This window comes from Humulus lupulus, chromosome 6 (genome assembly GCF_963169125.1).
Source record: "Humulus lupulus chromosome 6, drHumLupu1.1, whole genome shotgun sequence".
Classification (NCBI taxonomy): Eukaryota; Viridiplantae; Streptophyta; class Magnoliopsida; order Rosales; family Cannabaceae; genus Humulus; species Humulus lupulus.
In genome coordinates, this window is record NC_084798.1 from 165,545,065 (window position 1) to 165,833,422 (window position 288,358).

The 288,358-nt window shown below is 38.5% G+C and overlaps 2 protein-coding genes across 2 annotated transcripts; one reads left to right on the forward strand and one right to left on the reverse strand.

Moving 5' to 3' along the window:
- Positions 1–106,097: 106,097 nt before the first annotated feature.
- On the reverse strand, positions 106,098–107,135 carry LOC133785641 (protein FAR1-RELATED SEQUENCE 5-like). The gene has a single exon (XM_062224862.1). The coding sequence runs from the start codon at positions 107,133–107,135 to the stop codon at positions 106,098–106,100; it is 1,038 nt and encodes a 345-aa protein (XP_062080846.1).
- A 157,969-nt stretch (positions 107,136–265,104) lies between these two features.
- Positions 265,105–267,320, forward strand: LOC133785642 (uncharacterized). The gene is made up of 4 exons (XM_062224863.1): positions 265,105–265,522; positions 265,627–266,791; positions 266,862–267,002; positions 267,119–267,320. The coding sequence occupies exons 1-4, from the start codon at positions 265,105–265,107 to the stop codon at positions 267,318–267,320; spliced, it is 1,926 nt and encodes a 641-aa protein (XP_062080847.1).
- The last annotated feature ends 21,038 nt before the right edge of the window (positions 267,321–288,358 follow it).

Below are 288,358 nucleotides of genomic sequence, written 5' to 3' on the forward strand. Positions count from 1 at the left end.
TCTTTACGTGACCTAGGCAAAGGCATTTCTAGTAACGATCTAATCTTCTCTAGGTTCGCCTCTATCCCCCTCGTGTTGACTATGATGCCCAGAAATTTTCCTGATGAAACCCCAAAGGTACAATTCTGGGGGTTTAGCTTCACGTCATACTTCTTGAGCATGCCAAAACATTCTTCCAAGTTGGATACATGGTTACTGGCAGTCTTTGATTTAACGAGCATATCATTGACATAAACTTCCATGTTTTTCCCGATCTGGTTAACAAACATTTTGTTGACCAGACGTTGGTACGTTGCACCGACATTCTTTAGCCCGAATGGCATAACTTTGTAGCAGTATACGTTATGCTCAGTCATAAAACTGGTGTGCTCTTGGTCTGTAGGGTTCATCGTAATCTGGTTGTATCCATAATATGCGTCCATGAAATACATGAGTTCGTGACCGGTTGTCGCATCTACCAACTGATATATTCGAGGTAGCGGAAAACAATCCTTAGGACATGCCTTATTTAGATTGGATGCCTTATTTAGATTGGAGAAGTTAATGCAAGTTCTCCACTTCCCTTTTGGTTTTGGGACCAAAACAGGGTTAGCAGCCCAGATCAGATACTTTGCTTCCTTGATAAACCCACACTAAAGTAGGTGAGTATAATGACCCACTACTCTAGACTTTTGGACCATTAATGAAACTATACATACAAACCTTAATAAGACTTATATTTGCGAAAATACCATAAATTTATTAGAAACTTGTAGAAACAAAAGTTACTTTCATAAAATAAGTAGGATATGGGTACCCATTGTCTTTAAAACAAAACGTAACTTAAAGTGAAAAGGAGTTACATAGAAAGTGCGAAAAAAAAATACATGTAAAACCATAAAAAGGTAAAACAAGACTACATCCTCGAAAGATCGAACTCTCGACTCCTTGAATCCATTCACCATCGATACACAATCTCCAAGCATCCACGAACCTTACTGCCAGTAATAGCTATTTTCCTGCACATAAAACAAAAAGGAATGAGCCTAATGCCCAGCAAGGAAAATCTAGCACATACATCATGTACATAAATTTCATAATAATCATAAAGACATAACACAACATTTAATACATACACATACTATAATGGCCATTATTACTTGGGGTCCCATAAACTAAACAAGTGATATGCCCATGAGATTAGTGGGGTCCTACTAGCTAAGTAGGTCATATGCCCATAATCTATTTGGGATCTTGCTAGTCAAATGGGTCATATGCCCAAGCCTACAAACATACATATCATAACACTTATCATAACATATTTCATAACATAAAACATAAGATAACATAAACATGTAACATATAGATTCTATCCTATTTTCCTTACCAAAGTTACTGGGATATGTGGACAGTGTTGGGACTTTGGAGCACTCCTAATAATCATTATGAAAAAGAGTGAGTCTAATGAAGAAAAAGAGATGAAAAGGAATGGGAAGACTAAACCATTGAAAAACATACTTACCAAAAATTATGTGCTCAAGAACTTAGATTTCCTAACCAAAATAAAGATTAAGGTTAGAGGCTGATTAGAAGATTATAAGAACTTAAAAGAACAAATACAGAATTGAACTAGAGTTTTGGGTTACCTTGAAAACTTGTAAGACCAATCTACACCTCAAACCGAAATACTCTAAAACCTTACTTCCCAAAGTGTTTGATAAGCTTATGATGATCAAGCTTATGATTCCCAAACCCAGGTGTTTAAACTCTCACACTCACTTAGCACTTGCAGCCTCTGAACTTAGAGCAAAAGATGAATAATGGCTGGGTACTAGGTCCTATTTATAGAGTTTAGGAATGAAAGGATCTTGATTTTACTTGAATAAAAATAATAGCTTTTTAGGTGAAAAATATTTGAATAATCGTTCAGCAGAGGCTGAAAACTCGTTCAAAAAGATGCTGGACTTATCAAGAGGTTGAATGGCTGAATGGGAAATGATTTCAAAACATTTCAAAATACACTGATGGAGGCGATATATCGCCCCCTGTAGGCGATATATCGCCTAGGCCAGTATGCCCGAGGCTGTCGTGCATCGTCTCGTGTTTTCCGTATCTACGTGCTGCGATATATCGCCCCCTATAGCTGCGATATATCGGCACGCGCTGATTAATTAAACACGAAATTACACATTTTTAGCTAAGTTTGAATGGAGTTAACAACCTTGACTAAGCCCTCAACGTATTCAAAGCTGCTGACTGACCTTATAGCATTCAAACTTTACTCCTTATTAAATTAAATCCTTAATCACCCATTCATAACATGTGCTTAAAATCCTATTGGTCCTCATCTAAACCTTATAGTATAATAAATATTATCCTTAATATCGGTCATATAATCAAACCTTAGGTTAAAATTAATATTCTTAAACTATAGGTTAAACTTAGAAAGTCTATAAGTACTACTATGAGTGTCCAAATAATTCCCGGTCTGAACCAAAAATCCACAGTTACAAAGATAATACTATAAATACTATAATACTACTATCTATCTTAGCTAAGTAAAGTTCTTGGAATCTACAGTGAGCCACTTCTTCTTCGAAAGCTTTTGATCGTTCTCTCTCTAGAAGCCTTTTTTTTTGTGACTTTCCAGGCACATTCCTGTCCAGATTCAGAGTATGCATTATTACATTCGGATTGATTCCCACCATATCTTCACGTGACTAGGCGAAGACGTCCAAGTTGTTTTTCAAAAATTCGACCAACTCTTTCTTCCTCTCGGTTTAAAGATTTTTCCCAACCTTTACTACCCTCAAAGGTACTTCTGGATCGATATTGATTTCCTCGAGCTCTTCCAATGCATGGAGTTTAGACCCATCTTCGCCTAATATTTGATCAATGTCGTCTTCCTGGGCGACCTCGTTACTTCCTTCCTGAGGTTCTTCCACCTCATGGGAAATTTCCATTGCCTGGGGCTCCTTTCCTCCTTCAATCACGACCATTTCTTGCTGCTCGAATTGTGATTTTCCCTTCATGGCAATGCTATAGCATTTCCTGGCAGCAAGCTAGTCTCCTCTAACGGTACATATACCCAAGGTTGAGGGAAACTTCATCGATAGGTGTCGGAAAGAGGTGATAGCCTCAAAAGTCATCAGCGCAGGTCATCCTAAGATCGTGTTGTAGGCGGCTGGACAATCGATTACAACAAACTCGAGTATTTTAGAAGTAGTTCGTGTATCATCCCCTAGCGTGTCTACCAGTCTGATAGTCCATATGGTTGCCGTTCCTTCTCCTGAGAATTTGTACAAGAGGTTGCCTTGAGATCGGTTACGGACAATCCCATCTTTTCTAGGGTGGACCTGAATAACACATTTACTGAGCTCCCATTATCAACCAATATCCTTCATACCCTTCGGTTGGAGAGTTGAACGGTTACCACCAACGGATCATTATGCAGGAACTGAATGTGGCTAGCATCCTCTTTTGTGAAAATGATTGGTTGTTTCTCTAACCGTTATTGTTTCGATAATCATTTCTCTGGATAAATTCAGCACCGTTGTGGGTTTTCAGCTCCTGTATGTACCTTTTTTGGGCCCTATTGCTTGTGCCTGCCATTTGGGGTCCTCTGACGATAGTGTATCCCCTCCTACTATTGGAGGGTGATTTACTTGGTTCCCCTAGTCTGTCTGAGCCCGGGGTTGGCTGATCAGATTTTCTGGAACTAGATGAATATTTTGCCCAGTTTGATGGTTGGGAACTACTCGGTTTCAGACATAGTGGGCTAAAGGTCCAACTCAAATGAGAATTTTGATCTCATCCTTTAATTGTCGGTAATCATCAGTGTTATGTCTATTGTCATTGTGATATTGGAAGAACTTAGAGGGATCTCTCCTCTCCCTATGGTGCCTCAATGGTTCTGGCTTCTTCCATGGAAGGCAATTTGAGTATGCCAGGAAAATATGCTTGCACGTATCAGTTAGGTCAGTATAGTTAGTGTAAATGGGCTTGAACTTTTCTCCAGGCTTGTTCTTTTAGTTTCGTTCTTGTCGCCCTCACCACCCCCTTCCTCTTATTGATCCCCACCTGGTTATTCTAGGTAATAGGTTGAGCCGTAGCTGCAACATCTGCCACTGCTCGAGCAGGCTAAACATGGATCTAGCTGGTTCTCGCGATGGTAGATCGTGCCTCCTCCAGATTTATCCATTCCTGAGCTCGGGCTAGGAATTCATCTGCACTTTTTACTCCTTTTCGTTGGAGTTCTTGCCATAAATCACCTCTGACCGTGATTCCTTTCCTCATTTCCATGAGCTTGGAGCTATCATCAACATCCCTAGCTCGTGCTGCTACTTTGGTAAACCTGCTCAGATATGTTTTCAGGGACTCACCAGGTTGTTGTTTTATGTTGGCCAATGAATCAGTCTCAACACGAGTTTCCTTCAAAGCTCAGAACTGTCTCTTCAATTCGGAAGACAAATTCTTCCATGAGGTGATTGAATGTCTTTTGTATTTGTCAAACCACAACCTAGTGGGTTCGGTTAGAGTTGCGGGGAAAAAGATACATCTCAGGTCGAACCCGACATTGTGGGCCCCCATTAGCGTATTGAATGTTTCAAGGTGATTGGATGGGTTAGTGTTTCCATCATATGCGGGCAAGGTCAGCATCCTGAAGCCAACAGGATACAGAGCTGCCACGATGTTTGAAGCAAAAGACTCGAGCTCTTCATCAGAATCACAATCATCTACTCCTTTTCAAGATATGAGCTTCTTCATATGATCCTCCATCAAGGCCAATCGAGGATTGGATCCTTGGTCTCTAGGTTATTTAGGAGTTGATCACCATGCCCCATCCTATTTTACGCATTAGATGTGTTGTTTTCCCTCCAAGCTTGAGCTCGGTTAGGTGGGACATTCCCATTGTCGCGTACGATAGATGGATCTCCCTCGTGCTGAGTATAACTCACATCATCATGGCGAGTTGGATACCTCATTTGTGAATTTAGATGATCACACAGGTCAGGATGTGGGTCAGAATGAAAACTGTGTATGATACTCAAATGATTCCTCAGGTCGTTCTCAGACCTGCCTCCGTGCTGACTCTCAGTCCAATAACTTTCGTTAGCGAAACTTTCAACCCATGGCTGAGATCGAGGACCTTGATTATTAGCACAAGGTCGTGAGACATAGATGTCCTTTGAGGGAGGAGGATTTCTCCTGCTATCCCCTCGAGCTGGAGCGTTCCTTTGTGGGTGTCGAACCTGTGATGGTGGGTATCTTATCGGTGAGGCTATCCTCTTTCCATCGGAGCACACTAGGTTAGCCCGTCTCTAATCTACCCCGATCTCTCGGGTCCTCTATGCCGAAGGCTCTGATTGCAGCACAAATGAATTTGTTGGGGTGTTTTGCCTCCTTGAATTGGTCTCAGCTCGCCCTGTTGGGTTATGAACATTCCTTGGAACCTGCTTAGAAGGCGTGAAGCTAGAGGTCGCAGTTCTGACCGATCAACTAACATGGGGCCGATGGTTCTTATGAGGATTAGCAGGTTAAGTAATCCACTGATTTTACTCGGAAGGTACGGATCTCAGAGTTGCAGTTCTGGCAGAACGACTAGGATTGGGTCGGTTAGTCCTGTGGGACCTATAGGACCCACTTTACCTCTTTCCGATGTAACATCGATTTTAAGAGGGGGTAACCAAGTCAGGACCTCTTCGATCTGCTTGTTAGCCCTAGCGAGATGGCTCCTTAATTGAGCATTTTCCATCTCAATGGTTGTCAGATAACCCGGAATGGGATTTGGTGGGCATGATTCTGAACTTCCAGTGTCGTCTTGGCCCACATGTTTCTTTCTAGGGAATTGCTAAATGTCTGTGCCTTTTCTAGTGGAAACAGCCGTATGATGTGCCTCCTGATCACCAGGTTGCTCCATTTTGTTGTCATGCATAGATCGGGTGACCACCATGGTGAATGTTGAGTTAAACTTTGCATAGGGGATTAGGCACTAATGAGCTATGAACGAAAGCACCAATCTATTGACGCGATTTTTCACCAGCAGTGGATTAAGAAATCCGATAATAGAGATATTAGTGCTCTCTTACTAAATTGTACCTCAAACACTCACACTTTAACGTGGTTCAGTGGTTAAAATCCACCTAGTCCACGAGGCAATATTATTAATCTTTTTTAGGCTCTGGATGAAATAGTTTCTTATGATTTCAGCAGAGTTTCAGTATCTCAAAAAGCAGTCCTTTTTATTGACCATTCCCCTGATATTTATAGTGGGTTTTTTTGGACAGCTTAGGGTAACCACATGCATAAATATGGTAAATAATCAATCAAAATAATATCCCATTTACACAGGGACATAATTTCCTATAGAATTGACATCTGTTTGTTAGGATCAAGTTTCTTAATACGCAATGGAATGGTGGTGGATTGGCTCGGTGTACAACAAAAATTTTGTAACATATTTAAACTACATTTAAATATGCGGATCCATTAATATACATACATTAATCATAAGCAAGAAAAGAATAGAAAACATACCTCTTGATGCCTATCAAGTGTCCTTGCCATCTTTTCGTAATTTGAACGAACTTCCTATCCAAGCTGCTCCCAGGTACTCACACCAAGATCTTCCACAACGTTCTCTACACCTTAAGAAGTATGTGAGCACTTAGAGAATAAAGGATGGTTAATTTCTGATTCAACTTGATGTACTCAACACATGAGATCAAGAGAATAGATTGGTTCTTTATCTTTTTCAGGGAGAGATAGAAAAGTATCGTTCTTTTTCACAAAACGAATTCTTGAGTATCTCTTTATTTTCTGATAAGTCTTACTTAAAAAGAAAATATTCAAATTTAAAAAATAAATCTGTAACCAACTTATAATTTATCTTTTAATTAATTAATTATCTTATTAATGAAAATATCCAAAAACTAATTTTTGAATTTTCCATTAATTAATTAAATAAAATTGAAAAATCTATCCCTAAAAATTATGCAGTAGTAATGTTGATTTTTTTTGACAATTTTTTTTCTTCAACAAACTATAAAAGATGGAAACGAAAAATGTTGCTCTTGTTCTTTTTTTTCTTCATTATTTTTATATTTTTATATATATTCTTTTTCTTTTTTTTTTACATTTTTTTGACAAGAAACAACATAAAAATACAGAAAAAATACAAGAAATTAAAAACATACAATAAAATACAACAAAGACTCTTTAAAACAAAAATTATCCCTCTAGTAAATGTCATGTTCTAAATCCCCAAAAAATAATTTTATCAACTCAAATGATTAATAGAAGTTTTCAAATATGTTTTCTCATTCTCACAACTCACAAAAAAATTAAAAGCTTTAAACTTTAGGATTTTTCTCAACTAAATGTGTTAAAAAACTTTATGTTCACATGTTTGGTTGTGCATAAAATTACTCTAAACAATTACATCCTAATAGTAAAAATAGCAAAAACTATTTCACAAAATTTTGTTGTCATGACTTTTGAAAAAAATTAACTCAAAATTTTAAAATGGTATTCAAAATATATTTCAATGCGTGAATATGCTCACTAGCCCCAACTTTAAATGAGACATTGGTCTCAATGTCTAACATTATGTACATTGTGTGAGCAAAAGAGAAAATGATAACCACCAAATACAACAAAACAACAAAACCCGAGAATACAATTCACAAAACATACTAAAAAATTAAAAAATACACTAAGAAAGATAAAACCTTAAAGTCTTTGGTAGACAGAAGCGTGGCTCTCAGGTGAGTCTACCAACTGTAAGTTTGCATACTATCCTATATCAAAAATGAATTTTCTTTTATCCTGCGTCTCAAAATTAGAAGCGCTAGTAACATTTTCAGGATAAAGAAAATGTTTGTTTTAAAAATCATGGATGAAATAGTGTAACTGTTTCACTGCAAATATTTTTATGATTTCTTCAACGAATAAGTCTATCACATCAGTATGATAGCTCTCATTTTTCTTTGGAGTGGTTGGAAGAATTTCTATATGGGAAAAAGTTTCACTCCAAATGGTAATGACATCATCCTCATCGAGTATGGAAATGGGAGTAAAGGATGGCACTATGGTCTGATGTTGGGATGGGAATTGACTTAAATTATATGAAATAATAACGTTGGTCAATTCTGAAAGTTGAGTACTAGCTTCCCCAAAATTCTCCACAAGATGTTTATTAAACTCTCTTTGCGCCTCTATAAATGTATGTAAAGTGTCCTCTAAGGAATTCTTACCAGTCCAGACATTATATTGAGGTCCATGGGGGAAGTTAGAATTTTTTTTCTCAATATTCGTGTGAGGTGGTGCATGGTAGTTATACTCAGACTTCCAACTAAAATCTACGGGGTTGTTCCAGCTTGGATTATGATTTCTATGGTCGACTCTTTCAAAGTCACTATAACATTCATCATAATCTACCTCGGGAGCCTCATAACATTCTCTATCAAACTTAGTTTCTAAGACCTCGAGTTCTCGGTACTCTCTTATACTAAGTTTGCATGCACTAAATGGCTAGTACCTTCAGTAGTACTAGAATTATGATTGTTTTCGAATGAAGAATAAAACATTGGAAAATAAAGCTCGAAACATTTCTTTTCTTCTTCATTCATTTTTTTTAATTTTGCTTTTGTGATTTTTGATTTTTGATTTTTTTTTCTTTTGCTTTACTTATTTCCAGATTGATTTGAGGATTTTAGAACAGTCCCACTTAAGACTCACACTTTATCTAGAACTCTCCGGGGTTCACAAAAATTTTACTCTTACAACCAACACTTGCTAGAACTCCCCGAGGTTACTAAGTAAGTGTAATGCCCCAAATTTCCTAATATGGTTTAGGACCTTGATTAGGAGGCCGGGAGGGCCATAATTGATTTATTATGTTATTAAATGATTATATGCATGTTTAGGTGTATTAAATATTTAAGTGAACCCATTTCTGATTAATTGGGTGATTTTCATATTTTGGCCATTTCGGGCATATTTGGCATATATGTGATATGTGTGTGGTGCTTTATTATTATTTGGTTATGCTAGGGTTACTCAGCATGAGACGATCCTAGGAGGTAAGCTAGTGGATTAGTCACAATGAGATTTATTCTTGACTCGGAGTGAGTAAAGGGGTATTTAGTGCATTACCGAGTTATTGGGTAATGGGAATTAATATTTGATGATAAATTGGGGAAATTCTGGAGGTTTTGACTATTTTGTCCCCAGGGACATTTTCAGGACCTCGAGCGTTAGGTTTTGTTTGAGGCTAATTAAGCTTGAAGTAACCTTTTAAGAAATAAAAAGAACATTCAGTAAGTTCTCTCTCCCTCTAAGTTCCATTTTCGTCTCTTGATCGCATTTTCGAAGGAAACTTGAGTTCTAGGACTCGGATTCAAGCGAGGATTGAGGCATAGCGATCCTAGGAAAGATTAGAAGCTTATTAGCCGGAGGATTTAGTTGGGAAACGACTCAATCAGAGGTAATTCAAGTTTTAAGTTCTAAGTGTTTTTAAAGTTTTTAAGCTTGAATTGGATTTTGTGTTTTGATGAGTCTTTGTTAGATTTGAGACTTGGGCTTTGTTGGTTTTTGATGCATGTTGGATGTTTAAATGTGATGCATGTGATGCATGAGAAACATGTGATTAGGGCATGCCATGAATATTGAATATGAGATTGATCAGAGCTTGAGTCTCTGTGTTTATGCATGATCCTAATTATGCTAGAAATTGTTAAGTAAGCATGCTGAATGCCCTGTATTTTGATATTTGACATATGATATATGCTTGGTAGCATTGCTTACTTGTGCGTGGCCCTGACTATTTAGGATTGGCATTGGTCGTGTGTTACTAACCTAAGAGCCAGAAACGGCATAAGCGTCATGAACGCAGAGCCGATAAACGATTACATCTAATCGATATCGGCATTGAATGACTCAAATGAGCATTAATGCTGGACCGACCCTAAGTTCGATGAAAATTATATGCGCTTGACTAGTCTATGACTAGTTACTCAGTGCCAGGGCCAAAGGCCTAGGTGACTATTTTGTCACATGGCTAAGGGAACGAAATCCAACGTTAGTGACTCTATGGTCACTCGGTAGGCTTATGTTGGCGACTATTTCATCAAATACCTACCTTGTTTAAGCTAGTGAAAGGATCCCTTATTTGTAAAGCTCAGGTGACCCTATCATCACATGGCTAATGGGGGAACGGAACCCACCTTAGTGACTCTTACAACTGTCACTCTTCTATTTAGGGCTAAAAGCCCTGGATGATTATTATGATCATCGGTTGATGTTTTATACTCAACATTACGTGAACTTATTTGCATGCGTGGTTAAGGCTGTTATTGCTAGACATGCACTTTATGATGTGATGACATGTTATTACTGTTCATGAGCATATTGAGTTTTCTTGCTGGGCTTCGACTCACGGGTGCTATGTGGTGCAGGTAAAGGCAAAAAAAAGCTGGACCATCCTTGAGTTGGAGATATTAGGTGACGATATGTACATATGTGGCTGCTTGACCGCCACGATCGAGGGTTGAAAGAGGAACTAGGGTTAAACCCTGTTTTGCCGCTTAGATCGGCTGGTTGTAAATATTTTGTTGTAATAAACCTTTAAATTATATTTTTGGGATGTCAATGTATACAGTAAACGTTCTAATGAAACATTATATCTTAACCAAAAATTTTAATCCCTAAACCGCTAATCATACTTAGTTACACGATTATGGCCAAATGACTCGATTAGCGATTTTAGCACTGTTTAAATGCGCACCGTAATGGTCCCTAGAGTTTAGGGCGTTACAGTAAGCATAGATGAAACTTTACTCAAATTAGCCTTTAAAGCAAAAATTTGCTTATGTTCACAAAACAAGCTTTGTTTTTATTAGTTTTTTTTTTGTATTTTATGATTTTTTTCTAAAGATTTAAAACCTAAAAATTAAAGGTTGACAAAAAAACTAATAACAATAAAAAATCAAGAAACAAATCTAACAATTAATAATAAAAATAATTATCTAAAAACAAGGAAATAAAATGCTCGCAAAGCTAAAAATATTGAAGAAAAAAAACAAATAACTAAAATGGATAAAAAAAGAAAGTAAAACACTAACATTTTTAATTTTTTATTTTGAAGCTAGAGGAAAAACTAACAAAGTAAACAACGCAAAAACTAAAAACTAAAACAATCCAACATACACATTAAAAAAAAATATATAAAAGTAAGATAAAACAAATGTGTTAAATCCTAACCAAAAATAAGAAAAATGAAGAGAATGTAAAATAAATAAATTAAAACTATCCTACAAAATAGAAGAAACTAACTCTTTTTTTTTACTACAATAAAAGAAAAAGAGAGACAAAAAAAAAAAAAAGCTACGAAAAATAAAATAATAATAAAAAAAATTAATGATTATACACACATAACAAGCCTTTTTAATTTTTTTTTACATAACAATGATAAATAAAAGGAAAAAAAACTAACAAAAGAAAAATAATAACAAAATAAACTAAGAAAAAAGCTAACAAATCCTAGAAAAGAAAGGATAGTGAATGTTTTTAGTCAACAATGATATAAAAAAAATGAAAAACTAACTAAAAAGGAACAATAAACAAATGATACTATTTTTTTTTAAAAGATTAAATAAGTTAAATCTTAAAAAAAAAATTCCTAGAGAAATATATACAAAAATAAAATGATATAATTACTTACCTCTTTTACAAAATGTATTGAATAACTCCCTGACAATGGTGCCAAAATTTGTTTAACACCCAAATGTTACTTCCACTAGCGGTGGTTGTAGTATAAATCAGGCGGTTGATTCCACAAGGAGGCAAATAAACAAAGTTAACAATAAGTAGAGTTAAGAGATAAATAATATGAGAAAATTAGAACAAGTGATATTTTTGATGAATTAAATATTACAAATAAAGAGAAGATAAATATGTGATGTAACAAAATGTAACAAATAGGAAAGAGAGTCACATATATGCAATACTTATTTATTTGGATATTTGATTCACAAAAATTACACAAATGAAAAGTTCACATCCCAACTATCCATTTGGAAGATTTAACATCAAAGCACAAATATATTTCACAAAAATGTATTTTAGTAAATAATATTCTTTACAATGGAAGGATGATATAAGTCTTATGAGAAATCCAAAAATGACATTATATCATTGACAATGATGCAATAAAAAATTGGACATAAAACCTAACACAAATATTACTTTCACTATTTATAAAATACATAGAAAGAGCATGACTAATTCTATATAGATTTAGCAAAAGTAAATATATATGAATGAGATGGAGAAAATGATAAAGATATTATCTATATTATTTTTACTAATTTGATAATACATAGTGTTATACCCATTTTTCGGACATGATGATGTGTCAAAGAATAACAATATTAATGATCTCGGACCTGCTAGTTATTTCATCCAAAGGAAAGATGAACAGAACATACAGTATGCTTGTTCTCACAAGCATGGCATGCATGCGCTAACAAGAAAGTACAGTGTGGATGTTCAATTATATCAACTCATCATGCACTAACAAAAAAAATCTTTCACCTCTGTTCGCCCAAGGAAAGATTTTTCACATCTGTTCGCACAAGGCGAGTCATTACATCCTAACAAGAAGATTCTAGCGCCCAGTAGCACACTTTTGTTCCTGTTCATTTACAATTGCCTGAGGAATACTAACAGAGATGCTTGGTCGCAGAACCTTGACTAATTGCATTCCTGTTCTCACAAAGCACAAAGTAAACCATCAAACGCTGACAGAAGGGGTTTGGTCGCTTGGCCAAATTCTTCAACTCTTGTTTGCTCAATAAGGTTGTAATTCGCTAACAGAAACATCTGTTCATGCACAGGGATTGATTCATGCCTGTTCGTTCAAGAAAGACTACTTGCGCTAATAGAATTAGCTCAGAGGATAAAGTCGTTATTTATAAAAATATGAATATATTTGTGTAATTATAATGTTGTAATGTATTATTTATGATCCAAGCCCAATAGTTTGGGCCCATGATTTAATGTAACCCTAAACTCCTCACTATAAATAAAAGGAGATGTGATAGAAATGGGGAAGGCAATTCATAATGTCGAAACTCCATTCTTGTATAAACAGTCCTTATGTAATGTAAAAGTGAAGGAGGGTTGTAGAATAACTGGCAACGTAAGTTCGCCAGAAACTATAGTTCTTCAAGATTAAACATCAATAAAAGTGACTAAGTGGACGTAGGTCATCATTTTGGGGTCGAACCACTATAAAATATGTTGTTATTTATTTTATCATATCTCTATTCTTGAATCCATGCTCTTATGTTCTCAAGTTGATGAAAAATGGTGTCAACAGTTTGGTGCTTTCGTTGAGAGCGCAGATTCAAGAGGAAGAGATTCAATCTGACGAAATTTACAAACGAAAGATTTAGAGAAATCCTCTCTGACAAACCCCCAAATTCAACAAGGCTAGATCAATCCACCTGTTTATTTGTACCTATGCCATTTGCAATGCAATTGCCTTTGGTAGAACAAACTATTGAGGGACACATGTGTAAAGACCCAACTAATCTAAAGACCTCGGACCTTCAAAACTACTAAGACATAACTGTTAGGATTAATGCCCTAAAAGCATGTAAAGACATTTTATTTGTTTTAAATAAAAGCACAATTTTATTATATTTGAATGTTATAATTATTGTTTGAATTAATTATATAATAATATCAAGAAAATTCCCTATTCATTCATGAGAATATGATCTTGTATTAGTACGAGAGAATTAAGATCATATATAACGAATAAAATAGTCAGTAACATATTAAAGTAAGGAATCTTTAATGAATGGTTACTAGTACGGTTTGCTGAGCATACGAGATGCAAGTAATTTAGAATTTGAATTACTAATGTGGAAAGACATCTTAGTAAAGGTATTGTATATAATATAGATTATATATGACAGGACTGATGAGAATTAATTATCTTTATAAACTTGCTGTTTGAATTAAAGATTTAATTCTTATCATAATAGATGATCATTTATAGATCAGTTTAAATCCTAAGTATTCATGAATTCCTGTTTATGTTTATTGGATCTTTTGATTCACTCGTCAAGGTCTCTTAGAATAATGAGTCTAATGACTTTTGTTTTGGAGATTCAATATCATGGATAGCTGGGAACATGAATTACAATATTGGAATCCATGCTTTCCTAACAAATTGAATATTGGTTCCCTTAAGGGTTGATTCTGGAATTGAATAGTTATTTAGCTCAAATTTATAATTAGATTATAGATTAACTATTCTCTAGTGAATTAATGGTACTTAAGGATCAAGAGGTAATTAGAAGGGTAAAACGGTAATTTTGACCAGCTGTAATTAACGAACCAATAATGGAGGATAGAACTACATATATTGATTATATCAATGGACTACTAGAGAAAACTCTGTAATTATAATTCTATAAATACTTAGAGTGCAATTTCATATTTATAGTGGAGTAATAATGGAATTAATAAATAAGATTATTAGATTAAAGAGTTTAATTAATAATTATTGGAGTTTCGTATTATAGGTGCATGGTCCCCATATCACCTCTGTCCTACACTGTCAATGGTAAGGACGTCAAAAGAAAGATTTGTAGAGAGAAGGACTAAATTGCAAATGAATTAATTATGTGATAATTATGGGTAATTAATTAATTGTGAATTAATTAATTATTTAACTATATAAATTTTTTTAAAAGCTATAGGTTAAAATTAATATTAATCTTGTTTGGATTAATATAAAGAGAGAGAATAATAAATATCTTATTTATAATATGATATTTATTTATTTATTTTAAAATTGATATTTTAAGATAAAGTTAATTTTGAATTAACTAATATTTATGTTAGGATGAATATATTGTCTTAAAAGTTGATTAAATAAACAAATGAGAAAATTAGGGAAACCCTAATAGGGCTGGGCGACACACACTGTACAATATAGTGTGTGGCGCCTAACTGAGGGATAATTATCTTTGGGATTTGAAATTTGAATTTCAAATAAGTTTATTTAATCAGTTATTCAATTATTCTTTTTAAATATGATTTAAATAAATAATTAAATGAAAAAAATCTAATAAGTTTTAATTTGAATTATATTTTAATTAAATAAATATTATTTAATTAGATTAAATATCTTTATAAGTCTGATAGCATGTGACTTTATGAATGAGGCTTGATTATTATTTTTGAAAAATAAAAATACAGACTCTCTCTCTAAAGCGATAGTTTTCTCTAAACCTGAAAACTATTCTAAACCTTCTCTCTGTCAAAACTCTCTAGATCTCATGTGTTAAGTACATTTAGGGAGTCACATAAATCAACCTTTTGAATCCTACGTGCCCACACAAGTCCTTGTGTGTTTGAGGATTGGTCTGGAAGATCAAGGTGTGAGATCTCAAAATAATGGATAGGAAAATCGTTGATTTGTACAAAAAGACTCAAGGACACTTGATAGGCTACAAAAGGTAATCCCTGATTTATTTGTATGTGATTTAATATTTATATATGTGTATGATCCTAGCTTGTATTAATATTTATTAAAATGGGTCCATATATTCCGTTGCGTACCTTTGATTTGATCATTTAATACAAACAATTGGTATCAGAACAGTCTATACATATATATATTAAATACAATGTGGGTTTCTTGCATTTGTTATATGTATGTTGATATGTATATTGTAATGACCCAAAATTTCTAATAGGGCGAAGGGCCCTTGATTAGCATGCCGGGAGGGCATAATTGGTATATGAATATTTAAAATGGTTAAATGGATGATTATGTGGCATGCATTATTAATATGATTATATGTATATATTATATGCATGTTTATGAGTATTAGATATGCATGTAGGCCATTTATAGCTTATAAGGGCATATTTGTAGTTTTGGCCCGTTAAGGGAATAAATGTGAATATATGTGATAAATTGTTGAGACCACATTATTATGTGGATATATTTGCAGCATATGGCTCGAGACGGTTGTAGTGAGCAGATTAGCGAAATAGTCACAACGGGGTTTAATACCCGGCTCGGTGGGAGCCTAGGGGTATTTTTGGGAATTTAGAGAATATTTTGGGATTTATTAAATATTGAATAAGTAATTGGTAATTAGTTAGTCATGACGAGGTTAATTGGTAGATAGTAGGAACATTTGAGGAATTAGCGGGAACTGGGGAAAAAGACAATTTTACCCCTAGAGTATAAAGGGCTAAGTAAAAAAAGGAGGGCATTTTGGTCATTTGTGGTTAAGTGTATGGTCGGCTAAGGTCCTAGAAGAGGACAGAACTCACTAGATACAAAGGAAGGCCCCAAACTCTCATTCTCTCTCCCTCTTCCCCTGCACGTTTTTCCCCATATCTCTCTCTCATTGTACTTTGGAACTAGGAAGGAAAGTTGAAGGAGATTCAAGGACTCAGCTGAAGTTGAGTTGGTTCAAGCTGAGGAAAGGCTAGTAAGGGTGTCCACGGTTTGGTTTGGTGCAGTTTAGAAGAATTTTTAAACCAAACTGCTCATGCGGTTTTTTCAAAATGAAAAACCAAACCATTAAAATTAAAAAACCAAACCAAACCAAACCATAAATAAACGATTTGGTGCGGTTTGGTTTGGTTTTAACCATATAACTAGATTATTAAAATTTAAATTTTTTTTATTATAAAATAATTAACTAAATAATTGTATTTAAATAATAATAATTTTAGCTTTACTTTTAAGACCATAAAAGTCTACAAGAAGCTTATTATCTTTGTTGTTGTAAGTTTAAGTATTTTGAATCATTTTATAGAAGTGAGAAAAAGAAATGTTTACTCTCTAAACAATGTGGGACTTTACATATATTTTTTTTTTTAGTTTTAGAAACTTGTGCATGTATTAAATACTACTAAAAACATATCATAAACAATTAAATTGTTTGGCTTGGATGATTTGGTAGACTTTATATTAACTTAAGTGCAGGGGTTCAAACCTTTGAACCATAATTTCTAAAAATTATTTTTTTAGAAAAAATCATGGTCCGGTCCAATTTAATTGGTTTTAAAAAATTAGAAACCATGACCAAACCATTAAAGTTGCGCGGTCCAGTTAAACCGAACCATTGAAAAACAGTTTCATTGGTTACGGTTTTTGGAGGTTTGGTGCGGTGCGGTGCGGTTTGGTTCCAAACCGCAGTTTGCGGTTTATATGAACACCCCTAAAGGCTAGGTTAAAGAATGCAAGATAATTCTTAGTAGTTTAGGACACCAATTCAGGTACGATTGCAATTTTAATTCACTAAATTGAGCTGAGTATTTTTTAGGCTTAAAACATGTGTAAATGCTGAGTTCCTGAGTATAAGTTGATATGAATTGGTGGTAGTTTAGGTAGAGTTTATGGGTTCTAGTATGCTTAGAATCTGTAGTTTAAGTCTTGAATTCGCTCTGGAGATTTAATTGTAAGTGGGGAGTATAATTCGTTTGAAACCTTATGGTTCTTAGCTGGAAAGGGTTGGAGAAAACCCAGAATTTCTGGGTTAGAATGGGTGTGCCGCAACCCAGCTCAGGGGCGTCGCGGCACATGTGCCTTGTGAACCATGGGTTTCTCTCTGATGTGGGGCCGCGCCACTACCTTATGAGGCAAGTCGCAACCTGCCTATCCTGTGGCTTGGGGTTCTTGGTCTCTAACTTGGGGGCAAGTCGCGACCCTTGGGGCCAAGTCGCGACCCGCCTAGGGATTTTTACCTTGGAATGGTTTCTAGAATTGGTAAGCCTCGGGGGTTTGGACCTAAGCGCTCAGGACAATTTCTACTACCCGGTTTTGTAGAAATTAAGGTATTGGAGGCTAGTTTTTATCTCCTAAGTATTTATTTGGATTAGACGTTGATAATTACCCATTGGCCACTGCGACTAGGTTTATCGCCAAGGCTCAGGACTGAGGATCATACTCGGGACTGTTCTATTATCTCCACTTGGAATTCTAGGTAAGAAAACTGCACCCTTGTGTGGCTGTGTTGCGACTGAGATTCCCTGTATTTGGATATGTATGTGTTGTATAACTGTGATATCGTTATGCGAACATGAAATGAACGGCCTATGAGAGTTGTGGCTAATGATTTGTGCACTAAATGTATCTTGGCCACTGTGCGCCAGGGTCAGCTAGATAAACACTGGACTCGGCCTAAGCGAGCCAGAGTTAGTGGAGTAAATAGAGGGCACGACCTAAGGGCGTCGACCTTGAGTATTGCATATTGATTGAGATAAATTATTGAATGTATATGTTTACTGTTATTAGTTTGATGGCTATGACTTGTTGAATATTTGAATGATTGTCTTATGATTGGTTGGATGCTACTGTTGCTCTTTTATTGGGATTTTTTCCTATAATCTATTGTCAGTTGAATCTGGTAAATTATATCTACTGTCTTTATACTGTTGCTTACTTGTGTATGTTTTTTTAAGCTTTTTTGCTAGGCTTTGGCTCACGGGTGCTGCGTGGTGCAGGTAAGTTTGATTGCTGGACCTGCCTTGAGTTGGAGAGCTTCTAGGGCAGTGTGTGCATATGCGGCCTGCTCAATCGCCTCGATCGGGGTAGCTTGGGAGGAAATAGGGTTAAACCCTGTTTTTGTCGCTTAGGACAGCTAAATTGTATATGTTTATCTTTTATTAATCTATAAACTGATTTTTGGGATCCCATGTACAAACTTAATATTTTAATGAAAAATAATCCTTTTGTTGACCAAAACTTTTATGACTTGACCTTGGCTTAGTTTTTAATTACACATTTAAGTTCAAACGACTTGCTTAAGAGGTTAAGCACTATTTTAAACACACAGTGTAACAGTCTTGGTTATCCAGGGCGTTACAACTTGGTATCAGAGCGGTCTAGGTTTAAGAGTTCCTGAAGACTGGTTAGGCATGTACACTCGCCGCTAAAGATAAGCTTAACTCATGGTTAGGTATCTAATAATATGATTATGTGGTTAATTATTTAAATTGAACCTATATGCATTTTAGTATAGAGAAAGCATGATGTGTATGAGTATATTTGGTTGTAATGGAATTTGATAATTAATGCATGAGTGATATAGATTGGTGTTTTGATATGTATATTGTGTGTATGATTATTGTAATTGTTTGGACTTGCCTGTGGGATGATTCTGGATATGAACATCAGGGCTGAGGGGTTTAGTCAGTGATTGCAGACTAATTTAGAATGTATGTACTCAAGATGGTTACTTGGACCAGGTATTGTTAGGATGGGGGTTGTAGATGACAGTTAGGGTTGGAACCCTCCATCTACCCCTGGAATTCGCAGTCGATGTCTGCTGGTATGCGAGTAAGGTTGCCAGATCAGGATAAGGAGACTAGATTGTTGAGATAGCAGGTTTCGTTGAGGAAAAGTTGCTTCATATATCTTGATAGTGAGGGCACCAGTGTTGGTTTAACCTAAGGGATGGAAGTGGATAAGAGCTACCATATGGAAGGCTTTAGAAGCATTAGCCTTTAGTGTTCAGAGAAGGCTTGTGTTTGCTCAAGAACTCATTAGTAGATGGGCATGATTAATTTCATCCTTGATGAAACGAAGATGGTAGGTCATGATGGAGTAGTTGCACCATGCATATACGACAGGAGGATGCCCAGACGTGGTGGGAAGTGATACCCCAGACCTGGAGCAATTTTATGGGGGGTTGGGAGGAATTCAGACAGTGATTTGATAAAATAGACTACTATGACACAATTTGAACTGTGAAGGTTAATGAGTTTATGAACTCGATTTAGAATGAAAAGACAATGACAGAGTATTTCAATAAATTTGATGGGTTGGTCAATTTGCTTGGGTTTTGATACAAGCGGATGTAGATCAGAAATAATGATTTAATTAAGGATTAAACTCGGGGATGGCCTAGAGCATCAAGATCACTTCAGTGCATGAGATTTTTTATGTGTTCAGAAAGCATGGAGGGCCTTGCTATTAAAGACATAAAAGATGAGATATGAAGTGTGAATGACGTAGGGCAAGAAACGCAGGTAATGGTATTCCCATTTGCAGGATCAAGTATGGGCAGATTCCCAGTAACCAGAAAAGAAGGACCCCTAATAGTTCTTCTACTCCTGGTTTTGACAGGAAGGGTTATAGTTTACGGGTTAACTGCCAGGGCGGCGATGGGGTCGGTAAAGTTATTTAGTATGTGCTAGATGCGGGACACGTCGTCTGGTTGGATGTCAAGTGAAGGCATGTTTTTAACATGGAATGGTTCAGTACTTTAGGGCAGATTGCCCAAGATTGGAGCAGGAGGATTAGTCTACCCTATTACAGTCAGAGCCCGGGGCTAGTCCCTCGGTGGTGACCAGTTGATTTGTTAGTTCTCATTCTTTATTATATAATGAGTTAGAAGAATTTGCTGCTGTGTCTCTCCCTGAAAAGATGCAGATATGAAGTACATGCCTCAAGATTGTTTTATGGTGGGGCTTAAGATATTAGTACATGTTGGGGGAGAGTTAGTAACTTTTAAAAGAAGAATTGGAATACAAGTGGTAAAAGGTTTATAGTAAAAGTGATTGAGCTCATTATATGAGAGCCTTGATATGAGCTTGAGTGGGAGCTAATTTGTTAGGTAAGGGACAACCATGGATTGCAGGAGATATCAATTGAATTAGTTGGACTGCATGGAAACTGGGTTGGCCAGTAGGGTTTCAGATGGGCACGCAAGGAGTTATTGGGTACGCTACAGGCTTTGGGTATGGACAGACTCGGTAACAGGGACATCATGATGAATGATATTAGCTTAGTAGATAGAATAAATGATTTAGTTGAAGAATTATTTGACTTAAGGATGGATTGGATGGAGCATCGTATCGTGGGACTCATGGACATCTATTGTTATGGGTGAAGAGTTCGATTTCCCAGTTGCAAGATAGGACAATGTTCTCAGGAATTGATCTTCGATCTGGTCATTACCAGCTGAGGATCAAGGAAAGAGACATTTAAGGAATTATTACTTGTACTAAGTGGGATATGATAGATTATCAGTGAAGGTTCTTAATTAACCAATGCTTCAACAACATAGGTAAGTTTGACAAGCAGAGAATACAAGAACGACTTGGATGGGCCAAATCCAGATTGGTTAGAATTGTGTTGGTCTGCTCCTAATTAGAAGCAGAATGTGAATGACTACTACATTGATAATACTAAGACTAATAAGGCAAGTTTCAAGTAAGGCTCCAGAAGATGTAAGCTTCGATTTCTCTAAAGACATTCAAGGTCACGATATAGGAAGTGGCAGAATCATGTGCGAAGGAATTTAATCAGAAGTCACAAAGAAATTACTGAAGAACACAAGAGGTATGAGAAGTATAGTGAGATCGATGGACACGTTGTCTACTACTTGAAGTATCTTTGAAGACAGCTACACCCGAGATTGGGAGGACAGAAGAACCTAAAGTTAGACTGAATGGATAGTTTTGTATCAGATTTTCAGAAGGAATAATAAGGATTGGCAGCACCCTATGGTGTTCGAGCCCGTGTGCAATGGATGGATATGGAAGGGAAACGTGAAGGATATTGTCTTTGTTTAAGACATGAAAATGAAAGGACGATTATTCGTGCCCCACTGTAGATGAAAGAATAAGAACACAAATGTTATATATGAAATATAAAGTGACAGTGATGCTAGATAACCACAGTTAAGATGTAGTGCTGACACCTACAGAATATAAGTGAATGCAATAGCGTAAAGGATTTGAGCGTGTGGTCATTGGTAGAGGAATAACTTTGTAACGACCTAACTATCTATGAAACTTAGGTCATTAAACCTACTAGACCTAACTACAACTTTAGAGAAAACATACATAAGAAAATTCATAACTTTATTGAAAACTTTAAAGAAACAATATTTGTAATACATAAATGAGCTCCTTGTTTTAAAATAAAACATAACTTTAGATAAAATTGTTTACAAAACTAAATACGGAAATATACATAAAAATGTAATTTAAAGAGACTAAAACAAAAAAACGTTGTCCTCGAATCGACACGCAGCCCATCCACTCTATTCACCTCCATACACACACCAAGCTTCCAAGAATCCTCCCGCCTTTGCATCTATTTTCTTGCATCACACTAAAAGAAAAGGAGTGAGCCTAATGCCCAGCAAGGAAAACTACTAACAACATAAAACATATACATAAAATTATATCATAACCTATACTATAAACATATCATACATATACTATAAACATATGACTATAAAATCGTACACCATATAAGACTATACTAATAATGGCCATTATGACATGTGATAAACCATCTACGTCCCCTGTCTAATATTTGAGGTAGGTTAGATCACATGTAGTGTATGATAACCCATCTAGGTCCCCTGTCTAATATTTGAGGTAGGGTAAATCATAACATAACATATTAAAACATAAACTTATCATAACATATTATACATAACATAACATATCATGCAAACGTACAAGATCTAGCCTATTTTCCTTACCAAAACTGGGATATGAGAACAAATGCGGGGCTTGGAATACTCCTAAAACCAGAAATAGAATAGTGATTATTTCTAAAGGAAAGAGATGAAAAGAATAGAACTAGCCACCAAGAGAAAACTTATCGAAAAGACACCTTAAGTTCAAAGAACTTAAAAACCTAACCACAAAACCATAACAAAAGTTAGAACCTGAATGAAAACTAAAGAAACTTAAGGAATCAACAGAATTGAACTTAAGAATAAGGGTACCTTTGTTGACCTTATGGATTGGCCTAACTCCAATACCGAAATACTCTAATCCTCACTTTCCAAGTATTTAATAAAGCTTAAGAATGGTAAATCTTTTTCTTTCCCAACCCAAGTGTATCACTCTTATGGTCTCACTAGCACCTTGGAGTCTGATCACAACTGAAGAGTAAGTGAAAGGGCTAGGTACTAGGTCCTATTTATAGAGGTAAGGAGTGAAACTAACCCCATTTTGATTTGAATAAAAATAATGAATTTAATTGAAGATAATTGAATATTCTTCAATCAGAGGCTGAAGACTCGGTCAAAACTAACAGAGGTAGGTCTAAAGAGTCAAAGGTGGTTCTTAAAAATTAAAACAAAATATAAATATGGGCGATATATCGCCCATATGTGGCGATATATCGGCTTGGCCCTAATCCCGAGCCTTCGCTCGTATGATCCTGCAACGTCAACGTGTTTTCCGTATTCAGCGTCAGGCGATATATCAGCTCTAATGTTGCGATATATCGGCATACGTGATTATTTTAAACACGTAATTGCACTTTTTCAATATAATTAAGCTTGGATAACTACTTTGACTTAGTCAAACTACAACCCTAACAGTTTCTGGTTAAGATTAAGTCTTATATTCCCTTATTTTATCATTAAAATAATAATTCCTTAATAATCATGCTTATGACAAGTGTCATAATCCTATTGGCTCTATCTAAACCTTAGGTTATAATAATTATCATATTTATAACCAGCATATTAATCAAACCTTATGTTATAATTAATATTCTTAAACTATAGGTTAAACTTATAAAATCCATAACTATTGCTAGGAGTTTCCAACTAAGTCCCGGTTTGAACCAAAATCCACAAAATTTAAAATACTACAACTACTACTAGCTAGCTAACTAAGTAAACATCCTGGGACTCTACAAACTTTGAGGCTAAAAACTACCAGAAATTAATGGGTGATTCATATTAGAAACTCTTGATTGCATAAAGGAAAATTAACATGGAAGTTGATCCCCCCCCCCCCCCCCCCCCACCCTCTATGTTGGGTAGATCTGTGCCAGTTGAATAGGATGCCACGAATTATAGTAAGATCAGATGAGGTAATGATAAGGACTGATTTGGTATCTGCAGTTGATAGTCGGCAGATGTAACTCTATGGACAACGAAGTTCAGGGGGGAGGTTTAGTGGGAATGGTTAAGAATCCTTCTATTTAGTATTAATGAATTAAGATATGAAGAATGGATGAGTGATTTGATGGAATTTGATGTTGAGGTAGATATTCTAGATGCATATTGTAACCAGGAAATTTAAATGGATGTTGGAGTCTAAAATTCGTTTATTGAAAGGTAAAATGGTATAGTGGTGGATCGTAAGAGTGGACCACATTAGACGGCAAGTAAGAAGGTTGGACATGAAAAGTTTCAACTCATCAGATTGAGTTAACACACTATGGTTCGTGTGAACAGGTAACATAACATGGTATCTGACAGTGTCGGGTTGAGACCCTTTATTCTCCAAGTTCTGGAAAGAAGATAGAAAATGAAAGGAATAAAGTTGAACCTAGAATTATTAGTTATCTTCGGATAGACTGGTGTTGATGCGGTTTTTCGACAACAGTGTATTAAGAAATAATAAGATAGATTAGTGCTTAATAAACCGTAATGAAAAATAAATGATTTCACTCAAGAACACAGAACTTTTACGTGGTTCAGTAGTTAAAATCCACCTAGTCCACGAGTCAGTATTATTGATGTTTCTCTCTCTACTTTGGCAGAGTTTCGGTATTACAGAATAATGGTCCCCTTTCCTGTCCAATATTCCCAGTATTTATAAGGGAATTCCATGGACAGGTTTGGGTAACTGCGTGAGTCAATCACGCATTTACATAATTATTACATTTAATACAAATAATTCCCATTTATATTGGGATATGATCTTATCGCAAGATAAATGTACTCCTAATATCTGGGATATTAAATATGACAACTTGGTCATACATATACGTATATAGGAATCCCGAGTCTCTGGGGATCCACGGATATGCAATATACTAGAGCTACCACGAGCTAGATATCTCCTCCAAGCTTATGCTTCAACAACTATTTTAATATTCTGAGCTTGCGCTTCACAGCCTTCATGTCGTAGCTCGGGTTAAACCCAGGACGCCTAACACCACGTGTGACCACATGAAACTGGAGTTGTCCAAGTGGATAATAAGCAGATATCATTCCCTTGGGTATTTCTCCATATATTTATTTGCCAGCTGTACCTGAGCTGAGTGAATGAACTCGGGCTAAAATTAGGGTACAACAACTAACAATTTGAAGAAGTGATTCAGATTTTAAAAGGATACACTACGAATGTGCAAGTGTTTGGGGCTTTGAGATAAGTATAGTCCCTTGATTGAATCGTCATAATGGTGAATGCTGGTCAGCAACTAGGGTGACTCGGCATAAGATATTGTAAGGCAGGGAGCATGAGGTACTTATTCCAAGTAATGAAATGATAGACATAGAAAATTGTGAGTCTGTAATGGTTTTATGAAACCAATACAATTATTGGGATTATTAGGGCAGAAGTGTCTGCCTATCTGAAAGGACATAAGAGTTCGCAAGTTTCAAGTATGGGAACATGAAGTTCCAGGACGGGAGGCTTGTTTTTCTCCGAATATCGCAGACAAGAAAGAATATAATATTTTGGGAAAGAAAGATGAGTATTGACTCCCGATTTAATAAGGTATAAGGGTTCTGAGATCGTACCAAGGGTTAGGCCGGAGGCCTACAAGTTAGCCTTACCCTTGTATGGGTGGTGGCTTATGAGTAATACTGGTGCCAATGGAAAGACAGGAAATGTACAATAATCACCATTGATGGGGTAAGGGACCCTGGGATTTCAGCGGAGTTATTGCGTAAGGAAAAGCTAATGGAATTATGATAAGGGAGTAAAGTCTTATGGAACAAGATTATCATTCTAGTAAAAATGTTATTGATGGATAAAAAGGTAAAGGATTGGACTCTAAGATTATAGTCAAATGTACGGGATTTATATCCCGGGATGTTTGAGTAAATTTTGAGGACAAAATTCTAAGTAGGAGGGGATAATTGTAAGGACCCAAAATTGCTAATAGGGCGCAGGGGCCTTGATTAGCGTGTCGGGAGGGCATACTTAGTATATGAATGTTTAAAATGGTTAAATGCATGATTATGTGGCATGCATGATTAATATGATTATATGGATATATTATATGCATGTTTATTAGTATTAGATATGCATGTGGGCCATTTATTGCTTATAAGGACATATTTGTAGTTTTGGCCTGTTAAGGACATAAATGTGAATATATGTGATAAATTGTTGAGACCACATTATTATGAGGATATATTTGCAGCATATGACTCGAGATGGTCCTAGAGAGTGGATTAGCGAAATAGTCACAACGGGGTTTAATACCCAGCTCGGTGGGAGCCTAGGGGTATTTTTGGGAATTTAGAGAATATTTTGGGATTTATTAAATATTGAATAAGTAATTAGTAATTAGTTAGTCATGACGAGGTTAATTGGTAGATAGTAGGAACATTTGAGGAATTAGCGGGAACTGGGGAAAAAAGACCATTTTACCCCTAGAGTATTAAGGGGTAAGTAAAACAAAGGAGGGCATTTTGGTCATTTGTGGTTGTAAAGGGTATGGTCGGCTAAGGTCCTAGAAGAGGACAGAACTCACTAGATACAAAGGAAGACCCCAAACTCTCATTCTCTCACCCTCTTCCCTTGCACATTTTTCCCCATATCTCTCTGCCATTGTACTTTGGAACTAGGAAGGAAAGCTGAATGAGATTCAAGGACTCAATAGAAATTGAGTTGGTTCAAACTGAGGAAAGACTAGGTTAAAGACAGCTAGAGAATTTTGAGGAGTTTAGGACATCAATTCAAGTAAAATTTCAATATTAATTCATTGAATTGAGCTGAGTAGTTTTGAGGCTTAGAACATGTGTAAATGATGAGTTCTTGAGTATAAGTTAGTTGATGAATTGGTGGTAGTTTAGGTAGAGTTTTCTGGGTTCTAGTATGCTTAGAATCTATAGTTTGAGTCTTGAATTTGCTCTGGAGATTTAATTTTAAGTGGGGCATATAATTGGTTTAAAACCTTGTGGTACTTGGCTGGAAAGGGTTGGAGAAAACCCAAAATATCAGGGTTTGAAGGGGGGCGCCGCAACCTAGCTCAGGGGCACCGTGGTGCATGAGCCCTGGGTTGCTCTCTAATGTGGGGTCGTGCCGCGACCTTAGGAGGCAAGTCGCGACCCGCCTCCCCTGTGGCTTGGGGTTCTTGGTCTCTGACTTGGGGGCAAGTCGTGACCCTTGTGGCCAAGTGGCGACACGCATAGGGATTTTTACCTTGGAATGGATTTTAGAATTGGTAAGGCTCGGGGGTTCAAACCTAAGCGTTCGGTTAAATTTCTACTACCCGGTTTAGTAGAAATTGAGGTCTCGGAGGCTAGTTTTTATCTCCTAAGTATTTATTATGATTATACGTTGACAATTTCCCATTGGCCACTGTGACTAGGTTTATCGCCAAGGCTCAAGACAGAGGATTGTGCTCGGGACCATTCTATTATCTCCGCTCGGAATTCAAGGTAAGAAAATTGCACCCTTGTGTGGCTGTGTTGGGACTGAGACTCCCTGTATCTTGATATCTATGTGTTGTATAACTGTGATATCGTTATGCGAACATTAAATGAACGGCCTAAGAGAGTCGGGGCTGATGATTTGCGCATAGGAGGTTGCTTGGACACTGTGAGCTGGGGTCAACTAGATAAACATTGGACTCGGCCTAAGCGAGCCGGAGTCAGTGAAGTATACAGAGGGCGCGGCCTAAGGGCACCGACCCTGAGCATTGCATATTGATTGAGATAAATTACTATTGTATACGTTTACTGTTATTAGTTTTATGGCTATGACTTATTGAATATCTGAATGATTGTCTTATGATTGGTTGGATGCTACTGTTGCTCTTTTATTGGGATTGTTGCCTATAATCTATTGTCAGTTGAATCTGGTAAATTATATCTGTTGTCTTTATATTGTTGCTTAGTTGTGTATGTTGTTTTAAGTTTTCTTGCTGGGTCTTGGCTCACGGGTGCTACGTGGTGCAGGTAAGGGAGTTGATTGCTGGACTAGCCATGAGTTAGAGAGCTTTAGGGGCGGTGTGTACATATGTAGCTTGCTCAATCGCCACGGTCGAGGTAGCTTGGGAGGAACTAGGGTTAGACCTAGTTTTTGCCGCTTAGGACGACTAAATTGTATTTTTTTATCTTTTATTAATTTGTAAACTGATTTTTGGGATCACGTGTACAAACTTAATATTTTAATGAAAAATTATCCTTTTGTTGACCAAAACTTTTATGACTTGACCTTGGCTTAGTTTTTAATTAAACATTTAAGTTCAAACGACTTGCTTAGGAGGTTAAGCACTATTTTAAATATACAGTGTAACGGTCTTGGTTATCCAGAGCATTACATATATTGAATGGATGAATATGTGTTTTGAATGTATGGTTGAATGATGGATCGTTAATTATATGGTTCTATTGGGTTAGGACTTTTAATGTTTTTCTAGATCTTGTGTAAGCCATAAAGGGCATAGGATTTTTGTAAATTTATTTGAGAAATATGTATTTTAAAAATTTGTACACAAGAGATGAGGAGGAACTCGATCCATGCACCTAAAAGGCACACGACCCGAGCCCCTGCTCACCCTCACGCACGCCTAGGCCTGAGCCTTCTGCAACCGCACGCTAGACGCAACCCGCACGCACCCCACTCCCTTACCCACGCGCACCAGTCTGCCTCAGCCTACACCTGTCTGCCTCCGCGCCTGCTGCGCCCGTGCGTCAGGCCCCTGGCCGAGCCCCTGCACGCTAGCCAGCCACCCCACCCGAGCCCTTGGCTCCTTATGTCGCCGGCCCTAGGGCACCATCTTGGTGCCCAAAACCCTAATTCCTATGTTGTTGAAAATATCTTTTATTTAATTAATTTTTAAATTTAAAAGTTTAATTATCTTATTTTATTTTATTAGAAAATAAAATATATTTTAGTTAGTTAAGATATTTTATATCTTAAGTTTAAATAATTATGTGAATTTGATTCTTTAATTACTTAAATTCAACTAAATTAAAAATATGACAAAAATGGTTTTTTAATTAAAAGTTAGTTTTAATTAAATAAATTAATTAGAAAATTTGTTTCTAATTAATAAGTTGGACAAAACAAAGTTCCTAAAGATTAGCAAGAAAGCTTAAAGGAGAGGAGGAGCATTCTTAGAGATTCTTGAAAGCTACATAGGCTTAGACTACAATTATATTTCTAATTTTTCAAAGGGTTGTAAATCTTAGAAATACCCATTAGTACTTGGTTTATCATTTATTGTTTATTTATTATATTTATTTAAATAAATGTTCATTGATGTTTGATTGATAACATGATCATGCATTAGCCAAATACATGCTATTCATGAAACCCCACACAGTTTCTCATTAATCATGCATCTTTTAGAAACATGATTATCTAGGATTGTCTTATTTGTTTATATGAATTGTTTTGGAGAAACCAATTGCATGTAAACTATTAAGTATTAATTAGTTAAAACTTGGTAACTCACACCATAATAAAGGCAATAGATTTTATAGGCCTTTAAGTTAACCAACTTTATGTAAAAAGTATTTTAGTAAAGTTAGATGAATGTAATGGGTAATTATTTAGATCACATTAATTATAGAAACATGCTCTTTTATAATAATGAATTTTGTAATTAATTACATTCATAGGGTTATTAATAAACTAGTAATTAATTTAGAATTAATTGATTAGTTTAATAAAACACATTTAATCTAAAATTGTAAGTGGGAGAAGGTGAATATCTCAATGTGACTTATGGTCTCCATTATTAGTACAACACCGTGAGATATGAATAGGGCGTCAAGGCGGCTTTGTTTCCGTCCCCCTAAGGAATGTTTCTATAAATATTAGTACCAAGGTTGGCTTCTTACGAAGATAGGAGGAAGTGATGTAGTTTAAGCTTGACCGACCCTAAGTCGACACTCTCTAAGTTAAGTCATGAATTCTGAAATAATGGGTTACACTTACAAAGATGTAATTATGCTTTTGCGTTGGATAACTACATCTTGACCAAACAAGCGGTACTTTATATTTAAAAGAAAAAATAAAGAGTTATTTTAAGTTTTAAATTATAAAGATAAGATTGTCTTATAAGCTATCTGAATTTAACTTGACCGACCCTAAGGCGACACTTTATTTGTTGGTTAGTTTTATCGTGGAAAATAAATGTTAATTTATGTGTTTTAATTGTTGCATTCATGCATCATGTTTACTTTCCAAAACATTGATATTTTTCAAATGATAATATTATTGTATTTTATTGTCAGTCATAAAATGTTGCCACCCAATTATTTTCCTATAACGTGCCTGGTAATGCATAAAAAGAATGATGATCATATAAAGAAAGTAAAAATGACTGAAGAGGATGAAGATGGATGGGCAAATTCAACTTTGTTCGTTTTTCTGGCCAAAAATCTTAAACATATCTATAATGATAAGAGGCCTCCTCCTGTACCATCATGAGATGCAAGCAAAGAGGAACATGAGAAATATGTTGATTGGATGCGATCAAATCACATAGCGAGATTTTACTGTCTTAGTACCATGGAAGAGAAGCTAAGGAAAAATTTCGAACACATTGAATATGCTCATGATTTGTGGGATGCTGCCTTTGAGGATTTACAGACAAGACCACAATCACGAAAAAAGTATATATGATTTACCTTTACCTTAGGCTTAATAGTGGATTATGATACATAAAGTTCTAAATCTTTGATTTAGAAACCACTAATCATATTTTTGTTATTTGTTCATCTTTACAGACACTTGAGCGATCAAGAGGAACTTGCAAATGGAGACAAAAAGTTGAAGAGGAAAAGAGGAAAAGCGTCTAGCTCAAGAAAGCATTGAAGAAAGTCCATTTATTTAAAAATTATTTAGTTTTACTAAAAGAAAACTTTATTGTTGTTTGAACAATGTTTAGTTCATTTTCTTTTAGTTAATTTGGAATTTTATTGCATGTAAAGACTTTAGAATATTATATTTATAATTTGATTATTCTTAATTTTTTTTCTTTAGACATGCAATTGAATATTCAGACTTTATCACTTTCATTAAAATTAACTAACACTCAATAATAAAGAATTATTTAAAGTAGCAAAACCGCAAGGTAACAAAAGACAAAAAACTTCAAACGAGGATGACACATATCTTTGGCATCTTAGACTTGGTCATATAGGTCTAGATAGGATAAATCGGTTAACAAAAGACTGACCATTGAGAGAACTAAGAGTTAGAACTCTTCCGATTTGTGAATCTTGTCTAGAAGGAAAAATGACCAAATGTCCTTTCTTAGTGAAAGGCAATTGAGCCAAAGAACCTTTAGAGCTTGTACACAGTGATGTCTGTGGTCCAATTAATGTCCACGCAAGAGGTGGGTATGTGTATTTCGTCACTTTCATTGACGATTACTCAAGATATGGTCATACTTACCTAATGCTTAGGAAATCTGAAACATTTGGTAAGTTTGAAGATTTAAAGCTGAGGCTGAGAAGCAGTTAGGTAAGACTCTAAACATGCTTTGATCTGATCGAGGTGGAGAATATTTGGATTTAAAATTCAAAGATTTCTTGCTGGAGCATGGCATTCTATCCCAACTCACAACACCAGGAACACCACAACAAAATGGTGTTTCTGAAAGAAGAAATAGGACCTTGATGGACATGGTCAGGTCTATGTTAAGCTACTCTTCACTTCCTCTCTCATTTTGGGGATATGCACTTCAAATGGCGTCGTATATTTTGAATGTAGTCCCATCTAAGACCATTAGCAAAATGCCACTGGAACTGTGGAATGGAAACAAACCTAGTTTGCACCATTTCCGCATTTGGGGTTGTCCTATTCGTGTTCTTAGAACTAAATCAGGGAAACTTGAATCAAGGTCGAAAGTGTGTTTTTGTTGGCTACGCTCTAGAAACAAGATGTGGTTATTTCTATAGTCCCAAGGATCAAAAGGTATTTGTTTGCACAAATGTGACCTTCCTTGAACATGACTATATGAACAACTATAAACCGATGAGCAAGGTAGTATTGGAGGAACTCATAGGTGATATGATTCCATCACGATCATCTTCATCATTAAATGATAAACGAATAACTGAGGAAACCATGATTCCTGAAAAAGAAACCCCGGTGCAATGTCGTAGTGGGAGGATTGTGAGACAACATGTTCGCTACGAACATGAGGCACATGTCCTTGTTTTTGATATAGACAAGGATGATCCATTAACCTTTAAAGAGGCAATGGATGATCCTAAAAAGGAGAAATGGCAAGAATCCATGAACCAAGAAATGGAATCGATGTATTCCAATTCTGTCTGGGAACTTGTGGATCCACCTGAAGATGTCAGGCCCATAGGGTGTAAGTGGATATATAAGAAGAAAAGAGGTGTAGATGGGAAAGTAGAGACTTTCAAAGCGAGGTTTGTAGCAAAAGGTTACACTCAAAGAGAAAGTGTTGATTATGAAGAAACATTTTCTCCTATGGCCATGCTCAAATCCATTCGTATCCTCTTATCCATAGCGGATGCCAATGATTATGAGATATGGCAAATGGATGTCAAGACGCCATTTCTGAGTGGCTATCTTGATGAAAGTATCTATATGGTACAACCAGAAGGGTCCATAAAGAAAGGGGAAGATCAAAAGGTGTGCAAGTTGCTGAAATCCATTTATGGATTAAAGCAAGCATCTAGATCTTGGAATATCACTTTTGATGAAACAATTAAAACATATGGTTTCGAACAAAATGTCGACGAAGCATGTGTGTATAAAAACATTAAAGGAAAAGTGGTGGTTTTCTTAGTTCTTTACATTGATGACATTTTGCTCATTGGGAACAATGTAGAGACATTGTCAAACGTAAAGAAGTGGTTAGCTAAAAAGTTCCAAATGAAAGATTTGGGTGAGGCGAGCTATGTTCTAGGAATCCAAATCCTAAGGGATAGGAAGAACAAGCTCTTGGCACTTTCTTAGGCTAATTATATAGATAAGGTGCTTGAAAGATTCTATATGGAGAATTCCAAGAAAGGTCAATTACCCACCAGACATGGAATTGCTCTCTCCAAGGAACAATGTCCAAAGACACCTCAGGAGGAAGAGGATATGAGAAAGTATCCCTATACTTCAGCAGTTGGGCGTCTGATGTATGCTATGTTGTGTACTAGGCCCGACTTATGTTATGCAGTTGGGATTGTAAGTCCTTATCAATCAAATCCTGATTTGGAACACTGGATTGCAGTAAAGCACATTCTCAAGTATCTTAGGAGAAAGAGAGACTATATGCTGGTATATTCAAGGGGTGAGCTAAACCCTACTAGATACACTGATTTTGATTTCCAATAAGATAAAGACATACGAAAATTGACATTTAGGTCAGTGTTCACTCTTGGGGGAGGAGTTGTTGTCTTGATTAGCTGTAAGAAATCTAGCATAGCTGATTCAACCGTGGAAGTCGAATACATAGCGGCTTGTGAAGCAGCTAAGGAGGCAGTTTGGTTGAGGAAGTTCTTGTAGCGTCCCAAATTTGCTAATAAGGCTTAGGGCCTTGATTAGCGTGACAGGAGGGCAATAATTGATATAAGTATGCTAATATGTGAATTAAATGATTATGTGATTAGAAATGCATGTTTAGGTGAATTAAGTATGCATGTGGGCCCCATCTGATTATTAGGGGCATATTTGTAATTTTAGCCCGATGAGGGCATAAACATGATATATGTGTATATTGTGATTGATACCATGAGTGAGTGGTGATATATTTGTGATGCATGATCTGAGACGATCCTAGGGATCAGTTTAGCTAAATAGTCACAATGGGGTTGAATACCCGGCTCGGGAGGAGCTTAGGGGTATTTTGGGAATATGGTATGTGTTTGGGAATTACCGGGTAACGAGTAGAAATTTAGCAATTATTTGGACATGTCGGGATTAAATGGAGATTTATAGGAACACTTGAGGAATTAGTGGGATGTGGTAATTGAAGGAATTGCCCTTGGTGGCACTATAGGATTAAGAATGACTTAAGGGTATTTTGGACTTTTTGGCTAAGGGATAGGCTTAAGCATTTGGGCAGTTGGAACTCTAGAATCATTTGGAAGGAAAATAGGAATTCCCAACTCTCTCTCACTCTCACATTCAACTCTCTCTTCCTCTAATTATTGCTTGGTGGCTTGATGAACTTTGGGGACCTTAGGGTAAGGAAAATTGAAGGATTGGATTTGCTAAAGCTTGAGGATTAGCTCAGGGTGAAGATATATGTAAGGTAAGGGTTTAAATTTGGGTTGTTTTTACTTAATTCCGCTGGGAATTGGAAATTGCATGTGAGCTGAATTTTGGTTTGATTTTGACTATTTGGAGAGGTTATGAGGTTGTTCATGGGATGGTTAAGATGCTTAGGCTGTATGGATTGGGAATATGGGCTTAATTCAGGGTTTAATTGATGGTTGGGGTATGAATTGTGGATTTAGGCTCGAGGAAAAATGTAGGAAAATGTTGTATTTCTAGGTTTCTAGGGCCCGAGTCGCGGCCCTGTTCTTCATGCGTCGCGGCTCGTGTGTGCGAAAAGGCCTGGGGAGGCCTGAGATTGCCCAGGCACCGCGGCGTAGGGCTTAGCACGTCGTGGCCCGTGTCCTCTAGCAGGGAGGGCTTTTCCCTCTGACTAGTAGCAGGCCACGACCCTAATGGAAAGAAAAGGGAAATTAAGGTTTTATGCTCGGGAATTCAAATGTTAAGGCTCGAGAAGGGTTCTACTAGCCAGTTTAGTGGAATCCAAGGTCTCGGAGGCTAGATTAATATTCTTAAGCTATTAATTGGTTTAAGGTTTCATGGATGTTTATTATGAATGTGTTGTGACTAGGTTTTCAACGAGGCTCGGGTTAGAGGACTGTGCTCAGGATCGCGGTACTTAGATAGCTTGAGACAGAGGTAAGAAAAATGTTGTACCCATAGAGCAGGGCATGACCCTATTTTTTGTATTGCAGGGCACGACCCTTGTGTTTATGTTTAATTATGCGTGTAAATATCTGTGAATGTTATGTATCTTAATGAATGAACGGCGAGGGCCAAGAATGGCAAAGGCCATGAACTTTGAGAGACAGGAACGACGAAGGCCGAAAATGGCAAGAAACCGGATACGGCAAGTGGCTGGGATCGGCTTTGAGCACGCTGAGTTTAGGCCGCTAGGGCAAGACCCTCCTAGGGTGATGTATCCAACCGCTCGGTGAAGATCGTTGTAACGCCCTAAACTCCAGGGACCGTTACGGTGTGCCTTATAAACAGTGCTAAACTCGCTAATCGAGTCATTTGGCCAAAATCGCGTAACTAAGTATGGTTAGCGGTTTAGGGATTAAAAATTTTGGTTAAGATATAACGTTTCATTAGAACATTTAGTGCATACATTGGGATCCCAAAAATATAATTTAAAGGTTCATTACAAGAAAATATTTACAACCAGCCGATCTAAGCGGCAAAACAGGGTTTAACCCTTCCTCTTTCAACCCTCGGCTGTGGCGGTCGAGCAGCCGCATATGTACACATCGTCACCTAAGCTCTTCAACTCAAGGATGGTCCAGCTTTCTTTTGCCTTTACCTGCACCGCATAGCACCCGTGAGCCGAAGCCCAGCAAGAAAATTCAATATGCTCATGAACAGTGATAACATGTCATCAAATCATAAGGCGCATGCCTAGCAAATATAGCCCAATTCAAGCATGCAAATATATTCAGATAATGTTGTGGAATCGAGGATAAGAAATCCTGCCCCCCTGATTGGATGACTATCAAGTCAATCCTAATCAGATGAGTGGTTTAACACCGGAGGTTTTGGTAAACCATACTGAGTGACTGACAAGTAAGTCACTACGGGCTCAACACCCAAAGCCATGCAAATGATGATCAGAATGATCATACAGAGCTTATAGCTCTGAACAGATGAGTGAATATCACTTTGAGGTTCTGTTAAACCATAATGAGTGACCGACAAGCAAGTCACTACGGGGCTCGGTGCCCATAGCTGTGTGACGGAACCTTCACCTGGGCTTTCCTACAATGGCTCTAATCAGATGAGTGACTGATGGGTAAGTCACTAGCTTAAGCAGATGAGTGACTGATGGGTAAGTCACTAGCTTAAACAGATGAGTGACTGATGGGTAAGCCACTATCTTAAATAGATGAGTGACTAATGAGTAAGTCACTAGCTTAAACAGATTAGTGACTGATGGGTAAGTCACACGGGGCTCAGCACCCATAGCCATGTGACTAAACAGTCACTGGGCTCGCTGGCCCTGGCTCTAAATGGCTAGCCTTTGGCTAGACAAGCACTTTTAATTTTCATCGAACTTTAGGTTGCTCCAGCATTAATGCTCATGTTGAGTCATCTAATACAGATGTTGATTAGATCTAATCTTTCATCGGCTCTGCGTTTATGACGCTTATGCCGTTTCTAGCTCTTAGGTCATCAACACGTGACAAATGCCAAACATGAATAGTCAGGGCCATGCACAAGTAAGCAATGCTACCAAACATACAACATATGTCAAATATCCGAACACAGGGCATTCAACATGCTTACATAACAATTGCTAGCATAATTAGGATCATGCATAAACACAGAGGCTCAAGCTCTAAACAATCCCATATTCAATATTCATGGCATGCCCTATTCACATGTTTCCCGTGCATCACATGAATCACATTTAAACATCCAACATGCATCAAGAATAACCATGCATGTCATATACATATGGTGCAGTTTTCTTACCTCGAGTTCGAGCAAGAATTAGCAAAAGAACGACCCTTGAGAACGATCGACCTTTTAGTCCCTTAGCGGTCACCTAGCCATAACCAATTGGAATCCATTAATAAAATAAATCATAAAAAGGTTTATAATCTAAAACCTCACTCTTGGGACCAATCCCGCACTCTCGAGACTCTCAATCCACCCAAACAGGGTAAAGGAACCCATCCCGGAGCATAAAAAGTCATCCTGAGCCCTAAAATAAGCTTGCTGGAAAATGGACCAGCGCTGGGGTGCTGCTGAGTGGCGCTGGGGCACTGTCCCAAGTCAGAGAGGCGCTGCTCTCTGCCCTGCCTAGCACTGGGGCGCCAGGAATGGCGTTGGGGCGCCATCTGCAGACTAGAATTTCATCTGGTTTCCTTCCTTGCGACTTCCCCTGAAAACAAGGATTCCAAACCAATCCCAAACATTACCCAAACATCAAATTCAACCCCAATCTTCATTCGTACCACATCCTCATCAAAACCCAATCAACCTCACTCAAAAATTTCCATTGATTCCCCAACTACACACCACAAATTCCCCAACTGAAAAACCATAAGAAAAACAGGGTAAAGCTTAAGTTCATGGATGAATTCTTACCTCAAGTGGGATTTGAGTCCTCTTCAATGGATGAACCAAGTTTCTAAGCACCCACCTTTGATTTCCTAGCTTGTTTCTTCCGATTGGGGTTCAAAAATTGAAAGGGAGAAAGAGGAGAAATGGTGTACGGGAGAGGTGTTTGATACTCTGTTTCTTGCAATGTTCTACAGCCTTCAATGGCTTATACCAATCCTAGGGGTGAAAAGACTAAAATGCCCCTAGGTTAAATAAAGGTTTCTAAAGGCTCCCAAGGGTAAATTCGTCCTTTCTTGTCTATCTCATTAATCATAATTAACACCCTCCAATCCCGTTATTCTCATTATTCTCAAATGCTAATAATTCATATCCCGTTACCCTTTAATTCCCGGCAACGTTCTAATCCTTAAATCCCCCCGAGACTCACCTTGAGCCCCGAAACTAACCTCGTTATGACTAGACCGATAATTTGCATTCCATGATCGTCTAATGCCAAATGGCTCGAACAAATCCACATATAATGTGGTATTATTTATAATTCACCCGTATGCATGAAAATACACAATTACGCCCTCAATGGGCCAAATTACCAAAATGCCCTATAATTAAAAATGAACCCATATGCATGCATTTATAAGCATATTATAATATAATTCAAATAAACAAGCATATAATCATTTAATAACATAATAAATCAATTATGGCCCTCCCGGCCTCCTAATCAAGGTCTTAAACCTTATTAGGAAATTTGGGGCATTACAACTATCCCTTCCTTACAGAAATTTTGTCCTCGAAATTTATCTGAATCGCCCGAAACATAAATTCTGCACAACTAATTCCAATTTCCCAGGTCGTTCCCTCGACCTCACTGTCTCTGTAACATACCTTGACTCAAGGTATAACTTTGTTCCTAAGAAATTTACTCTTTCTGTTAAAATATGAACTGACTACTCCTTACAGGATAACTTAGGCTCACTCTCCAGATTCTCATAACTCAACTCATGAGTTCCCTTTAACCCACGTTTTCAGCATGGAAATACAAATATACTGTATACCGCTGACAGTGCCAAAACTAAGGCCGATCCAAAGTCAACCTGACTGATCCTGTCTAGGATTCAAACTGTTATACTACTCTAGGGCTTAACTTTCCCTTTACTCCTCACCCATTTCCATGGTGATACTTTTAGGAAGATACAATCTTCTACTTAGAACTCCATGTTCCTGCATTTCAATTCAGTAGCACTTTCCCATTTACTCTGAGAAGTGAGCATCCAAGCTCCAACCTCTAATAATCTCAATGGTCCCCTGAACCATCTCATGATCCAGATATAACATCTCACCCATCTCATTCTAATGAATGGGTGACAAACATGATCCACCATACCTTATCTCATAAGGTACCTTTCCAACACTGGATAACTCTCTCTGATTAACATCAGTCTGAGGATAATGAACTGTACTGAATCCCATCTATATACTCATCGCCTTTCTTAACCCTTCCATGACCTGGAAGTAATAATAGAGTCTTCATCTGATAAGATAGACCTTGAATTTCATGAAGGCGCACTATCTCTTTCACATAGAGATCTGAATACTGATCAACTGTGTTACTTGTCCTTACTAACAGAAATGAACTCACTTCAAATACTGGTCCATAATGACCCCAAACCAATTAACGTTGACCCACTATTCTGGGCAGCCCCATTGCGAAACCTATCACAATGTTTCCTTGTTTCTATTATAGAATACTCAAAGGCTGCAGTGGCCTTACTGATTTATGATACTCTGTCATGACCTGCTAACAGGTTAGGAACTTTACAACGTATTCCATTATGTCCCTCTCCATCCCAGGCTATCAATATTAAACTTCCAAACTCTAGTACACTATCATGATGCCTGATTAAAGAGAATAAGAGTGTAACATTATATTCATCCAGAATCTCCCAATTAATCTCAGTGTCCATCAGATTCCAAATCTGATCCTTATACCTCAATAATTTCATACCTGACACTGTATAATCCTTAGCTAATCCAGCTAAGACTTCCCACTCAATCTTTCCTATCTGTGGTTCACTTAACCATTTTCCTTTTGATCTTCTCTGAGATAGTAATCTCAAGCATACAACTGGCCACCTGGCCCACCAGAAACTCTACTCTAGTTCTAGTCAGATCCTTTAACCAACATGTTGCATAAGCAATCACTTCTCCCAGTCACTGAGGTGTCATAACCACCTACTAACTGATTCTAATATGCAAGAAGACTCAGAACTCTTCCCAAGGTACATGTAATATCCTACCCATCCAAGGAAACTCTTGCCTACCGAGGCGATCCTTGACCTTGGCAAATCTCCACAGAGAAAACACCACAATACCATCGTCCAAGACGATCACAAATCCCATTCAAATAAACCTTTGAATGCTCTGTCCATCTGACTCAACAAGACAACTCAACAGTAATCAAACTCTCGAATCATAACTCAGCACTCCCAGTGCCCTTATCCAATATAATAGTCTTCTAATCAACCTTCTCCCTGGTCTCTAACTACTACTAACCAGATCCAAAATCTACCTTGGAGAACACCACAATACTCAATAACTGAACCTTTAATTCTTACAGCTCTGTTGAGCCATTTATAACAGTGCCTTAGATCTGATTCCATTCTTGGCACCAATATAATCACCATTCTATCCTTTTATGCAAACACAACCCCGACTAATCCCCTGGAAGTACATTCAGATACTCACATACTAATCCAGTTTGTCCTGTTCCCACTGGCACAATCTAAGTGGTATCCATCACACTAGCTAAGAGTTCCATGCATCTCTCTGCCATAAAACTCTAGCTCTCAATACAAATGTCATAAGCATACAGAATCCATACACCGTGCCAACTGTCACAGGCTTCCCACTCTCAAGCCCAAGAGTTACCATCCTTTCCTTACAATTTAGCATTTCCCCACACTTGGCTAACCAATCCAAATCTAGGATCATCTCAAAATCAATCATTTCCAACCTTATCATGTCAACCGATGAGTCCTTTCCACAATAATTCACCTCATCTCTTAAATCACCAGTATAGTATTACTTTCCCATCCTAACATAACCATGTGCTCTGCATATTATCTTTATGCTTCTCTATATGCAACAAACAATGGAACAGCATGGCACCAAAACCAATCATCGTAACTCAAAAATTAGAACTAGAAAAATGACCTGCCCCCCCTGAGGAACTAATCTCAATCTCAGATTCTAACTGCCTCAGAATAAACACTCGAGCTGGAGTCGAGCTGTCTATCCTCTTTTGTTAATCCTCTCTTAGCCTTGGGCAATCCTTCTTACGGTGTCCAAACATTCTACATGAGAAACATGCCCTTGCTCGGCATTCTCCTAGATGATGCCTCTTGCACCGAGCGCATTCTGGGTAAGTCTTCCAGCTTTCATTCTTGTTTGCTCCAATAAGTGGAGGTACCACTATCTGAGATCCGTACTCCCTAGCACTCTTCTTCTCATCTCTTATGCTCTCAACAGCAAGAGCCTTTTCTACCACCTGAGCATAGGTAGAGACTTCATGCACTAGGGCAACTCTAATGCCCCGAGCTATTCCAGGATTCAATCCTTGAATAAACCTTTCCTTCCGAGCTACCTCTGTGGGTACCATGTCAAAAGCAAACTTGGCCAACCCATCAAATCTATTAACATACTCGGTTACTATTGCATTTCCCTAAACGAGATTCACAAACTCATTCATCTTAGCAGTCTTGGCGGCATCATAGTAATACCTTTCATTGAACAGCTGCCTAAATTCTTTCCAATCCATCACAGTTGTATCTCGTGTCTGGGATATAACTTTCCACCACGTCTGAGCATCATCCCGCAATACAAATGTCGCACAAGCCACCCTATCGTGACCTACCAGCCCCATACTATCCAGAATGGAACTAATCATGCCCATCTATTGCTCAGCTCTAAATGGATCTAGGCCTCCCTCGAAGACTGGAGGGTAATACTGTTGGGGTTTTATGCTCTAATTAAAACCCAAATTCTTTGTAATCTCATTTTATTATCAATAAAAGAATATAAATCATTTTTTGACTTGGTTAATCACTTTGCTCACATGTTTTATTTTCATGATTATTTGTTTAATATAAACTTCTATTAAATCCTAAGCATATAGCTAATCTTATTTATAGTGACGTAATCATAGTGGAATATAAATATGATTATATGTTCAAAATAAGTTAGTCCTAAGATTAGTCAGTGCACCGGATTTACACTCACTTGCCAATCTACGATATGACCTACTTACACATTACAGTGTTATGTTCTTTCCAGAACATTAGCAAAGTAGATAAGATCGGATGTATTTGTTACATCAGACTGGACCGATATTGACAGTTGATAAGATAAGTAAAAATACTGTTATTATCTATTCTAGTCATATCATATAGTTGACCATAGGTCAATTCAATCTCAATTCTGAGTGGTTAGTATTCTAACTGATTGTATCATTTGAGTTCTTTGACTTGTTCGTTACCACCTTACCCTACGGACTAGCCCATACTTACATCTTGGGAACTCGGTAGTATAATTGAGTGGGAGTGTTAATCATAGATATGAACATCTATAGCTTCTGATGAAGAAGTGAAACGATGGTTTCCTTTTAGTTTGGTTCAAGGTGTTAAATGATAGAGATCTCATTTCAGTAATTAAATTAGTTTACTGAAATATCATTTACAAGGAACTAAGTGTTTTAAGGATAAAATACAATGAGGGATAAAATGATATTTTAGTCCTATCTCACATTGTAGACCGTCTATAGAGGATTGAGTGACAATTATGGTTGTAACAATGGATAATTAATAGCGTATCTATATTTGTTATAGAGTGTTCTATGAATTCAAGAGTGCAATTCCGAGTCTATAGTGGAGTCACGAGGAATTAATAAGTTAGTAAATTTATTTGTTAGATTTATGATAACTTATTGGAGCTTGATTTCATAGGCCCATGGTCCCCATTCTACCTTGGATAAAATTATCTAGATAGTCTCAATTAATTGATTTAATTATCAGTTAGAATTATCAAAGTTGACTAGGTCAATTTTGGATAGTTTCACACAGTTGTGTAATTTTGAGAAGAAAAGAGACATTATGGCAGATTTATTAATTAAAATAAATTGGTATCTAAATTAATAAATAAGTTTAAATCAATGTTCAAATTATAAATAATTAAATTGATAAAGGATTTAAATAATTATTTAATTAATTAAATCAATAGAAAATAATACAGGCCTTGATTTTAAGTCCAATGTGCTTATAATCAAATGAGAAATTTCACGGGCCTAAAGCCTATGATAACTTCGACCTAGGGCTTTAAAATGGCTAGTATTTTATTGATTTTTTAATTAAATTAAATGGCCTAATTGAGTCTATAAAAGGAGTGCTTAGAGAGAAGTCATCAGTTTAGATTTCTGAGACGACAGATAAGTTTAATCACTGGTTTTCTGATAGTTTTAGATTATCTCTAAACACAAGTCCTTTTCTAAGCCTCTTTGATTATTTTCTCTTCTTCTTCTCTGTATCTATCTCATGTGTTGAGAATTTCCCACACTAGTCTAGGTGATTCTAAGGATACATTGGAAGACTATGAAGAAAATAGAAGATCGGTTTAGTTTCTTGATAATACTCTGCGACAGAGAGGATACAAGAGTTAGAGAAACTGCAGGAAGGACTCTTTAATTCCGTTGCCTATACTGTAAGTATTCTATTCTTTGAATTCAATTTTAGAAACATGTTTTAGGCTATCTCATATTTATTTGTTTAATATTAGATATACATGAAAATAAATAAAGATCTTGGATAAGCTAATCCAACAAATGGCCTCAAAGCCTTTGGTAATCTTTATTTTCATGCATGAACAAGTTTAAAATTGGATTATTTGATATGTTTGAATATTTGGATGGCTTTCATGTTTTTATGAAGCATATTGATTTTATGTGAATTTTAGCATATTTTTAGGTTATTTTGTTGTGTTTTCTATGATATTAATTTTATATATGCTTTTTTTTTTGTGTAAAACATGTTAAAAATTAATTAAAAAATTGTTTTGGTTTGAAAAATTACACAAAAAAATATTTTCGAAATTTTTTGCCTGGCTGCCATGCACGTTCCCGCCCCGCCCGCGAGCGCACTCGCGTCACCTGCGCCACCCACGCGCGCCACCACGCGCACGCCCGCGCGCACCCGCACACATGCCACGCGATGAACAATAACCGGTGAACAGTACCGCGGATACTATTCATCCAAATTTTTTTTAAATTAAAGAAAATTAAAATTGTTGAAATTTATTATTTATAATCAAAACCAAAAATATCTTTTTTGTTTTATCATTTAAAATTGTTTTTTTTAAATAAGATATTTTTGTTAGTTGAGATTTAAATAATTAGATATTTTCTACAAAGATTCAAATTCAAATTTAAAAATAGACTAACAATTTAATTTCAAATCTTTTAATATATTAAAATGTTATAATTATGATATCAGATATTTGAGATATTTTCATTTAAATTCTTGATTTTTTTTATTAAATCTTTATTTGAAAATATAAATATCTTTTTATTCTATAATTTTTAATATTTAAATTATTTGAAATTTGAATATTGTTAGTTAGATATTTTTATGGATATTTGAATTTGATTAACTGTATTGAGATATTTTAGGGTTGTTAGAACTATTTATATATTTTTTAAATGGTTAAAATATTAGCTAATAGTTATAACAATACAAGATATTTTTGGAAAATAGTTAAGATATTGATTTTAAAATTTAAAATTGGTTAAATATTGAAAAATATCAATTTTTTTTCAACCAATTCATAAAATATTTTTTTTAATAAATGGGATTTAAATTAACTTTGGTTAATTGTTGATAAATCCTATTTAAATTAAATTAATATTTTTTCAAATTAACCTAAAACCAAGTTAATTGTTGATAAATTTCATTTAAATTGACTTATTTTTGTAAAAAATTAATTTATGTGAATTTTTTTTGATAAATTCTAGATAATTAATTGTGGTATTTTTGCAAATGAAATAAATTGTGGTATTTTTTCATATTTTCATTGAATTGCTCATATAGTAACATGATTAGGCCCATCCAATTATAACATATCTATTTGCACTATATGTGGTATTTGACTTAGATGCATATAGTGACCCATATGTTTATTAGATATATGGTTTTTTGCTAAATAAAATATTCATAAAATGATAGGTTTTATTTGGGCCCATTAGAAAATGTAAAGTTTAAATTCCTCTCTTATGAGTGCTTCCACTTGTGAAAGCCCATTTGCTTTGCATGACTATAGTGGGTCTAATCAATTAATAAAACAAAGGTTTAAATTCCTATCTTTTGGACCTTGTATGGAAGATAGGGGACCTTTGTAGTGTGAACGACATACTGGACCCAGCCCTTCTCCATACAAGCCCAATTTTTAAGGCCCATTTACCTGAGTTAGACTTAATTGTATAGGTTCATTATATTAGTTAAACCTAAATATTGATTTGCAACAAATTAATTCTAAATTAATTGAATTTGTTTCAATGTGACACTTTAGAATTAATATGAAATTATAGGACTTTGGTTTTAAAAAATTTAATCTATTTAATTTTTTTGGGAAAACCATAGTCATTAATTTTCTAAAAATAAATAATAAAAATACTATTTTTAATTTTATAATGAGCTTATTTTAAGAATTTTATTCGATCTCCACCATTGGTTTAACATAGTCAATAGCTTAATGGGGCCTCGAGGCGCTTTGATTCGTCCCCCTACGGAAGGTGTTCATTAGTTATTTTGACAAGGTTAGATTTCGAAAGATAGATAATTATAGGTCAAATTCTACTAGACTCACTCCTACGGTGACTACTAGGACTAAATCTATGATTATTGAAACCGTGGGTCTAGCTCATAAAATAAGAGATTTTGTTTTCTTATTGTGATCGAATAGTAGGTTGTTAATAGTGGTGTCCATTATTAAATGAGTTTACAACTCTATTTAACTAGTGGTATTTTTTACTCTCGCCAACCGGGACAAGGATATCATAGATTAGTTAAAAACCTAAAAGAAATAGAGATATGATTGTTTTTGTTATTTTTTCTCATATCTTACATATTTTTTATATATGTTGTGCTATTTCTCGAAATTTGTGTGAATAGAAGTTTTATTGAGCAAATGTGATTGATTTCTATTTTATTGGTAATTTGTAGTTTTAAGTTAAGTAGTGTCTGTGTCTACTCCCATCCTTTCTCAACTTTCGATGGAGAAACTCACTGGAGAAATCTTCCTTAATTGGAAACAGAATATCAACATAGAGTTGATTGGTGACAACTCTGAATTCGTCATGATTGAGGAATCCCCAAAACGAGCATCGTGTCCGCACGTTCGTGATGGCACCGTCAATGCTCGTGACGGCACTGTAAATGCTTGGATAGCACCGTCTCCGCACATACGTGAAGATGCCGTAAATGCTCGAATGACATCGTGTGTGCACGTTCGTGATCAACTCAACTATGGTCTGACGCATCTCATGAAAAAGCTTCAAATTATTGAGCCTATCATGGGTAGACCTAGTAAAGGAGGAGAAAATAAGACTACTACTGTTGCTGCTAATCAAGCTAAGGCTGAAGCTAACCAAGCTTCGTCTTCGAAAGCTGGAAACAAGAGGAAGAATGGGCAAAGCAACAACCCCAAGCCTGCAAAGGCTGCAAAGGCGAGTGCACAACCAAGTGCACAGATGCCTAAGGGGAAAAACAAGAAAGGTAAAGGTAAGTGTTTTCACTGCAAAGAGAAGGGGCATTGGAAATAGGATTGCCCCAAGTTTCTAGCAGATAAAAACAAAGGTAATGATTATAGTTTATTTATCTTGGAAACATGTGTTTTAGAGAATGATAACTCTATTTGGATTATTGATTCTGGATCTACTAACCATGTTTGTAACTCTTTACAGCTTCTTGAATCGTGGGAGGAAGTGAACGAAGGTGGTTTAAAGCTTAGAGTTAGGAACGAAGCGTTCGTTGCGGTCCAAGCTAGAGGAAGAGCTCGTCTGCAGTTCGGAAATAAATTTTTAATTTTAAAAGATGTATTTTTTTATTCCGGGTTTTAGTAGAAATTTAATTTTAGCTTCCATGTTGCAATTAGAACGATTTGTTATGACTTTCACAAGTTTTAATATATCTATTTCTTTCAATGGATCACAATTGTGTATTGCATGTTTGGAAAATGGGCTTTATATTCTGCGACCTAACGAACCCCTCGCTCTTTTTAATGATTTATTCAAAGTAGCTAAACCTAGGACCAATAAACGTCAAAAGACCAATAACAATAATATGATGTATTTATGGCACTTGAGACTAGGTCACATTACCTATGATAGGATTCAAAGACTTACAAAGGACGAACCTTTGAGGGAACTCACCTTAGGTGAATTACCTGTCTGTGAATCTTGTCTAGAAGGCAAACTAACCAAGCGTCCATTCTCTGTAAAGGGTGATAGGGCCAAAGAACCACTTGGTCTTGTGCATTTAGATGTTTGTGGACCTTTGAATGTACAAATCAGGGGTGGTTTTGAGTATTTCGTCACTTTCATTGATGATTACTCTAGATACTCATGTCTTTACCTAATGCATAGGAAATTAGAAACATTTTCAAAGTTTCAGGAATTCCTAGCAATGACTCAGAACCAATTAGGTAAAATGTTAAAGATCTTGCGATCTGATAGGGGTGGAGAATATTTGGATATGCAGTTCCAAGATCATTTAACTGAACTTGGGATTTTATCACAACTTACTGCCCCAGGTACTCCGCAACAAAATGGTGTAGCGGAACGCCGGAACAAAACTTTATTGAAAATTGTTAGATGCATACTTAGTTACTCAACTCTACCAACTTCGTTCTGGGGACATGCAATTGAAACTGCGAACAACATTCTCAATGTCGTGCTGTCTAAATCAATCCCCAAAACACCTTTAGAATGCTGGAATGGTCGTGAACCTAGTTTACGCCATTATAGAATTTGGGGGTGTCCCGCCCACGTCCTAAGGAAAAAGGAGGGAAAGCTAGAATCGCGAACTAAAGTTTGCATGTTTGTTGGTTATCCTAAAGGTACTTGGGGTGGACTTTTCTATAGTCATTCAAAAAAGAAATTGTTTACTTCTACAAATGCTACTTTTCTAGAAAATGACTATGTCCAGAACTTTAAACCTCACATCAAAGTAGTTTTAGAGGAGATGGTTAAAGAATTGACTCCAACCAATGTTCCATCATCATCAACGCGAGTTGATGATGAAATTCCCACTCTTCATGTCCAACCGATGCAAGTCAATTTAAATGAAGAAAGTACCACTGTTCCTGGGCAGACAGTCACGGAGCCTCGTCGTAGTGGGAGGGTTTCTAGGAACCCAATTCGCTATGGTTTGGATGGTGAAACCAATATGGTTGTTGGTGACACTAGTGATGATGATCCGTTGTCTTTCAAACAGGAAATGGCTAGCCTTGAAAAGGAACTATGGCTTGAAGCTATGAAACAGGAAATGGAGTCCATGTACTCAAATTCCGTCTGGGATCTTGTGGGAGCACCTAGTGACTTCAGGGCCATTGGGTGCAAGTGGATCTACAAGAAGAAACGAGGTGTTGATGGAAATACCTCGACTTATAAAGCTCGATTAGTGGCAAAGGGTTATACCCAAATGAGAAGGCGTGGACTATGAGGAAACCTTTAGTCTGGTAGCCATGCTCAAATCCATTCGCATCCTCCTATCCATAGCAGCCGCTCTCGACTATGAGATCTGGAAAATGGATGTCAAGACAGCTTTTCTTAATGGAAAGCTTGACGAAGTCATTTATATGGATCAGCCAGAAGGATTTAAATTATCTGGACAAGAAGGAAAAGTTTGCAAGTTGAATAGGTCCATCTATGGACTTAAGCAAGCTTCTCGTTCCTGAAATCTTACGTTTGATGAAATAATCAAAACCTATGGCTTTGAACAAAATATTGATGAGCCCTGTGTTTACCAACTGAAGGAAAATCAAATAGTGGTATTCCTGGTTCTTTATGTAGATGATATCTTACTCATTGGAAACAATATTAAGAAATTATCAGATGTGAAGAATTGGCTGAGCACTCAATTCCAGATGAAGGATTTGGGTGAAGCAAGTTATGTTCTAGGTATCCAGATCATCAGGGATAGAAAGAATAGACTCTTAGCTCTATCTCAAGCAACTTACATAGATAAAGTGCTTTAACGTTTCTCAATGACAAATTCCAAGAAAGGGTGTCTATCATCCCGCCATGGAATTCATCTTTCAAAGAAGCAGTCTCCCCAGACTCCTGAAGAGCAAGATGCAATGAGAAAAGTTCCTTACGCATCTGCAGTTGGAAGTCTGATGTATGCCATGTTGTGTACTAGACCAGATATCTGATAAGTAGTGGGAGTAGTGAGCAGGTATCAGTCAAACCCAGAACTGGAACATTGGATAGCAGTTAAGCATATCCTAAAGTATTTGAGACGGACTAGGGATTATATGTTAGTCTACAAGGGTGGTGTTCTGAAGCCTGTAGGCTACACCGATTCAGATTTTCAGACTGATGTCAATGACAGGAAGTATACTTCTGGAATGGTGTTTACTCTTGGGGGTGGGGCTGTGATTTGGAGAAGCGTAAAGCAGTCTGCAATCTCAGATTCCACCATGGAGGCTGAGTACATAGCTGCGTCAGAAGCAGCTAAGGAAATAGTCTGGCTAAACAAGTTCTATTCGGATCTTGATTTTATTCCAAAAATGGATAAACCTCTTGTGTTGTTTTGTGACAATACAGGAGCGATAGCCAACTCGAAAGAACCTCGCAGTCACAAGAGGAGTAAGCATATAGAAAGGAAGTATCATATTATTCGAGAATATGTGGCTAGGGGAGATGTGAAGGTTATGAAGATTGCAACTGAAGACAATCTTGCAGATCCGTTCACAAAGACACTACCAGAAGCTACATTTGATAAGCATATCAAGGAAATAGGATTAGTAGAATTAAGGCATTAGTTTCAATTAGTGCAAGTGGGAGTTTGTTGGGGTTTTAAGCTCTAATTAAAACTCAAATTCTTTGTAATCTCATTTTATTATCAATAAAAGAATATAAATCATTTTTTGACTTGGTTAATCACTTTGCTCACATGTTTTATTTTCATGATTATTTTTTTAATATAAACTTCTATTAAATCTTGAGCATATAGCTAATCTTATTTATAGTGACGTAATCACAGTGGAATATAAATATGATTATATGTTCAAAATAAGTTAGTCCTAAGATTAGTCAGTGCACCGGATTTACATTCACTTGTCAATCTACGATATGATCTACTTACACATTACAGTGTTATGTTCTTTCTAGAACATTAGCAAAGTCGATAAGATCAGATGTATTTGTTACATCAGACTGGACCGATATTGACAGTTGATAAGATAAGAAAACATACCGTTATTATCTATTCTAGTCATATCATATAGTTGACCATAGGTCAATTCAATCTCAATTCTGAGTGGTTAGTATTCTAACTGATTGTATTATTTGAGTTCTTTGACTTGTTCGTTACCAGCTTACCCTACGGACTAGCCCATACTTACATCTTGGGAACTCGGTAGTATAATTGAGTGGGAGTGTTAATCATAGATACGAACATCTATAACTTCTGATGAAGAAGTGAAATGATGGTTTCCTTTTAGTTTGGTTCAAGGTGTTAAATGATAGAGATCTCATTTCAGTAATTAAATTAGTTTACTGTAATATCATTTACAAGGAAGTAAGTGTTTTAAGGATAAAATGGGTAAAACGGTATTTTAGTCATATCTCATTGTAGACCGTCTATAGAGGATTGAGTGATAATTATGGTTGTAACAATGGATAATTAATAGTGTATCTATATTTGTTATAGAGCGTTCTATGAATTCAAGAGTGCAATTCCGAGTCTATAGTGGAGTCACGAGGAATTAATAAGTTAGTAAATTTATTTGTTAGATTTATGATAACTTATTGGAGCTTGATTTCATAGGCCCATGTTCCCCATTCTACCTTGGATAAAATAATCTAGATAGTCCCAATTAATTGATTTAATTATCAATTAGAATTATCAAAGTTGACCAGGTCAATTTTGGATAGTTTCACACAGTTGTGTAATTTTGAGAAGAAAAGAGAAATTATGGCAGATTTATTAATTAAGATAAATTGGTATCTCAATTAATAAATAAGTTTAAATCAATTTTCAAATTATAAATAATTAATTTGATAAAGGATTTAAATAATTATTTAGTCAATTAAATCAATAGAAAATAATACAGGCCTTGATTTTAAGTCCAATTGGCTTATAATCAAATGGGAAATTTCACGGGCCTAAAGCCCATGATAATTTCGACCTAGGGCTTTAAAATGGCTATTATTTTATTGATTTTTTAATTAAATTAAATGGCCTAATTTAGTCTATAAAAGGAGTGCTTAGAGTGAAGTCATCAGTTTAGATTTCTGAGACGACAGATAAGCTTAATCACTGGTTTTCTGATAGTTTTAGATTCTCTCTAAACACAAGTCCTTTTTCTAAGCCTCTTTGATTATTTTCTCTTCTTCTTCTCTGTATCTATCTCATGTGTTGAGAATTTCCCACACTCGTCTAGGTGATTCTAAGGATACATTGGAAGACTGTGAAGAAAATAGAAGATCGGTTCAGTTTCTTGATAATACTCTGCGATAGAGAGGATACAAGAGTTAGAGAAACTGAAGGAATGACTCTTTAATTCCGCTGCGTATACTGTAAGTATTCTATTCTTTGTTTCTCTTTGAATTCAATTTTAGAAACATGTTTTAGGCTATCTCGTATTAATTTGTTTAATATTAGATATAGATGAAAATAAATAAAGATCCTGTATAAGTTTTCCCAAAAAATACTCCTGGAATCTTCCACAGAGAAATCCCCACCTGCTCTCAACCCTAGGCTGGGCCAAAGCTAATGCCACTCCTAGCATAACCAGGGAAGAAGTGTTTCCTGACAGGTTCCGCTGTTGCTTCAGACACCTAATCACTTCCTCATGCCTCTGCAATCTTGATTGCAAATCTGAGAACATCTGCTAAAAATTCATAGGAGCAGATGAAAAACTAAAACCCTGGCTATAACTCCCAACCTCTGTATAACCACCACTAGGCCTCATTATCTGCCTTGGATATAAACCTGCTGGTTGAATCTGCAGTCAATAACTTGACCCATTAAACATGATGAGCATATCAAGAGATTTCCCCCACGGGATCAATCTTACCACACCACATTCACAAACCACTTGCAATGCTATAAACATGCCAATGGCATTCATACGTCAATCATAATACTTGCTCTTTGAACATTCACCTCATGCTTCCAACTCCAGCATGAAAATATCATATTTAAATATATTCATAGAGTAGATAATCATATGATCACATTCATATATATATATATATTCATGGAGCATATAATCATATTTTCAAGAGTCAGGCTCTATCAGAATCTCATGCTCCCTAATACAATATGCAGGTAAAGCATTTACATTCTATTTAAGCAGTTAAGCACATAGCTACAGAAATAGTTACCACTCCCTGAGTGAAGCTATCTTTAGTGATGAGTGTACATGCCCAGCTTGTCTTCATGAACCATAAACCTTGGATCGCTTTGATACCAAGTTGTAACGACCTAAACTCCAGGGACAGTTACGGCATGCCTTATAAACAGTGCTAAACTCGCTAATCGAGTCATTTGGCCAAAATCGTGTAACTAAGTATGATTAGCAGTTTAGGGATTAAAAATTTTGGTTAAGATATAACGTTTCATTAGAACATTTACTATATACATTGGGATCCCAAAAATATAATTTAAAGGTTCATTACAAGAAAATATTTACAACCAACTGATCTAAGCGGCAAAACAGGGTTTAACCCTAGTTCCTCTTTCAACCCTCGGCCGTGGCGGTCGAGCAGCCGCATATGTACACATCGTCGCCTAAGCTCTTCAACTCATGGATGGTCCAGCTTTCTTTTTCCTTTACCTCCACCACATAGCACCCATGAGCCGAAGCCCAGCAAGAAAACTCAATATGCTCATGAACAGTGATAACTTGTCATCAAATCATAAGGCGCATGCCTAGCAAATATAGCACTATTCAAGCATGCAAATATATTCAGATAATGCTGGGGAATCGAGGATAAGAAATCTTGCCCTCCTGATTGGATGACTATCAAGTCAATCCTAATCAGATGAGTGGTTTAACATTAGAGGTTCTGGTAAACCAGACTGAGTGACTGACAAGTAAGTCACTATGGGCTCAACACCCAAAGCCATGCAAATGATGATCAGAATGATCATACAGAGATTATAGCCCTGAACAGATGAGTGAATATCACTTTGAGGTTTTGTTAAACCATAATGAGTGACAGACAAGCAAGTCACTATGGGGCTCGGTGCCTATAGCCGTGTGATGGAACCATCACTTGGGCTTTCCTGCAATGGCTCTAATCAGATGAGTTACTGATGCGTAAGTCACTAGCTTAAATAGATGAGTGACTGATGGGTAAGTCACTAGCTTAAACAGATGAGTGACTGATGGGTAAGTCACTAGCTTAAACAGATGAGTGACCGATGGGTAAGTCACTAGCATAAACAGATGAGTGACTGATGGGTAAGTCACACGGGGCTCGACACCCATAGCCATGTGACTAAACAGTCACTGGGCTCGCTGGCCCTTGCTCTAAATGGCTAGCCTTTGGCTAGACAAGAGCTTCAAATTTTCATCGAACTTGAGGTCGGTCCGTTATTAATTCTCATGTTGAGTCATCTAATACAGATGTCGATTAGATATAATCGTTTATCGGCTCTGCGTTCATGACGCTTATGTCATTTCTGGCTCTTAGGTCATCAACACGCGACAAATGTCAAACATGAATAGTCAGGGTCATGCACAAGTAAGCAATGCTACCAAACATACAACATATGTCAAATATCCAAACATAGGGCATTCAACATGCTTACTTAGCAATTGCTAGCATAATTAGGATCATGCATAAACATAGAGGCTCAAGCTCTGAACAATCTCATATTCAATATTCATGGCATGCCCTAATCACATGTTTCTAGTGCATCACATGCATCACATTTAAAAATCCAACATGCATCAAGAATAACCATGCATGTCATATACATAGGGTGTAGTTTTCTTACCTTGGGTTCGAGCAAGAATTAGCAAAAGAACGACCCTTGAGAACGATCGACCTTTTAGTCCCTTAGCGGCCACCTAGTCATAACCAATTGGAATCCATTAATAAAATAAATCATGAAAAGGTTTATAATCTAAAAGCTCACTCTCGGGACCAATCCCGCACTCTCGGGACTCTTAATCCATCCAAACAGGGTAAAGGAACCCATCCCCGAGCCTTAAAAGTCATCCTGAGCTCTAAAATAAGCTTGCTGGAAAATGGACCAGCGTTGGGGCGCTGCTGTGTGGCGTTGGGGCGCTATCCAAAGTCAGAGAGGCCCTGCTCTCTGCCCTGCCTAGTGCTGGGGCGCCATCTGTAGACCAGAATTTCTTCTGGTTTCCTTCCTTGTGACTTCCCCTGAAAACAAGGCTTTTAAACCAATCCCAAACATTACCCAAACATCAAATTCAACCCCCAATCTTAATTCATACTACATCCTCATCAAAACCCAATCAACCTCACTCAAAAACTTCCATTGATTCCCCAACTACACACCACAAATTTCCCAACTGAAAAACCATAAGAAAAACAGGGTAAAGCTTAAGTTCATGGATGAATTCTTACCTCAAGTGGGATTTGAGTCCTCTTCAATGGATGAACCAAGTTTCTAAGCTCCCACCTTTGATTTCCTAGCTTGTTTCTTCAGATTGGGGTTCAAAAATTGAAATGGAGAAAGAGGAGAAATGGTGTACGGGAGAGGTGTTTGATACTCTGTTTCTTGCAATGTTCTACAGCCTTCAATGGCTTATACCAATCCTAGGGGTGAAAAGACTAAAATGCCCCTAGGTCAAATAAAGGTTTCTAATGGCTCCCAAGGGTAAAACTATCCTTTCCCGCCTATCTCGTTAATAATAAATAACACCCTCCAATTCTCGTTATTCTCAATATTGTCAAATGCTAATAATTCATATCCCATTACCCTTTGATTCCCGGCAACATTCTAATCGTTAAATCACCTCGAGACTCACCCCGAGCCCCGAAACTAACCCCGTTAGGATTAGACCGATAATTTGCATTCCATGATCGTCTCATGCCAAATGGCTCGAAAAAATCCATATATAATGTGGTATTATTTATAATTCACCTGTATGCATGAAAATACACAATTACGCCCTCAACGGGCCAAATTACCAAAATGCCCTTATAATTAAAAATGAACCTATATGCATGCATTTATAAGCATATTATAATATAATTCACATAAACATTTAATCATTTAATAACATAATAAATCAATTATGGCCCTCCTGGCCTCCTAATCATGGTCTTAAACCTTATTAGGAAATTTGGGGCATTACAACCGCGAACCCAGGGCCTGGTAAAGCGCCTGGGACGACGTAGGCTACTATGTGTTAAGCATGTTGGCTGTTTTGTTGTATAGTGTGGATTGTTATGTTATATGTTATATGTTGAGTTTTCTTGCTGGGCTTCGGCTCATGGGTGCTCTATGGTGCAGGTAAGGCCAAAGGGAAGGTTGACCAACCATGAGTACAGAGAGCGTGGAGTGACGGGTACATGTTCTGTCTACCTGGCTGCTACGGCCTGGGTTATTTTTGGAAGAGTGTTGTAATGAATTACTTTGTCGCATAGGTCAACCGTAATTATATTTTTGAGCTGTAATATATTTTCTAAACAATATTTTGGGATCCCAACTTTATAACTTTTTATGATTTCAATTAATGTCACATTTTTAACTCACATAGTAAAGACTCTAAGGAAGTAGGGCATTACAACTTGGTATCATAGCTGTAATGACCCAACTTATTCTAGACTTTGGACCATTAATAACTACTATACATAGACACTAATCTTTAAGAAAACATACATATGAAATAATCATAACTTCATTAAAACTGTAAAACAAAGGTTAAAATACATAAATTCAGAGTAGGATATGGGATCCCATTGTTTTGAAAATAAAACATAACATAACTTAAATCTTAAATAAATTGGTTACAAAATCAAGTGCGGAATACATAGAAATCATAATTTAAAATACTTAAACAACTTTATCCTCAAATCGTTCACGCAGTCCACCGATTCCATTCTCCCTCAATACACAATCCCAAGCTGCCATGAATCTTCCCGCCGCCATACTATTTTCCTGCACATATAAAACAAAGGAATGAGCCTAATGCCCAGCAAGGAAAATCTACTACAAGCATGAAACATAAACATAAACATAAGTTATAAACATATAACATACACTATAAACATATATCATAATTCTAACCCATGTACATGGTAACTATTGGGGTTTGCTAACTAAGCAACTATAAGCCTCATACTACAATGAGGTTTGCTAGCTAAGCAACTATAAGCCCCAAAACATAAAAGTATTGGGGTTTGCTATTTAAGCAACTATAAGCCCCAAAACATATAACATATAAAAAACATACTATAGCATAATCATAACATATAAAAACATACTATAGCATAATCATATAAGCATATAATACTATCCTATTTTCCTTACCAAATACTGGGATGTCAGAACAAGGGCGGGATTTTGGAACACTCCTAAAAACCATTAATGAGAAAGGTGAGTATTCTAAAAGAAAAAGATGAAAAGGAATGAACTAAACCACCGAGAACGTACTTACCGACAGGAACCTCAAGTTCAAAGAACTTAGATGCCTAACCACAAATGAAAACAACGAGTTAGAAATTGAGTAGAGAAAAACTATAAAAACTAATGAAGCAATACAGTATGGAACTAGAAATAGGAATACCTTGAATGCACTATGACCGAACTACACCTCGAAATCGAAATACACACTATGAACCTTACTTCCCAAGTGTTTAATAAGCTTAAGATGATAAAGCTTATAACCTCAACCCAAGTGTTTAACACTCTAAAGTAAACCTAGCAGCTTGAAGGCTCTGAACTCAGCTTGAAGAATGAAAGAAATGGCTGGGTACTAGATCTTCATTTAGCTTGAATAAAAATAATGACTTTTTTTAAAATCATTTGAATATTTGTTCAGCAGAGGCTTAGGACTCAGTCAAAATGATTCTGGGCTTATCAAGAGGTTATGGAATAAAATGAGCTCGGTTTCAAAATTATTCAAAATTCATGCCCTAGAGCCGATATATCGCCCATGCTAGGTGATATATCGCCTGAGCTGATATTCCCAAGGCTCGTCGAAATGGTCGTGCGAAGTTACGTGTTTTTCGTATCCCCGTGTGGCGATATATCGCCCCTTAGAGCTGCGATATATCGACATACGCTGAAATATTATACACGTAATTACACTTTTTCAGCCTAATTTGAATTGAGTAAACAGCTTTAACAATTTCAAAGCTGCTAGTAGACTCTGGGATTTTCAAATATTACTCTTAATAAACTATTCCTCAAAAATACTTAATTTCTCATTAAACATGCACATGACAAATGTCATTATCTTATTGGGTCTATCTAAACCTTATAGTATAATAAATATCATCTTCATAATCAGTCATATTAATCAAACCTTAGGTTATAATTAATATTCCTAAACTATAGGTTAAACTTATAAAATCTACAAGTGTTGCTACGAGTGTCCAACTAAGTCCCAGCTTGAACCAAAATCCACAGTAATAAACATACTATAACTACTACTAGCTATTACTGTTACTACTACTATCTAATTAGCTAAGTAAAGTTCTTGGACTCTACAATAGCCTACCAAGGTTTATGGTTCCTGGAGATTGACCGAACATGTACGCTCGTTGCCAGTGACAAGCTCAACTCAGGGTTGGTTGGTATTTAATGAATTATATGCTTAACTATTTGTTTAAGTTCCCTATTTGCTTGAATATATATAGATAGAGCATGATGAATGTGTTGTTATATGCATGGTGCTAGGGCATGGCCCCCTTGATTGTTTTATGGTCAATTGATGAGATTGGGAGGTGGTTTTTGATGTTGTTATCATGCCTAATGTGTGGCGTCATTGATTATAGGCATATTGTAGTAATGCCTCGGCAATCAATCAGACTCTGCGATAATAGGGCTGAGGATGACAACTAGGGTCAGGACCCTCCACCTAGGATCAGACAGAGGAAGAGCTTCGGCATTTGAGGCAGCAGGCCCCTCTGGGAATTGAGTTACAGGTTCCACAGGCTATGGCATCAGTGTCAGCCCAGCCTGCTATGGAAAATAGGTGGGAACATTTGTATGAGTGGTTCAGGAAGCAGCATCCTCCTACCTTCGATGGTGGCCCATACCCACTGTGCACAGAGCAGTGGATGGACATGATTTCTTCTATCCTGAATTTCATGAGGGTGGAAAGGAATGAGATAGTGGCCTGCGCCAGCTATATGCTGAGGGAAGATGCCCGCATCTGGTGGGATGTTGTATCTCAGAGAAGGAATGTGGTAGTCATGACTTGGGAAGAATTCATAAACATTTTTAATGAGAAGTATTACAGTGTTGCAGTCCGAGCTGCAAAGGTTGATGAGTTTACTAACCTGAATCAGAACCAGATGACGATTACTGAGTGCGCCTTGAAGTTTGACTGGTCAGCGAAGTTTGCGCCGGATTTGGTGCCTACTGCCATGCCACGAAGGGATCGATTTGTGCGGGGATTGAACATGATGATTGCCCGTGATGTCAAGATAACTCTAAATCTAGGAACTACCACTTATGCACTTGTAATGGAGAAGGCCCTTATAGTTGAGGGGGCCAAGGATCGGATATGAAGGGAGGCCATCGCTAGGCGCAATGCTCGGAGGATGTTGCTTCCTTTTACTGGATCCAGCTAGGGTAGTGGCCCCGGTGAGCTGAAGAGGAAGGCCCCAGATTCTTTTGTTCCTCCTGGTTCAGATAGGATGGTACGGGGTGCTTTCAGTGGCTGTCAAGGCGAGGGAGACAACTGGAGAAGTTTCCCAGTGTGTCCTCGGTGCAGAAGACGACATCAGGGAGAGTGCAAGATTAGGGCATGTTTTACTTGTGGGAGCATTAGTTACCTGATGAAGGACCGCTCACAAGCCAGGAAATAAGAACCGAAACAGAGCGACAACCTCACTCCTACCAGAGTATTTACCTTGACCTAGACCGAGGCTGGGGCTACTCCCTCTATAATGACCCATCTAATTCTAGACTTTGGACCATTAATAACTATTATACATAGATACTAGTCTTAAGAAAAACATACATGTGAAACATTCATAACTTTATAAAAAAATCTGTAAGGCAAAGATTGAAATACATAAAAATTCGGTTAGGATATGGGATCCCATTGTTTGAAAATAAAATAAAACATAACTTAAATCTTAAAATTCGTTACAAAACAAAGTGCGGAAAATACATATAAAGCATAACTGAAATGACTAAAAACAACTTCGTCCTCGAATCATTCACGCAGTCCACCAAATCCATTCTCCCTCAATACACAATCCCAAGCTGCCAAGAATCTTACGACCGCCATACTATTTTCCCACACATATAAAACAAAGGGATACGCCTAATGCCCAGAAAGGAAAATCTACTACAAGCAGAAAACATAAACATAAACATAGGCTATAAACATATAACATATAACTATAGACATATATCATAATTCTAACCCATGTACATGGTAACTATTGGGGTTTGCTAACTAAGCAACTATAAGCCTCAAAATACAATGAGGTTTGCTAGCTAAGCAACTATAAGCCCCAAAAACATAAAAGGGTTGAGGTTTGCTATTTAAGCAACTATAAGCCCCAAAACATATATCATAACATATAAAAACATAATATAGCATAATCATAACATATAAAAACATACTATAGCATAATCATATAAGCATATAATACTATCCTATTTTCCTTACTAAATACCGGGATTTGAGAGCAAGGACATGATTTTGGAACACTCCTAAAAACCATTAATGAGAAGATGAGTATTTCTAAAAGAAGGAGATGAAAAAGAAATGAATCTAAACCATCGAGAAGAAGAACTTATCGAAAATAACCTCAAGTTCAAAGAACTTAATTTCCTAACCAAGAATGGAAAATATTGAGTTAGGATTCGAGTAGAGAAAAACTATAAAACTAATGAAATATACAGATATGAACTAGGGATAGGAATACCTTTGAATGCACTATATCCGAACTACACCTCGAAATCAAAAACCACACTATTAACCTTACTTCCCAAGTGTTTCATAAGCTTATAATGATAAAGCTTATAACCCCAACCCAAGTGTTTAGCACTCTAAAGTAAACCTAGCAGCTTGAAGGCTCTGAACTCAGCTTGAAGAATGAGAGAAATGGTTGGGTACTAGGTCCTATTTATAGAGTTCAAGAATGAAAAGATCTTCTTTTAGCTTGAATAAAAATAATGACTTTTTAATTGAAAAACACTTGAATAATCGTTCAGCAGAGGCTTAAGACTCGGTCAAAAAGATTATGGGCTTATCAAGAGGTTATGGAATAAAGTGAGCTCGGTTTCAAAACCATTCAAAAATAATGCCCTAGAGCCGATATATCGCCCATGCTAGGCGATATATCGCCTGGGCTTATGTTCCCGAGGCTCGTCGAAGTGTTTGTGCGAAGTTACGTGTTTTTTCGTATTCCCCGAGTGCCGATATATCGCCCCCTAGAGCTGCGATATATCGGCATACGCTGAAATATTACACACGTAATTGCACTTTTTCAACCTAATTTGAATTGAGTAAACAGCTTTGACTGAGTCCTATAACGATTTCAAAGCTGTTGGCAGACTCTGGTATTTTCAAATATTACTCTTAATAAACTATTCCTCAAAAATACTTAATTTCTCAATAAACATGCACATGACAAGTGTCATTATCTTATTGGGTCTATCTAAACCTTATAGTATAATAAATATCATCTTCATAATTAGCTATATTAATCAAACCTTAGGTTATAATTAATATTCTTAAACTATAGGTTAAACTTATAAAATCTACAAGTGTTGCTACGAGTGTCCAACTAAGTCCCGGCTTGAACCAAAATTTCGTCCCAGTCCCGGCTTGAACCAAAAGTTCTTGGACTCTAAAATTCTCCCCTACTAAAAAGAATTTCTTTCTCAAAATTTACTTACTAAATAATTCTGGATACCGGGCTAGCATGTCCTCCTCCAACTCCCACGTTGCCTCACGTTCAGAACTATTACTCCATAGGACTTTGACTATCGGAATACTCTTGGACCGTAACTGCTTCATCCCTCTATCTAGGATGCTAACCGGTCGTTCCTCATAACTCAATTCTTTCTAGAGTGCTATCGTATCGTACTTGAGGACGTGAGATGGGTCTGACACATACTTTTGTAGCATTGAGATGTGGAACACGTTGTGGCTATCTGCTAGGGCTTGCGGTAGGGCTAGTCTGTATTCAATTACTCCCACTTTGTCCAATATCTCAAAAGGACCTATAAATCGAGGACTAAGCTTGTCTTTCTTCCCAAATCGCTTTATGCCTTTCATAGGAGATATCTTCAGGAAGACTTGATCTCTGACTCTGAATTCCACATCGCGTCGCTTGGCATCCACATAGCTTCTCTGACGGCTTTGAGCAGTGAGCATACGCTTTCTAATCAGCGCTACTGCTTCTTGAGCTTTTCTAACAGCTTCGATACCAAGGAGTTGCCTTTCTCCTACCTCGTCCCAGTGTAGCGGCGATCAACACCTTCTTCCATAAAGTAATTCATAAGGTGCCATCCCGATCATTAACTGGTAGCTATTGTTGTAGGAGAACTCTATCAGCGGTAAGTACTTATTCCATGATCCTCTGAAATCAAGTACACAAGCGCGTAACATATCCTCTAAAATTTGTATTGTACGCTCGGACTGACCGTCTATCTGAGGATGAAAATTTGTACTAAGACTTAACTTAGTACCCATGGCTTGCTGTAAACTTCCCCAAAATCTCGATGTAAACACCGATCCTCTATCTGACACTATTGTCTTGGGGATTCCGTGCAACCTTACTATCTCTTGGACATATATCTCTGCGTATTGATCCGCTGTGTATGAGGTCTTAACAGGCAGGAAATGAGCAGACTTGGTTAGTCTATCTATTACTACCGAAGCTGAATCATGCTACTTACTTGTTCGTGGCAAACCTGTCACGAAATCCATAGCTATATCGTCTCATTTCCATTCTGGTATGTTAAGTGGCTGCAATAAGCCTGTAGGCCACTGATGTTCTACTTTCACTTGTTGGCATACTAGACATTTAGACACAAATTCTGCTATGTCCTTCTTCATCCCTGGCCACCAATATATTGCCTTGATGTCGTGAGTCATCTTGGTCGACCCTGGGTGAACTGAGTACGGGGTACTGTGCGCTTCTTCTAGAATCATCATCTTAATCCTTTGATCATTCGGCACGCATACTCGATCCTTGTATCTCAATAATCATTGACTTGATATTGAGAAATATGTGGCCTTACCTTCTCTGACTGCATCCATATGTACCATTAGTGTGTCGTCACGCCCTTGCCCGATCCGTATATCTTCTAGCAGATTTGACTGGATAGACAAGTTAGCCAGCTTGCCGACAACTACTTCTATTCTGACATTGATCAGCTCCTGCTGCAACGGCTTTTCTATTCTGGCTAGTGCTGCTAAACTTCCATAATTCTTCCTACTTAGCACATCGGCAACTACATTTGCCTTTCCCGGGTGGTACAGGATTTCACAGTTGTAATCCCTCACTAGCTTTAACCACCTGCACCGCCTCATGTTGAGCTCCTTCAGAGTAAAGAAGTATTTTAAACTTTTGTGGTCCGTATAAATCTTGCATCGTTCTCCGTAAAGATAATGGCGCCATATTTTCAACGCAAAGACCACCTCTGCCAACTCCATATCGTGAGTTGGGTAGCGTTGCTCGTACTCCTTCAGCTGCCTTGAGGCGTAGGCTATCACCTTGTCATTCTGCATTAGCACGTAACCCAACCCTTGCTTCGACGCATCGCAATAGACTACAAACTTGTCGTTGGGTGTCGGTACACAGAGTATTGGTGCTGAGCACAGCTTGTCTTTAAGCAACTGGAAGCTTTCTTCACATTTATCATTCCAGTTGAATCTTTGCTATTTCCGGGTCAGGTTGATGAGCGGAGTGGCTATCTTAGAAAAGCTTTCTACGAACCTCCAATAATAACCTGCTAATCCCAGAAAGCTTCTTACTTCTGATGCGTTCTTTGGTCTTGGCCAATCCTTCACAACCTCTACCTTTGATGGGTCTACTGCAACTCCGTCCTTGGATATGATGTGCCCGAGGAATGCCACTTGCAAAAGCCAAAACTCGCATTTCTTGAACTTGGCATAGAGTTAATGCTCCTTTAGTCGTGACAAGATCAACCTCAAATGTTCCTCGTGCTGGACTTCGTACTTGGAGTATACTAAGATGTCGTCTATGAATACTACGACAAATTTATCTAAGTAGTCCTTGAAGACCCTATTGATTAAGTCCATAAATGCGATTGGAGCATTGGTAAGACCAAAAGACATAACCAAGAACTTGTAATGCCCATAACGAGTTCTAAAAGCTGTCTTAGGAATATCCTCTCCCCGCACCTTGAGCTGATGGTACCCGGACCGTAAATCAATCTTTGAAAATATGGTCGCACCTCGGAGTTGATCAAACAAGTCGTCAATTCGGGGTATCGGGTACTTATTCTTAATCATCACTGTAAATATGGAATTTTTTCCTTGTGAATTCTATTCACAAGTGAAGCTCTATGTTACGAGACATCCTGAAAGGGCATCACATGATGGTGAAGGAGTTGGGGTAAGAGAGTCACCCTCACTAGGCGAGGGACTTCGGCCACTCGCCGATCCAAACTTCACCCTCGCTATGCGAGGGCCCCTAGCTGGCTATCCTCGTGCGCCCCATTCCAACAGGCATCAAGCCTCGTCCACACTCGGAGGAAGAGCGTCAGCCTCGCTATGCGAGGGTGAGGGCTATGTTGAGGTGTCCGTGCTCCTAGCCTCGCGACGCCGCACCTCGGAGGAAGAACATCAGCCTCGCTATGCGAGGGTGAGGGCTGTGTTGAGGTATCCGTGTTCCTAGCCTCGCGACGCTGTGCTCGGAAGGAGGAGAGGCAGCCTCGCTATGCGAGGGTGAGGGGTGTGTTGAGGTACCCGTGCTCCTAGCCTCGTGTCTATGCGATCCGCATAGGCCGGCCCTGACCCTCGGCACCTCGACTTCTCAGGAGCCTCCTTGGCACAGGCATGAGATCACTTAGGGGAATCTTGTTGATAGGCCAAACGAACGTGGAGCATTTAACGGGAATTGATGAGGACCACCGAGTACGGAACACGTGCGCTGACACGGGGTGTACGGTTATGGAGAGAACAGAGGCACGACCTTATGATCTGCGTCTGAGGAGTAGTGGCGGTACGGACCTGTACAAAGAGTGGTGAGACCACTGGGACACCCTCGACCATGCGCCAGAGCCGACAGTACTATGTCCAAGGCCACGACTCTGACACCATCAAGGTAGACACCACTACGCCCTGAGCCACTACTTTATCAGAGTACCTATGTACGTCCCAGTGGTCTGGGACTTGTTTGTATCCTGGGCCAATAGAGCCTCCCCTATAAATAGGCTCCAACCCCTCAGGCTAAGGGGTTGGAAAACTAAATGTAAAAACGAGACTTATGAAATATATGCTTCTGGTTCTCATGCTTGCCTGAGTTTTCTCCTGTTGTTTAGAGTTCTTTCTATCTAATTCATAGCTTCTTATAGTATAGAGATTGAAGTTTTCTAACCATCAATCGTTGACGAGTTCTTACTGTCAACAGTTTGGCGCCGTCTGTGGGAACGTAAGCACCAAGCTACTGTTCTGCCATTACTTCCGGCAAGGAAAAATGCCGAGACGTTCGAAGCGTCTCAAGGAGCCTCGAGAGGTGGAGGTCCACCTTACCGGAGTCCAGCTGAAGGCCTCCATGAAGGATCCACCTCCACCCCGAGACATAGACCCCCCAAGGGACCCTGAGGTTCACCAGAATGACAAGGAGGCCTCGTCTCCGGCCATCCCGCCCGGTGAGAATCCTCCAAGGACAACTACTGCACCACCCGGGAACGCCAACGAGTTCCCTCCTCCCAAACCACCGAAGGTACTGAACTCCGGCCGGCAAGACCCGGGCCCCTCAACGAACAGACGCGATAAACAACCCCGGGTCCATTCCGTGAGCTCGAGTTCTAAATCTCGTTTCTATGAAGAGGAGATTCGTGAACTGCACCGTAAAAACCAAAGACTGGAGACTACCCTGGAGAACATGCAGGAGGTGCTGAATGGCCTGTTGCAAGGTAAGTCGAACGTGACCCTGCCCAAGAGGAAAGAGAAGGGTCGGGAAACCACTGTCCCAGTAGACGACGGAAGGACCAGACACTCCACCAGTAACACCCCCAGGGAAAAGCCACAAGAGCATCCTAGACCATCGAGGCCACCCCAGGAGCCAAAGCAAGGGAACAATGGTGGCTCTCGCAACGACGTCGAGGTCACCTCAAAGAGGACGCCCTCAGACCTACGAGAGGAGCTCAACAAGAAGAGGGCGAATAAGAGAACTACCCCTCCTACTGTCCCCCGGGACGGCAAAGGAAAGGAAGATGTCAACCCGTCCATGTTGAGGGACTCCCTGAAGAAGAGGAGGCAAGACCTCGATACGGAGATGAAGAGCCTGCGGAGTAAGATTGTCACCGTGTCTGGAGGGCAGAGCCTTGAGGAAGAGTTCGACTATGAATCGCCTTTCACCAAAGAGATCCAAGCCATTCGACTCCCAGCCAACTTCAAGGAGCCTCATATGACCCCGTATGAAGGAAGCACCGACCCCAAGTACCATCTAGACGCATTCAATGACTTAATGAAGCTGAGGGGGATAAGTAGCGGGGCTAGATGCCACTGTTTCGCAGTCACGTTGAAAGGGCCCGCATACAAATGGTTTAAGAGACTTCGACCGGGGTCCATCAGGTCTTGGCAACAATTTTCAGACGAATTTCTCCAGCAGCATCATGCCGTGCGTGATTATACAATTCCAGGGACTAGCCTAGCCAATGTAAAACAGGGCGAAAATGAGAGCCTAAAAAACTATATCCATAGGTTCAATATGGAAGCAGCCAAAGTGGGGAGCCTGACCCGCAGAGAGTTAAAAATGGCCATCACCGCCGGGGTGCTTCCGGGAAGCAAGTTGTGGGATAATATGCTCAAGAGGGAAGTCACAGATCTAGATGACTTCTACGAGAGAGCACAGAAGTATATTCGTGTAGAGGACGGTCACGCGAACTTAAAGGCGGGAATGGTCCAGTCCCCTGCACAGCCCCCAACCAATGAAGGGTCGAATGGTGCGAAGAAGAAGAGGGCATACGAAGGATCGAGGGATGATCAACATAGAAAACCCAAGCGGGGAAGCGACCATAGGCAAACGGCTTATACTTTCTATACGGACCTGTACGAAGAGTGGTGAGACCACTGGGGCACCCTCGACCATGCGCCAGAGCCGACAGTACTATGTCCAAGGCCACGACTCTGACACCATCAGGGTAGACACCACTACGCCCTAAGCCACTACTTTATCAGAGTACCTATGTACGTCCCAGTGGTCTGGGACTTGTTTGTATCCTGGGCCAATAGAGCCTCCCCTATAAATAGGCTCCAACCCCTCAGGCTAAGGGGTTGGAAAACTGAATGTAAAAACGAGACTTATGAAATATATGCTTCTGGTTCTCATGCTTGCCTGATTTTTCTCCTGTTGTTTAGAGTTATTTCTATCTAACTCATAGCTTCTTATAGTATAGAGATTGAAGTTTTCTAACCATCAATCGTTGACGAGTTCTTACCGTCAACAATCACCTTATTCATCTCGCGGTAATCTATGCACATCCGCATGCTTCCATCCTTTTTCTTCACAAATAAAACCGGTGCTCCCCATTGCGAATGACTTGGTCTAATGAAACCCAAGTCTAGGAGTTCTTGTAGCTGTGTCTTTAACTCCTTGAGTTCTGTAGGTGCCATCCAGTATGGTGCCTTGGAGATAGGCTTAGTGCCCAGTACTAATTCTATCGTGAAGTCAATTTCCCGAGTCGGCGGCAACCCTGGTAAGTCATCGGGAAATACTTCTGGGAATTCTCTTACAATGCAGACGTCTCCAACCTTAAGCGGTGTTTCCTTTACTACATCTGTGATGCTGGCTAAGAATGCTTGACATCCTTTTTCTATCATCCTTTGAGCTTTGAGAGATGATACTAGCAGTGTGCGTAATCCTGAAACTTGTCCCATGAAGCATAGTCTCTGGCCATTAGGAGTCTCGAACGTCACTTTCTTGCGTTTGCAGTCGATGGTTGCACCATGCCGTGCTAGCCAGTCCATGCCTAGTATTATGTCAAAGTCTTTGATCTCCAGTTCTATCAGGTCTCCGTCTAGTTCTACATCCTTAATATTGATCGATACGCCTCGTACTATCTGTGATGATAAAACTACTTTGCCCGAAGGCAACTCGGTTACAAACCTAGTTCTAAATCTTTCACAAGGTTTGTCTAGTTTTTCTATCATTCCTAATGAGATATACGAATGAGTGGCTCCTGAATCAAATAATTCAAAACATATATTATTGAGGATAGAAACCTGACCTGTGACCACCTTATTGCTAGCATCAGCCTCTCCTTGGGTTAAGGCAAATACCCTGGCAGGAACCATCTTATCTTCCTTTTTCCCTTCTGGCTTGAGCTAAGGACATTCTTTCTTCTGGTGTCCTTCTTGACCACAGTTGTAACATCCCTTGGTGTTTGCCCGGCATTCACCAGGATATTTCTTCTGGCACTTAGTACACTGCGGGTACTCTAGATAACCCGACCTACTGCTTCCATTGTTTGTCCGTACCCATTTATCGTTGTCGGACTGCTTATTGTCAGGATGCCTTCTTTTCTGTCCGTTATTGTTGTTGCTGGACTGATTGTTGTTGTTGTGGTGGTTGTTGTTCCGACTAGTCTGAGGTTGACTCTGTTGTCTAGGCTCAGGCTTACTGGCTTCTTCTTTACTAACATTAGCCTGTAGCCTTTCTACTTCTATTGCTGTCTCTATAACATCGACATAGGTAGTATTTCCTGGGTTTGCTAGCTTAACCCCTAGCTCGATCTTCGGTCGAAGTCCTCTAATGAACTTAAACACCCTCAGATAGTCAGTTGGAACCATTTCTGGTGCAAACTTAGCTAATCGGTCGAACTGCTGAGCATACTATGCCACTGATAAACTTCCTTGCTTCAGGCCAGTGAACTCCTCGACTCTGGAAGCGATGACAGCCGAATTATAATACTTTTTGTGGAACAGCTCCATAAATCGGGTCCAAGTCATGGTGGCAACATCATGCGACTGCTGAACTAGGTCCCACCATATTCTCGCATCTTTCTTGAGCAGAGATGAAACACAAGATATGCGGTCCTCGTTGCATAGATTCATGTGTGTCAAGATTGGCTCCACATTCATGAGCCACTCTTCTACCTCGAAGGGGTCTGTAGTCCCTTCAAAGTTTGGAGCGTGTTGCTTACGAAACCGCTCATAAACTAGCTCCATGTGCTGAATTGGATATGGTGAATAATTTTCTTCTGGCCATCCCCCATATGGACCAACTTGTTGGGGTGTTAAGGCCATTTGCTGCGGCTGTGGTTGCGGTGGAGGCGGAGGCTGAGTCTGAGGCTAGCTTGTTGTCGCTGTTGATGTAATAACTCCTCAACTTGTTGCCGCAATCTGGCGATTTCCACAGTGTTGTCAATTGGTTGTGGCAGCGGCGCATTGTGGCTGGTTGCAGCACACACTCCCCTTCTGCGAACCGGAGGGGCTTCATTGTTCACCGGAGCAGTGTTGGAGGCATTTCCATTGGTGCGAGCAGACTTTCGGAGCGACATCACAGCAGAGTTCTAACAGTTAAGAGAAACATATCAGAACTTTACCCTAATAGGCTCTAAGGAAAAACTTAAAATAAACAAACATAACTCGGACCTATTAATTATTACTTCTTGTGAAATTATATAATTCTTCTTTATTATTAGAGTGGGTTTCTATACTTAGAAAAGTAAGCCATCTTTATTATTTTCTAAGTCTGTTTCTAATTATCCTATATGACTTAATTCTCAGGCTCGAAACTCATCTTTGTTCCAAAGTTAACCATATTGAGGGAGGGCTGGGATCAGTAAAATCATTCCCACTACTATGGCCCCCTAACTCTCAATATAGAAACTCGATTCATTGATTTATATCCACCCTCACCGAACTTATTCATTGTTTATTTTATTTTTTATTTACTATGATTGCAAAAGAAAATCAAACTCATACATGTTAACAGAAATAACATTGATATTAATTTGGAAAAAAAGTTTCACCATTTACAATCATAAAAGAAAACACATAATAAATTAAAATAAACAATGAAACTAGTCTATTCTAAAAATTGGGATCTTCTACATCCGATCCTTCATCTAGCATATCGTCATCTATCTCTTCGTAGTCATCATTGTCTTGTACCTCAAAATGCCCTCGAGGAAGATTCATAAAAATTCTATGTTTTTGTTCATTTGTAAACTGAAATTCCATTTTTGAAGTGAACATAAGTATGAGAAAATAATATCTCATAGCTACCGACAATTCATCTTCGTCATCTATCATCTCCCAAATTTCTTCTAAGGCTGCAATCACAGTAGGATAATCTCTAAAAAGTCTAATTACTAAAACGTATTGTTCTGTTGATCTCATCATGATCTCCTTAGATTCTTGGAGGTGACCTATCTCCCTGTGGAACAAAAGTAGTCTTCGAGTGATTCTTTCTAGCACTCCTACGGTTTTTCTTGGTTCTCTAATTCTTTTTAAGGCCTTAATGGCTCGGATATCCTCATAAGTTAATGCTTCGTTCATTCTTAACTGAAAACATAAGGACTAAAATTGTTAGCTATACTTATAAACATAATAACTATAACTTAAACACTTACTTGGCGGTCAGATTCGGAGATTTGAGTGTGTGTATCGAGAAGAACTTCATGCGAATGAACCTTTTCTCTGATACCAACTGTAATGACCCATCTAATTCTAGACTTTGGACCATTAATAACTACTATACATAGATACAAATCTTAAAAAAAACATACATGTGAAACATTCATAACTTTATAAAAAAAACTGTAAGGCAAAGGTTGAAATACATAAAAATTCGGTTAGGATATGGGATCCCATTTTTTGAAAATAAAATAAAACATAACTTAAATTTAAAATTCGTTACAAAACAAAGTGCGGAAAATACATATAAAGCATAACTGAAATGACTAAAAACAACTTCGTCCTCGAATCGTTCACGCAGTCCACCGAATCCATTCTCCCTCAATACACAATCCCAAGCTGCCAAGAATCTTACGACCGCCATACTATTTTCCTACACATATAAAACAAAGGGATAAGCCTAATGCCCAGAAAGGAAAATCTACTACAAGCATGAAACATAAACATAAACATAGGCTATAAACATATAACATATAACTATAGACATATATCATAATTCTAACCCATGTACATGGTAACTATTGGGGTTTGCTAACTAAGCAACTATAAGCCTCAAAATACAATGAGGTTTGCTAGCTAAGCAACTATAAGCCCCAAAAACATAAAAGGGTTGGGGTTTTCTATTTAAGCAACTATAAGCCCCAAAACATATATCATAACATATAAAAACATACTATAGCATAATCATAACATATGAAAACATACTATAGCATAATCATATAAGCATATAATACTATCCTATTTTCCTTACCAAATATCGGGATGTGAGAGAAAGGACATGATTTTGGAACACTCCTAAAAACCATTAATGAGAAGATGAGTATTTCTAAAAGAAGGAGATGAAAAAGAAATGAATCTAAACCCTCGAGAAGAAGAACTTATCAAAAATAACCTCAAGTTCAAAGAACTTAATTTCCTAACCAAGAATGGAAAATATTGAGTTAGGATTCGAGTAGAGAAAAACTATAAAAACTAATGAAATATACAAATATGAACTAGGGATAGGAATACCTTTGAATGCACTATATCTGAACTACACCTCGAAATCGAAAACCACACTATTAACCTTACTTCCCAAGTGTTTAATAAGCTTATAATGATAAAAGCTTATAACCCCAACCCAAGTGTTTAGCACTCTAAAGTAAACCTAGCAACTTGAAGGCTCTGAACTCAGCTTGAAGAATGAGAGAAATGGCTGGGTACTAGGTCCTATTTATAGAGTTCAAGAATGAAAAGATCTTCTTTTAGCTTGAATAAAAATACTGACTATTTTAATTGAAAAACATTTGAATAATCATTCAGCAGAGGCTTAAGACTCGGTCAAAAAGATTCTGGGCTTATCAAGAGGTAATGGAATAAAGTGAGCTCAGTTACATAACCATTCAAAAATAATGCCCTAGAGCCGATATATCGCCTGGGCTTATGTTCCCGAGGCTCGTCGAAGTGTTCGTTCGAAGTTACGTGTTTTTCGTATTCCTAGAGCTGCGATATATCGACATACGCTGAAATATTATGCACGTAATTGCACTTTTTCAGCCTAATTTGAATTGAGTAAACAGCTTTGACTGAGTCCTACAAGGATTTCAAAGCTGCTGGCAGACTCTGGAATTTTCAAATATTACTCTTAATAAACTATTCCTCAAAAATACTTAATTTCTCAATAAACATGCACATGACAAGTGTCATTATCTTATTAGGTCTATCTAAACCTTATAGTATAATCAATATCATCTTCATAATCAGCTATATTAATCAAACCTTAGGTTATAATTAATATTCTTAAACTATAGGTTAAACTTATAAAATCTACAAGTGTTGCTACGAGTGCCCAACTAAGTCTCAGCTTGAACCAAAATCCACAGTAATAAACATACTACAACTATTACTAGCTATTACTACTACCACTACTATCTAACTAGCTAAGTAAATTTATTGGACTCTACACCCTCGGTCGTTACAGATCTGATTTCTAGTGCTGGTTCTTTTTTTACTACATTGATTGACTCAGGGGCTACTCATTCATTTTTTTTTCTAGAGTGATAGGTCAGTTGTGTAGACCTAGTGGTTTGTATGCTAGAGGATTCAGGATTTTATTGCCGACTGGGGAACTGGTAGTCTATAGGAGATAGGTTAGACCATTGTGATGGATGACTTTGATATGATCCTTGGGATTGAATGGTTATCAAAGTACGGGGCGACGATTGTCTGCAAGCGCAGGATGGTGACCTTTGAACCGGAAGGGGAGGTACCCATTTGTATTCGTGGGGACAGTGAGTGGACTGCGAGTACCTATGATTTCAACACTGAAGGCTAGAGACGTAATGCAAAAGGGTTGCACAGGATTCCTAGCAAACATTGTGGATACTTCTAGAGTTGTTTCGGTTGGACCGAATGAGACCAGATTAGTATGTGAGTTTCCTGATTTGTTCCCTGCAGATTTACCAGGGTTGCCACCACACAGAGAGATTGAGTTCATCATAGAGTTGGCGCCAGGGGCGTAGCCAATATCTAGGATACCTTATAGAAGGGCTCTAGCAAAGTTGAAGGAACTGCAGATTTAGTTACAAGAGTTACTGGATTTGGGATTCATTAGACCGAGTTTTTCGTTGTGGGGTGCTCCAGTGTTGTTCATCAAGAAGAAGGATGGATCCTTAAGGAAGTGTATTGATGCAAGCTAGAAAGGAAATAGCCTACACATTAAGACAGCCAAAGGAGTATGAGCAGAGGTATCCCACACATGATCTAGAATTGACAGAGGTGGTATTTGCACTGAAAGTTTGGTGACATTATTTGTATGGCTAGAAGTGCAAAATATACAAGACCATAAGAGTTTGAAGTACTTCTTTACTCAAAAGGATCTGAATATGCGCCAGAGGCGTTGGCTGGAATTGGTAAAGGATTACGACTGCGACATCTTATACCATCCTGGGAAGGCCAATGTAGTGGTCGATGCTTTGAGTTAGAAAGGCCCAGGACAGTTATACAGTGCGAGGAAAATATCAGATAAGTTAGCTAAAGAAATGACTAGAGCAGGTATTGAGTTGGTAGTTGGATAGCTAGCCAACATCACTCTTCAGTCCATGCTCCTTGAGAGGATCAAGGAGGCACAGGGGGAGGATCCCAAGTTGAAAGAGCACACAGAGGGCGTCTTAGCCGAAGCAGCTAAGGACTTTTCTATTTCAAAGATGGGTTTGCTGAGGTACAAAGGTTGGATTTGCGTTCCGATGGATTCCAGTATCCGGCGGGAGATTTAGATGAGTCTCATACCACTCCCTGTTCTTTACATCCTAATACAACAAAGATGTACCAAGATTTGAGAAATTTATTTTGGTGGCCGATAATGAAGAGGGATGTGGTGGATTAAGTGGCTAAGTGTTTGACTTGTCAGCAAGTAAAGGCTGGACATCATAGGCCAGCAGGGTTGCTACAGCCTCTAGGGATTCCAGAGTGGAAATGGGAGGATATCACCATGGACTTTGTGGTTGGATTACCGAAGACTGTGGGACAGCATGATTAAGTATGGGTGATTGTTGATAGGTACACCAAGTCAGCCCACTTTTTTCCTATTAAGACAACTTATACAGTGGAGCATTATGTTGAACTATATGTGAATGAAATTGTATGACTACATGGGGCTCCGAGGTCGATAGTATTCGACAAGGACCCCACCTTCACCTCCAAGTTTTGGGAGAGCCTGCAGAAGGCTATGGGTACACATTTGCGGTTTAGTACCGCTTATCATCCTCAGACGGATGGATAGTTTGAGAGGATGATTCAGATACTGGAGGACATGTTGCGAGCCTGCGTACATGATTTTGGGGGATCTTGGAGTAAGTATCTCCCATTGATTGAGTTTTTGTACAATAACAATTACCAGGCAATTGTCAGAGTGGCTCTGTATGAGATGCTTTATGGGAGGAAGTGTAGATCACCCATCCATTGGGATGAGACTGGTGAGAGATGGTATTTAGGCTCTGAGGTTGTTCAGAGGGCCAATGAGGCGATTGAGAATATTAGAGCTCGAATGCCCGCCTCCCAGAATCGGCAGAAGAGTTATTATGACTTGAGACACATGAGCGTAGAGTTTCAAGTCGGTGATCACATGTTCCTTAGAGTTTCTTTCTTAAGAGGGGTGAAGCGGTTTGGAGTAAGGGGCAAGCCAAGCCCTAGGTTTGTTGGCCCCTTTGAGATTCTGGAACGGGTTGGAGAGGTAGCTTACAGATTGGCGATGCCTCCACCTCTATCAGGGGTTCACAATGTGTTTCACGTATCCATGCTCCGGAAGTATGTATCAGATTCTATGCACGTGCTGAGTTATGAGAACCTAGAACTAGATCAAGATTTATCGTATGAAGAAAAGTCGATTCAGATTCTAGACCGAAAAGATAAAGTCTTGTGGAGCAAGACCATCACCTTAGTGAAAGTGATGTGGAGGAACAGCAGAGTGGAAGAGGCGACTTGGAAGCTTGAGTCAAATATGCGGGATCGATATCCCGAGTTATTCAAGTAATTTCGAGGATGATATTTCTTTAAGGAAAGGATAGTTATAGCGTCCCAAATTTGCTAATAAGGCTTGGGGTCTTGATTAGCATGCCAGAAGGTCAATAATTGATTTAATTATGCTAATATGTGAATTAAATGATTATGTGATTAGAAATGCATGTTTAGGTGAATTAAATATGGATGTGGGCCCCATCTAATTATTAGGGGCATATTTGTAATTTTAGCTTGTTGAGGGCATAAATATGATATATGTGTATATTGTGATTGATACCACGAGTGAGTGGTGATATATTTGTGATGCACGATCTGAGACGGTCCTAGGGAGCAGGTTAGCTAAATAGTCACAACGAGGTTGAATACCCGGTTCGGGAGGAGCCTAGGGGAATTTTGGGAATATGGTATGTGTTCGGGAATTACCGGGTAACGGGTAGTAATTTAGCAATTATTTGGAGATGTCAGGATTAAATGGGGATTTATAGGAACACTCGAGGATTTAGCGGGATGTGGCAATTGATAGAATTTTTCTTGGTGGCACTATAGGATTAAGAATGACTTAAGGGTATTTTGGATTTTTTGGCTGAGGGATAGGCTTAAGCATTTGGGCAGTTCTTCTCAACTCTCTCTCTCTCTCTCACACACACACATTCGGCTCTCTCTTCCTCTAATTATTGCTTGATGGCTTGATGAACTTTGGGGACCTTAGGCTAAGGAAAATTGAAGGATTGGATTTGCTAAAGCTTGAGGATTAGCTCAGGGTGAAGATATGTGTAAGGTAAGGGTTTAAATCTGAGTTGTTTCTGCTTAATTCTGCTGGGAATTGGAAATTGTGTGTGAGCTGAATTTTGGTTTGCTTTTGACTATTTGGAGAGGTTATGAGGTTGTTCATGGGATGGTTAGGATGCTTAGGCTGTATGGAGTGGGAATATGGGCTTAATTCAGGGTTTAATTGATGGTTGTGTTATGAATTGTGGATTTAGGCTCGATGAAAAAAGTAGGAAAATGGTGGATTTCTGGGTTTCTGGGGCCCGAGTCGCGGCCCATGTGTGCGAAAAGGCCTGGGGAGGCCTAAGATTGCCCAGGTGTCGCAGCGTAGGGCTTAGTGCACCGTGATCCGCGTCCTCCAGCAAGGAGGGCTTTGCCTTCTGACTAGTAGCGGGTCGCGGCCTTAGAGGGCATGTCGCAGTCCTAAATGGAAAGAAAGGGAAATTAAGGTTTTATGCTCGGGAATTCGAATGTTAAGGCTCGGGAAGGGTTCTACTACCCAGTTTAGTGGAATCCAGGCTCCCGGAGGCTAGATTAATATTCTGAAGCTATTAATTGGTTTAAGGTTTTATGGATCGTTATTATGAATGCGTTGTGACTAGGTTTTCAACAAGGCTCAGGGTAGAGGACTGTGCTCGAGATCGCGGTACTCAGATAGCTCGGGACACAGGTAAGAAAACTGTTGTACCCATAGAGCAGGGCATGGCCCTATTGTTTGTATTGCAGGGCGCGATCCTAATGTTTATGTTTAATTATGCGTGTAAATATCTGTGAATGCTATGTATGTTTATGAATAAACGGTGAAGGCCGAGAACAGCGAGGGTCGGGAACGGCGAAGGCCGAGAATGGCAAGAAGCTGCATACGGCAAGGGGCCAGGATCGGCGATGAGCACATTGAGTGCAGGCCGCTAGGGTGAGACCCTCCTAGGGTGTTGTATCCAACCGCTTGGTGAAGACTGCGAACCCAGGGTCTGGTAAAGCGCCTGGGACGGCGTAGGCCGCTATGTGTTAAACCTGTTGGTTGTTTTGTTGTATACTGGGATTTTTATGTTATATGTTGAGTTTCTTGTTGGGATTCGGCTCACGGGTGCTCTATGGTGCAGGTAAGGGCAAAGGGAAAGTTGAACAACCATGAATACAGAGAGCGTGGAGTGACGGGTACATGTTCAGCCTACCTGGCTGCCACGGCCAGGGTTATATTGGGGAGAATGTCGTAATGAATTACTTTGTCGCTTAGGTCGACCGTAATTATATTTTTGAGCTGTTATATATTTTCTAAACAGTATTTCGGGATCCCAATTGTATAACTTTTTATGATTTCAATGAACGTCCAAATTTTTATAATTAACGTCATTAAACGAGTTTTATTCCAGTTTTGGAGATTCAATATCATGGATAGCTGGGAACATGAATTACAATATTGGAATTTAGGCTTTCCTAACAGATCGAATATTGGTTCCCTTAAAGGTTGATTCTGGAACTGAATAGTTATTGAGCTCAAATCTATAATTAGAATATAGATTAATTATTCGCTAGTGAATTAATGGTACTTAAGGATCAAGAGGTAATTAGAAGGGTAAGATGGTAATTTTGATTAGCTCTAATTAACGAACCAATAATGGAGGACAGAACTACATATATTGATTATATCAATGGACTACTAGAGAAAACTCTGTAAATATAATTTTATAAATACTTAGAGTGCAATTCCATATTCATAGTGAAGTAATCATGGAATTAATAAATAAGATTATTAGATTAAAGAGTTTAATTAATAATCTGGTTTATTGGAGCTTCGTATTATAGGTCCATAGTCCCGATATCATCTCTGTCCTACACTGTCAAGGGTAAGGATGTCAAAATAAAGATTTGTAAAGAAAAATGACTAAATTGCAAAGGAATTAATTTTTCAGGGCAAGGAATTAATTATGTGATAATTATGGGTAATTGATTAATTGTGAATTAATTAATTATTTAACTATATAGTTTTTATTTTGAAAAACTATAGGTTAAAATTAATATTAATCTTGTTTGAATTAATATAAAGAGAGAGAATAATAAATATCTTATTTATAATATGATATTTATTTATTTAATTTTAAACTGATATTTTAAGATAAAGTTAATTTTGAATTAACTAATATTTATGTTGGGATAAATATATTGTCTTAAAAGTTGATAAAATAAACAAATGAGAAAATTAGAGAAACTCTAATAGGGTTGGGCGACACACATTGTACAATATAGTGTGTGGCGCCTAACTGAGGGATAATTATCCCTGGATTTGAATTTTGAATTTCAAATAAGTTTGCTTAATCAGTTATTCAATTATTCTTTTTTAAATATGATTTAAATGAATAATTAAATGAAAAAATCTAATCAGTTTTAATTTGAAATATATTTTAATTAAATAAAGATTATTTAATTAGATTAAATATCTTTATAAGTCTGACAGTACGTGACTTTCAGAATGTGACTTAATTATTATTTTTGAAAAATAAAAATGCAGACTCTCTCTCTAAAGCGATAGTTCTCTCTAAACTTGAAAATTATTCTAAACCTTCTTTCTGTCAAAACTCTCTAGATCTCATGTATTGAGTACATCTAGGGAGTCACATAAATCAACATTGTGAATCCTACGTGCCCACACACGTCCTTGTGTGTTTGAGGATTGGTCTGAAAGATCAAGCTGTGAGATCTCAGAACACTAGATAGGAAGATCGTTGATTTATACAAAAAGACTCAAGGACACTTGATAGGAAGATCAAGATGATGCAATTGAATGAGTGAAGGCTCATATTTATAGAATTCAAAAAGTGAAACTAACTCCTATTAAAATGAATAAAAAAAATGGCATTTTCCGATTAAAAACTGTCCAGAACTCGGTCAAAATCGTTCTAGAACAAGTACAAGCTGTTGAGGATTGATTCTACCATCGGATTCCATGGAATTTCAAAAATGGCTCATGGAGCCGATATATCACCCCCCCCCCCCCCCCCCCATAGGGGATATATCGCCTGCTCTGTTTTTGTGAGGTTCGTAGTTTCGTTCATGCAAAGTCAACGTGTTTTTCCATATTAGCATAGGCTATATATCACCATCTATAGCTGCGATATATCGGCTTACGCTTATGTACTAAACCACATCTTTGCACATTTTAAGCACACTTAAAGCTGTTTAAACCACTTTGACTGAGTCATACGAGATCCTAGCATCTGAGGGAAGGCTCTAGACTTCCTAGGCTTATTCTTGATTATTTGTATTCATCTAAAATCCTTAATAAATATACATGTGACAAATGTCACATTCTTAATTATTCTAATTAAATCTTAGGCTATAATAAATAATATTTCTATAAATAATATATATGTTTTGTAGGCAAATAGATTGCCCAAGAAGCACCTATTCGCTATGTTTTTCTCTAGGCATCATATAAGTGACATGATCTTATAAAAAATACCTAATCTTATAAGGCGGTGGAGAAGTGATTTATTGTGTTTTTAATTAAATTAATTAGAGTTAATTAAAATAGGGATTCAGTTGTTTATTTAAATTTAAATTTATATATTACTCTCCTATAAATAGAAGAAGGAGAAGTCATTATATTTTTGGGATTTTTTCATATTTTTGGGTTTTTTAAGTTGTTTTCAAAAAATATGGATATTAAACTTTTCCACTTTTTTTATAGTTTTTTTATTTGAAAGTTAATTCCTATGGGAATTTTTTTCTCATAAATTTGAAAAAATATATATATTTATGCCACATTTTAATGATAGCTATATATTTTTTTATTTTGATGGTAATTTTATTTTATTTTTTCAATTTTTATTATTTTTCTTTATTTTTTTTTCCATTTTTTTTCTTTTTTTTCCTTACATATTTTTCTTCAATTTTTTTTATTTTTTTCTACTAATTTTTTCCTTCATTTTTTTCAAACATCATTTGTTTTTCTTTTTCATATTTTTTCAGCTTTCTTTCCTTTTTTTTCCCTTTCTTTTTCCTTCTTTTTTTTTTTCATTTTTTTCCTTCCATTTTTCCTTCTTTTTTTTACTTATTCTTTTCTCCTTCCATTTTTTCTTCTTTTTTGTACTTATTTTTTCTCCTACCAATTTTTTCTTTTTATCACACATATCAGCTTTTTTTTTCATTTTTTTCTACCAATTTGTCCTTCATCAATTTTTTCTTTCCATTTTTCAATTATTTTTCTTCTTTTTTCTATTTCTATTCATTTCTCTATTATTTTTCTTTTTTTCCCTTCATTATTGAAAGAAAAACAATAAAAATGTGAAAATGTGAATGGGTAACCAGTTACCCTAATGGGAACATTCAAATCTAGAAAAAAAATTATATGAAAAATGTGAATGGGTAACCAGTTATCCTAGTTGGAACATCCAAATTTGAAAAAAAAATAGATATGAAAAATTGAATGGGTAACTAGTAACCATGATAGGTACATCCAAAGATGAAAAGAAAAAAAAAATATACGAAAACGTGAATGAGTAACCAAATACCCCGATGCGAACATTCAAATGTGAAGAAAAAAAATATGATGAAAATGTGAATGGGTAACTAGTTACTCTAGTAGGAACATCCAAATTTGGGGAAAATGTGAATAGGTCCTAATGGGAACATTCAAAAAATATATGATATGTGTTATCCCCAAAATTTCAGTTCGATGACGTGGCAATCAGAAGTGACAAGTGGCAATGCATGGTCAGTAACTGGCACATTAATAGTCAATAAATGTATTGGCTCTTCAGAGTTGTGATTTTATTGGTCATGAAAATTATTTATTTGGTTTGGGAGTGATTTGACCGACCAGGTAGAATTTTTGTCCGAACGGTAAAGATTTTTGACTGACCAGTCAATTGTTTTGGCCGACCAGTCAATTGTTTTGGCCGACCAGTCCAGTGTTTTGCTAGACCAGAGATGTGTCATGATAGACCAGAGAAGTGTCATGTTAGACCAGAGATGTGTCATGTTAGACCAGAGGTGTGCTAGAGGAGTGCTTTTGCCTATGCCGACCGGTAAGTTGTCTTTTCCGACCAGTCACTTTGGGGATGGATTTGGTCGATGCACGGATCAGAATCTTAGAAGTTACCGTCTACTTCAATAAAGCCTCAGTAACAACTTCAACCTGAATCATTCTCAAATGTCGCAGGAATCTCTCAGATATCCCGGAATAATAGCTAGATTATTGTAATTTTGATTTATTTATATTTTATTAATTAAAGTCTATTGGAAGAACCCATGATCCGGTCAAAGGAAATATCTGATGTACGATCCATGAGCCTATAAATAAATGGCTCATGGCCTCATTTTGGGGATCTGATCTTTTCAAACTAAGAAAAACTCTCTAGTTTTGAGACTTTGAGACTGTTACTTGGGGCATTCTTGGGGCATTTTCTGAGAGAGTTTAGAGAGAGAAATTATGTATTTTTCTACTTACACTTAAGAAACTCAGTTGACTCAAGTTCATCTAATCTTAAATGTAGGATATATATATCACAACTCCAAGTGGATTAGGCTATTACCAATAAATTAGGGATGAACCACTATAAAATTATCAGTGTCGTATTTTTCTCTTGAAGGTTTATTGTAGTTTTGACGTCTACTCATCGTTGGCCAAAATCGTGGTCAACATTTTGGTGCTTTCATTGAGAGCCTGAAGAGAAGAAACACACGACTATCATAACAAGATGGCGCCCAAGAATACCAATGTGGTATCCAAAAAGTCAGGCACGTCAAAAGAGCCTGCTAGATCAGAAGGTCCTGGACCGCAGAACCCAGACACTGAGCCCAGGGTCTCTCTCAAGGAGACCACTCCAGAAGTTGAACAACTCCAGGAAGCAATAGGCGATTTCCAAGAGGAGATGATGCAATTCAATGATCGGCAGGAGTTTTTCGCTAAAGAGATGGCCAGGCAAAGGCGCGATATGGAGGCCAGAAGCGAAGAGCTCAGACAACGACAGGAGGAAGTTGACCGGAGACATCGTGAAGCAGCACTTGCTCTAGAAGCGGCTACCCAATTGGCCCAAGCTAATGCTCAAGCCGCGGCACAAGCAACCACCCAGGTAGTAAGAAATAATAATGTTGGTCGGAGGACCACTGACAGAGCCAATTCTTGAGGACCGGACAGAAGCAGGAGTAACCCCCCTGGTCGGGAAGATGATGGGGTCCGATCTAGAACTGCCTCGACGCAAAGGGAGAATTCTAGAACCCCCTTCAGGAGCCACCGATCAGAAACTTCTAGATCAGGGAGTCATCGATCGGGCAGTAAAAAGACTCTACCCAGGCAGGATCAGACCAGGACTGCTCGAGATAAGAGGACTTCACAATTCAAAGATGGGCATGGTCGTGATGAGGCTGATAGTCATCACACCGACCAGTCAAATGAAAAGGAGGGCAACGACCAACAAGGAGGAAAAGATTGCCCGGGACGTACCGAAAGGCCTCCACTGCACCCTGCCAGCAGCGTAGTTGGAGAGAGCAAGTCCCGCGTAGTAAGCCCTCTGAAAAATCGAAAAGTACGGTGTTTGATCGGGTAGGAGAGCATGCTTCCTGGAAGGATCTAAGGGACCTTATCACTAACAAGAGGAGGATCGTCCCGGTCGAAGGGCAAAATCTGAACTACCCTGCCAGTCAAGTAGAAATACTTGACGACAGTGCACCAGATGGTAATGCCCGACCAGGCGGTCAAGACCTTGGAACTTCGTCAGTTGCACCAGCCATCCAAGCCCAACTTGATGTGCTAACGGCTGCAGTTCAAGGTTTGTCAAAACGACCTTCCAGGATGGATGCGATATACCACCGGAGTGGCAGCCCATTCTGTGCCTGGATTAGAGCAGCCCAGCCGCCGGCAAAATATAAAGTACCGGTGCTACCAGTATATACAGAAAAGGCAGATCCCATTAGACATGTTGGGAAATTCGAGGACCAGATGGAACTGCTCGGGGTGAGTGAAGATTATCGGTGTAGAGTTTTCCCAACTACTTTGTCAGAGACCGCCCAGGAATGGTATTGGAAGTTTAACCCGAACTCCATTACCTCTTGGGAAGCATTCAAGAAGGAGTTTTGTAGACAATTCAATACTGCCCTGACTCCACCAGTTTATGCCAACCACTTGGCAGATATCAAACAAGGAAAAGATGAGTATTATATACAGAGATTCATGAGAGAAGCCAATAGAGCAACTGTTGTAGGAGACGAGGGGAAGATGGTTGCCATATCCGCTGGGATAACTTATCGGAGCCCTTTATGGGATAGTATACATAGAAATCCAATTTCAACACTTCAACAATTTCTTGACCGAGCAGACAAGTATATGAAATTGGATGATGCAATCGAGAAAGAGGAGAACGGCATAAACAATCCAGGCGGATCAACTGACCCTCCTAAGAATGGTGGAAAGAAATGAGGAAATAACGGGTCTGACCACCATGAGGAAAAGAAAGCAAAGTTGAGTTCAAACGAAAAGCCAACCAAGTATGAGCCTCAGTTCACTAATTACACCACTCTCTCGGCCAGCCGAGCGGAGATATATCTTGCTAGTCATGAAGAGGTTCCCTACAAGAAACCTCCACCCATCAGGAAAGAGATAAGTAAGAGAGACATGAATAAGTTTTGTCGTTTCCATAGAGATTATGGTCACGACACAAATGAATGCAATCACCTCAAAGACGAGATAGAATTTCTTCTCCGGTCGGGCAAGTTGAGAAAGTACCGGGCAAAGACACCCCAAGGAGAAGGAGGCAGCAACAATCCTGGTTTCAAACGACAAAGATCTCCACCCTTACAGCCTGGGCCTGTGGACTTTACCTTAGACACTATATGTGGAGGTCCACACTTGGCTGAAGATAGTAACGAAGCAAGGGAGAGGTATGCCCAGATACTTTGACATGAGTTGGAGTGCTAGGACCAAATTGGGTGAACGGAGCTTAATCAAGAACCACTGGAATGGCGAACATCAGAGGATATATTATCACTAAATACTGCTTTTCAGAGTGGTAGTTTAATTTCAAGTTGTTTAACTTGTTATTTAAATTTGGTTTATGAGCTGGTTATTTGCTGACTAGTCATATATTTTTGAACAATTTTTGTTGTTTAAGACTCGTTATTAGACACGTTTTGTCCTTTTTTAATTTACGAGTAATAAAAGAGATTACGCGCAGCGTGGTCGATTCTTGCTACAAATGTGCATGTGTGTTAATTATTCGAACAGTGTTCAACTGGTCGATAAAATTGGACAGTGTTCAACTACTCGATACGTTAAGCAGTGTTCAACTGCTCAAATATTTTCAATATATTCTATGTGTTTCACGAGCAATTAACTACTCGAACAGATTTGGTCAAGTAGCAAGTGACCTAGGATCTTTCAACCCTCGATCGATTGGGGGGCACATGGGGTATGCTGGTATATAATTTAACATAGGCAATAAGAGCACGAGTAAACATATTTGTTTTAGGCTGACTTGTAAATTTTCAAAGCCCAAAAAGGCCATTAAGCTAACTTGTTTGACAAAGCTTAAGGTAACTTGGAATTTAAAAAAAAAAAATTCAAGTTAGAAGCAGATATTCGTGTGACAATAAACATTATGCTCATAAAATGTTAGAGCAATAAGAGTGTGAGAAAGTATACTTAGTAGGGACTTATGAAATGTCTAGAATTTCTAAGTCAGAAAACTAAGTACTCATGCGAAAATATAAGGCATACATCAGAGTGACTTTACTATTCACAAAAAACTTATAATGTTTTAGGTCTAAAAAGACTTAGAATGTTTCAAGTTAGCAAAGAAAAGTAAAGTATAAATGCCAACAGCTCGGTTGTACGAGAAAAATATCAAAGCTGCTAAGCAACAATTGTCTTCACAAGAAAAAAGAGTAAATTACTGGCCAGGTACAAAGTTTAGCTGATCAGGTGCAAAGTTTTCCTGGTCGGGAGAACAGATACAACTTCCCTGGTCAGTTGAGCATATATCACTGGTCGAGTAGGAAACTCTGTTGTTGAGCATGACTAACAGTGATGAGTCCCTGGAGTGAACCAAACAAACACGAACAAATAAATGCAAAGAAAAAATATTTACTACCCAGTAAAATATTTTCTCTGAGCAGTAAAATATTTTACTACCCAGATAAAAATTTATGAGAGCAACAACAATAATCATAAATTTTTGGTGCCTAAATGCATAAGCCATAAAGTTTTGTACAAGCCTAAGGAGCTAAGAGGGCCATGTATCCGAGCGGATGCTGGGGCATGTCCAAGTAGATTGCTTGATGCTCGAGCGGATGGGCGTATGTGTCCAATCGGAAGGCGTGCGCGTGTCTGGGCAACTCGCGTATCATCCGAGCGGATGTGTGTGCACCCAGTCGGCTGGGCGTATCATCCGAGCATATGTGGAGTGGTGCCGATCGGATGGCGCGCACGTGTCTAGGCAGCTGGCATATCATCCGAGCGGATGTGTGAAGTCACTCGAGCGGCCAGGCGCACATCTGAGGAGCCGTTGCAGGTGCGTCCGAGGAGCTGCTGCCGTGCATCCGAGGACCTGGCAGGTGCGCATCCGAACGGCTGTGCCACGCGTCCGATAAGCCAGGTGCACCAAGGGAGGCGCGCATCTGAGGAGCTCTGCCCTGATGCCGAGGAGCCAGCATGCCAAGGGCTGCTATCCGAGGAGGTTATGTGCCCTAAACGGAGAGGGCATTCCCAACCCACAAGGCGGGCGTCCAAGCAGCAGGAAACAAAGCACCCAAGGGTCAGCAGTTAAGAAATTATTTGGGTCCCGGGGACCAAATAGGCATTTCAAATCAGCTAAGCAAGCACAAGTTTACTAAAAAACATGGAGCAAACATGTTTTCCTACTCATGGGGTACTACAACAGGATCAAAAAATGGAATTTGAAGAATACAAAAGTGAAAGTTACTGACCGGATGGAAGCTTTTGGATGACCTCAAAAACATTTTGCTAGAGAAAAAGTTTATCATACGAGTAAATCATACAATAAACTTGGGGGGCAAATGTTATCCCCAAAATTTCTGTTCGATAACGTGGCAATCAGAAGTGACAAGTGGCAATGCATAGTCAGTAAATGGCACATTAATAGTCAATAAATATATTGGCTCTTCGGAGTTGTGATTTTATTGGTCATGAAAATTATTTATTTGGTTTGGGAGTGATTTGACCGACCAGGTAGAATTTTTTTCTGACCGGTAAAGATTTTTTACTGACCAGTTAAACGTTTTGACTGACCAGTCAAATGCTTTGGCCGACCAGTCAATTATTTTGGCTGACCAGTCAATTGTTTTGGCCGACCAGTCAAGTGTTTTGCTAGACCAGAGATGTGTCATACTAGACCAGAGAAGTGTCATGCTAAACCAGAGATGTGTCATGTTAGACCAGAGATGTGTCATGTTAGACCAGAGGTGTGCTTTTGCCTATGCCGACCGGTAAGTTTTCTTGTCCGACCAGTCACTTTGGGGATGGATTTGGTCGGTGCACGGATCAGAATCTTTGAAGTTACCGTCTACTTCAATAAAGCCTCAGTAACAACTTCAACCTGAATCATTCTCAACTGTCGCGGGAATCTCTCAGATATCCCGGAATAATAGCTATATTATTGTAATTTAGATTTATTTATATTTTATTAATTAAAGTCTGTTGGAAGAACCAATGACCCGGTCAACAGAAATATCTGATGTACGATCCATGAGCCTATAAATAAATGGCTCATGGCATAATTTTGGGGATCTGATCTTTTCAGACTGAGAAAAACTCTATAGTTTTGAGACTTTGAGACTGTTACTTGGGGCATTCTTGGGGCATTTTCTAAGAGAGTTTAGAGAGAGAAACTATGTATTTTTCTACTTACACTTAAGAAACTCAGTTGACTCAAGTTCATCTAATCTTAAGTGTAGGATATATATATATATCACAACTCCAAGTGGATTAGGCTATTACCAATAAATTGGGGTTGAACCACTATAAAATTATTAGTGTTGTATTTTTCTCTTAAAGGTTTATTGTAGTTTTGACGTCTACTCGTTGTTGGCCAAAATCGTGATCAACAATATAAAAACATGAATGGAAATCTGGTTACCCTGGTGAGAACATCTATATCTAGAAAAAAAAATCAAATATGAAAACAAGATTGTAATCAATTACTAAACCCAAACAAAAAAAAATAGTTGTGATCTTAAAAAAAAATGGAAAAAAAAGCTAGAAGAAAAAAAAAAATGATTTGATTTTTTTTATGTATAGTATAAAAATATAAATCCAGTAATAAATAATAAAATATTTTGAGTTGAAGAGGAGACATCTCAATATAGGATGAGAATCCTCTGTCCATAATATGTGTACCATTGTGTGTCCACCAATGATTATGTGACAAATCATTTAATGATTTCTCCAATAAAACCAAACATTCAATTGTCGTTTGTTATCCTCTGTTACTTTCTACTGTCTTACTATTTTTGTTTATATGTCTTACTTTACTACTGCAGTGTCTTATTTTATTTTTGTTGATGTGTGCATACGAGTCTATATGCATTTGTATCAATTCCATTTTTGTTTTCATAATATTCTACATTTTTTGTTTCCTTTCTTTTTTTTAACTCAGGGATATATATAATATAATATATATTATTATTAGGTTTATTTAATTTTTGTTAATTACTCTTTTTTTGTAGTGTAGTTATATAACTTACTCAAAAAAAATTTATATTTACAGTAGTTATTTCTTTTATATAAATATTATTATCATTTAATTAAACTAATTATTTTTTTTCATTTCTATTATATAGACCGTGGCTCGTTTTTCTTTTATATAAATGTTATTGTCATTTAATTAAACTAATTCTATTTTTTTCTTTTATACCATAATTTTGTGGTAAAGTTTTTTTTATGGCTTCTTTTTAGTGCTAAAATGTAGACACAAAATCCAATAGCGGTAGTTTTGTCCACACAAAAAAAGTCAATAGTAGTATTTAAAGGATGAGGATCCACTGCCCACGATTTGTGTACTATTGTGTGTCCACCAATGATTTTGTGACAAATCATTTAATGATTTCTCTAATAAAACCTAACACTCAATTGCCATTAGTTATCATCCTTTACTTTCTGTTTAATTTTGTATTCTTTTTTTTTTCTATTTTCATTTAATCAATTATTTTTGATACAACCAACTGTCTTATTATTTTTGTTTATATGTCTTACTATTTTTGTTTATATGTACATATGCAACTACACTGCCAATTTATTTGTTTAGCTATTTTTTTCCAAGCTTTGAAGAACACATTTTTTTTCCCACGATAAGTTCTCCAGTTTTTTGAGTTTAAATATATGACTCTATATATGCAATACATCCTATTTTTGTTTCCATTACATTCTGAGATTTTTTGTTTCACTTTTTTTTCATTGGTGGACACAAACAATATATATGACCTATTTATATATATATATATATATAAATAATTACAATTGTAGCTTATATAGTTTTCAGTTAACTTTTTTTAGTTTTAGATTTAAGTGATATCTCTTCTATATACATGTGTATTATATTAGTACTCAAATCTGTTGACCGTGTTTTTGGCCAACGACATGTAGACGTCAAAACGACAAAAAACCTTCAAGAGAAAAATACGACACAGACAATTTTTATAGTGGTTCAGCCCCAATGTGTTGGTAATAGCCTAGTCCACTTAGAGTTATGATTATGAATCTACACTCAAGATCAGATGAACCTGAGTTAACTGAGTTTCTTCAGTGCAGATGAAAAGAATACAATATTTCTCTCAAGATACAAATACTCTCTCTGGAAAATTAGCATCTGAATCCTCTCTATGATGCCATGAGCTTTGTATTTATAAGCCCATAATCGTACAAATGCAGTCCTTCATAATCGGGATCTTTCTGTTATTCTTTCAATATTTAATTAATAATAATATCTAAAATACAACAATATGCGATTCTTTGGGATAAAATGAGAGATTCCTGCGCCGGTATGACCGATTCTAGCTGAAGCCGTTACTGGGATCTTTTGTGTAGCACTGTCCTGTTTAGCCGGTCCACACCACGCCCAGAAGGAAAACTGAAGGGCCAAAACACTTCACTGGTTGGCCACATTCTCACTGGCCGGCCAAGACAAGTGACTGGTCGGCCAAACACATGTCCGATCGGCCAAACACTTGACTGGTCGGACAAGCACCTGATTGGCCGGACAAGCACATGACTGGTCGGACAAGCACATGACTGACGATACTTGACTGGTCGGTCAAGCACATGACTGGTCGGTCATGACACTTGACTGGTCAGTTAAAAACCTTCACCAGTCTACCGGATCACTCCTAAGCCAGATCACCGAGCCATTCCTTGCCATTTGTCACTTCTATTGCCACGTCATCATTTTCAAATTTTGGGGATAACATTTTCCCCCCAAGTTTATTATATGATATTCTCACATAATAAACTTTTTTCTCCACTGCTGATGACATAATAATAAAAAATCTAACTGTACATCTTCCCGCCTATGCAACAAACCACGACACCACAGCAGACCACAATCACTGTAATCAACTGCTCCCAATCGTGGGGAGAAAATATACCCAAGGGAATTCCAAGAGTCTAAGAATAAGTGACAATTTCCACGTTTTCCCTTTAAATAGACCCACAAGTGTTCACAATCTTACAAGCAAAAAAGGAAGATCAAAAGGCTCACAAACTCCTCATTTTCTCTTTCGGTCGTGTACCCCCAAAGACTCTTCTCTTGGTCGAAAAGCTTCAAGGATTTCAAGAAAAAGCTCCAATTTCCTCAAGCAAATCCAAAGGGTTCTTCAAGAAATCAACACATTTGGGTAAGATCTTCTTCCTCATCTCCATTTATGTGTTTTTTTTTTCTCAAAGCTTAAGAAAAAATGTGTAGGCCAAACCCCTATAAGAAATACTCCCTTGAATTTGTGTATGAATCTTTAATATATAATGTGTATAGTGGTTGTTTTGATGTTGTTTAGGCTATGGGTAAATCAATTTTGTCTTCAATTTCATGGAAATTTGAAGAAAAATTAATTTTTCATCATAAATTGCATATATGGGTTTATGGGTATTTGATGATAGATATGGTCCCTAGAACTTTATATGAATCTTTCAAATCCCACATTTTGATCTTGTTGTTGTGTATTTTTGGTGAGGAAATGTGTTTGTGTCAATGCTATTTAGGACTTAGGCTTTATCGAAATAGGTCTTAGGGAATGTGTTCATGGCCGATCAGCCATGGCTTTTTTTCTTGCTTAAATGTTCGGAAATGCTTATGGCTGCTCGAACACAAAGGGATTTGTCTTGAATTTTATGCCCACCGATCAGTCACCAAGCAAGATCCACTCAGACCAACACCCCATCCGATCGGGTGCCTACGTCTGCTCCTCGGACGTGCGCTAGCTGGTCGGACACGCCTGCCCCCGCTCGGACCAACCCGTGACTGCCCCTCGGAACCCCAGCGCAGCCCCTCGGATGCTTGCTTGATGCGGCTCCTCGGGTGCATCATCATCTGCTTGGCCAATAGGCCTATCTCCTCGGATGCATGCCATCAACAACCCTCGGCATCCTCTACTCGGGCGCACGCACACACCGCACCCGATCGACCATCACCATCCGATCGACCCATATGTACGCCCGCTCGGACAGCATGCGGACACCATGCCAAACCGCTCAGACTACACGGCCCCAGCCGCAAATGCATGCATGTTTGGGGCATCAAAATTTATATTTCCCCCATACATGCTATACTTTTATTGACCAGATAAATATTTTCTGAGCTGTAAAATAAACATTTTCTTGTTGAACTGATTGATTTATACTTGTATGGTTACTCACCTCCCCATTTTTATTTTTTGTAGATGAATCGCTTCGACTATTCATTGAAGTCTCCTAGCAGTCGCACCCCCGAAGATCGCCTTCGCCATCTTAAAAAGATCCTTCCCCGATCAGCCTTATATTTCCTCCACGAAGAACAGTTTCTCAATCAACAGACTGAGCATTCAGAAATGAGGGTGAAGAAATCTAATAAACTTCCTCAGGACCAAGACCCTCAGGTGGCTCGCAGAGCGGCACAGAAAGTAGTAGAACGCAGTGAAGTCCGAACTGCGGCTTCTTCAAGAATGCCTCGCCAGATACAAAAACCCAGCAAGCCTCGGAGAAAAATCATTCATAAATTTACCACTAAGATCCAACAATTAGCCGTTCAAAAACCAAGAAAAGAAGGAGAAGAAACACCCTCTTGGTTTACAGCCAAACCCTCCAAACTTAACCCCTCCATGTTCGACAAACACATTCAAGCCTCAGGCCTGAAAGGGGTTAACGTGATATGTCCGCGTCCTCATCAGAGAGCCAACAAGCCTGGCGGACCATACTGCGCCTGGTCTAGGTATCACGTATTCGTAGGAGCTACCATTCCGCTGCATCCTTTCTTTCGGTCAGTAGCGGACTACTTCAACGTCTCTCTTTTTTAGATTGCTCCCAATGGGATTCAGGCGTTGTCCGCTCTATACATCCTTTACTTCCTACAAGGTTGGGATCCACCCACTCCTCATGAAGTGCATTATCTCTTCGACTTCAGGACTAACCCAAGCCACAAGAACACAGGTTTTTTCCACCTCTTCCATAGGCATAAAGGGATCAAATACCTCCATGGTATCGCTCATAAGTCAAATCCCGGAAAATACTATACAGAGTATTTTCTTACTTCAGATATCAAAGCTAACAACTTAGCCTTTACACATGCTGGTCCATTTCACCAGCCCTTGCCTACCAAGGAAATGTGTTCCCGAGCAGAAGAATTGGCTAATATGTGCACCAAGGAGAAGAATGTAAAAGAGTTGGTTACCGTAGATAATCTTCAGATGGTGGGGCTGTTGCCAAGTAACCAGAACATCCTGGTAGAAAGTACTACTGAGGAAGCGAATGCAACTGACTAGTCCAACGCTGACACCGAGGTAGTGACCGATCAGTTCTCTCCCAGACCGCTCCGTACTCTCGTAGACCAGGTGACCTTATCATTAGGGAACCCCTGCCAGAGGATCAACGTAGACGTGTCATTCCTACACAACCTAGGAAAGGAAAGACCATTCATCTTCATAGGGACTTCAGCTCATCATCTGATGAAGAGGATGACTTCCTTGATCAAATCCTAAACTCAGGTCTAGTAGTCATAGGGTGATGTTTGATTTTAAATAACTCGGTTATACAGGATTTATAGAGTTGTCTGGTAGTAGTAAAGTATTTATCTACATATTGCTCTACTTTTTACTAACAAATCTTGTGTTTACTCTTTTGCAGATTCAGAGATGTTCAAGCAATTCAACACCACCCTTGCCCAAAAGGAGAAATCTGGGGAGGGAAGTGGCTCAACTCCTCCAAAAAAAGTCCCAAGGACAGCCCCGACCAGCCAGGGAAGACAATCTGAGTAGCCAATTACAATCCCGCAGTAACCCCCTCATCGATTTCTCCCTCTGCAAGCTTAACCCCCACTCGCCTGACTGGCTTAAGTGAGCCCCTTCGCACTGCTGGTAACATTGGGAAGGAATTACTCGACCAAACCCTTCATGATGCTTCAATGATTCAAAGCTTTGAATCCTTGCCTCGGCTTAGTGTTGAAGTTGTCCTACAATGGGGGCTAGCCCAACTGATGAATGTAAGTATTTTATCACAAGACATCCAAGTTTGTTATTGTTTGCTTTTTACTTGTATTAACTTTCAGTTTTCAACTGCAGTCGCTTATTACGATCAGCCATGCTCAACACCGAGCAGTGGACTACAAGGAATTAATCAAGGTCTTGAATGATTAGCTGGTGGACGCCCAAACTAAAGTGGAGACTTTAACTTCCTCAGAAAAAGATCTCAAATCCAAGGTGGAGCAGGCAAAGAAGACCGTTGCTGAGCGGGATGGGTAACTTAGGGAGTTGGCTGACGAAAACCAAACACAAACTCAAATCAACAAGACGTTGACTGATCAGCTAGAGAAACTGACTCGCGAGAACGAGGAGCAAAAGCGAGAGAAGGAAGCCGATCTCGCTCGCTACGAGGAGATTTGTTTCAATTGCTTCTACCAGGTGTGGAAGTTAAACAAACCCCTCAACCTCGACTTTCTCACAGAGGAGGCCGAAGCCGAAGAGCTTGCCAAATGTGAGGCAAAGGCTGCTGAGGAGGCAGCTAATCCTGCTGGTACCACACCTTTTTCTCCCGCGCTATCGTTCTGACCGGAAGAAGCCACTGATGCTGAGGAAGGTGTTGATCAACCTGAGTGACAACCCGACCAGGGAGCCTCATAGCCGACCAGTGAGCCTCCATCCGACCAGATGACTCCTAGACTAGTAGACATTTATTTTGTATTTTGCTATTGTACTTTTGCTCGTATGGCCGAGCTATTGGCATGAACACTTCACTTTTTTAGACTTAATCATTTAAAAGTTTTATTACATAGATGCCTTATATTTTCATATGAGTCCTTAGTTTTCTAACTTAGAAATTCTAAACATTTCACAAGTTACTACTAAGCGTGCTTTCTCACATTCTTATTGCTCTAACATTTTATGACCATAGCGTTTTTTTTACACACAAATAGTTGTTCTTAACTTAAAATTTTGAAAAATATTCCAAGTTACTTAAGCTTTGTAAAACAAGTTAGCTTAACGGCCCTTTTGACTTCAAAGATTTACAAGTCAACCTGAAAACAAATATCTTTGCTCGTGTTCTTATTGCTTGTGTTGAATTGTATACCAGTATACCCTATGTGCCCCCCAAGTGATTGAGGGTTGAAAAATCCTTGATCACTTGATACTTGACCAAATTTGTCCGAGCAGTTATTACTCGTGAAACACATTGGATGTAAAGAGGATATTTCAGCAGTTAAACACTGCAAAAACATGCAACTATTTAAACGCTGGTCATTCATCGGATGGATACCGACCAGTTGAACACTACCCGGTCTTTCCTCCAGAAAACCTTTTTTGTTTTAAGATGTAATGACAGTTGAACACTACCAAAGTAAGAATAATCAACACATATGCAAAATTTGTAGCAAGATTCGACCGCGCTGCGAGTGATCTCTTTTATTACTCGTAAAAAAAAAAGGACAAAGCGTGTCTAATTACGAGTCTAAAAAAAAAAAAATTTCAAAATAACATGACTGGTTAGCAAATAGCCAGTTCACAAACAAACTTAAATAACAAGTTAAATACTTGAGACAAAGCCACTACTTTGTAAGCAGTATTTATTGATAATATTTCCTTAAGTGCTCGCCATTCCAATAGTTCCTGATCAGCTCTCCATTTAATTGAGCATGTTTGTAAGTGCCGGGTGGTAAGACTTGCTCAATTTGATACAGTCCCTCCCAGTTTGGTCCTAGCACTCCAGCCGCCAGGTCTCTGATGAACACCTTTCTAAGGACCAAATCTCCGACCTGGAACTTTCGATCTCTGACTTTGGAATTAAAATAGCGGGCCACCTTTTGCTGATGGGCAGAAACTCTCAAGTTTGCTTTTTCTCGTCTCTCCTCGAGAAAATCTAAAGATTCAGCTAGCAACTGGTGATTCTCCTCCTGGTCATACATGGTTCTCCGATGAGATGGGGGGTCTACATCGACAGGCAACATGGCTTCATACCCATATGCCAAGGAAAAAAGGGTATGACCAGTTGCTGTCCGAGCAGTAGTCGTGTATGACGAAAGGACTTCTGGTAATTCTTCCGCCCAAGCACCCTTAGCTCGCTCTAGACGCTTTTTTATAGTATCCTTCAAATTCTTATTTACGGCTTCAACTTGCCCATTGGCTTGCGGATGAGCTACCGAGGAGAAACATTTTGTAATGCCATGCCTGGTGCAGAAATCAGTAAATAAGTCACTATCAAACTGAGTGCCGTTGTCAGAGACTATCTTCTTAGGCAGACCATAGCGACATATTATATTCTTAACCACAAAATCTAACACTTTCTTCAAGGTGATCGTTGCTAGTGGTTCGGCTTCGGTCCACTTGGTGAAATAATCCACAGCAACTACTACAAACTGTACTCCTCCTTTCCCTTTGGGTAGTTTCCCGATCAGATCAATGCCCCATACTGCAAAAGGCCACAGGCTCTGCATTTGCTTCAAGACATTCAGAGGCGCCCTGGGTACTTTAGAAAATCTCTGGCATTTATCACACTTCTTCACATACTCCATGGAATCTTCATTCATTGTAGACTAGAAAAATCATTGCCGCAAAATCTTTTTAGATAGACTCTGCCCCCCATCATGATCTCCACAGAACCCCTCGTGCACTTCAGCCAATAAGTTTTTTGACTGGTCGGGTGCTATGCACCTTAGTAGAGGCAAAGAGTACCCTCTTCTATACAACACCCCATCCATCATAATATACCTAGCAGCTTGCCTCATAACTTTCTTTGCTTCATTACGATAATCTGGGAGGATTCCTTGCTCAAGGTAAGTAATGATGGGTGTCATCCAAGTGTCAACTACTGTGATGGGCATGGCTTCTTGTTCATTAATGCTCGGCTCTGCCAAGTATTCCACTGGTACTATATTCAGAGTTTCAGCATCTTTTGCACTAGCTAATTTTGCTAGAGCGTCTGCGTTAGAGTTCTGCTCCCGTGGTACCAGCTTGATAGTATACTCTTCGAATTGTGCTAGTAGATCCTTGGTTTTATTCAAGTATGCCATCATGCGTAGGCCCCTTGCTTGATATTCCCCTAAGACTTGGTAGACCACCAATTGGGAATCACTGTTTACTTCAACCGACCGGGCACGAACATCTCTAGCCAAGCACAAGCCTGCTAGGAGGGCTTCATACTCTGCCTCATTATTAGAAGCGTTAAATCTGAACCTTAATGCGCAATAAATTAAGTGCTTCTCCGGCGTGACTAATATAATTCCTGCTCCTGAATGATGTTCGTTTGAGCACCGATCAACAAAAAGTTTCCAAGCAGGAAGATCCTCTCTCTGCCAGTTACACGCTCTTGCTGGTCGGGAATATCGGCAATCCCAGTACATTCAGCAATAAAATCTGCCAAAGCCTGTCCCTTAATAGCAGACCTCGGTTGGTATTTGATTTTGAATTGGCCCAATTCAACTGCCCATTTAAGTATCCGACCAGATGACTCCGGCTTCTGTAAGACTTGACGTAGGGGCTGGTCGGTAAGGACTTTAATGGGATGTGCCTGGAAGTATGGTCGCAGTTTGCATGATGCAAGTACCAAGAAATAGGCCAACTTATTGATCACGGGATACCTGGACTCTGCTCCTATCAGTCGCTTGCTAACGTAGTACACCGGACGCTGCACTTTATCTTCTTCTCGTACTAGAGTAGCACTAACAGCATGCTCTGTGACTGCTAGGTAAATAAAGAGGTCTTCCCCATCAACTGGCTTCGAAAGAACAGGGGGTTGAGCCAAGTGTTCCTTTATGGCTTGAAAATCTTGCTCACATTCTTCCTTTCATTCAAACTTCTTGCTTCCTCTAAGCAAGTTAAAAAACGGGACACACTTGTCTGTTGATTTAGAGATGAACCTGCTTAGAGCAGCAATCCGCCCAGTCAAGCTTTGCACATCCTTAATTCTAGCTGGAGACTTCATTTCTGCGAGCGCCTTTATCTTCTCTAGATTTGCTTCAATTCCTCGTGAGTTAACAATAAACCCGAGAAATTTTCCAGAACTTACTCCAAACGAGCATTTGAGGGGATTCAACTTCATGTTGTACTTTCTCAGTACTGCAAAGCATTCCTCCAAATCTCGTACATGTCCTTCAGCTTCCTTTGACTTCACCAGTATGTCGTCTATGTACACCTCCATGTTCTTGCCGATTAAGTCACAGAACATGCCATTCACCAAATGCTGGTAGGTGGCTCCCGCGTTCTTCAAGCTGAATGACATGACCTTATAACAGTATAGCCCTATGTCTGTTCGGAAACTAGTATGCTCCTCATCGGGAGGATGCATACTAATCTGGTTGTACCCTGAGTAAGCGTCCATAAAGGACAAAGTTTCATGACCAGAGGTTGCGTCCACTAACTGGTCTATTCTTGGCAAAGGAAAACAGTCCTTTGGACATGCTTTGTTCAGGTCGGTAAAGTCCACACAAGTCCTCCACTTTCCATTGGACTTGGGTACTAATACTGGGTTTGAAACCCAGGCAGGGTAATATGCCTCCCTTATAAACTCGTTTTCCTTTAGCCGCTCCACCTCCTCCTTGAGAGCCTTTGCTCGATCCTTGTCAAGCAACCTTCTCTTCTGTTGCACTGCTGGATAGCTTTCATCCACGTTGAGCACGTGAGTGATCACAGTTGGTGAGATACCCACCATATCCTTGTGTGACTAGGCGAAGACATCTTGATTCCTCTGCAAAAAATCTACCAGCTGTGCTTTTACTTTTAACCTCAGCTTTTTCCAACCTTGACTCCTCTGGTCGGGTCATTCTCATCTATTGGAACCTCCTCTAACTCTTCCGTAGGTCCCACCTCACTATCATAATCCCCAAAGCGAGCATCGAAGTCCATTCCCTCGCTTTTGGCAACGCCCTATTTGGTGACTTCATCACCGGATGGGGCTTGTTGTTCACTTAAACCAAGAGTGCTTTCTTGGCCCAACTCTTCAAACATTACTTCCTGATCAGCTACGACTGTAAAGCTTTGGTCGACATCCATCTCCTCTACCTTCTCTCTTTCTGCACATACAATCATGCTGTTTTCTTTAGCCCCCATTCGTGCTTTAGCCACCGAGGCATTATAACATTCTCTAGCTTCTCTCTGGTCTCCTAAGACGCAACCTATGCCTACACAGGTCGGGAACTTCATAGAAAGGTGCCATATAGAGACTGCCGCATGCAAGGTTGTGAGTAGTGGTCGACCAATAACCACATTATAGGCGGACGGGCAGTCGACTATCAAAAACTCTGTCATAACTGTCTCATGCTTGGCAGCATCCCCCATTGTGACTGGTAACTTGATCGTTCCAACCGATGACAACCCTTCTCCAATAAATCCATAAATGACTTGAGAGCATGGCTTCAAGTCATTGATAGATAGTTTCATCCTTTCAAAGGATGATTTGTAGATAATGTTCATAGAACTCCCCATGTCGACCAGGCATCTCTTCACCTTCATCTTTTCTATTTGGACTGTCACGACGAGAGGGTCATTATGAGTATATCTCACGTGTCGTGCATCATCTTCAGTGAAAGTGAGGGACTCACTTTCGTACCGTGGGTTCTTCGAAGGCCGCTCCTCTACAGTCATGACCTCGGACGTTGATGCTGCGTCCAACTCATGTCGGAGTGTTCGAGCATATCTCTCCCTTGCCTTGTTGCTATCCCCAGCCAGATGTTGACCTCCACATATGGTGTCTAGAGTGAAGTCCACTGGCTCGGGTTGCAAAGGTGGGGACCGCTGTCACTTAAACCCAGGATTATTTTTACTTCCCTCTCCTTGGGTCTTTTCTGCTCGATATTTTTTCAATTTCCTCGACCGGAGGAGAAACTTTATCTCGTCCTTGAGATGAGTGCATTCATTCGTGTCGTGACCATAGTCTCCATGGAAACGACAGAACTTATTCAAATCTCTCTTACTCATCTCCTTCTTGATGGGTGGGGGTTTCCGGTAGGGGAACTCCTGATGACTTGCGAGATATATCTTCGCTCGGCTGGCCGAAAGAGTGGTGTAATTGGTGAACCGAGGTTCATACTTAGTTGGCTTGTCGTTTGGTCCCGACTTAGCCTTCTTTTCATTGTGGCGGTCAGACCCATTATTTTCACGTTTCTTACCACCACTTTGATCATTTCCACCATTCTTGGGAGGATCAGTCGATCCGCTCGGATTGTTCAGGCCTTTCTCTCCCTTCTCGATCGCGTCATCCAATTTCATATATTTATCTGCCCGGTCAAGAAATTTTTTTAACGTTGAAATTGGGTTGAAATGAATATTGTCCCATAAAGGACATTGATAGATTATGCCAGAAGAAATGGCCACCATTTTCCCCTCATCGCCAACTGCAGTTGCTCGGTGGGCTTCTCTCATGAACCTTTGTATGTAGTTCTTGAGAGATTCATCTTTCCCTTGTTTAATATCTGCCAAGTGATTGGCGTAAAACGGAGGGGTCCGAGCAGCACTGAACTGCCTGCAAAACTCTTTCCAGAAACTTTCCCAAGAAGTGATGGAGTTTGGCTTAAATTTCCAATACCACTCTTGGGCAGTGTCGGATAATGTAGTGGGGAAAACTCTGCACCGATATTCATCACTCACTCCGAGCAGCTCCATTTGGTCCTCGAATTTCCCCACATGCCTTATCGGATTTGCCTTTTCTGTATAAACTGGCAGTATCGGTGCTTTGTACTTCGATGGTGGCTGGGCTGCTCTAATTCGAGCACAGAACGGGCTGCCACTCCTGTGGTCTACTGGATCGATTGCAGAAGGTCTTTTTGACAGACCTTGAACTGCTACTGTCAGAGCATCAAGCTGGGCATGGATGCCTGGGGCCACTGCTTGGGACTCATTCTCGGGACCGCCTGGTCGGGCGCTCCTATCCGGCACACCTTCATCAAGTATTTCTACTTGACTGGTAGGTCGGTTCGAATCTCGCCCTTCGACCGGGACGGTCCTTCTCCTGTCGGCAATGACATCTCTTAGATCCTTCTGAGAAGTATGCCTCCCTAACCGATCGAACACCATACTCCGAGTTTTTTCGGAAGGCCTGCCGTGCGGGACATGCTCCTTGCCACTGCGCTACTGGTTGGGATGCAGTGGTGGCCTTCCTGTCTGTGCTGGGTGGTCTTTTCCTCCTCGCTGGTTGTTGTCATTCTTTTCCTTCGACTGGTCAGTGTGATGACTATCAGCTTCATCACGACCATGCTCGTCTTTGAAGTGCGAAGTTTCTTTACCTCGAGGAGCTCTATTTTGCTCCTGCTTAGGTGGAGTTTTCTTACTGCCTGACTTGTGACTTCTGGATCTGGAAGTCTCTGATCGGTGGCACCTTGAGGGGGTTATGGAGTTCCCCCTTTGGGTTGAGGCAGTGCCCGATTGGACCCCATGTTCTTCCCGACCAGATGGGTTACTACCGCTTCTATTTGGTCCTCGAGAATTGGGTATGTCAGTGTTTTTGCGACCAGCTTCCATGGTCCTTGCTCCTTGGGTGGCTGCTCCTCGTGCTGCAGCTTGGGCATTGGCCTGGGCCAGCTGCTTAGCTGCCTCCAGAGCGAGTGCAGCCTCACGATGTTGCCTATCGGCCTCCTCCTACCGTCGCCTAATCTCTTCGCTCCTAGCGTCCATCTCCCGTCTTTGCTGCTCAAATGCAGCCTTCTATCTAGCCATTTCTTCAGCGAACAACTCCTGTCGGGCGTTGAATTGTGCCATTTCCTCCTGGAAAGCCCCCATGGCTTCCTGGAGTGGTTCAACCTCTAGAGTCACGTCCTCGAGCAGGACTCTAGGCTCAGTCTCATGGTCTTGAGGACCAGGACCTTCTGATCTAGTAGGCTCTCTAGAGGAACCTGGCTTCTTGGAGGCCGCATTGGTGTTCTTAGGCACCATGATGCTACAGTGATTGTCTGTCTTTCTCTTCAGGCTCTCAATGAAAGCACCAAAATGTTGACCGCGTTTTTGGCCAATGATGTGTAGACGTCAAAATGACAAAAACCTTCAAGAGAAAAATATGACACAGACAATTTTTATAGTGGTTCAGCCCCAATGTGTTGGTAATAGCCTAGTCCACTTAGAGTTATGATTATGAATCTACACTCAAGATCAGATTAACCTGAGTCAACTGAGTTTCTTCAGTGCAGATGAAAAGAATACAATATTTCTCTCAAGATACAAATACTCTCTCTGGAAAATTAGCATCCGAATCCTCTCTATGATGCCATGAGCTTTGTATTTATAAGCCCAGGATCGTACAAATGCAGTCCCTCATAATCGGGATATTTCTGTTATTCTTTCAATATTTAATTAATAATAATATCTAAAATACAACAATATGCGATTCTTTGGGATAAAATGAGAGATTCCCGCGCCGGTATGACCGATTCTAGATGAAGCCGTTACTGGGATCTTTTGTGTAGCACTGTCCTACTTAGCCGGTCCACATCACACCCAGAAGGAAAACTGAAGGGCCAAAACACTTCACTGGTCGGCCAAACACATGTCCGGTCAGCCAAACACTTGACTGGTCGGACAAGCACCTAACCGGTCGGACAAGCACCTGACTGGTCAGACAAGCACATGACTGGCCGAACAAGCACCTGACTGGCCAGACAAGCACATGACTGGCCGGACAAGCACATGACTGGTCGGTCATGACACTTTACTGGTCAGTCAAAAATCTTCACCGGTCTACCGGATCACTCCTAAGCCAGATCACCGAGCTATTCCTTGTCATTTGTCACTTCTATTGCCACGTCATCGTTTTCAAATTTTGGGGATAACAAAATCAATATAAACGATATTTATATATGTATTTATAAACTTAATGAATACAATTTTTTTATTTTTTATTGAGAATAATACAATTTTGATGCATAATCATATTACTTACAGGAATTAGCACTGTCAAGAGACAACAATAGTTAATTGAAATAGAGTCAAATACGGTTTTCATCTATGGGTATGGTTTTGCATTCTTTGTTATTTTGTTTGAATATTATTTGACTGCTTTGAGAATGTATCATTTATTTTTCAACATACTTATATTTGCAGATTATTTTATTAAAGATTATGGAATGTGATAATTTAGAAGAGTATCAATCATGTCGAAAGTTAGACTTTGAAGGTAGAAAAAATATTGAAGCTAAGGAAAGAATAGAGATAATTCATTCTAAAATTTTAGATGAAGAAATACCAAAAATAGATATGGAATTTGGAAGTGAAGAAGAATCATATAATTTTTACAATTCCTATGCTTTTAAGGTTGGATTGTAAATTTTTTTACAATTTTTACAAAAAGATCAAGATGGTAAAATGATAGATAGAATGTGTTTGTTGTTCTTGTGAAGGATACCGCAGAAGAGATAGACGAGATAGGAATGTAAAGTATCATAGAGCTGAGACAAGATTTGGGTGTTTAGCGAGAATGAAAGTTACTTCTTGTCAAACTGATAATTATCGTGTAATTGAGTTTGTTGCAGAACATAGAAGAGTGACTGCTGCTAAGGTAGCTGAAATCGATATGGCTGACCGTTCGGGGATCGCTTCAAAAGAAAGTTGTGAATTAATGGCAAGGAGAGCCGGTGGACGAGAAAATCTTAGTATGATTCAACTTGATTATAAGAATTATTTACGGACTAAACAGATTGTCCAAATGAAACTAGGAGAAACAGGTGGTTTTTTAGAATATCTTCAGCGCATGCAATCAAAAGATCCAAACTTTTTTTATGCTATACAAGTTAATGTAGATGATTTAATAACCAATATTTTTTGGGTGGATGCTGCTATGATAACATCGTACTTTCATTTTGGTGATGTTATTAGTTTTGATACTACATATCAAAAAATCCAAGAAGGAAGACCTTTTGCTATGTTTCTTGGAGTAAATAATCATAAACAAACAACTGTTTTTGGGACTGCACTCTTATATGATGAAACTACTAAAACATTTATGTGGTTATATGATACTTTTTCCACAGCAATGTCTGGGAAGAAGCCAAAGACAATTCTTACTGATCAGGATGCTGCTATGGCTAATGCACTATCTTCACAATGGCCATAAGCATATCATCGCTTGTGTATTTGGCACATATATCAAAATGTGGCAAAACATCTTAACAGTGTGTTTGAGAAGTTTAGAGAATTTTCAAAAGATTTCAGTAACTGCATATATGATTATGATGAAGAAAGTGAATTTGTCAAAACTTGGAATAATATGCTTATCAAATATGATCTTTTGGAAAATGATTTGTTGAAACAGATGTATGACTTACGAGAGAAATGGGCTTTGGTTTATTGTAGAGAGATATTTTGTGATGATATGACGACTACCCAAAGAAGTGAGAGTATGAACAATGCAATAAAAGGTTTTGTCAGTTATAAATAGAATCTTTTACGCTTTTTTGAAATTTTTGAAAGATTGCTTGATTATCGTCGCTATGAGGAGTTACAAGCTGATTTCAAAGCGACCTAAAGAAAAGTAAAATTGTTATTTGAGGTTGAAATTTTGAAGCATGCATCAAGTTTTTATACACCAGCAGCGTTAAACATGTTTCAAACTCAGGTTTGTGAGAGTTATGATTGTGTTATTACTTTATATGATGAGAATGAGACATTGTTTAAGTACAAAATTTTCCCTATTAAAAAGCATCTTCATCATATTGTTGAATATGATTTAGCTGACGACACAGTGACATGCTCTTGCAAGAAATTTCAATTCACAGGTATTTTGTGTTCACATGCTCTTAAAGTTTTTTCTGAAAAAAATATATTGAAAATTCTTTCTCGATATATTTTGAAAAGATCGAAAATTAAGGCAAAGGTGAGAGATGAATTGGATAATTGTGCAACAAATGACCATAGTGAAGATCCTAAAATTGCTATGGTGAATCGTTATCACGAGTTGTGTAGATTATTTCAAACTTGTGTTGTAACAAAGGCATCAAAGAGTGAGAAAGCATACAATTATGCTAAGAGTGGTCTTACAAAGATTGTGGAAGAAATTGACGATCCATCAGATGACCAAATCATACATAGCTATGACGAGAATCAATATTCCAACAGAGAGAGGAATAATATTAAAGGAATCAAGACAAAAGGAAATGTTCGTGGTGAATCTAGTAGGCCAAAAGGAGCTCTTGAAAAACCTAGAAAGAAGAAAAAAGTTTAGCGCAATAAGGTTTCTTCACATCATATATTCTATATTATATCTACATTTCATAGTAATTTAAAATATTATGTCTCTATAATTTAATTATTTGTGTTATGCTTTTTTAGAACGAAGGATCGGGTGGAAGTGGAAAGAAATTTAATCAAAATAGCTTTGATGGTCCACATCAACATGATCCATTCATTTTTGGTGCATCACAAGTATGTAACTGTTTTTTTTTATTATTTAATATCTAATTTGTATGCCAATTATTGTTTTAATTGATGTATGATTCTTTGTTTAGGCTTCATCTCATTTTGGTAGAGATAGACAGCTTCATTTTGAAGTCTCTCTTTCTCAACAACCATTGCAAAATTCAGAGTTATGTATATCTCCACTTAATCTTAACCAAGTACGTATATTATTTATTTACTTTAAAATGTACATATATATAATTCTTCTCATTAATATAATGTTTTGAGAGAATAACACGTTATTATTTTGTAGCATGAAAGTCAAAATGCTTACACTAATCTAAATAACAATATGAGTATGATGGAATTGCTACAACAGGTACATTTGTATATCATACTTTATTTACTGAATAAATATAATATATATATATATATCTTATACATATCTAATCTATTAATTATGTTTGTTTATTTTATGATCTATAGACTCATTACTTTCATACAAGCTTTGAACTTCCTCAAAATCCACCAAACTCTTGAAGGAAGACACTTATATTAAAAGTTGAAGATAGACGCTCATAGTAAAATAACTAAATCACTTTTTATGCAAAGATTTTATTGACAATTCTTAAACATGTTATTATTTAAGTTTTGATTAATTTTACTCCTTATTTCTTTTTTATTTTTCTATAGTAATCTTTATGATATTTTCACAAAGAATAACAAAAAAAATTACTATAGAAAAATAAAAAAGAAATAAGGAGTGAAATAAAGATTAATCAAAATATCAAACTTTTAAATGAGTGACTTATTATTTAAGTTTTGATTAATTTTACTCCTTTTTTCAAACTCAGCTTATATATAAAAATAAAAAAGAAATAAGGAGTGAAATTAATCAAAACTTAAATAATAACATGTTTAAGAATTGTCAATAAAATCTTTGCATAAAAAGTGATTTAGTTATTTTACTATGAGCGTCTATCTTCAACTTTTAATATAAGTGTCTTCCTTCATGAGTTTGGTGGATTTTGAGGAAGTTCAAAGCTTGTATGAAAGGAATGAGTCTGTAGATCATAAAATGGACAAACATAATTAATAGATTAGATATGTATAAGATAAATATATATATAGGGAGCGACTACAACGCATCTCCTTTTTTTGCAACACTGGTGCATCCTTTTTCTATTTCGGCACTTGGATAGATATAATCCCAAAATTTTTTATATGACGGCGTACATTGTAGGTATTTATAATATCCTGCAAATTTTTAAGAAATTCTTAATAGTTTACGAAGCCGAAAATATAGTGCAAACTGTCAAATTTTACACGCATACACAAAAAAACAGGCACGCGTGCAACAGACAGTTTAGATCATGTTTCGGTACCATAATTTATTTAGAATTTCTTAAAAATTTGTAGGATGTTCTAGATAGCTATAATGTACATCATCATATAAATTTTTTTGGATTATAACTATTCAGGTGCCGAAATAGAAAAAAGATGCACCGGTGTTGCAAAAATAGAGGATGCGTTGTAGTCGCTCCCTATATATATATTTATTCAGTAAATAAAGTATGAAATACAAATATACATGTTGTACCAATTCCATCATGCTCATATTGTTATTTAGATTAGTGTAAGCATTTTGACTCTCATGCTACAAAATAATAACATGTTATTCTCCCAAAATATTATATTAATGAGAAGAATTATATATATGTACATTTTAAAATAAATAAATAATATACGTACTTGGTTAAGATTAAGTGGAGATATACATAACTCTGAATTTTGCAATGGTTGTTGAGCAAGAGAGACTTCAAAATGAAGTTGTCTATCTCTACCAAAATTAGATGAAGCCTAAACAAAGAATCATAGGACAATTAAAACAATAATTGGCATGAAAATTAGATATTAAATAATAAAAAAATAGTTACAAACTTGTGATGCTCCAAAAATGAATGGATCATGTTGATGTGGACCATCAAAGCTCTTTTGATTAAATTTCTTTCCACTTCCACTTGATCCTTCTTTCTAAAAAAGCATAACACAAATAATTAAATTATAGAGACATAATATTTTAAATTACTATGAAATGTAGATATAATATATAATATACGATGTGAAGAAACCTTATTGCGCTAAACTTTTTTCTTCTTTCTAGCTTTTTCAAGAGCTCCTTTTGGCCTGCTAGATTTACCACGAACATTTCCTTTTGTCTTGATTCCTTTAATATTATTCCTCTCTCTGCTGGAATATTGATTCTCATCATAGCTATGTATGATTTGGTCATCTGATGGATCGTCAATTTCTTCAACAATCTTTGTAAGACCACTCTTAGCATAATTGTATGCTTTCTCACTCTTTGATGCCTTTGTTACAACACAAGTTTGAAATAATCTACACAACTCGTGATAACGATTCACCATAGCAATTTTAGGATCTTCACTATGGTCATTTGTTGCACAATTATCCAATTCATCTCTCACCTTTGCCTTAATTTTCCATCTTTTCAAAATATATCGAGAAAGAATTTTCAATATATTTTTTTCAGAAAAAACTTTAAGAGCATGTGAACACAAAATACCTGTGAATTGAAATTTCTTGCAAGAGCATGTCACTGTGTCGTCAGCTGAATCGTATTCAACAATATGACGAAGATGCCTTTTAATAGGGAAAATTTTGTACTTAAACAATGTCTCATTCTCAACGTATAAAGTAATAACACAATCATAACTCTCACAAACCTGAGTTTGAAACATGTTTAACGCTGCTGGTGTATAAAAACTTGATGCATGCTTCAAAATTTCAACCTCAAATAACAATTTTACTTTTCTTTAGGTCGCTTTGAAATCAGCTTGTAACTCCTCATAGCGACGATAATCAAGCAATCTTTCAAAAATTTCAAAAAAGCGTAAAAGATTCTGTTTATAACTGACAAAACCTTTTATTGCATTGTTCATACTCTCACTTCTTTGGGTAGTCGTCATATCAGCACAAAATGTCTCTCTACCATAAACCAATGCCCATTTCTCTCATAAGTCATACATCTGTTTCAACCAATCATTTTCCAAAAGATCATATTGGATAAGCCTATTATTCCAAGCTTCGACAAATTCACTTGCTTCATCATAATCATATATGCAGTTACTGAAATCTTTTGAAAATTCTCTAAACTTCTCAAACACACTGTTAAGATGTTTTGCCGCATTTTGATATATGTGCCAAATACACAAGCGATGATATGTTTATGGCCATTGAGAAGATAGTGCTTTAGCCATAGCAGCATCTTGATCAGTAAGAATTGTCTTTGGCTTCTTCCCAGACATTGTTGTGGCAAAAGTATCATATAACCACATAAATATTTCAGCAGTTTCATCATATAAGAGTGCAGTCCCAAAAACAGTTGTTTGTTTATGATTATTTACTCCAAGAAACATAGCAAAAGGTCTTCCTTCTTGGTTTTTTCGATATGTAGTATCAAAACTAATAACATCACCAAAATGAAAGTACGATGTTATCATAGCAGCATCCGCCCAAAAAATATTGGTTATTAAATCATCTACATCAACTTGTATAGCATAAAAAAAGTTTGGATCTTTTGATTGCATGCGCTGAAGGTATTCTAAAACACCACCTGCTTCTCCTAGTCTCATTTGGATCATCCGTTTAGTCCGTAAATAATTCTTATAATCAAGTCCAATCATACCAAGATTTTCTCGTCCACCGACTCTCCTTGCCATTAATTCACAACTTTCTTTTGGAGCAATCCTTGAACAGTCAGCCATATCGATTTTAGCTACCTGAGCAGCAGTCACTCTTCTATGTGATCTATGCAAATGACTCTTATTAGGACTCGATGTTACATGAGTATCTTCTACAACAAACTCAATTACACAATAATTATCAGTTTGACGAGAAGTAACTTTCATTCTCGCTAAACACCCAAATCTCGTCTCAGCTCTATGATACTTTACATTCATATTTCGTCTGTCTCTTCTGCGGTATCCTTCACAAGAACAACAAAACATTCTATCTATCATTCTACCATCTTGATCTTTTTGTCCTTTACTTCTACGAATACTAAATCCATCCTTAAAAGCATAGGAATTGTAAAAATTATATGCTTCTTCTTCACTTACAAATTCCATATCTATTTTTGGTATTTCTTCATCTAAAATTTTAGAATGAATTATCTCTATTCTTTCCTTAGCTTCAATATTTTTTCTACATTCAAAGTCTAACTTTTGACATGACTGACACTCTTCTAAATTATCACATTCCATAATCTTTATTAAAATAATATGCAAATATAAGTATGTTGAAAAATAAATGATACATTCTCAAAGCAGTCAAATAATATTCAAGCAAAATAACAAAGAAAGAAAAACCATACTTGTAGATGAAAACCGTATTTGACTCTATTTCAATTAACTATTGTTGTCTCTTGGCAGTGCTAATTCTTGCAAGTAATATGATTATGTATCAAAATTGTATTATTCTCAATAAAAAAATAAAAAAAATTGTATTCATTAAGTTTATAAATACATATATAAATATCGTTTATATTGATTTGAGTACTAATATAATACACATGTATATAGAAGAGATATCACTTAAATCTAAAACTAAAAAAAACTTACTGAAAACTATATAAGCTACCATTGTAATTATTTATATATATATATATACATATATATTGTTTGTGTCCACCAATGAAAAAAAAACTCAGAATGTAATGGAAACAAAAATAGGATGTATTGCATATATAGTCATATATTTAAACTCAAAAAATTTGGAGAACTTACTATGGGAAAAAAATGTGTTCTTCAAAGTCTGGAAAAAAAATAACTTAACAAATAAATTCGCAGTGTAGTTGCATATGTACATATAAACAAAAATAATAAGACATTGGTTGTATTAAAAGTAATTGATTAAATGAAAAGAGAAAGAAAAAAATACAAAATTGGACAGAAAATAAAGGATGATAACTAATGGAAATTGAGTGTTAGGTTTTATTAGAGAAATTATTAAATGATTTGTCACAAAATCATTAGTGGACACACAATGGTACACAAATCGTGGGTAGAGGATCCTCATCCGTCGTTCAAGGCTTCTACTTCAATTGTTGTGCTTATAATTTTTATTAGTTCTAGGCTACATAATCACATGTAGACACGTTTCTTTCTATCTCTCTCTTCACTTCTCTCTATCTTTTTCTATCTCTCTCTCTCTAAGGGAAGACACAATTCCCATTTATTATAAGATGAAATAAAAAGTTGACATGCATGTGTGGATATATATACGTACAGCACCTTTCTTTCCAAGAATTACAACAAAAAAACGTTATACTCAATTACGATCTCACCTGCATAATCATATATATATATATATGTATAATATTTATTATAAGATGAAATAAAAAGTTGACATACATAGATTAATATACAAATCCACGAATTATTAGGTGTCTAATGTCTTTATTTATTTATTGTCCTCTATTTTTCTATCATAATTTATTTTATTGTATACAAATCCACATCAGCATAGCAGGAGAATATAGATTAATAGAAGTGGGTGAAGTCATTCATTCCATCATATTCTCTTATAATTAACTTCATAGTATATGTCAAAAAAAAGGTGGTGCACTTTCTTTAGTAAAATTTGCAAAAACAAGAAATGAAAAAAATATATATAAAAAGACAAAATAATTGAATGATGCAAATAAGCCTAAACTTAATTAAGAGAAAACTATGGTGTAAACTAATTTTTATACAAAAATATGAGAAACTAAATTCTTAAAAAAGTCATATTTTTGTAAACTTATTAAAAAAAAAAAAAAGCTATAAAACATATAATTTCTTCTATATTTTTTTACCTTCTAATCTAAGTGCACAGAGTGAAATTGTATTCCTTGTATTCTGAGCTTATTACTATAGAAAACTCAGTTCACTTTGATTCATCTAATTCTATAGTTCATAAGTAATAATTAATAAAAATATCTTAAGGACGTAGATTAATTCTTGAGTCGAACGACCTAAAAATTCTCTTTTGTTTTTCTTAAGTTTTGTGCATATAAATTTGTCATTTTTTATAAATTCTGTCATCGGCCAAAATCTATGTCATCAAGTAGTGAGAAACAATAAAAGCTCCAAGCGAGATGAGAAAATGATTCGAGCGTTTAGTTTTCAATAATGGCCAAAGTCAACCCATAAAACTTGAAAGTCTCACTAAAAAATTATGCTAGTAATAGGTAGAGAATTTGGAATTTGAAATTTTATTTTAACATCTCTGAATTTGAGTATCTGAGATTTTTGAAAAGTCAAGAGGTCGAATAAGAACTCAAAAATAAAAAAGGAAGAAAAAATATATGATCATAAAATGATAAGAATTATGAATGCAAATCTTGTTTGGGTATTCCCTGAACCCGTTGATTTTTGCCACTTAACAAACTATATGGCACACTAAGCCTTCTTTTTTTGTAAACTTATCAATAATAATTATTTTCAAATTCATTAGACAAAAAGTCATTTTTAAACTTTCAAGTCATTTTTTATTGACAAAAATATAACTTAAGAATCTTTCTCTGCCTATTAAGTTATATTTTTGTCAATAAAAAATCACTTGATTATTTTTTTAAATAAAAGTCAATTTAGATGGCTAGGTATACATTTTTTCTAAATTATTTTTTTTTCTCTTTATTCTACAATTTTCTTATTCCGAATAATTTTTTTTATAAAATATATATATATATAATAGTTAAATAATGTGGAGAGAAAATAGATAAATTGATGTATAATATAATATAAGAAATATTTTGTAAAATATAAATATAAATTTTAATGATGTATTTTATCTTATAGAATAAAAAAGTCATTGACACTATGCTCTAAGGCCTTTAAGGTACATAGTAATATATTAATGTATTGTTGTTTCGGTTGATGTATTTTCTCTAAGTTTTTTTTTAATTGATGATATCTTTATATATATTGCAAAAGTTGAAAATCTGAAGATAGTTTTGTAATTTATGAAATTTTCTTGGCAATATTTAAAATAAGGTATATAACCTTTTGTCCACAATTCAGAAAAAAAAACCATGTAGTTGAGGCCCAATTATATTTGAGGGGAGATTATACTAAATATGAGATTTTTTTTTAAAATTTCTAAAAATAGGCTAGCTTTTTATTCTTAAGTTTCTTACATATTTTCTTTTGTTTACATTTTTATGGGAGTTTTTTTCCCATATATTTGTAATATTTTATTTTTATATAGTTTTAGTAGCTATTTTTAATATAATTTTAGGTTATTTTTATAATTTTAATCTATTTATAATATTTTTAATCATTCATATTTTATAAAATATTTTTTTACATTATTTTTTTAAAAACAAAACTAAGACCTTCTTCACCATACTTTGTATTCCTATTTCTTCGTCTTCTTTTCTTCCATTTTTATCTTCTTCAACATTTTCTTCGTAGTTACCAGTTACCACTACCAAAACAATTTTTATTTTTATTTTATGTGGTAGTAATCGTATGCTACTGTCAATTATTTTAGTGATGTATGGTAACTGGTTACAAGTATCAAATTCAGTTTTATTTTTTAAGTGGTGTGGTGATAATTGGTTACAATTATAAAAATAATTTTGATATTTTTAGTAATATGCCATTATCAAAATACTAACTGAATTGTAACTAGTTACTTAGTAAGATTTGGAAAAAAACTTATATTAAAAAAAAAACTTAATTCACCGTGACGGTAACTAGTTACAACTAGGTCTGAAAAAAAAATAGATCCAAAAAAAAAACCAGCTGCTATGGTAACCGGTAACTTAGTCATATCTAGAAAAAAAAATATAGTATCCAAACTGATCATAATCCTAACTGGTTACAACTAGGTTTGAAAAAAAAAATCAGAACTAAAAAAAAAAGTCACCATGGTACTTGGTTACTTAGTGATGTGTCAAAAAAAAAAAAAGATCTAAACAAAAAATATAAATTGATCGTTATCGTAACTTGTTACTGTTGGTATTAAAAGTGTAAATCAGAGTTACACAGCGGAATGCGTTTTTAAAAAATTTATTAATACCAGTAATGATCATACATATATAAATATATTAAATCACATACAAATAGATTAGAGATTACATCTTGAAGCCCATCAAGTATCCACACATCTTTTTGTATAAATCAACGATCTTCCAATCTAGATTCTGAAAGCTCACACCTTGATCTTCCAGACCAATCCTCAAACACAAAAGGACATGTGTGGGCACGTAGGATTCAAAATGTTGATTTAGAACTATATCGATATAGTTAGCACATGAAATCTAGAGATGTTTAATTGAGAGAAGATATATTGAATAGTTTTTTAGGTTTAGGAAAAAAAACTATCAATTTCTTTTCAGTGATAAAGTGTGAGAGTCTGCGAAAACCACTTCTTGAAAAGTATCATTTTTTTAGGTTTATAAAGATAATTAACTAATTTAATTAATATATATTTTATTTAAATTAAAATTGATCATTTATAACCTATTTAATTATTTAATTTTAAATCATATTTAAAAAAGAATAATTAAATATATATAATTAAATAAAAAAATATTTGAAACTCAAAATTCAAATTCCAGGATTGGAAATCCCTCTGAGTGGCACCACATTCACAGTATAGTGAGTGTGTTGCCCCACATATTAGGGTTATCCTTAATTTTTTTCATTTGTTTGTTTAATCAATATTTAAGACAATATATTTATCCCAAAATAAATATCAGTTAATTCAAAATTAACTTTATCTTAAAATATCAATTTTAAATAAATAAATAAACATCTTATTCTAAATAAGATACATATTAATTTCTCTTTTTATATTAATCCAAACATGATTAATATTTATTTTAACCTATAACTATATAGTTATATAATTAATTAATCAACTGCCCAAAATTATCAAATAATTATTTCCTTGCCCTGAGAAATTAATTCATTTGCAATTAAGTCATTCTCTCTACAAATCTTTTTTTTGACATCCTTACCCTTGACAGTGTAGGACAGAGGTGATCTAGAGACCATGAACCTATATTACGAAACTCCAATAAACCAAATTATTAATTAAACTCTTTAATCTAATAATCTTATTTATTAATTCTATGACTACTCCACTATAAATATGGAATTACACTCTAAGTATTTATAGAATTATATTTACAGAGTTTTCTCTTGTAGTCCATTGATATAATCAATAAATGTAGTTATGTCCTTCAATTATTGGTTTGTTAATTAGAGCTGGTCAAGATTACCGGTTTACCCTTCTAATTACCTCTTGATCCTTAAGTATAATTAATTCACTAGCGAATAATTACTCTATAATCAAATTATAGATCTAAGCTTTATAACTATTAAGTTCCACAATTAATCCTTAAGGGAACCAATATTCGATCCGTCAAGAAAGTGTAGATTCCATTATTGTAAATCATGTTCCCAGTCATTCATGATATTGAATCTCCAAAACAAAAGTCATTAGCCTCATTATACTAAGAAACATTAACGCATGAGTAAAAAGATCCAATAAACACAAACAAGATTTCATGAGTACTCAGGATTTAGACTGATCTACAAATGATCATCTATTATGATAAGAATTAAATCTTTATGTCAAATGACAAGTTTATAAAGATAATTAGTTCTCATTTCTCATGTCATATATAATCTCTATTATATACAATACATTTACTAAGCTGTCTATCAACATCAATAATATGTATCTAGATCACTTGCATCCCGTATGCTAAGTAAATTGCACTAGTAACCATTCATTAAAGATTCATTACTTTAATATGTTATTGACTATTTTATTCATTATGTATGATCTTAATTCTCTCGTACTAATACATGATCATATTCTAATGAATGAATAAGGAATTTTCTTGATATTACTATATAATTCATTCAAACAATAATTATAACATTCAAATATAATAAATTGTACTTTTATTTAAATAAATAAAATGTATTTACATGCTTTTAGGGCATTAATCCTAACAATTAAAGCTAAGTCTAGAAAAAATCATATATGAATTAAAACAATTAGTCGCCATGGTACTAGTTACTTAAACAGTTATGGAAGAAAAATTAGATTTGAACAAAAAAACATGAACAAATCATCATCGTAACTGGTTACAGTTAGGGCCGGAAGAGAAAAAAAATCAAATCTGAATTGCAAAATCATATTGAAAATGCAAAATCAGATGTGAAAATAAGAAGAAGAATAAATAGTAAAAATAATAACACTAAAACTAGGAGAAAAAGAAGGAGATTGAATAAGGTATCTGGTTCTAGCTAGGTCCACAAAAATCTTTGATCTAAAAACAAAACTAGATCGTGACAGTAATCGGTTTCTTAGACAGATCTGGAAAAAAACACCAGATCTGAAGAAAAAAAAAATCAGATATGAAATAACAAAGAAGACGAAAAGAATGTGAAGAAGAAGAAGAAGAAAAGCGCAAAGAAGAAGAAGAATGTAAAGAATAAGGCGAACCGAAGATGGCGTCGGCGGTCACCGGAGGTACGACGTCCATTTTTGGTTGCCAATGTGAGAGAGCTCCCATTGTTGTGAGAGAAAATGGTTGGCTTCCATTGTTGTGAGAGAAAATGAAGAAAGTGAGTGAAAGATACTTGAGAGATAGAGGAAAGTAAGAGAGAGAGTGTATTTTTCTTTATGGTATTTTCTTTATAGTATTTTGTGTGTTATCCCTCAAAAATATGAGGATGATGTGGAGAACGAGAATGTGACACGTGACTTCACAAATCAGGGAAAAACGACGAAGTATTGAGAAAAGACCGACATGCAAAAAAGATAGGTCCAAGACCTATATGGAAGTCGACCAAGCCTAAACCCCCTAGGGGTGGTCGGCCTAAGCAGGCCCAAGAGCCCTAGGGGTGGTCGGCCTGACCCCTACCATAGGGGTGGTTGGCCCCATTGCATCCAAGAGCCCCTAGGAGTGGTCGGCCTGACCCCTTCCCCAGGGGTTCGGGCCCAGTATGCCCAAGGACCCCTAGGGGTGGTCGACCTGACCCCAACCCCTAGGGTGGTCGGCTTGACATGCTCAAGAATCACCTGGGTGGTCAGCCCACCCTATTCTTCATAGGGTGGTCAGCCTAAACCCCCAAGTACACTTTACTGAGAAATACTCACTCTCGTTCAAACTGAGATCAACAGGCCTAGCACCCAGAGGATCAACAGTTCCAGCACCCAGAAGGTCACATGCCTAGCACCCAAGCTTGGGTCGTCGGGCCTAGCACCTATGTCTCGTATACCAACAGAGACTTAACATCTTTCTAGAGGTTTCTATTGTGCATTATCCACCACGATCTAGAGAAACAACGAAAAGACTCACGATCTCATAATCATGGGGAGGTGGACACATATCTCCACTACCTAATATCGTGTACCAAACCACGATCCCAATATTACTGTTCATGTAACAGCCCCTGGGTACTATAAATAAAGGACCCAGGGCTTCATTTCAAAGGAGGGCTTTAAACTGGAGTTTTTGAGATCTAAAGAACATTTGGGGAGAAATTTTGGGCAAATAAGAAACGAGTGAATACTTTTGTTCATCGGTGTAATTGTCGAGTTATTCAATACTAAAAGCTAAGTGGATAAGCTTATTACTGTTCATTAGAACAAGGCTAAACCACTATAAAATTTTTGTGTGTTTACTTAAGATAATCGTACTCTGTCTTTTATTCTATTTATTTCGTTCAAAAGGTGACGTATATTGTACATACGACCATTGGCCAATTTCACAGGTCAACATTTTGGTACTTTCATTGAGAGTACGAAATCAAGAAACACAATTTCATCATTTTTACGATGCCTCCAAAATCCAGTCAGACAAAGAAGACTGCTCCCAGGGATTCTACCACCCAGGATCCCATAGATCTCGTTAACGAACCTCAAGTGGAGGTTGGAGATCAACTTGATGCGGAAGGTCCACAAGATGCTCACCAGGAGGAGATGGCGCAATTTTTGGCGAGGTAGGAGGCCTTTGCTGCAGAAATTTTCCTTCAGAGGGCGACTATGGAATGGCAATGACAAAAGATAGATGAGCAAGTCCAGAGAATGATCCAGAGGGAGCAGGAAGCTGACCAGAGACACCAGGAGGCTGCTCTGGCCTTGGAGGCGGCTACTCAGTTAGCACGAGCTAACGCTAAAGTTGTTTCTCAAGCGGTGAGGGAGGCTCAAGCCAAAGCACCAGGAATGCGAGATAGCAATAACAGAGAGACCTAGGGGAGGAGTAGAGCCCCAAGGATACTCTCAGAACCACTTTCCCGGAGACAGGATGAAGAGGCACGGTCCAAGATTGCCTCCTCCATGACTAAGAAGAATAACACTTCATCTCGGAGTAGGAGTATTACCAACCTGATGGCCCCCTCCCAGGGGGACAAACGAAACAACGCAGGAGATGAGGGTCAAACTTCTGAGAGGCGTGACAGGAATGTAAATGGCCACTCAAAGTCTCAAAGTCATGTAGGAGGAGGGGCTCGGGGGCAGGGTCGCATCGACAGGGGCAAGGCGGACCTACCACCCCTACACCCTCAGTCTTGCAAGGGAAAGGAACTGATGAATAACACCAATACTATGTTTGATAGGCTGGGGAAAGATGCGCAACCTCATAATTTGAGGGAGGTCATCAACAGGAGGACTAGCACTCAGGAGGGGGTACCAGGGACATCTGCCCCACCTGGAGCAGTGATCCCACTAGCAGTGTAGGCTCAAATAGATGCACTCGTTATGGCTGTTCAGGGTCTAACAAAGAAACCTTCATATATCGAGCTAGATCATAGAAGTGGGAGTCCTTTCAGTGCTGAGATCGAAGCTACCCAACCACCACCGAAATACAAGATCCCAAAACTTCATACATACACTGGGAAGGAGGACCCAGTACGACACATTGGGAAGTTTGAGGATCAGATGAAGTTACACAGTGTGGAGCATGATTATATGTGTCGGTTATTCCCTACCACTCTCTCTGGCTCAGCTTAGGAATGGTATTGGAAATTCAAACTTGGATCCATCACATCTTGGGAGCAGTTCAGGAAGGGATTCTGCAAGGTCTTCAGTGCCGAGCAGATTCAACTAGTTTATGCCAATTAGTTAGCTGACATCAAGCAAGGGAAAGATGAATCCCTGAAAGACTACATTCACAGATTCACGAGAGAGGCAAACCGAGCGTCCACAATAGGAGATGAGGGGAAGTTCGTTGCCATCTCGGCAGGAATAATTTATCGTAGTCCCTTGTGGGATAGTATACATAGGAACCCTATCAACACCTTGCAGGAATTCTTGGACCGAGCCAACAAATACATGAAGCTAGATGATGCTATCATGAAGGAAGAAAAAGACATAAACCATCCAACCACTGTCAAGGCAGATAAGAACGACGCAAACCCTCAGGGAAGCAGTGGGGGCAACGGTAAGAAGAGGAATACCTCAGGGGCCGAGCAGGGTGGAGAAAAGAAAGCTAAGTTAGCACCTGCCGACACATAAGCTAAGCATCAACCCTACCAGCCTAGGTTCACCAATTATACCATCCTGACCACATCAAGGGCTGAGATTTACTTGGCAACATACCAGGAGGTACCATACCGAAAGCCACCACCCTTGCGTTCAAAAGGAAAGTAGGATAAGAGTAAGTTTTTTCGTTTCCATAATGATTATGGGAACGACACAAACAAGTGCAAACAATTGAAGGATGAGATAAAGTTTCTTCTCCGATCAGGAAAACTCTAGAGGTACCGAGGCAAGACCGAAACCCCAAGCAGGAAACCAGAATTCTGAAGGCAGAGGAGTACACCACTGGAATCGACAGCTGTAGACTTCACACTGGATATTGTATGTGGAGGGCCCCATATAGCAGGCAACAGTAACAATGCTCGTGAACGATATGCAAGGACCCTCAGACATGAGGTAGGGGAGTCTTCCCAGTGTATGGCAATCGAGGAGCGATCTCCAAAAAATCCAAAGTATGAAAGTGAAACTCTCACTTTTACAGAGGATGACGCCAGGCACGTGAGGTACCCCCACAATGACCCTCTGGTCCTTACCATTCAAATTGCCAATGCTCGAGTGAAGAGATGCTTGGTGGATACGGGAAGATCAGTAGATATCATCTACAAATCATCCCTCGAGAAGATGAAACTCACAGTCAAGGACCTGACACCGTATTCCCAAGTGATATATAGGTTCACGGGAGAATGCCTAGCGCCAGCAGGAACTATTAGACTACCGGTCACGGTGGGGGATGCCCCTAAGCACGAGACTGTGATGACAGAGTTCTTGGTGGTAGATTGCTCATCAGCTTACAATGTAGTGCTCGGGAAACCCCTCCTGATGGTGTTACACACAGCAGTATCTATCTGACATCTATCTTTGAAGTTCCCCAAAAGCGTAGGGCAAGGATGCGTACAAGGTAACCAGAGGGAGGCACGAGAATGCTATAATGCACCAGTGGTCAAGGCAAAGAAAAGACCATGCATAAACAACATGATAGTAACCTATTGCGAAGAGAATGAAGGAACTGATGAGGTTGTCAACATGGAAGTTGACGTTGAAAGAAACACTCTACTGGAGTCGGGGGGCTCCTTTTAACGAATATTTGTTATTATAGCAAGTTTCCCAAAGCGAGGGAAACTAAATCGATCCTCACTTTAGGGATGACGTCATGGGGCTAGGACCAGTAAAAGATCTTGATGAAATCCTACTAGATGAGGAGGACCCGAATAGAGTAATCAAAGTCGGGAAGGAGTTAAAGGTGGAAATCGAGGCACGATTGGTGGAAGTTTTGAAGAAAAACCAGGACGTCTTTGCCTGGTCACATGAGGATATGTTTGGAATTTCTCCATCCGTGATAACTCATGTCCTCAATGAAGACAAGAACTACCCACCAGTGCAACAAAAAAGGAGACTGCTTGACAAAGACCGATCTCAAGCCCTGAAGGAGGAGGTCGAGCGGCTCAAGGAAAACAGTTTTTTAAGGGAGGCCTACTACCCAGATTGGGTATCAAACCCCGTGCTGGTCCCAAAGCCAAACGGGAAGTGGAGAACATGTGTGGACTTCACAGATCTGAACAAGGCCTACCCAAAGACTGCTTCCCACTACCCAGAATAGACCAACTGGTCGATGCAACGGCAGGACATGAAATACTCTCATTCATGGATGCGTATTCTGGGTATGATCAAATAAGTATGCACCCTCCCGATGAGGAACATACCATCTTCCGGATAGACAAGGGATTGTACTATTATAAGGTGATGCCATTCAGCTTGAAGAATGTAGGAGCCACCTACCAGCGTTTAGTGAATGGCATGTTCCGAGACTTGATCGGCAAAAATATGTAGGTATACATCGATGGCATGTTGGTCAAGTCCAAAGAAGCTGGAGGGCATGTGCAAAAACTTGGAGGAATGCTTTGTAATACTTAGAAAGTATAGCATGAAGTTAAACCCTCTCAAGTGCTCGTTTGGAGTTGGTTCTAGTAAGTTTCTCGAATACATAGTCAATTCACGTGGAATCGAGGCTAACCCTGAGAAGATCAAAGCATTGATCAACATGAAGTCACCTATCATAATCAAAGAAGTGAAAAGCTTAACCAGGAGAGTAGCTTCCCTCAGTAGGTTCATATCAAAGTCTACGGACAAATGTGTCCCTTTCTTTAACTTACTGAGGGGCAGCAAGAAAATCCAATGGACCGAGGAATGTGAGGAAGCTTTCCAAGCCCTGAAGGAACATGTTGCGAAAATTATAGCAATTAAAATACGCAAGTATAGGTAGCCGCACAAGTAATATAATGTAAAGTGAGATCGTCTCCATAGGGATTTAAAACTAAATTATTGTAAAATCAACTAAAAACAATTCAAAAAGACAATAACCAATTCAAGGGAATAATGGGTAAATGAATCTGGAATTAAAAGTATATATGCAGAATTAATTAAACTAAAATAATGGAACCAAGAGAATTCAAGTCTGTGAGGAAATTCTATGTGAACACGTGATCTGGGTGGTTAATCCCCCTATAATTTCTTTCCAGTTGTTATAGCATGAGTTCAGCAATGGCTCAGCAATTACATCCAGAGTTAACAGATTTCAAAAACGCCCAGTAAGTCTTTTCCAAAACCCACTGTATAATGCTTACAACCCTCTCAACACACTCCTGTATTAAACCAGATTGCAAACAGTCTATTAAGCATCAAATCTTGTGTTATACAAGGCAGCAAAATATCCCTATTTCACCACTAAAATTTACCTACAAATAGGCAAGTTTCTTGCATCAATTAAATGGGTTCAGCTAGCTTAAGTTTTTCCAAACTTAGATCTAGCTCAGTAATTGTTAATTATGGCCAGTAAATAACAATCAATAGCAGTATTCACACTTAATTGAACAAGGATACAATTACTTTAACCATGCATCAAAACATTAATTCATATTGTAGGGGTCATAACCACCCAAACCTCTAAGGATTAGTTCATGTTTAATAATAGAAATACAAAACCAGTAGCCATTAGCAAATCCATGGAGTTTGTTCACAAATTAGATGGAGAGAAAATACAATACACAATTAAAAGGAAGAAAGAAAGAGTAGAATGAGTTGATGAGCTGAAATCCTCCTTGGCGTAAGCCGTGGTCCTCTTTCCTTTTTGTATTTTCTCTCGGTTTTCTTCAGCTTTTCTCCCTGTACTTGTTTTCTCTCCAAAAATGGTGATAGTTCTTTTTTCAGAAAAAATTTGGGTCTCTGGTATGTTGCGGTTGCCCCCCTCCTTTTTAGGGTACTTTGCTTTACCCTAATAGGAAAGTCAATTCCCACCTTGTCCTCCACGTGCCACATCACCCAGCTGACTTAAGCTTTTTTAAAATTCTAGCCACATAGGCGCTGATATCACTCATTAAGTCCAGCTGGCCTCTTGCCCCGTCAACTGTCTGATCCCTTGAATTGCTGTGTGGTGATCTTGCAGCATTGAAGTAGCAACACGCCCCTTTCAGAATTTGTTTTCCCCTTGCTTCCAGCATTTTCCTTTTCATATATTTTCTTAAGCTTCCTTTCCTGATTAACACAACACAGTAATTTACATAAAAACGCTGAAAAATATTACAATATATAACTAATTCTTACATGGACTCACTACCTAGAATAATACACTAAAACTAACAAATTTACAATAAACAAGGACTCATTACTCTTTTTAACTTGAAAAGCAAGTTCAAAGATTATAAGAATAACTCTAAATCCTAGAGTTATCAGAACACCTCGCCCAACCTCCTATCCTAGCAAAGCCAATATATGGGGAAGTACTATTCATCTATTTGGCAATCACGAAGCATGCAATCAATGCTGCTTTGGCAAAGGAAGAGAACAGAGTACAACACCCTGTATACTATATAGGTAAAAGGCTAGTAGGTGCGGAGTCTAGGTATCCCCCTCTTGAAAAACTAGCCTACTATTTAGTAATCACCTCTCGAAATCTGCGTCCATATTTCCAAGCTCACTTGATCCGAGTCCTGACCGATCAACCACTGAGACAGGTTCTTCAGGAACCAAAGGCCTCTGGACGATTACTCAAGTGGGCAGTGGAACTAGGACAGTTTGATATCACTTATCATTCGAGAACGGCGATAAAAGGACAAGAATTGGCAGACTTCATAGTCGAAGGCACCAACCTTGAAGACCCTTCCTACCAATCAGAAAATGGAGATACCGAGAAGGAAGGAGATACTCCTGTATGGAAGCTATATGTTGATGGAACATCCAATGAGCACAACTCAGGCGCAGGAATCATACTGATCACTCTAGAGAATCATCGAATCCATTGTGCTCTCAGATTTGGATTCAATGCTTCAAACAATGAGGTTGAATACAAGGCATTATTAGCAGGATTACGCTTGTCTCGGGATGTACATGCACAGTCCCTGGAGATATTCATCGATTCCCAGCTAGTGGTGTACCAAGTATTGGGGGAGTATCAAGCAAAGGGACATAGGATGGTGCAATACCTGAAAAAGGTGAAGGACTTGTCGGCACAGTTCAAGAAATACTCAATTATACAAGTCTCGAGAGAGCAGAATGCCAATGTCGATGCCTTAGCCAAGCTTGCCAGTGCCAAAAAAGCAGATGCCTTGAATGTCTTTCCCGTCGAATGCTTGGCGGAAAGAAGCATAACTGAGCAGAAGGCACTACCTGTTGAGTTACGAGATACATGGATGACCCTATTATTAACTATCTCAACCAAGGAGTAGTACCCAACGATCGGAACAAAGAAAGGAAGTTGGTGAGACAAGCTGCACGATATATGATAGTCGAAGGGGTACTGTACCGACGTGGGTACTCCCTATCACTGCTAAGGTGCGTTACACCCGACCAGTCAAAGATGTTAATGATTGAGGTACACGAGGGGTTTTATGGAGATCACGCTGTGGGGTAGAGCCTATCAAAGAAAATCCTAAGACAAGGATACTTCTGGGTGACAATGAATGAAGACTCAATGGAGTATGTCAGAAGATGCCACAAGTGCCAGATGTTCTCCAAGATACCCCGGACAACACCTAACGAATTAATAGAGATGCAAAGCCCTTGACCCTTTGCTGTATGGGGGATTGACCTAATCGGAAAGCTACCTATAGGAAGGGGAGAAGTCCAATTTGCTATTGTAGCCGTGGAAAACTTCACAAAATGGACTGAAGCAGAACCGCTCGCCACCATAACCTCGAAGAAAGTCTTAGACTTTGTGGTGAAAAATATCATATGTCGATTTGGCCTACCAAGGAAGATAGTCTCGAAAAATGGGACTCAATTCGACAGTGATATGTTCACTGAATTTTGTACAAGGCATGGAATCACAAAGAGCTTTTCCTCGGTAGCACACCCCCAAGCTAATGCCCAAGTAGAAGCAGTGAAGAAGACTATCAAAGACACTCTGAAGAAACGCCTGAACAAGTCAAAGGAGCCTGGCCAGAGTTACTTCCGGAGGTCCTATGGTCACATCAAACAACGGCACGAACAGCGACAGGGCATATGCCATTCACTTTGGCATTTGGGTATGAAGCCATGTTTCCAGTAGAACTCACTCCCTCATCGCATAAATGAGAGACATACGATCAGGGGAGGAACCATCAACTAATAGAAGAGTCGCTCGATTTAATCGAAGAAAGACGAGAAAAGGCAAGTCTTAGAGTAGCAGCACATCAACAAAAAGTGGCCAGATACTTCAACTCCAGAGTGAAAGATTGAAAATTCCAAGTTGGGGATTTAGTACTCATGAGGGTGTTCCTAAACACTAAGGAAACTACAGCAGGGGTACTAGGACCTAACTAAGAAGGGCCATACCTTGTGGAGGAGGTGATCCCACCAAGGACATACAAGATAGCTCGACTGAATGGAGAACTAATAAAAAACTACTGGAATGGTGAACACCTCTGCCGGTACTATCAATGAAGTTGTTCAGCAACAACACAAGTTTTAATTTGCAAATGTATTATTTTTGAATTATCTATGTAACAACCATTGTGCTTCAATGAATGAATTTAATTTCTTAAGTTTCTCTCAGTTCTTTAAATTTCTTTCAACGAATGACTTATCCTTTAGACCTGTCAACCCAATCGGATCATGTTCGATCTTGGTTCTTAAGGAGCCTATCGACCCATACGATCCAAAAGAGAGACAGGTCCTAGGACCTTGTCTCAAAATTAATGGACCATGTTCGATCTTGATTCTTGAGGAGCCTATCGGCCCATAAGATCCAAATGAGAGATTGGTTCGAGGACCTTGTCGCCAAATTAATGGATCATGTTCGATCTTGGTTCTTGATGAGCCTATCGACCCATAAGATCCAAATGAGATACCAGTCCGAGGACCTTGTCGCCAAATTAATGGATCATGTTCGATCTTGGTTCTTGATGAGCTTATCGACCCATAAGATCCAAATGAGAGACCGATCCAAGGACCTTGTCGCCAAATTGATGGATCATGTTCGATCTTGGTTCTTGAGGAGCCTATCGACCCATTAGATCCAAATGAGAGACTGGTCCGAGGACCTTGTCACCAAACTATTTGATCATGTTCGATCCTAGTTTTTGAGGAGCCTATCACCCATAAGATCCAAATGAGAGACTGGTCCAAGGACCTTGTCGTCAAATTATGGATCATGTTTGATCTTGGTTCTTGAGGAGCCTATCGACCCATACGATCCAAACAAGAGACAGGTCCTAGGACCTTGTCGACAAGTTATCAGATCATGTTTGATTCTGGTCCTTGAGGTACCTATCAACCCATACGATCCAAAAGAGAGACAGGTCCTAGGACCTTATCGTCAAGTTATCAGATTATGTTCGATCTTGGTTCTTGAGGAACCTATCGACCCATACGATCGAAACGAGAGATAGGTCCGAGGACCTTGTTGCCAAATTTATGGATCATGTTTGATCTTGGTTCTTGAAGAGCCTATCGACCCATACGATCCAAATAAGAGAGTGGTCCGAGGACCTTTTCACCAACTTATTTGATCATGTTCGATCTTGGTTCTTAAGGAACCTATCGACCTGTACGATCAACAAAAGAGACTGGTCTGAGGACCAGTCTCCATCATTTGATCACGTTCGATCCTGGTTCTTGAGTAACCTATCGACCCATACGATCAAAAAAGAGACTAGTCCGAAGACCACTCGCCATCATTGGATCATAATCGAATCTGGTCCTTGAGGGATCGATCGATAATTTGATGTAAGACTCGTGACAGGCTCAATTAGCCCATCTAGACCCGGTTGATCCAACCTAGACACTTCTGTCTACAATCATTATAACGAGTACACAAGAGATTACATAGATCGTGATCGATACTTGCTACACAATCTCCATTTGTGTATAGGTATCATTACTACTATGTATGAAACCATCACCCGACTACCAATGAGGGACAAGCATTTGTTGCTTGCATCATTGGGTGAAAAGGATAGCACTATGAGTCTAAATGCTCGAAGCAAGGCATGGTCAAGTAGCAAGTGACCAAGGCTTTTAAACCCATGATCACTCTGGGGGCATATAGTACATACCAATCAGGGTATACACAAGCAATGAGGGTGTGACCTTAAGTACTAAGAATGCTCAAGTTTTTCTAGGACATTTGTTCAACATATGTTCCGAAAATGCAAAAAACAAAAACAAAAAAGGCATTGGTAGGGAGACTCCTATCCATGTCCCTTATAGGGTGGTCAGCCAGATCATCAACCCTTTAGGGTGGTTGGCCTATCACCCATTGGGTGGTCGACCTATTTTGTTCATGGTACTTGGTGAAGTATCATACTACTCACATTACCATGGTTGTTAGCATGAAAAACGTAAAAAAGTAAGATTAGTATGGCACGTGAAATACATGTGTTCAGAGTATACTGACTCCTGAACCAATGAGGGTTATGAGTTAGTAAGCATTGGAAATAAAAAAATTCAATCAATACACTGAGTACTCATAACAAAAAATCATAAAGGCATAAAATGTCATATGTAAAAATTGTCAAGTACAAGGTGCCCCATCAATGGCATGAAAAGAAAGACAGAGTAAAAGACCAAAAGAAGACTAGCTTGGGCATGGAGTGCCATCTGAAAGACAACCCTGAGCCTCGGCAGCCTCTCGAGAAAGACACTTCCTAAGCTCCTTCGCTCATGTCTTCTCGGGAAGGAAATCCAAGTTCAGATCTTTGTTGGACTTCCAGATCAAGTAGAAGCAAGAGAAAGTTGCTCATCTCGAGCCTTATCCTGGGCGGCTTTGACCTCTTGCTCCTTCTCGACAAGAGCGTCCTTCCGCAATTGGTTCATGTCAGCAATTAACTTCTCTTTCTCAGCTTCAGATTGTTGGAGTTGATCAGCAAGTTCCCCCTCCATCTGGGTTGTCTTGAGAGTCAACTCGGTCACTTCCTGTTGTTTGAGCTCCACGGTACCACGGAGGGTGTTGATCTCTTCATCCTTTGTAGCAATGTCAGCATCCCTAGAGCCAAGAACGCACCTAAGGTCCAACACTTCTTGGCGGAAAACTTCAAGCTCAGAATGAAGGTTGGAGAGCGTAGAGGTATACTCCACAAACCTATCACAGACATGAGAGAACAGCATCAGTACCTGCAAAAAAAAACATACAAGTGTTAGATAAACGTCAGAACACAAGCTAACAAGACAAGAAGAGAACTGTAAAGGACTCACACTCTGAATGTGTAGGAGTGACTTTGTTATAATGGTGCTCAAGTCCTCATTCTTAATCCCATTAAAAGCTATTGTCATTTTCTCCAGATGAGATGCTCAGTCCATGATAGCACCTAAATTTCGTATAGCAGACTTATGTGGCTCAGATAAGGGAGCAGGCGCAGAATAGGAAGCACCCGCATCGATGAAAATGGGAGGAGCTAGTGTAGACAAAGATGGCTCTACCTCTGCGACAGGACTATACACCAAAAGAATTGGACTAGATGCCAAAGGAGTCAGAGGAGACACCTCAGGAGGAACCTCCATGACCAACTCAGCCCCAACCCTGGCCCTTTTTGCCACTCGGATAGAAGGATTGGCCTCAGTGGGAGTCGACCTCTGCTGGGTATGAACAAAACCAAACATGTTTGAGCCTGCAAAAGAAGTTCAAATGTTACAAGGATATTAAACACAGATGAATCATAAAATAAAGGTGATAAAGTGTCGAACCTTCTGAATGGGATTTGGGTTTGAACATCGTCTCATCAAAGTCGTTCGAAGCAAGCGATGAGTACACGACAGATGCACGAACCTCATCACCCTCCTGTCCAACTGGCACAGGTGAAGAGGGTACCTCCTCGACATGAATGGGTCTTGGGGAGTCTATGGTGGTCACGGGCTTGGGACCATCATCATCCGGAAAATCGACTATCGTAGGAGGAAACAGCCCCACCTTCCTAAGGTTCTTTGGAGTAACGAGAGTCTTGACATTATTCTCCTCAGGGGTCATTGCAATCAGTGCCTTGGCCCTCACTGTCATAGCCTGGGTCAGGAGCGGTCTATAAAAAGGCCCCACGTGATTAAACTTGGAATAGTTGGCCTCTTCATCCTTAGCAAAGAAATAGTTGTCGGCGTATCTAAATTCCTTGCTATTTCCATAAATCTCTTCCAAGAAGGTGTTGGTACCCTCGCTCATATAATGGTGGAAGTGGAAATACCCCGAGTTGCACTGAGAAGGGTTCGACTTCTGGTCAAACAAGTAGTGGATCTCGTGAGGCACTGGAGCAGCCCATTTTCTGCAGTGATAGATAAATGTACAATGCAGATAAGACCAAGATCACATTAGGAGCTAGTTGAGAAGGACTAATACCAAAATAGTCCGCAACACTGCGGAAGTATGGATGAAGAGGAAGTAGGGAACCTGACTTAATGGAAGAACGTGCACAAGCACACATACCTAGAGGGGGGTCCTCAGCTCTGTCATCTGCACTAGGGATAGTAATAGACACGCCAGAGAGGTCAAAGGTCTTCCTTAAGTTCTCTACCTTCTCTTCAGTCATGTCAGAAGCCGCCCCTTGAACCCAAAAACCTCATAATCAACAGGGCGAGGCTTCTCAACCGGTTTCCATATGATCTCACTGGTGAAGGTGGCCCCAAAGTCTGATGAATGGAACTCCTTTTGTTGTCTCTTCTTCTGCTGCGCAGTTGGCGAGACTGTCTTGCTCTTGGAAGGAGGGAGAACCACCTTAGGCTAGGAACTGTGAATAGAACGCTCCTGAGGATGAGTAGCATAGCGATGAGAGCCCTCGGTATGTTCTTGCTGAGAAGAAAATGGATGAGGAGCCCGACTAGTATCTCGGTGCAAAGGGCGTTGCAATGAGTCTCGCTGAACTGACCTATCCCGCCGAGAAGAATGACTTCGTTGAGATGTGTCTTGAGAGCCGCAGGGCGTACTGTGTTGAGAGGAGATTTCAGAAGAGCGAGGCAAGGAGCCCTGAATGATGTGTCAGGCAATATAAGGATCATCTTTTGAGGGTTGCCGAGTCGTCTATTTTACTCTCTCCATTGGGTAGTACCTTTTCAAGAAATCTTCCTCACTGAACAAATATAAAGCGGAGCAAGGGAGAATCCTTTTCACCCTTTCCAAGAACTCTTGGGGAGTACTTTCACTTATTGACTTGTCTGATGAAGAGGAGCTGGACATCTACAACAGAAGAAAAATAAAGAGTAAAGTTAGTAAGTGAGCATAATGAAGCCAATAGCTGAGGTCATATCCATGAACTAAGGAGCGAAAATGAAGAAATTAGGAGAACAATTCTATATAGGGGGTCGGCCCAGTGAGCCTAAGCCTGGGTCGACCACCCTGAATCCATAAAATTACAAAGCATAAAAGATGGGGCATAGGTGGTTAACCTACCACCTTAGGCCGACCACCCCAGGGATGCAAGCCTCGGAAAAATGCCAAAGGACTGTTCAAGTCTCCAAAAAAAATTATTTTTAGGGTAGCAGGTGGTCGCTTATGCTTGAGCTAACCACCCTGGATCCCTGAAAATTGCCAAAGGGTATGGTGGTCGGCCCATGAGGTACACACTACTCGATCCATGATGAAGCCCTAGGGTTGGTTGGCCCTAACCCTAGTCCTAGACCTGGAAATCGCATAAGGCAAGGAAATGGAAGCCCTGGAAGTACTCGACCCATGATTGAAAACTCTAGGTGGTCGGCCCTAACCCTAATCCTAGACCTGGAAATCGCACAAGGTAAGAAACCCTGGAGGTGCTCGGCCCATAATGAAGCCCTAGGAGTGCTCGGCCTATGAGGGAATAGACATCCCTAGAAATCGCCTATGTTAGGGTTTGGAATCCTAGAAATCGCCAAGCTAATGAGGTGGTCGACCTAGGGTCTTACATCCCTGGAAATCGCCCATCCTATGATTTCACAAACCTAAAGTCACATGTGCTAGGGTTTGTAACCCTGAAAATCGTCCAGGCTGAGGAATTTTACAGAGAAATCTTAATTGATTCAAGTAAGTCAATTATTTTGGATCAAAATAAAACAAAACAAGAAGATTCAAACAAAATTCCACAAATATTCAAAGTGTTTCTTCTAAATCTAAGCACATTTAAATTTAAATGGTGTAAGGATTAGAATAAAGTATTTACCAAAGATCTGAGTTTGATGAGGAACTTGAGAAATCAGGCTTGGAACTCGTTTGGGAGAGGCGCATAGAGCAAGAATGAGAAGAGAAGCCCTACTTATAACTTCTCAACCAGACAAGATGTTTTTAGGAGTTCTAATTTCCTTGAAAAATATCTGGTATGGTTAAAATTTCAAATTCCTTGAAAAATATTTACATTTTTAGGAATTTAAAATTCCTTGAAAAATATTTATATTTTTAGGAAATCAAATTCCTTGAAAAAATATCTTATATTTTTAGGAATTAAAATTCCTTGAAATATATTTTGTATTTTTAGGAATTAATATCCTTGAAAAATATATTATATTTTTAGGACATCAAAACTCCTTGAAAAATATGTTATATTTTTAGGATTCCAAATTTCCTTGAAAAATATATTAGATTTTTAATAAATTAATTTTCCTTGAAAAACCTAATTATTTTAAGGAATGACTAATTATCCCTGAAAATTCGTGCTACGAAATTATCGATAGTTAAAAAAGTACTATGTAATGTCCCAAGGGACTTGACTATTTAAGTACTGCTACAGTATGCTTCTCGGGTCAGGATCAAGTTTACCGTAATGTTGAAAACATTACAATAAACTTGGGGATCAAATATTATCCCTAAAAATACGAGGATGACGTGGCGAATGAGAATGCGACACGTGACATCACAAATTAGGGAAAACGACGAAGTATTAAGAAAAGACCGACGGGCAAAAAAGATAGGTTCAGGACCTATAGGGAAGTCGATCAAGCCTAAATCCCCCTAGGGGTGGTCAGCCGCAATATGCCCAAGGACCCCTAGGGGTGGTCAGCCTGACCCCAACCCCTAGGGTGGTCGGCCCACCCTATTCTTCATAGGGTGGTCGGCCTAAACCCCTAAGTACACTTCACTGAGAAATACTCACTTTCGTTCAAACTAAGATCAATAGGCCTAGCACCCAGAGGATCAACAGGGCCAGCACCCAGATAGTCACAGGCCTAGCACCTAAGCGCAGGTCGTCGGGCCTAGCACAATATACCAACAGAGACTTAACATCTTCCCAGAGGTTTCTATCGTGAATTATCCACCATGATCTAGAGAAACAACGATAAGACCCACGATCTCATAATCATGGGGAGGTGGACACGTATCTCCACTACCTGATAATCGTGTACCAAACCACGATCCTAGTATTACTGGTCATGTAGCAGCCCTTGGGTACTATAAATAAAGGACGCATGGCTTCATTTCAAATGAGGGCTTTTTCTGGAATTTTTGAGATCTGAAGAACATTTGGGGAGAAATTCTGGGCAAATAAGAAACGAGTGAACACTTTTGTTCATCAGTGTAATTGTCGAGTGATTCAATACTAAAAACTAAGTGGATTAGCTTATTACTGTTCATTAGAATAGGGCTGAACCACTATAAAATTTTTGTGTGTTTACTTAAGATAATCGTACTCTGTCGTTTATTCTATTTATTTTGTTCAAAATGTGTCGTATATTGTACATACAACCGTTGACCAATTTCACAGATCAACATTGTGGAATTCTCATAAATATAGAAAGTAACTTATTTTTTCCTATATTTTTGTAAAAGTCAATCTAGATTGCTAGGTATACCGTTTTTAATTTTTTTTTTCTTTATTATAAATTTTCCTTATTCCTATATTTTTAAATGAATAAAAAAAATTAAAATATATATAATACTTAAATAATGTGAAGAGAAAATAGATACGTTGATGCATAATATATTATAAGAATTATTTTGTAACATATAAAATATAAATTTTAATGATGTATTTTAAATTATAGAATAAAAAGTCATTGACAGTATGCTCTATGGCCTTTAAGTTGCATAGTAATATACTAATGTATTGTTGTTTCAGCTGATGTATTTCTCTAAGTTTTGTTTAAACAATTAATGATATCTGTATATATATTGCAAATTTTGAAAATACTTTTGTAATTTATGAAATTTTCTTGGTAAAATTGAAAATCAGGCATATAGCCCTTTAACTCTCAAAAGCCCACGTAGTTTATGCTCAATTATATTTAAGAGGAAATTACACCAAATATGTTATTCTTTTTATACTTCAAAAAATATGGCAGTCTTTTGTTCTTTAGTTTGTTATGACATATTTTTTTTGTTTACATTTTTATGGTAGTTTTTTTTTTTCATATATTGGTATACCATATTTTATTTTTATATAGCATTAGTAGCTAGTTTTAATATGTTTTGATGTTATTTTTATAATTTTAATCTATTTATAATACTTTTTATCATTCATATTTTATAAAATATTTTTTGAAAAAAAAAATTTGAGAACTTCTTCACCATGTTTAGTATTCCTATTTCCTCTTCTCCTTTTCTTCCATTTTTTATCTTCTTCAACATTTTCTCCATAGTAACCACTTACCACTATCATAACAATTTTGATTTTGATTTTATGTGGTAGTAATCGTATGCCACTGTCAATTTTTTTGTGATGTGTGGTTACTTGTTACCACTATCAAAATCACTTTTATTTCTTAAGTGGTATGGTTGCAACTAGTTACAACTATAAAAATAATTTTGTTGTTTTTAATAATGCACCATTATCAAAATACCAACTGAATTTTAACTGGTTACTTAGTGAGATTAAAAAAAACAATGATATTAAAAAAGTAAACTAAATTGATCATAAAGGTAACTGGTTACAGCTAGATCTGAAGAAAAAAAGAACTAGTTGCGATGGTAACACAAAAAATCTAAGCTAATCATAATCGTAACTGGTTACAGCTAGGTTTGAAAAAAAAATCAGATCTAAAAAAAATGCTAGTGGCCATGGTACTTGGTTATTTAGTCAGGTATCAAAACAAAACCATATCTTAACACAAAAATCTAAATTGATCTTTAATGTAATTGGTTACTGCTAAGTCTAGAGAAAAAAAATCAGATATGAATAAAAAGAATTAATTGCCATGGTACCTGATTACTTAAATAGGTTTGGAAAAAAAATCAGATCTGAATAGGAAAATCGGATTTAAAATGAAAAATTAGATGTGAAAAGAAGAAGAAGAAGAAGAAGAAGAAGAACAAATAGAAAAAGAATAACACTAAAACCAGAAGAAAAAGAAGGAGATTAAATAGGGTAACTGGTTACAACTACGTCCACAAAAAACTCAGATCTTAAAACAAAACTAGATCGTAACCGGTTACTTAGACAGATCTGGAAAAAAAAAACCAGATCTGAAACAACAAAGAAGAATTTGAAGAAGAAGAAGGAGGAGAAGAAGAAAATGCAAAGAAGAAGAAGAACGCAAAGAAGAAGAACGTGAAGAAGAAGATGACGTCGGCGGTGATCGGAGGTACGACGTCCATTTTTGGTTGTTGGTGTGGGAGAGCTCCCATTGTTGTGAGAGAAAATAGTTTGCTGACATTGTTGTGAGAGAAAATGAAGAGAGTGAATGAAAGATACTTGAGGGATAGAGCAAAGTAAGAGAGAGAGAGAGAGAGGGAGATAGAGAGAGTGTGTGTATTTTTGTTTATAGTATTTTGTGTGTTGACTGTCTTTTTCACAACCAACTAATGAAAATAAAATTAAAGAAAATGCAAGAAGAAGACACATATTGTACGTGGTTCAAGTTATTAATTAACCCTAGTCCACGAGTCTATTGTATTAAGATTTGAGGAAGCTTGAGGATTTCAAGCTTCAACGAAGTTCAGACAACTCTTGGCAATGCTCTGAATACAAAAGTGTGGATCATTTACAATGTATGCCCTAGCCCTATTTATAGAGGCTGAGGACAATTAACTCCCTTAATGGGGATTTATTACAAAACATTCACACTTAATAAAGGCAAAAAAGCTAATAAATACACATTCCCGTAATTAAGGAGGTGGTTGGCCCGTGCGTATCACACGGGGTCCATTTACGAGGTTAAAACCCACAACCTTTTGGGGGTAACACATCCTTGATAGTGGGTAGCTGCACGTTTTCCCATGTCAGGCGGCGTTGTGAGACATACTACTTGTCACCTATATGGACTCTTCATCACGACTTGAGGGATCAATAACATGTCATACGACTTCGTGTGGTCCAAGATCGTTGTGCTTGCACTTGACAATTTATTCTGGGCCCCGAGGACAACTCTCCAGACCTGAAGGGCTGAATTAGAAATGGAGATGGGAATCCCTTGATGATAGTTCTCGAGGCATTACTCACATGAGGACATTCTTCTCCAAAGGTGGATCACAACAGGTGGGGAATGGTTTACCTTTCGAGGAGCTCTAGGTGAGCTCACCAGGACTTCCTTAGATTGTTGGAGCTCAATTACTATCTAATGATTGCAACATGTCAGTTGGTGAAAACACTGACAACATTTGGCCCCCAAGTCTTCCCTTGTTCTCGGACAGTGGAGACTTAGACTGAGATGAGTAATTTCAAGGGACGTACTTGAGGGGAGATGTTTGGGCCCTTCAAGGCATCATACCTACCAAAAGGCGATGCCACGTGTTGACTTCCCATTGCTGGGCCCATCAATCGGTGCTATTAATAAGGAGTATTTTCTGTTCCCAAGACATCCAATCCGTACCCGAGGTGTCCTTTCGCTCTGTACCCGATACGTTCTTTTCCCATGTTAAGATCACGATCCGTGCCTTGATATCTGTGGTCGTTGGTTCATGCTCGAATGCCTACTCTGTAGGTGATTAACGGCCAGAGAGGAGAAGCTTCCACCCCAAGCTCTCGAATATAAAACTTGAAATTGGCCTCCCATTCCTTCTTACACTAGCATTTGAAATTTCCCAAAACCAGAGCACACCCATCTCTCTTCATCAACCCAGAAATAAATTTTGCACCAGAGCTCATTTTTCTGTGATCCTGGATAGCTGGAGAGATGTAAACTATTTCTGGGTCAATGATACGAAGTACTTTCATGTTCGGACACGATACAACATATATCATAAGTTCATCTTAAGTAAGCCATTTTTCTTCTTTTTCTATTTGGGTGTTCTTGATGCTTTGTAGTTGCATGCTTAGGATTTTAGGATTTATAGAATCTAGAGGTCACTTTGACCTTTTTTCGGTCGTTTTAGATCAATTTTTGTGCTAAAATTAGTTGAAATGGACCATTTAGGCTCCCCTACATTTTTTCTCATTCTGGACATTCGACCCTATTATGGGAAATTTATAGATTGCAACAAAATTACTGAGTTCTAGTGGTGTTCCCTGGGACTCAACTTAGGGTTCCAAGGACACTCCAATTCCTTAGACTTCTCTCTCTTCTCCACTCCCCAAGCAGTTGTCTTAGGGGTTCTTGTGTTTTGGCCTATTATCTTCCGGTCAAGATGCTAACTGCTTGGTTTTGTTTTAGATGTTTGAGGAGCTTTATCAACTCCACAAGCAAGGATTTTGTGTGTTCGACCATGAGATTATCACCATGGGCCGAGAAGATGGTCAGATACCAGAGGAGAGAAGACTGTCGGCCCCAAGGTAGAGACGGGCACTAGTAGTGAGAGAAGAGCCTCTTGTGGCGGAGAGGCCATGCCGTTGTGGTGCCTCAGAGGAAGACGTCAACAAGGGCCCCATGTATAGTACCCCGTGCAATGAGGTAGATGGGTTAGAGGTGGAGCATCTCCCCCAACAAGTTAAAACACAACGGGGCACTAAACCGGATCATAACCCATTATGGGGTCGTCAGGGACATCCTGGTGCACCTACTCTGGGAGACAGAGAGAGTGCACCAGAGTGTGAACAACCTCGTGGCCTAGAGTGCTTCACATTTCCAACCAGGGGCGGCGCTGCCCCTGCACTAATACAATGCCGACTTTCTAAAGTATGTCGATATAGCTCAATTCCAACGGTCCCAGAACGGCTATCGGGTCCTCGCTTGATTGTATGTCCTATTCTAGAGGAGAAACTGGCCCTTGCCCTCTCCAGTCGAGATACTGTATATATATAGTTTTTGGGCCTGCCCCTGGAAGACACAGTTTGATGGGTATTACACCCTGATGAAGTACACCCATCCAGACATGGTGTACATGGTTCCCTGCCACAATGAGAGCCACGTGCGGGACTACAAGGACCATTTTTTCTTCACAAATGGTTTTCCCAAGCGAACCAACCTGACCCTTCTCCTCGAATTCACCAGGATTGGTCCTTCAGTGCTAGTTGATTTCTTATACTTAGGAGTTTTCTCTTGATAGGTCCTTTTAGCCAATCTTCATACGTTGTGGCATAGGACGACTGCCTACAAAAGATGAAAAGACTTCTGGAGGAGGAGATGGATCTCAGCTTCCTGGTGACGGAGGCTAACTTGCGAAAGTTTAGACTCCTCTAGGAGGGACAACACTTGGGCAACATGGACCTCCCAATACCAGAACCCCAAAATGTCTCGGAAAGACGCAACTCTCCACACTGAGTACGTAGACGGATTGACCTGCATCTAGTATAACCAACAGTTGCAAGAGGAGCATTTTGAGAATGCTCTAGCTATCCGAGTAGCTAATAAAGCTCAAGAAGACCAGGAGCTCGAGGATGAGATCCAAGTGGAGGTGGAGTCCTCATCTCTTGACCAAGGTAAATCTCTGATCATCTTGTACCACACTAGACAAGTAGGAGAGGGGTAAGTCTTGAACATGTGTAGGTCTCGCCTTCGCTCCTTCAATGTGGGCAGACCTTGGACTGTCACTGGACCACAGAGGAGTTTCAGGATTACCAGGACCTAATTGATGCATTCCTCCACCATCCGAAGAGAAGGTTACACCTATAGGGTTTTGTGCCACTGGACTACGTGACGTCCATGCATGTGAGATGGTTCTGCCAGTATGAGACGAGCACAACTCAAGAAATGGGTAGACTTATGAGGTAATTTTCCTACTCCACCCTTCACCCAGAGGAGCCATCTAGTGGTGGGCCTCCCTAGGAGCTCACATGCTCCAGACTAGCCCTTGTGCTTTTGCATGCATTATACTTGCCTTCTGTTTAATTTGCTGACAAAGACTAACGATTTTGTTGTCTTTTGCAGGTCAAATGGGTTTGGAAAACTCCATCCATGCCAAACAAAAAAGAGTACAGGAACCCTCACAAATCCAAGTCCCTGCAAAACCGACCTTGGTGCTTGAACCCCCGGCGGCTGCTCTAACAACTCTTGTGGTCCCCGCAGCTCCAGCAGCTGCTCTCATGGCTACTACCTCGATGCCAGTGGCATGCGAGGAAGTCCCGATGATGGTGGACCCACCAGTCATCAACCTCTATGAGGGATATCCTATCCCCGAGGAGGGGACTTCAAGAACGGGAAAGGACCTTTCGCTCCTCGAGGTGTCTAGCAGTCCTTCGGCTAACATTCCCTGGCTTGTCATCTTCCCTGAACACTAGGAGGGGGGAAGAACTAGAGAGGTTTAAGAAGGTGTTTGAACACTTGAAATATGGATTGGAGCAAGGGGAGGAATACTTTAAGGTACTGACAGAGTACCTTCGCGAGGACAAGCCTCCCCGGAGTCAAACCCCACTACCCCCTTTTGGATGGGCGGAGCTGAAGTCTCTTTTTGTAGGGAGACTTGGCAACAGGATTGCTCCGTTGGTAGTGGAGCTCCTGCAGGGGTTGGGCACCTCACTCTGCGAGATGCCTTATCATAGTTATCCCAAGGTTGGAGGGAATAATGAGGTAGCCCTCCTCGTCACCTGTCTTCATGCCACAGCCAGGTAAGCCTTAGTCTTGCTCTTGTATTGATTTTATAGTATGTTAGTATACTATATACTAACTCTGCTTCACCACACGGGCTTCCATTATGTGTCAACAGCTGGGGGACATCGTAACTTTGAGGTCCTTTGACCTAAAGGAGGCCCCAGAGGTGTCGGTCTCTCTTGAGGAGCACTCCTAGCTTCAAAAGACTCTTGAGGATGAGAGGACACATGCCTCGAAGCTGGAGAACCGGGTGTGCAAGGAGCAGTCCAAGCTCCAAGCGGTGGAGGACACTTCCTCCAAGCTGGTGGAGGAGGCGACCAACTTCTCTAAGGCCGCAGAGGAGGCCATGCTCAAAGCATTAGAGGATGCTAGGGGAGCGCAGAAGGAAACTCAAGCTGCCTGGGAGGAGACTCGAGTGGCCTGGCTGGAGGCTAAGGCTTCCAATGAGGTAGCTGCTAAGGCCTTGGAGGAGGCCTCTAAGCACGCGGACAACGCCGCCATGGCCTAGGGAGAAGACACACAAGCGGCTTTGAGGGCAAAAACAACCATCTCAGAGGTGGAGGACTTAAAACGCTAAGTCCAGGAGCTCAACGACAAAGTCTCTGCCCTCAATAAGGAGGTTGGCATGTTGGCGAAGGACACTCTCTACATTTCATGGCTGAGCAACAGAGAAATTGACTTGGCCTTCACAGATGACCCAAACATGAAGTTGCTTTTCGAGAAGTGACTTCGTGTGGACGAGGCCACGAAGGCTACTGCTCGGGTGGCTATGGAGTTAGGTTGAGTCCTTGAGACTGACCGTGTGATCAGCATCATCTAGAAGGTTCCTCTTGGCATGAGTAAATAAGCATGCGTGCCAATTTTCTTAGGGCATAAACAAATTAATGCTCGAGCCCCCGGGCACAATTGTATATAATTTTGAAATTAGCCTTTGCCTGCCTATTTACTTGCCTTCTTTACCTTATTACTTAACACATTAATTCACGTTTAGTCATTCTAAAAATTGGTCTTAAAATTTACAAGGTTTTGCTTTCAACTTTTAACGTAATCCGTCATCACGAAAAATATTTTTTTTATTTACCCTTGATTTTTCCACCATATGTAGGCCTTAGTTACGAGACTTAGGTCTTAACTTCCCTAGTTAGTGTGACTAGGGACTTGTGCTCAATTCTTGGCAACTTGGGCCCTATCAATCCCACTAGTTCTTTGGCCCTTTTAACGGTTAGTGTTGCTTCACGAGCACTTAGTCCTTGAAAGAAACTTTAGGACGCTACCAAATGTGAGCACTTGATGCCTGTCCTCGAGTCCTAAGCGACTTGGAGCTTAGGAGGAAAAATTAACATAGGAGTGCTACTTCGCGGGCACCTAGTCCTCAGGAAGTCAATTTGGGCTTTTGGGAGTCCAGTCTAGGGGACTTGGGTCTCTTTCGCTAAAGCCATGGTAACTCTAGGCTTGCCCCGAGTACAGGTGACTCAGGGTTTTTATTCTTTACCCTTTGGAAATTGAGAACTCATTACCGGTCCTTGGGTGCATGGTCCTCGGGACATAGGTCAAGTTCTTCGTCCTTAGGTTGCCTTGGAATTTTATGATTTTCAAGTTTTGGCAACTCGTGGCTTGTACTCGAGTACAGGTGACTCAAGGTTTTTATTCACCTGTTGGAAGTTGGCAACTCATTATTGCTACTCGAGTGCATAGTCCTTGGGAGATAACTCGAGTTCTGTGATCGTAGGCTACTTAGATTTTTATAACGCAGGGTTTACCCCACTCTTATTAAGCTTAGTTCACTAGGTTATTTCGTTCTCGCAAGCATTAACACTAGGTTTACTATGCTCATGGTAATCTTAGTTCCCTTGGTTGTGCTCCGCGAGCGGTTACCTTACGAGGTGACCCAGCTATGCCCCCCAAGTGATTAGAAATTAGTCTGTGTTCACTTGTCTAGGCCAGTCTGTGGGTACTCCTCGAGTAGTAAATGTAAATAAACAAATACTTAAATAAAATAAAAAAATACAACCAAATTCTCTTAAGTTCATCTATCGTGTTTGGTACACGTGATTTCTATTAATGTGCTCGGAGGCTACAAATGATAACAAAATTTAGAAAATACCTTGCTCATATTACTCGTAATATTGGCAAAGATGCTTGACATTCCAGGCATGGGGCACCAGCTCCCGGTTAAGTCAGGCCAGTTTGTATGTCCCAGGACACACGATGCTCCCGACTTGGTATGAGCCTTCCCAATTAGGGCCCAATACTCCGACTCCTGGATCTTGGGTAGCCATAAAAACTCTTCGCAACACCAAGTCTCCGACCTTGATTTCCTATCTTTCACTTTGGAGTTGAAATGTCTGGCCACTTTTTGCTGGTAGGGCGCTACACGAAGCTGTAAGGCTTCTCGGAGCTCCTCCACAAGGTCCAATGATTCTTAGAGTAAATCATGATTCGTGGTTGGATTGTAAGTGTCTCTTCATTGCGTGGAGATTTTTGCCTCAACTTTGAGCATGGCTTCATAATCGTTGGCCATGGAGAATGGAGAATGGCCAGTAGAGGTCCTAGCGGTGGTGTAGTTGCTCAACAATGCTTTAGGCAGCTTGTAACACCATGGATAACCAAGATCGTTACACTGTGTATTTTAAAATAGTGCAAGACTTGCTAATCAAGTCATTTGAACAATAATGTGTTCCTAAGGTCAATTATCAGGTTAGGGTTAAAAGATTTTGATTGTAAACAGTTAATTTTCATTAAAACAGATGTTTGGTACATGGGATCCCAAAATCAGAGTTTATGTGACAATTTACAATCCTCGAAAGTTTAATACAAACAAAAGCCACTCTAATGGCAAAATACAAGTTTTAGGCCTTTGTCCCTAAACATTCCCTCGGCCGTGGCGGTTGAGCAGCTGACTATGTGCACTTTTCTCCCAGAGCTCTCCAACTCATGGTTGGTCCAGCTTTCCTTTGCCCGTACCTGCACCACGTAGGCACCCGTGAGCCAAGGCCCAGCAAGAAACCATAAACAGCAAACACATAAACAGTAGTAGCATCCAATCATTCAGAAACTCAGTAGATTATAAACATCAAGCTAATAATAGTAAAGATGTATTTCAAAAGTGTATATTAACCAACAATATAAAAGTTCAGGGTAGGCGCCCTTAGGCCGAGCCCTCTATTTACTAAGCTGACCCCGGCTCGCTTAGGCCGAGTCATTGTTTATTTAGCTTACCCCAGCTCACAATGGCCAAGTCGCGTCCAATGCGCTAATCGTCAGGTCGTGCTTTAACATTTCTCATAATAATAAAGAAGTTAAAATAACACATATATCTAGAATAGAGAACCTTAGTCCCAAACACAACCACATGGGTGCAGTTTTCTTACCTCGAATCCCAAGCGAGGAATACATAATGGTCCCGAGCACGATCCTCAGTCCTTAGCCTTGGCGATAATCCTAGTCACAGTGTCAATGGGTAACCATCAATTTCTAATCCAAATAAATACTTAGAAAACAATAGCTAGCCTCTGGGACCTTGATTTTTTTACCAAACCGGGTGGTAAAAATCGTCCCGAGAGCCTAGGCTTGAATTCCTGAGCCTCCCCAAGCCTTAAACCTCTTTTCACCTTAATTCTCTAATTAGGGTTGTGACTTGCCCTTGAGGGCCATGGCCCGCCCCTTGGACAGAGGCTCAATCCCCCCCTGATGGGGGACACAGGTTGCGACTTACCCTCATCGAGTCATAGCACGCCAAGTGAACTTAGGCTCCCAGCCTTCAAAAACTCATGCGGGGCACGACGCCTGAAGAACAGGGCCGGGACCTGAGCCCCTATACCTAGAAAAACCACTTTCTCCTCAACATTTTCCATGAACCTAACCTCAAATTCACACCCCAAATCCTCAGCAAATCTCAAAACTGAGCCTAGAAAATCTATCCTTATGTCCCAACCATCACAACTAACCTACAACAATTTTCTTACACCAGCAAACACCTAAAATCAGCTAGCAAACCAAAACTCATGCAAACTCTAAATTTTAACATAGTTTCAACATAATTTAGAGATTCTAGCCTGAATTCTTACCTCAAGTGGTAGCCTAATTCCTCAGCAATTTCTCTGACTATTCCCAGCTTGAATTCCCTCTGATTTCTAGCTTGATCACCTTAAACTTTCCTTCTGTCTTTCCTTCAACTTCAAGATACAAGGAAAGGGAGAGAGCAATCCTAATGTTTCTCATCATTTCCTAAGACTTTTTCTGTTTATATCCTTAATCCAAAACGACCAAACTACCCCCAAGCTTTCCCAACCTTCTAATTGCTTCTAAGGGTAAAATAGTCATTTTCTGATTCCTGCTAATTCCTCAAGGGTTCCCACCATTGACCAATTAATCCTGTCGTGTCCAATTAATTACCAATTATTTATTCATTACTCAATAAATCCCAAAATATTCTCTAAATTCCCAAAATACCCCTAGGCTCCCCCCCGAGCCGGGTATTAAACCCCGCTGTGTCTATTTCGCTAATCTGCTCACTAGGACCGTCTCGAGGCATATGCTGCAAATATATCCACATAATAATGTGGTCTCAACCATATATCACGTAAAATCACATTTATGCCCTCAATGGGTCAAAATTACAAATATGCCCTTATAGGTTATAAAGGGCCCACGTGCATATCTAATACTCATAAACATGCATATAATACATTCATATAATCATATTAACCATGCATGCCACATAATCACTCATTTAACCAATTAAACATACATATATCCAATTATGCCCTCTTGTCACGCTAACCAAGGCACTAAGCCCTATTAGCAATTTTGGGTCGTTACACATCTCTTCGGGCCAAGCGTCTTTTGCCTGTTATAGCCTTTTCTTCAAAGTGGCCTTAAGTGTCTTGTTGACCGCGTCCACTTGTCTGTTTGTCTAGGGGTGAGCTACGGAGGAGAAAATCTTCATGACTCCATGCCTTTGACAAATGTCAATTAACAATTCACTGTCAAATTGCAGGCCGTTATCGGAGACTATCTTCATCGGTACCCCGTAGCGGCAAACGATATTCTTGATGCTAAAGTCCAGCACCTTCTTGGAGGTGATCGTAGCGAGAGGTTCAGCCTCGACCCACTTTGCGAAGTAGTCGTCTGCCACAATAGTGTAATTTAATCATCCTTTTACCATGGGCAAGGATCCAATTAAATCAATGCCCCATACTACGAAAGGCCAAAGACTTGTCATCTCTGTGAGCTCATTTAGAGGAGCTTAGGGGATGTTGGTGTAAAGTTGGCACTTGTCGCATTTCTTGACGTAATCCATTGAATCGCCATTCATCCTGGGCCAGAAGTACCCTTTATCTCAAAATTTTCTTGCCGAGGCTCTGCCCCCCAGCGTGGTCCCCGCAAAAGCCCTCATGCACTTCTCGGAGGATGAGTCTGGCTTCCTGCTCGGACACACATCGGAGTAGCAGTAACAAATATCCTCACCTGTAAAGCTTATTGTCCATGATCACGTACCTAGATGCTTGGTAAAGTAGCTTCTGAGCCACTTTTTTGTCCTACAGTAACTCTCCGAAGAAAAGGCACTTCACAATTGGTTCCATCCAACCGTCCTGGGACTGGACCACCTCTACCTCATCCGGAGCCGAAATTCTCGGAGAAGCAAAGTATTTTATTGGGATCACATTGATCAACTATGCATCCTTGGTGTAGAAAGCTTTTCCAGGGCGTCAACATTAGAGTTATGTTCCCGTGGCACTTGTTAGATGGTAAACTTTTTGAAGTTGTGTAGCATCTCTTGGGTCTTGGCTAAATAAGCGGTCGTCTTGGTCCCACGTGTTGGGATTAGTGCCCCTTAAAGCATATGTTTTGAACAATGTTTTATGAAATAAATAATTCAAATGAATTTTTGCACATATTGTTTATTTATTATTATTTTTAGAATAATATTATATGTATATGGAAAATTCCTAAATTTGTTATTGTGACTACACTCTTGTATTGGTACGAGAGGATTAAGATTGAAGGAACAAATTTAAACAATTCGCAGTAAAACAAAGCTATGTGGAATCTTTGGATTAAATATTGTAAGTACGATTCACTAGTATTATGAATACATGTAACCTAGATCCGGATTACTGATGTAGTAGGACATTGTTGTACCCCAAAATAAACACAAACTGAATCACTCAGTTTAGGGTATAGATGGCAGATAAGCGCATGGAGAAAGCGGATAGTTCTTCATATGTCATTTAGATTCCAATTATTTGATTAGCCTATTTTTTGATCAATATTCGTTAATATTATTTGTCCTAAAATGATGACATCTATTTTTTTAGCGTTAATTGATAAATTTCCAACTTCAAGAGTGTCAACTCTCTCCTTAAAAATACATCCAACACATTTGTGAGGGTTTGGAGTTGAGACTTTATTCTTTGGTGATTTTTCGATACTATTTGTATTATGAATTTTGGAAAGAACGATATGGTTTGGTGCACACACACACAAAACTCTTGTATTGCAACTTTGATAGTTTTAAATAGCATTTTCTAAATTCTCACTAAACATTTTGTTAAATGATTTTGCATAATTTGATTCACTATTTCATCTTGGTAATAAATTTTATATGCTTGGATTGCAAGGGACTAGCAATAAGCTAGTTGGGGGTTGTTGCGTGCTCACAGAAGCTCGACAAAAGTTGGCAAGTGAGTGGGGGGACAACTACCCCACATGTTGCATGCTGATGGACTTGGCAAGGAGAGTGGCAGCGTCGTGGGCCCTGTTGGAAACAATTTTTCGAGTAGCACAGCGGAAGCACGCGAATGGGTTAGTCAACAAGCATACATTAATCAATAAAATAGAAAAGATTAGGAATTATACCAGTTGATGAACTATCAAGATTCCTCACTATCTTTTTCGTGTCTCCAACACCTCAAGTCACGTGTGGGCATGCAGAATTATGAGAATGTATTTTGTGATTCAATTGATGTACTCAACTCATGGGATCAATTGAATAGGCTAGAGAGAGCTTGTAGAGAAAATACAAAATATGTATATTTTCTCTTTGTGTTTTTTAGGTCAAAAGAAATGAATGAAAAATTAAGCGTTTTTTTTGGATAAAATAATAATTAACAAAATATCCCAAAACAAACTTTTGAATATTTTTATTATTAATTTATTTAATTCTTATAAGTAAAACCAACAACCAAAATATTAGGTATTAAAATAATAATAATAAATGTATTCAAAACTATTTTGAATCATTATCTTTTTATTTTATTAATCTTTCATCAGTAAAAATAATTTTAACTAATAATCAAAATATCTTAAATTTTGTGATGAACAATTTAAATAATTAAATTAACACATAAATTAAATCATTTAATTTATTATAACATTTTCGAAAATTTCTATTTATTTTAATTAATTAATTTTAATTACAATAATTAATAATTAACTAATTTCTCTCAATTATCTTATAATTTCGTATTTGACACAAAAAATAATTTTCTTTACAAATATGTCCTTGCACAAAAAATGTAACCCATATCAGCTCTTTCCTTGAACAATGATTACTGAGCCTCAAGGGAGACTTACGAACCTGTAATTCAAAGCTCCAATAAAACTCTTTTGATGCAATGTTCACATTTATTAATCCCAGTATTATTCCACTAAAAATATGGAATTGCACTCTTGAAATTCCAGAAATTTATTTAATGGGTACTTATATTTATTATAAGCGTCCATTGATATAATCATAACATATGATCTAATCCTCTATTATTGTTCATAATTAAAGTTGGAATAATTTACCGTTTTACCCACTTAATTATATGTTTCTCCTTAAGTGCCATTGAATTTACTATTGAACATTTAATGCATAAACAATTTATGAATTTGTGCTCAAAACTATTCAGTTCCAAAAATTAATCCTTAGGGGAACCATTATTCAATCTATACAAGAAGGTATAGTTTCCATAATTGTATATTTTATCCCCATTCATCTACACCAATAAGTCCAGAAAACAAAAGTTCTAAGCCTGATCATTCTCACAAACCTTAAAGATTGAATCACAAAGCCTTTGTAGCATAAACAGGAGTTCACAATAACATCATAATTAAGATCACTTCATACTCGACCATCAGTTGATATGCACAGTTAATACTTTTACATTAAACATTATTCTTAAGTATAATTTACATATCGAGTCTGGTTTTGTATAATCTCATCACACAAAGTACCTTAACTAAGATGTCCTATCACACTAGCAATCCGAATTTAGATCGCATGTATTCATCAATACTAGTTGTAACATCTCAAACTTGCTAATAAGGCTCAGTACCTTGATTACTGTGTGAGGAGGGCATAATTGGATGTTTATGTGTTAATATGATTTAGTTATGATTATATTTATGAATTTTATGAGTTATATTATTATATGACTGCTCATGCATGATTAAGTGTATTAAATGTGCTTATAGGTCCGTTTATATTAAAAAGGGCATTTTTTTAATTTTGACCCACTGAGGGTATATATGTAATTATATATGTTTAATGAGTAGGACCACATTATCATGTGGATATATTTGAGATATTCAGCACGAGGGGATCCTAGAGAGAAATTTGGCAGAAAAGTCACTACAAAGAATAATACCTTGCTCGGTGTGAGTCTAGGGATATTTTGGTAATTTGATGAATTACTGTGGATTTTTGGGGTATAAATTATAACGAGGGAGAAATACTTGTATTTGGAGGATTAGTGGATTTAATTGGGAATCTTAAGAGAAATTTGAGGTATAGTGGGATTGTGATGTCAAATGACTAAAATGCCCTCGACATGAGTCGTATATTGTTTGGAAAATCTATGCGAACCAGTTGTGGTTATAGAGTATGAAATACATGTTAATGTTTATCTAGATATCTGTATGATTTTTTTGGGTTTTCTTGTTGAGCCTTGGCTCACAGGTGCTTCGTGGTGCAGGTAAGGGCAAAGGAAAGCTGGACCAGCCATGAGTTGGAGAGCTGTAGGGGCAGTGTGTACATACTCAGCCTGCTCGGCCGCCACGGTCGAGATATTTTGAGGAGCACGAGTCATTAGTTGAAATTTTCTACTTAGGTCGGCTAAGTCAGTAATTTTGATAAACTTGTATTTTATTTAGAAACTTTTGGGATCTCTTGTAACTATTCAACCTTTTTTAATGAAAAGTTCAACTTACCGACCAAAATTTTTTAATACCTAAACTGTCGTTTAACCTTAATTGCATATTTAAGTCCAAATGACTCGTTTAACGAGTTAAGCACTATTTTTAACACACGGTGTAACAGTCTTGACTTTTTAGGGCATTACACTAGTGAGCCATACTAGTAGTATTTAATCTAAAGATTCCATAACTTTATTTTACTACGAACTATTTAAATTCGTTTCATACAATCTTAATCATCTCGTACACATATATGATTGTATTCACATTAACGAATTTGGGAATTTTCTAATATTTATAGATTATTCTTATAATAACATAGATCAATAAGATATATAAACTAAATGTCTCTACATATGCTTTCAAGGCACAATTCCCAAAAATCTCCCACTTGCCCTAAAGCAGATGGGGCATTTCTATTAAACCCATGTTTCTTACATGTTCCTTAAAAGACTTTACAACTAATGTCTTTGTGAAAGGATCAACGAGGTTTTGTTAAGAAGTTATTTTCATAATTGCTACATCCCCTCTGTGAACAATTTCTTTGGCGAAGTGATACTTGCGCTCGATGTGTTTTCTCCTTTTATGGTTTCTGTGTTCTTTGGAATTCGCAACTTGCCCACTGTTGTTACAGTACAGGACGAGTGGTCTATCCATATCTGGAACTATTCCCAGGTCCATATAGAAATTTCCTCAGCCATACAGCCTCGTTAGTTTCTTCACAATCCGCTATGTATTCAACTTCCATGGTAGAATTTGCAATACTGGTTTGCTTTATGCTTCCCCAGACTACAGCTCCTCCACCAAGCATGAATATTGATCCAGAGTCAAATTTTGACTATCTCTATCTTCTTGGAAGTCGAACAGCTCCTCCACCAAGCATGAATATTGATCCAGAGTCAAATTTTGACTATCTCTATCTTCTTGGAAGTCGAAGTTAGAGTCAGTGTATCCAGTAGGGTTTAGGTACCCACCAGAATAAATGAGCATATATTCTATTGTCTTCCTAAGAAACTTGAGAATATTTTTCACTGTTGTCCAATGAATCAATCCAGGGTTGGATTGATAATGACTGACAATTCCTACAACATAGAAAATGTAAGGTCTAGTACATAACATTGCATACATTAAACTGCCTATAGCTGAGGCATAGGGATATTGTCTCATATCTTTCTCTTCCTGAGTGTCTTCAGACACTGCTCTTTGGAAAGAACAATTCCATGACGGGTTGACATGTCATCCTTCTTGAAATTTTGTATTTTAAAGCGTTCTAGCACCTTATCGATATAAGTTTCTTGAGACAGGGCCAAAACCTTGTTCTTATGATATCTAAAGATCTGAATGCCAAGAACATAGCTTGCTTCTCCCAAATATTTCATTTGTAATTGCTTGGCGAACCATATCTTTCCTTTTGATAACAATTCTACATCATTTCCAATGAGCAGAAAATCATCAACATAAAAAATGAGGAAAATCACATCGCCTTTATTTATTTGTTATATACTCAAGGTTTATCAATATTTTGTTCAAAAAAATAGGTTTTGATTGTGTCATCAAATATGAGATTCCAGGACCTTAATGCTTGTTTAACTCCATAAATGGACCTTAACAATTTGCAAACCTTGTGCTCTTGTCCTTTCACCTCGAACCCTTCTAGTTGAGACATATAAATGGTTTCATCGACATAAGAGTATATGAATGGATTTAAGCATAGCTACAGGAGAAAATGTTTCTTGATAATCCACACCCTCTTTCTGTGTATAGCCTTTGGCTACTAGCCTTGTTTTGAAAGTCTCTACTTTTCCATCTGCACCTCAATTTTTCTTGAATATCCATTTGCACCCAATGGGCTTGACATCTTCAAGTGGATCTTCAAGAATTCAGACGAAATTGGAATACATCGTTTCCTTTTCCAGTTTCATGGAATCTTGCTATTTTTCTTTGTCAGAATCTTCCATGGTTTGCTTGTAAGTCAATGGATCATCTTTGCTTGTGTCAAACACTAGCATTTGGACTTCATGCTCATAGTGAGTAGGTATTATGAAAATCCTCCCACTATGACGAGGTTCCATCCTATTCTGACTAGAACTAGCAATTTCTTGTTGTCGTTTATCATTGTTACTTACTAGTGATCTTACTACTTGATCAGATGGCAGTTCCTCCAGTATAACCTTACTGCGAGGTTTGTGGTTGGTTATATAGTCATGTTCAAGAAAAGTAGCATTTTTCGAGACAAAATCTTTGTTTTCTTTAGGACTATAAAATAAACCACTTCTTGTCTCTTTGGGATATCCAACGAATATGTAAACTTCATATCGTGATTCCAACTTCCCATTCTTTTGTTTTAGCACATGTGTAGGACATCCCCCAAATACGAAAATGGCACAAACTAGGTTTTGTACCACTCCAGAATTCCATGGGTGTGCTCTTAATAGACTTAGATGGAACTACGTTTAGTATGTATAATGCACATTCAATGGAAAAGCCCTGAAATGACAGTGACAATGATGAATAACTCATCATTGATCTAACCACGTCCACTAAAGTCATATTCTGTCTTTCTGCAACACCATTTTGTTGTGGTGTTCTGGGTGCTATGAGTTGGGATTTAATTACATGCTTCAGTAGGTGATCCTTGAACTCAGTATCAAGGTATTCCCCTCCTCGATCAGATCAAAGAACTTTTAGTGATTTACCTAATTGCTTTTCATCTTCTGTTTGGAATTCTTTAAACTTTTCAAAAGTTTTAGATTTCCTTTAAATAAGGTATAGGTAACCATATCTTCAATAATCATCAATGAATGTGATGAAGTATTCATACCCTCATCTTGCTTGTACATATCGAGTCCAGTTCTGTATAATCTCATTAACAAAGTACTTGTACTAAGATGTCCTACCACACTAGCAATTCAGATCTAGATTGCATGTATTCATTAATACTAGTGAACCGTACTAACAATATTTATTCTAAAGCATCAATTACTTTTTTTAGTGAACTATTTAAATTATTTCCATACAATGTTAATCCTATCGTACACATACAAGAATGTATTCACATTAACGAATTTGGAAATTTATAGATATTTATATAGTATTCTTGTAATAACATACTTCAATAAGATATATAAACTAAAAAATATTCAACCTTTTATTTATTTCATAAAACAAATGTCTCTACGTATGCTTTCAGGGCACAATTACAACCAGGCACGCGTGTCAGCTGGTTGCTTCAAAGGAAAGAATGGGACGAAGCCCAATGTCGAGAGAAAACTACTCGCCTCCCTAGTTGGTGTTGACTCACACACGCATTAGGGGAGAGTGAGCCGATGTTGGGATTTGTGCCCTTAAAGTGTATTTCTGTATGAATGAATACTGTTAATTAAATAATGTTACTTTTTTGCACTCATATTTGTATTTAATTATACATGACATTTATCATGAAGATCTAATATTATTGACGTGGTCTTGAATTAAGTGTATGTATGATGATATATATACAAGAGGATTTAATTCAAGATAATAATATAAAAGTTGTGTGTAATTGCTATATAAGGTGGGAGCTATATTTAATAAAGATTATGAGCACGATCTATCTTCTGTTTAAGACAGAGTAGTTTATGAGGACTCTTAAGTGTAGCGACTATTAAAAAATAGATGTACCATATACAATATAGATTGCATTGGATTGGGACACGATGAAATAAAGAACTTCTAATAATCTCCATTAAAATATCAAAGTTCAACATTCATCAATCGATGGTCGTTTGAGACTTGACCTCATCTTGAAGTGAGTAATGAACTCCTATTTGTGCTTTTATGACTTTTCACTTATCGAGTAAGGGTCAATATTCCTATGACCGAATTCCTGATATCTTGGAGCCATAGAAATACAAGTGGCTGGGAACATACTTCACTGATATGTAATATGCTCCTTATGTAAATGAAGGCAGATTAGTTGTTCCTTTTAGTGTTGATTTGAGGCTTGAACATAGAGCACTCAATTTCTATTAGAGAACATAAATTACATCATGTAATTAAATTTATAGAATCATTTTCATTAGAGAATCAATGGAACTAATTGATAAAGACATTATTAGAGAGGTTAACCGACATTAATACCTAGTTGTAGTTATGAACAACTAGCAGAAGGTCATAATTCATGCAATGACTAAATCAATAAACAGATTAATAATTATGGCTTCTAATAATATAAAACTATAGTTTTGAAAGTTCAACTATGAATTTCTAGTGGAATAATTCATAGTTAATAAATTAATTAATAGAACTAAGAGTTAGTGAAATCAATTAAATAATTGGAGCTTAGAACTACGGGTCCATACTACTCTCGTACTAGCTTAATAACACAGATGTAAGATTTTTGTATTAAAAAGAAATAATTAAAAATAACAAAGTCTTATTTTTAATCTCACAAATTAATATTTGTTGACCGCTGATTTAGCCACCTACACTAAATCGAGTATGCGACAGTCATAAATAATAAAGAGCTAAACCTAGATAAACGATACAACAATTTTATAGTGGTTCGGCCCCAAGAGTTGGCAATGACTTACGTCTACTTGCGCTTTTATTAATCACAAAGGTCTCAGACTCAAGATCAGAAGGACAAGATTCAACTGAGTGTCTCAAACATGAGAGAGAATACAATTTGACAGAATAACTGTAAGAGGTCTCTATTTATAGAGTCCCTAGTGGGCCATGAGTTGTACAAGTATGAAATAGGCCCTACATGCCTAATGTGGGTTTGTTACAACTTAATATGTAATAAAAGAGTATATAAAAAATACATTCAAATTTCAATTACATAATTATCTCGTGAAACTCGGATCCCTCTGGCCGTTTGACTTATTCTCAGCTACATCTCTCGACCAACAATCCTTTGAGCATCTCACATATTTAGCTTGTTTTCGACTAGCAACCCTTCGATCAATAAATCCTTAACACTGCCAGCTGAACCCAACTAAAATCTTCTAATTATCTTGTTGAGTAATTGGCCAGGACCAGTAACATTTATGCATTTGGTTGCCACGTGTCATTTTTCTTGCCACGTCATCATGTTTATTTTTTGGATAAATAATATTATTTATAAAATAATATTTAATGGAAAATAAAATTATATTAATAATTTGGAAAATTTTATTTTTATTGAAAATTAATTTAATTATATTTGATTTTGTGGTATGATTGTATACTACATAAAATAATATGATAAATGCCCAATAAATAGCATTTTTTAGAGATAAAATACCATAGGGCCCAAAGCCCTGAAGTTGGCGCCAACCACAGTCCAAATGGATTGTGACCCACGCATAGGCCCAATGAGATTGGGGCTAAGTATTCTTTTGATATTTATATTAATATAACATGACATCAAGAGAGAAGATAGACAACATATGCATTTCACGTTATTTGCCAAGAAAGAAAAATAGAGAACTTTGTTCTCTTTGTATTGTTTGGAGACCACTCTCATGTGTTGAGATTCAAAAGTGTGTTCTTGTGTATCCTACCAAATAACATAGACATCCACTTGTCTCATTCTCTTTGTGCAAGCCATAGTATGGGAGATGGTTGGTTAGGAGGCTAAGATGTTATTTGATCTACGCGTGTTCTATATCTAGAAAAGATATTTGTAATTCTCTATTCTATTGATTCATGTCGCATGAGAAAGATCCCATTCTAGAGTGATTTGATCACATGCTTTAATAATTGTTATTATTGCATTTAAATGTTATCACATGCCTCGATTGCACTGTTAATCACATAATCAACAACCAAAAGTCGAGAAAATGGCTTGGCTCGAAGGAGGCTTGTTTGGCTTGGCTTGGCTTGGTGTGCTTGTACCGGCTTGGGATTATGAATGGTGAGCATGCAATAGTTTTTCCTACACATTACTTCTTTTATTTGATTTATTTATTTAATTATAAGAATTAAAGAAATAAAATAAAAAGAAAAGGGAAATTAGAGAGAGGGGCGTGGGAAGAGAGTGGGAAAGGAGGGATTTCTTTTCCCTATTTAGTTTAAATTTAAATAAATGCAATTGGTTGATTTTAGCTAAAATGGGTAAAAACATGGTTGACATATTTTCATTTATTCTTTTAATTCTTTTATTTAAGAAAAAATAAAGAAAAAAAGAGGAAACTTACCCATTCCCACAAGGCTAGATTAGTGTCTCTAGGGTTAGATAAAAAAGAAAGGAAGGAAAGAAGAGAGCCATTGTGCTCTTGGGAACCGTCGGCCTAGAGGTGAAGGAGAGAGAGAGGGTGTGTGAGATAGAGAGAGAAAGAAGAGGAAGGAGGAGGAGAAGAAGAAGGAATTTTGAGAGCCTAGGGTATGTGTTCTAATGTTCATACTTTATTTTCATCTATTCTCCTCATCTTAAGTTCTAAACAATGGATTGTCTCTTTGGGTTTTATTGATTTAACCAAGGTCTTGATGTGCCAAAGGATTGATGTAACGTCATGCATTTCGGGTACCTTTAAACGACTCTGGTCGGAATTTTTTTCCCCGAGTTAAGAATATTATTTTAAATAATATTATATTTGTTTGGAATTTATTTCCACGAGTTATTGCTAACAAAATTATGAATTTTGTGATTAAAAGTCAAGATAAGACTTTCGGTCTTGGATCGACACAAAAACCCTAATCGGGTAAAAATCTCGGAAAATAAAATGAAAACTATGACAAATATATTTTGGGCATAAAATACATTCATAAAAATTAAAGTTTGGTAAAAAATAATAAACCTAAGAGGAAATGGAAATTTTAGGGCATTTTGTGTTAAATGCTTAATTTTACCGAATTTGGGAATTTTTTTCATGAATGGACCTTATGTTAAATTTTATTGTGTGATTAATTAAATTAAATGTGAGAGACATTTAATTTAATTATTATGTGTTAAGTTTTTTTTTAAATATAATAACTTTATTATGAGTGAAAAAGGTTATAGAAAATCAATCTGGATTTTTCTTCTTAGGAAATATTTATTAACCATTATAAAATATATATATATATAACATAAATAAAATAAAGGGTGGCCGGCCATGTGAGGGAAAATATTGGGTAGACCAAATTATTTTAGTTTTAATCCCCATTTTAAATTTAGGGTTAATAGGCATCAAGTGGATAGTAAAAAACACTCAAGTGTTTTAAGATATTTAAGAGTTGTCTAAAATCTTCTAACCCTCCCCAAAACTGACCCCCTCTCTCACAATCACTCTCATCTTGTTTGCTCTCTCAAGTTTTCTCTCAATTTTCAACCTCAAGAACACTAAGAAGGCTTGGAAGCTTAAGCTTTGGTCTAGGAAGGGTTTCCCTAAGGTAAAGTTTCAAAAAACTAGACTTTTGTAAAGTTTTAACCATAGATTTTTTCAATAGCTAACTATGTATGTGGTTGGGGGAGTTGGTTAAGGTTTTGAAGGATCCAAGGCTAGTAGTGTTGACCCAGATTTTGGTCAACTGACACGGAGTCAGAATATGCTTGATATGAATGAATGTGTTGAAAAGAATCGAATGACAAAAAAGTAATAAGAACACGATATTTTATAGTGGTTCCGTCCCAGGATCTGGTAATGACCTACGTCCACTTAGATTATTATTGATATAAGAATCAAAGGAGTGATCAAAGAACAAGGGTTCAATGAGTTTCACTAACCTCTGAAGAACAATACAATATTCCAAGGAGAATTACTCTTGTCTCAAATAATTCAAAAGACAAAAAGTCCTCTCCCTTGAGCTATCTTTTTCTATTTATAGGCTCAAGGGGGATTACAAGATTTAGTTGCCAATATTCTATCCTAAATAATCGGATATTCAGGAGATTGTGTGAGTTAAATTCGGGATCTACAAAGATCTTTACAGTAATATTACATTGCATGCGGATCCATCGACCAGACTGGTCGCAGGTAAGACTGGGCTGTTTACTGCCTCTAATACGTCTTCTGGTCGATGCACTAGCAGAGCTCTTCCAGGCGTCAGCCACGTGTCCAGGGATTACTTGCCACATCATCAATTCCAATTTTTTGGATAACATTTGCCCCCCAAGTTTATTTATTACGAGCAATAAATAAACTTTTGAGCGAACGACCCTTCAGAAACCCCGCCATACGTATCAGAACCCTTCGTGTGTTCTTGGAAAAAGCAACCTACTCCTGTCTAATCTTGACTTTTCGGTTTCCCAGTAATAATTCGCCGGCTATTCCGCTTCCCCATACTTCGAAAAAGGGAAACTGATGATTACACCTTTTTTATGCCACAGACAAACTTATATAACATCTCCAAACTTCCCTTTTTCTTTTTACGCACGCCATCGCCTTCTCAAAAAACCCTAAAAAACCAGAGCTTTAATCTTCTCTGAAGACCGTTCTTCTGCGTTTTCAAGACTCAGTCCGAGAGTTCCTTGATTTCCGAAGACTCTTTTCCAATCTCCACGACCATTTTCTTGGTAAGTTTTTGAATCCTTATGCTTCAAATTTTCATAATGCATGCTTCTGTATGTTGACAGTTTGAGTTCATCTGCTTCTGGTTTGAGATGCTTGTGAGTAGAATGTCTTGTAGGCAAAAAAGGTTACGAGTTAGTTTAATAGTCGGGATCATGCTTTTAGGACGTAAAATCGAAGTAAAAATTCGATCTTTAGGCTAGTTGGAAAATAGGTTTTTCCTGCCCTAAGGGGAGTTGAAAAAGCTTTTTTGAAAACCTTTTTACTTTCACCCTTTGATCCGTTTCTCAAGCTGTTCGTGTAGAAGGATTTAGCTTTTTGTTAGAATGCTGTTGTATAAAAGCTTGACTTTTATACTCGACCAGCGCCATTCTAAAAAGCCTTTAAAAATTCTCTATCCTCACCTCCCCATTCTTCTGTTTGCAGACTTTGATGCCAAATTTGTGGGGAGGTGAACGGCCCATTGACGACGATCTTCTCGCCCAGCTGCTCGAAAGCGAAGAACAACCGACTGACCGAATCCACGAGATTCCTTTTTCTCGATCCTCGCCCAGACCCCGTACTTTTCCTCCTCAAATGGGTCGTTCCAAATCCGTAGGCAAGAAAAGACCTGAATCCGTCGATAGTCCAAACCATCCTGCCCAGCCTGATTCACAGGCTAGGGTTCCTTCGACCAGTGGCCGAAACAATCCTGCTCCTGACCCTAACATCCAAACTAGAGTCCACCCTCGCCATCAGAATCTGCCTGATGTCGAGTGGTATATCTCCCCGATCAGCCTAGTGACCCCTCTGATGGTTGCTAACTATTTCAGGAAGTATCCTCTCACAGGGGTTACCATTAGAATTCCTGCCGTAGACCAAAGAGCTAACCTCCCCGGAGGTATATACAGCGCCTGGTCTCGGTATCACATAGAGGCGGGGGCTTTCCTCCCTCTACATCCTTTTTATCAGGGGGTGGCTAATTATTTCGATGTCGCCCCCTTCCAAATTACTCCAAACGGATATAGAATGCTGGCCGCACTCTATATCCTGTACAAACTTAAAAAATGGCCAGAACCTACCCCCCACGAGGTCAATTATCTTTTCGACCTTAAATCCAACCCACAACAATATGGGACGGGTTTCTTCCATCTTTGTCACCAGGGACAAACTGGACGTTCCTGAGTGACACTACGCATATATCCAATGTGGGGCAGTACAGTAAGGAGTACTTCCTTACTCCGGACATAACCAGCAACAACCTGGCCTTCACCCGAGGAGGTAAGTGCTGTCTTTTACTGGTCACTGCTTTTAATCAAAGAGCCTCCCTTCATTCTTCTCAAACTATACTTTGTCTTTCAGGCCCATGGTTACGCCCGACCCCAACACCAGACATGGTGTTGAGGTCCAATGCATTGGCCAGGATGACAGACACAGAAAAAAGTGTCAAGTCCCTGGTTACTGATGAAAACCTGAGGTTGTCTGGCCTCCTGGCTCCTCGCCATGAAACAAGAGGACCCGTGGTAGCTGATGCCACTGCCGAGGGGGTTCCCGAGCAGCAACCTCCTACGTCCCCTCCCCGAAGGAGGTCGACGGGGGTTACAATCAGGGAGCCCACAGGCAATCCTTCCGCAGAAAGGTCTTCTGCTCCCCAAGGCAAAGGGAAACAAAAGGCCAAAGAGCCGGTTGTGGACTTGGGGGAATCCTCTGATGAGAACGGTAAAGTTATTTTGCTTTTAAATAGCTTGCCAATTCCCTGTCACTTATTTGACGGGGAAGGCAACTTTACATATACTCCAAATATAGGGCCAGACTTCTTCGTGCCAGATAGTGAGTGTGTGACTAATAGAGTCAATAGTATAGTGACCAGTAGTTGTATCTCGAGTATTAACTTTGTGACCTTCTTTTCTGTTTGATAAAGAGTCTTCATCTGCCTTTATCTTTACCCTTTGCATGTTTTTACTTGTGTGCAGATATGGCCACTCCCAACGTCTTCGACCTATACCAGGCTGAGGAGGAAGAGGAAGTTCCTCAGCTCCGGCGAAAGTCATCAAGGAGACACAACGGCAAGACAAGCCAGGGACCTGCCAAAAAGAGTCGAACAGAAGATCCTTCCAAGGACGTGCCAACTGGGCAAACTTCTGCTCATCCTTCGGCCCCTGCTGAGAAGGAGACTCCTCCTGCTCCGATGAACCCTCCTCCGGCTGCGCCCAACAGGGAACAAAACAATCAGGAAGAAACTCTTGAGGCCAAACTCTCGAGCCGTGCCGTACGAGCAGCCAAAGACCGCATTGTGCACATCGGGAAGAACGACCGCGTCAAGGATGCAATGGTTGAGGCAGAGAGTATGGCGGTCGACCTAATTTTGAACAGGACCCTGAACGAAATAGCCAGCGTAAGTGCTTCTTTATCTTTTTGGCCTTAGTCTTTTAGTCTTTGCAACAGGTTCTAACTTTATCTTCTGTCCTCAGGCTTTGCTGTCTGCAACTACTGCTCGTACCCGCACCCAAGCCACCATCGAACAGGCTCGGGCAAAGGCTATCGAAAGGCACCAGGTGAAAGCGGCCGAGGAACTTTCGGCTGCAGAAGCCAGGCATGCAAAGGAGTTGGAGGCGATGTTTCAGCAGAGGGATGCCGCGGTGACCAAGCTATCGGAGGCTGAAGCTTCGAAGGCTGCTATAATAAAGCAGAGGGATGAGTATCAGGAGGCCAGTCGAGTCCAGTATCGCGAAGTCAAGAGACTAGGTGAGGAGCTTAAGTCCAAGGACGAGGCCATCGCTACTCTTGAGGGCGAAGTAGAGCAACTGAGGCTTGACAACTCCAAAAATATGGAAAGATATAAGAAGACGACGCTCCGGTGTTTTTACAACTTCTGGAAACACAATCAGGGCACCGACTTTAGCTATCTTTCAGAAGATGTTAGGACTGCTGAGCTGGCTCGCTGCACTGCTCAACTGGCTGAAGAGGAGGCCAGAGCAAGGATTCCTGCTTCTCCAAGCATTGCTGGTGCAGAGGAAGAAGGAGTCGTTGAGGACGCGACCAATCAGAATGCTAGTAAAGACCCTCCTGCTCCCAATGCCTCTTGAGCTTTATTATTTTTTCTTTCTTTTGATTACACGACCCACGGGTCGTGATGTAAAGACAATACCTTTTTTGAATTTGCTGCATGGGCAGCAAACTTTTCCTTTTATTTGAACAGTTACATCCAAGCAGTGATGCTTGCGGTGTAAAAGATTGCTTCATGATGCTATAATATTTTCATTTATTATAACATTTGTCTATATGACCGAACTTAGCATAGTACTTTGGCTTGATTTAACAAAATATAAAATTTGAAAAATACTCTAAGTACCTTAGCATGCTTTCACTCATTTTGTTCATGTGTTTACGTACCTCATGGTACGCTTTGCTATCGATGTGCCTTATATGCCCCCCAAGTGATCGAGGAGCTTTAGGTCCTTGGTCACTTGCCTTGACCATGACCTGTTCGAACATTTCTGCTCGGGTGAAAAAGTAATACTTGTAATACAGCAAAACAACACACGTAATGAACAAATACTTGTAAATATAAATTCACAAAGGTTGGCAAGAATGATTGGCTGCGCACAGTCCCTTATAATCTCGTATTAAAAATGGACTAAACATGTCTTTACGGGTGATTCTGAAATAGAATCTTACATATACGAGCGATTAGCCATACAGCGTGGCTAACCCTCTTTGCAAAACTTGTAAAAAGTAAAATTTAATACAAGCCAGTCCTTTAAAAAGGACTGTTCACTGATAATACTTGCGCAGGTGTTCTCCATTCCAATAACGTGGAACAAGATCTCCGTTTAAGCGTGCAAGTTTGTAGGTGCCCGGATGAAGGACTTCTTCAATCTGGTAAGGTCCTTCCCAATTAGGTCCGAGTACTCCAGTAGTGGGGTCGCGGGTGTTTAAGAAAACTCGTCGGAGCACCAAGTCACCGACGTTGAATTTTATTTCTTTAACTTTGGAGTTAAAGTACCGGGCGACTTTTTGCTGGTAAGCAGCAACTCGGATTTGGGCTTTTCCCTTATCTCATCAATTGAGTCTAGGGACTCCATCATTAGTTGGCTGTTCTGGTCCTGGTCGTACGTTATACGTCGATGTGATGGGGGGTCTAGCTCGACAGGTAACATAGCCTCATATCCGTAAGCTAGGGAAAATGGGGTATGACCTATCGCTATTCGGTGAGATGTTCTATACGACCAGAGGACTTCAGGCAGCTGCTCTGGCCATGCCCCTTTATCATCTTCAAGCCTCTTCTTCAGGGTATCTTTAAGAGTTTTATTCACGGCTTCGACCTGCCCATTTGCTTGGGGATGCGCAACTGAAGAAAAGCTTTTAATAATTCGATGCCTTTCGCAGAAGTCGGTGAATAAGTCACTGTCAAATTGGGTTCCATTGTCTGAAACTATCTTTCGGGGAAAACCATATCGGCAAACAATGTTCTTGATGACAAAGTCGAGAACTTTCTTGGTCGTGATGGTAGCGAGCGGTTCAGCTTCGGCCCATTTGGTGAAGTAATCAACTGCCACGACTGCGTACTTTACTCCTCCTTTCCCCGTAGGCAGGGATCCAATCAAGTCTATCCCCCACACTGCAAAAGGCCACGGACTTTGCATCTGTTTCAATTCATTTGGAGCTGCTCGTGGAATCTTGGAAAATCTTTGACATTTATCGCATCTTCGTACAAACTCCATGGAATCCTCATTCATAGTTGGCCAGAAGTAGCCTTGCCTCAGAATCTTCTTTGCCAAACTCTGCCCCCCAGCGTGATCCCTGCAGAAGCCTTCATGCACCTCTTTCATGAGTTCCTTAGCTTTTTCTGGTGTAACACATTTGAGTAGTGGCATTGAATATCCTCTTCGGTACATAATACCATCGACTAGTATGTATCTAGCGGCTCACCTTTGTAGAGTTCTGGCTTTGTTTCTATCGGCTGGTAGCACATTGTTCGTCAGATACTCCAAGTAAGGTGCCATCCATGTATCCTCCATTCGAATCTCCATATTGGTCTCGACCGCTGTATGCTTGGCTCACTCAGTCTTTCTACTGGCACAATGTTCAAAGTGTCAGCATCTTTTGCGCTCGCAAGTTTTGCTAAGGCATCTGCGTTTGAATTCTGATCCCGCGGTATTTGCTGGAGGGTGTACTCTGTGAACTGGGCTAGCAGGTCTTTTGTTTTATTCAAGTAGGCCACCATTTTTAAGCCCCGCGCATGATATTCTCCTAGAACTTGATTCACCACCAGCTGTGAATCACTGTAAATATCAAGTGTCTTTATGCTCATGTCTTTCTCCATTCTCAATCCAGCGAGGAGTGCTTCGTATTCGGCTTCATTATTTGACGCGGTGAAGTCGAACCTGATGGCGCAGTGAAATCGATGCCCTTCCGGCGTTACCAATATCACTCCCGCTCCAGCGTGGGATTCGTTGGATGATCCATCCGTGAATAACTTCCACGAAGGAGCTTTGTCCTGAGGCTTAGGCGCTTTAGGCTATTCGCACTGTTCGCCGTCTGGGATTTCGGTGAACTCTGTAATAAGATTGGCTAAGACTTGTCCTTTTACTGCCGCTCACGGTGAATAAGTTATATCGAACTGCCCTAGTTCGACTGCCCATTTTAATAATCGTCCAGCCGCTTCTGGTTTTTGGAGGACTTGCCGAAGGGGCTGGTAAGTTAAAACTGTGGTAGGATGGGCTTGAAAGTTAGGGCGTAACTTTCTAGAGGCCAGGATTAAGCAATATGCTAACCTTTCAATTGGTGGATATCTCAATTCTGCCCCGATCAGTCTCTTGCTAACATAGTAGACTGCTTTCTGCACGCCTTTGTCTTTTCGCACCAGCACCGCGCTAGCAGCAACTTCAGTAATTGCCAGGTAAATAAACAAAGTTTCTCCTTCGATTGGCTTTGATAAGATGGGAGGCTGTGCCATATGAGTTTTCAAGGCCTGGAATGCCTGTTCGCAGTCTCCTGTCCATTCAAACTTCTTATTTCCCCTAAGTAGATTGAAGAAAAGGATGCACTTGTCTGTTGACTTCGAAATAAATCTACTTAGGGCTGCGATTCTCCCGGTTAAACTTTGTACATCTTTGATCCTTTCTGGCGATTTCATGTCGATCAGGGCTTTTATCTTGTCGGGGTTGGCCTCGATTCCTCTTGAATTTACAATGAACCCTAAAAACTTCCCTGATCCAACTCCGAAGGAACATTTCAGGGGATTTCACTTCATTTGGTATTTGTTCAATACATCAAAGCACTCTTGTAAATCCCTTACATGTCCTTCTACCTTTTTAGACTTTACCAGCATGTCATCCACGTATACCTCCATGTTTACACCGATCATCTCCTTAAACATGTGGTTGACTAGCCGTTGGTAAGTCGCACCTACGTTTTTCAGTCCGAAGGGAATTACTTTGTAACAGTATAGGCCCGTATCGATTTGAAAGCTGGTGTGATCCTCATTGGAGGGATGCATGCTAATCTGGTTGTAGCCTGAATATGCATCCATGAACGAGAGGATCTCGTGCCCTGCAGTTGCATCGACCAGCTGGTCGATTCTTGGGAGTGGGAAGCAGTCCTTTGGGCAGGCTTTATTGAGGTCTGTAAAATCCACGCAGGTTTGCCATTTGCCGTTTGGCTTGGGAACCAGCACTGGATTGGAGACCCATGATGGATAAAATGCCACCCTGATGAACCCATTCTCCTTTAATCTTTCAACTTCTTCTTTTAAGGCTCTCGATCTATCCTTATCGAGCAGCCTTCTCTTTTGTTGCACAGGTGGAAAAGTTTTGTCTATATTCAGGACATGGCTGATAACTGCAGGATCTATCCCAGCCATGTCTTTGTGTGACCAGGCAAAAACCTCCTGGTTCTTCTGCAAAAATTCCACCAGTGCGTGCTTCGTGGTCGGCTCTAGATTTTTCCCGACCTTTACTACTCTGGTCGGGTCTTTTTCGTCGAGTTGGACCTCCTCCAGGTCCTCGACGGGTCCAACGTTTTCTTCAAAATCCCCAAAGCGAGGATCTAGATCTCTATCCTCACTTTGGGCAACACCCTATTTGGTGACTCCATCACCGGATTGGGCTTGTGTATCAACTGCCATCTGCAACTTATCTGAGGTAGTGCTCTTCGCCGTTTCGTTCTTCGCCTTTGTGATTGAGGCGTTGTAGCACTCCCTGGCTTCCCTCTGGTTCCCCAACACGCGTCCTACCCCTGCGTCTGTTGGGAACTTCATGGCCAAGTTCCACATAGAGATGACGGCCTGTAGATCAACTAGTATAGGCCTCCCAATGACGGCATTGTACGCCGAAGGACAATCGACCACTACAAAAGTGGCGAGTAATGTCCTTGTTGCAGGCGATGTACCTGTCGTCACTGGTAGTTTGATCAATCCAGCGGGGGCGAGTCCTTCTCCAGAGAAGCCGTATATCGTTTGGTTGCAGGGCTCCAGGTCCTTAACGGACAGTTTCATGCGTTCCAGCGAAGACTTATACAGGATATTCACTGAACTTCCTGTATCGACCAGCACTCTTTTCACCATCATGTTGGCCATTTGGATGTCCACGACCAGCGGATTGGAATGTGGGAACCGGACGTGTTGGACATTGCCATCAGAGAAGGTTATTTCACCTTCCTCTGACTGAGCCTTTTTTGGTGCACGGTCCTCCACAGTCATCATCTCGATGTCCTGGTCATGGCGCAGAGTCCGAGCATATCGTTCCCTGGCCTTTCCACTATTTCCCACGAGGTGCGGGCCTCCACAAATGGTCAATAAGGTGCCGGTCACGGGGGCAGGCTGTAAGGGTGGCGAGCGTTGGTGCGTGGACGCCTGCTCATTGCTACCCGGAGCTTCTCGTTGGGAATTCCCCGAGGCCCGTACGTATCTTCTCAAGTTTCCTTGTCTAATAAGGAACTCGATTTCGTCTTTCAGATGTTTGCATTCGTTGGTGTCATGTCCGTAGTCGTTATGGTAACGACAGAACTTGGTAGTGTCCCTCTTCGAAATATCCTTTCGAATGGGGCCAGGTTTTTTATAAGGCACACTAGAGCTTGTGGCCTGATAAACCTCTCCCCGAGACTCAACGAGGGCAGTGTAGTTAGTGAACTGAGGTTCATAATGGTTACCCTTCGCTCGTTTATTGTCGTAGGTGGAAGGCTCGTTATACGGCCGTTTTCTACCATTCTTGCCATTGCCGTTGCCGTTTTCCTTGCCTTTGCCGTTAGGTTTGGACCCATTGGCGTCTTTGGCGGGCTCGGCTGCTCTCTTATCCTTGCCAGAAGGCTTTCCATCGTCGGCAATGGCATCTTCGAGCTTGATGTAACGATCAGCCCGGTCCAAGAATTCCTGGGTAGTTCTCACTCCTTCCTTTCGGAGGATTTTCTAGAGGGGGGAGCGACGCCTAACCCCCATGGTTATGGCCATCATTTTGCCTTCGTCTCCCACCATTTTTGCTCCAGCTGCTGCTCGCATAAAGCGTTGGATGTAGTCCTTCACTGATTCTCCATCCTGCTGGCGAATTTCAACCAGCTGGTTTGCTTCGGTCGGATACACACGACCTGCATAGAACTGTCCGTAAAACTCCCTTACGAACATTTCCCAGGAAACTATTCTTGCGGGAGGGAACTTAAAATACCACTCCTGCGCGGCCTCAGAAAGTGTTGCAGGGAAGATCCTGCACCGAGCGTCTTCGGACACTTTCTGAATGTCCATTTGTATCTCAAATTTGTTGACATGAGATACTGGGTCTCCGTACCCGTCAAAGTTGGGAAGCGTAGGCATTTTGAACTTGCTTGGAGTTTCTGCATTAGCTATCCTCTGTACGAAAGGAGTGCCTTTCCTCCTATCGTGGTCGATATAAGATGTCCTTCCCCCGACCAGCTGTTGCACTGCCTGGTTGAGGGCATCTATCTGGGCCTGTACAGCGGCAGGAATCGCTGTAGCCTCTGTTGCTGGGGGGACGTTCTCGCCATGCCGCTCGCGGCGATCGTTGAGTACGTCTCGCAAATCCTCATCTCTTCTTCACTGCTCGCTACCACCGAGCCGGTTGAAAACATTATTTTGCCTAGGCTGCCCCCCAACATCCCGTCTATTGGGTTGGTCATCTTGAGGTACCTGGCTCCCGCCTTTACCTCTTTCTTCATTCCTTCGGTCAGCGTTTCCTTTGCCTGAGTCGACCTCATTATATCCATAGCCATCTCTGAACCTTGATTGGCTATGGTGGGATTGACTGTTCCCTCGATTTCCATCCCTGGCTGAAACGTTTTGAGAGTTAGAGGGCGGCCTGCGCTGGTCGTTATGTCCCCATGTATTATCATACTGTGGGGGACCCCGGACCGCAGAGCCTAACTCTGAGTCCCTCCTATTACCAGGAGGGTACTGACCTCTGTTCGGTAGGTTTGGCTCATCACCCCTACGACGTCTAGGACTGCCAGGCTGATGCTCGGCCCTATTCTGCTTCTGTTGCAGAGGATTACCTCGAGAATTTGGGGATGGTGGCTGTGCCTCAGGGTCCAGTGGAACATCGTCATGAGGCACCTGAGGCTGCTCGGGCCTTTGCAGACTCGAATGCTGGATTGGTGGGCTAGGATTGGGACCCCTCTAGGGTGGCCCATTTGCAGGTTGGTCAGGCTGCGAGACAGGTGCGGCCTGATTCCTAGCCAGTTGCAAGGCTGCCTCGAGGGCTGCCATGGCTTCGCTCTGGCGGCGGTCCATCTCCGCCTGCCTTCCACTTAATTCCGCGCGCTGCCGTTTAATCTCCTGTTGTTGCCGCGCCACAACTTCGGCAGCAGTCTCTTGACTGGCTCTCAGATTAGCCAGCTCTTCTTGTAGCGCTCCTAGAGTACTCTTCAGCGTTGCATCATCCATCTCCTCCTCCTCGAAGTCCAGATGTGGCTCATCCTCCGCCACGCTTACAGGGGGAGGAGGAGGTGGATTTGACGGTGCAGCGGCGGTTGCCTGTCCAGCTTTCCTTGCAGTTTTCGCCATTGGTTTTCTCAACAATGATAAATCAAGCTCTCAATGAAAGCACCAGAATGTTGACCCAGATTTTGGTCAACTGACACGGAGTCAGAATATGCTTGATATGAATGAATGTGTTGAAAAGAATCGAATGACAAAAAAGTAATAAGAACACGATATTTTATAGTGGTTCGGTCCCAGGATCTGGTAATGAACTACGTCCACTTAGTTTGTTATTGATATAAGAATCAAAGGAGTGATCAAAGAACAAGGGTTCAATGAGTTTCACTAACCTCTGAAGAACAATACAATATTCCAAGGAGAATTACTCTTGTCTCAAATAATTCAAAAGCCAAAAAGTCTCCTCCCTTGAGCTATCTTTTTCTATTTATAAGCTCAAGGGGGATTACAAGATTTAGTTGCCGATATTCTATCCTAAATAATTGGATATTCAGGAGATTGTGTGAGTTAAATTCGGGATCTACAAAGATCTTTATAGTAATATTACATTGCATGCGGATCCATCGACCAGACTGGTCACAGGTAAGACTAGGCTATTTACTGCCTCTAATACGTCTTCTAGTCGATGCACTAGCAGAGCTCTTCCAGGCGTCAGCCACGTGTCCAGGGATTACTTGCCACGTCATCAATTCCAATTTTTTGGATAACAAGTAGAAACATCCCAACCTAGAGCAAGAACAACAAGAGGTAAAAGTTTACTTTTTATGGTTGTTATTGTATGATTTTTATTTTTAAGCATTTTTTTGTATAGTTAATGCTTAAAGTTTCTTATTGGTGATGTAATAAGGCTATGGTAGTTGCTTTATAATTTTTATGATGCATGTGTGTTGATTTTTGAAAATAGGGACCAAAATCCCTAAGGGTTTTGTTGAAAACCCTAAAACAAAAATACAAGTTTTGAGCTGTGACTTCCAAAGGGTCAAGCATCTACTGTATATTGATTTTGTAAAATTAAATTATACTGTGATATTTTTGAGATTGATAACATAAAATTGAGCTTTTGAAACACTAAAAAATGTTTAGAAATGAGTGAGTTATGCTATTTAAAAATTTAGGTAAAAAACTGTTTTTTCGTATTCTTAATTTTGGGACCAAGTTTGGACAGCCACTGTATAGGTCAAATGAACCCATTTTTTTCTAAATATTTTTGGACATATTCTTGGAATAACCTAGTATTCCACTGTAAAATTTGGTAACAAAATACTGAACGGTTTGAAAGTTATTAAGTTCCAAAGTTTGGAAAAAATAAGGACTTGAAAATGAGGTCATTTTTACCTCATTGTTTGGAAAATTCTTTCACCAATAAAAAATGTTCCTTTTGACCTAAGATTTTACAAAGACCTAAATGGCATACCAAAAATGGAATTGGGAAATTTTGGTAACAATTGGGTAAGTAAATTTCAAGTTATGACCTAACAAAGTATGTAGTTAAAAATGTGAAAAATGAGATTTTCACACTAGTGTAAAAATGAGATTTTGAAACTTAAGGTAAAAAGTAAAATTTTGCTTATTGCAAGATAAAAAGTTGGTAAGTCTTAAAAATATATTTTGACCTAAAATACCACTTTGAGATTAGTGAGAATTATTTTTATTAAATTATTTTTATTCTTTCTAAAAATAAAAGATTTAATTTATTAATAAGTTAATAAATTAAAAGAGGGTTTAACACCCTATATTTTGATAAAATAATTAAGTAAATTATTTTTCTAGTAAGTAAACTTGATTAATTGACTTCAGAAAATTAACTAGTCAAGATAAGAAATTTTTAACGGTTTTCCTAATTAAGTTAAAATTAGGCTATTTGCTTTTTTAGAGAGTAAAACCTTAAGAAAAATAAAAGGAAAATTAAGAGATGATTTTATTGAAAAATAATTAAGGAATTTAATTAATATTTTCTTGATATAATACTGGAAAAAATCTTCTATATATTTAACCGACTTGTTGAAAGTACAGGTTAATAGCGATACTTTTAAAGAATAAGATTTTTAGCGGATTGTGGGAAAATACTATTGTGATACCTGAGCCTAGGTATCAAGACCATAGGATAGGTCTCCCCGAGACTTAGGGTTTAGTCTCAAATTTTTTAGTATGAATTTCTTGAATGGGTTTAAAACCAAATAAGGATCATTAATCCTTACAAATAATTTTTAAAATGACCAAACTGCCCAAAATAATAATAATGAATTATGAAGTTCCATAATTAATCCGAGTATACTGTATGGATAATTACAGTATTGGCTAAGCATATCTGGATTATACATTGGAGGGTGAAATCTTGCTGAGAGCAAAGGACTCCAGGTAAGTCAACTTCTATTGTGTGGCTGCAACATGAAATGACTATTGTATTGTATGTTAGTATAGAGACACATGCACATATATACACTGTCGTAGAAATTTTGCTTAGAGATGTTAGTCTAGTTGGTGCTGATTCAGAAAATATGACTGGTAGATATCCATCATATTCTAGACGGCTGATCCCCGTCACACTGCTTGATTTTATTATGTCTGGTTCATTAGCGCGACGAGTGGCCAAGAGGTGAGGATTGCTGGTTTAAACGTAGGGGCGCCAAAATGAATGGGACCTAGGGGCCCTCATGCTTACTTAATCAGTGAACGGTTAGAACCCGAGCAAGTGCTCTGATAAGTTGTTCTCGGATAGTAGTAGTGAATATTGGCCATTTAGTGAGAGTGCCTAGAGATACTAGGGCTTTCCAAGTTTGAGTGAGGCTAAACACCCTAGGGGAAACTGCTCACTAGCACCATTGATTAACATAGAAGTCTCTGTAAACCCGTGTAACTTCGATTACACTCTTGAATAGTAGCAATGCCCTAGGTGACTTGATGGTTATCCTTGTGAGGGATTTACTCTTAGATAAGTAGTGATGCCTTAGGTAACTTGATAGTTACCCTTGATGGGGATATTTATTGGCTAGATCTTAGTGTCGAGACTCGGTTCTCTCTTACATATTAGGATTTATGCCGGAGGGTGTGATACTCCCGAATTGTTGGAATTGTCGAGCGTTGGTCTTGAATAATAGTTGTGATATATTATATCTACTTGCTCTGGGATTTTCTGAGTGTAGGTTTTTATTTGTTTATATGAAATAGTTGTGATATATTATATCTGCTTACTCTGGGATTTTCTGAGTGCAGGGATTTATCTATTTATATGAAATAGTTTGTCATTGGTTATCAAGCATGACCATAAGTTTGCTAGGACGCTTTTGCATTCTTGAAATTATTGCGTAGGGTCCGGATGGATCCGGAACCCTAATTTTTGTGAGCTATTGTTATCTAGGGACAGTAACTTGGTCAGTGACCACCTGTCTTCTTTGCATGCTTTTGTTTTAAAGCTGAACTTACTAAGCGTTTTCGCTTACCTAGTTGTTTCATGTTGTAGGTAAGAACAAGGGCAAGGTAGAGCAGTGAGCGGTTGAGTCTACCTTGTGAATGCACATGTGGACCGACCTTTTGGGAAGCCGTTTTGTTTTTGAAAAATTTTGTGTTATTTTCATAAATTAGGCTCACTGTACTCTTCTTAAACTATGTTTGTATTAAATGTTAAGTATGTTCATACGACTTTTAAAAAGTTTTTTTTATACGGGTTTTCGAGACATTTTATTAAATGAAAATGTTTATATTTTTCGCATTATCGAGTCTTGAAAATCTGGGTCGTTACAGTTGGTATTGGAGCTCGAGTTGAGCCGGTTTTGTAGACAACCCACATGTACATTTCGCAAAGATAGACCTGCACTCACTATAAGTACTATCTTTTCCTTTAGTGTGTTGTTTCCATTTTTCTTACCTAAATTTTATAAATTGTAGGTTAGTAAAAAAATGGTTGGCGAACCAGAGGCGATGAATCCCATCGTAGTCGACCCCCATATGGTGTATGACCACTAGTACGGAGTCTAGATCTACTGTACCTTCACCAGCATAGCGCCTGCAGTATTCAACGGAGAGGTCCATTCCGACGAAGTCGGGCATGCACTTACTTGTTGGACACCATTTTCGAGGACATCAGTACACCCCGTAGGTTTACGGTAGGATTGAAAAGTTTGTACCTGAAAGGAAAAACTTTTCTTTGGTACCAAGAAAGGCACTCAAGGCCAGCCACTCCATACTGGACTACCTTCAGAATATCAATTGAGATGACCTTTGGGCCTCTGGGTAGGAGGTCAAGGTGGCATAGCTCTTTGCTGCACAGAATGCCCAGGCATATGCAGTAGAGGCAGCACAACGGCGAGTAGCAGCACACCCAGTGGTAGTAGATGCCCCAATTGTAGCTGAGAACCTGCCAGTGGATGAAGTGGCTGACGACGAACTCGGCGGTGGGGAAATTTCTTATGAGGAGTTGATGGACCAGACTGAGGAAGATCTTGAGGAGGGCTTGGATGTGGCCACCGACAGCGACATAGAGTAGGTGCTAGGGGCTACATAGGTGTTAGAAACCCACCTGCTGTTGAAATATGTATCTACCTTGTATATAATTAAGAAAATAAGTAACTGGACTAGCAAGGATATAAGTCTGTTTTTTTATGGCTAATTTTGTAAATCCCTTAGACTGGCCGACCCAAACATAAAACGTTGTTGTATATGGTATTAGTTATGAAATTGGTGATGTCTCTGGTGCAAATTCTATTTCAAACTAGATTTCCCTTCTCGGAGGTAATCTCGGTACATATTCTAGAAACACCTCAGGAAATTTGCATACAATATGTACATCCTTTGGTTCGAGCTGCGTCTCTCGTGTTTGTCCACCACACTGGCTAGAAGCGCTTGGCAACCACTATTGATTAATCGTTGAGCTTTGAAAGCTGAGACTATTGGTATGCGAGTTCTGGAAACTTCTCCTTTGAAGGTGAACTGTTCACCGCCTTCTGTTTGAAAGTTTACTGTCTTACCCTTACAGTCTATCATTGCCCCATGTTTTGCTAACCAGTCCATGCCTAAAATTACATCATAATCCTTAAGGTCTAACTCGATCAAATCTATTGGTAACTTTATTCCTTCAATTCTAACTACGATGCTATGCACCCGTCTACTAGATAGCATTCTTTCCCCCGAGGGTAACTCCGTGACAAACTTATCTCTAAAAAGTTCGCATGGTTTATCTAAGATATAAATCATATTCATAGAGACAAGAGAATGCATAGCTCCTTAATCGAATAAAACATTGCATAGTTTACTTGTAACGCCCTACTACCCAGGGACCGTTACGGTGTGCATTTGAAACAGTGTTAAACTCGCTAATCGAGTAATTTGGCCATAATCGTGTAACTAAATGTGATTAACGGTTTAGGGTTAAAATTTTTGGTTAAAGATATAACGTTTCACTAAAGGTCAATTACATTGGGATCCCAAAATATAATTTAAAGGTCAATTACAAGAAAATATTTACAACCAGCCGACCTAAGCAGCAAAATATGGTTTAACCCTAGTTCCTCTTTAAACCCTCGGTCGTGGCAGTCGAGCAGCCACATATGTACACATCGTCACCTAAGCTCTCCAACTCAAGGATGGTCCAGCTTTCTTTTGCCTTTACCTGCACCACATATCACCCGTGAGCCGAAGCTTAGCAAGAGAACTCAATATGCTCATGAACAAGTAATAACATGTCACTAAATCATAATAGGCATGCCTAACAATAATAACCCTACTCATGCATGCAAATAAATCCAAATAATGATTGTGGACTCTGCCCTTTGTATGGATGACTTATGGGCCTTGCCCTTTGTATAGATGATTTATGGGCCCTGCCCTTTGTACTGATGACTATCAAGTCATAATGAGAATAGATGGCCAATGTGTCCATCTAAAATAAGTGGCTCAAATAAGTGACAATTAAGTCACGCACTGGGGCTCCGTACCCTAATCAGATGAGTGAATAACACTTTATGATTTTGGCAATCATACTGGGGCTTATAGCCCAAATTAGATGAGTGAGTCACACTTTGGGCTTCGCACCCTAATCAAATAAGTGACTAAAGAATCACACTTTGGGCTCTGCACCCTAATCAGATGAATGGCTATGGAGTCACAAACTTGGGTTTTGCACCCTAATCAGATGAGTGACTATAGAGTCACAAACTTGGGTTTTGCACCCTAATCATATGAGTGACGATGGAGTCACAAACTTGGGATCTGTACCCTCAGCCATGTGACGTGACAGTCACCTGAGCCTTTTGGCCTTGGCTCTAAGTAACTAGCCTTTAGACTAGACAAGCGCTTTTAGTTTTCATCGAACTTGAGGTCGATCAAGCATTACTTCTCATGATGATTCATTCAATGCTTATGTTGATTAGATTTAATATGTTCAGCTCTGCGTTCATTACACTTATGCCGCTCTTGACTCATAGGTCAATTCCATACGACCAGTGCTCAGTTTTACTGTCGAACTTGACTAATGAGTCATAGCTTCACAGTCAATACTAACACCATTGCTGATTCTGATTATGGAGTCAGTTCAACTCACAAGTAAGCAATGCCAGGCATATATCATATGTCAATATCCCAATACAAGGCATTCAGTGTGCTTACTCAACCTTCACTAGCATAATTATGATCATGCACATTTACAGAGACTCAAGCTCTGATCAATCTCATATTCAACTTTCATGCCATGCCCTAATCACATGTATCTTATGCATCACATATTGGGTGTAGTTTTCTTACCTTTGGTCCAAGCACAAGTTACCAATAAACGAGCCACAAGAAAGATCCTATTTCCAAGCCCCTAGCGATAACCTAGTCACAACCATAATATAAAACCTCATCAAAATGAGTCAATAAATACTTCCAGACCCAAACCTAGCCTCCGAGACGTCGAATCCTACTCAACTAGGTAGTAGGATCGATCCTCGGCCCTTAGAGTTAAGTTCCCACGACTAAAAAACCAAATATGGGCAAAGTTGCCCTTAAGCGTCGCGGCCCTCCCCCAACCTTGCACCGCGGCCCGCCTCCAAACAGAGGCTGAACCCATTTCTTCCTGTACCTAGTGCCGCGGTCCTAACTGCCCATCAGCAAACTTCACCTTCTTCGCCAAGCCTGCGCCACGGCGCCCAAGAACAGGGTCACGGCCCAACCACGAACGTAGCTGAAAACCTCATTTTCTCCATATAAAAACCTTCCAAAAACCTATCCAAACATCTCCAAATCCCAAAATCAAAGTTCTCAAACATCCTAATTATCCAACACCAATAAAACCCAAACTTCAAATCATCCAAAAACTCATCAAAACATAAAATCCAATCGAAGCTTAAAATCTCAAAAACTTAAAACTTTGATTACCTCTGATTAAGTCATTTCCCAACTAAATCCTCCAGCTAATAAGCTTCTAATCTTCGCTAGAATTGCTATGCCTCAATCCTTGCCTAAATCCGAGTCCTAAAACTCAAGTTTCCTTCGAAAATGTGATCAGGTGTCGAAAATGGAACTTTGAGGGAGAAAGAACGTTCTGAACGTTCTTTTTATGTTTCAGACAGGTTACTTCAAGCTTAAGTAACCTGAAGCAAATCCTAATGCTCGGGGTCCCAAAAACGCCCCCGGGGGTAAAATAGTCAAAACTCCCAGAATTTCCCCCTGATCTCACTAACTCCCAATTATCATCAAATATTTATTCCCATTACCCAATAACCCAGTAATGTGCTAAATACTCAAAATACCCCTTGACTCACTCCGAGCCAAGTATGAATCCCGTTGTGACTTTCCCACTAGCTTACCTCCTAGGATTGTCTCGTGCTAAGTAACCCTAGCATAACCAAATAATAATGAAGCACCACACACATGCCACATATATGCAAAATATGCCCAAAATGGCCAAAATATGAAATTTTCCATATTAAACAGAAATTGGCCCACATGCATATTTAATACACCTAAACATGCATATCTAATCATATTATGATATAACTCACATAATCATGCATAAAATCATTTAATGGCATAATAAATCAATTATGGCCCTCTTGGCCTCCTAATCAAGGTCCAAGCCATATTAGAAAATTTGGGTCATTACATTACTAGAGACAGTGACCTGACCTAACCTGTTACCACTGTATTACTAGTTTCTACTTCACCTCTAGTAAGAGCAAAAACTCTGGCTGGCACAAGCTTGTCATCTTTCTTATGGTCCTTCAACTTTGGACATTCCTTTTTAATGTGCCCTTCTTCTCCACAATTTAAACAACCTTTCGTCTTATATCGGCATTCTCCTGAATGCTTTCTCTTGCAGATAGGGCACTGGGGATATTCCACATAGGGCTTCTTATTCCCATTATTTTTTGATGCAGTCTTATTCTTCTTGCTGGCTTTTTTATTTAGACCACCGTCATGTTTTTGTTTGTGATCGTTCTGTTCATTATTATTCTTTTTGGCATCCCTTCTGGCTACGCCTTTCTTCCAGATCCTTTCTTCCACCTGCTCAGCTTCGAAGACTACCTCTAATGTTTCTACATAAGTGGTTATTCCTCGAATCAAATTTATGTCACGGGCTATCATAGGTTTCAACCCTTTCATGGATCTTTGAATTCTTAGCGTCTCGGTGGGTACCATGTCTACCGCGAACTTAGCCAGCCTATCAAACTTCCTGGCATACTTTGTCGGAGTCGAATTCCCTTGAGTAAGCGCGATGAATTCGTGCACCCGTGTGTCTAGAATCACAGGAATATAATACTTCATGTTGAACACTTGGATAAACTCATCCCATGTCATAACGTTCACATCTCTAGTCTGCTTCACTATATCCCACCAGATGTGGGCGTCTTTCTTTAGCAAGCTTGAAGAACATTAGACTTGATCTTCATTTCCTAGCCACATGTGTTCTAATATGGACTCCACCGATCGAAGCCATTCTTCTGCTTCTATTGGGTAAGATCCGCCGTCAAAGTTTGGCGGTTACTGTTTTCTAAAGTGTTCATACACTGCCTCGTAGCGAGGTTCTGCCAACTGTAGTAATTGTGCAAGAGGAATGACTTGCTGCACCACTTGTTGTTGTTGCCCTAAGTTTATTTGGAAATCTTCTTCCCTTCTCCTTAGCACTGCCCTAAGACGGGCATTTTCTCTTTCCAAATTTTCTCGAGTAATAGCAGCTGCCAGTTCTTCCACTACATTGGGTGCTTCTAGCACTCTCGGGGCTGCTGGAAATTCTTTATATATGGGGGTGGCGATTACTCCTCTTCCTCGCCCCTTCCCCTTCCTCTGCCTCTGCCTCGACCTCTTCCCTGGCCATTTAGTTTTTCAGATCTTCTTGGTTCCTGCTCCATGTGTCTTTTCTGTTTCCCCAAAAGATAAAATTTTGTAAAAGCTAAGACAAACAAAACAAGTAGAGGTTATAACTTAGCCTATGGTACTACTGTCTATTAGGCCATCTATCTATTAAACTACCCTATTACAATTAAGTCCAACTCGGGTAAATGGGCCTTAACAATTGAATCTTCCATGGAGGAGGGCTGGGTTCAGTAGATTGTACCCACTACTAAGGCCCCCTAACTTCCACTTAAACCCAAAAGACAAGAATTTGAACCCTTGCTTTATTAATTGTTATTCGTTTAAATTGGACCCAGTCTAATAATGCAAAGCAAATGGACCTTCATAAATGGGCTAACCCATAAGAAAGGAATTTAAACTTTACACTTTCAATTGAATAAAAAATTATTAACACTTACTAAACAATGAAACAATAACAAAATCAAATAACATGTTTTATTAAAATAAGAAATTAATTACAAACTAGTGAAAAATTTCTAAAACAGCATAAAATAAAATTTAACGATGTGTTCTTATATACTTCTAATCCTCCACATCGGATCCTTCTTCTAGCATATCTTGAGTGAAGTCCTCATAATCCTCTCGAGTGTAGATAAACCTTGAAGTAAAAGAAACTTGATTAAGAAATCCTTCCCTAAGGTTATCTGATAATTGATGAACCCTTTCTCCTATTTCTCCATTTGGTAATATAATATCCTCGAATATTTTAAAATTTCGTGCAAACCTATCCATAAATATGTCATATTTATCTTCAATGGGTACATCATCATCAAATAAAACTTCATTCCATGCTATCCTTAAGCTTGGTTCTGCTAACGGTAGTTTGACTGAGTGCATGAGAACTATGAACTTGCGATTTTAAAAGGGTTGTATGAGTATCAATAATCTTTTCTATTTCCTTGTGAATTTGGTTGATTCTAAGAAACACTCTCTCAAACTCATTATCATACTCAGGGTCAGGTATTCTTCTTATAGCTTTAACTTTTCTAACCACACTTGAGGCCATTGAGCTAATTTATGAAAATAACACAAAAAATACATTACAAACATATTTAAAAAACAATGTGTATACTTACCTGGTAGCGAGTTGGTTTTTTTGTAGCTATCATGTGTATTTCGTGCGAACATCCAGGACCAATATAGCCGTGGGCTCTGATACCACTTGTAACGCCCTAATTTCTCATAAATTATCGAGAACACAGCATTGGATCATAATCATAAACATTGCTCTTTTATGGAATGAAAACTAAAAATAAGTATATGGATCCATGGTTTTACAAAAAATGAAATAATTGTTTTTCACATATTAAAATGAGCAACATTAAATAAAACTTTACAAGAAAACATTCTTTAATAAAAATAAATAGGCCCGCTTGATCTTCCTCGACTATATGGTCCCCACGAGTACATCACAAAGCTTCTAGGTCCCATTCACCACCGACCTTTCTATCTTTAATTCCCTGAAATAACAACATCATAAGGGGTGAGCTTCCAAGCCTAGTGAGGAAAATACAAACAAGAGTTAGTCATATAATAATATAATCAAACATATCATAAATTTCACAAGAGTCATAACAAAACTTATTTATACTAATCATACAACATCATAAAACTCTATGTCATATCATAGACTTAACAAAAACCTTAAGTTTCAAAGAAATTGAACACCTAACCAAAAGTCATTATAAAGAGTTAGGTTTTGAAATAAAATGAATGAATAAGAAGAACTATAATGAACTAAATCTGAGGATAAAAATACCTTAGATAGATTAGAACTTCGATCTACACCTCAATACTGAAATCACCCTCTATCTTACTTCCCTAGTGTTTAGAAAAGCTTTAGATTTGAAAGCTTTAACCCCAAAACCTTAGTGCTTCTCTCTAGAACGAACTTAGTAACTTGGAGGCTCTGAAATGTGCTTGAAAGATGATGAAAATGGCTGAGTGAAGGGTCCTATTTATAGAGTTCAAGGAGTGAAACTAACTTCCATTTCAATGAATAAATAAATGGTTAAAAATAAATTTTTTTGCTCAACAGAAGCCCAGAACTCGATCAAAAACATTCAGGAACAAGTCAAAGTTGTTGAGGGCTGTTTCTAGCTTCGAATTCCACGAAAATTCAAAAATGGTCACTAGAGGCGATATATCGCCTGCACCATAATCCCAAGGGTCTGTAGTTTCGTTCATGCAAAGTAGATGTGTTTTTCTGTAAAAGCATAGGCGATATATCAGTCCATGTAGCTGCGATATATCGGCATACGCAGATATATTAAACACGTTTTTGCACACTTTCAGCACACTTGAAGATTGTTTAAACAACTTTGACTGAGTATTACGAGATCCTAACAGCCAAGGGAATGTTCTAGACTTCCTGGGTTTATCCTTTATTAATTTATTCATCTAAAATCCTTAAATCGTTAATAAACATGCATGTGACAAGTGTCACGTTCTTAATTATTCTATATAAACCTTAGGTTATAATAAATAATATTCTTAGGACTATCTTCATTAATCAAACCTTATCATAAAATTAATATTTCTAAACTATAGGTTAAACTTATAAAATCAATAACTAGCTCTACGAGTTCTTAATTAAATCCCAGCTTTGAACCAATATACACGAAAACTAAAATACTACAGCGTAAAATATTACTATCTAATTAAGTAAGAATCTGAGGCGCTACAGTTGGGCATGTGTATTCTTACGTGAATTAAAGAAGAACGTTTGATTATGGTTATCGGTTTGTTGTGACGTACTCGCACTTTACTTTTTCTTGGACCTGAGGTAAGGAAGTTAGTTAGAATTTTTCTATGACTTATGTTATGAAAGGTATGAATTGTTATGTTGCAAAAGTTAAAGTGTTATGAAAAATATATGTTGTGATAAGCCAAGTGCTATGAAAAGTGGGAATTCTATGTTTTGATATGAACTATTAGACATGTGTTTGTATGATGTATGAAAAGCAATAGGTTGTTAGTGTGCTAAATGCGACACAACAAATAAGTTACTAAGGATATGACGAAACTCATAAGGCGAATGCGCCAATGTTATTCGAGGATGTGAGATCTTGTTTATCTCATGGATGAGGTCTTACCAGTTTATGCTTTTCCTGGTTACCTCATGATGTGACATGGACAATAGGGGTGCCATGATCACAAGAAGTATGATTATGATGTGTGATTATAATGTATGACTATGACTACGATTATGATTATGATTATGATTTACGAGTATGAATATGATATGTTTTGCCCTGATTTACGATACAAATATGTTCTACTTGTGTTTTGTCTGATATTGTTGTATTTGTTTAAACTTCCTTACTGAGCTTTTAGCTCACCCCCTTACATTTATTCCTTTCAGGTAAACAATAGGGTTTCTCCTTGGCACACGCGGTGATGTGGGGAGTTCCGACGTCTAAGTATGTATGGTGTGGGATGTCATGTGAACGAATAACGATCAAGATGAATGCCAAGAATAATTAAGAAATTGTGTTATGAACTATGTTCAAATTACGTCAGTGGGACTTATTATTTTATTTTATTTCCAAATACTATATAAATACATAATATTTTTATTGCAAACTATTGGACCAATATTGCATGTTTTAACAAGGCCACACTGATATTTTCCTTAAAATGGTACTTTTCTAATTCGTGTGAGATAAGCGACGGTTTATAAAGTAATAGATAGGGCATGTTTTACCAAAACCTAAGAAGCGTTGACAACTTTGTGAATTTAGTGCAATCAGGGAAATCGGTTTTTAATATCATTTAGAAGATTTTCAAACTTAGTGGGGCATACTTTTGATCCATACTATGCATCATCAATCATATCATCTAAATTATCGTCATGATCCACTTGCCTATAGTTATGCACTTTATTAATCATAGGAGGGTTAGGAGGAACCTGGAGTTCTTCCTCGTGCCAATACCATAATTTGTAACTTTTGTTTATTCTGTGAAAATATAGATGCTCTCTTATCCTAGTGATAGTCATTTTTCTCATATTTCCACACTTTATATAAGGAAAGCGAATATAGTTTGAATCTTTGCATGGTCCAAACTAAATTTCAAAAATAAATTGACTACATTTCTATATTCCATGGACAACCTATCAGTTGACATCCATTTTTTTTCCATATCATCCCTAGTTTTATATAGAACAAAACAAATTAAACATACAAATAAAATAAAATAAACTATGTACCAAACAAATTTACAGAAAAATCGGGTAGTGTTTCCCCTAATTTAATAACCTAGCAATCTATTACAAACAATTCAAACAACATGCAAGTTTTCATCTTTGTATCACCACAACACAAAATTTTTAGAACCTACTTTACTAATACACACAAGTTCTTATCTTATGGTTATCACAACAACATACAAAATTTTCAAAACCTACTTTACTAATACACACTAGGGGTGCACAAAAAAAATGTTAATCCGCCCACCCACCCAACCCATCAAAACCCACCCACTTTGAACTCACCCATTAAAAAACCCACCAAAATTGGGTTAGGTTGAACCCAACCCACCACTAGATGGGTTGGGTACAAGTTGCAACAATATAAGGAGGGTCCAACCTGCACCCGCTACTTTATTCTTTTTTGTATATACATTTATAGTAATATTCTAAATCTAAAAATACAACCCATTAAGGGTTTATTAAAAATTATAAAGTTTGTGACCATTTTAATATGTTTGATGGAGATATTGGATTTTTGGATGTCAATCGTTGTATTTTTTTTATATCTATATATATATATATTTATGGTAGTCCAAAGATTTAACATTTTTTAATGAAAGCTTTTGTTGCTGTGAGATTAATTGTGGTAACTTAGGAATTGCATATAAAAACTTGTTTAGGAAAAATAGATGAAAAAAGAAATAATGTTACTTGTATTGATGGTTTAATATTAGTGAAATTTTTTATAACAAAACACAAATTGTTGAAATTATTAATGTGTGGATTGGTGAGTTTAATACCATTTATAATTTTTATAATTTAGATAATTATTAGGATTTTATTTTGTAAAGTTTAAGATTCAAGTTTGAGATATGATAGTATTTTATCAAGTTATTATTCATGATGGTATTGATGAGTAAAAATGGTATAAATATGAACTTTATGGTCTATTTTGTTTTTTTTAAATAACATATGTTGATAATTTTTAACTTTAAATCAACCCAACTCGCCCATAAAACCGCCCAAACCGCACACTTGTTAGGCAGTTATGAGTTGCATTTTTCTAAAACCGCCAAATAAAAAAACCTCACAAACTGCCCAAAACCCGCCCAATCTGCCCGCCGTGCACCCCTAATACACACAAGTTCTTATCCTTGCATATCACCATAACACACAATTATAATGTTAGAACCTACCTCACTACGAATGAATATATATGACATTCAAACTCCCTTAACATTTGTATAATATTAAAAAATAAATAACAAAACTTACCCCTTTTTATTAATTATAGAGAGACATGGTAAATAAAACTCCAATGGTCAAAGCTTATTCGAGTTAATACCTAAATGATTAAACGAACAAATTCAATTAAAATTAACATTCACTATTAAAAACACTAAAAAGAAAGTCAAATAAATTTAATCTAACCAAAACCCATACAAAAAAAAACTTATAAAATAATATTTATATATTAATTGAAAAAAAAACATATATAATCTTTATTCTCAGATTTTAATAAAAAAATAATTAAAAAATATATAAATAACTTAATTTAACATATATTACCAAAAACTAAATACTTACCAATAATGTAGATGAAAATCTACACTTGAATCCGAAAATAGAGATTAGAAAATTCTTAATTTTCCCTCTTCTTTAAATCACAAACAAACCCTAACATTTAATCCAAAAAATAATTTAAACTTTATAATATTCAATGTGAAACATCATATAATTAATAAAATCAAGTTTAAAGGTTATATTTCAACAAAAATGCCTCAAAAATGGCTTGGAAGTCTCTGTTGCCAGAGCTGGTGCCGAAAAATGCAGGAAAAAAAATACTCAGGTAATGGTACCTCGCATGCCCTAAGACCCATCTATATACAACTTATGGCACCATGTCTTACGTGGAGCTAAAAGTCTCTAAGGCGTGGCACAAAAGGCCACACTGGGCTTAAGTGAAATGGTTCGTTCACCAAGGCCTATCCAAAATCTTTTACGCCCAGCATAGTTTTTAACGCCACTATCTACGTTGTAACCTCCCAAATTCCCTAACATGGCTTAGTGCCTTGATTAGGGGGGCAGGAGGGAAATAACTGGTTTATTGTATTATTATTTGATAATATGCATGATTATGCGAGTTATATTATTATATGACTGAATTGGCATGCAGGTGGGCTCGTTTCTTATTAGAAGGGCATTTTAGTAATTTTGGCCATTGAGGGCATAATTGTATATATGTGCATATATGTGATATGTGTGAGACCACATAATTATATGGATATATTTGGGTTACTTTGCACGAGGTGATCCTAGGAAGCAAGTTAGCGGTTTAGTAATAACGGGGTCAAATATTGGGCTCGGGGTGAGCCTACGAATAATTTGGTAACTTAGTACATTACTGGGATTGATCGGGTAATGGGAAATTTTTTGGTAATTATTTGAGGATATTGGAATTAATGGGAATTATGAGGCGTATTCGGATTAGTGGGGAAAGTGGCAATGACGGCTTTGCCCTTAGGGGCACTTAAGGACCTAAATTTGATTAAGGAGTATTCTAGTCATTTACTAGTCTAAGGGATAGATCTACTTAGTCCATTTCAGAAAACAAGGGAAACTTATAAAGCATCTCTCTCTCTCTCTCTCTCTCTCTCTCGATCATCTCTCTCTTTCTCTCTATCTTTGGTTTGAATTTTGTGGAAACTAAGTGAATTCAAGGCTTGAGAATTTAAAGCTTGAGGTCTAGAGTTGGATTAGCTGCAGCTAAGAGGTGGAATTCACAGCTGAGGTAAGCTATAAACTCTGTTTATAATAGAATTCAGTTTTGGTTTCCGTGTGTTCTTGAGCTTGAGGTTCAAGGTATTGTTTTCAGTTTTTGATGGGTTTTGTTGCTGGTTTAGTGTTGATGTTGTTCTGGGATTAAAGTGTGGTTTTGGGATTGTTTGGAAAGGATTTTTGGTGAGTTTTGGTTGAGGAAAACAGGGGAAATTCTGGGTTCGTAGGGTCACGTTGCGACCCTGTGCTTGGGACGCCATGACTCGTGTGAACCCAGGGCGCAGGGGCTCTGTTTGAAGTAGGTGCGCCGCGACCCTTAGGGTCAAGTCGCAACGCGGGTCCCTAGGCAGAGGTAGGGGGAATCCTCGGATTAGAGGCGCACCGCGACCCTCAAGGTCAAGTCGCGGCCCGCCTGGGCAACTTTGTCCATGATAGGTTTTGAGTGACGGGAACTCAAACCTAAGGGCTCGAGATCGATCCTACTACCCAGTTTAGTAGGATTCGACGTCCCAGATGCTAGGACTCGGTCTGTAAGCCTTTGTTGGCTCGTTATTGACGGGATTCTATACTTTGTTGTGACTATGTTAATGCTAGGGCCTAGAAATCAGGATCGTACTCGAGGGTCGTTCTTATTATATACTACAATCGGACCTGAGGTAAGAAAATTGCACCCAATACATGATGTACGTGATTAGGGTTCGGCCCGGTTGTTGAATATGGTCTTGATTAGGGCATGTGCCTCTGTAAATGTGCATGATTATGATTATGCTTGTGATTGATTGATTAAGCATGTTGAATGCTCTGTATCTGGATATTTGTTATATAATGAATGCCTATTTGCATTATCTAATTGAGAAAAGCTTGACTTATGAGTCAAGGATGACAATAGCGTTAAGCGCTGGTCGAAAATCATTGACTTATAAGTTAAGGGCGGCAATAGCACGCTGAGCGCTGGTCATTTTGGTTAGGCCTAATCAGGAGCACATCATACCCTTTTCCAACCCAATGGTCATGGAAAATTAAGCGCCAGGTACGTTGGGCCAGCTCCAAGGCTGGTTATACAGAGGATAGGGCAATGAGCCCCGGGGTGACTTATTAGTCCCATATTCTAGGGTGCTAATCCCCAGTATGATTCATTAATCATGTATTTTGGGCAATGGACCCCGATATAATTCAGTTATGTTGGGATTTTATGCCCTAATTAAAACCCAAATTCTTTGTAATCTCATTTTATTATCAATAAAAGAATAGAAATAATTTTTTGACTTGGTCAATCACTTTGCTCACATGTTTTATTTTCATGATTATTTGTTTAATATAAACTTATATTAAATCCCGAGCATATATCTAATCTAATTTATAGTGACATAATCACAGTGGAATATAAATATGATTATATGTTCAAAATAAGTTAGTCCTAAGATTAGTCAGTGCATAGGATTTACATTGACTTGCCAATCTACAATATGATCTACTTACACATTACAGTGTTATGTTCTTTCCAGAACATTAGCAAAGTAGATAAGATCGGATGTATTTGTTACATCGGACTGGACCGATATTGACAGTTGATAAGATAAGTAAGCATACCGTTATTATCTATAGTTGACCATAGGTCAATTCAATTTCAATTCTGAGTGGTTAGTATTCTAACTGATTGTATTATTTGAGTTCTTTGACTTGTTCGTTACCAGCTTACCCTACGGACTAGCCCATACTTACATCTTGGGAACTCGGTAGTATAATTGAGTGGGAGTGTTAATCATAGATATGAACATCTATAGCTTCTGATGAAGAAGTGAAACGATGGTTTCCTTTTAGTTTGGTTCAAGGTGTTAAATGATAGAGATCTCATTTCAGTAATTAAATTAGTTTACTAAATTATTATTTACAAGGAACTAAGTATTTTAAGGATAAAATACAATGAGGGGTAAAACGATATTTTAGTCCTATCTCATTGTAGACCGTCTATAGAGGATTGAGTGACAATTATGGTTGTAACAATGGATAATTAATAACGTATCTGTATTTGTTATAGAGCGTTCTATGAATTCAAGAGTGCAATTCCGAGTCCATAGTGGAGTCACGAGGAATTAATAAGTTACTAAATTTATTTGTTAGATTTATAATAACTTATTGGAGCTTGATTTCATAGGCCCATGGCCCCCATTGTACCTTGGATAAAATCATCTAGATAGTCTCAATTAATTGATTTAATTATCAATTAGAATTATTAAAGTTGACCAGGTCAATTTTGGATAGTTTCACAGAATTGTGTAATTTTGAGAAGAAAAGAAAAATTATGGCAGATTTATTAATTAAGATAAATTAGTATTTAAATTAATAAATAAGTTTAAATCAAGGTTCAAATTATAAATAATTAATTTGGTAAAGGATTTAAATAATTATTTAATTAATTAAATCAATAGAAAATAATACAGGTCTTGATTTTAAGTCCAATGGACTTATAATCACATGGGAAATTTCACAAGCCTAAAACCTATGATAATTTCGACCTAGGGTTTTAAAATGGCTATTATTTTATTGATTTTTTAATTAAATTAAATGGCATAATTGAGTCTATAAAAGGAGTGTTCAAAGAGAAGTCAAAACATAAGTTTAATCACTGGTTTTCTGATAGTTTTAGATTCTCTCTAAACTCAAGTCCTTTTCTAAGCCTCTTTGATTATTTTCTCTTCTTCTTCTCTGTATCTATCTCATGTGTTGAGAATTTCCCACACTAGTCTAGGTGATTCTAAGGATACATTGGAAGGCTGTGAAGAAAATAGAAGATCGGTTCAGTTTCTTGATAATACTCTGCGACAGAGAGGATACAAGAGTTAGAGAAACTGAAGGAATGACTCTTTAATTCCGCTGCGTATACTGTAAGTATTCTATTAATTGTTTCTCTTTGAATTCAATTTTAGAAACATGTTTTAGGCTATCTCGTATTAATTTGTTTAATATTAGATATACATGAAAATAAATAAAGATCCTGTATAAATTTTTTCCAACAACTGGCCTCAGAGCCTTTGGTAATCTTTATTTTCATGCATGAACATGTTTAAAATTGGATTATTTGATATGTTTGAATAATTTGATGGTTTTCATGTTTTTATGAAGCAAATTGATTTTATGTAAATTTTACCAATTTTTTAGGTTATTTTGTTGTGTTTTCTATAATATTAATTTTATATATGCTTTATTTTGTGTAAAACATGTTAAAAATTAATTAGAAAATTGTTCTGGTTTTAAAAATTGCACAAAAAAAAAAATTCGAAATTTTTTGCCTCGCTGCCATGCGCGCGTGCCCAGCCCCAAAAAAATTTTATTTGTTTTTTTTTTTTTGAAATTAAAGAAAATTAAAATTGTGGAAATAAATTATTTATAATCAAAACCAAAAATATTTTTTTGTTTTGTCATTTAAAATTGTTTTTTTTAATAAGATATTTTTGTTAGTTGGGATTTAAATAATTAGATATTTTCTACAAAGATTCAAATTCAAATTAAAAAAAAATAGACTAACAACTTAATTTTAAATCTTTTAATATATTAAAATATTATAATTATGATATCAGATATTTAAGATATTTTCATTTAAATTCTTGATTTTTTTTATTAAATCTTTATTTGAAAATATAAATATATTTTTATTCTATAGTTTATAATATTTAAATTATTTGAAATTTGAATATTGTTAGTTAGATATTTTTATGGATATATGAATTTGTTTAACTATTTTGAGATATTTTAGGATTGTTATAACTATTTATATTTTATTTTATATTTTAATGGTTAAAATATTAGCTAATAGTTATAACAACACAAGATATTTTGGAAAATAGTTAAGATATTGATTTTAAAATTTAAAATTGGTTAAATTTTGAAAAATATCATTTTTTTCCAGCTAATTAATAAAATATTTTTTTATAAATGGGATTTAAATTAACTTTGGTTAATTGTTGATAAATCCTATTTAAATAAAATTAATATTTTTTTTTCAAATTAACCTAAACCAAGTTGATTGTTGATAAATGAAATTTAAATTAACTATTGTTAATTGTTGATAAATTTCATTTAAATTGACTTATGTTTTGTAAAAATTTAATTAGTTTGAATTTTTTGATAAATTCTAGATAATTAATTGTGGTATTTTTGCAAATGAAATAAATTATGGTATTTTTGCATAAATTCATAGAATTGCTCATATAGTAACATGATTAGGCCCATCCAATTATTGCATGTCTGTTTGCACTATATGTGGTATTTTTGTAATTGGGCTTAAATGCATATAGTGGCCCATATGTTTGTTAGACATATGGTTTTCGCCAAATAAAATATTCATAAAATGATAGGTTTTATTTGGACCCATTAGAAAATGTAAAGTTTAAATTCCTCTCTTGTGGGTGATTCCCCTTGTGAAAGCCCATTTGCTTTGCATGACTATAGTGGGCCTAATCAATTAATAACAATTAATAAAACGAAGGTTTAAATTTCTGTCTTTTCGACCTTGTATGGAAGATATGGGGCCTTTGTAGTGGGAACGACATACTGGACCCAGCCCTCTTCCATACAAGCCCAATTGTTAAGGCCCATTTACCTGAGTTGGACTTAATTGTATAGGTTCATTATATTAGTTAAACCCAAATATTGATTAGCAACAAATTAATTGAATTTGTTTCAATGCGACACTTTAGAATTAATAAGAAATTATAGGACTTTGGTTTTAAAAAAATTTAATCTGTTTAATTTTTTTGGGAAAACCATAGTCATTAATTTTCTAAAAATAAATAATAAAAAAACAACTTTTTTTAATTTTATAATGAGCTTATTTTAAGAATTATATTCGATCTCCACTGTTGATTACATAGTCAATAGCTTAATGGGGTCTCAAGGCGTTTTGATTCGTCCCCCTATGGAAGGTGTTCATTATTTATTTTGACAAGGGTTAGATTTCGAAAGATAGATAATTATAGGTCAAATTCTACTCGACTCACCCCTACGATGACTACTACGACTAAATCTATGATCTTCGAAATCGTGGGTCTAGCTCATAAAATAAGAGATTTTGTTTTCTTATTTTGATCGAATAGTAGGTTGTTAATAGTGGTGTCCATTATTAAATGAGTTTACAACTCTATTTAACTAGTGGTATTTTTTACTCTCGCAAGCCGGGACAAGGATATCATAGATTAGTTAAAAACCTAAAGAAATAGAGATATGATTGTTTTTGGTATTTTTTTCTCATATCTTACATATTTTGGTATATGTTGTGCTATTTCTTGAAATTTGTGTGAATAGAAGTTTTATTGAGAAAATGTGATTGATTTCTATTTTATTGATAATTTGTAGTTTTAAGTTAAGTAGTGTCTACTCCCATCCTTTCTAAACTTTCGATGGAGAAACTCACTGGAGAAAACTTCCTTAATTGGAAGCAAAATATCTACATAGAGTTGATTGGTGACAACTCCGAGTTTGTCATGATTGAGGAATCACCAGAACGAGCTTTGGGTCCGCACATTCGTGATGGCACCGTCAATGCTCGTGGAGGTACCGTAAATGCTTGGATAGCACCATCTCGACATGTTCGTGATGGCACCGTAAATTCTCGGATGGCACCATGTCTGCACATTCGTGCTCAACTAAACTATGGTCTGACGCAGCTCATGAATGAGCTTCAGATTATTGAACCTGTCATGGGTGGACCTAGTAAAGGAAGTGAAAATAAGACTACTGATGTAATGCCCCAAAATCCCTAATGCGGTTTAATGGCTGGATTAGAAGGCCAGGAGGGCCATAACTGTTTAATTATGTGATTAAATGATTATGTGCATGTTTATGTGAATTATATTATAATATGATGTTGTATACATGCATGTGGGTCCACATTTGAATATTAGGGTGTTTTGATAATTTGGCATGTTAAGGGCATATTTGTATATTTGGGTGCATATTGTGATTTGTGAATGAGATCCCATTATTATGGAGATATATTCGAGCTATTCGACATGAGACGGTCTTATATTATGAATTAGGGGTTTTGTCATAACGGGGGTCTTTTATTGGGATATTGAGTAATGAGAATGTTATTTGATGATAAATTGGGAGTTATTGAGATCAGGATGAAATTTTGGAAGTTTTGACTATAATGTCCCCGGGGGTGTTTTTGGGACCCCGAGCACTAGGTTTTATTTGAGGTTACTTAAGCTTGAAGTAGCTTGTCAGATAGAACGTACGTTAGAAACCTCTCGTTCTCTTCCCGTTAGTTCATTTTACCGTTCGAAGGATTTTCAAGGAAATCTCGAGTTCTAGGAGTCGGAATCAAGCGAGGATCGAGGCATAGCGATCCTAGGAAAGATTAGAAGCTTCTTGAACGAATGATTTGACGAGAAACAACCCAATCGAAGGTAATCTAAGTTTTAAGTTTTGAGTTTTTAGAGTTTTTAAGCTTAGAATTGGCTTTTGTGAATCGTTGAGTTTTTGGTTCGTTTGAGCCTCAGGATTTGATGGTTTTGGATCATTGGGAAGCTTGGGAACTTTGATTTGATGATTTGGAAGTGTTTAGGTATGTTTTTGGAGGGTTTGGGATGAAGGAAATCGTGTTTGGGGATGGCTCTGGGTTGGGGGCCGCGGCCCTAGCTCGAAGAAGCTGCTGGAGTGTTTTTGCCTTTGCTGGGCGCCACTGCCCTAGGTGTAGGGCGCCGCGACCCTTGCTCCTGGAGTGGCTAGGGGCCGCGGCCCAAGGTGTTAGGGTCATAGCCCTTGAGCAGGGTTGAGCCCGTTTGAGTGTTTTGGCCTCGGGAACTTGGTTTTAGGCCTCGGGATGGTTCCTACTACCCGGATTAGTGGGGATTGATGTCCCGGAGGCTAGATCTTGGTTTGGGAACCATTGATGTTCATTTTATTGATGGTGTCCCATATTTTGGTTATGACTAGGTGACCGCTAAAGGATTAAAAGTCAGATCGTTCTCAAGGGTCGTTTTTTTATTCATTCTCGCTTGAATTAGAGGTAAGACAACTGCACCCTATGTATGTGACATGCATGATTGTTGTTGAGCTTGTTTGTTGATAAATGTGGACATTGATTGCATATTAAATGCTAGCGGATCTTGTTTACTTGTCTATGGTACTGACTAGTCAGGGATACTGACCTAAGAGTTAGAAACGGCATAAGCATCCTGAACGCAGGGCCGAATGAAGATTAGATCTAATCGATATCAGTGTTGAATGACTCTAAGGCATTAATTCTGGACCGACCCTAAGGTCGATGAAACCTATAAGCGCTTGGCTAGTCTAGGACTAGTTACTCAGAGCCAGGGCCTAAGGCCTAGGTGATTGCTTGTCACATGGCTAGGGAACAATGTTCCATAGTTGTGACTCTAGAGTCATGAGGAAGGTTATGTTGGTGACTAGTCATCATGCACCTATTCTGTTTAAGCTAGTGAAAGGTTCACTTATCTGTTAAGCCCCGGTGACCTTATCGTCACATGGCTAAAGGGAGTTGTATCCACCTTAGTGACTTTTGCAACTGTCACTTACCTATTTTGGGTTGATAGTCCTGAATGATTATTATGATCATAGTTGATATTATATCATGCTATATTGTGTTTTCTTGCTGGGCCTTGGCTCATGGGTGCTATGTGGTGCAGGTAAAGGGAAAGAAAAGCTCACCCAGCCTTGAGTGGGGAGCTTAAGTGGTGATGTGTACATATGCGGCTGCTTGACCACCATGGCCAAGGAGTTCTCAGAGGAACTAGGGGGTTTACCCTATTTTTGCCCCTTAGGTCGGCGGGTTTGTAAATTTGAAACAGTAATGACCATTTTGAGTTGTAAATAACTTGTCAAAGTTTTTATGGGCCCATGTACACTTTTATGCATTTAATAAAATATATCCTTTCTTTTTTATTGCTTTTCCACCTTGGCCTGTTAATAACACTTAGAGCACGTTTTTAACCAAAGGACTCGGGTAGCGAGGCAAATTTCCGGTTCACCGTAACTGTGTTTTGGGCTGAAAAGCCAAATTTTGCAAAAATACCATTTTTTTCTTCAAAAATACTATTTTTTTTATTTTGGGTTGGACTGGGCCAATTGGGTTTTGGGCCGAAAAGCCAAATTTTGCAAAAATACCATCTTTTACACTTTTTTCCAAAAATACCATTTTTTTTATTTCGGGTTTGAACTCAAACCCGAGTTTTAACAAACTTCAAACCCGAACCCGACTCGATTTTTGTCGAGTTTGGGTCGAATTTAACCCGAATCCGATGGGATTTCCCAAAAAATGGGTTTTCGGGTTGCGGGTCGGGCGGGTTTGCAGATTTTTGGGGTCAAATGTTCACCCCTACCGCTCACGTCCTGAGGAAAAAGGAGGGAATGCTAGAACTGCAAACTGAAGTTTGCATGTTTGTTGGCCATCCTAAAGGTAATCGGGGTGGACTTTTCTATAGTCATTCAGAAAAGAAATTATTTACTTCTACAAATGCTACTTTTCTGGAAAATGACTAGGTCTAGAACTTTAAACCTCGCAGCAAAGTAGTTTTAGAGGAGATGGTTAAAGAATTGACTCCAACCAATGTTCCATCGTCATCAATGTGAGTTGATGATGAAATTCCCACTCTTCACATCCAACCGACGCAAGTCGATTTAAATGAAGAAAGTACCACTGTTCCTAAGCAAACAGTCACAGAGCCTCGTCGTAGTGGGAGGGTTTCTAGGAACCCAGTTCACCATGGTTTGGATGGTGAAACCAATATGGTTGTTGGTAACACTAGTGATGATGATCTTTTGTCTTTCAAACAAGCAATGGCTAGCCCTGAAAAGGAACTATGGCTCGAAGCCATGAAACAGGAAATGGAGTCCATGTACTCAAATTTTGTCTGGGATCTTGTGGAAGCACCTAGTGACTTTAGGTAAATTGGGTGCAAGTGGATCTACAAGAAGAAACGAGGTGTTGATGGAAATATCGAGACTTATAAAGCTCGATTAGTGGCAAAGGGTTATACCCAAAGAGAAGGCATGGACTATGAGGAAACTTTTAGTCCGGTAGCCATGCTCAAATCCATTCGCATCCTCCTATCCATAGCAGCTGCTCTCGACTATGAGATCTGACAAATGGACGTCAAGACAACTTTTCTTAATGGAAAGCTTGACGAAGTTATTTATATGGATCAACCAGAAGGATTGAAAATATCTGGACAAGATGGAAAAGTTTGCAAGTTGAATAGGTCCATCTATGGTCTTAAGCAAGCTTCTCGTTCCTGGAATCTTAGGTTTGATGAAATAATCAAAACCTATGGCTTTGAACAAAATATTGATGAGCCCTGTGTTTACCAACTGAAGGCAAATCAAATAGTGGTATTCCTGGTTCTTTATGTAAATGATATCTTACTCATTGGAAACAATGTTAATAAATTATCAGATGTGAAGAATTGTCTGAGCACTTAATTCCAAATGAAGGATTTGGGTGAAGCAAGTTATGTTCGAGGTATCCAGATCATCAGGGATAGAAAGAACAGACTCTTAGCTCTATCTCAAGCAGCTTACATAGATAAAGTGCTTGAATGTTTCTCAATGACAAATTCCAAGAAAGGGCGTCTACCGTCCCGCCATGGAATTCATCTTTCAAAGAAACAGTCTCCCCAGACTCCTGAAGAGGAAGATGCAATGAGAAAAGTTCCTTACGCATCTGCAGTTAGAAGTCTGATGTATGCCATGTTGTGTACTAGACCAGATATCTGCTATGTAGTGGGAGTAGTGAGTAGGTATCAGTCAAACCTAGGACCAGAACATTGGATAGCAGTTAAGCATATCCTGAAGTATTTGAGACGGACTAGGGATTATATGTTAGTCTACAAGGATGGTGTTCTGAACCCTGTAGGCTACACCGATTCAGATTTTCAAACTGATGTCGATGATAGGAAGTCTACTTCTGGAATGGTGTTTACTCTTGGGGGTGGAGCTGTGATATGGAGAAGCGTAAAGCAGTCTGTAATCTCGGATTCCACCATGGAGGCTGAGTACATAGCCGCATCAGAAGCAGCTAAGGAAATAGTCTGGCCAAAGAAGTTCTATTCGGATCTTGGTGTTATTCCAAAAATGGATAAACCGCTTGTGTTGTTTTGTGACAAAACAGGAGCGATAGCCAACTCGAAATAACTTCAAAGTCACAAGAGGAGTAAGCATATAGAAAGGAAGTATCACATTATTCAAGAATATATGGCCAGGGGAGATGTGAAGGTTATGAAGATTGCAACTGAAGACAATCTTGCGGATCCGTTTACAAAGACACTACCTGAAGCTACATTTGATAAGCATATCAAGGAGATGGGATTAGTAGAATTAAGGCATTAGTTTCAATTAGTGCAAGTGGGAGTTTGTTGGGGTTTTATGCCTTAATTAAAACCCAAATTCTTTGTAATCTCATTTTATTATCAATAAAAGAATAAAAATAATTTTTTGACTTGGTCAATCACTTTGCTCACATGTTTTATTTTCATGATTATTTGTTTAATATAAACTTCTATTAAATCCCGAGCATATAGCTAATCTTATTTATAGTGACGTAATCACAGTGGAATATAAATATGATTATATGTTCAAAAGAAGTTAGTCCTAAGGTTAGTCAGTGCACATGATTTACATTGACATGCCAATCTGCGATATGATCTACTTACACATTACAGTGTTATGTTCTTTCCAGAACATTAGCAAAGTAGATTAGATCAGATATATTTGTTACATCGGACTGGACCGAGATTGATAGTTGCTAAGATAAGTAAACATACCGTTATTATCTATTCTAGTCATATCATATAGTTGACCATAGGTCAATTCAATTTCAATTCTGAGTGGTTAGTATTCTAACTGATTGTATTATTTGAGTTGTTTAACTTGTTCGTTACCAGCTTACCCTACGGACTAGCCCATACTTACATCTTGGAAACTCGGTAGTATAATTGAGTGGGAGTGTTAATCATAGATATGAACATCTATAGCTTCTGATGAGGAAGTGAAATGATGATTTCCTTTTAGTTTGGTTCAACGTGTTAAATGATAGAGATCTCATTTCAGTAATTAAATTAGTTTACTGAAATATCATTTACAAGGAACTAAGTGATTTAAGGATAAAATACAATGAGGGGTAAAACAATATTTTAGTCCTATTTCATTGTAGACTGTCTATAGAGGATTGACTGAAAATTATGGTTGTAACAATGGATAATTAATAGCGTATCTATATTTGTTATAGAGCGTTCTATGAATTCAAGAGTGCAATTCCGAGTCTATAGTGGAGTCACGAGGAATTAATAAGTTAGTAAATTTATTTGTTAGATTTATGATAACTTATTAGAGCTTAATTTCATAGGCCCATGGTCCTTATTGTACCTTGGATAAAATCATCTAGATAGTCTCAATTAATTAATTTAATTATCAATTAGAATTATCAAAGTTGACCAGGTCAATTTTGGATAGTTTCACATAGTTGTGTAATTTTGAGAAGAAAAGAAAAATTATGGCAGATTTATTAATTAAGATAAATTGGTATCTAAATTAATAAATAAGTTTAAATCAAGGTTCAAATTATAAATAATTAATTTGGTAAAGGATTTAAATAATTATTTAATTAATTAAATCAATAGAAAATAATACAGGCCTTGATTTTAAGTCCAATGGGCTTATAATCACATGGGAAATTTCACAAGCCTAAAGCCTATGATAATTTTGACCTAGGGTTTTAAAATGGCTATTATTTTATTGATTTTTTAATTAAATTAAATGGCCTAATTGAGTCTATAAAAGGAGTGCTCAAAGAGAAGTCAAAACATAAGTTTAATCACTAGTTTTCTGATAGTTTTAGATTCTCTCTAAACTCAAGTCCTTTTCTAAGCCTCTTTGATTATTTTCTCTTCTTCTTCTCTGTATCTATCTCATGTGTTGAGAATTGACCACACTAGTCTAGGTGATTCTAAGGATACATTGGAAGGCTGTGAAGAAAATAGAAGATCGGTTCAGTTTCTTGATAATACTCTGCGACAGAGAGGATACAAGAGTTAGAGAAACTGGAGGAAGGACTCTTTAATTCCGCTGCGTATACTGTAAGTATTCTATTAATTGTTTCTCTTTGAATTCAATTTTAGAAACATGTTTTAGGCTATCTCGTATTAATTTGTTTAATATTATATATACATGAAAATAAATAAAGATCATGTATAAAGTTTTTCCAACAAGTTAATCATTCAATTAGGGCATCTGGCCCTATATGATGCTGTAGTCATTTATATGAATGGTATGCATGCATGAGTAGGGTTATTGCTGCTAGGCATGGTTATTGTGATTTGGTAACATGTTATTGACTGCTTATGACCATGTTTAAGTTTTCTTGTCGAGCCTTGGCTCACGGGTGCTATGTGGTGCAGGTAAGGGGAAAGGGAAGCTGGACAAGCCATGAGTTGGAGAGCTTCGGTGGCGATGTGTACATATGCGGCCGCTTGACCACCATAGCCAAGGTTGTTCAGAGGAACTAGGGTTAAACCTTATTTTTGTTGCTTAGGTCAGCGGGTTGTAACTTTTGAAATGTAATTACCCTTTTGGAACTGTTAACAACTTTGTATACGTTTATTATGGGATCCCATGTAGAACTTAACGTTTTAACAAAATAACTATTCCTTTTGACCGAAATTTTTAACCATAAACCATTAATCACGTTTAGTGTAAAGGTTTTGGCTAACCAGCGCGTTACAACTTGGTATCAGAGCGTGCCAAGGTTAAGGATTCCTGAAGACAGGTTGTGCATGACAGGCTGGGCATGTACACTCGCCACTAAAGACAAGCTCGACTCAGGGTTTGGTAACTATTTATGTGGTTACTTGTTTAACTGCTTAAATAGGATATAAATGCCTTATTTGCCTGCCTTATTAGGTAGCATGAGATATTCTGATAGGGCATGGCCCTTGAATGCTGAATGATATAAAAGGATGTGCTTATCAACACTGACATTGCTTTCAAATGCAAAGGAAATGTTTATTAGCATTGTTATATGGACATGTAGGTTAGGACACGCTCATTAGCGTTGTCATAGATACATGTATGATAGAAAATGTTTATTAAAATTGTTATTTGATTATGAATGTTAGAAAGTGCTTATTAGTATCATACATGGATATGAATATGAATCGATATGCTTATTAGCATGACTGTTGAATGTGAATGATTATATACTTGATGTTGGAGCGTGAGGCGGCAAGAGGTTTAGTTATCACTACCTAACTGGTAGAATTGATTATTGCAACAAGGTATAAGCTTGGAAGTATGCTTCCAAGGCAGATAGAGTCATCAACTGGCCAAGAAGTTCAGGGCTAGAATGATAGATAGGGTCAGAATGACAATCTGAGTCAGACCCCTTCGCCAACTCCGGAGAACTGGCAGCAAGTGCTTGCCAATTTGCAAGCCAGATTATTGATGCAAGAAGAAGAAATCTGCCTCCTAAGACAAAATAAGTTCTTACAGGGAACATTTTGCCAGAGGTACCACCTGCGATGGTGTCCATAGTAGAATAGTCGTCAGAGGCTAGAAACAAATGGGAACTTCTTTATGAAAGGTTCAAGAAACAACACCCTCTAGTTTTTTATGGTAGTACAGATCTGACTAAGGCTGAACAATGGTTGAGTATGGTTACCACTATCCTGGATTTTATGAGGGTAGCTGGTAATGAGAGGGTGTCTTGTGCCACATATATGTTTCGGGAGGATGGCCGAATCTAGTGGGAGGTGATATCACAGAATAGGAATGTTAATACCCTAGATTCGGAAGAGTTTAGAACTCAGTTCAATGAAAAGTATTACAATGATGCCATCAGGGCTGGAAAAGCTGAAGAGTTCAGCAAGTTACTTCAGGGCAATATGTCAGTGACTAATTATGCCTTGAAATTTGACAAATTGGCCAAGTTTTTCAGGGAACTAGTGCCCACTGATGGGACCAGAAGGGAGAGGTTTCTCCAGGGCCTACAACCTATGATAGCCAAGGATGTTTGTATCACTACCGTATCAGGAGTGACTACTTATGTACAGGTTGTTGAGAAGGCGCTCACAGCTGAGAGCGCGGAGAACAAAATTTGGCATGAGAACGCAGCCAGGAGAGACACTAGGATGGTGGGACCTCCATTTATGAGTTCAGGTAGGGGTAGAGGCCCCAGTGATCAGAAAAGGAAGGCTCTTGATGCCTTTCCAGCTCCAGGCCTTGACAGGAGACCACGTGGTATTCAGATAGGCTGCCAGGGCAACAATGAGGGCTGGATGATTTTTCCAGAGTGCGTTAGATGTAGGAGATGCCATATAGGAGAGTGTCGGGCAAATGCATGCTTTTTGTGCGGGATAGTGGGACACTTAAAGAAAGATTGCCCAAAAGAAGGAAAGGAAGAACTAATAAAGGTGAACAGCTCAACCCCACCTTGAGTGTTTTCACTGACACACGCAAAAGCTAAGGCTTGTCCCTTAGTAGTCACAGGTCAGATTTTTAGTGCTGGAACCCCTTATACTGTTTTGATTGATTCTGGTGGTATACATTCTTTTGTTGCTAGTAGAATTATAGATATACTATGTAGACCATGTGATTATTATGATGTGGGGTTCAGGACCTTATTGCCCATTGGGCAGTTAGTAGTATCCAAGAGATGGGTCAATTCATTGCTAGTGACAGTGGAGGGCAGAAAGTTGTCAGTTGATTTGATAGAGTTGGTTATGACAGACTTTGATATGATTCTGGGTATGGACTGGTTAGTGAAGTATGGGGCAACCATAGACTGCAGAAGGAAGATGGTAACCTTTGAGTCTGAGGGTGAGGACCTTTTGTATTTTTTTGGTACTGTGCATGGACCTTGTGTACCTATGATATCTATATTGAGGGCTAGAGTTCTATTACAAGGTGGTTGCATAGGATTCCAAGCCAGTGTGGTGGATACCACTCAGGTCATGCCAATGGGACCAGAGGAGACTAGATTAGTTTGTGAATTTCTGGATGTGTTTCCAGAGGATTTTCCATTGTTGCTGCCACATAGAGAGATAGGGTTTGTTATTGAACTAGCACTAGGAGCAGAGTCGGTGTCTAGGGCACCATACAGAATGACCCCAATAGAGTTAAAAGAGCTAAAGGTACATCTACAGGAGCTGCTAGACTTGGATTTTATTAGACCCAGTTTCTCACCATGGGGTGCACCAGTCCTGTTTGTAAAGAAGAAGGATGGTTCTCTAAGGATGTGCATTGACTACAGGGAACTTAACAAGTTAACAATTAAGAACAAGTATCCTCTGCCAAGGATAGATGACCTGTTTGATCAGTTGCAAGGTAAAATGGTATTCTCAAAGGTAGATCTTCAATCTGGTTATCACCAGTTAAGGATCAAGGAGGGAGATATAACAAAGATTGCCTTTCATACCAGATATGGGCATTATGAGTTTTTATTCATGTCATTCGGGTTGACTAATGCACCAGCTACTTTTATGGATATGATGAACATGGTGTTCAAAGATTATCTAGATCGGTTTGTGATCATCTTCATCAACGATATTCTGATTTATTCTCAGACAGAGTCAGAACATGATCAGCATCTCAGGTTGGTTCTACAGAGGCTGAGGGAACATAGATTATTTGCAAAGTTCAAGAAGTGTGAGTTCTGGCTACCACAGGTGACTTTCCTTGGTTACATTGTTAGTAGGGATGGGATCAAGGTGGACCCAGCTAAGATTGAGGTAGTTAGAGATTGACCAAGGCCAAGGAACGCCTCTGAGATTAAAAATTTCCTTGGATTGGCAGGTTATTACAGGGGTTTTGTGGAAGGATTCTCATGGATTGCTACCTCATTGACAAAACTGACACGCAAGAATCAGAAATTTGTGTGGTCAGATAAGTGTGAGAACAACATCCAGGAGTTGAAGCGGCGATTTATAACAACTCCAGTTCTGAGTCTTCCAACAGACCAGGAGAGGTTTGTAGTATACTGTGATACCTCAATACAGGGTTTGGGTTGTGTTCTTATGCAGACGGGGAAGGTGATTGCCTATGCATCACATTAGTTGAAAGAGTATGAACAAAGATAGCCCGCTCATGATCTGGAATTGGTAGAAGTGGTCTTTGCATTAAAGTTATGGAGGCATTACCTTTATGGGGAGAAGTGTGAGATATACACTGACCACAAGAGCTTAAAGTTCTTCTTTACATAGAAAGATCTAAACATGAGACAGAGGCGTTGGCTGGAGTTGGTGAAGAATTATGATTGTGAAATCCTGTATCACCCAGGGAAGGCCAACGTGGTGGCAGATTCCTTAAGCTAGAAGGATTTGGGACAGTTATATTGTGCGAGACAGATATCCAAGGGGTTGGCATAAAATATGACCAGAGCTAGAATAGAGTTGCTGGTGGGCCAGTTGGCCAACACTACGCTACAGTCTACACTGTTGGAGATAATAAAGTCAGTTGGGTGATCCAAAATTGACAAAGTTCAGAGGGGACATTCTATTTGGAGTGGCTAGGGATTATACAATGTCAGACATAGGCTTGTTAAGATACAAAGGTCAGATCTATGTTCCGATGGACACTGTTATCAGATGGGAGATTTTGGATGAATCACATACTACCTCTTACTCTTTGCATCCAGGCACCATGAAGATATATCAGGATGTGAGATTGTTATATTGGTGGCATGGGATGAAGAGGGATGTGAAAAAATATGTGGCTAAGTGCTTGACATGTCAACAGGTCAAGGCTAAGCATCAGAGACCAGTAGGGCTGTTACAGCCTCTAGACATCCCAGAGTGGAAATGGGAGGACATCGCGATCGATTTCGTGGTGGGGTTACTCAGGACCGTGGGCCAACATGATTTGGTGTGGTTTATCATGGATCGATACACCAAATCAACTCACTTCATACCAGTGAGGACGAAATATACAATTGACTAGTACGCAGATCTCTATGTGAGAGAGATAGTGTGCCTTCATGGGGCTCCGAGGTTGATCGTGTCAGATTGGGAACCCTCATTTACTTCCAAGTTTTGGGGAAGTGTCCTGGAGTAAGTATTTGCCTTTGATAGAGTTTTCCTACAATAACAGTTATCAGTCGACCATTGAAGTTGCTCCTTATGAGATGTTGTACGGTAGGAAATGTAGATCACCCATTCATTGGGACGAGACAGGAGAAATGAAATACTTGGGTCCTTAAGCATTTCAGAGGACCAATGAGGCTATTGAGAAGATTAGAGCTCGGATGCTCGCTTCTCAAAGTAGACAGAAAAGTTATGCGGATCCAAAGTGGAGGAACGTGGAGTTCTATGTGGGAGACTATGCCGTCCTTAGAGTCTCACCATGGAAAAGGGAGAGGACATTTGGGAAGAAGGGCAAGCTGAGCCCTAGATTTGTAGGACCATTTGAGATCCTGGAGATAATTGGTCAGGTGGCCTATAGATTGGCCTTACCTCCGGCACTGTCGGGCATACACAATGTATTTCATATTTCAACCCTTCAGAAATATGTATCAGACGTGACTCATGTATTGGGTTACAAGGATCTAGAGCTTAAGGCAGATCTCTCCTATGAGGAACAACCAGTCCAGCAGATACTAGACATGAAGGATAAGGTCCTGGGGAACAAGACTGTACCTTTAGTTTATGTATTATGGAGGAACAATAAGGTCGAGGAAGTGACCTGGGAGCTGGATTCAGATATGTAGAATCAATATCTTGAGTTGTTCAGGTAAAATTTTGAGGATGAAATTCCTGTAAGGAGAGGATAGTTGTAACGTCTCAAATTCCCTAACATGGCTTAGTGCCTTAATTAGGGGGCCAAGAGGGCAATAATTGGTTTATTGTATTATTATTTGATAATATGCATGATTACGTGAGTTATATTATTATATGACTGAATTGGCATGCAGGTGGGCCCGTTTCTTATTAGAAGGGCATTTTAGTAATTTTGGCATGTTGAGGGCATAATTGTATATATGTTCATATATGTGATATATGTGTGAGACCACATAATTATGTGGATATATTTGGGTTAATTGGCAGAAGGCGATCCTAGGGAGCAAGTTAGCAGTTTAGTCATAACAGGGTCAAATATCGGGCTCAGGGTGAGCCTAGGAATAATTTGGTAACTTAGTACATTACCAGGATTGATCAGGTAATGGGAAATTGTTTGGTAATTATATGAGGATATTGTAATTAACGGGAATTATGAGGCATTATTGGGATTAGTGGGGAAAGTGGCAATGACGGTTTTGCCCTTAGGGGTACTTAAGGACCTAAACTTGACTAAGGCGTATTCTAGTCATTTACTAGTCTAAGGGATAGATTTACTTAGACCATTTCAAAAAACAGGGGAAACCTAAAGAAGTAGCCCCCTCTCTCTCTCTCGATCGTCTCTCTCTTTCTCTCAATCTTTGGTTATAATTTTGTGGAAACTAAGTGAATTCAAGGCTTGGGAATTTAAAGCTTGAGGTCTAGAGTTGGATTAGCTACAGCTAAGAGGTGGAATTCACAGCTGAGGTAAGTTATAAAATCTGTTTTTAATTGAATTCTATTTTCGTTTTTTGGTGTTCTTGAGCTAGAGGTTCAAGGTATTGAATTGAGTTTTTGGTGGGGTTTTGAGTGAGTTTGAGCTTGGGTTTTGTTGTGGGTTTAGTGTTGATGTTGTTCTGGGATTGAAGTGTGGTTTTGGGATTGTTTGGAAAGGATTTTTGGAGAGTTTTGGCTGAGGAAAATAGGGGAAATTCTGGGTTCATAAGGTCGCGCCGCAACCCGTGTGAACCCAGGGCGCATGTCCTCTATTTGGAGTAGGCACATCGCAACCCTCAGGGTCAAGTCGTGACGTGTGTCCCTGGGCAGAGGTAGGGGAAATCCTTGGATTAAAGGTGCACCGCGACCCTCGGGGTCAAGTCATGGCCGCCTGGGCAACTTTGGCCAAGATAGGTTTTGAGGGATTGGAACTCAAACCTATGGGCTCGGGATTAATCCTACTACCCAATTTAGTAGGATTCAACGTCCCGGAGACTAGGACTCGGTCTGTAAACCTTTGTTTGCTTGTTATTGATGGGATTCTATACTTTGTTGTGACTAGGTTATTGTTAGGGCCTCGAAATCAGGATCATGCTCGATGGTCGTTCTTATTATATATTACACCCAGACCTGAAAGAAAATTGCACCCAATACGTGATGTACGTGTTAGGGCTTGGTCCATTTGTTGAATATAGTCTTAATTAAGGCATGGGGCCCTGTAAATGTGCATGATTATGATTATGCCTGTGATTGATTAATTAAGTATGTTGAATGATCTGTATCTAGATATTTGTTATATAATGAATGCCTATTAGCATTATCTAATTGAGAAAAGCTTGACTTATGAGTCAAGGACGACAATAGTGCTAAGCGTTGGTCGAAAATCTTTGACTTATAAGTTAAGGGCGGCAATAGCGCGCTGAGCGCTGGTCATTTTGGTTAGGCCTAATCAGGAGCACATCATACCCTTTTCCAACCCAATGGTCGTGGAAAATTAAGCGACAGGTACGCTGGGCCAGATCCAAGGGTGGTTATACAGAGGATGGGGCAATGGGCCCTTTAGTGACTTAGTAGTCCCATATCCTAAGGCGTTGAGCCCCAGTATGATTCATCAATCATGTATTTTGGGCAATGGGCCCCGATATAATTCAATTAATCATTTAATTAGCGCATCTAGCCCCATATGATGATGTAGTCATTTATATGAATGGTATGAATGCATGAGTTTATTACTGCTAGGCATGCTTATTGTGATTTGGTAACATGTTATTGACTGCTTATGAGCATGTTTAAGTTTTCTTGCTGAGCCTTGGTTCACGGGTGCTATGTGGTGCAGGTAAGGGGAAAGGGAAGCTGGACCAGCCATGAGTTGGAGAGCTTCGGTGGCGACATGTACATATGCGGCCACTTGACCACCACGACCAAGGTTATTTAGAGAAACTAGGGTTAGACCCTATTTTTTGTTGCTTAGGTCGGTGGGTTGTAACTTTTGAATTGTATTTACCATTTTGGAACTGAAAAAAACTTTGTAAACATTTATTATGGGATTCCATGTTCAACTTAACATTTTAACGAAATAACTATTCCTTTTGACCGAAATTTTTAACATTAAACCATTAATCACGTGTAGTTACACATTTATGGGCAAATGTCTCGCTTAGTGAGCCTAGCACTATTTAAAATACACATTGTAATGGTCTTGGATAACCAGGGCATTACATATGTGGTGCCAAAAGTATGTTATTACTCCACACTATGCGTGGAGTAAAAACTCCCCAAAGGGTTTTTACTCCACTACCTAAAGGGCATGGCATTAAAATTTGACATATTAGGCTTTTTTGTAGTTGTGCCTATTGCTATAGGAGACAAATTCAGTCTTAGTTAGGGCCCTAAAAGTAACCTTGAAATTCAAGAAACGCAATGGATTCCCTATGCATCAGTTGTTGTGAGTCTAATGGATATGGTTGATGGACAAGATTGTTAAAGAATACCTTTATATGATAGCAAATTTTGAGCTCATAAGGTCGTACATTTGCAAGGAAGCATATGTTCCCTAAGTGGGAGATTATTGAATGAAAATCCTATGTTATGGGCACATACGTATAATGTGTAATACTATTATAAAGTTTGATACAATATAAAGTGGCAACTTATGTCACCCAAGTATCGTAGGGTTTTGAAGTGTCATGGAAATATTGTGAAAATACTAAGTTTGATTAGTGCATATTTATGCACTCATTCTAATCTTTTAATGTAGTGTCCCAGAATTTTTACTTAGCTAGATAGTAGTAGTAGTAGTTAGTAGTATGTTAGTTTCCATGGATTTTGGTTTAAGCCGGGACTTAGTTGGAAACTCATAGCAACAGTTATGGATTTTATAAGTTTAACCTATAGTTTAAAAATATTAATTATAACATAAGGTTTGATTAATATTTCTGGTCCTAGAAATATTATTTATTATAACCTAAGGTTTAGATAGAATTAATAAGAGCATGACACTTGTCATAATCATGTTTATTAAGGATTTAAGTATTTTTGATGAATAGTTTAAATAAAAAAAAAAGATAGAGAAGCTCTAGAACCTTCCAGCAGTTATTAGGATCACATTTTGACTCTGTTAAAGTTGTTTAATCAATTCAAATTATGCTAAAAAAGTGCAAATTCGTGTTTGATATATCAATGTATGTCGATATATCGTAGCTATAAGGGCTGATATATCGCCTACGGAAGATACGGAAAACACGTCGACTTCGCACGAACGAACGAACGGGGCTCGGGAAATAGGTCTAGGCGATATATCGCCCAGGGTAGGCAATAAATCGCCCCTAGGAGTGATTTTTGAATACTTGAGGATTTTAAATTTGAAAATAGTCTTAACCAATTGGACCTGCCTTTGAATGATTTTGATCGAGCTCTGGGGATCTGTTGAACGAAAATTCAAATATTTTTCATTTTATATTAATTTATTTATTCAAATTAAAAGGGGTTTGTTTCACTCCTTGAACTCTATAAATAGAACCTAGTACTCAGCCATTTCATTCATCATTCAAGCATTGTTCATAGCCTCCAAGCTGCTAAGATTTCTATAGAGAGAAACACTTGGGTTTTGGGATAAAAGCTTTTCCAGTCTAAGCTTTTCTAAACACTTGGGAAGTAAGATATAGAGTTATTTCAGTATTGAGGTATAGATCAAGTCATAAGATTATTCAAGGTATTCTTATCCTTAAGTTCAATTTTTCATAGTTCTTTAGTTCCTTTTATTTTCTTTCAGATCCTAACTCTTGTTTATAATTCTTGATTAGGTGTTTAAGTTTCTTGAAACTTAAGGTTTTTGGTAAGTTTCTACTTGGATGGTTTAGTTCTCTTTTCATCTCTTTTTCTTTAGAAATTCACAATTCTTACTGTTGGTTTTAAGAGTGTTCCAAACCCCGTTCTTATTCCCAAATATCCCAGTTTTTTGTATGGAAAATAGGATAGATTATATGTGTTTATATGCTTATGTTATGATATGTTTTATGCTATGATATGTATATGTATAAAATGTGTTTTATAGTCGCTTGGGCATATGACTTGCTTAGATATCAAGCCCCAAGAATTTATGTTGTAGTCGCTTGGGCATATGACTTGCTTAGATAGCAAGCCCCAAGAATTTTTATCATTAATGTAGTTTAGAGTTATGATTTACCCTACCTCGATTAGTAGACAAAGGACCTAGATGGGTTATCATATACTACCTTGTGATCTAACCTACCTCGATTAGTAGACTGAGGACCTAGATGGTTTTATCACATGCTACGGTAATGAGTTAATGACAATTAATATTGTAGTCCTATATGATATACATTTTTATAGTCATATATTTTATAGTATATGTATATGATATAGTCTTGTGTTTATGATTTATGATATATGTTGTTAGTAGATTTTCCTTGATGGGCATTAGGCTCATTCCTTTATTTTAGCTTGATGCAAAAACTGAACATGGAAGGTGGGAAAGATTCGTGGCTGCTTGGCATGTGTGTTGAGGATGAATGGACTGATGGAAGATCGAGGATGACGTTGTTTTTAAGTCTTTTGATTTATGTTTCTATGTATTTCCGCACATAGTATTTAAACAATTAATTTAAATTTATGTTTTATGCTTTTATGTATTAAACAATGGGTACCCATACCGTATTTTATATTTCATACTTTACTTTGTATTTGGCACAATATTTTGGGTTTTAAATAAATAAAATGATGTTATTTCTTATATATGTATTCAAATTAGTAGTTATGTTTAGTAAGTTTTAATGGTCTGAAGTCTACAATTAATCGGGGCATTACATTCAAACTATGAATCATTGTATTTTCCTTTAAGTTTTTGTTTAGTTTGGATGTGTTCTCTTAAGTGTGCAGGAATAAGCATAATTGATGATTTTGTGGCCAACTTGGAACTTCAGGCCAAAATTTGACCATTATTCCTTTATATTAAGGAAAAACTCTTAGAAATAAAAGTTGTAGATATTTTTCACAGATTTCCATAGGCTTTTTGAATCGTTGCATTTGGAGTTAGGATGAAAAATTTATGCATGTTTTACTGAGCAGTGTCAAAACCAAGAAGTGAAACGAGCTGAAAAAATCAAGTCTACTAGAACCTGACTCGAGAGGCGCCATTGGACCTAGACTACTACTAAAACTTAAAATTTCATCTCGAGTCAGAGCTTCAGGCGATTGCGCCTTGCGCATAGATACCACTTTTTAATCAATTTTAAATGGAATTTTTAGGGTAAATTCTTGTGGGCTATAAAAAATAAGCTTAAGGTTTCATTAAATGGAATTTTGGAACGTCCTTGAGGCACTTTTGGAATGTCTTGGAGACAGATAATACATTGGAGAACAAGGAGAAGAAGGATTGAAGCCAATTGAACATCTAAACTAGTTTTTCTTCTCTTTTCTTTTTAGTTTAATTAGTTATGAACATGAATGTTATTGGTTTAATGTTTGTGATCATGAACTAAACATATTTTATAGAGTATTTATTGAACTATTTTAAGTTATTGAATTAAAGTTTTGATATTATTCCCATGAAGTTTCTCTAATTTGTTCATGCATTCTTTTGTTTAATGCATATCTTTTTAATTCTTGATCACCATTGAATTGAATTGAGATTTAGGATTTTACACTTGAGAGAGATAATCTTAAATTGGATCTAGAATTGTATGACATAGGAAAAGTGTGAGATTGAGAGATTCCATGATTTCTACGAGTTTCATTAATGAATTCTTGTTTGAATAGAGATATCTTGTTGGTTTATTAAGAATAATTTCACTTACGCTTGAAAGGTAGATGATTTAGAATAGGGTTCTTGAAATTACAAATTAGGGGAATAGATTGTTGAGATTAGTTAAATACATGGTGAAATTAGTTAGGCACAAAGATGTGCAAAAATCATAACGATTTCACAAAAGTCAACATGTGAGAGTTGACTTTCAGTATATGCATTTATAAATCATCTTTTTGGGCCCAAAGTGTTTGTTTGGAGTATATGAGAGTACCCAAAAAGTTTGGGAGCATTTGGGGATGTTTTGAGAAAAAATTTGGAGCGTCAAAACAAAGGCGTTGGGGATGTGTTGCCTCTGGGAGGCGACGCGTCGGCTGGGCCATCCGTATGTGTCTGTACAATAATGTGTTTTGGCTCCAAAATTCAAATTAAAATGTTCTAATCTCATTGGTTGAGTCTAATAAGGTTCATATACTATTTAAAGTGTGCATTTGAGTTAATTAGTGACTTTATCACTCACCTCTCTCTCTTTCTAAAAAGAACTCTCTCTCTCTCTCTCTCTCTCTAGCTTTCAAGAATACTAGTTTTCTCCAAGATCTTCATCAAGAAATCTTGACTTGTATGTATGATCAAGGCTTATGAATCTCAATGCCATTCTATTATAGTAGCTTTAAGCAACTCCAAGGAGAAGACTAGGAATATAGATTTTTGGACAACAAATCTACATTTGTGTCAAGCCTTGTCACCTTTGTGTCTCACATAAAATCATAGCTTTATGATTTTGTGTTTGAAGGTTGTTATTCAACAAAGGTCCACTCTATACTTTGATTATTTTATATTTATGTAATTTGCTATTATCTTCCTATATAGTTAGATCACTTGTTGTTTTATTCTTTGAGTTGTAATACAAAACAAGGTTGATTAAGCATAATCTCCAACAATAAAAAAAAAAATCTCTATTCCTTAACCTTTGTTTTGTATCAAAGTTTGTCTATCTCTAAGGTTCTCTACTAACCAAATCCATGGAAGAAAGCTCCTCAATCTTAGCTCTCATGTTCATGTCTCAAGATCTAGTAAGACTAGATAGGTTTGATGGCTCAAGATCAAGTTCCTCCTCACATCTTTGAAAGTGCACTACATCCTTGACAAATATTTGAAGACTTTGGAGCCTCCAAAGGATGATGATTCTCAAGATTTAATCAAAGAAAGGAAGAAAAGGAAGAGGATAAACTCATTTGTAGAGGTCACATACTCAATGCTTTGTCAGATCATCTCTATGATCTTTACACAAAAACTACATCGGCAAAGGAGATATGAGAAGCTCTTGACAAGAAGTACAAAACCGAAGAAGAAGGTACTGAGAAATTCCTTATCACTCAATACATGTAATTAAAATTCTTTGGTGTTAAACTCTTACTCCCCCAAGTACATGAACTTCAAGCTATTGTGAATAAGTTGTATACTCTTAAGATAACATTTTCAGAACCCTTCATTGTGGGAGAGATTATAGCTAAACTACCTTCATCTTGAAGAAGCTATAGAAAGAAGATTTTCCATAAGAATAAAGATATATCTTTGGAAGAGATATTGAAGCACCTAAGGATTGAAGATGAGCCTTCTTCTAGAGACAAGTGCATGGAAGAGTCCAATGTTGGGAGATCCAAGGCTAACGCCATAGAGAAACCCTTTCAATCTAAAGGGAAGACTCACAAGAAGCCCCAATCAAAGAATGATACTCATCTAGCTATAAGGAAGAATGAAGGGAAATTCAAGTGTGTGAGAGGCCCTTGTTTTGTTTGTCGCAAGAGTGGCCACATTGCTAGAGAATGCAAGTATCGAAAGCCCCATAACCATGGATCCAAAGGTCAAAAAAACTAAAGAGGAGTTGGTTTCAACCTTGAGTATGGTGGTATGACACTTGTGCAACCATTCATGTTACTTATGATAGAGAGATCGATAAAACCATTGAAGAGTCAAAGGACGCGCATGAGATCCAAATTAGGAATGAGAATAGGTCCAAGGTGTTGGGCAAGGGGAATGTTGATCTTTACTTCTCATCCAGAAAGAAGGTTATATTAACCAATGTGTTGTACGTTCCAAATATGAGTGGGCATTTGTTGAGTAAACTGGGCATCAAAGCGGTGTTTGAGTCCGGCAAGCTAATTCAATCCGAGGGAAACTACTTTGTGGGGATGGGGTATGTGTATGATGGGATGATTAAATTTTCTACCAAAGACAATGGTTTTGATAATAATGCATGTTTATCTTCCTCTTATGTGCTTGATTTTGATTCTATTACTTTGTGGCATAATAGAATTCCTCATGTAGGATATTGTACAATTAAAAGAGTTATCAAATGTGATTTAATTGTATGCAATGATGTTGAGCATGATAAGTGTGAATTATGTGTTAAATCCAAGTGTTGAAAGGAAAATTAATTTGTTAGATTTGATACATAGTGATTTATATGAATTGAATGGAATAGTTACTAGAGGTGGGCATATGTATTTTATTACCTTTATTGACAATTGTTATAGATTCACATATGTGTACTTGATTAAGAATAATGATGAGGCCTTTATCATGTTTAAAATCTATAAAGCTGAAATTGAAAATCAATTGGAAAAGAAAATAAAAGTGATTAGAAGTGATAGGGGTGTTGAATACTTTTTCAACGAATTCAATGTGTTTTGTGAGATGCATGGTTTAATTATACACCCCAACAAAATGGTATAGGGGAAAGAAATAATAGAACATATGTTGAAATGATAAATGTTATGCTATTACATGCAAATTTGAATTTTGCGTTATGGGGAGAGCCTTGCTTACTGCTTGTCATATTCTAAACCAGATTCCTCTAAAGAAGAGTAAAATTTCACCATATGAGATATGGAAAGGAAAGATGCCCAACCTAGGGTATCTCAAAGTGTGGGGGTGTCTTACTTATTGCAAGAGCACGTAGCCTAAAAGGACCATCAAATGTGTATTTGTAGGCTATGCCTTAAATAGCAAGGCCTATAGGCTATTAGACTTGGAGTCTAATGTGATAATTGAATCAAGAGAAGTTGAGTTCTTTGAGAGTTTGTTGTATAGTGACAATAAGCCTCAAGAACCGATCTCATTAGAAGAAACTCGAGATGAGTTACCTTCAAGGGTTGTAGGTAACCAATATTGCCTACAAGAAGCCAAAGGCTTAAAGATAGTGGATCACAAAATGAAACCTCTCAAGTGGAGACTCTTACCTAGTAAAGGGCAACTAGAAGGGACATACTTGGAAGTATCCTATGGTACTTCAAGCGGAGGATGATCCTAAAACTTTCCAAGAAGCTATGTCTTCAAGGGACTCTAACTTTTGGAAATAGGCAATAAATGATGAGATGGATTCAATTATGTTTAACCACACTTGGGAGATTGTTGATCTACCACAAGGATCAAAGCCACTAGGTTGCAAGTGGGTATTTTGAAGAAAATACAACACTAATGGGACCATTCAAGTTTATAAGGCAAGATTGGTGGCCAAAGGGTTTAGACAAAAAGAGGGCATAGATTATTTTGATACCTATGCATTGATAGCAAGGACAGCATCTATAAGAATTTTTTTTGCCTTATCATCAATACACAACGTATATGTTCATCAAACGGATGTCAAAACGCAATTCCTAAATGGTAACCTCAATGAGGAAGTGTACATAGAACAACCGGAAGGATTTGTTTTGTGTATGTCGCTCATTGTACTAGAGTGAGCATTGCATTTACGGTTAGTAAACTAAGTAGGTTTACTAGCAACCCAAGTATCTTACTTTGGAAGGCCATGGAAAGATTATTTTGATACCTTAAAAGGACCAAAGAGTTATGTTGTACCCTAAAAACACGAGCTTAACTATCAAGCTTGGAGTACAGCTGGTGTGAAGTAAATAAAGGTGGCAAGAATTTGGAGATGTTTTGTTAACTCTGGACCTAACAACTTGAGGTTGTGTCACTGAGTCCGGAACAGCCTAGGATCTTCCAGATCATCAGAGATATGAATGATGAAGATTGAGGTACCCAGTGTAACATGTCAGCCTTGAGGGCATGTTACAAGCTAGGGTGGTTCTCGGTCAGAGGTGCACGCAAGGGTGCAAACTGGTGAGTATGTTGATGCCTAGTTTGTACACAAATTGCATTTTCTTAAATGCCTTCAATATTGCCCAGAAATGGACGAGAATTGGTAGCTCCCATATTGAAGGGTCAATGAACGCAATGGTGCAATTGGATTTTGGAGATTCGAATAATTGGAGAGATAAGATTCAAATATGTCTCCCAAGAAAAAATCATATATGTTCATGGTAGAAGGGTAAAAGCTCAGAAGGCTCTTTGTAGGGGGAGCACTTGGTGTCAGTTCTCCACCACCCCCTGGCACAAGTGTGTCAAGTGAGCTACTACTAGTTGGGATGACTAGTAGGGCAGGCATATGAGGACCACGAGGGGACTCACATGTCTCCATGAGTAGGAGTACTCATGGACATTACTGGGCTGCCCCGATAGTGCGTCGAAGTATGCTGCCAGAGGTTTATGGGTACGATTTCCTTGACCTGCTGAGATGTTGCTTGCATGGAATGTGGCCTCAAACCTCTGAGAGACGTCATGGTGCGCCATGGCCTCAAGTCTCGACATGAGATAGCACAGGAAGTCATTCTTGGGACATGTTAGCATGCAAGCATTGGAGGGTGCACTATGCTTGAGTAGGACAGAGGTCCAGTGTGTGCTACTAGTCTGACAGCTAGTCTCGAGGGCCTACCAACATGATTGAAGCCATGGTGCCTTAGGGATTGGACCATGGATGGATGAGAGTCCTTGGGCCGCGATGGGAACTATTTAGATGGTTGGTGCATGACAAGAGGCGTTGGCACATCAACTTGGTGTTGGCTCTTGGCCACACATACTACCTTGGCTTGTAAATGTCTAGGTGAGCATCGATGTTGCAATTTTCCTTGCCATAGTGAGAACCAGTGGACAATGTGAGTGTCTTGTCTAGCGAGCCTTGATGTACAGATGCACTCATAAATGCCTGAGAATGTGACTCGGCGAGATTTGTTCGAGAGACGAAAGTGTGCAGAGGCACACGGTCGAGCGAAAAATGTGCCCATAATTATTTGAATGATTGGAAGGCTAACCTTGGCGCAAAGGAGTCAAGGTGTCGCACGAGCACTTTTGTTGTCAAAATGGCAGTCGTGACAGTTGGTACCAGAGCTAGGTTCTTCTCATGTTGGGGTGAACTTGGTTGGCCCATCCTATAGAGGATGTAGGCGTTGAGAAGGATCAAGAAGGTACAGATGCTTTAACAGATGTCGTTGAGCCTTTTAGTCACCTAGAAAGGATCAATAAACTGAGATGGGATGAGACTTGGTTACTGTTCTTTGTGGGAATATTGGACATCCTAGAAAGGAGACAAGTTATGATTGCTTCAAATCAAAAGTTCAGTGATGCTAGAAAGACAACAACCATGTGCAATTGTGGAGGGACGCTATAGAATAGTTGGAACTCATTGATGTGGTATAAGGTTTGATCGAGAGGTCATGACTTTGTGCTTGGTGCATTACGTCATATTTTTCTGAGTGACATTATAAGCCGCAAGAGGCACTTTTGTTGAAAATGTAACTCGAGGGCAAGAGTGTGGAAGTATGATAGTGGTCATCAAATACTTATTAGTCACGATAGTGGTAGAGAGTGGACAACATTGATGAATCAAATAGAGATGAACATGAAATGCATCATTTGTTACTTGTGTGCAAAAGGGCAACACATGGAGACCAAGGTGGCAGTGGCCGCGATTGTTAGAGGATAATCATACTTGGAAATGTTTGCATGTTATCTTGTTTTGACTCAGAGGGGAGGTGCCGAGAAAATGGAGTGGGATATGTTGGCTCACAGAGATGTTAACTGGTGTGAGCAACACTAAGGCATTACAAGAAATTCTAAGTTGTGGAATGTATGCATCAAAGGCCAGTAGGGCCGAGTAGACTACGCATAGAGGTCAGAATAGTGCAAGAGTTTCTTGAGTGTTGGAGGGTTGCGCCAAGGAAACTTAGTACTGTGAGAGGGCTTAAGGAGGACAAGATGGTTCTAGAGTTTAAATGCAGGCCAGAAGGCCTTGATATTGGGATTTAGTGACCATATGAGCCTATAGAAGCTGAGAAGTTGTGCTAGAGTTTGTATGAGGCCAGAAGGATGCATCGATAGAAACTTAGTGCTTCTTAGAAGCCCAGAGGGGTGAGATGATAGTATGGATCGGATGGATAGCTATGTGGACAGTGCACTCATATGGAAATCAAAAGTGGTGCTACATGAAGTAGTTGACTCGAGAGTCACATCATGCGGGGTGCACTTCTAGATTTGTTGTATGCTTGAAAAGTTGGGGCGGTCAGACGTTCTTATGTGTGGGTAAGTTGTCGAGGACGCCAATAGTTGAAGTGAGGGAGGGACCTTCACGATTCGAACATCGAAACAGTAGACCAATTTTTCACTGGAAAGCATCGAGTTAAGTCATCATGGAGATCGGTAGCTGTTCAGAATGTAAAAGTCAAGAAGACTCAGAGAGAAAGACAAAGCTAGTTACCTAGGGTGAAAGTCGTTAATACTCGGGTACTAAGGTAACATGAGTGCAACGTTTGCCTAAGGTGAAAGTTAGTGGGACTTAGGTACTAAGGAAACATAGAGATGTCGAGAAGCAAAGAGTCAGAATGACTGAGGCATTAGTTCAACTTCGGATCTCAAGGGTGAGGTACTGTGTAGTCAAGTTGGTCAAGATTCAACAGGCCATCTAGATTTAAGCAAGGTTGATTTGGGGGCAAAACTTGAGGCACAATGCTGAGAGTTAGCATGAGCACGAGCTAGAAGGCAGTGCAGTGGTTTTGAATGATGTCAGATCATTGGCCACATTATAAAAGCTCAAAGGAGCAGTTATGCTTATTGTTAGGAGTATCTATTTCTTGTCAATCTGTGGGTATGCAGTAAGGCTGGAGGGCCAAAAGTCTTATAGACTACTTCACGAAGTTTGTGTGCAAGTGTGCACTAGTTACTACTTAAAGGCTATAGATGGCATGAGTGTCACATCCGAGAGAGACGCGTCGTGATTTTTGACCGAAGACAAGAGTGTTAGGGTTGAGTTTTCCATAGAGTTGTCTTATGACATGTCGAGAGGGGATTGTCTAAGAGAGACATGCCTTCAAGCGGGAGGATGTTTCATAGGTATCATTGGGAACAGGGGGTGTGCGAACCTCACCGTGAGGGGTGAACATTAATTTTGTCCTTGTCAATAGGAGTTTCCATTGGACAGTTGGTGAGGAAGCTTCAATCAGAGGGTGTGTTGGCTTCAGGGCCAGTGTTGCAAGGGCTACTTGGTTGACTAGAGGGACGTCGTGATGGACTCGGAGTTGTCCCTGTGTGCAAGGAGTATTTGAATGCAAAGGCACTACTTCATGGGAGAATTCTGAATTGCAACGAAGGCATGGGGTCTTTGATCGAGTCCAAGGGTGGCTATGGGAGATCATCACCAAGTGGGTAGTTCTATAGTTGTAGAGAGACTAGTGCAGACTTAAGATTCGGAAGAAGCATGGAATGAGCTTAGTAGTCGAGGCAAGAAGAAGATTGGCCAGTGGTCTGTTGATGAGGGCATCGACAAATGAACTGGGGGAGAGTGTACATGCCATCCTTGAGAGCATGTTACAAGCTAGGTTGGTTCTTAGTCAGAGGCGCACGCGAGGGTGCAAGCTGGTGAGCATGCTGATGCCTAGTTTGTACGGCAGTGGCATTTTCATAAATATCTTCAATATTGCCTAGAAATGGACAGGACTTGGTAGTTCCCACATTGAAGGGTCAATGAATGCAATGGTACAATAGGATTTGGGAGATTCGAATAATTTGCGAGCTTAGATTCAAATGTCTCCCAAGCAAAAGTCATATACGTTCTTGGTAGAAGGGTAAAAGCTTAGAAGGCTCTTTGTAAAGGGAGCACCCAGTGTCAGCTCTCCACCACCCCCTTGCACAAGTGTGTCAAGTGAGCTACTACTGGTTGGGAGGAATAGTAGATCAGACATATGAGGACCAAGAGGGGACTCACATGTCTCCAGGAGTGTGAGTACTCATGGACATTATCAGGCCGCTCTGATAGTGCATCGAAATGTGCTACCAGAGGTTTATGGGTACGATTCCCTTGGCCTGTCGGGATGTCGCTTGCATGGAACATGGCCCCAAACCTCTGAGAGATGGCATGGTGTGCTATGGCCACGAGTCTCGACACAAGATGGCATAGGAAGTCATTCGTGGGACTTGTTAGCATGCAAGCATTGGAGGGTGCACTATGCTTGAGTAGGACAGCGGTCCAGTGTGTGCTACTAGTCTAGCAGCTAGTCTTGAGGGTCTGCCAACATGATTGAAGGCATGGTGCCTTGATGATTGGACCATGGATGGATGAGAGCCCTTGGGTTGCGATAAGAACTATTCGAATGTTATCGAATGAGGCATGACGAGAGGCATTGGCATGTCAGCTTGGTGTTGGCCCTTGGGCAGACATGCTACCTTGGCTTGTGAATGTCTGGGTGAGCATCAGTGTTGGAATTTTCCTTGCCATAGTGAAAACCTATGGACAATGTGAGTGTCTTGGCTAGAGAGTCTTGATGCACAGATGCACTCATAGATGCATGAGAGTGTGACTCAGCGAGTTTTTTGAGAGACAAAAATGTGCAGAGGCACACGGTCAAGTGAAAAATGTGCTCATTGTTATTCGAATGGTTGGAAGGCTAACCTTGGCTCGGAGGAGTCAAGGTGCCGCAAGGGCATTTCTGCAGTCAAAATGTCAGCCTGTGACATCCGGCATCCAAAACACCTGCATCAAGCCCAGATATTATCTAAGTCAAACCATAATGTTCGAGTCATATCCAGCTCGAGAATGACATCATGATCGGATAGGAGAATCCCATCAGACTCGGAAGCCCAATATGCGCAATAAATGCATATTATCATTATATGCATTTATAGATTAATGTAAAATGATAATAGACTTTATTAGGATATTTAGATGTCCATTAACTTGGGTAGTTACCCAATATTATATGTTACCACTTATATTATGGTTACCCGATATTTTCCACCATAATTCCCTATAAATACAAGGGGAATGGACAATAAAAGGGGTAAACACTCTGTATGCAAAAACTTTGCCAAAATTATTATAAACAATTTGGCCTAGAGTTCTTAAACAGGTTCATAATAGTGACTCGTTGACTAAGTGGATTTTAACCATTAAGCCAATTAAATTGTGGATGTTTTTATATTTCTTTATATTCGATTTACAATAAGCTTAATATCTCTATTTCGGATTCCTAAATCTATTGTTGACGAAAAAGTGCGTCAATGGATTGGTGCTTTCATTGAGAGAAGATTAAGCTTGAAATCTTGCTTGATATTCAACCCAACAATCATCATGGTAGTTACTCGTTCCATACACGACAATGAAACTGAGCAACCTGATGATCAGGGAGGTCACCATACGACCATCCCCACTGGAGAAGGCACATTCGCACAACGCTGTCCTTGAAAGCAGCATGTGGATCAGGGAGATGCCACAAGTTCGACCTCGCGCCCATTGAACCCCAATCCTGGGTACTTGACTACCATTGAAATGGAGAATGCTCAGCTGAGGAGCCACTATTTAACGCTCAAACGTGACTTCCACTTAGCGGTAGTCGTAGTATGGATCGGGCGGTCGATTCCACAAGGAGGCAAAGAAATAAAGTTAATTAATAAATAAAGTTTAAGAGATAAATAATGTGAGGAAAATAGAACAAGTGATATTTTTGTTGTTTTTGAAATTTAAAGATTAGAAATGAAAATAGAATAAAGTGTGATGTAACAATAGGTAACAAATAGGAAGGATCAAGAGTCACCAATATGCATACTTATTTATTTGGATATTTGATTCACAAAAATTACACAAATGGATAGTTCACATCCCAACTATTCATTTGGAAGATTTAACATTAAAGCACAAATATATTTCACAAAAATGCATTCAAGTGATTAATATTCTTTACCATGAAAGGATGAGATAAATCTTATGAGAAATCTAAAAATGACATTATACCATTGGCAATAATGCAATAAAAGATTGGACATAAAACCTAACACAAATATTACTTTTACTATTTATAAAATACATAGAAAGAGGATGACTAATTCTATATAGATTTTAGCAAAAGTACATATATATGAGTGAGATGGAGAAAATGATAAAGATATTATCTATATTATTTTCACTAATTTGATAATACATAGAAAGTGCATGACAAAATCTATATACTATTAGTAAACATAAATATAGATAATAAGATGAAGAAGTAGAGATGAAAGAAAATAAATCACTAAAATATATAAACTTTAAGCACATGGTGAATCAAAAATACCAAACAAAGTCATAGTGCATATAGGATCATCCTAACCTTCCTAAGAAGGTTAACCTATTATGCTAGATATTCTCATGAAATTCTAGAGAAAAAATATGAGAAATAAGACTAAAATTTGGTAGAGTTTTGCTACCTAAAAATTACATACAAAATGTGAAGAAAGTGTCCCTATTTATAGATGGAGAAAAGAACTAAAAAGAAATTAAATAACAATTTGGGGTTTACAAAATAAATATGAAATATTAATAATAAAATATGATTTTGAAAAATCAAATCTTATTATAAATATTAACCTAGTTATTTTTGTGTATGGTCAAAATGCCCTTTTTCAAAAACACCAAAAAAGATGAGCTTTAAAGCTCAAAATGACAATTTTGCAAGGCCCAAAGTGCACAAAATATGGGCTGAAAGGTGGCTGTGGCAAAGGAGACTTTGACCAAACCCAGCCAATGGAGAAGCGACATGTAGGCGGCTGGAGCTGAGGGAACTTGGCTGATTGGCGTTGGGCTGGAGGAGAAGGGAAGAGAAAGGGATCCGAATTGGGCTGCTGTGTTGGGCATTTGGGCCTGCTGGGTTGCTTGGGGAGCTGGGCCTTTGAATGGCTGTTGGAGATCTTTGGGCCGTTAGACTTGGAGGGCCTGTGGGTCTTTGCAGATGGGTCAACGCAGGTGGGCACAGGCAACAGGGAAGGATGATTACATTGGGCCGCTGGATGAAGCTGAAGAAGGTGAGTTAGGCTCGGGCTGGAAGCGTTGGGTAGATGAGGGAGGACACGTGGCGCAATGGGGCGCGAACAGCTGGCAGCTAGGCAAGGAGACAAAAAGACAGATTTTGCTGGGCTTGGCCTTCGGATTGGGCCTTTTGGCTTTAAGAATGTCATTTTTCAATTGATTTTCAAATTCGTCTCTTTATTTCTTATTTCTTTTTCTCTATGCCAAAATGTACTTTAATTCCTACAAAATAACAAAAAAATTAAATCATAATCAAATATTTTCATTTATAAAATAAGTGATATTAATTCCATGAAAATATTAATTAAACTTAATTTATTTTGACCATTAAAATCAATAAATATGCATTTTTCACCACTAATCACAACCCCCAACTAGTTTATTGCTAGTCCCTAGCAATTCAAGCGGATAAAAATTATTACCAAGATGAATTAGTGAGCTAAATTATACAAAATCATTTAACAAAATGTTTAGTGAGAATTTAGAAAATGTTATTTTAAACTATCAAAGTTGTAATTCAAGAGTTTTGTGTGTATGCACCAAACTATATCGTTCTTTACAAAATTAACACAAACAATATTGAAAAATCACAAAAGAATAAAGTCTCGACTCCAAATCCTCACAAATGTATTGAAGTATTTTTATGGGAGATGGTTGACACTCTTGGAGTTGAAAATTAATCAGTTAACACTCAAAAATGGATATTATCGTTTTAGGACAAACAATGTTAACGAATATTGATCAAAAGATAGGCTAATCAATTAATTGGAATCTAAATGACATAAGAACATTCAGGATTTTACAAAATGATATTGAGAGCCAAAATAAAGAACAAAACAAAAATAAAATACTCAAACTTTTTTTTTCTTTTTCTGTTTTTTATGACATAAATTGAAAACAAATGTAGTAATGTTGATTTTTTTTTCAACAAAACTACAAAAGATGAAGATGAAAAATGTTGCTCTTGTTCTCATTTTTTTTCTTCATATTTTTTTTTCATTCAATTTTTTTTAATATATTTCTTCTTTTTCTCTTTTTTTTTTTTAAATTTTTTTGACAAGAGACAACATAGGAATAAAATAAAATTACAATAAATTAAAAGGAAAATTACAATAAAGTACAACAAAGGCACTTAAAAAAAAATTATCCCTCTAGTAAATGTCATGTTTTAAATCCCAAAAATTAATTTTACCAACTCAAATGATCAATAGAAGTTTTCAAAGTTGTTTTCTCATTCTCACATCTCACAAAAATTAAAAGCTTTAAACTTTAAGATTTTTCTCAATTGAATGTGTGAATTTTTTTCAATGTTTGGTTGTGCATGAAATTACTCTAAAAAAATTACTTCATAATAGTAAAAATAGCAAAAACTATCTCACCAAGATTTTATTGTCATGAATTTTGCAAAAATTTAACTCAAAATTTCAAAATGGTAATTAAAATATATTTCAACGCATGAATATGCATACTACCCCCAACTTTAAATGAGACATTGTCCTCAATGTCTAACGTTAAGCTCATTGTGCAAGAAAAAGGGAATATGATAACCAACAACAAAACCCCAAAAAGTAAAATTTGCAACATAAAATAAAGACACAAATTAAAATAAAGCACACTAAAAAGAAAGATAAAACCTGATCAGTCTTCGGTAGACAAAAGCATCGCTCTCAGGTGAGTCTACCAACTGCATATTGGCGTGCTATCCTGTATCAAAAATGAATTTTCTTTTATCCTGCGTCTCAAAAATAGAAGCGTTAGTAACATTATCAGTATAAAGAAAATGTTTGGGTGGAAAATCGTGAAGGAAATTGGGTGAAAGTTTCATTGCAAATATGTTTATGATTTCCTCAACGATTAAGTCTATCACACCAGTATGATAGCTTCCATTTTTCTTTGGAGTGGTTAGAAGAATTTTGGTATTTGAAAGAGCTTCACTCCAAATGGTAATAACATCATCCTCATCGGGTTTTGAACTAGGAGTAGGGGATGGTGTTATAGCCTGTAAAATCCTTTTTTGGCTAAACTTTAATTTAGACAAAATATTTTAAAATGTTTAAAGTAAATTAGTAGCATATTTCCATATTGATTTTCAGATTAATTATCAATATTTTCAGTTGATTTTGTAATGTAAAAATATCTTTAAGTGTGAATATATTTGTTGCCTTATTTATCACAAATAATCAATTTTTGGTAAAAATATATTGTGCAAATATCTTGAGATTATTTATAGGGATTATGTGGGATTATGTCTATTCTAGAATAAAGAAGGTGTCGAAAATGAACATGGTCAAAAGAAATGACCATGTTCGTTCTGCCAGATCAAACTGATTACGTTGCTGACTCATCAGTTTCCTTTTCTGTCGACATAGAATTCATCTGGCTGACTGATTTCCTAAATCAAAGGAATTCGCAAATTGATTTCAAAGATACCAGAAAATAATGGTCTTGGATGATTTCCCTGCCTATAAATATCTTGCCAAGGCCTTTGGAATTTTCACCTCTTCCATTTTCAATATTTGTAAACATTATGTTATTTTGAAGAGTGTCTTTATTTGTAGAGATTAAGTTTGTTCACCTTAATATTTGTGAGAGTACTGAGTGTACTTGTCGATATCTATCTAGTCCATTGTAAACAGATAGTGTCTATTGTGAACGTGTTCATAAGGATCTTCGGGAGAGGATTCTATCTAAGTCTCACTTCGGGAGGAAGTGTGCACTCGCTATTCTTTGAAGGGAGTTCAAGAGAAACAGTGTTTCATCAAATCAGATTTGTAGAGAAGAGTACAATAAGATTGCGGCAATAGTTTAAGAGGGAGTCTTACATTGTTTAAGTCAATGCTTTTGTACACATTGTTTCTTTACTAATTGGTTTATTCTCTGGGCGTGGCCCCAAGGAGTAGGTTATCCGAAAGGGTTTCTGAACCTTGTAAAAGTTCGGTGTGTTCTTTATTTTTTGCACTGTCTATTTATTGTGTTCAGTTTCTGTCATGACAAGTTCGGATTCTGTCCCGACAGAACTGCTATCTGTGTAAACAGTCAATTTCCATTCCGCATTTTAATTAATTCATGGTTTAATTAATTTGGTAATTACAAAAAAATAGAATTTCATAGCTCAGGTTGGGACGGGAATTGACTTAAATTATGTGAAAGAATAGCATTGGTCAATTCTGAAAGTTGAGTACTAGTTTCCCTAAATCTTCCACAAATTGTCTATTGAATTCTTTTTGCTCCTCTATAAATGTGTGTAAATTGTCCTCTAAAGAATTCGTATTAGTGTAGACATTATATGGAGGCTCATGTGGGAAGTTAGGAAAATGTTGCTCAAAATTCATGGGAAGCGGTGCATGGTAGTTGTACTCAGGCTTCCAACTAAAATCTACGGGGTTGGTCCAACTAGAATTATGATTCCTATGGTCGACTCTTTCAAAGTTACAATAACGTTCATCATAATCTAGCTTGGGAACATCGTAACTTTCTCTTTCAAACTTAGTTTCTAAGGCATCAAGTTCTCGGTAATCTCTTACACTAAGTTTGCATGCACTCCTAAAACGGCTAGTACCCTCAGTAGCACTAGAATTGTGGTTGTTAACAACTGAAGGATAATACATCAGAAAATACAGTTCGAAACGTTTCTTCTCTTCATCATTCTTTTTTTTTATTATTTTTTTTTATGATTTTTTTATTTTTGATTTTTTTTTGTTTTACTTGTTTCCATGTCGATTTGAGGTTTTCAGAACGGTCCCACTTAAAATCCACACTTTATCTAGAACTCCCCGAGGATGCTAGATAATTGTGGAGGGGTCACAATTCATAAAAGCGATCCTCTTACAACCAATACTTACTATAACTCCCCGAGGTTACTAAGTAAGCATGGAGGGAACTTTTACTCAAATTGGCCTTTAAGCAAAAATTGCTTATGTTGACAAAACAAGCTTTGTTTTTATTATTATATTTTTTTTGTATTTTATGATTTTTTTTGTTTGTTGATTTTTAAGATTTAAAACCTAAAAATTAAAAAAAAACTAATAACAAAAAAATAAAAAAATAAGGATACAAATCTAACAATAGAAAATAACACAAAAAAAAATATTTAAACAAAAGAAGTATTCTACCAACAAAACTAAACTAACCAAATATAAGCAACCAATAAACTAAGGAACCAATAATTAAAATAAAAAAAGGAATAAATTAAAACTAAACTATCAAATAGTCAAGCAACCAATTTATATATATATATATATTTTTTTTTTTTCAAGTTTGTTTTTTTTATTATTATTTTTTTACTACAATAAAAAAAAAGAGAAAATAGAATAAAATAAGATACCAAAAATAAATTAAAAAAAAACTAAATACACACAAGTTTTTTTTTTTAATTTTTTTTCAACAATAATAAAAAAAGAGAGAAAAAAAAATACCAACAAAATAAAATAAAATAAGTTACAAGAAAAAAAAACTAAATAAAATAAAATAAGGTACAAAAAAAAAGACTAAATAAGCACACAACAAGCTTTTTAAAATATTTTTTTTGTTTTTAATTTTTTTCATACAACAATAATAAATAAAAAGAGAAAAAGAAAACTAACAAAATAAACTAAAAAAAATAACAAAAAATAATAATAATAAATAAACTAAGAAAAAGAAAGGTTAACAAATTTTTTTTTTTGGCACAACAATAAAAAAAATAATGATAGTATAGATCTAATAAGATAAATCTAAAAAAAATCCTAGAGAAATATACACAAAAAGAAAATGATAGAATTACTTACCTCTTCTACAAAATTTATTGAAATAACTTTTTTTTTTCACTATTACCTCCCCGGCAACGGCGCCAAAATTTGTTTAACGCCCAAACGTGACTTCCACTTAGCGATAGTCGTAGTATAGATCGGGCGGTCGATTCCACAAGGAGGCAAATAAATAAAGTTAATTAATAAATAGAGTTTAAGAGATAAATAATGTAAGGAAAATAGAACAAGTGATATTTTTGTTGTTTTCGAAATTTAAAGATTAGAAATGAAAATAGAATAAAGTGTGATATAACAATAGGTAACAAATAGGAAGGATCAAGAGTCACCAATATGCATACTTATTTATTTGGATATTTGATTCACAAAAATTACACAAATAGATAATTCACATCCCAACTATTCATTTGGAAGATTTAACATTAAAGCACAAATATATTTCACAAAAATGCATTCAAGTGATTAATATTCTTTACCATGAAAGGATGAGATAAATCTTATGAGAAATCTAAAAATGACATTATACCATTGGCAATAATGCAATAAAAGATTGGACATAAAACCTAACACAAATATTACTTTTACTATTTATAAAATACATAGAAAGAGGATGACTAATTCTATATAGATTTTAGAAAAAGTACATATATATGAGTGAGATGGAGAAAATGATAAAGATATTATCTATATTATTTTCACTAATTTGATAATACATAGAAAGTGCATGACAAAATCTATATACTATTAGTAAACATAAATATAGATAATAAGATGAAGAAGTAGAGATGAAAGAAAATAAATCACTAAAATATATAAACTTTAAGCACATGGTGAATCAAAAATACCTAACAAAGTCATAGTGCATATAGGATCATCCTAACCATCCTAAGAAGGTTAGCCTATTATGCTAGATATTCTCATGAAATTCTAGAGAAAAAAATATGAGAAATGAGACTAAAATTTGGTTGAGCTTTGCTACCTAAAAATTACATACAAAATGTGAAGAAAGTGTCCCTATTTATAAATGGAGAAAAGGACTAAAAAGAAATTAAATAATAATTTGGGGTTTACAAAATAAATATGAAATATTAATAATAAAATATGATTTTGAAAAATCAAATCTTATTATAAATATTAACCTAGTTATTTTTGTATATGGTCAAAATGCCCTTTTTCAAAAACACCAAAAAAGATGAGCTTTAAAGCTCAAAATGGCAATTTTGCAAGGCCCAAAGTGCACAAAACATGGGCTGAAAGGTGGCTGTGGCAGAGGAGACTTTGACCAAACCCAGCCAATGGAGAAGCGACATGTAGGCGGCTGAAGCTGAGGGAACTTGGCTAATTGGCGTTGGGCTGGAGGAGAAGGGAAGAGAAAGGGATCTGAAATGGGCTACTGTGTTAAGCATTTGGGCCTGCTGGGTTGCTTGGGGAGCTGGGCCTTTGAATGGTTGTTGGAGTTCTTTGGGCCGTTGGACTTGGAGGGCCTGTGGGTCTTTGCAGCTGGGTCAACACAGGTGGGCACAGGCAGCAGGGAAGGATGATTACATTGGGCCGCTGGATGAAGTTGAAGAAGGCGTGTTAGGCTCGGGCTGGAAGCATTGGGCAGATGAGGGCGGACACGAGGCGCAATGGGGTACAGACAGCTGGCAGCTGGGTAAGGAGACAAAAAGAGAGATTTTGCTGGGCTTGGCCTTCGGATTGGGCCTTTTGGCTTCAAGAATGTCATTTTTCAATTGATTTTCAAATTCATCTCTTTATTTCTTATTTCTTTTTCTCTATGCCAAAATGTACTTTAATTCCTACAAAATAACAAAAAAATTAAATCATAATCAAATATTTTCATTTATAAAATAAGTGATATTAATTCCATGAAAATATTAATTAAACTTAATTTATTTTGACCATTAAAATCAATAAATATGCATTTTTCACCACTAATCAGCCACCTTGCCTAGGCGAATAGACGAGATCATGGCTTGACGACCTCCTCCTACAACCGACGAGAATGTCAGAAGGAGGTAAAGTGGGTCCCACAGATCTCGCCCAACAACATCAAGCTCCTTGCCTTCTGAACGAATTCCTAGGAACAACCCGCCCACTAATAACTGTAGGAATGGACAAGCGACTCACTCACAGAAATCAGTCTGGCCATATAGGGCGAGCCGAGACCACAACGAGAAGGGTGGAAGTCCCTGTGAATCCAGCAGCGCCTCAGCCAGCTACTCAGATACCACGTAATAATTTCGTGTTGCCACCATCTTGGGAAATTGGAGTAGACAATGGGCGCTTCAATCTGGTCCGTCCAGATGGGACATGAATTGCTTTGCCAATAAGGCACCCTCCCTCCCCTATTTGTCATCCAACACCACCACACCCACAAAGGAATGCTCCAGGGCGCGGGAATGAAATGAGGCATTCTATACTTGCAGAAGACACATATGCCCTGTGATCTTGCGCTAATACTCCAGCTCCCTGACCTCAACCACAAGCATTAAGCTTCGTAGAGGGTAGTTATTGGACGAAAAGCCATCGCGGGGGCGGGACTGGGAATGCCCGTAATGAAAATTCCCATGGGCATGAAAGAGATCTGAGAAATCAGTTGAGTTTAGCTCAAAGCTTACGCTCCAATCCACAGCCCCACCCGCGTGATCATCTAAACACACAGACAGGACAGCCAACTTGTTATGATGATCTGAGCTATACTCAGAAAAGGGGAGATTTGTCTATCGTGTGTGAAAATGGGAACGTCTTGCCTAACCGAGCTCAAGCTTGGAGGAACAATAACCCACCTAACATGCACAATAGGATAGGACCTGATAACCATCTCCCAAATAACCTAGAGATGAAGGATCTAACCCTCAAACGACTGACCCTAATGGAGGAAAAAATGAAGAGGCTTTTGTCTAGGAAAAATATAGATGATTGTGATTCCGATAAGGTTAAAGGTGAACTGTCAGAATTTGAGTTTTATTCCATCGAGCAGGCCCCCCGCGAGCAGAATGCGAATGCAGATGCTTTAGCCCGACTCGCCACAACCAAAGAAGTGGACACATTAAATGTGGTCCCCATAGAATTCTTGGACAAACCAAGCATCGATGAAGAGCCAGTGGAGGTCTGAGTGATTTGTGAAAAACTGACCTAGATGACTCCCATAGTTGAATACCTCATGACTAGAAAGCTTCCATAAGATTGAAAGAATGCATGAAAGCCATTGTATAAGGTCTCGCGATACGTTATGGTTGACGGAATTCTCTACAAGCAGGGTCATTATTTGCCCCTCCTAAGGTGTGTTTTTCCCAAGGAAGCACAAGCTATCCTCTGAGAAATCCACGAGGGATTTTGTGGAGACCACGCTGGGGGACAAAACTTGGCTCTAGAGGCACTAAGGCAAGGTTAATTCTAGCCCACAGGGAAAAAGGACTCGGCCTCATATGTCCTCAAGTGTGACAAATGCCAACAATTTGCCACCATTGCCTAAGCTGCACCCATGGAGTTAACTATGAGTTCCTCACCATGGCTATTTGTTATATAGGGGATTGACTTAATTGGCTCGTTGCCTACTGGGAAAGGAGGAGTTTGCTACGCAGTTGTCACAATCGACTATTTTACTAAGTGGGTTGAGGTCGAGCCTCTGGAGGTTATAACCTCGAAAAGAGTGCTAGATTTTGTCGTGAAAAACATTATTTCTCTTGATGAACTCCCAAAGAAGATTGTGTCTGATAACTGAACTCAATTTGATAGCGACCTATTCATAAACTTTTGTAATAAATATGGCATAATGAAGAGTTTCTCTACAATGGCATACCCTCAAGCTAATGGGCAGGTCGAGGCAGTAAACAGAACCCTAAAAGCGAATTTAAAGAAGCGACTAGAAGATGCTAAAGGGTTGTAATGTCCTACTAATCCAGGACTGTTACACTGTGTGTTTAAAATAGTGCTTAACTCACTAAACGAGTCATTTGAACTTAAAATGTTTAATTAAACTAACTCAATGATTAGGTATTCAAAATTTTTGTCAAATAATAACCATTTCGCTAAAAAGGTTTAAACGGGATCCCAAAAAGAGTTTATAACTGTTACAAATCCAAAATAAATATAAAAGGCTGGCCTAAGCGGCAAAATCAGGGTTCAACCCTAGTTCCAGCAAGTAATCTCGCCGTGGCGGTCGAGCAGGCTGCATATGTACACTCTTCCCCTGAATCTCTCCAATTCACGGCTGGTTTAACTTTTCCTCCCCTTACCTGCACCCGTGAGCCAAGGCTCAGCAAGAAAACATAGGTAAACTCATAAACAATTATTCAACAGATTTCAGATCATAAATATCATGCTTAGTGGTTATAACTATACTCGGGCATGCATTCAATTCAATTAAGCAGCCATAGAGCCACATAGGTTCCCATTGCACTATCCCATTGGGAAGTGGCTATAGGGTCAGTCAAGCGTGAACCACGCTCTATATTCCAAGTGGCTATAGATCTGAGCAAGTGTATATCATGCCTCCAGGTTGGCCTAGCCATAACGGTCTATGTTCTGCACGCTTTTGTCGGCCACGGCTTATAAACCAAACTAATCGACCAGATATAACAAAAAATCATTCATCATTCAATATAGATATACACAACGCACTCAATCATGTTTAATCAAACATATCAGACATGGTTAACCATGTTCAATAACCAGGGCTCGAGCCCTAATCTCAGACCAGGTGTAGTTTTCTTACCTCAAGTCCTTAGCGAATGGAGTATGGAGACCCAAAGTGAGATCCTTCCCTCCCGAGGCTAGTGGTATACGCTAGTCACAACCATAACAAGGAATATTCATCAAGAAACGAACATACAAAGGCTTTCAGACCAAGTCCTAGCCAGACCAAGTCCTAGCCTCTGGGACCTTGAATCCTACTACATCGGGTAATAGAACCATTCTCGAGCCCTTAGGTTTGGGTTCCCATAACCCAAAACTTGATTTTTGACCTTTTTCCCATTTGAGCCACGACACCCCCACAAAAGATCCGCAGTGCCCAACAAGGCAAAGAGCCCGCTCCCAAACTCCCCTGCACTTGCACCGCAGCACAGCCCACCAAGCGTTGCAGCACCAAGGGGGTTCGAGGTACACCCAACCTCGTCTGTGTTTATGCAAGCCGCGACGCTCAAGAACAGCACCACGGTACTACCCAGCGAACCCAGAAAACTTGCAATTTTCAGAAATTTCAAGTCTCCCAAAACACGGTTTCAACCCAAATCGATCGCAGAAATGGTCACTGCAACACAGATAAACAGTAAACAACCTTTAAAACGTAAAATAACTCAACCAAACTCAAAATTCAAAAAATTCTTCAAAACTCTCAAATAAACAAAAACTCAACAACTTAAAGGATTGGATTACCTCTGAGAATCTGAATTCTCACTGTTTCCCGTAGCTTGATAGCTTCTAAACTCTCCCAAAGTAACTTCAATTCCCACCAAGCTTGCTTCCAAGCTTTAGAATTCAAGAATTCTTTTCAAAACTCAAAGAACCACTAAAGAGAGAAAGATATACGTGAGAGAAGAGAGAGAGTCTTGTAATTTTTGAGTTAATTAACTCATCTAGCTTAAGTTAATCAAATGGTCCAAAAGACCAAAATGCCTCTGGCTTCCCTTTAAGCCCCCAAGGGAAAAAAATGAAATTTGACACTCTAATCCCACATTACACCTATGATTCCCAATTAATTCCTCAAATACAAAATATTATTATTTTCCCCAAATACGACTCATACTCCAATGAGTCCCAGTAACCCACCGAATTACCAAAATACCCCTTGGCTCACCCCAATCCGAGTATTAATCCCCGTTGTGACTAACCACTAACTTGCTCAAAAGGACCGACTCCTGCCGAATATCTCAAATATATCCACATAATAATGCGGTCTCAATCACATAATACAATATAATCACAATTATACCCTCAGCATGTCAAAATTACAAATATGCCCCTTCAAATAAAAGCGGGCCTATTACGCACATTTAATACACTTAAACATGTATAATCAGTCATATCATAATATAACTCATGCAATTCACATAAGCACATAAATATTCAATTAAATCACATAATATTCCAATAATGCCCTCCTGACACCCTAATCAAGGCTTATTTAGAATTTTGGGACGTTACAAAGCTATGGCCTGAACGGCTCCCACAAGTGCTCTGGGCCTACAGGACCTCTCATCGCAGTTTTACTGGGCATACTCTCTTCTCTTTGACTATTGGAAGTGAGGCTATGATCCTAGTTGAGGCTCTGGTGTTGTCACTTAGGCAAAAGACCTACAACCAGGATCAGAATCATGACCTGCTTAATGCATCCCAGGATCTAATTGAAGAGCAATGGGAAGAATCTCAATTGCAACTCGCCCATTACCATAAAAGTGTAGCTAGATATTTTAATTCAAAAGCCAAAGGGAGTAGACTCAAGCTGGGGGATTTGGAGTTCTGGAGGGTGTTTCTAGCTAACAAAGACCCTAAAGACAACGTACTTGGACCGAACTGGGAAGGACCCCATCAGATCGTGGAGATCTTCCGGGAAGAAACCTTCAAACTAGCTTGACTAAGTGGAGAATTGATTCAGCGAACTTGGAACACTCTACTTCTCAAGAAGTATGAATAGTAATATGACATCTTTGTTAGATTTAATGAGTTTTGTTTTTTGTAAGGCTTATTTGTAAAGGCCACTTCATTTTGTTCGAACTTGAATAATAAAGGGTTGCTGCGTATTTTAAACGTGGTATCAGTTCATTTCATTTTATTCTTGTAATTTAGCATGAGTTGATTTTGTAAAAGCATTCTAGAATACTTATAAATTGTGATCGCTTGGGGGGCATATAACCCTTGAATAGTCTTTGAAACATTCGGCAAATTTAGAATAAAAAATTTTGCAACTTAGAATTTGGAAAATTGATTACTCTACGGCTTCAAAAAGCTTGAGTTTTCAAAGAAATTCCGAATGCGAACTAAGTTAAGAAAATTCAAAGCATAACAAAAAAATCCTAGAATTTAACTAGGTACCAAAATCCTAGAACTAGACCAGGTCCAAGGCCTAATCCCTAGTAGGCTTGGAAATAACCAGGTCATCGACCAGAAATTAACTGGGCGAGCCATCAAGCAAACTATCTCAATCTAAAGTTACCCCCTATAACTATTTGAATGTATAACGACTTTGAAGGTTCATAAACGTAAATACTTGATAGAAAATGGGAGTGAAAAAAAAAGGTTAGGTATAAAAAAATCAACACATATAAAGAAAATATGTATAAATGATGACAATTAACCTCGAATAATTGTCTCGACCTAAAATGCCTCATTAAAGGGGTTTGAAATCCCCTTTAAACAAAAAAAAAATGTGTATAAAAATGAAACATAAAAGAGGGGCCCCATCATCCTTGAGCTCTAGTAACTTGCTCTCGAGATGACACCTCTTCATTCCCGCCTTCTACCGCGGCTCATGAAGTCTCTGCTATCTTCATAGGCTCTTTTGATCATCGGTCCTAGAACTTGGCGAGGTAGTGCCCCCAAATTTCTGCGTCCAAGAATGAGAAATCCCCTCCCTGGTTGTATGCCCAGACCTGATAAAACATTTCTTCCAAAGAGCTCTCTGCTTTAGTAGTGTCCTCCTTGGCCTTGGCCTCGACCTCTGTAAGCTTCTGATTGAGACTGTCGACCTCCACAAGTTTCTGCTTGAAATTGTCAACCTACGTAAGCTTCTGCTTAAGATCATTAACTTTGAGCTGAAGCTGGTCCCGTTGTTGGATTATCTCCAAGGCTTGCGCTTTGGCATTTTGCCCATTCTCCTGGGAGGTCTTCAGAGCACTATTGACCTCGTCCACCTCAACTCGGACCCGAGTGATGCCACAAATTTGAGCCCGGCAACACTGTAGACAATGAATTAAGAGGGGTCAGTTTGTGAAATCATGGAACAAAAAAAGGAGGATAAGGATAATACTTACGGTCAGAGTCATCCCCATCACAGAGTTGAGGATGGTCATCGAGGGTCTCGCCTCAATAACCTACAACTCTTTGGTGCTAACCAAACTCGCATGCTTCATCAGATGGTTCACGATCTCTTGATATGAATCACGCAGAGGCTCTGAATATTTCCACAATTACCTTTGATCACCTAGACTAGAGTGCACAATTCTCAACACATGAGAAAGGAAAATTATAGAGAAGAAGAGAGAATATGAGCAACTACAAAAGGTCTCTTGAATCTATGATTTTGCTTTTTCAAAACACTACATTTTTTTATCCAAAAACCCTAGACTTAAGTACCTATTTATAGCAACACTTTAGGCTTAATTTAATTTAATTAAATAATTAAAATAATAGCTTAAAAATCTCTATATGGCTGAATACTAGATATTTTTCCAAGCCTTGGGATTTTTCCATTTTTAAATTCAAAGCATAAAAATCTTTAAATTCAAATACTATTATTTTCTATAATTATATATAATAAAACAAAACATTATTAATTAATTAAATAAATATAATGTAATATATATAAACTGATTTCGTTTAACGAAATCTTATAAAGTTTTATTAAAATTTTATATACATATATATATATATATGTTGACGCGGTTTTTCGCCAACAGTGGATTAAGAAATCCGATAACAGAGAGATTAGTGATTTTTTCTAAACCGTAATTAACAAAATCAACAACTTCTCACACTCACACTTTTACATGGTTCAGTGGTTAAAATTCACCTAGTCCACTTGACAATATTATTAATCTTTTATCATTTATACAGAGTTTATGTATCTTAAAAAGCAATCCTTTTTCCTGTCCATTATCCTTGATATTTATAGTAAATATTTCTTGACAGGTTTGGGTAACCGCATACATATATGTGGTAAACAATAAATCAACATAATTTCCCATCTACATAGGGATACGATTGCCTATCTAAATTACATTTGTTATCTCGGGCAATAAATATGTAATGTAGCCTAGCATTAATGAGTGTATAAGGAACCTCCAAGTCTTTCGAGATCCTTTACTGTGTGTCATTACCAGGCACATGTTCCTCGAGCGAGAGATCGTGCGCACCCACTACTCGAGTGTTAAACACGTGGCTGTCTATAATAGGCGCATGTTCGGGTTTCGAGGACTGTGACAACGGTCCTGTCAACTTTTTGCCTCCGTAAGGGTCATTTAATCTTGTCCTTTGGATCTTAAGCGGACCCGATCGAATGGCCCAGATTAATTCCCAAAATTTATGTATAAATAGGAAAATCATGCCTAAAATTCACCACCTTCACATTCAAAAAGTTTCCTTTCAGAAAACTTCCCCTTTCCTCTCAGACCTTTTCCAAAAAACCTTCATCAGCCTCCCATTTCTCAGAAGCTCTCAAGCTCCTACATTTGGAACCATCAGCATCCCCGTCGAGAAAACATATATATTGTAAGTATCTCTTCATTTGGTTCAAATATTTCATCATTTTTTTTATCAAGTTCCTTTTATCTCGAAATTTTTTCAATGTCGTCTCGTACTTTAACCAAGTCTGAGTTCAGTGGGGGTTTTCTTAGGCTTAAAAGAATGATACTAGGTTCATTTAGAAATAAGGTATGTGAATAATGGGCAATTTTCTTGGTTTTGGAAGGATGTAATTTTTTATGAATCGATTAAATTACCTGTTTGGGCATACAAGTTAAGGGGATTTTATGTTCGGTTCTGGGTTGCTTAAGGGTCATGATTCCTTGAGTGGTTTTACATTAAACCATTTTCAAAAGGGTACTAGGTCTAACACGCGAATCCCAAAGTATTAGAGAATTCCCCCAATTTGTAGCTATGCATGGCAACATGCGTTAGTACTAGGGTACATCTTAGCTTCTGTATATTCTAGGCTAAATAAAATGAATTCAAACCCTGGGGTCATTGGACCTTTGTCGCCGTAGCTAGACTTTATTTTAGGTCTCCTCTAATAGGCCACTTTGTTGTCAGGCGAACTAGATCATAGCCCATCAAAATAAAACCATCGCGAGCTCCTCTTCTCAAAGCAAGAGTAAGGGGAAGGATGCCGCGCCCAACACCCCCTTCCCCACTTCGGCCTAGTGGTGGATAGGGAGATCATAGTAGACCCTGATGCCTTTTCTAAGGTCGAGCACATCGTGTCTCGAATAACGACTCAAGGCAAGGTGAACAAGATTTTGCTGAGCCACAGAATTAAGATGGGACCTGATGACCTTGTTGCACGACCTCCGTTGGAAGGAGAGCGGAGTTGCGACCCACTTCAGGATGATTTCAGGGCCTAGAGTGATGAGCACCTGAAAGCAGGTGCTTTCCTCCCTCTGAACCAGTACTTCGTAGACTTTTTAAACTACGTCAAACTGGCTCCATTCTAGCTCCCCCAAAACTTATATCAGCTTTTGGCAGGGCTGGAGTATTTATATTTGAAGCACGAGTGGGAGGTCCCCACCCTGGCCGACATCATGTATTTCTTCTGCCTCAAGGCCAACCCTGAGCAGAAAGAGTGAGGTGATGGTTTCCATACCTCACTCGATTACCTAGCACGACCTCCATCATCGACCTCCCCAGCCCCCCAAGTGACTATAAAGACCAATTCTTTAAGTCAAGTGGGTTCAAGAATGACACTCACCATTACTTCAATCGTCCTCGTAAGTTTCCTAACTTTTCAAATTCTATACGTGAATACCTTTTTTATTGAGTTTAACCCTCCTAACTGAGTTGCTTCTTTGTGCATCTATATACAAGAGGACAAAGAAATCTGAGACCCTTGGAGGTCAGCACGAGACATTGTCTCGTATTCCTCCGAAGGAGAAGGAGTTCGAATGGTAGTGAACAATGCTACCATGGTGGCATGTAATCTGATCTACAAAGATCAAACGTTGGTCAATGGAGCCCAAAGTCCGCCCCCAAGCTCCCTCCTCCTCAAGAAGTTCTCCCCGTCGTTGAAGAAACCAAAGCAGAAGAAGAGGTGGGGCCGCTATTGTGCAAGAAAGGAGCTCCTAAGGATGGGCATCATCTTGACCCCAACCGAGCTGAGTCTGGGGCAGCAGCTGACACTTCCAGCCAATGTAACCTCTATACAGAATTAGACCAAGTTGTTGCTAGCTTTATGCTAGTCCGATTCAACCCACGACAACTCATGAGTCGACATCTTGTTGACCAGGACATGAATGTGACCCTCCAATAATGTGTTGATCACTTGGTGGTTTGTTATGACCATAATTATACTTGATGCACCGTAGTGGTAGGTAATACCCTCCACTTTAGGTCTACCATTTGTGAGGAGTATGGTACGAATCGTACAACATGGCCTTCCCTACGCCAGGGTGTATTTTCCCCTGGTTTTAGGCAGAACGTAGATGAGTCCATCTCGAAGGAAGAGCTCGAACCCCATAGGACCCAAGACATAATAATATTAGAGTCCCCCCTCCTCCGATAATCCACGAGTTAGAGGTTTTACCCAGTCTAGCTCATAACCCTAAACCGATCATAGTAGTTTCCTCCTCTAGCTCGGAGGGTAGGGTTCTCACTCTATTATTTTCCTTGCATTATTTCGACTAACCATTTTTTGTTTCTGAATCTTCTGCTCATTCCTTTGCAGACGATGATATGAACCTAAAGGATGCCTTCAAATCAGGCAGGGCCAGAGCTGGACCTGTGATTAAGAAGACAAGAGTATCAAAGAGAGTTGCCTCCAAGTCTAGAGTCTCCACCGAATCTCCTGTAAAAGATAAAGGTGCCAACTCCACCCAAAAGCAGTAAAAGCAAACTCAGCCCCCAACTCTGGTAACGGTTGTTACCATTCTTGAGGTTCCTCCTCCTCTTCCTCGTCATGCACCTACTCCGATCCATCAGGTTATTCAAGGTGAAGTCCCCTCTGTTCAGATATCGGTAAAACCACTCGAGCTGGCAAGGATCTCAGCAGAATTCTGAGGGGTTGTATACAAGATGGAAAACCATATGGTGGGCCACGCATATAGAGCCAACGTGAAGGACCTGAAGGCTATGGAAGAGCGTTCCTCTGAAGACGTCCTAGAGTCTTCCATGGGAATGAACTTAACTTTGAGCCACCTTCATTCCTACTATAGTACTTCTTCTTCTTTTTTTTTTTTTTTTGCGGACTAACCCTGACCTGGATTTTCCCTTTGTAGTCTGTCCTAGCTCAACTCTACGGCATCGCCTAATCCCGAGTTAGGAAAGAGGAGCTCAAAACTGCCCAGACCGTGTCCCAGGAGAATGAGCGAACTGCTAAGGCCGCCCTGGCCACTTCCTAGGAGAATGAAAGGATCGCTAAGAACCGTGTGGTGGAGGTGAGCCAGCAACGTGATCAGCTACAGTCTGTGTTATATTATTTTATAATATAATGTAATATTATATTATATTATAATGTTTTAGATTAAATAAATATGACAAAAAGTGTCACATATTGTAACATATAATAGAGAGTTACAATATTTAGAGATATGAGAAATATCCAAATATGTATCCAAATATGTAACATATTAGGTGTTACAAATTTGTAACTTCCAAATATTACCCTTTATTGTGTAAATTTGGTGTTACACAATATTGAGATGAATTTCATAAAGCCATATGAGAAATGGTTGTTAGAGATATGATTTTAACCCCAATAATGTGTTTTGGGGGTTACAAAATCAATTGGGAGGGTTTGGAACCGTTTGGAAAAATAGCACAAAAATGTGTGCTGAAAATGGTCAGTGGCCATGGCCATTGAATGTTGGTGGCCGCGGCCTGGGGGACAGAGAGCAGTGGTCGCGGCCACAAGTGCATTACAGGTCATTTTTTCAGTTTTTTCAATCTTTGTTGAACAGCTCAAAAAATCCAAATAACTCCCAAATCTCATTTTTAATTCCATAATAATCCAATTAATCATTGGCAACAACCATGGGGGTTGGTGGAATTTGAAATTCAAAGGGTGTCTCTAAACTCTATAAATAGGAGCCTATAGCTCACTTGAAAGACACAACATTTCTATCCATTAGAGAACTTGGCTAGAAACACCTTGAGGCTTGATAATTCTAGAAAGCTTTTCCAATATCTGAGAGAGATCCCTTAGTGCTTGAGTTAGGGGGAAATAAGCTTTTGGACAAAGGTTTTAGACCTTGTTCAAGTTAGTGATCCCCAACACTCTTCACTTAGGTTGTGTAAGTGAGAGTTTCCTTTTGTTTTGTTCTTACATTTTCTCTATTTCTTTTCATCTTACTTTCTTATTCAATTTACTTGTAACTTTTGTTTAGAGTTGTAATCATCTTCTCTTTTGTTTCAAACACCTTTACTTTACTTGTAATCTTTTGTTTAGAGTTGTATCTTTCACTATTCTCTTCTTTTTCTTCTTCTTTTCATTGTTTATTTGTATTTTTCAGTTATAGAGTTGTAACACTTTATTTAATCAATCAATATTTATTTGTAATATATTGTCTAGAGTTCTATTTTCTTACCATTTCCATTGAGGCAAAACTATTTTTCCTAAAATTCAAAAGCTTACCCTTGTTTGTTTCAATGGAAGGTGAGACCATAAAGATTATGAATCAAGACCTAGTGAGGTTGGATAGATTTGATGGGTCCAATTTCACTAGATGGCAAGACAAGGTGAGGTTTCTTTTGACCACTCTCAAAATCGCCTACATTCTGGAATCCACTCCAGAACCTCTCCCAATGCCATCCGACAAGGACACTCCCGAGGAGGTGGAGAAAAGAAGTAAGAAGGAGGAGGAAAATCCCCTTTGTAGGGGTCATATCCTCAACGCCCTTTCCGATAGGCTCTATGACCTCTACACCGAGACCAAATCGGCCAAGGAGATATGGGATGCACTTGAGACAAAGTTCAAGGCGGAAGAGGAAGGTACCAAAAAGTCTTTGATATCTCAATACTTTAATTTCAAATTTTTTAGTGATAAACCTATTCTTCCTCAAATACATGAATTACAAATAATTGTTAACAAGTTGAAAGTGTTAAATATTGAGCTTCCCAAGGCCTGTCAAGTTGGTGCTATAGTGGCTAAATTACCACCAACTTGGAAGAGCTATAGGAAAAGAATCCTTCAAAAAAATGAGGATTATTCTTTGGAGGAAATCCAAAAATATATTCGAATCGAGGAGGAATTGATATGTAGAGATAAACTTGTGGAGGGGTCTAATGGAGAGACTTCCAAAGCAAATGCAGTGTCACAACCAAAACATCCCAAAAACAAAGGGAAAAAGGGTAACGAGAAACCTTTGGGTCCAAAAACCAACCCAAACAAGTTTAAGGGCGAGAAAGGTACTTGCTTTGTGTGTGGGAAAAAGGGTCACTATGCTAGAGAGTGTAGGCATAGACAAGGCCAACAAGGACCTAAGGTGAATGCAACTCAAGAGGAAAACATAGTTGCTACCCTTAGTAAGGTGAATGCGGTCAAAGGAAAGGTGAAAGGGTGGTGGTATGTGTTGAGTCTAGTTTTTGTCATGTTTAGGTGATGTTTTAAGTAGTCTTTTATTTCGTTTTTCTTTCATTTAGTGCGGGTTTATGCTTTTTTTGTTTGTCTTTGTGAATATCAGGAAGAATTGAGCACTTGGAGGAAAATGTCAAAGAAAGGGAAGAAATAACCAAGTTTTTCAACATATTTTGAGAAAGGATGGATCTCAACATGATTTGGAAGTGTTGGTGAATTTTTGGGATGAAAAATTGAGAAATCCCTTAAGAGCCACGGCATGAGCAAAGTAGAGCCGCGGCTAGGTGGTGAAACAGAACCACTGTTTTGAAGGAGATCCTCGGGCCGCGGCATGGCTAGAGAAGGTCGCGGCATAGATGGGCATCAACCCAGAAATCGTCGACACGGGCCGCGGCATGGCTGACTAGGGCCGCGGCATGGAGAGAACAAGTTGTCCAGGAATTTAGACACGGGCCGCGGCATGGTGCATGTAGAGCCGCGGCCCGCCTCTTTTAAAAATTGAATCCTAGGTTTTATTATGGCGAAAAAGAGAGGAGAAAGACGTACGGACGGGGGGAGAGCTTCTTGCTTGAAGGCTGAAGGCTTGGAGTATTTTTATCTACAAGTTTTTCTTCTACTTTCTGATGTTATCTTTAATTTTTGTTGTGATTAGCATTATGATTATGAACTAATTTTCTGTTTAGGATGTTTAATTGAATCACTTGAATTCCCTATTATGAACTAATGCAATTTCAATTCTCTTCTTCTTCAATCTTCTTCAATTCCATATAACATGTTCTTATAGACTGATTATTGATTGGCCATCTATAGTCATATATATATATGTGTTTTTAAGTCAAAATCTGAGAAGTGAGATTTGAATCTGCTGTGGTTATATTGGACATAATTCTAATTTGGAACGAAAGTATCTGAATTAATTGTGTAACTGTTTATTAAGTTGTCAAGATTAATGCTACCTTTGTGGTTCAATTTACCATAGAAATATAGGAAATTGTCACCTAGGTTGAGTTTATAATTCATAGTATGATTATAGGCTGCTGTATCAACTTGTTAATTGAATTAGGAAAAAAGAAGAAGAACTCATACTTTGCATTAGGGAATAATAGGGAGGATAGTTGATGAGATTAAATATCCTAATTGTTTCTTCAGTGATCAAATCAAAGGTTTTACTATTAGTTGTTATTCCATTTAATTTTCAATTATTGTTTCTGCACTTTATAGTTTCTCTTGCTGTATCTACAAAAATCAACAAATTTTAATTGATCAAATAGAAAGAGGAATTAATTGACTGGTAATTGATAAATCAGTCCTTGAGGACGATACTTGGTTTTTACCATTTTATTACAAATTGTGACTGTGTGCACTTGCATAGCTTAAAAATTCGCAACAGTATGATACATGTGCCACCGTCCATGTCTCCTATGACAAATCATTGTTCAAGACCTTTGAAGAGTCAAAGGGCAACCATGAGATTCAAATGGGCAATGAAGGCAAATCCAAGGTACTTGGCAAAGGTACCATTGAAGTCTTTTTCACCTCCAGCAAGAAAGTTACATTAGTGAATGTACTTTATGTTCCCGAAATGAGTAGAAACTTGGTAAGTGGTGATTTGCTTGGCATGCCCGGCATTAAAGCCGTTTTTTAGTCCGATAAAATTATACTTACAAAATCAAATGTATTTTTGGGAAAGGGGTACTCTTGTGAGGGTATGGTTAAAGTGTGCGCCAATGATGTAACTTTCAATGTTATCAATAAAAAGGCTAATTCCACCTATATTGTTGAGTATGATTCTTTATTTTTGGGGCATCTTAGACTATCGCATATAGGTTTTTCAACCATGAAAAGAATTGTAAAATGTGGTATGATTGCATGCAATATTAAAAACTATGGTAAATGTGAAACATGTGTTAAGGCAAAAATGATTAAGAAACCATTTCCTAGTGTAGAAAGATCATCTAATTTACTAGATTTAATCCATAGTGATCTTTGTGAATTAAATGGTGTTTTAACTAGAGGTGGTAAAAGGTATTTTCTTACTTTTATATATGATTTTAGTAGATATACCTATGTGTTTCTTTTAAAGCATAAAGATGAAACTTTTGATGCTTTTAAATTCTATAAATTAGAAGTTGAAAATCAACTAAATAAAAAGATTAAGGTGCTAAGAAGTGATAGAGGAGGAGAGTACTTCTCTAATGAATTCAATATATTTTGTGAAGAAAATGGTATAATTCATAAGTGCACCGCACCTTATACACCACAACACAATGGTGTTGCCGAAAGGAAAAATAGGACTTATCTAAAGATGATAAATTCTATGTTGGTGTTTTCTAAGTTGAACTTCAACTTATGGGGTGAAGCGTTATTAACCGCTTGTCACATTCTTAATCGAATATCGATGAAGAAAAATGAGATATCTCCATATGAGTTCTGGAAAGCAAGAAAACCCAACATAGGGTACTTCAAAGTGTGGGGATGTCTTGCATATTGCAAGAAAAACAAACCTAATAGAACAAAGTTAGGTTCAAGAGCCATAAAGTGTGCTTTTGTTGGTTATGCCAATAGTAGTAAAGCTTATAGGTTATTAGACTTAGAGTCTAATGTTGTGATTGAATCTAGAGAAGTTGAATTCTTTAAGAACATGTTATGTGACAACAATTCTCAAACTTCAACATCTCTAAAGGAGAATTTGTTATATGAGAATAATTCTCAAGCTTCTACATCCAAAGTTGATTCTCAAGAGGAGAATTCTCAAAAGAATGTAAAGCAACCCTTTAAACTTCGAAGAAGTCAAAGGCTTAAAAATCATAAAAGTCTAGTAGTGGATGAGATAGATTCTCAACGAATTTCATTCTACATGGTAGAAGGAAATAGAGAGGAAGTCATTAGGAAAATTCCTATTGTACTTCTCGTTGAGGATGATCCTAAGACTTATAAAGAAGCTATGCAATCGAGAGATAGTGCATTTTGGAAAGAAGCCATCAATGATGAGATGGATTCCATTCTTTCCAACAACACTTGGGAATTGGTAGACCTCCCACCGAAGTCTAAGCCAATTGGGTGTAAGTGGGTACTTAGGAGAATACCACACTGACGGCACTATCCAAACCTTTAAAGCTAGATTAGTAGCTAAAGGGTTTAGGAAAAAGGAGGGTATCGATTATTTCGATACCTATACGCCTGTTGCAAGAACAACTTCTATAAGAATTTTGTTTGCTTTAGCTTCTATACACAACTTGTATGTTCATCAAATAGATGTCAAAACAGCATGCCTTAATGGTGAACTCAACGAGGAGGTCTATATGGAACAACCCGAAGGGTTTGTCCTACCAAAATTTGAACATAAAGTGTGTAGACTTGTAAAATCCTTATATGGATTGAAACAAGCTCCTAAGCAATGGCATGAGAAGTTTGATCAAGCCATCATGTCTAATGGGTTTAGACATAACAATGGAGACAAGCGTTTGTATTCAAAAACATGTAAGGGATATGTGATCATTGTTTGCTTATATGTGGATGACATGCTTATTCTAAGTGATATCATGAAAGGGGTAGAAGAACTGAAGAGGTTTCTATCATCAACCTTCAAGATGAAAGATCTTTGAGAAGTTGACACCATACTTGGTATCAAAGTAAAAAAAACATAGTGAGGGTTTTTCATTGGGTCAAGCCCACTATGTTGAGGAAGTATTGAACAAATTTTACCATCTCAAGGTTAAAGATCCCAATACTCCATTCGATCATAGTGTAAAACTAGAGAAGAATGAAGGAAGATCGGTGGCTCAATTGGAGTACGCTAGTGCTATAGGAAGTCTAATGTACGTTGTTCAATGTACTAGATTGATATAGCATTTGCAGTAAGTAAACTTAGTAGGTTTACAAGTAATCCAAGTGTGGATCATTGGAAGGCTATTGGAAGAGTCCTAGGTTATCTCAAGAAAACCAAAGAACTAAGCCTTCCCTACTCCAAATTTCCTTCAATCTTAGAAGGATATACAGATGCAAGCTGCATATCCAATCTTTGGGACAACTTGTCCAAAACTGGTTGGGTATTTACACTTGGTGCGGGTGCAATTTCTTGGGGTTCCAAGAAACAAACCTGTATATCTCATTCCACTATGGAAGCAGAGTTTATAGCTCTAGCTGCTACCGGCAAAGAGGCCGAATGGTTAAGGGATCTGTTGATAGAGACACCCCTAATCAAAGAGAATGTATCCACTATATCGATACATTGTGATAGCCAAGCGACATTGGCTAGAGCATACAGCGGAGTGTATAATGGGAAGTCTAGACACATTAGTCTAAGACATGGATATGTAAGAGAATGGATTCAAAGAGGAATCATCTCAATATCCTATGTGAGAACAAGTGAAAATCTGGCGAATCCTTTCACTAAGCCACTAACGAGAGACTTAGTGGTGGCATCATCTCGAGGGATGGGACTTAAACTCTTTAAAGAGATTCACGATCGATGGTAACCTATCTTAACACTAGTTATTCAACTAGTTTTAGGTTCAATAGGAAAAAACAAGTCAATCAAGTGAATATTAGTTGTACTCAAAACAAGTCCCATCTGAGATATTGAGTACTTGTGAGTTACCAAGTTGAGGGTTAAAACTGAAATTTTTTTTAATAGAATTCAGTCTTGTAAAGACAAGTATTTTTGGTAACAAAATACTGTAAGAATTCTACCTATATGGACCTAGGGGTGGTGCCGCCTCTCATGAGAATTGGGAGTATTCTCAAGAACGTCCATGAATGGAAAGTGCACATGGCCATTAACGGTGCAAAGCGAGACATGGAGGTCTCAAGTGAACATCGCAAAGGTGTGTGTGTTATCACCGATTTTTTAACATGAAAAGATGGTTCAATGCCTAGTGCAACCAAATTTTCGACAAATTTTGTGATAATTACACTATAGTAAAGTTCAAGTTGAAAAACACTTTGCTTTATGCACTAATGCAATGACTCCTATAAGAGAGAGTTCTTATTTAATCAAGTGGGGGATATGTTATATTTTTAAAATATAATGATTGATTAAATAAGTGTTACAATAGATAACTATTTCATCTAGTAAGGGAATGTTATATTATTTTATAATATAATGTAATATTATATTATATTATAATATAATGTTTTAGATTAAATAAATGTGACAAAGAGTGTCACATATTATAACATATAATAGAGAGTTACAATATTTAGATATATGAGAAATATCCAAATATGTAACATATTTGGTGTTACAAATTTGAAACTTCCAAATATTACCATTTATTGTGTAAATTTGGTGTTACACAATATTGAGATAAATTTCATAAAGCCATATGAGAAATGACTGTTAGAGATATGATTTTAACTCCAATAATGTGTTTTGGGGGTTACAAAATCAATTGGGAGGGTTTGGAACCGTTTGGAAAAACAGCACAAAAATGTGTGTTGAAAATGGTCAGTGGCTGCGGCCACTAAATGTTGGTGGTCGCGGCCTAGGGGACAGAGAGCAGTGGTCGTGGCCACTGATATCCCTGGCCGCAGCCACAGGTGCATTACAGGCCATTTTTTTTCAGTTTTTTCAATCTTTGTTGAACAGCTCAAAAACCCCAAATAACTCCCAAAACTCATTTTTAATTCCATAATAATCCAATTAATCATTGGTAACAGCCATGAGGGTTGGTGGAATTTGAAATTCAAAGGGTGTCTCTAGACTCTATAAATAGGAGCCTATAGCTCACTTGAAAGACACAACATTTCTATCCATTAGAGCACTTGGCTAGAAACACCTTGAGGCTTGATAATTCCAGAAGCTTTTCCAATATCTGAGAGAGAGATCTCTTAGTTCTTGAGTTAGGGGGAAATAAGCTTTTGGACAAAGGTTTTAAACCTTGTTCAAGTTGGTGATCCCCAACACTCTTCACTTAGGTTGTGTAAGTGAGAGTTTCCTTTTGTTTTGTTCTTACATTTTCTTTATTGCTTTTCTTCTTATATTCTTATCCAATTTACTTGTAACTTTTGTTTAGAGTTGTAATCATCTTCTCTTTTGTTTCAAACACCTTTACTTTACTTTACTTGTAATCTTTTGTTTAGAGTTGTATCTTTCACTATTCTCTTCTTCTTCCTCTTCTTCTTCTTTTCAATTTTTATTTGTATTTTTCAGTTATAGAGTTGTAGCACTTTATTTAATCAATCAATATTTATTTGTAATATATAGTCTAGAGTTGTATTTTCTTACCATTTCCATTGAGGCAAAACTATTTTTCCTAACAGTCTGAGGTTGACAACCTCAATAAGAAGATCGAAGAGGTTAAGGTGCTCAAGAATAAGCAATCTGAGGCCGAGGCCAAAGCTTAGAAGGAGATCGCGATCTCAACGAATTCCCTGGAGAAGATGCTCTACCACTGTTGGGTTTACAACCAAGAAGAGGATTTCTTCTTTATGGTGCCGGAGCTCTGGGGGCCTTATCTTGCCAGGTTTCAGAGTCGATTCTCACAAGAGCCTTCTGAGACTGTGGATGCTACTTGAACTGCTAACGGAGACGGCGAGGAGGTGTCATCACATGAGCAAGTTTACGGGGCTCAATGATGCTTTTATTATGTTTATTTTATATTATTTCTTGTAATTTATTTTTCATAAACTGAGACAATCGCCTTTGGGCTTAAATCGAGGTTTTTCTCCTCAAGATAATCATTACTTTTTAGTACATGTTTGTTATTTTGTGATCTATTTTTGTTCCCCTTAATCTTTTATTTTCTCATGCTTATTAAATTTGAATTCTTGCACACTCGAAATTGTAGGGGCTGTCATTAGATTGGGATAGGTTTTTGATGGCTCGACTAACCAATTTTATTCGATACCTTGCTTATGCCCAAGAATTTGCCTGCCTAATAGCGTTATGCCTGTTAGGAATCAGGCCTTGGACCTAGTTATTTCCAGGAGTTTTATCCGCTTAATAGCATTTTACCTTTTAAGAATTAGGCCTCGGACTTAGTTATATCCAGGGTTTTCTAGTTGTCATCTAGGTTTTTTTTTGTTTTAGGAATTTCCCAACTTAGTTCGTATTCAGAATTAATTTGAAAATCTAAGCTTTAAAAAGTCGTTGAATAATCAATTTTTCCAAATTCTAAGTTTCCAATTTTATCTGAATATGCTAAACTCTTTTAACAACTCTTCGGTTATGTGCCCCCCAAGCGACCAGAACTTATGCATATTCTAGGTCGCTTTTTACAAAATAAGCACATGATTCTTTACAAGAATAAGATAAAAATATTGGTTCTACGTAAAAATCCAATGTTATTGAGATGAATCGACTTTTATAAATAAGCCTTACATGGAACACTACCAAAAACATTAAAGAAAAAAAAGTAGCTATGTCAACTATTACTGATAGTATTTTTTAAGGTGCAAGGCATTCCAGGTCTGTGGGACTATTTCTCCATTTAACCAAGCTAGTTTAAAGGTCCCTTCTCATAGGATTTCCACGTTCTAGTATGGCCCTTTCTAGTTCAGTCCTAACACACTGTCCTTGGGATCTTTGTTTTCCAAAAACACCCTCTGAAGCACTAAACCAATGAGTCTGATTCTGCAACCTTTTACCTTCGAGTTGAAGTAACAAGTGATTCTCTGCTAATATTGGGCAAGCTTCAATTGTGACTCTTCTCGTTTTTCCTCGATCAAATCCAGGGATGCGCTGAGTAGCTTGTGGTTTTATTCTTGAACAAGGGTTTTATGCCTATGTATCATCACTATTTCCTTAATCAGGAGCATCGCCTCACTTCCAAAAGTCAGAGAGAAGGGAGTGTGCCCTGTGGAGGTGCAACGTGAGGTTCTATAGGCCCAAAGTACTTGTGGGAGCTGCTCGGGCCATAATCCTTTGGCTTCATCTAATCACTTCTTTAATCTCACCTTTAGGGTTTTTTTTATAGCCTCAACCTGCACATTAGCTTGTGTGTACGCTACTAACGAGAAACTCTTAGTTATGTAGTATTTCTCACAAAAGTTTGTGCAAAGATCACTATCAAACTGAGTTTCATTGTTAGACACAATTTTATTTGGGAGCCCGAAGCAACGTACGATGTTCTTTACGACGAAGTCCAGGACTCTCTTTGAGGTTATAGTCGCCAGAGGTTCGGCCTTGACCCACTTCGTGAAATAGTCAATGTCAACAACTGCATAATGAACTCCTCCTTTTCCTGTAGGTAAAGAACCAATCCAGTCGATTCCCCATACTGCAGATAGCCAGGGGGTGAGATCATGGTTAACTCAATGGGTGATGCCCGAGCAATGGTGGCAAAATGTTGGCACTTGTCGCATTTCTGCACGTATGAGGTTGAATCCTTTTTTCAGCATAGGCCAAAAATAGCCCCGTCTTAATATATTTTAGGTCAAGTTTTGCCCCCCAGCATGGTCTCCATAGAAGCCTTCGTGTATGTGCTTCTACAGGCAGAACACACCGTAGGAGGGGTAGCGAATGCCCTCATCGATATAGAGTCCCTTCAACCATAACATACAGCGAAGGTTGATATAGCAATTTTCTTGCAACCTTTTAATCGCCTGGTAGTTTATCAGTTGTGAGGTACTCCACTATGGGGGTCATCCAGGTCAATTTTATGTCAATCATTCTGACCTCAAGCAATTCTTCTATTATGCTCGGTTTTTCCAAGAACTCCACCAGCACTACATTCAGTGTGTCCACCTCTTTGGTGGTGGCAAGCCAAGCTAAAGCATCTCCATTAGAATTTTGTTTGTGGGGTACTTGTTCAACGGGGCAGAACTCAAATTTAGACAACTTGCCTTTAACCTTAGCTAAATATGTCACCATTTTGATGTCGCGAGCTTGGTACTCCCCCAATATTTGATTAACCACGAGTTGGGAATCGCTATAGCATTAGATCGCCTTCGCTTTCAGTTCTTTTGCCACCCTTATTCCTACCAATAGGGCTTCGTACTCTGCCTTGTTGTTGGATGCTTCGAACCCGAACCTGAGGGTTGTATGAAATTGATGCCCCTCAGGTGAGATCAGAGTTATCCCAGCTCCTGATCCATTCTCGTTAGAGGTTCCATCAACGAAGATCTTCCACATCTCTTGCATTGGTTCTCTCATCGGCTCATCCTGAAAACCTGTGCATTCGGCCACAAAGTCAGCGAGCACTTAACTCTTGATCATTGTGCATGGCATATACAATATCTCGAACTGGCTGAGTTCAATGGCCCACTTTAGTAGACGTCCCGATGTTTCAGGCTTTTACAAGACCTGCCTTAAAGGTTGGTCAGTTAAGACGTGGACGGTGTGGGACTGAAGGTATGGTCTGAACTTTCTCCAATGCCAAAATCAAGCAGAATGCGAGTTTTTCTATTAAACGATATCAGGACTCAGCTCCCAGAAGTCTTTTACTCATGTAGTATACTGGTTTCTGCGCTCGATTCTCCTCTTAAACTAATACAGCGCTGACTGCATTTTCTGTCACATCCTAATATAGAAGCAAACATTCTTCAGCTACAGGTTTTGATAATACAGGAGGTTCAGCTAGGTGAGTTTTCAGATCGCGAAATGCATGTTCGCATTCTTCAATCCACTCAAACTTTTTGTTTCCTCTGAGAAAGTTGTAAAATGGGAGACACTTGTTAATGGATTTTGAAATAAAGCGATTTAGGGCAACCACCTTTCCAGTTAAGCTCTACACTTCTTTACGCGACCTAGGCGAAGGCATTTCTAGTAACGACTTGATTTTCTGTGGGTTCGCACCTATCCCCCTTATGTTGATATGAAGCTGGTATGCTCTTGGTCTACATGGTTCATCGTGATCTGCTTATATCCAGAATACGCATCCATGAAAGACACGAGCTCGTGACCGGCTGTTGCGTCTACCAACTGATCAATTCTAGGTAGTGGGAAATGTTGACGGTGAGAACTCGTCAATGAATTAAGGCCAGAAAATTAAAAGACTTAACCAAGAACTTATGAACTTTGAAAATTTTATGAAAACTTAGAGAAAAAATGCAGAAGAGTAATGGAAGAAAACATGTATTTGAATAGCCTGACATTACAAGAATTTCCAACCCCTTAACTTGAAGGGTGAAGGTATATTTATAACTAGGCTCTGATGGCCGTTGATACATAGTGGTCCCTGGGGACAAAGTTGTACACAGGTACACCATCAAGATAGTGGCATAGGTCTTGGTGGAGCAGAGGGTTATGGTGTCAATGTTGGTACACGGTCAGAGGCATACAGGTCATGCCTTCATGTCTCATATGAATTCGCACCTCCAAAACTTGTCGGATATGGATGTCAGATTCATGCCTTCGTCGTCCTCAGGGTTGTACACCCTGGACCCTTACGCATGCCCCATACCTGACGGTTCTTCTTACACCTCTGAGATACATATTTTCTCCAAGCCTCCTTATAGTTCACTATGTGTGGGAAATATTTTATTAAAAGACTCAATGAAGAGGTGCCCCGCTGGTAGACAGTGCTCTAGGGGGATAAGCAGGACCTCTTCGACAAGGCATAGGTAATGTATGAGGAGGCAATACACCTTTCGCGTATCTTCGGGCTGGTGAGGCGTGCGGTTTCGCAGCGGCCCTTTAGTACAAGGCAAGGTGCCTTACATAATGAGGCTTATGTCCCTATGGCGCGGTGAGCCTCGCTATGCGAGGCCTTAGTGCCTCGGCAGATCGGTTGGGCGGTTGAGGCGGGCGGCATCTGGCCTTGTGTGTGAACGGCATCATGACGTCTGGGCGACACAGGCAAGACACGCTGAGCGAACAAGGTGAGCCTTGCTATTCGAGGTAGGCGGCACCTAGCCTTGCGCGTGGGCGGTCGAGGCAAGCCTTGTTATACGACACCCTGGTGTGTGGGCGGTCGAGGCAGGCCTCACTATGCGAGGCCCTAGTGCGTGGGCAGTCGAGGCATGCGGCCGAGGTACTCCTTATTCCCAAGGAACCTTGACGTCTTGGGAGATCATTCTTTGGGTGTGGCATAAGAGACCTTCTTATATTTAGGTCTATCCTCGTGACTTGGTGTGGAGTGCATAAGAGATCTTCTTACACCCCTCATACTTATGTTGTAGATATAGGTTTGTCTTCACGCAACACGTCATCGAGTCTTAGCAAGCCCATGGCATCTGGGCGATTTTCTAAAGGTCCATCTAGTATTGAATTCATCGAGTTGTCATCCTCCGACTCTGAGGTCGACGCTTGCAAACCCCCTAACAATGGGGGTGTATGAAAGCTCTACCTAGAGAGGTTGTCCTACCTTAGGCAGAAGGCATGGGGTCTTGAGAATAAACTTGAATCTATTACTAGTGGCGAGGGTTTAGGTTTCTTCCCATGGCATGAAATGTATGTCTCCCAACTAAAATCAGCCTTTCAGGATTGTATAGTAGAAATCGCCTGCCTAGAGGAAAACTTTCCACCTGAACCTTCCTCTTTCTATTGTGACAAATCCTCAAGCTATGGGGGTAATGCCCGTGGGGGTGCTGATTATGATTCAACTGAACTTGGGTTTCTTTCTATGATTTTCCCCACACTTCCTCACCTGCCCTCAGTTGTACGTCATAGGGTCAAGTAGTGTGCGGGTAGACGTAAGACACGTAGAGGGCCTTCTAGGGGGTTGATGAAGCCAGTCGCTCACAAATTGCCCGTTGTCTCTATCCAGGTACCAAACATGCCGAGGAGGATTTCTGACAATTATGAGGGTGCGGGTATCATGTCCACTCTTACCCATGCTATGCTTGCCAACATGCTGAAGGCCCACCAACTATCGTCGGACATCAACTTCATCATTCCATCCTGCGAGGACCATGCATCTGAGCTGCCTGAGGGGCTCGTTGCTTTCAGCGACTCAATAATCAAATCCGGTGGAGTCATGCCACTTCACCCCTTTTTGTCAAGGTACTCAACTATTTTGAGCCGGTGCCCCTCCAACTGTCCCCCAACTCTTGGGTTATGCTCGGTTGTATATATGTATTATACAAACAAGTGCACTCTAAAGGGCCTTCCATGAGTGGGTTCCACCACCTTTATACCCTTAGGGCGAACCCAAGAGCCCCCAACTTCTATCAGCTCCAAAAATTTGTGGCTCTTACAGGGTATCCCCTTATGGAGGGTTCCATTTCCAATAGGGGCTCGTGGAAGAGCGACTTCTTCTTCACCAACAGCATGTCCACTCAACATACGCGCTTCAACACTTCAAGTAAGCTTATTCCCACCTTGAGTTCATATATAAGATATTTCTCTTTTACACCCCCCCCCCCTTTCTGGTTTATCTAACTATGGTTATTTCTTTTTTCTTGACCACAGGTCTCGAAGGGGTTGTTGGCCCTACCTTGAGTTCATTGGCCCGGGATCGAGTGGCAAAAATCCTGGGTGTGCTGGCCTTGTGCAAACAGGCCTGTGGCCTTTTTACAGAGGGCAATCTTTACTCGTACAAGCTACCGTCTCTGGATCAAGTTGTTTCCTTATGCTCTTTCTCGTCCAAATTTACTGTCCCGTGGGTATATGGTGGTGATGAAGACAGTTATGATGAGGAAGCTGACAAGGATTACGACAACTCTTTAGGTGACCACATGGAAACGAAAGATGAAATCAAGGTGAAGTCTGAGAATTGTTCATGTCTACGGCCCTTGGCCAGCGGGGCTAGGGATGTTGCTGACGACGAACACACTGACGGTGTTGCTTCTTAGGTTCCGTCGTCGGTGCCTGTGGTGAGTCTGCTTTCAACACCCATTCTCCCCCTCCTTCTATCCTGAAGAGGAACTTCATCCTACCTTCTTTTGGTGATGCCTTTCCACCCTCGGGGGGGGGCGTTTGGGCCAGGCATCTTCGGGTGCCTCTCTGCCTAAAGAGGTGACTCCGCGCCCCTCTGACCCTCGTGCCTCTGTAGATGGATCAGGACCCTCTCAGTCTCCTTCCTTGTCTAGGCATGCCTCGACGGGTATACATGCTTCCCCCCATTGAGCTTATACTTCTTCTTCTGGAGGCCATCCTCTGCCGAGCCAGTATGGAGAGGCAATGAACAGTTACATGGGCAACATTCATGAAGGCGAATGTGGGTCTATGCACGACATTCCATATGGTGAGTTGGGCGAGGCTTATATGCGAGCCTCTATGCAGGTATTTATCAATTCACTCAATGTATGTTTTTAGGTTTTGGTATCGCTTGACCATTGATGTTTTATTTTGTTTATTTGTCCTTACTTAGGCTTCCATCCTGGGTCACTGGCTTGTCACCTCAAGCTCCTCATCCACACAACGGCTACAACTCGAGCTTGAGGGGGCAATGAAGAATCTCTCAATGGCCGAGGCAGAAAATGATAGTTTGTCCACATGGGTCCGTGATTTGGAGGGTCAGCTTGTTGAAGTGGTTTGCCAGAGTGATGCTGCACTAGCCAAGGCTGCTTCGACCTCTCACTCCAATACTATACTTGAAGCTACTATCCACACTTTAAACGAGAAGATTAACGTGCTTGAGGCTGAACTTGTAAATGTTGAGAACGGCATGATTGAGCGCACACTGTACGCCATGTGGAGGACCAATTTTGACATCGACCTGTCTCCCTTTGGAGAGTATGCAACTGGGAAAATCGCTGAGTGTAAAGGTCGGGATGAAAAACCCATAGATCCCTCCTCAAGGCTTATTTATTTACATATATGTTGCTGTCGTGTAACCCTCCATATTGTTTTTTTTTTTATATGGAACTCCTCATAAGTTTTAATGGTGTGTGGGACTCTTGATTTGTATGTCCTTGTTTATTTTTCATATCGACTATGAGGATGCATTGGCCTTTCTAGCCTTTGTCATTCTCTTTTGATTATCAAGCTTAAGGGATTTTGATAAGTCCCTCTTATTATTATTTTTTAATGAATTCCTTATGTCTTCTTTGGGCTGATGAAAATAGTCTTTTTGTGCACCCTAACTATACTTGTAAGGAAATATTAACCCTTTAGGTTCTTGGTATCCTTTTTATATCATTTGCGCGCGCTTGTAATTTTGTACGAGAATTGTCCTTCTCGTCATTACGTATAGTGCTATTTTTACAAGGGTCTTTTTTTTTAGGACCATGTTTGGCTAGCCAGCTTAGTGTTCGTTCTAGACTTATTGGGAGATGCCTTCTTTTTTATTCCCTTGATATTCATAAGGGTAGCTAATCCTTTTGAATATAAGAGACAGCTTGCCGAGTTTATTCTTTTTTGCATATATGCGTGCCTCCTGTCCTACCCCCAAGTGCTTGGTGAAATTTATTCCATCAAGCACTTTGGTGAATGTTTGCATAGAGAAGAAATGTAGCATGCCAAGTAAGGAATACTAGTAGGCAGATTACAAAGACATATATGAAACGATTACATCACTTGTGAGGTTATCTGGGTAACCTCTTTGATTCTTATTTACTGAAGTTAGCATAACACACAATGAACTAAATACGGATATTCTTTGCATTGGATATGAAAGTCTTACTGGTAGTATTTCTTGAGGTGTTCCGCATTCCATGCTCGGGGAATTACGATGTCATCCATGCGTGCTAGTTTATAAGTGTTCGGCGGTATGCACTAGGCGACTTGGTAGGGTCCTTCCCAGTTTGCCCCTAGCACGCCCGCCCTTGGTTCTCACGTGTTGGGGAGTAATTTTCTCACCACCAAGTCTCCTACCCTGAACATACTTTCTCGTACCCTAGAGTTGTAGTACCTCGCTGCCCGTTGCTGGTATACCGCCACTCTTAGTTGCGCCCTTTCCCTTATTTCTTCTAACATATTTAAGTTTTCAGCCATTTTCGCATGGTTGACTTGGTCCTCGTATGCATGTATCCTGAAGGAGTTAACCTTCATCTCAACCGGAAGGACAGCCTTGCCTCCATATGCTAAGGCAAAAGGGGTCTCTCAATGGTTGAGTGTGGCGTGGTCCTATAGGCCCAAAGCACATTGGGTAGTTCCTTGACCCAGGCTCCCTTTAGTTTCTCTAGCTTCGTTTTTAGGTTCTTCTTGAGGACTTTGTTAATGGCCTCCACTTGCCCATTGGCCTGTGGATGCACAACAGCTGACAAGCTTCTCCTTATTCCTTTCTCCTTACAGTACTCCTCGAACGCGTTTCCCCTTCAAACTGGGTGTCGTTGTCAGAGATGATTTTGTAGGGCACTCCATACCTGCAGACAATGGATTTGTTGACAAAGGTGGTGTTCTTCTTGGCCGTTATTTTTATTAAAGGTTCTACTTCAACCCACTTGGTGAAGTAATCTCCGCTACGACTGCGTACTTGGCTCCTCCTCTGCCTACGAGAAGAGCACCGATCAAGTCTATTCCCCAAATAGCAAAAGGCCAAGGGCTGGTCAAGCTAGTTAGCTCATTTAGGGGCTTCCGGGAGTAGTTTGCGTGTCTCTGACATTTGTCACTTTCTCGCGAAGTCACTTGCATCCTTCTCCATAAAGGGCCAGTAGTATTCTTGCCTCATGGCTTTCTTGGCCGTAGATGGCCCACTAGCATGGTTGCCGCATTCGCCCTAGTGTATTTCATACAGAACTTTCACTGCTTCCTCTTCATCAACACACCGCAAGAGCGGCACAGAAAATCCTTTCTTGTACAAGACTCTGTCTACTAAGGTGTACCGGACGGCTTTATATACTAGCCTCTTAGCCTATCTCTTGTCTGTCAGTAGAGCTCCATCCCTCAGGTATTTCATAATTGGGTCAACCCATGATTCTTTTGGGGTGTTGATCATGTGAACCTCTGCTTCAGTGATGCTTGGCCTGGATAAGTACTCCACAGGTACAGACTCGAGTATGTCTCCATCCTTTGTGTGTGCTAGCTTTGTGAGGGCATCGGCATGGGCATTCCTCTCTCTTGGTATTTACTCTATGCTATACCCCTCCAATTGCTCTAGATAGCCTTTTTCCCTTGTTAGGTATGTGGCCATCTTAGGACCCCTCTCATGATACTCACCCTTCACCTGGAATACCAGCAACTGTGAGTTGCTAAACATGTGTAAATGTGTTACCTTTAACCCCTGGACCAACCGCAATCCGGCTAGAAGCGCTTCATACTCTGCCTCGTTGTTCGAGGCTTCAAATCAAAACCTTATCGCGCAATACATCTTGTGTCCTCCAGGGCCAGTCATCTCGATACCCGTTTCAGCTCCCCCTTCATTGGATGCCCCATCCACGTGGAGGCTCCATCCCTCACACTTTCCTTCCTCTTCCTCACCAACTGATTTTCTCCCTCCTATATCTCCTTCTTAACAAGGCGGTCAAACTGTGAACGGGCTATTTGAGAGAATATTTATTCTTCGGAATAAATATGCAATTATGTGGTAATTGAAGCTGCACAATTTATTATTGTATTTATGCAATTTTCGAAATTGTGTAGAAATAAAAGAAGTTGATTTTAATCAATTATTTTATTTAAGTGTGGAAGGATAAATATGGATAGTCAAAATTGGTTTTGATTATTATATTTATTAAATTAATAATAAGATGATAATGGAAATTCAAATTTTGAAATTTGAAATTTAAGTTGTTATCTTTTCCTTCAAAAGATGATACCTTATTTGAATTTCTAATTATTAATTAATTAAAATAAAAATCCACGAAAAATAAAATCCTCATTTTTCAGGGAAGTGCTACACGCATAGGGCTTCCTGGAATGCCCTATGTGTGTACCACTACTGATATTGATCAGTTATTGGTTTTTTATTTTATTTAATTAATTAATAAAATATTTTGAAAATTGTTTTTAAAATGGAATGTAAGACTTTGTCTTTAATTATCATTTATTTATTATTATTAAGATGATCAATTTTATTATTATGATAATAATATCTATATATTCTATAAGATAGAAAATAACAGTTATATAAGAAAAGTGAGAAAAACTTATCATCTTTTTCTCACAAAAGATAAACCTTTCTCTCTAGCCTATAGTCAAGAGTCTCATGTGTTGAGAATACTTTTGATTCACAAATATTGATTCTTGCTCTATATGTGCCCACCCACATCTTGAGGTGTAGAGAACGTCTTGGAAGATCTTGGTGTGAGTACTCTAGCGAGGATAGGAAGATCGAAATATATACGAAAAGATTCAAGGATTCTCGATAGGCTACAAGAGGTAAATCATTTCATATTATTTTACATATACATATTTTTTTTATTAACATATTGCATATTAAAGGATCCTCATATAAAGTTGTTTATATGAAATTTTTTGTTGTATACGATACTACCATTTCCACAATTTCCGCTGTGCACTAAGAACTGTTCCTAACAATATCCCCTCCTAATATTGGAGGAGGATCGACTTGGTTCTACTGATCTTCCTGGGCTCTGGGTTGGTTGATCGGTGTTTCCGGAGCTGGATGAGCATTGTACCTGGTTGATTGATTGGGAATGACTCAGTTTCGGGCATGTTGAGCTAACAGTCCAGCTTGAATGAGAGTTTCGATCTCATCCTTCGATTGTCGACAATCATCAGTGTTATGGATGATGTCATTTTGATATCAGCAAAATTTAGAGGGATCTCTCTTCACCCTCTGATGCCTCAACGGTTCTGGATTCTTCCATGGAAGGCGGTTAGATTTCACCAGGAAGATACGTTCTCGAGTATTGGTCAAATCAATGTAGGTAGCATAGATTGGAATTTTTCCCCGAGCTTGTTCTTCTTTGTGTCATTCTGGTTGCCCTCACCTTTCCATTTCCTCTTATTTTTTCTTGCATGGTTATTCTGGGTTATAGAATAAGTCGTAACTGCAACATATATCACCGATCCAGGGGTCTGAATAAGGACTCGCTGGTTCCTACGACAGCATATCGCACTTCCTCCAAATTTATCCATTCCTAAGCCTGGGCCAACAATTCATCTACACTTTTAACTCCTTTTTGTTGGAGTTCCTGCCATAAATCACCTCCTACCATGATTCATGTCCTCATTTCCATGAGCTTGGAGCTATCATCAACATCTCTAGCTCGTGCTGCAACATTGGTGAAACTGCTCAGATATGCTTTCAGGGACTCACCAGGTTGTTGTTTTATGTTGGCCAATGAGTCGGCCACAACACGAGTTTCCTTTGAAGCCCATAACGCTCTCTTAAACTTGAAAGACAGTTTCTTCCACTAGCTGATTGAATGTCTTTTGTATTTATTGAACCATTGTCTGGTGGGTTCGGTCAGAGTTACGGGGAACAAATACACCTTAGGTCAAACCTGACATCGTGGGCCATCATTAGCGTATTGAACGTCCCAAGGTGATTTGATGGATCTGAGTTTCCATCAAATACAGGCATGGTCGGCATCCTGAAGCCAACAAGGTATAGAGTTGTTGCGATGTTTGGAGCGAAAGGCTCGAGCTCCTCATCAGAATCACAATCATCAATTCCTTTTCCAGATAAGAGCCTCTTCATCTGCTCCTCCATCAAGGCTAGTCGCTCGAGGGTTGGATCTTTGTTCTCTAGGTTAGCTGGGAGCTGATCACCAACCCTCATCCTATTGTACTCGTTAGATGGGTTGCTTTCCCTCCAAGATTGGGCTTGGTTAGGTGGGACATTCCCATTGTCGCGTACGATACACAGATTTCCCCCATGCTGAGTGTAACTCATATCATCATGGCAAGCTGGATACCTTCTTTGTGAATTCAAATGATCACGTAGGTCAGAATGCAGATCAGAACAAGGACTTTGTGCAGAACTAAGATGATTCATCAGGTCGCTTTCTGACCTACCTTCACGTTGGCTCCCCATCCAGTAACTTCCATTAGCGAAACTTACAACTCGCGGCTAAGAACGAGGACCTAGATTATCAGTGCAAGGCTGTGGGACATAGAGGTCCTCTGACAATGGAGTATTCCTCCTGCTATCCCCCCGAACTGGAGCGTTCCTTTGCGGGCGCGATGATGTTGGATGTGTTGACCAGTGATGGTGGGTGCCTTATCGGTGAGGCTATCCTAGTCCCATCAAGTCGTACTAAGTTAGCCCATCTTGGATCTATCTCAATCTTTCGGGTCCTCTATGCTTAAGGCTCTGATCACAGTACGGATGGGTTTGCTGGGGCATTTTGTCTTCGTGAATCAATCACAGCTTTCCTTGTTGGGTTGTAGTGAACATTCCTTGGAATCTGTTTAGAAGACACGGAGCTGGGGTTGAAGTTCTGACCGATCGACTAACATGGGGACGATGGTTCCTATGAGGATTAGCAGGTTGAGCACCCGCTGATTTCGCTCAGAAGGTACGAAGCTCAGAGTTGTAGTCCTGACAGATCGACTAGGATTGAGTCGGTTATTCCTGTGGGACCTATGGGACCCACTTTCCCTCTTTCCAAAGTTAGCATCGGTTGTAAGAGGGGGTAACCGAGCTAGGACCTCCTCAATCAGCCTATTAGCCCGAGCAAGATGGCTCCTTAATTGGTCATTTTCCATTTCGATAGTTATTAGATACCCCGGATTAGGATTTGGTAGGCGTGATGCTGAACTCCCAGTATTGTCTTGGCCCATATGTTGTTTTCCAAGGCGTTGCTGAATGTCTGAGCCTTTTTCAACGGGAACGGTCATATGATGCGCCTCTTGATCACCAGGTTGTTCCATTTCGTTGTCATGCATAGATCTGGTGAACACCATGATGAATGTTGAGTGAAACTTCACGTAGGGGATTAAGCACTAATGAGCTCTTAATGAAAGCACCAATATGTTGACGTTGTTTTTTCGCCAACAGTGGATTAAGAAATTTAATAACAAAGAGATTAGTGTTTTTTTCTAAATCATAATTAACAAAATCAACAACTTCTCACACTTACACTTTTACGTGGTTCAGTGGTTAAAATCCACCTAGTCCACGAGACAATATTATTAATCTCTTATAATTTCTACAGAGTTTCTGTATCTTAAAAAGCAGTCTCTAATCCTGTCCATTATCCCTGATATTTATAGTGGATATTCCTGGACAATTTTGGGTAACCACGTACATATATATGGTAAACAATCAATCAATATAATTTCCCATCTACAAAGGGATATGATTGCCTATCTAAATTACCTCCGTTATCTCGGGCAATAAATATGTAATACAGCCTGGGCATTAATGAGCATATAAGGAACCTCCAAGTCTTTCGGGATCCTTCACTGTGAGTCATTACCAGGTTTCCAAGAGTTGCACATCTTCCTTGAGCTGGAGATCGGTTTGGACCAAGTTCGAAGTATCTAGAAGGCGATCTAGCCATCACATGTCTCGAACTAGGTTATTGTCCTGAGAGGTGAGCTGGAGATCATCTGCTTACCATACTGCCAAGCCTTAACTCGAGCTGCTCACATGTGTTATCTACTAGGCCTTAAATCAGATGTGTTATCACATGTGTTAACTCGAGCTGCCAAGCCTTAAATCAGCCAGATGTCCTACTCGTATTCTTTCAACATGTGTTTATCTACCAGTTGTACCCCTTAGCTGAATGATTGAATCCATACTTATTTTGGGGTACAACAATATATAATTATAATTATATTTAAACAATAATTAATTAATTAAATCATTTATTAAAATTAACTAATTATAATTTGAACCTTGATTTAATACTATTTTTCAATTTGACACCAATTTTTCATAATTAATAAATTTGTCTAAATTTCTCTTTTCTTCTCTAAATTCTACATCTTAGTAAAATTATCCAAAATTGACACAAAGAAATTCCTAATTGATAATTAAATCAATTAATCGAGACTATCTAGATGATTTAATCAAAGGCATTGTGGGGACCATGGACCCATGAATTCAAGCTCCAATAAGTTACCGTAAAATTATGATCGAATAATTTAACTACCTTATTAATTCCCTGTGACTCCACTAAAGACTCAAAATTGCACTCTTAAACTCATAGAATGCTTTACACTTAAATTAAATGCATTATCCATTGTTACAACCATAATTTGTCATTCAATCCTCTATAGATGATCTACAACTGAGAAGAGTACAAATTACTGTTTTACCCCTCATTGTATTTTATCCTTAAATACCATTAAATTTCTTGTAAATGATATTTCTGTGAACTTTAATCACAGAAATCAGTACTCAATCATTTAACTCGCTGAACCAAGCTATAAGGTGATCATCATTTCACTTCTTGCTAGAAGCTATAGATGTTCATATCTATAATTAACACTCCCACTCAATTATACTACCAAGTCGCCAAGATGAAAGTATGGGCTAGTCCGTAGGGAAGCTGGTAACGAACAAATCAAAGGACTTGAATAATACAATTAGTTAGAATACTAACCATTTAGAATTGAGATTGAATTGACCTATGGTCAACTTCATGATATGACTATATTAGATAACAATGGTACATTTACTTATCTATCTAAAGTCAATATCGGTCCAGTCTGATGTAACAAATACATATGATCTTATCTACTTTGCTAATGTTCTGGAAAGAACATAACACTACAATGTGTAAATAGGCGATATCAATATTGGCAAGTCAGTGTAAATCATGTGCACTGACTAATCTTACGACTAACTTATTTTTGAACATATAATCATATTTATATTCCACTTTGATTATGTCACTATAAATATGATTAGCGATATGCTCGGGATTTAATAGAAGTTTATATTAAACAAATAATCATGAAATAAAAAATGTGAGTAAAGTGATTGACCAAGTCAAAAATGATTTCTATTCTTTTATTGATTATAAAATGAGATTACAGAGAATTTGGTTTAATTAGGGCATAAAATCCCAACAGAGGGAGGGGGAGATTCTAGCATTACTAAACCATGGGACCTAGAGGGTTCAGACTCCTCATCTGGACTAAGCTCGTGCTCAGCCTACCTAATACCCGGAGTAAATGTACCCTAACACAATGAAGGCCATGACAGGAGGTTTGTATCGTACTGTTCAAAAATGGTGTACTTAAAATGTAAAATATTAATAACAACTACGGTATGTTTGGGATAGGTGAAATCCTGTCATACGACCAATTGGTCGACGCATTGATGTCGGGTTACATTTAGGTTCGGGTGTATAAGATGTCGACTCACGAGCTGCCTCAGATTGAATCAGACGAGCCTAAAACTAGCAGCATCCTAGTTTATTTCCCTATCTTGATTACCTTGGGCGGAGGTACTGGATGCTGCCCCTGACTCGGCGCGGCCTTGGCCAGAATCTTGTCTGTCTTCAGAGATTTTTCTTTTACGCACCAACGGTGCGACCTCCTCGACAATTGGAGGAAGCTCCTGAGGAGGACCTCGAGGTTTGATGGCCAGTGTCTGATCCTTTTGGATCAGCTTACAAGCCACCATGGTGGCATCATTCACCACCGCCCTGAACTTCTTCTCCTTACCAGAAGCATTGGCCAATGTTTGTTATTGACCTCCAAGGGTCTTAGACCATTATGTTCTCTTGTAAATAGCTGCACAAGATAACAACTCGATCAGAATAAGTTTTAACTTGGTTAAGATAAGGAATTCAAGTAAAGAGTTCAAAAGGCTAAGAAACTTACAAGGATTGTTGAAGTATCAGTGGGTGCAGTTCTTGAACCCATTTGACATGAAGAATTGGTCTTTAAAGTCGTTCGGATGCCTGGGGAGGTCGATAACACTGGAAGACTTAGGAAACCGAGTGAGGTAGAAAAAACTGTCACCTCGAGTTTTAGTGTCTGGATTGACTTTTAGACAGAAAAAATACAAAATGTCATCTGGAGTGGGGACCTCCCACTCATTCTTGAGGAATAAATACTTTAACCCCGTAAGAAGGCGATATGAATTCGGGGGGAGCTAGAATGGAGCGAGCTCGACGTAGTTCAGGAAGTCTATGAAGTACAAGTCCAGCGGGAGGAAGGCACTTGCCTTCAAATGCTCATCACTCCAGGCACCCAAGTCATCCTGCAGCGAGGTGCAACTCCACTCTTTGACAAAAGGAGCCCAAGCATCCCATGACTCATCATTATCTTGTTGAATTTGTCTTGGTTTTTTATTCGAGACTCGATCCTCTCGGCCTCAAAGAAACTATTAAGTCCTGCCTCGACCAAAGTGGGAAATGGGTGTTTCGGGGGCGACCTGCTTCTCCTTACCTCGAGAAGAGGATCTTGTCACAATTTTTTTCCTAAGAGGAGCTATGAAAAATACCTTAGTTCGCCTGATTACAAAATGACCCATTAAAGTTGATCTGGGAATATAACCTCTCTAATAACGGAAGAAATGGCGACCTAAAATTCTAAGGCTTTATTACTCGACCTGAGGTATCTATGAGTCAAGAGTAGGCTTAATACCCCGGCGCGTGGTCCCACGCGTATCTCTAGCTCACATGCTCGAGTCTCGAGAAGGTGCTAAAATTTTGGGATTCATGTGTCAGACACAGTGGTTTCAAAAGGCAATTTAATGCAAAACTGCTCCAATACCGTAACCCTTAAGGTTCCCAAAACTGAACCTAAAATCATGGAATCTTCAAACCCAGAAATTCAAACATTCATCCTTTAAACCCATAAAATAACCTATTTCTTGTGCATTATGTCTAATCTTTTCTAGTGCTATTGTTTTTGGCCTAGTAAGAACCTACACTAAACTTGTACAAAAGCAAAGTAAGGCAAAATTACTGGAACATTTCATAATACTTGTTGAAAAATGAGAGAATGAAATTTAAACCAGGGGTGAGCATACTTACATATTGGTTTCTTGATCGATGAGTAAAGGAAGAGCAGAAAATGCCTGAAAAATCCAAGCGTGAGGACCTGAAAATTTCTGGGAACCAAAGGATTTCATAGAGTATGAACGTTTTGAGAGGAAGAGAGACCAAAGAAATGTTTCGAATGCAAAGGTGGCTAGGCACAGTATTTGCTCTTCTATTTATACATAAACTTCGGGGACAAATCTGAGCCACACAATTAAAGCAGGAAGAGATCCAAGGGTTAGAATTAAATAAACCAAATGGCAGCAAAAAGTTGACAAGACAATTGTCACAGTACTCGAACATGCACCTATAACAAGCAGACACATGTCTCATACTCGAGTGAGTGGATGGGCACGTTTTCTCATGACAGAAGCCGAATAGCCCCTATTGTGCGTGTCAGGAGTGACGTCATGCACGAGCAGGAGCTTGGGGGGGGAAATATTGTATACTAAAAACACAAGCTCAACTATCGAGCTCGGGGTACAGCTAGCGCAAAATAAATAAAGGAGGCAAGACTTTAGAGATGTTTCTTTAACTCCGGAACAGCGTAGGGTCTTCCAGATCGTCAGAGATGCAAATGACGAAGATCGGGTTAACCAGTATCCAGATCGCCTGCATCAAGCTCTGGCATTATCTAAGTCAAACCATCCTATTCCAATCATATCTAGCTCAAGAATGGCATCTAGCACGGATGGGAGAATCCCTATAGACTCAGAAGCCCAATATGCATAATAAATGCATTTTATCGTTATATACATTTATAGATTGATGTAAAACAGTAATAGGCTTTATTATGATATTTAAATGTCCATTAACTTGAGAAGTTACAAAATATTGTATGTTACCATTTATATTACGGATACCCAATATTGTCCACCATAATTCCCTATAAATACAAGGGGAATGGACAGTATAAGGGGCAGACACTCTATATGAAAAAATTTTGCCAAAATTATCATAAATGATTTGGCCTAGAGTTCCTAAACATATTAATAATAGTGACTCGTGGACTAGGTAGATTTTAATCACTTAACCACGTAAACTGTGGGTGTTTTTATATTTCTTTATATTCGGTTTACAATAAGCATAATCTCTCCATTTCGGATTCCTAAATCCCATGTTGATGAAAAACCACGTCAACAAGTTATCCCTCCAATATTCTAATTTTCCTAAGATACTTAAGGGATATTCCGATGCAAGTTGGATATCTGGTCTTAGAGATAATCTCTCCACAACCGGTTGTGTGTTCACCCTTGGTGGGGGTGTGAATTCTTGGGGATCTAAGAAACAACCATGTATGTGTCACTTAACCATGGAGTCAAAGTTTGTAGCTCTAGCGGCAACTAGCAAAGAGGCCGAATGGTTAAGATCTCATATTGGAGATACCAAAAACCACGGTTGATGTATCGACGATTTCGATACATTATGATAATCAAGCCACTTTGATTAAAGCTTACAACAAGATGTACAATGGGAAGTCTAGAAATATAAGTCTAAGACATGATTATGTGAGGGAATTGATTAATAAGAGTATTACATCAATTTCTTAGCAGATCTATTTACCAAACCTCTTGGGAGAGATTTGGTTAGTTCCACAAATAGAAATTCAGTTGAAGAGCAATAAACATCTCTATAGGTAGCAAAGATGATGTAAGAATTTCACCTATGTGAACCTAGAGGTGGAGCCTCCTCTCAAGAGAGTTGGAATTTTCTCTCTAGATGGTTCATGAATGGATCAAGCACAAGGCCATTAAAAGTGATAAGCACGAATAGTGGGAAATACATGAGTAATCAGATAGAGGTGTGTGAGACATTGTCAGTTTTTATCACTACGAATGTTGGGTTCAATCTTTTAAGAATACCTTAGCATTTCGGTAGAAGTTTTGTAGTGTTTTCACTAAGGTAAAGTTCAAACCCAAAAGGTACTTTATTTTATGTGTAACGCCTCAACTTACTGAGGGTTACTTACGTGACATAAAAATACTTACTTTGACCAAAAAGACCATAAGTTTACTTAATTTGATTTAAAAGAAAGTAAAACATCCTTCAAAATAATATTATTCAAAAGAAAATGGAGACTCCGGAATCTTGTAGTTTTTTTACAACCAAAGTACTTGATTAAAACATAACATGATACATCCAGTGGACCCATAGTCACAGTGTCCCTAACATGTACTCACGCCACCGCAGCTCTCTGACTGATTGCTTGCCTTTCTCTTTACTTGCATACAGAGTACCCATGAGCCAAGGCCCAGCTAGAAGAGATATATAGGACACAACCCTCAAGCCCAAAACATAACCAATTCATAAACACATGATAGTCAACACAATCATAAAACATAATAGCATAATCATAATGCATATTTCAATCTAATACAATACAACATATGCATCTCATTATAATCCAAAAATACCGCTCTTGCAACGGCCCACAGCCCTTGCGACAACCCCTTGAATCTGCACACTCAAGTTAAATAAACATGCATGTACAAGCATGTCTATCTAGTTCCTACATTCATAAATCATCATAATATAAAGACATAATAACACTCATGCTCATTACAGTCCATACATGCATATATCCAAACATGTATCATGACCAAAACTAAAGCATACTATTAACCATACTATCATAGTATGAATAGTGTCAAACATAAATCGATAAGCAAGAACAAATACCAAACATACTATTGTATGCAGGTGTCCACTCTTCTTACCTTAACTCCAGCGATTAATTGATAACAACCCAAGTACGATCTCCTTCAAGCCTCCTTAAACAACCCCATGTCACAAAAAATAAAGTGTAGGTTTAGTTTCTCCTTAAACCAAAACCTATCATTACTTTCATAAACAATTCTAGGCTCTAATTAGACCTTAAACATGTCCAATTAAGTCCGAAGAACCTTAGCTTAAGATCCTCTAAGGTTACCCATCAAAACCCATTGAATTCGCTTACTACCAAGCTTAGATCCCAATTAAGACTCTTAAATAATCACATCTAAACTTGTCTTAGGCTCTTGAATTGTAAAGCTTTTTACAAGCTTTCCAACCATATAAAGAACGTCCAAATCTGACATTGGGGTCAAAAGTTATGGTCAAAATACGAAACCCGAAAAATCGTAACCAGAAAATGTATTTGAGTCGTGATGCCCTCCCAAAAGGGTCATGGCTACTGAATTCATAGAGCATTTCAGAGTTTAAATGAGGTGCATTTGCGTGGCGGCGCGACTGCGAAAAAACCCAGAAATTTATGCGATTTCTCAACCATTTCGACCCCAAACACCCAAAACACTAGGAGACTAAAAACTTTGCACCAAAATAGTTTATATATATACATCATCTAGGTATCATCTAAACATCAAATCCAAGTCTCAAATCAAGAATTGAAATTCTAGGGTTCTAAAACTCATTTTTTTCCCCTAATTCTAAAATCCAACAAATTCAATATTTTTTAGTTTAATTCTAAGCCTCAAATACATTCCTAAACGTGTTTCTATCATCAATACACTCATCTAAACAACCTAGGATCATCAATTTACGAAAATCAAGCAAAACCCCCCAAATTTTCATCAAGAACACATGAAGAACAAAAGTATAAATTCCCTTACCTTTCTCTAAGATTTGAATCCTAGATGATGGTGAAGTGATTGACAGCAATCTAACCCTTTAAGAATCTCTAATTTCCCTTGGTATCTTAGAGGAAATCAAGAGCTTGTTAGAGAGAATTCTAGAGAGAATATGAGGAGAAGAAGAACAAATGCTCAAAATTAAAGGGGAAAGCTAATGGTCATCTTTTCTATCCATTCACCAAATGACTAAAATGCCCCTCCCAACTATTTATCCACTTAGTCATCATTATGATGTAATTTGGTAATCATGCCACTATTACTCATTACCTAAAATAATAATTCATACCCAACCCAAGTCGAATATTTCCCTTTGTGACATTTCGCTATTATCGCTTGAAAGAATCCACTATTGTCAAAAATCAATAGAATGCATAAAACATATAAATCACAAAAATGCACATACTCACAACTAACGGGTCTTAACATATATATAATTCATATAACATTCACATATAAAATCACGTAATTCACAAAATGACCAATATACCCTTGGTCAACCCAATTTCCCAAAATAACCTTTCTCTAAGAATGCAGATATTACATTATGCACTACTATCGTTTGGCAAGAGAATTGAGGATGTATTTAACCAAGTGGGGGAATATCGTGATTGGTTAAATACATGGTGAAATTAGCTAGGCACAAAGAGGTGTAAAAATCATAACAATTTCACAAAAGTCAACATGTGAAAGTTGACTTTCAGTATAGGCATTTATAAATCATCTTTTTAGGTCCAAAGTCTTTCTTTGGAGTATATGAGAGTACCCAAAAATTTTGGAAGTATTTGGGGATGTTTTGAGACAAATTTTGGAGAGTCAAAATAGAGGCTTCGGCGATGCGTCACACGACCAAAATTTAATAGACCAGGTGACGGTGCTAGCTGATGCATCGCCTGCAGGCGATGCATCATCTGGTGCCAGGCGACATGTCACCTGGGTCGTCTGTATGTGTCTGGACTGTGACGTGTTTTGGCTCCAAAATTCAAATTAAAATACTCTAATCTCATTGGTTGAGTCTAATGAGGTTCCTATACTATTTAAAGGGTTCATTTTTGTTAACTAGTGACTTGATCACTCGCTTCTCTCTCTCTCTCTCTAGCTTTCAAGATTACTAGTATTCTCCAAGATCTTCATCAAGAAAGCTTGACTTGTATGAAGGATCAAGGCTTGTAAATCTCAATCTCATTCCATTGTAGTAGCTTCAAGAAATTCCAAGGAGAAGGCTAGGAATAGAAATTTTTGGACAACAAATCTACATCTGTGTCAAGCCTTGTCACTTTTGTGTCTCACATAAGATCATAGCTTTGTGATTTTGTGTTTGAAGGCTTTCCTTCAAGAAAGGTTCACTCTATACTTTGATTCTTTTGTGTTTATGTAATTTTTTATTATCTACCTATAGAGTTAGATTACTTGTTATTTTATGCTTTGAGTTGTAATATGAAACAAGGTTGATTAAGCCTAATCTCTAACATAGATTGGGATAATTGATAAACTGAGATTCATAATTTGAAATAGGGAAATCAATATTCAAGGTTTACATTCTCTAATTTTAAATTTGTTCACTATTCTTATTTTATTCTTTTATTTATTTTGTTAAACATTCTTATTTTTTATTTCTCTTATTAAAATTAAAGGATTAAGAGTTTAGTAATTAGCAGAATTAATAATTCAATCCATGTGGGTTCGACATTCTTTTCAATTAAAACTATACTATAATAATGTCGTACACTTGCAGTGAAAAAATATGTATCAAGTTTTTGGCACCGTCGCCAGGGATTGAAATTTTTTAATTTTTGCTAATATTATTTCCACAAGTCTTTGTTTTACATTAGATTTAATTTTTATTTGTTCTTAACTTCATTGTTTCTCTAGAATTGTGCACAATTTATGTGAAGAGTTAAAAGCTCTACTCCAATTGAACCTTTTGATCCTGAAATTGAAGGTACATGTAACGACCCAAAATCGCTAATAAGGCTTAAGGGCCTTGATTAGTGTGCCTGGAGGGCATAATGGGACTTATGTGTGATTTTCATGAGTAAATGCATGATTATGATTTATAGCAGGTTATATGACTAATTGAACATTCGAGATGCATGACTATGTGGTTAGTATGCATGTTTAGGTGAAATAAATATGCATATGGACCCCGTTTGTATGATGGGGTAAATTGGTAATTTTAGCCCGCTGTGGGCATATATGTGATAATTGTATTATGTGATTTGTACCACATGAGGGTAGTGTTATTATTGTGATGCACGTGCCGAGACGGTCCTAGAGAGCTAGTTAACTTAAAAGTCACAACGAGATTTTATACCCGGCTCGGGGGGAGCCTAGGGGTATCTTGGGGAATTTTGTGAGTTGAGTGAGAACTAGTGGTTATAGTTATTGGTGATTGAGTAACCATTTGTAACTGCTGTGAGTAACAAGTTTAGGTGGGAAATGGTAGAATTGAGATAGAAGTGAATGGACTAGAGTGCCCTTGAAGGGTTAGTTAGGAAATGATTATTAGGAGGGGTAATATGGTCATTTGGCAGGGGGTTTAGTAAATGTTCAGCTGGGTTAAAGGGGTACACGGTTTAGGCTTGGTCATATTTTGGTTTTGTTAAAAATAGAGAGAAGAAAAGCTAGAGGGAAAAGCTAGGGCAAGAAGAAGAAGAAGAGGAGTTGAAGGAGCTGAAATTAGAGACTTAGGAGATGAATCAAGGAAGCTTAGGGTTGGATTCTTCATTCAAGGTAAGGATTCTATGTAAATTTAAGGCTTGTTTCTGTTTTGGTTTAAGAAATTGAAGCATGGTTTAAGTTTTGAGCTATGGGTTTAAATTTTATGAAGTTGAAATTAAAGGTGTGGATTTTTGGGTGTGATTGTGTTTTTGATCTTGATACTAGTGTTTATGGGTTGTTAGATGGTTCATTTGAAGTTTTAAATTGATCTTGGGGTTTTGGTAATTGTTTGGGATGATTTGGAGGGGTTTTAGCTCAGAAAAAATGCAAGAGAAAACCCAGAAATCTGGGTTCGCGAAGGAGCGCCGCGGCCCTTGAGGGGAGTGCCGCGGCCCTAGGCCATTTTGACAGGCAAAAATTTGGGTTTTTAGGGCTTTTGCCCGGGGACTCGAGGGTTGGTTCCAATGTATTGTTTTAAGGAATTAGAGGTCCCGAGAGTGCGGGATTGGTTCCGGGAAGTGATTTTGGGTTGGTTAGTATTAAAAAGTGTTTTATGTGTGTTGTGACTAGGATTTCGGAGAGGCTCGTGCTAGAGGACTGTGCTTGTGGCCTTGGTGCATCGGAAAGCTCGGGATACAGGTAAGGAAAACTGTAGCACCCGTAGGACAGGGCATGGACCCATAGTGTTAATGCAGGGCACGACCCTAAATGGTATTACATGATTATGGTATAGTTTTTTTTTTGAATTGTTATATGTTTGAATGTTATTTGAATTATACTATATGTGATTATAGTAGCGAGAACGGCAAAGGTGCCGAGAACGGTTAATGAGCCGAGAACGGCAAGGAAGCGTAGAACAGCAGCAGGGCCGGAAGTAACATTTAGCACATGGGATGCTTATAGTCAGGGTAGGACCCAGTGGATAAATGGGATATCCTTACGGTGAGGACCGAAACCCCAGGCTTTGGTAAGGCTTCTGGGGCGGCATGGCCGTGTTTGCTTAGTTGATGGCTGACCTGTTTATCTGTGGATTACCGGATATGTTAACTGTATAATTTGCACATGTTATGAACTGTTTGAGTTTTCTTGCTGGGCTTCGGCTCACGGGTGCTCTGTGTTGCAGGTAAGGGCAAAGATTGAGTCAACCAGCCATGAGTACGGAGAGCATGAAGCGACGCGTACATGTTTGGCCTACGAAAAATGGCTGTAATAATCTGTGATTTTGATAACTTATCAACTATAAACTTATTTTAAGTTGTAAATAGTTTTCAAACCTTATTTTGGGATCCCAGATGTTATACACTTGAAGTTTTCATTAAAGTAAAGCATTTTCAAAAGATTACAGCCTTAACTTTTGCTCAGTCACACTTTGGTTTTAAAAACCTCGGTAACGAGTTCTTTGCACTAAGTTTCTTTTAAAAACTCACTTGGTAACGGCTCTAAGGGAGTAGGGCGTGACAGTACACTTAGAAAGATAAGGGCAAGACGAAGGTTATTTGCAATGGATAATAATAATCAAAGAGACAACAATGGTGGTGCTAATGATGGTGGAGCTAACGTCCAAGAAAAGCCACCACCACAACCACAACAACAATGGGCAGTTCGTGATTTTTGTATGACCGTTGTTAATGAGAACCTCACTGGAATTGTTAATCTCGCCATTGCTGCTAATAATTTTGAGCTGAAGCCAGCATTGATACATATGATGCAACATAACCAATTTGAAGGTCAAGCTACAGTGAAGATGAATGGCATTTCTAATGATGCCATTAGACTATGTCTCTTTCCTTTCTCTCTAAGGGATAGAGCAAAGAGTTGGTTACAATCTCTACCGTTAGGCTCCATTACTACATGGGATGAAATGGAAAGAAAATTTATAGTGAAGTTTTTCCCTCCATCAAAATTTTCTCAATTAAGAAGTAAAATATGTCAGTTCAGACAGCTTGACTCTAAACCATTATATGAGTCTAGGGAGCGGTTCAATGATTTACTATGTTGTTGCCCCCAACATGGTTATGAAAAGTGGATGCAAGTGCAGATTTTTACAATGGGTTGAATGGTCCAACCAGGAATATAATAGATGTTGCTGCTGCTGGAGGTGAATTATTGGGAAAGACTGTTGACGAAGCATTTAATTTGATGGAAGAGATGGCTATTAATAGTTGTCAATGGCCCAATAAGAATTCAATGCCTCAAAAGGTAGCAGGTTTATTAGAAGTATATCCAATGACATCTATAGTAGCTCATATTACTACCTTATCTAATCAAGTGGGTGCCTTAACAACCAAAAGTAGCCCATCTATCATTGAGAGCGTTGTTGTTGCATCACAATCTGGGGTTTGTTTGAATCAAGAGCAAGCACAATATGTGTCTAATGGAAATTACAACTATCAGAGTAACAATATTCCAAATTATTATCATTCAAGGTTGAGAAACAATGAGAACTTATCTTATACCAATAACAAGAATGTCTTGCAACTACCTCGTGGTTTTAATGCTCAGCCACAAGCAGAGAAGAAGCAATCTTTGGAGGACATATTGGGTACTTTTATGATGGAGACCAACAAGAGATTTAATAAGAATAAAGCGATGTTGGATAATATTGAAACTCATATGACTAACATAGGGGCTACAATAAAGTCCATAGAGGTCCAAGTGGAACAATTGGCAACGACTATTGGTTCTCAGCAGAAAGGGAATTTTCCTAGTGACACAGAAGTGAACCCCAATGAGCAATGTAAAGTCATTGATCTGAGAAGTGGCAAGGAGATTGAAGGGGGTGTGACTAAGGATAAAAAGATTCTTCCAATGGTGGATAATAAGATAAAAAGTGAGTCAGTAGTATGCGAAATTGAAAAAGAGGAGATAGTAGCAAAGAACAATATTAATGAGAAACCAACAATGAAGAAAGATAACCCTCCTATGTACCAACCTCTATTACCATATCCTCAAAGATTCCTAAAGAAGAACCTTGATGAGAAATTTGCCAAGTTTTTAGAGATATTCAAGAAGATTAACATCAACATTCCATTTGTTGATGCTCTTGAGAAAATGTCCAGTTATGTAAAGTTTATAAAGGAGGTTATGTCAAAGAAAAGAAAGTTTGAGGATTATGATACTGTGAAACTTACAGAGGAATGTAGTGCCATACTTCAAAAAAAAGTTGCCCCAAAAGCTAAAGGATCCAGGTAACTATACTATTCATTGTAAGATTGGGGGATTGTCATTTGATAAGGCTTTGTGTGACCTTGGTGCTAGTATTAACTTGATGTTGTCATCAGATTTTAAGAAGTTGGGTCTTGGGGAGGTAAATCCTACAACCATTACGTTGCAACTTGTTGATCGTTCTTTTACATATCCACGTGGAGTTATAGGATATGTCTTAGTTAAACTGGATACGTTTGTATTTCCTTTGGATTTTTTGGTAGTGGATATGGAGGAGGACCATAAGATTCCATTGATAATTGCTCGCCCTTTCTTAGCAACTGGTGGAGCACTTATTAATGTACAAGCAGGTCATTTGATATTTACAATGGTATGAATTGGCCAGTAACTGTGAATACTTGCAAGAGGATTGAATCATTCTCGAAAGAGGAGATATGTGTAGATCCTTTACAACCTGGTAGCGAGAAAATTTCCTCAAAAGAGCATTTACCAACTGTTATGGCTCATTTCAATGTTTACAAGGAGAAGACTAAAAAAGTGTATGATAAGTAGATTCCATGGAAAGAATATGTACCAGGACAACAAGGCTTGCTTGTCCACTCAAGTTTTAAGTATTTACCAAGAAAGCTCAAATCAAGGTGGATGGAGTCATTTACCATTACAAAAGCTTTTCCATGTGGTCTCGTTACTTTAAAAGGAGAGAATGGGTCTATCATTCAAGTTCATAAGCATAAACTTAAGCATGATCATACAGACGATGAAGATCATATGAAAGCAACTTTTCATGGAAAATCAAGTTAAAGGAGAAAGACAATGTCGAGCTAATGACATTAAACAAAGCACTTCTTGGTAGGGCTGTGCAGAAATTTTTACAACCCGAATAAACCGCCCAAACCAACCCGAAAAAACTGCCAAAAAACGCAACCCGAATAAACCGACCAAAATTTAAACCGCCCAATTGTTATGTTGGGCGAGTTGAAAATAATTGTCAACCCGCCCATTATAACTCGACCCGCCTAATTAAGAACTTATTATTAATTTATTATTTTTAATACATTTAAATAAATATATAAAATTTATATATATACTTAATTAAATTTATATTTGTAATTGGACTTTGGTTTGTAATTGGACTTTGGACTATATTAATTTTATTTTTTATTTTAATAATATATGTTTGTTGCTTTGTTTAATACTTTTAATGTTGATGCAATTATTAATATATTGCCAATTAATTAATTTATATATTAATAAATATATAAATTAATTAATATATCGGTTTGGGCGGGTTGACCCGACCAACCCGCCCAAAAAAAATACCACTTCGGTTTGGACGGGTTGACCCGACCAACCCGCCCAAACTATTGGACGGGTTAAATTTATTTTTTTCTTAATTGGTCAAGTTATGGGTTCACTTTTGCTAACCCGATTATGACATTGGACGGGTAAAAAAGCCTTGTAACCTGACCAACCCGCCCAATGATCAGCACTACTTCTTGGGAGGCAACTCATGTTCTTATCTAGTTTTTATTTATTTATTTATTTATTTTTAATTATTATTAGTTGTATTTGTTTAAAGTTGAAGTGCATGGACTGATAACTCTACAAAAGAGTTATTTTACTACTTTTTATGTGCTAATTGTTGCTTAACTCTTGAGTTTTTAATTGATTTATTAAGTTTTTAAGTAATTTTGAATTTATTAGGTTTATTTTAATTTTATTGATTTTGTGTATTTTTATAGTTATATTATTATGAAATGTTATAGTTTAATTATTTAAAATTAATATTGTTAAGTTAGGAGTAAAAATATGCAATTTTGAGCTTAAATGTTTAAGTAAATTAAGTTTTAATTAAAATTTTCATTGAAGTTATATGGTATATTTTATTAATGAAAATATTTAATTTTAATTAGTTTATAATTTATTTTGTAGGGAATTTATTGCATTTTTGTGGTTGAAAAATAAGGAAAAGAAAGAAATAAAAATGGCAAAATTGAAAGAGAAGAACTAAAAGTGTCAAGGCCCAAACTACACCACCCAACAAGCCACAGGCCCATGCCTTACTCGGCCCACCACCAAAGCCCAACCCACCTGGCTTGACTCCAGCGCCTGTCCTCTCCTCCCAGTCGAACTCCACCAACCATTTTACAGCAGCTCTTCCGCCTGAAGTTTCCATCCCAGCTGCACCCTTGGCCCACGTAAGCCCACCACCTGCCCAGCCGTACACCTCCTGCCTTCAGCTACTCCAGCCAGCTGCCCACCGAAGACCCCAGTTGTCCCAGCTCTTCAGAAATCCCCACGGGCTTGTGCAACACTCGGCCCGCCAGATTCCTTTCCCAAACCAGGCCCAATGCCAACATTCAGCCAAGCCCAATCCGCCTCTCACCTGCCACCACCAGCCACTTTTTCCTCTTTATTTTCTCTTGAGCCCATCAAAGGCACAAATTGTCCCCTTGTCCCACAATGTCGCAAAAATACCAATTTTTTTACCCAAACTTTTCTACACATTTTACCCCAAAACATCGTCATTACACCCTATAATTTACCCCTATTTGTCATATTATTATTAATTTAATCAATTTAATTAATTTAAATTTATTATTTTAATACATTTTTTTTTTGCTATAAATAAGGGAGTTTAGTGCTTATTTTGGAGGAGGTTACACAAAATTTCTACACTTTTAAGACCACTCCATTCTCTTCATCTTCTTCTTCTTTTTGGTTAATTCTCTATGTATTTTTAGAGGAACAATTTGGGGGTTTTCCTCCAAATTTTTCTATCTATGTTTGTAATTTTTTGTTTGTATTTTCTATTCTAGTTATGAGTTTCTAATCTTTTTAAGATTATTAAGGTGATGATGAAACAATATGTAAGTAGATAGTATTTATTTTGTATGTTGATTTCCCATTTTGTGCAACAAAGTTTATGGATTTTTCTTTTTCAAATATCTTCTTTCATCTTAAATATTATGTATTTTTTATTGTTATCACATATTTACACTTTGTTCTTCATTAGTGCAAAAACATAATATTCTTTGTGTAAGATGTGTCATTAAATTGTACACATCCAATGCTTAGAACAAAAATATTATGTTTTGCCTTATAAATAATATTCATTGATTTATTTGTTATTTCAATAGATTAATTTACACTAAATGCTTTGAAATTATAATTTTTAAAAGTGAAGATAGATCCTATATTTTTATAAAAACTTGTGCTTAAATAGAATATCTAATTTGAATAAGTGATGGTTTGATTAATTTCTACTATTACTAAAACTTGGGAATCAATGTACGTTTAAATATTAATGAACTTATATTTTGTGGATTCTATTATCTTAATAATCTTTCTTTTACTATCTTGATTTCTACTTTTAATTTATTTTTATATATTGTCTGTATTTTCTTTATTATTATCTTTTATTTTATTTTCATTATACAAAAAAATCTCATCAATCTTTGGAGCTAGGTTAGAATTTATTAATTTTGGTTTAAAATAGTTTTCTTTTCGATTTTAGACAACTCCTTTGGGTTCGACATCCTTGCTTACACGATCACTATTCTATATGAACGATTCGTGCACTTGCGATCTATAAATATTTAAAACATACCAATTTTGGGTCCATCATGGACATAAAGCCAATTTGTCACAATACTTGTCAGCATTTCTTCTGCCACATCCAATCAGGGAAGTCCTCTATACTTTATTTATTTATTTATTTATTTGTCATTTGTGTTACATTGAGGACAATGTTTAGTTTAAGTTTGGGTGGAGAGCATATTTTTATGATTTTTTTCTTTATGTTTTTTTCATTTTTGTTTGTTTTTGTGGGTAGTTAGGTTTGTTTTGGATTATTGGATGACTGTATTAACCAAGATATTATTTGAGACCTATGGGCATTGATGATAATGATGCTAATACTTTGATAGTACTCGATATGTGTAGAAAATATGTGGATTGTGTGCTTGATTTATCATGTTAACTTTGATATTGTCATCTTATACGTTTTGATTGCACGTCGTTTTACTTGTTCTATGCATAATGTGGTTCAGTGGGTATAAAGAGACTTGGATTGTTTGGTTGATATTGGGATAACTAGAACTGGCTTGATTTATGTGTTGAGGTGAAATTCTAAATCTTTATTGTGTAGATATGAATAGGGCATTTCTTTGGAACATTTGCACCAGAAAGCTAACCCTTTATATGCATTATCCTTTCTTGTCCTCTTTTGAGCCTAATATTGCCTATTTTATTCTTTGATATTTGAAAATATCTTAAGCTTTTGACTTTGAGCGATGAACTTGAAAGATTTTACCTTCATCTTATTTTGTAACATAAACATAGGTTGAGTTGAGTTGAGTTGAATTGATTGAATTTATGATGTAAAGTGGGAGTTTGGGGTATATTTTGGAAAAGTTTTGGGTGTTTGTAAAAAAAAATTATTGAGTTCTAATCCATTTGTGTTTTCTTGAAAAGTTCTCTTGTAAAAAACAAAAGAAAAAGAAAATATATATATATTACCAAGAAACAAATACTATGGGGATTATAACTCATTTGTGCTGAAAATTGAAGCATGGAATGAAAAATGTTGAAAGAGATGATTGTAGAAGGGATTAGTGTATTATTTGAGTTAGTTGATTTGTAAGTTTATGGTGTGAAATTTAGCTTAAATGTGATTTCTATTTACCATTTACCTAAGCGTAATAAAGTCCTTATGATCTACATGATTTTTTATTTACATTAGTGGAGATGCATTAATTGAGCAAGCTTATGGTTATTTTCACTATTTTGTGGTTTGATGGAGTCTTGATGCACATGAATCATATGATGTATAGTGTATGTAAAATTGACATCTATGCACTTAAATGAGATGACAATGTTTAAGTTTAAATTTTGATGGATTGAAATTCTGATCTCATTTTTGTTGCACATGTTTAGTGGTTGAAGAATTTTGAGCATATTGAGACAGTACGCCCTTGGTCTAAGTCATTTTCTTGGTTGTGGTCATTTGATAATTTCATTATAGTTTTCTTTAGTATTGCATTTTATTGTTTGAGGACAAGAAATCGTTCAAGTTTGGGGGTGTGATGAGTGCATATTTATACACTCATTCTTATCTTTTAAACTATGAATTATTGTATGTTCCTTAAGTTTTTGTTTAGTTTTGATGTATTCTCTCAAGTGTGCAGGAATAAGATTAATTGATGATTTTGTGACAAACTTAGAACTTCAAGCTAAATTTTGACTATTGTTCATTTATATTATGGAAAATCTCTTTGAAATAGAAGTTTTAGATCTTTTTCTTAGCTTTCCATAGCTTTTTGAATCATTGCGTTTGGAGTTAAGATGAAAACATTATGCATGAGTAGTATCGAAACCAAGAAGTGAAATGTGCTGAAAAAATCAAGTCTACTAGAAAATGACCCGAGAGGAGTCGTTGCACCTATACTACTGCCAGATCTCAAAATTTCATCTCGAGTCAGAGTTTCAGGCACCATTGCCCCTTGCGCGTAGATTCCACTTTTTATTCAATTTTAAATGGAACTTTTAGGGTAATTTCTTGTGGGCTATAAATAGAAGCTTAGGGTTTCATTAAAGGGACTTTTGGAACGTCCTTTAGGCACTTTTGGAACATCTTGGAGGCAGATAATACATTGAAGAACAAGGAGAAGAAAAATTGAAACCAAATTGAACATCTAAACTAGTTTTTCTTCTCTTTTCTTTTTAGTTTGATTAGTTATTAACATGAATGTTGTTGGTTTAATGTTTGTGATCATGAAGCAAACATATTTTCTAGAGTATTGATGGAACTATTTTAAGTTATTGAATTAAAGTTTTGATATTATTCCCATGAAGTTTCTCTAATTTATTCATGCATTCTTTTGTTTAATGCTTATCTTTTTAATGCTTGATCACCATTAATTTTAATTGAGATTTAGGATTTTACACTTGAGAGAGGTAATCTTAAATTGGACCTAGAATTGTATGATATAGGAAAAGTGTGAGATTAAGAGATTCCATGATTTCTATGAGTATCAATAAAAGAATCATATTTCTTAATGAATTCTTATTTAATTAATATTTAATATATATGTATATATTGTTAATTAATTAAGAATAATTTCACTTACGCTTGAGAAAGGTAGATGATTTAAATTAGGGTTCTTAAAATTACAAATTAGGGGAATAGATTGGGATAATTGATAAACTGATATTCATAATTGGAAATAAGAAAATCAATATTCTAGGTTTACATTCTTTGATTCTAAATTCGTTCATCGCTCTTCTTTTATTCTTTTATTTATTTTGTTAAATATTCTTATTTTCGATTTCTCTAATTAAAATTAAAAGCTTAAGAGTTTATTAATTAGCATAATTAATAAATCAATCCATGTGGGTTCAACATCATTTTCAATTAAAACTATACTAGAATAATGACGTATGCTTGTGGTGAAAATATCTATATCAAAGTTCTATTTATAATTTGATGAGGGGTCAAATTATAAATATTCAACTGATTTTTATAATCAACTAATATAAAATTATTGGAAAACAATTTTCAGAATATGCAACAGAAGGTGATTAGTTTGTCTAGTTAATTTTAAAAAAATTATAAAACGATTTTGTGTGGTCATCTGATTGTACATATATTAATATTAAAAGAAAAGAAATAGATCATTACTTCTTGTAGCCTATCAAAATATAAATCTTGCTATCTTTTCGTATAAAAAATGAACTTCTTATCAACGTGTATGAGGCTCACACCAAAGTCATCCTCTCACCACTTCAGGACAAGTGTGGGCTCGTGGAGTTACACAAGTAGGATTTAGGAAAATTAAATGTACTCAACACATGATATTTAGTGATTATGAGAGTTGAAAGACTAAAAAAATTTCTAATTCTCTCAAGTGTTTTCTCTTATAGAAAATGCACAGTAGTTTGTGACTAATTTTTTCAACTATAGTCTCATTTTTCTAATTGATGAGTAAATGATATTTTATATATCTACTTATTAGGGTATTGTTTTTATTAATTAAAACTATTTTAATTTATTAAATAAAAATTTATTTAATTAAAAATAATGAGATAAATCTACATCAAGAAAATGACAACAATATATTTGCAATGATAGTGCTAGGTGAAATCTGGAGTGTATTGACTAGGGATATGCAAAAAAATTTGCAACCCGCCCAAACCAACCCGAAAAACCTGACCTTCATTTCAAACCACCCAATTATTATATTGGGAGGGTTGAAATTTTTGGCAACCCGGCCAATGTAACCCAACCCGCCCAATTATGGATTTGCCTACTTTTTTTAATTTTCTATTTATTTAATTATTAATTATACATATATAAAACTAAATTCAAATTATTTTTTTTTATAAAAGACCTTATATTTTAAAGTAACAATTATTTTAGTTACAAATACAAACTAAAAATTGAGAAAATAATAAAAAAATTAGTGAAAATTAATTTTTTTAGAAAAAAATTAAAAAAAAAGTTTTGGCGGTTTGGGTGGGTTGAACTTCAATTTTTTTAATTGGGTGAGTTACGGGTTGAAAAATATCAACCCAATTATAAGTTTAAGTTTGTCAAAAATCCACCCAACCTGCTCAAACCGACCAATGAACACTCCTAGTATTGACACTTGATATTTTCATTTAAATGCTAATTTATATATTCAATAAAATTAATAATTATCTTATAATATTATTTTATTTTAATATTAAATTGATTGACCAAATTAATTCAAAATAACTTGATTGAAATCAAAATTAAAATCTTGTCGAATTATTTAAATATTCAATTTATAATTTTTTTAAAACTAATTATATATATACATAAATTTTGATATACGTATAAAGTATATTTTATAATTATCAATTAATTAATAACATACAATTATTTCATAATAACTATTTGACCATTAATTAATTTTTTTTTTACAAATATGACCCTTTAAAATTTACTTTTACACTTTTATCCTGATCAATGTTTATGGAGCTGATTTGGGACCAATAGACTATTAATTTAAAGGTTCAATAAATTAGATTTCATTAAACTCTTTAATAAAATAAATCTTATTTATTAATCCTATTATTATTCCAGATTGGACTTTTAAAATTATATAATAAATAAGTAAACAATCTCAAGCAGTCCATTGATATAATTACTACATACAATTCAATCATCCAATAATTGATTTATAGAAATATGATTTACCATTTTACATTAAACACTTTTAGTAACATGATTAGATATCAGATTGTGTGTTGAAATATTAATATTTATATCTATTGCTTGAGTGTTTTGTACTAAATTACCTTAAATACTTCCTCATGTATTTAAAATATTGAAAGAAAAAAAAAATAAATAAAAACCCACTATTTTCGAATATACTCTCCACTATAACACACACATACTTTACTCTTCTAAACCCAATTATTCTCATCAATTTCCAAATTAAACTACACATAATCATTACTATTTTGTTTACCTCAATTTCATTAATTATCACACCCTACATTTGTAATAACTTTTTTGCAGCATACATTTGTAATAACTTTGTTCCACCATATACTTCAATAATTATTATGTTTAACATTTAGTTATATAAATACTACATGTAATTTAATTATCCAATAATTAATTTATAGAAATATGATTTACCATTTTACATTAAACACTTTTAGTAACATGATTAAAATACCAGATTGTGTGTTGGAATATTAATATTTATGTCTATTGCTTGAGTATTTTGTACTAAATTACCTTAAATACCTTCTCATGTATTGAAAATATTGAAAGAAAAAAAACAATAAAATAAAAACCCACTATTTTCTAATATACTCTCCACTATAACACACATACTTTACTCTTCTAAACCCAATTATTCTCATCAATTTCCAAATTAAACTACACCTAATCATTACTATTTTGTTTACCTCAATTTCATAAATTATCGCACGCTACATTTGTAATAACTTTTTTTACAGCATACATTTGTAATAACTATGTTTCACCGTATACTTCAATAATTATTATATTTAACCTTTAGTTATATATGTATATTCTCAAAATAAAAATCTTTAGTTATGTATGTATTGTTAGAGGTAATAAAATTGACTCAATAGAAATAAGAAATACTATTACAACTCTAAGCAAAATAATACAAATAATAAGTTGATTGATTAAATAAGATTACAACTCAATAACAAAAAATACAAGTAAATGTAGAAATATGTAGATGAAAAGTGAAAAGTGTTGACGCGGTTCTTCGCCAACAGGTAATTAAGAAAATAAGAGGAAGGGATTAGTGCTTAACAATGAACCGAAATAGATGAATGATCTTTTAAATGAATTGGGGACACAATTACGTTAATTAAAATCATTCTACTCCACCAGCCAATATTATTACTATATGCCTGATATTCTTTACAGGGTATTTCCTTACAATATCGAATCCAACCCTTTGCAACTCCCAGGGTCTCCATATATATAGGAGAGGGCACCTGGGAGTTGGTAAGGGGGGTCATCCCGTGACCTTCTTGCCTATCATGTCACTTCTGTGACATTCATGATTAATTCCTAAAATCTGACACATGAAGTGTGGTCTAATCAATAGGAAAGGGGAATATTGGGCCGCATGGCCCAACCCATTTGTGGGTGCCTGAACACGCACGTTCACGCTGTGTGTCCGAGAAGTCAGGGATATATCAGACACGTGATGTCTGATATATGCACGTTTACCTTGCGTGGTTGACTTTATAAAAGGTCATAGCCTCCAACTCCAGCTCGTACCACGAGCTGGATGCCTCCTCAACATGTGGCCTTCACAGTCCTGACTCGGTCCTTAAGTAATCTTGGCGAACCTTTGGATACCCCGAGCTAACGAGGTAGGACCTGACGACAATAGCTCCGGTCATGGGGGATCCACGTGGCTGATATAATTAGGTCGTATCTCAGCTCGCTAATAGCCCGTTGGAAAATTAGGGCATACATTTGCCCCCCAAGCCCCTACTCGTGGTACACAACGTTGTGTAGGGCCACAGTAGGGGCTTTTAGGCTTCCCCATGAACTCTTCATATTCCACATTTTACGTAGGCGCCGAATACGTGGAACATCGTGGTTGGTGACGGTACGTCTTCCGAGAACCGCATTAAATGGCCTAGCCTATACTCAGCCGTCGTTTCGCCTTTCGAGTGGAGAGCCTTGGATCCCACATCAGGGCAATCCAACGGCCCTCCTCACGTGGCCCTTCACGTATATAAAAGGGGTGGCCACCTTACGCATGGGCCACCCGTTTATTTGAAAATTTTCTGAACTTTCCATTTTCTTCTCTCTTCTCATCCTCAAAAAAGAAACCCTCTTCTTTCCGGCCACCGTTCCCAGCACTCCAGAAGGTCAAGCGCAAGGGCTCCCTTGAGGTTTTAGAACCAGTCATTCCGTCGAGGCCCCAACCCAGACGACCCCTTCATCCCCTTCTCAACCAGAATACTCCGTAAGTCTCTTGACTGTGCATATTTTGAATTTCTTTTTCACTGTAGCCTAGGTAAATAATTCCTGTAGCTGCATGCAAGGTTTTGTTGGTTTTCTGTGGGTATGAAGGGTGTAGGTTTTACTTTAGGGCATCGACTGTAGAAGAAAACCAATAAGGAGCATGGCTTATAGTGTGCATTTTCTGGGGAATTCTTTTGGGTAGGATTTGCGGTATGCTTGTTTAAAATATTCAGTATTCTGGGTGTAAAACCGGGTAGCTTAGGGGACACGCTTCACAGGCGGTTTTGCACCTCTTGCCTACTGAAACTTTCCTTCCAAGGCAAATTTCTATCCTGACCCTCCTGACACATGAATTCCGAGTAATCGAGGATCTGTTGGGAGCACAGGCGCGTGTTCATAGAACCGCGTGGTCTCACTCTCCACGGGCTGAGATTACCTCAGCTCACACAAAGGGAACACCTCTTTTGATTCTTCCTTGTGCTTAGGTTGCCTTTTCTGAAATTTCTTCTTTTGTTCGCTAAGCGACCAGATGGGACCCAAGAAGAACGCTCCTAAGAGGCTCGCAGGCAGCTCGTCCTCCCAACAATCCAAAGGAAAAGAAGTGATGACAGACTCCCCAATCCCTGTCTTCGGGCCGGCCGTGGAGCAGGAGCTCGAGGTGGCGTCCGATGCTTTCTTCGAGGCCGAGAGGATCGAGATCACTTACCAGGGGAAAGTGAATAAAATATTCCTTTCCCACAACATCGAACTGGGGAGGGGCGCCCTGATCGCCCGACCTCCCGCATAAGGTGAGCGGAGCTGCGCGCCACTCAACGAGGAGTTCGCGGCCTGGAGTGACGAGCACTTCAAGGCAGGGGCTTTCCTCCCACTGGATCAATACTTCGCCGACTTCCTCAACTACGTGAGGTTGGCTCCTTTCCAGCTCCCCCCCAACTCCTATCGTTTGTTGGCGGGGTTGAGATATATGTTCTTGAAACAGGAGTGGGAGGTCCCCACTCCGGCAGATATCCTATATTTTTTCTGCCTCAAGGCCAGCCCGGAGCAGCAGGGGCGAGGCGACGGGTTCTATTACTTGACCCGGTTTCCAAATACAGCTGCGGTCATCGAGCTGCCCAGCCACCCCAACGACTTCAAAGACCAGTTCTTCATGTCCAAGGGGTTTCGCAACTGCGACCTGCACTACTTCAACCGTCCTCGTAAGTATCTTTCATCCTTAGCTCGTAAGTTAAGTATCGGTTAGCTCCCCCCTGTATCCATTTCTGACTTAGGATAATTCTGCAACCATTTTCGCGAGGACAGATAAGTCTGTGATCCTCGGAAGTCAGTATGAGACACTGGCGGGCTTGCCCCCCAGTGAAAAGGACTATCTCCAGCTCGTGATAGACGAGACGATGTTGGCATGCAAGCTGATCTCTCCAGGCTAGACTTTGAACCTGAGGAGACCCCGGGTGCCTCCCCCAGCTCGCGAGTTGAGGCCTATGCCCGAGGAGGAGGCCGCGGGGGATGAGGACGAGGAGGACGAGGTACCCCTCGAGAGGAGGAAGCGGGCATTGGAGGAAGCCCAAAGAACGGACGAGGAAAGGATCCGGTCTGGAGCAGCTGCAGGTCCCTCCGGCCAAGGTAACCCATATCTATTCAGGGGCTTAGATAGGGCCACCGCAGACCCCCAGCTAGCTAGGTTCAATCCCAAACAGCTCGTCCAACGCCATCAAAGTGACCCAGACCTTGATATAACCCTGCTCCATTGTGTCAACCGGCTCGTGCTGGATTATGAAAATAGCCGCCCTAGGGGTACCATAGTCGTAGACAACACTCTAGCCTTTAGGTCGGCCTTATTTGAGGAGTATGGGACCAACCTTCGGTCATGGCCCTCGCTCCGGGAGGGCATCGTAGCTCCGGGTCTTAGGCAATATGTAGAAGAGTCTAGTCCTGAGCCAGTTTCGGACCCAAAACCCGCGCCAGCTCGAGAAGTAATTGTCTTAGATTCCCCCGCAGAAGCTCCGGGGCCGATGGTCGTGACCATAGATTCCTCTTCTAGCTCAGGGGGTAGGATTCCTTTTAGTATATATATACTTGAGTTTCGCTTTTTTCCCCCTTATTTTTATTCTTGCATGAATGCTTACTTGTATATTAATGTTGTCTTTGTTTTGCCAGAGGAAATGTCTCAACCCGGGAGCAGAGATCTGCGAGCTATGTTTGCTGGAGGGAACTCCTCAGCTGGGGCCTCTGGGCCCAAAATGAAGAAGCTCCGGGTGGCGAAGAAAGCCGCTGGGACCCTGATCAAGTCCCCTGCAAAGGGGAAAGACCAGACTCCAGCTGCCCAGGCCAAGGAAACTACACCTCCTGCTGCAGTGGAGAACATGCCCCCGCCCCCTCCGCGAGCTCCAACCTTTGTTCGGGACACAGGGCGGAGCTCAGGGCCGCGGCAGCCGGGGCCTCCGAGGTGCGCATCCCGGTGGACCCCCAAGCCCTAGAGAAGATTCCAGACGTCTTTTGGGGGATGGTGTATGAGACGGCGAGCTACGCTGTCGACCACTTCTACGGCGCCAAAGAAAGGGACCTGCGGGCTATCGAAACAAGGAGCCCGAAGGGCGTGATGGAGTCTTCATTGGGAATGGCTCTAATGGTAAGCTGGCTTTACATTTTGTACTCTTAGGGTTATCACGCATCACACGTTCTTTCTACTTCTCTTTTTTTTTCTAAGGCAGTTGCCTCTCTATTTTTGTAGAGTGTCGTGGCTCTTCACCGGAGCATTGCCAGGTCCAAGGCTCGCCTCGAGGACATGAGGGGCGAGCATCAGGCTGTTCTGGCCGCCCATCAGACTACTCTGGCCGCCCTGAAGACTGCCCAATAGCAAGAGCAGGAGGCCAAAGAAGCCTTGGTGGCCACGCGAGCTGAGCTGGATGCGTCCCGTCCTAAGCTGGAAAAGGCCGAGGCTAACAAGGCCGCCCTAGCCGCTGTAACGGCCGAACTCGAGGAGGCCAGGACTGCCCGAATTGTGCTGGATGCTGCAAAAGCTGAGGCCGAGGAGGCTAAGGCCGCCTTGGAAAAGGAGAAGGCGGCTTCCATCTCCGCCATGGAGGACATGCTCTACCACTGCTGGGTCTATAACTCGGACGGCGATTTCTCCTTCTTGGGAGCAGACGGCTGGGAGCCCTTGCTGGAAGGGTTTAAAGCTCGCCTGCAGCAGGAGGCACCTTCTGAGACTGCGGAAACTACCACAGTGGACGAGTAGGAGGGAGAGACGGCGACCTCAACAGAGCAGCCCGGTGGAGCCTAGGGCCTTTCTTTTTTGAATCCGTTTATTATTATTACCCTCATTTTTTTTGTAACTTTTGTATGAGGTTTTTCCACCTCGAGACAATTGGTTTTATCAATTTTTACTTTTAATTGGTTTATTTCCTTTTGCCTCTACGCATTTTAGTTGCTGCTTTGAAAAACTTAGTTCGTGTTAATTTTTCACTAATATTTTGTGCTTTTTAAGAAAAACACCGATTAATCAATTTAAATTAACCTCCAAGCTTTATGACCTGGTTATGTCCAGGACCTTAGTTTGAAAACTTAGTTCGCGTTAATTTTTATCAATATCTCGTGCTCTTTTAGAAAAACAAAGATCAATCAATTTGAATTAACTTCTAAGTTTTATGACCTGGTTATGTCCAGGGCCTTAGTTTGAAAACTTAGTTCTCGTTAATTTTTATCAATATCTCGTGCTCTTTAAGAAAAGCAACGATCAATCAATTTGAATTAACTTCTAAGTTTTATGACCTGGTTATGTCCAGGGCCTTAGTTTGAAAACTTAGTTTGCGTTAATTTTTATCAATATCTCGTGCTCTTTAAGAAAAGCAACGATCAATCAATTTGAATTAACTTCTAAGTTTTAAGGCGACCTAGTTATATCCAAGCACCATATGCCCCCCAAGTAACTAGGAAAGGGTCTTTCGTGGTTACTTTAGCCTACACTTGCAAACATATTCAATCATGAATGAAAAGTTAATTCTCATTGCTTAATACATAGAAAATGGCCTTTAGGTCTTACAAGGGTGTCATTTATAATATCTCTTCAAATGGATGGCGTTCCAAGTTCGTGGGACTGCCCCTCCATTGAGCCGAGCTAACTTGTAAGTTCCTTCTTTAATGACCTCGATGATTTGATATGGCCCTTCCTAGTTCGGTCCCAATACTCCATCTTTGGGATCCTTACCGGCTAAGAAGACTCTCCTGAGGACCAGGTCACCAATGCTAAAGGCGCGCTTTTTGACTTTTGAGTTGAAATAACGAGTGATTTTTTCTGGTAATGTGCGAGCTGAAGTTGCGAATCTTCTCGTCTTTCATCAACCAAGTCAAGGGAAGCGCAAAGTAGTTCGTGGTTGCGGTCCTGATCATATGCCTGGACTCTATGCGAAGTCACCTTAATCTCCACAGGGAGGACTGCCTCACTCCCAAAACTTAGGGATAAAGGAGTATGACCCGTAGGAGTCCGATGCGAGGTCCGGTATGCCCATAGAACCTGGGGGAGCTGTTCTGGCCAGACCCCCTTGGCTTCGTCTAGTCTCTTCTTAAGGCTCGCCTTTAGGGTCTTATTGACGGCCTCGACCTGGCCATTTGCCTGAGGATAGGCCACGAACGAGAAGTTTTTCACAATCCCGTACCTTTTGCAAAATTTGGTGAATAGGTCACTGTCGAATTGTGTCCCATTGTCGGAAACGATTTTCTTGGGCAGCCCGAATCGGCAGATAATGCTCTTAACCACAAAGTCGAGTACTTTTTTGGAAGTTATTGTTGCCAAAGGTCCTGCCTCAGCCTACTTCGTGAAGTAGTCGATGGCCACCACAGCGTATCGGACCCCGCCCTTTCCAGTAGGGAAGGCGCCAACCAAGTCGATTCCCCAGACCGCAAATGGCCATGGGGAAGAGATCATCTTTAGCTCGACTGGGGGAGCTCGGCCAACTGCGGCGAACCGCTGGCACTTGTCACATTTCTTGACATACGAGATCGAGTCCTTGGATAGAGTGGGCCAGTAATACCCTTGCCTTAAGACCTTCAGGGCCAAGCTTTGCCCCCCAGTGTGATCCCCGCAAAAACCTTCATGCACTTCCTGTAGGATGGCCTTTGCTTCGCTTGGAAGAACACATTGTAGGAGAAGTAGGGAGTGCCCACGTCGGTATAGCACCTCGTCTACCATCGTATACCTTGGGGACTGGTCCAGTACTTGCCGCGCATCATTACGCCCTTTAGGTAGCTTCCCCTCGGTGAGATATTCAAGGATGGGGGTCATCCAGGTCGGCCTGGCGTTGATCATCTCGACCTCCGCCCTGACTCCTTCTATACTTGGTTTTTCCAAGAACTCTACCGACACTAACCCCAAAGCCTCCGTCTCCCTGGAGGTGACGAGCTTGGCAAGAGCGTCTGCGTTAGCGTTCTGCTCCCGAGGTATCTTCTCGATTGAGCCTCGCCCAAACGCGGACAGTTTGAGTTTTACCTTTGCAAGGTAAGCAGCCATCTTGGTTCCTCGTGCCTGATATTCGCCTAGCATCTGGTTTACCACAAGCTAGGAGTCACTGAAGCACTGAACGGAGCTCGCCTTCAGCTCATGGGCTACTCTTAGCCCGGCCAGTAAAGCTTCGTATTCGGCCTCGTTGTTGGAGGCCTTGAATCCGAATCTCAGCGCCGAGTGAAATCTATGTCACTTAGGGGATATCAAAATGATTCAAGCTCCGGAGCCGTTCTCATTGGATGAGCCATCCACGAAGATCTTCCACGATACCTGGGCCAAGGTGACCTGGGGTGAGTCTTCTGCAGGATCCTCCCGGAATCCTGTGCACTCTGCCACAAAATCGGCAAGGGCCTGACTTTTTATAGCAGTTCGTGGGGTGTACAAAATCTCGAACAGACTAAGTTCGATAGCCCACTTTAACAGGCGTCCCGATGCTTCAGGTTTTTGCAAAACCTGCCTTAGAGGCTGATCGGTCATGACGTGTATTGAGCGGGACTGGAAGTATGGCCTGAGCTTTCGGAAGGCCATGATAAGAAAGAACGCCAATTTTTCCATCAACGAGTATCGGTATTCAGCCCCGAGAAGTCTCTTAGTGATGTAGTAGACTGGTTTCTGAACTCAGTCTTCTTCTCGGACCAATACGGCACTAGTTGCATCCTCTGTGACAGCTAGGTAGAGAAAAATGGGCTCTCCTGCCTTTGGTTTGGACAATACGGGTGGTTCGGCCAGATGTGCCTTCAGGTCGAGGAAAGCACTTTCGCACTCTTCTGTCCATTCGAATTTCTTATTTCCTCGGAGCAGGTTGTAGAATGGTAGGCACTTGTCGGTGGATTTTGAAATAAATCGATTTAGGGATGCCACCCTTCCTGTCAGGCCTTGGACGTCTTTGCGCGACCTGGGTGAGGGAAGCTCGAGCAATGACCTGATCTTGTCAGGGTTTGCCTCGACTCCTCGGGTATTGACAATGAAACCCAAGAATTTTCCAGATGCGACCCCAAAAGTGCACTTCTGTGGATTAAGCCTCATGCCATACTCCCGTAGTATCTTGAAGCATTCTTCCAGGTCGGAGACATGGTTATCGGTAGTCTTTGACTTGACCAGCATGTCATCAACGTACACTTCCATGTTCTTCCCGTTCTGGCTGGCGAACATTCTATTTACTAACCTCTGGTATGTAGCGCCGACGTTCTTCAGCCCGAACGGCATGACCTTGTAACAATAGATGTTAGTCGGGGTCATGAAGCTGGTGTGCTCCTGGTCCGCCGGATTCATGGCGATCTGATTGTAGCCTGAGTACGCGTCCATAAAGGACATGAGCTCGTGCCCCGCTGTGGTATCCACCAATTGGTCAATCCTTGGCAAGGGAAAACAATCTTTGGGGCAGGCTTTATTCAGGTCGGAGAAGTCGATGCATGTCCTCCATTTCCCGTTGGGCTTCGGGACCAGCACGGGGTTGGCGACCCAAACCGAAAACTTGGCTTCTCGGATAAAGCCGCATTTCTTGAGCCGAGCTACTTCTTCTTCAAAGGCCTCAGCCCGAGTTGTTCCTAGGCGCCTCTGCTTCTGGGACTTTGCAGGCACGCTTTTATCCAAATGAAGGGTGTGCATGATGAAACTTGGACTAATTCCCACCATGTCCTCATGTGACCATGCAAACACATCCAGGTTATCCTGCAAAAACTTGATCAGCTCCGCTTTCCTCTTGTTACAGAGGTTTTTCCCGAGCTTGACCATCCGTGAAGGATTTTGTGGATCGATGTTTACTTCCTCGAGCTCTTCAATGGCCTGGAGCTCGGACTTATCCTCGCCTATTCGGGGGTCAATATCCTCACTTAAGACGATATTTTCCCCTTCGGCGCTCTGAGGTTTTTCAATCTCAGGGTCAGTTAAAGGTTCCTGAGATTCCTCTCCTCCACCTTGGATGGCCATTGTTAACTGCCCGGGTTTCGATTTTCCCTTCATGGAAATGCAATAGCATTCCTTGACAGCGAGCTGATCGCCATGGACCGTGCATATTCCCGTGGAAGACGGGAATTTCATCGCGAGGTGGCGAACGGAAGTGATGGCCTCAAAAGCTATAAGTGTGGGTCGGCCCAAAATAGCATTGTACGCAGCGGGGCAGTCGATGACCACGAACTCGAGGAGTTTGGAGACTGTCCGAGGCCCTTCTCCTAAGGTGATCACCAGCTCGATCATCCCTATAGCCGCTGATCCTTCTCCCGAAAAACCATACAGCATCATGGAGGTCGCCATCAGCTCGGCGACAGTCAAACCCATCTTCTCCAGCGTGGACCGAAATAGAAGGTTTACCGAGCTCCCATTATCGATCAGCACCCTCCTAACCCTCTGATTAGCGAGCTACACTGCTACGACCAGAGGGTCGTTATGAGGGAACTGGACATGGCCAGTATCTTCTTCTGTAAAAATGATTGGCTGCCTCTCCAATCACTATTGTTTTGGCAGACGCTGCTCTGGGACGAACTCTACTCCATTATGCGCCTTGAGTTCATTTACGTACCTCTTTTGGGCACCCCTGCTCATGCCAGCCAAATGCGGACCTCCCGAGATTGTGGATATCTCTCCTCCTACCACTGGAGGAGTCTTGATCTACCCGAGACCCGGGCTGGCTGATCGGGACTTCCGGAGCAGGTCGGCTTGCTGGAACCCTGTTCTGCGCGTACTGAGCCAAGAGGCCGGCTCTGATGAGAGTTTCGATCTCATCTTTCAAATGCCTACAATCATCAGTATTGTGGCCAACGTCGTTGTGGAAATGACAAAACTTGGAGGTGTCTCTCTTCCCCTTCTGGTGCTTTAACGGCTCCGGCTTCTTCCAGGGGAGGCGAGCAGAGTTCGCTAGGAAGATGTTCTCCCTAGAGTGGGTGAGCTCTGTATAAGTCGTGTAGACCGGCTTAAATTTTTCTACGGACTTATTCTTCTTTGGGCCGTGCTGGTTGCCCTCACCGTTCCCCTTTCTTTTGCCTCCACCGAACTGGTTATTCTGTGTAACGTTCTGGGTCGCTGTCACGACCTCCGTTCCCACTCCAGCGGGCTGCTCAGGGACTTGGCTGGTTCTTGCAGCTGAGGCTTGGGCTTCCTCCAAGTTGATCCATCCTTGGGCCCTATTCAGGAATTCATTTAGTGGGCTGACTCCCTTCCTTTGTATTTCGTTCCAGAGTCCCCCTCCGACGAGGATTCCAGTTCTCAAAGCCATGAGCTTGGAGCTGTCATCTGCGTCTCTGGCCCAAGCAGTGACATTCGCAAACCTGCTCAGGTAACCCTTCAAAGGCTCGTCTGGCTGTTGCCTCACGTTAGCCAGAGAATCGGCCTTGACGCGGGCAGCCTGGGAGGCTTGGAATGCCCTTTTGAAGTCAGCAGAGAAATTTTTCCAGGAGCTGATTGATTGTTTCTTGCTTTGTTTGAACCACTGTCTGGCTGGTCCAGTCAGTGTGGAGGGAAATATCAGACACCTCAGCTCAAGGCCAATGTTGTGGGCCATCATCAGGGTATTGAACATCCCCAGATGATCCGATGGATCTCCGTCTCCGTTGAATTTGGACAGGTGCAGCATATGGAAACCGGGTGGGTATGCCATTGCTGCTATGCTGGGGGCGAAGAGCTCAAGCTCGTCCCCCAAATCATATTCATCTTTCTCTTTCTCCAACAGGAGCTTCCTCATTAGCTCCTCCATCTGAGCCAGGCGCTCAAGGGTTTTGTCCTGATTTCCTTGGTTATTCCGGGGCTGCTCGACAGCTCCGGATCCATTGTATACGTTTGGTGGGTTATTGCCCCTCCTCTCTTGAGATAGGTTATTTGGGGCGTTCCTACCGTTACGCACCTCGGACAGGTCTCCCCCTGAGCGAGCATGGCTTCCACCTCCTACTGGTTCCCCCCTATGAGAGTTAAGGCGATCTCGTAGGTCGCCCCTCGAGGTGGCTTGAGGACTCTGCACCGAGCTTAAGTGTTGACGCAGGTCTCCGCCAAAAAGGTCGCTCCGGCGACTGCCGGTCCAGTAGCTCCCGTTAGAGAAGCTCGGAGTCCGCCTCTGGGGGTGAGGATCCGAGCTCCCTCTTGTCGCCCTGCTACGTCGGGAAGGTCCTACGGATGGCGGGTTTCTCCTGCTGCTTCCATAAGCTGGAATATCTCGGATAGGCCGAGGAGGAGATGGATATCTTATTGGTGATGGAGGATGCCTAACCGGAGATGCAATCCTGGTTCCGTCAGGACAGATCAAGTTAGGTGGGGGCCTTTCGGTCCTGCCAACCTGCGGGCCCCGCGCCTGGCGATCTGGACGAAGCGTAGGACGGCTGGTGGGGACGGGCTGATGCTGTGAGCCCTCCCTGGATCTCCTTCTGGAATTCCCTCGAGCCCTTCTGGGCGCGCTTGAGGCTGGCTGGGAGCTGGGAGTTGAAGTTCGGACCGAGCGACTATACCGTTGTTCGGCTCTAGGAATTTCTTCGAAGTTTGCCTCTCGACGGTGCGATGAGGGAATAGAGTTGGATGTCGGAGGTGTCCGAGTGGCTAGGCCTGGACCGATTACCCCGGCGGGACTTACAAGTCTTGCCTTGCCTCTTTCCAACGTTAGCGTCGGTTGTAAGAGGGGGTAGTCGGGCCAACACCTCCTTAATCTGCTGACTAGCTTTTGCCAGTTAGCTCCTCAGCAGAGCGTTCTCCATTTCTACCGCAGTGTAAAAATCTGGGTTTGGATTAGGTGGCTGGGGCGCCAAACTTCCAGTGTCATCCTAGCCAACCGGCTGCTTGCCCGGCTGCTGCTGGACCTCAGGATTTTGCTCACCAGAGATGGCGGCATGATGAGCCTCCTGCCCATCATGTTGTTCCGCCTCGTTACCGTGTCTCGATCGAGTGGTCACCATAGTTGGATGTTTGCGATAGCACCAATCTAACTAGCTCTCAATGAAAGCACCAAACTGTTGACGCGGTTCTTCGCCAACAGGTAATTAAGAAAATAAGAGGAAGGGATTAGTGCTTAACAATGAACCGAAATAGATGAATGATCTTTTAAATGGACTGGGGACACAATTACGTTTTTTAGGTGGTTCAAAGGTTAAAATCCTTCTACTCCACCAGCCAATATTATTGCTATATGCTTGATATTCTTTACAGGGTATTTCCTTGCAATATCGAATCCAACCCTTTGCAACTCCCAGGGTCTCCATATTTATAGGAGAGGGCACCTGGGAGTTGGTAAGGGGGGTCATCCCGTGACCTTCTTGCCTATCATGTCACTTCTGTGACATTCATGATTAATTCCTAAAACCTGACACATGAAGTGTGGTCTAATCAATAGGAAAGGGGGATATTGGGCCACACGGCCCAACCCAGTCGTGGGTGCCTGAACACGCACGTTCACGCTGCGTGTCCGAGAAGTCAGGGATATATCAGACACGTGATGTCTGATATATGCACGTTTACCTTGTGTGGTTGACTTTATAAATGGTCATAGCCTCCAACTCCAGCTCGTACCACGAGCTGGATGCCTCCTCGACCTGTGGCCTTCACAGTCCTGACTCGGTCCTTAAGTAATCTTGGCGAACCTTTGGATACCCCGAGCTAATGAGGTAGGACCTGACGACA

Excerpts from the sequence above, each read along its gene's own strand:
- LOC133785641 (XM_062224862.1), bottom strand. The coding sequence starts at position 107,135 with ATGGAATGTGATAATTTAGAAGAGTGTCAGTCATGTCAAAAGTTAGAC.
- LOC133785642 (XM_062224863.1), top strand. The coding sequence starts at position 265,105 with ATGGATAATAATAATCAAAGAGACAACAATGGTGGTGCTAATGATGGT. Across the intron at positions 265,523-265,626 it reads AAAATTTTCTCAATTAAGAA|TGGATGCAAGTGCAGATTTT; the intron begins GTAAAATATGTC and ends GGTTATGAAAAG. Across the intron at positions 266,792-266,861 it reads CCAAAAGCTAAAGGATCCAG|TATTAACTTGATGTTGTCAT; the intron begins GTAACTATACTA and ends CCTTGGTGCTAG.